The sequence below is a fragment of the Cupressus sempervirens genome, chromosome 4 (genome assembly GCF_028749045.1).
Source record: "Cupressus sempervirens isolate cs-2001-9-10 chromosome 4, ASM2874904v1, whole genome shotgun sequence".
In the NCBI taxonomy this organism is placed as follows: domain Eukaryota; kingdom Viridiplantae; phylum Streptophyta; class Pinopsida; order Cupressales; family Cupressaceae; genus Cupressus; species Cupressus sempervirens.
In genome coordinates, this window is record NC_143121.1 from 659,943,941 (window position 1) to 660,232,298 (window position 288,358).

The 288,358-nt window shown below is 35.7% G+C and overlaps 2 protein-coding genes across 2 annotated transcripts; both read left to right on the top strand.

Annotated features, from left to right (window-relative positions):
* Positions 1-9,714: 9,714 nt before the first annotated feature.
* LOC149562982 (Tetratricopeptide repeat (TPR)-like superfamily protein) lies at positions 9,715-241,163 on the top strand. The gene is made up of 29 exons (XM_089826419.1): positions 9,715-9,865; positions 12,060-12,361; positions 12,520-12,614; positions 62,565-62,664; positions 63,163-63,267; positions 63,486-63,648; positions 107,587-107,722; positions 107,834-107,896; positions 109,329-109,409; positions 109,549-109,643; positions 109,745-109,895; positions 129,273-129,359; positions 169,557-169,676; positions 169,772-169,903; positions 170,036-170,133; positions 170,238-170,361; positions 170,454-170,561; positions 202,545-202,692; positions 217,039-217,149; positions 217,259-217,343; positions 217,534-217,612; positions 222,763-222,951; positions 223,065-223,175; positions 223,396-223,578; positions 223,678-223,836; positions 226,494-226,793; positions 236,517-236,681; positions 240,040-240,209; positions 240,387-241,163. The coding sequence occupies exons 2-29, from the start codon at positions 12,202-12,204 to the stop codon at positions 241,033-241,035; spliced, it is 4,167 nt and encodes a 1,388-aa protein (XP_089682545.1). The 5' UTR covers positions 9,715-9,865; positions 12,060-12,201; the 3' UTR covers positions 241,036-241,163.
* LOC149562983 (uncharacterized) lies at positions 45,182-46,676 on the top strand. Its single transcript, XM_089826420.1, has 3 exons — positions 45,182-45,710; positions 45,859-45,983; positions 46,175-46,676. Exons 1-3 carry the CDS (start codon positions 45,191-45,193, stop codon positions 46,499-46,501), a joined length of 972 nt encoding a protein of 323 aa, XP_089682546.1. The 5' UTR covers positions 45,182-45,190; the 3' UTR covers positions 46,502-46,676.
* Positions 241,164-288,358: the final 47,195 nt, after the last annotated feature.

The window sequence follows — 288,358 nt, forward strand, 5'->3', positions numbered from 1 at the left end:
ATATATGGATAAATTTAAACATTTATATGCTTTACTTCTACAGGAGTATCCTAGGAATATGCCTTCATCGCCTTTGACATCAAATTTACCTTTCCTATATTCCTTCAAGATATAACATTTGCTACCAAATACTTTCGAGTAACTTACATTAGGTTTGTAGCTATACCATAGTTCATAAGGAGTTTGATTTGAGTATTTCTTCAACTGTACTCTATTCAAGGTATGCACTTTAGTACTGATTGCTTCCTTCTAGTATTTGAGTACAACATTCTTTTCTATCATCAAGGTTCCTGCACAATCCATGATGGATCTATTCCTTCTTTTAGCTCTACCATTCTGTTGTGGTGTACCAGGGCTTGATACTTATTTCTTAATTCCTCTTTCAATGTAGAATTCATTGAACTAATTGGAAATGAATTCACTACCTCCATCTGATCTCAAACACTTTAGCTTCTTTCTAGTTTCTTTTTCTACTCTTGCTAAATACCACTTAAATTTTTGAAAAGCTTCAAATTTTTCTTTTAGATACATTATAGTCATCATTTTGGAATGGTCATCAAAAAATAAAATAAAAAACTTGTCTCCACTATAGCTCTCTATTCTAATAGGTCCACAAAGGTTTGTATAAGCCAACTCCAAGACTTCTTCTGAATGATAGTTCTTGCTTTTGAAACTAGTCTTTCCCATCTTTCCAATTTGACAATTTTTGCATAGATCCATATCAAGTTTCCTCAGACTAGGAATACCTCTTACTCTTTTCTTCTTTCTTAGCTTGATTAGATTATCAAATTTTACATGACATAACTATTTATGCCACAACCAACTTTCTTCTACTTGAGCAATAAAACATGAACTTTCACTGTGATCTAGGTAGAATAGATTATCTTTTGTTTGTTTGCTAGACCCAACAAGTTTTCTTTTTCCATCCATCAGCTTGGCCTTCCTATTCATGAATTCTACCTTGAATCCAATGTTATTCAACTGTTCCACACTCAGTAGATTATGCTTTAGTCCTTTAACCCAATAAACATTATCACATCTATGTTCATTAGTTAGTGAGGTACAACCTTTTCCCTTTATGCAACAAGGTCCATTGTTTCCAAATCTCACACTACCACCATCATAATGTTCCATGTGTTCAAACTTTGTTTTATCACTAGTCATATGATGTGAGTAGCCACTATCAATAATCCATGTATCATTCTTACTAACGAGAGATAAGTGTCATTTTATCTCCATCATCAAATTCATCTTTTAGAACAATATATACCATTTCATCATCTTCACTACTATTTGAATCTTTAGCTATAAAACAAGATTTCTTACCTTTGTCCTTCTAGTCTTTGAAATTCTTGAAATCTTTCTTGCCTTTGTACTTATTGTGATTCTTTTCATCTCTGCCTTCCCTATTTTGGCACCTTGTAGAAATGTGTCCAACTTCTTCACAAGAGAAATAGATTAAATGGATTTTACCTTTATACTTTTCTTTTCCTTTGTGATACCTTCTTGCAAGAAATGCTTCAATGGCTTCAAGATCACTATCAGAACTGTCTTCCTATTCACTTTCAGATTGATTTCTTTTAGATCTTTTAGCTTTCTTCCTTAGTGATACCTTGGCTTCAAATGTAGACTCAAGATTGCTAGAACTAGGAGTATAATTATCATAGTTATCTAGTTCAAATGTTGTCAATCTTTACACTAGAGCATCTAAAGTTATCTTGTTATTTGGATCACGTCTCATCTCTTGAATAATAGACAATCTGATTGCATAGATAGGAGGAAGGGTTATGAGTACCTTTCTTACCACTGTTACACCTTCAATTGTTCCTCCAGAGGCTTTGATAGCATTGACACTGGCTTTGATTCTCTCTACATATTTTGTAATGTTTTCATCCTCTCTCATTTTCATTTGATCAAATTGACCTCTCAAGCTTTCTGCCTTGGCTCTTTTTACCTTATCATCACCTTCATAGATATCCTTCAGTTTGGTCCACATTTCATGAGTAGTAGCACATCCTTTGACCTCATCAAATTTAGCATAGTTAAGAGTTGATGCTATGTTAATCATCATGATATTATGAATTTTTTTTTCAACAATTTCTTCTACAATCATTATACCAGCAGGAGCTTTGTAAGTTGTATTTAAGTATTTCAAAGCTGAATCACTGATGGTTGTCAGATGCAACTTCATAAGGTCTTGCCATGCTACAAAGTTGCCTTTGTTCAACTTGGGAATCTTTCTTCTGTAAGACATCCTAATCTTTATCTTAGGTCTTTGAAACCTTCTCTACAAGCACCAAAAGCTCTAATACCAATTGTTGGAAATATAAGAGGAGTAATTGAGAGGGGAGGGGTGAATTAGTTACTACAAAAATAAATCCTAGATCACTTAGATGTCAATACAAATCAAAACATAAACTCTGATTAAACTATATTCTACTATTACTCGACAAACACATAGGCACTCAGTTTACACTAGTAAATGTTGTAACTCAACAAGCATTAAGAATAAACTTTAACTTGGCAATGACTAAATATACTAATCTTAATGTGATTAACCTTAAATTTAACTTAGTTGTATACTCATAAAAGAAATAGCATGAACACAAGTGACACCAATATTTAATGTGGAAACCTAATTTGAGAAAAACCACCAATTGCAATTAGTTATTGATTTTCACTCTTCTAAAGTGAGCCTTGTTAGGAGCCAACCCTGTTAAAGATTACAAAACACACTATTAGGTGTCACCCTGTTAGGAGTGGCCTTGTTAGAGGTCTTTAAGACACTTCAAATAGAAATGCCACCTTGTTAGAGGATTTACAAATAGCTGTTAAGCCAACTCTATTAAGAGATTTAGATCACCGCTACAATGGTTAGAGAGTAACAATGAAATGACCTAATTTATGATGCAACTGAATTGTTGATTATATATCTCAATTCTAGCTTGTATACTTGATCCTTTATGATCGAATGTATCTTTGTAGCTCTACAAGGATATTTTGCTTATCCTTCTAATTCACTTCCTCTAAGCATCTTTAAATCTTCTATTATGTTCCACACATTCAATTCTTAACTTGACCTTATATTTATATCTTACACATTGTCAAGTCGGCTTGAATATAACTTAGAATACTTAATATTCATCTCCTTAGTCAGCTAGAACCAATAATCAAATCAATTGAAGTCAATATGCCAAAACAAGAAAATCCTTCATTAGCCGACCTTGCTTGGTAGTCACTAACTCAGAAATAATTTTCTTGTGCTAACCAAGTGAACTCGTTTAACACTCTATATTCACAATGTTCCTTCGGTAATCAAGTGAGCTCGATTAACACTGGTTCCATCCAACATTTCCTTCATTAACTGAGTGAGCTCGATTAACACTCAACTTATGCAAACTTTCCTTTGATGCCTAAGTGAACTTGGTAGACACTAAACTTGGCAAACTCTAGAATGCTTGGCAGACATGGGAAACTGTTTTCATCACTCGAGTGAGCTCAACATACACTGACTAACAATGATATGATATTTTGTGTAACATAAAAAATAATACATAATTAACCAATTATTTTCATTAAGCCCTACTACCTTGATTGATTTGCATATATTCTCCTATTCAATCATTGCAAAAAAAATTCTTTTAGATGTACCTTGCTAAAAAATATATCCTAAGTTTGGAGTCTAGTTTCCTTTTAACAGTATTTGATAAGGGTAATACCAAGATTTGATATGTGAGAATGACTGAAGTATGAATTTGATCATAGTTGCTCTTCTGACATTTGATAACGATCTTCCTTTCCAACTACCTATCTTGTTGGGAAGTTTATATGTGACCAGGTCCCAAAGTTTATTGCTTTTGACTCCTTTGTCTAGTGCTATTCCAAGATATTTGCATTGAAATTCTCTTTTTTTGAAACTTAGTATTCCACACATCTTGTTTTATCCTAGGGTTAGTATTTAATAAGAAGATTTATGATTCATCCACATTGACATTTTGACATGAGGCTTCCATATATTGATTGAGAATGAGTTTGAATTATTTGTCTTCCTCTATAGTGTTGAATCTAGGAAGTGTTGTGTCACCAACAAATTGTTGATGGGTGATGTTAGGAACATTGTTGGTAATTTTGATTCCTATTATTTTCCCTTCTTGATGCACTTTTTGAACATTTATTCCTAAGGATTTTTCCACTATAACAAAAAGAAAAGGGGAAATTTGGTCCCTTGTCTTATACCTATTGATAATAATAAAGAAACATTTGCGATTTCCTTTAAGTAGGATTGAGATTTTGGGGGTTGATATAAAGCTTAAAATGTATTTTATCCATCCTTTAGTAAATCCAAAAGCCTCTAGATATTTACATGAAAATCTTCAGTCTACTTTGTACTAGCTTTCTGCATATCGATTTTGATCATTATTAAAGGTTCCTTAATTGGGTTGTGTATAATTTCTTGGGCGATTATTATTCTTTCGAATATCAATCTATTTGGATGAAAACTAATTTGTTCCTTTGAGACAATCTAGGGTAATAGTTGTTTAAGTTTATTTGTCATTGCTTTAGATAGGATTTTGTAGATTGTATTACAAAAGCCCATTGGTGTGAATTCTCCTAGTTCTATGCATTTTTTTTGGAACAAGGCTTTAATCTGTATTATTAATTTATGATAATATGGTAACTAAATTTTGAGTGGCTTCTATAGCTTTGTACAGTTATGTTCCTATAATGTGCCAATATTTTTGAAAGAAATTTGCATTGAAGTCGTTGGGGTGTTGAACTTTGTCTAGATGTAATTGGAAAATGACTTGTTTAATTTCTATTATAGAGAATTTACCATTTAGACATTTATTATCATCTTCAGTAACTATTTTATGAATTAAGATTAACATCTTTTATTATGCCTTTAGGCTAGATCCTTTCACATTGTTTAGTATGTTCTGATAGTATTTGACAAATTCTAAAACTAATTTGTTTGGTTCTTCTATTATATTAACTTTTTTGTCTTTGATTTTGGTTATTTTATTTATATTTTTCTATTTTTGGTGCTATTATCACCTTCAGAAAGCCACTATTTCCTTTTTTTTCATTTCCAAAAGATTTCTTCTTTTGCTAAAATATCCCCATGTTTGGCCAAAAGCTCTTTTTCCTTGTAATGTCTTTCCTCATTCATTCCTACTTTTATTACTTCTTCATTTAATGTACTTTTGTCATGTTTATATTTTATTTTTTCACCAAATATATTGTTGAAATGTTTTGTTTCCATACTAAAATTTTGTTTTTGAGTTTAGAGATAAATTGAATCTTGGATCCTTCAAATGAGTCCTCATTCCACAATTGTTCTACTAAATTCATAAAATCCTTATGTTGAAGCCACATACTTTCAAAATTAAAAGGGTTCCTAGTTGGTTATCAGGCTCAATGATTGCTAATCTTACTGGAAAATGATCATATACAACTTTAGTTTAAAAAATCACATCAAATGTGAAATCACAGTTACTAAGATTTCCTTTAAATAGAAAACTATCCAACCTTTTTGCAATTTGATTAAAACATGCTCTTCTATTGTTCCATGTATAAATACCATTATTTATTTTAAGATCTAATCAATTATTATTATGAGACCATATGTTGGAATCCTTTTGTGATTGTAAACATAATTATCGCCTCCATATTTTTCACTATTATCTAGAATTGCATTGAAACATCCTCTTACTATATGACCTTTTATGCTATTGTAATTAATATACCTTTCTATATCTAACCATAATTCTCACTTTTTAATATTATTAGTTGGATCATTAATATTATTAATGCAAATATTATACTTTTTGTTAATGCTATGGAATTTTCTAGATAACCAATTGGGTTCTAGAATTTTTGGTTGAAATTACTCTCCTGGGATCCCACAAAATTGTTAAATGCCCTGAAGCTCCATTAGACTCTACCCATACAGCTTAGCACATGCTTAGTTTTTGGGTGCAGTTTTTTATTTCTTCTTGATTAGGTTTAGTTTCTTGAAGAAGTATTTTATTTGAATTAAATAATTTTAAATTGCACTTTTATAATATTTTTTTGTTACTAACATTCAACACGATGATTTTCATTGTTCCTTGGGAAGGTCCTTCCCCTTCCCTACATAAAATAAAGAAGTTAGTTTAACATGATTTTTTGCTATTTCATCTTTGTTTTTAAGCTCAATTAGATATTTTCGTTCCCCTCCCCCCCCCCCCCCCCCCTTCCTTTTTTTCTCATTATTGGCAATTCTAACCCTTCTAAAGTTGCAACTATCCCAAGTTTTTTATATAAAGCGATTATCTTAGTTGTTTCCTCATGTATAACCTGAATTTAAATTTTATATTCTAATTCATTTTCAATTTCTCTTCTAATATTCTTTTCAAAGATATGAGTAAAATTTGCTATGCCATCATTTTCCTCTTCTCATAAATCTTTATTTACTAAACCTATTTTTTTCTTAAGGATCCTCCTTTTGTTCTTTGCTATTTCCTTCATTAGTCATATTTATATTTTCATAATTTTCTGTAGTTATGATATAGATTTCCTTTCTATTCTTACTAGTGGATATTCCTTCTTTAGTTGAAGCCTTTTCATTGACCATAATATCATTGACATACTTATCTTTTGACTTCTTTTCATTGATATCTAATAATTGGCTAAAAAAGATCTCACCACAATCTTCAATGATTTCTTCTTCTTCCATTGTTGTGGTGAAACTTGACATCTGATAGAGTGAAGCCATTTTTATTGGAAGGTTTATCACTTTGTCTAATGGACACTACATATCCTTCTCTCTTTTGTGTAATTCATTAGTTGCTCCTTTTTGTAGTATCAATTTTTTATTAATTGCTTGTTGAAGTTGATGAGAACCCTATTGTAACTTTTCCAACTGTCTAGTTTTGAAGTTTTCTACATCTTTAGCAATCTCTTTAGTGTTATCAATGTATATTGTTGATGGAGGGTCTCCCCTCAAGTTACTTTCATTATAGTTGGGAGGATTATTACTATTTTCCTCTAGTATTTGATCACTTATTTTGATTGCATCTTCTTGTTTGTATTGCGTCCCATTGTTTGTAAGTTGTAGTAGAGTAATTTTGTTGTTTGTTTCAAAATTATTATCCTTTTCATTTTTCTTGATAGTACCCATTTTTTCTTTTTGTGCTCTCGTCCTTTGAGATTCCTCCATCTCAAGCCATTGGGTCAATTGTTTCCTTACTTCATTGTGCACCAATGTTAAATCATTCATCATATTTTGTAGAATGAACATATTTTCTTCTACTACTTTTGCACTATCTATGTTTCCATTGGGTTTTTTGAGGTTTTTCTACTGTGTCAATGTGATGGTTGATTATGTGGTCACTTGCATGTCCTTATTTATACCCACCACTACCATCTCTAGGATATTATTGTATAAATCTTCCACACCCTCATTAAAGTTAGATTTTGTGATTCCCATGCTTCCATTAATTCTATTCTATTAAATCTACTTAAATTTGCATTTACAACTAATATATTATAAGTTTGGCTTCGAGATTATTATTGTTTTCTAAGACTTATTCTCGAATACCTTTGTGAGACTCTTTTTCTCTATCTAGCAGTTCAATTTCAATACTTACCTTATTGATGTTGTCTACTATCCTTGATATATTTTCATCTCAATTAGAAAATGTGCCATCTTTATTTTGTAAAATCTCACCTTCTTCAATATAGATTTTAAAATATTATTATTGAGTATAAGAATGTGATGGTATACGTTACTCGTGCACCTGTATGTGGAAATTTCAACCCCCGATTTTCTAAAAGCAGGGCCTTGCCCTTTGTGCTAAATGGATTATCAGAGCTATTTTTGGAGATGAAGCCTAGAAGATACTAGTAAGGCATTGCATTTCTTCCGGCTTCCGTGTTAACAGACCGGCGTGGAAGGGGATTGGTTTTCAGACCCTTCTCACTATGCATGAACCAGTGGTCATACAGGGCTCTTTTGTTATAAAGAGCATCTGGAAAGCCTGGGAAGCTATTAAACCTTGGCTTCGTTGGGTTGGTGATGAGTTTCGCAATGGGCTATCCTTAAATCAACAGAACATTTGGTGGTCTCGTCTGTTTGCCATCCAGGGTACTCCTCTTGCCAAGACTCAAGGTGCCTGTGCTTTGCGTTTCTTTAAACATGGCATCCGCAATACCAAGGATATTTTTTCAAGAGTCACCATGAATTTCAGGCCATGGGAGGATATGCAAGTTGAGTACCGCCTTGTTAGTTCTGATCGCCAGACTTATGACCTTCTGTTGTCTTCCATCCCTGTGCACTTAGTTCATAAAGTGGGGATTAAGTCTGTTCATCCTTGGTGGCATGATTGGAAGTGGTATCCTGCCACTCCATTTACCAATTATAAGCCCAATATGGGGTACAGATGGCTTTTGCCCCACCTTCCAATGGTGGACACGCTTAATCAACGGTGGCATTTGCAATCTTTGCTTTCTCAATGGAGAAAACGTTTCGACACCATTTGGAGTGCCATTACAGAACCTAAGATTGCCCACTTTGCTTGGTGCCTTGCCTTCCAAGGTCTTCCCCTGGGGCCTCGGCTCAAGCACATTGGGGTTCCTGATCCCAGATGCCCCTTCTGTGGTCAACCTGAGTCCTTTTTGCATATTTTTTGGTTTTGCAAGTGTGCTCAGAATTATTGGCACTGGATTCATGATTTTTTCAAGCCTTTCAGGCCTGAACCTTTTTCATAGCACATGATCCTGCTGGGTGATTCCCCCAGAATTCCTCGGAAGTTCTCCCAGATTTGGCATACCTTCAGGATGGAAATTTTGTTTTCTCTATGGAAAGATAGGAATGCAGTTTTATTCACTCACAGTTTTTTGGATGTTAACATTGCAATGTACACTAAGGCATGCATTTGTAACAATGCCATTATGCAGATACAGGTGCAAGCTAATAAAGTTGCCCTGGAAGTTGCGCACTTACAGGAATTGTTAAATCATTGGGGCAATCCTCCATGCACCATTGCCAGAGTGCCTCCGGATGCCTCGGCCAATGCCTCTTCGTCTTGCAGTCGCCGTTCCCAACACCAGTCCTCTGCCTGCCATTCACACACGCCACGCTCCCAAGGTCCCCGCCACCGCTCTCCCAACAGTGGACATGGCGGTTGGAGGCGCCGCTCCGCTTCCCCACCGCGTGGTGGTTCTGGCTAGTCCCTGGCTCCTCCCCCATGGGCGGGCTTCTGGTTGGTCCCCAACTCCTTCCCCTGGACGGGCGCACTCTGGCAAGTTTCCTTGGCTGGCCTTGGCAATTTCTCCTCCGTGGTCAGACAAGAAGGATGCGAAGACTGCGACTACTCCAGATCCTGCTGATGCTGCTGACGGCTGGACTGTTCCCAGTCCACCCCACAATCCCATTGATGCGTGGAGATTTCTTGATAAAGACGATCCTCCCCCCTCTGCTGGTACTGTCTTGGCAGCCTGAGGTGGCTAAAGTTTTTTTTTTTTGATGAATAGTTAATAGTTTCTGGCTGAGGCCTTGTTTTTCCGACTTCGGCCGTGTGAACTCATTCGTGGAGTGATCTTGTATCCCCCGGCCCTTTTTTTGTGAATTGTAATCTTAGTAAATTTTATTAATTGAAAATGACTATTCATCAAAAAAAAAAGTGGTCGTCTATTAATTATTATTTAAATATAAAATTTGCAATTAGTTCTGTCTTCACGGGACTGAGTTACTTCCGTCAGCTAAAGTTAACGGGCATTTGCGTGGTTGAATCCGAAGAAGTAGCAGGGAGAAATCAAAGGAATCAAAAGCGCAGATCTGTGTGGAAGCAAAAGGGAACGGCTGGTTTTCCTGTTCAATCAGGTACTTCACACGAATGAGCTAATTTTTCTACAAGAAGAACGATTTTTCCTCAAACTGAATTTTATACAGTCTTGAGTTCGAAGCATAAAACTTCTGCTCTTTATCATTAGCAATAAAATTGAAGGCGAGATAAGAAAGCTTTGGGGTCGAAATAAATTTGTTGGACCTCTTTTTGCTGATGTCATTACCTAAAGCACGTAGTATGACATGGGATTTGATGACTTTGACGATTTTGCCTGCTCTGCTCGTCTTTTTTGCTTGCGTACATGAATTGGCATTTTTCTTTCAGTCAGACAATTCGTTGTGATTAGGGCATTCTGCGTTTTTCAAATGCTGGGTTTTCTGTTGCATAGTTTGGAAGATTTAGGGCAGGGCTGTACGCAAGGGACTACGCCCCTACTTCTGTATAATGTTCTGGTGGTCATACGAATGAGATTAATTTTGGAAATGAATAAAATCTTAGTATGTGAATGATTTGCTAAATGCGAGATTCCCAATCCATAATACTTGAATTGTATGTTGTTCTCCTCGCCCCTACTTCTGTATAATGTTCTGGTGGTCATACGAATGAGATTAGTTTTGGAAATGAATAAAATCTTAGTATGTGAATGATTTGCTAAATGCGAGATTCCCAATCCATAATACTTGAATTGTATGTTGTTCTCCTAGCTGGGGGAATTGTATATCTAATTAGTGCTAACCGGAATCGCATTAATTAGGGCAAATAGTTGAAATATACCACTAGACTAAACAATTACAACTATAGGCACTGCATAAATTATTACCACACGCTAGAGGGATTACGTGGAACTATCTGGCAGATGTAGTATTGGAAATCCCGAAGAGGCCAAGACATCAAAAGGTTTAACTGCCAAGTGTTGCTCTTGCAGAAGGGGTAATTTTTATTAGAATTAGTGGGAATTTTAGAAGAAGCATTTTCTAATCAGCAAGGGGACTGGAAATTCCACATCCCACGGACCAGTTTAGTTTAAAGACTCCTATATTTACTCTAGCTGCACCTGCTGAAGATTTTTAAGCGGCTATAGCTCATGTGTCTCAAGGTCAGAAATCTGGAGATAGAAACTATAGAAAAGTTTAAAACCGATTCGTTTTTTGAAGCAAAATAAGTATTTTATTGTCAGAAAGAGCCCTTGTGCAGCACTTTGCTTCTATCTGATTCTCACTAAGTGTTTTGCATTTAATTTGTGGGATGTGATTGATGTCAAAACCCTTATGCACTTGATTAATTTAATTCAGGGAAAATATCCAATTTGGCTTTTTTGGACTGAAAATGCATGAACCAATGTATAACAGCACTATTCTAAAACAATGGAGTTCACGCTAATTAATATTATTGGAGATCCTTATTATCCTCCCACAGCCTGCACCTTATCAATTTGAGTACCTTTGGTAGCATGCATAAAAGGGATTCATCATTATCGATGTTGTTTTTTAGGAGCTCTCTCAAAGCATGGTGCAAGGATGTGTATCGGGGCACTGAACAATGTATAACTGCATAACTTTGTTTGTTGCATAATTCCTACTTTTTTCCTCATGCCTTGGAATCAAGATTGAAATGTTCATCCCATGAATTATTTCTTGTTTGACTTTTGGTGCTGTCTGCTGCTTATGATAACTGCTTTTCATGTCATGTAATATGCATGATTTATGCTATGTTGATATTAGATCCCATTGCTGGTTCATTATGTGATTACCATCTGCATTGTAGGTTTTGCTTTTTTGTAACTCAGTTAGTGTGAAGTTGTGAACTCCTTGCTGGCTTATCAAGGTGTTAGTTTTCTGGAATTTTATCTATGGACCTCTGCTATTTATCTTTAGGCACTTACTAAGTATGTGGATTCTTGCACTTTGTCTAGATGTTTATAAATTCTCAATATGTGCTCTTAATATGCCCAAACTGTAATTAATTTCAGAGTATGAGTTCACGTGCAAGAGAAGTATGAGTCTTATTTACTGTCAAGTAATTGCTTAAGCTATGATAATATGAGGTCTCCTGTTATGCTATCTTATTCTTACATAGTCAAAAAACTGTTTTTGTTGGTACTTTCACATTATGAATTTGATCAGGGTAGAATGATTTTTAGATACAGGGGCACCTTTGGAAGATATTATGTGCTTATATATGTTTTGGTTGGAAATATGAAATTAATTGTGTCCTCTTTGGATTAATCAGGTGCAGCATTTTTGCATAATGTCATGTAATTGAAACTTTAGGTGTTGGTGGCACCTGCAACTATCAAGATTTAGCAGATTCTTATATTTTGTAAATGACATAAGCTGAAATTGAGTGGTTGGAGGGTATTTGTTCAGTAAAGATGGACACAGGTGGGTCACTGTTATCACAGATGTTGCTTGAGACAGTGACACCAGTTGTGATGGTGCTTCGAACACCCTTAGCAGAAGCAGCCTTCCGAAAGAACAATTTGAATTGTGTTCAAATTTTGTACCCATTTTGTGTCTGTGATAAAATTGATGGTAACTCCTTTTTGCTTATCTTTTTTCTGTTATTGAAAGTTTTATAATGACTTGTGCAATGATGCATAATACACAATAGATGCTTCTCTTTCTGGAATTTGATAATTGCTTTCATTGGTTTGAGAAATTTATTTTGCTCTGCTTCATGTTGTCTGCAGTTCCAGTGCGTACTGCAAGTGATCAACCTTACAGATTGCTGAAGTTTAAATTACGGCTGTTTTATGCTTCTGAAATTTGCCAGCCACCTGTGCAGGTACTTAATTTATATATTCTTATTTTTTTTATTGAAGTGTTTTTTCCCATTGCTTACAGTACATACAGTAGGTTCTTTTCTGATTCTAAAGTTTGGTTGAGACTGTCTACTCATATCACAAATGGTCCATTCCCACATATCTGGGGTAAATTTTTGCCAATAATGCAGTGCGGTTTTTGTTCCTAGTTCTATTCTTGAAATTTGTATCACTTTTCTCGTTTTTATAAGTCTGCAGTTATACTTTATGTTTTGGTTTTATGCGCAACAAATGTATTGTTGTTGATTTAAGAGATTATATAGATAGAACTATTTTTTCAAATAAATTGTTAGAGTAATTATTTGTTACGTTTATTAATTAGATCATCTTGATTTAGTTAATTAAGTTGTTTATTACTCTAGTTACTTAAGCTTACTCTTAGGTGCATATAATTAATATTTTATATTAATTATAATGCGCAAACCTAGTTTTCTTTCCCTTTAGGGTTTTGTTCACCTTTAAGGTTGAACTTTTTTACTTTTTGTTTTCATAACTTGGAATACAATTTTGTTCTCACATCGTTGAGATTTTTCAAGCTCTGCATTTTCCTTTTTTGGTTTCTCTTCAGTACAGGTTATTTGCATGTAGTTGTTCTTGGCGATTTGTGATGTTGGTTTTCTCAACTTCTACATGGTATCAGAGCGTCCCTGCTGCTTCTTGGTTTAAAGATTCTTGAAACCGAAATTTAGAGACAGAAACCCCAATTTTTTCGAGGTTTTTTTCTTCAATAGGGAGAAGGGCAATTTTTCGGGGCACTTTGAGCCTAAACGAACGTTGCCATCGTGCTCAGAAGGCCTGGTACAGTCAAAAAATATTTAAAAAAAAATTTTTGGTCACAGTAGCTTCTGGGAAATTTTTTTGGCCCTCGGAAGGCTAGTATGGACACGTTTTTCAAAAAAACAAAAAAAAAAGGAAAAAGCGTTTTTGGGCCGCATTGCCCACCGGCCACCTCGGTGCCACCCTGTAGTTGCCAGAGCGCCACCCGTGTGTGGCCCACGCTCAGCTGTAGCAGGCGCACCACTGCGGCGTGGCTTCCACCCCGGTGGCTGCCCTCTTGCCACCATCGCTGGCGCCACACCATCCGGTGACCACCATTGCCGGTGCTGCTCCGCCTGTTCGCCACTAGCCTGCTGAAGTAGAAATCCGGCCGGTGATGTCAGGTTTTCCGTCTACCATGTCAGCACTTTACGATGTGATGTCATCATCCGACTAGTTGACGTCATCACCCCGGGACCCCCTGTTGACATCATTTTCTAGCAGGGTGACGTCATTTTCCGGCTGTTGACGTCAACAATCTGGCGGTTGGATTTTTTCCGGCGACGTCCTCTTGACGCCTGTATGGCTGTCAATTTTTTTCTTGGGTTTGTAATTTTTCAGTGAGCTCCTCTTTTGGACTAGCAGTTGGTTTTTTGGCCATAACTAGAGCATACAGAGGTATTTTTCCGATCCGAAAGAAGCGCCCTAAAATTGGTTCAAAGACAGAGATAATGGTGCTGGTTTCGTTTCATTCCGAGTTCGTTTGAGCTCCCAATTTTGAAATTGAAGTAGAGGCTTTTGTTTCTTTCTTTGCATTTGAAATCCAGGTTCTTTTCTCAGTTTTTATGCTTTCTATAGTTGTTTTCTTTGGTATTTGAGGGATATCATTATCTATTGTGGGAGGGACATTTTCTTTTCTGTAATTTAATTCAGAATAAGACTTTTCTAATTCTGTCTTCTTCTCTCAATGTCGGATCCTTCTGTGACCCGGTTCACGCCACACAACTATCACACTTGGAAAGCACAAATGACTAGGCTTCTCATGTCACGAGGTCTATGGTCATGTCTGGATGAGAACCAACCTATTCTGTAGCGCCCTTTTGAGGTTCTTCAGCATAGAAACAAAATGGATGAGGCCATGAGATTGATTGCATTGAACATCTTAGATAGTCTATTGTTTCACTTGGATGGTTTGACCACTCAGGCTATTTGGACCAAGTTCTACAACTTGTTTGACATAGTGAATGAGTTTCGGGCATTATAGCTTGATGCAGAGTTGACTTCTTTGTCACTAGCCAGCTTCGCCACCATTGAAGACTTCTTGATGAAGTTCAAATCTCTGTGTACAATTTTGTAGGGATGTGGGAAAAACAAAACAGATGATGAGTGTATTTTTTTGATACTCGTAAAGTTGCGAGGACAGTATCAGATCTTTTCTTCCACTTTCTACTCCACTATGGATGCCTTGGGTAACAGACATCAGATGCCTTCTTTTGAGACATTTTGTGATCGGTTGACACAGGAATAGGCAAAGATCCAATAGTTGGATGCCTCTAGCTCTTCCAGCCAAGCATTGGTTGCTCAGACTTCTCAGGGGAAACCAAAACAAAAAGCCAAACTGAAGATAGATACACCAAAAATTGATGCCAAACCTCCAACTAACCCTTCCAAGGGTAAATCTGCTTCGAAGTCTACTGAGTCTACCTCCAAGATTAAGAAGAAATCAGCTAAGACCTACAGTTTTTGTGGAAAGGATGGACATCCCGTTTTTAGGTGTTGGAAATGTTTGGAGGCTTTAGAGGAAGCCATGTAGGAACATCACATTTCAGCTCCTAAGTTTACATCCCCCCTGTAGGGAAAGGTCATGCTCTTACTGCACAAGCTATGACTTTTGGGCCTACTTGGATTCTTGATTCTGGTGCCTCTCACCATATGACAAACACTTAGCAGTTGGTCACCTCACTTGCTCCTTGTGCTACTTCACAAAGTGCTGTTGGAAACTCATCACATCTTTCAGTCGTGGTTTCTGGTTTTGTTGCATTAGCTGGGGGTTCTCTTTAGGATGTTCTTTTTGTCCTTGACATATTGATGAACCTATTGTCCATTTACTAGATTTGCCACTCTAGCTCTGGTAAGACAGTTGAGTTCCCACCACATGATGTGGTTATTTGGGACTTACTTGATTTTGAGATGATTGTGGCTACTGGGAGTGTTGACTCTATATCTCACCTCTACAGATTTGATGGATTTGAGTCCTCTCATGACATAGATTCTTGTCTTGTAGCACATGCAGATTCAGTAAGTAGACTTTGGCATGAGCGTTTTAGCCATGTCAATTACAAATATCTTTAGCAGATGAGCACATAGGCACTTGTTCTTGGGCTTCTCCAGATTTCCTGCACAGATGGTGTTTGTCAGTGTTATGCGCTTGGCAAACAACATAGGGATCCTTTTCCACATGGACGAGCCACTCATGCTTTGGCACCATTAGAGTTGATTCATAGTGACCTCATGTCATTTCCCACTCCTTCATTTTCAGGTACCAGATATGTGCTTACTTTCATTGATGACTTCTCTAGACGTACATGGGTGTACTTTTTGAAGTACAAGTCTGATGTCTTTGATTCATTTTGAGTCTTTAAGACATTTGTTGAGAAGTAGTCTGGTCTTTCTATCCGGCGGATACGCATAGATAATGGGGGGGAGTATGTGAACCAAGCTTTTAGGGATTTTTGCTCTGAACATGGTCTTCAGCATCAGTTTTCAGTGCCCTATACCCCTCAACAGAATGGTGTGGCCGAGAGAAAGAACAGAATCCTTCGGGAGATGGCTAATTGTATGATTCAGTCTAGGTCCATGGATTCGTGTTTTTGGGTAGAGGCAATCAAATGTGCCAACTATAGTCAGGATCAGATGCCTCACAAGGTAGTTTGAAATATGACTCCTGAGGAGGCTTGGTCTCATGTCAAGCTTGATGTATCTTCATTCCGAGTTTTTGGTAGTGAAGCATGGGCGTTTATACCAGATGCTCAGAGGAGAGCAATGGAGTGGAAGAGCCGACACCTCATTTTTGTTGGCTACTGCGAGGATGTTAAGGCCTACAAGTTGTTTGATCTTGATTCCAGAGAGGTCCTATTTCAACGGGATGTCTAGTTTGATGAGCGCCTTCCTGCAGTAGATACCCTATCTGCAGAGTCTACTTCACTTACCACTACTCCCTCATCCTTTCCACTCTCTTTTCTGGATGATGAGGATGATGATCATGGTAATCCCCATTTACCTTGGCCACAGGATCCTCCCCAGATGCCTAAATGGGCTCGACCTACAGTTGAGGCTACAGGATCTCTAGCTGGTGACCCTACCACTTCCCATCGCACTCGTTCTCATACTGCGGGTTCTAGTCTTCTTAGTCATGCTATTTGTGATGATCCTTGAACATTTGTAGCAGCGACAGGACATTTTGAGTGGGACAGTGCAATGGAGGAGGAGTATTCTTCTTTGATAAAGAATCATACTTGGGATCTTTGTTCTCTTCCCAAGGGAAGAAAGTTAGTACGATGCAAATGGCTGTCTCGTACTAAGTTTGTTACTGATGGTTCCATTGATAAGCGTAAGGGCCATCTTGTTGCGAAGGGGTTTTCACAGGTTGAGGGTATTGATTAAACTGAGACATTTGCCCTTGTCGCCCAAGATGAACTCTATTTGCCTTGTATTATCCCTCGCAGCTTCTTAGGGATGGCCCAATTTTTCAAATGGATGTGAAGAGTGCATTCTTGCACGGTGATCTTACTGAGGAGATTTACATGGAGCATCCTCAGGGATTTGTGTAGGATTCCTCCTTGGTTTGCAGACTTCGACGCTCATTGTATGGTCTCAAATAGGCCCCTCAAGCTTGGTATCAGAAGATGGACTCTTTTCTACTTTCTATAGGCTTCACATGCTGCCATTCTGATCGTACAGTCTACATTCAGCGTCTTGAAGCTGAGGTTTTGATCCTTGTGCTATATGTTGATGATCTTCTTCTCACAGGTAGCTTGTCCTCTATGATTACGGCTGTCCAGAGAGCATTGATGGACCAGTTTGAGATGACTGATCTTTGTTTGCTACACTATTTTCTTGGTCTCTAGATTGTTCAGTCCTCTATTGGCATTTTTGTTTATCAACAAAAGTATGCTCTTGACATGCTTTGCCGCTTTGACATGCTTGATTGCAAGCTTGCTTCAACACCTTTTCAGTCGGGTGTCACCTTGTCTACCTCCTACCCTTCACCTTCAGTGGATCCTACATTGTACCGTCGGTTGGCAGCTTGTTGTAGCTGACACACACTCGTCCTGATCTCTCCTTTGCAGTGGGTCTTGTCTCTCGATTTTCACATGAGCCTCATGAGAGTCATTGGCAAGCTGCCAAGCGTATTTTGAGATACATTCAGGGTACATTGATGTATGGCATTCATTACACATTAGGGACTCCTCATATTGTTGGCTACACTGACTCAGATTTGGCCGGTGATGTTGATGATTGGAAGTCTACTTTTTGCTTTGTTTTTTGTCTTGGCTCTAGTCCTATCACATGGTCGTGCAAGAAGCAGCATGCTCACGCACTTTCATCTACAGAGGTTGAGTATCGAGTAGCGATGCTTGCTAGTCAGGAGATTTTATGGCTTCGGCAGCTGATGACTGAGTTTGGTTTTCCTCTTGATCGTCCCATTGTTCTGTGGTGCGATAATTAGAGTGCTATTCATATTTCCCGCAACTTGGTGGAGCATCAACGCACTAAACACATTGAGCTTCATATGCATTTCATTCGTCATCTAATCCAGGATGGTGTTCTCTCTTTGGAGTACATTTCCACTGATGCACAGGTTGCTGACATCTTCACCAAGTCATTTGCATCGCCTCGCTATCTTCAGCTGCGGTCTATGCTTGGGGTTTCGAAAGTTGTCCTTGGGGGGTCTTCTTGAGGCCTTCCTTCCTTCATGTTTTTTCAGCATGTTTGTTCTATCTCTTTTTGGAGAGGGGTTTTTCCCACTGGGTTTTCTCCTTTTTCTCCGGTTTACAGAGATTTCCTTGTTTTGGGTACTTGATCATACCTTGTTGCCAGGACCCATTTTCCTACTTTCATAGCTTTGCTGGGTTAGCTTCCTCCTGAGCTTCGCTTAAGGGAGGTGTTAGAGTAATTATTTGTTATGCCTATTAATTAGATCATCTTGATTTAGTTAATTAAATTGTTTATTACTCTAGTTACTTAAACTTACTCTTAGGTGCATATAATTAATATTTTATGTTAATTATAATTCGCAAACTTAGTTTTCTTTCCCTTTAGGGTTTTGTTCACCTTTAAGGTTGAACTTTTGTGCTTTTTGTTTTCATAACTCGGAATACAATTTTGCTCTCACCCCGTTGAGATTTTCCAAGCTTTGCTTTTTCATTTTTTGGTTTCTCTTCAGTACAGGTTATTTGCATGCAGGTGTTTTTGGCGATTTGTGAAGTTGGTTTTCTCAACTTGTACATAAATAACTGATATTATATTAGTTTAAATAGTTTCTATATATCTAAAAAAATCCTTAGTTTGCACAAATTTAATATGCCGCCTTATTTTATTAGCTTCAATCAAGTTACTATGACCCATGCCTTCTGAAGGTCAACTCCTACAAGTGCACAAAATAGGGGGCATTGTAGAAGGTAATTTCTTGAGCCGTCAGATGAGAAAGTTGCTATAATGTTGTATTCTTCATAGGGAAGGTAAGAATTCTGACCACATTGAAAGATGAGTAAGAATTCTGATTACATTGAAAGATGACAATTTTGCTATTAAAATGTTGCAGTGTTGTAGTTCCACCTTGAAATTAAAGATAGGCATATATCCTCACCCTAAAATTGAAATGAGGAAAGTTAAACTCTAATAGGAAGTCACGGGGGTCTTGCAAGGAGGGGAAAAAGGAAATACAAGAATAAATTCCAAGGTAGAAGCAATTGCATCTCCATAACTGTACAGAGGATAATATGAATGGAAGCATGCTTGATAAATAAAATGCTACAGATGGAAGTGAATGCAGACTCACATGAATCTATCTTCCTGTTGAAATGAAGGCCGTCTGAGCCCAAGAATAAATTCCAAGGGAGAAGCAATTATATCTCCATAACTATACAAAGGATAATATGAAAGAGGTTAGAAGGTGTCATGTCCCCTTTTTAGCTCCTTCTGGCAGTGATATGTGAGTTAGCCTATCAAGGAGTCTCGTAGGCTGGCAAGAGTGTTTAGAGGCTCAATCAGGGTTACAGTGTTCGGATTTGAAGTTTTTGATAGTGAGGGCACGATTCAGAGGAGTTCCTTAATTATAGGAGGAGGCCCCTACTTTCTAGGAGGTGGAGGTATCATCCAGCATTAAGGTTATAGGAGACCGTTCCCTGGTTTCAATTTTGGGAGATTCGAAGGTCTTCCTACTTTTTAGGGTTATCCCTAGATTTGAGGGATGAGTTTGTCGATTATTTCTTGATATCCGGCATCAGTCACAGGTGGTGGCAAGTTTAGTTTCACCTTTTGATGGTGATCTGGGTATTAGTTGGCTCTTGGGGAAATATTTAAATATATTTAAATATTTCCCTAAGTTAGTAATTAAATATTTAAATAAGGCTAATTTATTAGCCACTAGGTTGAAATAAGGAGATTTTTGGCTCCAGTTGGTCAGTTGTGTTGGGGTGTGATAGTCCGTTGGAAAGTGCCAGACCTCTACTATTTGATTTTTAGCTACAGGAGCTTCGGTGATGCTTGATACTTTTACCATGATTGAAATAATGTTTTTTCCTCTATGTTGGACGCCAATAATGAAAATAAACATTATAACCCAAAGTTTCCACTTAATTCATATTAGGTCATTTTTAGGGTTCGAATGCCTAGTATGGAGTTATAAGGAGAAGCAAAGGAAGGAAAGATTATCTTTTACATTATTCACCCACCATTTTGGGCGCTTGGCTCTGGTAGAGCATTCCTCCAACTAGGACGCCAACCCTAGGTTGAGAGAGTAAACTGTTTGGAACATAACCCTCAAGCAGCTGTGATTCAGCAAGTCTTCAGTACTATTTTCAGGCAGAAAGCAAGCAGTTTCAGCAATGGCAACCCTTCTTATCTGATCTTCAGCAGCAGCTGCCATCTCAGATCTGATCTTCAGCATTGGGCCACCTTTTCTGCACACCTGGGCGTTGGAATAAGAACAGATCTGCTGCAGACCTGGAGCTGGCCGCCTATCCATATCTGGCGTTGACTGTAGCTAAGGTACTGGGTTGCTTTTATTTTTGTAACAGTTATTATTGGGTTCGTTTGGGTATTCCCAGCTTTCAAGTGCTGTGGTTTTGGATTATTACAATGCTGTTTAAATATTACTGTTACTAGTAGATATTGTAACACATCTATTTTGAAGAGAAAATATCAAAAATCAAACACCAAACTTCTGCACTTTTGTCTACTCTGTAAGAACACTTAAAAATTGTAGGAGAAATCTATTTATTTAAATAAAATTACAGCAGATCAGTGAATTGGTTTGCTAGGGATATTTCAGAAGGGAAGCATGCTTGATAAATCAAATGCTATAGATGGAAATATCAGTGAAGTATCAACATTATTTGTGCAAGAGACTGTATATTTTCTTGTCAAATGTGCACAAGTGTTAATGAAACTTCTTATCTCTATTCTTTTTACCTTTCTTGTCCTTACATTTGCCTCTGACAAGCAATTGGAAGAATCACCTTTCATGAACCTTTTTGTAATCTCCCCACTTAACAATATGGCAATAACATTTTCTAGTGTAACTGATGCAACATTACTATGTATAGACATTATAATGTTTTCACATGAACCTATTTATTAACAAAGTGACACACTGCATTTGCCCTCTTCATCCATTTCGACTCCTTTTGGTGCAAATCGACCTAAAATATTACCAAATATTTTAAAGTGACCAATAAGCAAGTCTCCATCCCTCATTTTAAAATAATATAACTTAAATTTATAAAACCACCTTGTTAAAAGACTCTTATATTGATACAACATGCCTATCTTCTTCCATAATGAATTGCAGTCTTCTTCTTAAACACATTCATAGGCAGAGAATTTGACATACATAATTGGATTGTACTCGTAGTTTTTTTCTAGTTTTACCTAGCCTTCACTACCCAAGGATTTGCTTAGAGCAGTTACCAGAACCCAGCAATCTTTTTCTACTATAAGATTCTCCTTCTTCAACTTCCGTAGTTCAAAATTTTGACCACTGAATTTGTCAATTTCAGATCTTGACATCCTAGGCATAGATTTAATATTGTTTTCCTTTCTCACAAATCTTTCAAAGTCTTCTTTCCTTTCTAGATATACATGAACTGCAATAAACCAACTGCAACCAATTGCTGTAGGGTTACTACTCCACAAGCTATGGTTTGCTATCCAACAAAGCTGGAACAACTCAAACATTAACCGTTTTCTCTAATACCAAATGCTGGAGATTTGGACCTTGTAGATGACGGATAGACTGGAATGAAGAAAACTCAAGATTATGTTTTTGAATAATAGTCAAATTGGAAAACTATGTAATTATCATACAAATTTAAATGGAATGCTATGTATCCAGAAGAAGTGCATGACAGAAAGATGCGAAAAATCCCTTTGTTAGAAAACTCACTAGCTGTAGATATTCAAAGTTATATTATTCAGAATCAAAACCAATAAAATCCAGTCTTTGAAATCTATTTACAGAGTTTCAATGACAGATTGTGGAAAAATAATGCTCTTAAGAGTTTTGATCTACAACACTGTTACAGTTGAGCAACCTTGGCACAATTGTATAAGATGGTGTATTGGGACGTATTAATGGAAATTTCAACTGTCTAACCACCCAATCAACTCATGGAACTCCAAGAATCATGCAAGTGTAATCCTGTTATGGTAAATTGGTCTTATTATTGTTAAATAGAGGAGACCCAAGCTCCTTATATAGATTTACAAAACAAAACAATGTTTCTAAAGGAACAATTGTTAACAAAAGACAGAATAAGAATGTTTCCTAAACAAATTAAAGACAACTAGATGACCATTAAAGAAAACATTCTATTATCCTAAAACCCTGCCTTAATGGTCATCATCTAACTGCTCTCTTTTGGTCACAAATTTTTCAAAACATTCTGCTGTTGCTGAGGCCCTCCCTGGATCTGCAAAATGTTAATGACCAAGAAGCCATCCAATCTGATGTTCTAACAAAGGTATTACTCCCTACATTTAGAGACACCAACATAAATTGAAACCCTTTTTTACAGACGAGCACTATGCCCCAAAATAGATTGCAAGATGATTCACCAAGAACTTGTGTAGATGAGCACTACGAAAATGAAAAACCCATAAACAATTTTTTAAGGAGAAAAAAAAAAAAAAAAAACCAAACATGACTTTTGAGGTAAAAATTGATAAAAACTAGACAGCAGAATCCGAGACACGGATAAAAGAATACAAAGCTTTGTTTTTTAAGGAAATAAATGGTAAAACCCAATAGATGATTTTTGAGGAAAAAATTATTAAAACTCAACAGAATATTTTTTAAGGAAAAAGTATTAAACCCACAAAATGTTTTTTAAGGAAAAAATATTAAAGCCTAGAGAATATTTTTTTAAGGAAAAAATGTTAAAACCCATAGAATAAATTTTAAGGAAAAAATATAAAAAATCCGACATATAATTTATTGGGAACAAAATTCTAAGCCCATATGAAGCCCTAGTTGATATCACTACAGAGCCATCATAGGTACTTAGAACCCGTCACAAAGAGAAGCAAGATCCTTGTAGGTATCTAGAGAGGGGCAACAATCTCTAGTTGCTAGCCGGTTGTGCACTAGGAAAAAGACAATGATGCGAGCCTTGCTGTTGGTCAGAAAGAAACAAAGGCACCAAAGTCTTTGTCAAATGTGGGCCACAGAGAAAACACATGCAAATCCCATTGAGTAGAGATCCCATCAAAAAGGTCAAAAAAGGGCTGCCAAACACCAGAAAATTGCTGAAGCAAAACACTGGTGAAAAGAGGTTGTGCAAACCAAACAATAGTAAAAACTCCCAGTGGAAACGACACAGAAAACCTATTAATTGTAACATCCCCCTTTTCCCAACCTTATCTAACAACTATCACATTATTGAAGACAGTTACTATTTCATATTCATGAGCACGAGAAGGCAGTTGTAAAAGCTATATTACATGTTCATATTAAAGAGGTTAACGGTTAAAATCAGTTCAACTGAAATATCTAAACTAACAATTGAAGGAGTATTCATTCAACAAATATGATGAATATAACTGCCATCATAACCAACTATTACGTAATGGAAGGGTGATCTTTTCTACTGATAAAGATACATTACTTTTCATAATCACATGAAGACGGTTTCACAACTACCATTTCACAATATGATGAATAGAACTGCCATTGTAACCAACTGTTACTTAATGGAAGAGAGATCTTTTCTACTAATAAAGATATGTTACTTTTCATAATCACGTGAAGACAATTTCATAACTACCTTACATATTTAGATGAAAGAGAACCAACAGCTATAACCAAATAACTGGAAAGAAAATAACCTATTAAATGATATTAACCATCTAACATGTCTTTGACTTGAAATTGCAAATTCATAAAAAGTAAACTACCTATTGCTAACAGATATTGAATGCATATCATCTTTCTGTTTTGTGCAAGTCTTGGCATCTGTTGGATAGGAGAAGCATTGCCAATGGCTTAACTTCCCAACCCTGAACCCTTAAATATCCCCACACAATCTCTACTGAGAAAGGCTCTCCCTACCATCAGAATTAGGCTTGCAACACCACTGTCCAACCACTGACCATCCTGGAGTTAAAGTGTCAACCCACTGCTCGACTAGACAACAAGACCTATACAATGGACTACCACAAGATGACACGGGTTTTAAAACAAAACATAATTACTTGAGTTACTAATGGTTCTTCCTTTTATTATGCAGGATTAGTCTGTAGTTCATTGATTTTCATTCTACTCACCTCATCTTGGCCATATTGGTCTTCCTAGAGGATTCATTGGGTGGATGTAAAACACAACCAATGTTCTTGCTGAATTGGCCTTGGCTTTTACAAAAGAAATCTGAATGTTTAACACATATTGTTAAAGCATGTAGCTTTGGTTTGACAATAACTGTGATCAACATATGTAAAGATATGCATATAGGTATTCTAGTATGATGCACATACTATTATATATATATGCATATGTACAATAGCAGTATATAAACAATGCATAGTTGAAATCTATGATCATATATATATTGTCTGAGATCTCATTTAAGACATGATTGAAACTTATTCTGATTCCTTTGATTTTAGATCACTATCGATTTATATTATATCAGGCTGCAATTCATAATGATCTGTAATACATGATTGAGACTTGTGTTAAGTCTATACAAATCGAGTTTGTTAAACCATCACCGAACTGGTGTGATGGTGAATGTTCATGTCTACGAATGGAGACATGTCCATTCACCCTCACACCTCTCCGTGTGATATGTATACTTGATTTGCCCGAAATAACAAGGCATCGAAATTAATTAATAGAAGCACATCAAAGGATCGATTTACATTCCAAGTTCAAGAACATTTTATAATCTTTGTTATTTCTGTACTAGCATATATAGATTTTGGAGCAAATCTATTCTTTGACATTAGTGTTCATACTTGCAATAAAAGTTGTGTATCAATCAGCATCGAATTTGAAATCTGGTAAGAAACTTTACATGGTATCAGAGCCTCATTAAGGAGAGATCTCATTAAGTTTAAGATATCAGATTTCACATTAAATTGTAGTCTCTCATTACTCTTCAAGATGACAAACATGTTAAGATTTGAACACCACCTTACAAGTGCTGATAACTTCGAATCTTGGAAACTTCGTATAATGATGCTATTAAAAGTGTTGTTGTTTCTCGGAGCGCTGCAAATGCACTTGCATTCCTTGTATTGGTATATGTTTTCCATATGCAACATCCTCTCATATTTATATTGAACATAAGTTATTGAATAGACATGTCTATTCAATTATCAAATAATTAGTTTATATAAACTTAACTATTGTTATATATATATATATATATATTTCTCACATATAATAAGTTTATATCTCACATAGAATTATATCTCATATATAATTACATGTATATCCATAGAGTTATTTGACAAAAGCTACCAAACATTAACACTCCCTCTTAGCCAAGGGAGGATAAACACGAGAAATATTACACCATTGCTAATGTTAGGAATTTAAAGATATCTTAGAAGTTTTCCACAATTTAATATCGCATACGATATCAAGAGTATTGATCTCCAAAACATCAACATATGATATTCATCAATTACTCAAACTAGGGTATGATATCACATTTGATATCAAGAGTCTTGATCTCCTAGAATATCGACATCCGATATTCATCAAGTACTCAAAACAAGGTTTAGATATCACATTTGATATCAAGAGTATTGACCTCCCAGAATATTAATGATATTCACCACTTACTCAAAACGTTTAGATATCACATTTGATATCAAGAGTATTGGCCTCCCAAAATATCAATGATATTCACCACTTACTCAAAACGTTTAGATATCACATTTGATATCAAGAGTATTGGCCTCCTAGAATATCAATGATATTCACCAAGTACTCTAAGAGTAATGGCCTCCCAGAATGTTGAGATACAAGATATTCACCATTTACTCAATTTATTTAATCTCATAATACAAGTTTATTGTAAGATCGTCACCATACAACAACTTCACCAAATACAAGTGATGATCATTTGGAAGTCGTCACTTCCTCATGATGTACACAGGGGATAGGCCCATATAAAAGTCACATGGTCATAGTCCTCTTGACCGTGACAACTTATTGATCATTATAGAAACCATCTCAGCATGGTTTACTCCCTCTTAATCAATAAAATCGGGTTCATTGAAGGTTAACCAAATAACATCCTAAGTCTTCTCCCTTTGAATCTTAATTTTCCTCTTTTTCTTGCAAGAACATTCACAGAGGAAAAGATCAAGGCAAATTACTCATATAAAAATATAAATAAGAATGTTAACATTAATTAAAATGTTAGTAATTTAACTCACGTTTATTACCAACAATAGCATAAACAATTCTAACATAACTCTTCATTTTATATTTTCAATAAAGGAAGTAAGATAATAAAATACTCAAACTTTCCCATTCATACTCCCATAATGATTCTCTTTATATTTAATAAACATTATATTAAATTATTAAATGTCATAAATTTAAAATAGAGATATTATAATAATTATAATATAGAGGAAATACATTACCTTACATACTCTGTGAGACTCCATGCTCTCTTAATAGTCCACCAAAAATTTATTACCATTCATGATTAGAAGTCATTTATCTCTATACTTTGGCTTCAAGCATCAATATTTGGTGTCTACTCCTCACATTTCATGCATGCCAAGTAATTTTCACGAATAAGAAAAGCACGCTCATGAGATTGTTGAAAAGCATGTCACACGACCAATCTTAGAAATATTAAAATAAGATTGAAAGCTTGAATCTCATGTTTCAAAGATAGGAAATGGTAAGGGTTTGACACTGGTTAGAGTGAAAGTGATTGATTCGATCAAGTCACTTCGACTAAAGAATTCACTGAGGTCTCAAAAGCGAGATCTAGCGACTACATATGACGTAAAGACCTTCGCAAATACATGCAACATAGGCTTGAAATCTCTTTCGAATAAACCCTTGGAAAATTGTTGTTCATTGTTAAGAGTACAAAACTTGCTGTGAATCCTCCAAATTTCGAGGCTTTACAATAGCATGATCATTTCTTCTTAATAAGGGGAGAATGTACTAAACATCATTTCATTTCAACTAACTATTACATTGCCGAACAAATATAATTATATACTCATGTTTGATGGAAATTATTCATTTAAGCTCCTCAACAAGCTCCACCTTCCTTAACTTCGGGTTTGCCGATCATAAAAATCCAAATCTCCTTGAAATCAGACAAAACCCACATAGCTTTAAGTGCACAACTTAACAAAATCAGTTTTGATAAATGATATTTACTGTAGAATATAAGATTGTGCCCTTCACAATATCAATTTCAAATATTCTCTCTGACATTTTCGATCATATAGAACATACTATCTTCTGTGATAATTGCTTCTGCAAAATATATATTGTCCTATGATAATATCTTCTATTTTACATGAAATATCTTTTGCAATATATATTGTGATCTCAATTTTGTATATATGTTATCATTGTAAATGTCTCAGTATTAATAGTTCCAGGAGTCGCCTGTTCTAATACCATGTTGATGTTTCTCGGATCACTGCAAATGTACTTGCATTCCTTGCATTGGTATATGTTTTCCATATACAACATCCTCTCATATTTATATTGAACAGAAGTTATTGAATAGACATGTCTATTCAATTATCAAATAATTAGTTTATATAAACTTAATTATTGTTATATATATATATATATATATATATATATATTTTTCACATATAATAAGTTTATATCTCACATAGAATTATATATCATATATAATTACATGTATATCCATAGAGTTATCCAACATAAACTATCAAACATTAACAAAAAGAAAACAAATTAGAATCTTTTATAAGAGAAGAAAAAGAAGAGCCTAAAGATGATTTAGAGGAAACTAAATGAATTAAAGAGAAAACTCAATGGATCAAAAATAATGAGAAAGGCATGAAGATAATTGTGGATGCTGTTCGAGATCACATAGTGCCTATTGTTGCTAAACATGCTACATCATATCACATGTTTAAAGCTCTTGAAAATGCATTCATAGTAAATAACACTGATAGAATACTTGCTCTTAAAAGACAAATGAATAATATCAGCATGAATAAAGGAGAAACTATGAAAGCCTTCTTCATGAGAATCATAGAATTGAGAGGTCAATTATCTTTTGTTAGTTATGGGATTGACAAGCAAGAGTTATCACTAATAGCATTAGGAGGACTACCAAATTCTTGAGAGTCCTTTGTACAAGGTATTAAGTGCAAGATTTAAAATCCTAAAACTAGATTGATTGAGATCTGATTGTCTTCAAGAAGAATCGAGATTAATGATTAAAGAAAAACATAAAACCTTAGATGAAGACGTTCATGTTCTTAACACCAACTCTCATAAGAAGGGAAAGAAGAAGAACGACAAAAAGAAAATAAACTTTCATGGAAAAGGACAGTCAAAACAATAGAAATACTAGTCCAAATTTCAATGTTTCAGATGTGATCAATATGAACATTATGCACTAAATTGTCCTGATTGATCTAAACTTCAAACATCATTTGCCAAAATTGATAAATCAAATAAAGGTCAAGATTCTGAGAAATATGCTTTCTATTCAACATTGTCTAGTCAAATATCAACAAAGTCCAACACTTGGATAATTGACAGTAGATCTTCAAGATACATAACTGGATATCAAGATAACCTAGAAAACATGCAAATAGAAACAGATGAAGAAGTTACAATTGGTGATGATTCTGCACATTCCATAAAGGGAACTGGGACATGCACCATCAAATTGAAATCGGGAAATTCTATTAAGCTTTCTGGAGTTCTTTATGTACCAGGTATTAAAAGCAATTTAATATCTGTATATGCATTTGAAGATGATGGTTATAGAATTGCATTCATGGAAGGTAAGGTACTATGGCCTAAGAATTCAACTATAAAGAAGGCTCTAAAAATAGGAGTACGACGAGAACTATTATATGAGATTTGCACTAAGACAAATCTTTCACTTGTTCATAAGACTTCAGATACAAATGAAATATGGCATAGAAGATTAGGTCATATCAACTTTTGTGCTTTGACATCTATGGAGAAGTTGGTAACTGGAATTCCCAAATTAAGTCATATTCACAATGAATCCTGCAAAGGTTGTGCCTTAGGGAAAAACACTAAAAAGTCGTTTCCTCATAGTTTGAGCAAAACTAAAGATGTGTTAGAACTAGTGCACTCTGACCTTTGTGGACCCATGTCTACACCATCCATAGGAGGGTTCTTGTATTATGTGATATTTGTTGATGGTTTTTCAAGGAAGACATGGATATACTTCCTTAAGTGCAGAGAATTTGAAGAGATTCTTTCTAAATTTAAAGAATACAAAACTATCATTGAAAACTCCTCAGAAAACAAAATTAAAGTTCTAAGAACAAATAATGAGAAAGAATACACTTTTGAAATATTTAAAGAATTTTACAAATTTGCTGGGATTAAGAGGGAGTTTACAGTTCCCAAAAATCCTCAACAAAATGGAGTTGCTAAAAGGAAAAATAGAACTATTGTAGAAGCTGCTAGGGCTATGATATATGATCAAAACTTGAGCATGTCATTTTGGGCTGAAGCATTTAATACAACAATCTATATTCAGAATAGATGTCCTCACTCACATTTGCACAACAAAACTCCTAAAGGAGCATTTTCAAGAATGAAACCTGACATCAGTCATTTAAGGATATTTAGATGCCCTATGTATGTTCATGTACCTAAGGAGAAATGGACAAAGTTAGAACCTACTGGAAGAAAATGAATTCTTATTGGCTTTAGTGAAACAGTAAAAGGGTACAAAATCTACATACCTAGATAGAAACAAATAGAACTTAGCAGAGATGTCATCTTTGAAGAAGATATTGCTTTTAAAAGAGCCAGAACTTCAGATGAACTAGATATAGATGACTTATCTTGAGAAGAGGCTCTTGCTTCTGAGATTCAGAGGGAGTACCCTAAAGAGACTTCAAATGAAACTGAGATCTTTCCTTAGACTCAAGAAGAGAGTCTTGATAATTCTAAAATGCCACTTTGGGCAAGTAAAATTATACATAAAGGAGATGAATTTGCAGCACCTTCAAGGACTTTCAGAGAAAGCAAAAGACCTCAAAAATTAACATACAATGAATTCATGTGTGCGAGTCCAAACTCTGAACCTTATAATGCTTCAGAAGCACTTAAACATCAAGCTTGGAAAGATGCAATGGTGGAAGAATATCAGTCGATACTAAAAAATGATGTTTGGGATATAGTTCTTAGACCTAAATGAAAATCTGTTGTTTCTTCTAAATGGCTCTTCAAAGTTAAGTATGTTGCAGATGGTAGCATTGAAAAACATAAAGCTCATTTTGTGGCTAGTGGGTTTTCTCAAAAGGAAGGAATCGACTTTGAAGAAACTTTTGCACCAGTTGCCAAGTATACCTCAGTTAGAGCTATAATAGCCATTGCAGCAGCCAAAGGTTGGGAAATCCATCAAATGAATGTACAAATTGCTTTTCTAAATGGAACAATTGAGGAAGAGTATACTTGGAACAACCAGAAGGATTTGTGACTCACAATGCTGCTTCCTATTTGTGTAAATTGAAATGGGCTCTATATGGACTCAAAGGATTGATAAATATCTTTCAAGTCTTGGGTTTACCAAGAATGTTGCTGATCCAAGTTTGTACTTTAAAGTAACTAAAGGTAATATGTTGATTCTAATGCTTTATGTTGATGACCTTCTAATTACAAGAGAAGAACATCTCATTAATCAGTATAAGAAAGATTTAGCTTTTGAATTTGAAATGAAGGACTTAGGGATTCTTCATTACTTCCTTGGATTGGAAGTTTGTTAGAAGTTTGGGAAAATCTTCCTACATCAAAAGAAGTATACTGTCGACCTATGTAAACATATGCATATGTATAATAGCAGTATATAAACAATGCATAGTTGAAATCGATGATCATATATATATATTGTTTGAGATCTCATTTAAGACATGATCAAAACTTATTTTGATTCCTTTGATTTTAGATCACTATCGATCTATATTATATTGGGCTGCAGTTCATAATGATTGGTAATACATGATTGAGATTTGTGTTAAGTCTATACAAATGGGGTTTGTTAAACCATCACCAGACCGGTGTGATGGTGAATGTTAATGTCTCCATTCGGAGACATGCCCATTCACCCTCACACTTCTCCGTGTGACATGTATACCTGATCCACCCGGAATAACAAGGCATTGAAATCAATTAATGCAAGCACATCAAAGGACCGATTTACATTCCAAGTTCAAGAACATTTTATTATCTTTGTTATTTATGTACTAACATATACAGATTCTGGAGCAAATCTATTCTTTGACATCAATGTTCATACTTGCAATAAAAGTTGTGCATCAATCAGCATCAAATTTGAAATCTGGCAAGAAACTTTACACATATATATGCAAGACAATAAATATCTGCCCTTCTCGCTTTGACATAAAAGATAAGCAAATGTTAAAGCGTTTATTTGTTCAAGCATCATGTATGCCTTACTGCTACTGGCATAGTAAAATATGGATGAATGTGTTACCAATGCATCAACCACTCAGGCGTTGGCATCATGCAAAGGTAATTGAAGTTAAGAAAAAAAACAATTCTGATTCACAAGCGGCCATTCCTTATCTCAAGATATATATATATCCTTGGATAAGTTATGCTTTAGCATTTAAGATCTTGGAGATGGAGATTCTTTACTGAGAGAATGCCATGATTCTAAATCACTCTTACTAAGTATGCACAAAGAGAGAACTACTGTTCATATCATAATCAATCTAATCTATTATTTCATGATCAACTTTAATATGCCTCAATGTAAATTTGAAATTCGGAAATAATAATAATGATTTCATGTCCTAAATTAGTGGTTGATATTGGCATGGCCTGATTCGTTTCGATGGGAAATTCGGCTGTCCAAACATTGGTAGCTATGAAAACAGGGATGCATGATCGACTATTGATGCTTGAACTAGTGCTCTGTATTTGAACTGAAACTTTATCGCCTGTATATGATGCGACTAACTTGTAGGAATTGATTATTATGAAAGAATGAAAAGATAGAAATAATTCTGTGTGTGATGATGGTTTCTGCTAGTGGCAAGAATGTAATATTGGAATGATTATCCTTCTCGGCTGCATGCTTAGTTACGAGCAAGATTTGTAAAGGTGGCAAGGAGTTACAATGCATATGGCCATTGGTTCAATGTGGCAAGTAAAATAATATTACTGTGGCTACTTGAACAAATAAAATAATACATTTTAGAAATATAGCTGCGTAAGGTGAAATAATGAAACTATTGCGAAGAAGTAATAATAATAATATTGAAATATTATCAAAAGTTGAAAATAATGCAAAGGGCCGATGACATGAAATAATATTAAACCCATTGCTATAAAATGGAAATAATAATAAAACATTGACTTAGGATGGAATAATAATTTTACTCCTTATGTTTTATTATAGTGACAACTTTCTTATTATTGTAAATTACAATTGTTCTTAGTTCGCTCATGCTCAAGTGAATATTTTAATTGTCTTATAAATGTGTTGACGTGGTTAGCTCATGATAGTTCCTTGGTGTTCCCTTGCTTGCCTAGCCATTTTGCCTTAGCCATGGTGGTCAAGACTCATACTTGTTGGCTTGATGGTAGGTGGTGCCCTTGTGCCCAATTCCTTCTATGACAATGCTTCCCCCCCTTCGCCATGTTACTACAAGTGAAAATTTATTATGGTAATAACATATTGCTCATTATTTTACGAATTCAAAATTATCATAGCATGTGATCATATGAGCCACCTATTTCCAATGCATACATCATTGTAACAATTAACCAATATTCTAATTATTACAATAATAGATAAGTCGTCTATTATTAGTTAATGGTTATCTATTGTAAATATCTAGTTTAGCTTTAGTTTGCTTTCGTTTTTTGCTTTCTCTAGAATAGGATGTTTCTATTCTCTACGATTGTTTTCTAAGGAAACATCGTTTTATTCTTTTGTATAAATTGACCTTACGGTCTTTGTTAATAACAAGCAAGTGTTTACCAATTACTTCCATAATATGGTATCGGAGCCTAGACTTCAAATTTTTTCGAATTTTATATATTTTCTTTCGAAATTATATACTCCAAAAAATTTTCGAAATTCTTTTTGAAGTCTTTTATGTGCTTCGTAATACCTAGTCACGGCTAGGGTTTTAGAGAGAAATTTGTGAATTCGTTTGAAAAAAAGGCGTATTTTCGTGGGCTTTATTTCTAAAAATCGCAATCTACAAATCAATGATTTCTTGGGCATTATTTTTTCTTGGGCATTTTGGTTTGTGTTGTTCCTGCAAAAACGCCTTTGTTCTGGAACAAATCGGACATCTTTTTGCTCGCAAACGTCCTTTTTTTTGCCATTTTTTACCTCCATGGCTGCCGTTTGTATTTTTTTCGAAACCCTAATTTCTAAGCTTGGAAAAATATTTTGATCACATATTCTTGGTGGGTTTTTCGAGAGCTCAATTGGGTTGTCGTTCGTTTTTTCTGGGTGCCTCGATTTTTGTGCCTCAATTTTTGAGCCAACGGATCCAGAAAACAACAGCATATTCTTTTACAGGTTTTTCGAGCTCTCTTCTGGGTCACTCTAATTTTTCTGGGTATTCCATTTTTTCCTTGAAGAACGTGCCTTCACAGATTTTCACAGTTTTTCATTAAAAAACGTAGCACGACATCTTTGACAAACATTCTACTCGAGCATAACTCCAAATTCAATGGTTGAAATTATGGTACCTGGAAGCATCGGATCATTGCAATTTTTGAATATCGGAACATTGATCAACTTGTTCTTGGTGTTACGAAGCATCCGACTTCTCTGGGTCTCGATCAAGATACATGGGATTTGAATAATCGAGAGGTAGCGATGCTACTAAAAATTATCCATGGCTGATGATCAGCTTTCTCAGATTCCATCTGGCAAGACAGCTGCTGAGATCTGGACACATCTCAAAGGTCTTCATGGGACTTACTGACAAAAGCAGAGCCTTCTTTCTGAAAAACACTCTGTTTTCTATTGTCATGGATGAGCGCACCTCGCTCCAGGCACACCTGAATTGGATTTAGGAAATTCGTGATGAGTTACTTGCCATCAGTTGCAAGATGGAGGAAGAGGATATTGTGGTTATCACTCTTCAGAGTTTACCAAAATCCTACGAGCATTTTATTGAGACTCTCAACATCTCATCTTTTGGTGTTGATTTGAAGTTCACTGATCTCTGCACCTTGTTGCTTCAGCAAGATCGGTGGAAACAACAGTTCGATAGCAGATCCAGTTCCACCTCCATAGAGCAAGCCTTTGCTGCAAAATCCTTTTAGAAGGATAAAGGCAAGTTTCAGTAGCCATCTTAGCAAAAGTCTTCTACTCCAGCATCAGATGGTTCCTGAAAGAAGAATATTCAATGCAACTATTGCCACAAGTTTGGTCACATGAAAGTTGACTGTCGAAAACGCTTAGTTGCACAATCTAAGCAATCAAGTTCATAGCTCAAAGCGAACGGTGCAGAGCACACTGAGTAGGTGGAATTTTCCTTTTACACCTTCATGGATAAAAAGACTTGCAAATCATGTGAAGTTGTTTGTCTAGTACATTGATTCAGGTGCCTCTTGTCATTTCACTTACTGGAGAGATTGGTTTATTGACTACCAACCTTATTCAAACTCTGTTATTTTTGGTGGTGGATAAGAGTACACAGTTGTTGCCAAAGGCAATATTCAGATTCAGTCTGTTGGGAGGAATCTCATATTCCTTGATGTATACTATGTTCCAGGGATGGAACTAAATCTACTCTTAGTTAGTCAGTTGCTGCGACATTCTCCACACTTGGCAGTCACCTTTAGTTCACATAAGTGCACAATCATTGATCGAGTGACTAAGTCTACTGTTGCAGTGGGTCTTGAGGATCATAGTCTTTTCAAACTTACTGATTCTGCTAATTCTTAGGACTTAGCTATGGTTGCTCGGCGGTCTTCTGTCAACACACTTTGGCATCAACGATATGGGCACTTAAATGTCCATTATCTCTCATAGCCATCTTGGGATGAGCTTGTTCTTGGCTTGCCAGAGATTTAGACTCAACAACTTGGAGTTTGTGATGCATGCCAGGTTGGGAAGCAACATCGCACACCTTTCACTAGTGGTGACTCATGGCGAGCTTCTTAGGTACTTCAGCTTATACGTGCCGATATCTACTGCCCTATGGCCACTCTTTTGGTTTTTGGGTCCAGGTATTTTCTGTTGTTTGTTGATGATTTCAGTAGAAAAATGTGGGTATATTTCCTTAAAAAGAAATTAGATGCATTTCCTGTATTTTAGAAGTTTAAGCTTTTAGTTGAAAAAGAGTTCGGCAAATCTATTATTACTCTTAGATCAGACAATGGGGGGGAATTTTGTTCTAATGTTTTCTCCAGCTTCTTGGATACACGTGGCATTAAACGCTAGTTAACCACACCCTGTAGGCCACAACAGAACAGTGTAGTTGAACGTCGGAACAGAACAATCACTGAGATGGCTTGATCCATGCTCAAACACACATGTTCCGAAGCAGTTAATATTGCAGTTTATCTATTGAACCGGTCACCCATAGTGGCGGTCAAAGGTAAAACTCCATAAGAGGCCTGGTCAGGTCGCAAGCCCAAAATCAGTCACCTGAAGGTTTTTGGCTCCTTGGCTTTTGTTTGGATCCTTGATGCGTCACACACCAAGTTGGATGTCAAGAGTTAGAAACTCATGCTTGCTGGATATAGCAATCTTCACAAAGCCTACCGCCTGATAGATGTTGAGACATCTCGTCTCATCTATAGTCGTGATGTAGTCTTTGATGAGCAGGGGGAACCTTTCACGCCTGTTTCTTCTGTTCTTGATTCAACAGACTAGCCTATGCAGGCTCATGATTTGGGAGTTTGGCTTCCATTAGGTCCACCTAATGGGAGGGCTTCGGTAGCTCCTTCAACTCTAGTTATACCAGTGATACCTGTACAGGTACCTCCGGCTTCTCTCGCAGGATCACCTCGCTTTGTAGATGCTTCACTTGAGTTTGATCTAGATTCTTCTGACAAGGAATGTGATCATCATACATCTCTTGATACTCATGTTGGTCATTCTCCTATCCGGCTTAAGTGGTGGGCTAAGACACTTGTTGATCTTCGTGATGATGAGCTCATTGATGGGAGAAGTGCTCGAAAAAAAAGAAAAACTACAGATTCTGTTAACTTTGCTCTCATGGCTAACATTCACAGTGTGTTTGAACCTCAAACATATTTCGAGGCTAAAGGATTTCCAGAGTGGGAACAAGCCATGCAATCTGAACACTAGAGCATGCTGAAGAACAACACTTGGGTCCTTTCTGATCTTCCAGTAGGGAAGAAACCCATTGGCTGCAAATAGGTTTACAAAATCAAATACAAATTGGACAGTACTTTGGACAAGTACAAAGCTCGTTTAGTGGCAAAGGGCTTTTCTTAGTGTCAGGGCATTGATTATGAGGAGACCTTTGCTCATATTGCAAAGTTGAGCACCATCAGATTAGTCCTAGCCATGGCAACACAATTTGGTTGGAAGGCTCATCAGATGGACATCAAGAGTGCTTTCCTGAATGGTGACCTCCATGAAGAGGTCTACATGACGCAACCTCCTGGTTTCAGGGTTGTTGGTAAAGACCATCAAGTTCTTAGATTAGTAAAAGCTCTCTTTGGCTTGAAGCAAGCCCCTCGGGCATGGTACATAAAAATTGACAAGTACCTCAGTGATCAAGGCTTGAAGAGGAGTTCTTCAGACTCAAATCTGTACATCAAGACTACTGACAGTGACATCATCCTTTTGGTTATTTATGTGGATGGTTTGATCATCACTGGCAGTTCGACATCTTTGATTCAGGGAATCAAATAGAATTTATGCCAATCTTTTGATATGACTAACCTTGGGCTCATGCATTGTTGCCTAGGTGTTGAAGTTTGGCAACAATTTTCTGGTTTATTCATCTCTCAGTCCAAATATGCCAGGGCCCTGTTAGACAAATTTCGTATGCAGGATTGCAAACCTGCATCTACACCTATGGAGAAAGGTCTCAAGTTATCTGCAAAGTCTGATTCTCCTTTAGTTGATAATACTACATATGGGCAACTAGTAGGCAACCTCATCTACCTCTTTGCTACTAGGCCTGATATCGGCTTTGCAGTCAGCTATATTTTACGCTTTATGACAGCTCCTAAGGCTGAGCATTGGATGGCAGCAAGGCGTGTGCTTCGTTATGTGAAGGGCACTTCAAATTATGGACTTCTGTACTCTCGAAGTTCTAATCCTAAACTCTATGGGTTCACAGATTCAGATTGGGCAGGCTTTGTTGATGATAAGAAGTCAACCTCTGGATATGTGTTCAGTTTGGGATCCGGTGCAGTCACATGGAGCAGTAAGAAGCAACAGACAGGTTCTCTCTCCTCTACAGAGGCTGAATACAGAGTGACTGTTAAGGCAGGATGTGAAGCTGTTTGGCTTCGTCGGATGTTTGGGGATATGCAGATGTCACCAATAGGATGGACTACTAGTACTGTTTGTTGATATCAAGTTAGCACGAAATTCAGTCTTCCATGAATGAACCAAGCATGTGGATGTTTACTGTCATTACATACGACAAGTGGTTGAAGACTGGACTATAGATTTGCAGTATATTCCTACCACAGATCAGACTGCAGACATTCTTACCAAACCTCTTGGTCTTGATAAGTTTGGCAAATTCAGAGGACAATTTGGTGTTCTAGATAGTTTAACCATTAAGCGAGGGTATTACAATAAATAGATAAGTCGTTTATCTATTGTAAATATCTAGTTAGCTTTAGTTTGTTTTCGTTTTTTGCTTTCTCTAGAATAGAATGTTTCTATTCTTTACAATCATTTCCTAAAGAAACATCGTTTTATTCTTTTGTATAAATTGACTTTCCGATTTTTGTTAATAACAAGCAAGTGTTTACCAATTACTTCCGTAATACTAATTGCCCATGAGATCATGAGTAACCAACACTTCATTTTGACATGAAGCCATAACAAATAACTAATTTAACCAACCACTCAACATCGCATGAAGCGTCAACGACTATAAAGGAACATTTAAAATTGAGCCAAAAATTGGGATGTAACATTAATCACAGAGGTTGTGCAAGCTGGGTGGAAGAACAAGGGCCAAACTTCAGAATTTTTTTTGTGAAAATTGCATCATAAACACCCAAAACGCTGATGCAAGCCCGATTTGCATGAGAAAACTGCACACAGATCAGCAGAAGGTTGCGGCATTCAAAAAAAAATGAAACAATCACGCCTGCAAACAAAATATTGCTGCGATTTATAGAGATGAAGTCACGAGTTCTTTGAAAAGAACAAGGGTTGCTCTCATATCATGTTAGGGTAAATCAATGTTGTTATTATTAGTAAATAGAGGAGATGTGAGCTCCTTATATAGACAAGGACAATGTTTCTAAATGAAACAATCGCCAACAAAAGATAGAATATGAAAGTTCCCTAAACAAACTAAAGACGGCTAGTTGGCTATCAAAGAAACATTCTATTATCCTAATAAATCCGACCCTACACGATGTCAGCATTGCATAAAACACAAACCATATGAACCAATAACTACAACCTTGACACTGTAGGTCACATCTATTTGATTGGTATAACCACCACCACTAGTTCCTTGCTTGTGGCAGCTCACACCAACATAACTTTACTCTTGATTGCTCACCCCTTGTGCCATCTTCTAGGAGATTACAGTAATCCCAGATTGCTTTATATGAACTTCAGCTCTGCCGTGTGTGCTTTTGCATGACCACTTTTACTCCAAAAACACTAACCACTTATGTGGTTGTGAGTTCTTCGAATCTCTTGAAATAGTTGTCACAACACTGACACATATAAACCAAAATATACAATGCACTGCAAAACCTGCAACATTTTAATCATAAACAAATTATTATGTCTTCTGTACAATGATGTTAGTAGTTTCACTGCATATTACTGATAATAAGTATGTAGACAAACTTTTGTTGCGAAGATTCTCTGCAGGTGAATATCACCCAGGTCTCAAAAATGCCAATCCAGCATCTCATCACATTTGCAACCTACTGAAGAATTCACTTATAACCCTCGAGTTGACTCATAACCCTCGAGGTATGCTGTGATGACAAATTACTTGGAATCTACAATATTGTATGAGGCGTGCAGAACAAGCTCTGACATTATCAACATTTTCGACATAGGGAGCTAACTTAGACCACATGGTCTATTGATTTTTATACCTTATTTGTTCTCCTTTCTTGTTTAATATTTTGTTTTTCATTCATTTGCAATTGAGGCATTTTTTATACTACATCAATTGTTATAAGGATTTTGCTTATAATACATTAATGATTAAAGCTCAAACAATTTATGGTCTACATCCGTGGATACTTATGCATCTGGATTAACTGCTCCTTGATAGTACATTAGCATTCCCTTGCTTGCCTAGCAGATTTTCCTTAGCTATGGTGGTCAAGACTCATACGTATTGGCTTGATGGTAGTTGGTGCCCCTATGCCCAATTCCTTCTATGGCAATGCTTCCCCCCCCTTGCCACATTACTGCAAGTGAAAATTTATCGCGGTAATAACATATTGCTCATCATTTTATGACTTCAAAATTATCATACCATGTGATCATATTAGCCATCTATTTCCAATTCATATATTGTCGTAACAATTAACCAATATTCCAATTTCCAATTGCCCATGAGATCACGAGTAACCAACACTTCATTTTGACATGAAACCATAATGAATAACTAATTTAACCAACCACTCAACTTCACATGAAAGCCTCAACGACTATAAAGGAACATTTAAAATTGAGCCAAAAATTGGGATGTGCCATTAATCACATAGGGTGTGTGTGCTGGGTGGAAGAACAATGGCCAAAATTCAGAAATAAATTGCGAAAATTGCAACATAAACATCCAAAACACTGATGCAAGCCCTATGTGTGTGAGAAAAATGCGAGCAGATCAGCAGAAGGTTGCAGTATTCAGAAATAAATGAAACAATCATGCCTACAAACAAAATATTGCTGCGATTTATAGAGATGAAGTCATGAGTTGTTCGGAAAGAACAAGGGTTGATCTGATATCATGTTAGGATAAATCAATGTTGTTATTATTAGTGAATAGAGGAGATGAGAGTTCCTTATATAGATTTGCAAGGACAATGTTTGTAAAAGAAACAATCGTTAACGAAAGATAGAATATGAAAGTTCCCTAAACAAACTAAAAACAGCTAGTTGGCCAGCAAAGAAACATTCTATTACCGTAATAAATCCGGCCCTACATGATGTCAGCACCGCATAAAACACAAAGTGTGCCACTGTTGCACCCATATTAACCAATAATTACAACCTTGACACTATAGGTCACATCTATTTTTTTGGTATAACCACCACTACTAGCTCCTTGCCTGTGGCAGCTCACACCAACATAACTTTGCTCTTGGTTGCTCACCCCTTGTGCCATCTTCTAGGAGATTACAGTAATCCCAGATTGTTTCATATGAACTTCAGCTCTGCTGTGTGTGCTTTTGCATCACTACTTTTACTTCAAAAACATTAACCACTTGTGTGGTTGTGAGTTCTTTAAATCTTTTGAAGTAGTTGTCACAACACTTACACATGTAAACCAAAATATACGATGCACTGTAAAACCTGCAACATTGTTATCATAAACAAATCATGATGTCTTCTGTACAATGATGTTAGTAGCTTCACTGCATATTACTGCAATAAAGTATGTAGACAAATTTTGTTGCGAGGTTTCTCTCTAGGTGAATATCACCCAAGTCTAAAAAATGCCAATGCATATGTCATCACATATGCAAACCACTCAAGAATTCAGTCATAACCCTTGAGGCATTCTGTGATGACAAATTGCATGGAATCTACAATATCGTATGGGGCATGTAGAACAAGCTCTGACATTATCTGCACTGTCGACATAGGGAGCTAACATAGGCCATAATCTTTATTGATTTTTATACCTTATTTGTTCTCCTTTCTTGTTTAATATTTTGCTTTTCATTCATTTGCAATTGAGGCATTTTTTATACTACATCAATTGTTATAAGGATTTAGCTTATAATACATTAATGATTAAAGTTCAAATGATTTATGGTCTACATCCCTGGATACTTAACTGCTCCTTGATAGTCCCTTAGTGTTCCCCTGCTTGCCTAGCCGTTTTCCCTTAGCCATGGTGGTCAAGGCTCATACTTATCGGCTCGATGGTAGGTGGTGCCTCTTTGCCCAATTCCTTCTATGGCAATGCTTCCCCCTCTTTGGCATGTCACTGCAAGTGAAAATTTATCATGGTACTAACTTATTGCTCATCATTTTACGAATTCAAAATTATCATAGCATGTGATCATATTAGTCATCTATTTCCAATTTATATATTGTCGTAACAATTAACCAGTATTCCAATTGCCCATGAGATCACGAGTTACCAACAATTCATTTTGACATGAAACCATAACGAATAACTAATTTAACCAACCACTCAACCTCACATGAAAGCCTCAACAACTATAAAGGAACATTTTAAATTGAGTAAAAAATTGGGATGTAACATTAATCACAGAGGTTGTGCGAGCTGGGTGGAAGAACAAGGGTGAACCATGAACAAGGGCCAAAATTCAGAAACAAATTGTGAAAATTGCAACATAAACACCCAAAACACTGATGCAAGCCCTATGCGCATGAGAGAAATGCGTGCAGATCAGCAGAAGGTTGTGGTATTAAAAAAATGAAACCATCGTGCGTGCAAACAAAATATTGCTGCAATTTATAGAGATGAAGTCATGTTCTCTTTGAAAAGAACAAGGGTTGCTCTGATATCATGTTAGGATAAATTAATGTAGTTATTATTAATATAATAGAGGAGATGAGAGCTCCTTATATAGATTTACAAAGGACAATGTTTCTGAAAGAAACAAATTGTTAACAAATGATAGAATATGAAAGTTCCCTAAATAAACTAAAGATGGATAGTTGACCATGAAAGGAACATTCTATTATCCTAATATATCCGACCCTACATGATGTCAGCACTGCATAAAACACAAAGTGTGCTACTGTTGCACCCATATGAACCAATAATTACAACCTTGACACTATAGGTCACATCTATTTTTTTGGTATAACCACCACTACTAGCTCCTTGCCTGTGGCAGCTCACACCAACATAACTTTGCTCTTGGTTGCTCACCCCTTGTGCCATCTTCTAGGAGATTACAGTAATCCCAGATTGTTTCATATGAACTTCAGCTCTGCTGTGTGTGCTTTTGCATCACTACTTTTACTTCAAAAACATTAACCACTTGTGTGGTTGTGAGTTCTTTAAATCTTTTGAAGTAGTTGTCACAACACTTACACATGTAAACCAAAATATACGATGCACTGCAAAACCTGCAACATTGTTACCATAAACAAATTATTATGTCTTCTGTACAATGATGTTAGTAGCTCCATTGCATATTACTGCAATTAAGTATGTAGACAAACTTTTGTTGCGAGGATTCTCTCTAGGTGAATATCACCCAAGTCAAAAAAATGCCAATGCATATGTCATCACATATGCAGCCTACTCAAGAATTCAGTCATAACCCTTGAGGCATGATGTGATGACAAATTACGTGGAATCTACAATATCGTATGGGGCATGTAGAACAAGCTCTGACATTATCTGCACTTTCGACATAGGGAGGTAACATAGGCCATAATTTTTATTGATTTTTATACCGTATTCTCCTTTTTTGTTTAATATTTTGGTTTTCATTCATTTGCAATTGAGGCATTTTTTGTTCTACATCAATTTTTATAAGGATTTAGCTTATAATACATTAATGATTAAAGTTCAAATGATTTATGGTGTACGTCCCTTGATACTTATGCATCTTGATTAACTGCTCCTTGATAGTCCCTTAGTGTTCCCCTGCTTGCTTAGCTGTTTTCCCTTTGCCATGGTGGTCAAGGCTCATTCTTGTTGGCTTGATGGTAGGTGGTGCCCTTGTGTCCAATTCCTTCTATGGAAATGCTTCCCCCCTTTCGCCACGTTACTGCAAGTTAAAATTATCATGGTAATAACATATTGCTCATCATTTTATGAATTCAAAATTATCATAGCATGTGATCATATTAGCCATCTATTTCCAATTCATATATTGTCGTAATGATTAACCAATATTCCAATTGCCCATGAGATCACAAGAAGTAACCAACACTTCATTTTGACATGAAACCATAATGAATAACTAATTTAACCTACCACTCAATCTCACATGAAGCCTCAATGACTATAAAGGAACATTTAAATTGAGCCAAAAATTGGGATGTAACATTAATCACAGAGGTTGTGTGAATTGGGTGGAAGAACAAGAGCCAACCATGAACAAGGGCCAAAATTCAGAAAAAATTTGCGAAAATTGCAACGTAAACACCCAAAAGACTGATGCAAGCCCTATGCGCATGAGAAAAATGCGTGGAGATAAGCAGAAGGTTGCTGTATTCAGATAAAAATAAAACAATCATGCCTCCAACCAAAATATTGCTGCGATTTATAGGGATGAAGTGAAGATAAGAGAAGCTTATGAACAAAAATTACACGCCCTACACATTCAGGGGGTGGCACACGCAAGTGGAAGTGCAATATATGTGGAGCAGAATGGTTTGGCAGCATTACAAGAGTTAATTCACACCTTCTTTTTTGGAGTGGCTATGGTGTGAACCCATGCATGTTCTTATCAAATCCTGAGAATGTCAGATACAGAATTGAAGTAAATAAACTATGGGGCATTCCTGATGATAGTGTTGTTCCAGTGCCTAGATCTTTGTCTGCCAGGCAACAGGTACAGCATATACAGCAGTTACAGGGGCAGCGAGATAAATCTACTCGTATCTTGCATCAGAGAGCAGGGACTATGTCACCTACACCATCATTCTCCTCACCTACACACAGTTCAGCTAGGGACAGCAATAGGGGGAAACGAAAAGCAACTTCAAGTGGTACTGATAGTAACCCCATTGCTCATTTATTTAACATGCATGCAAGGGACCGGTTAGATGATGCTGTTGGTGATTTCTTCTTTGCCAATGGCATCTCTACACATGTGGCTCGATCTCCCTATTTTGTGAGGATGATTACCATGGTAGTGAATGAGGGAGAGCCATCATATGTGCCACCAGGTGACCACAAGTTGAGGACTGCAGTGTTGGATAGAGCCTATGACAAGGTTGGGATCTTGATGGAGCAAATGAAAGCATGTTGGATGGACTCAGGTTGCAGCATTATCATGGATGGGTGGACGGACATTAGTCATCGTCCACTCATCAACATTATGGTTACATGCATGGAGGGCCCATATTTTTTGAAGGCAGTTGATTGTTCAGGGCATCGTAAAGATGCTGATTTTCAGTTTCATGTGCTTAGGGAAGCCATTGAGGAGGTTGGACCACAAAATGTGGTCCAAGTTGTGACAGATGCAGCACATGTGTGCAAAGCTGCAGGGAGGCTTGTTGAGGCAGCTTATAGGCATATTTGGTGGACTCCATGTTGTATGCATGTCATGAACAATGCACTCAAAGACATGGAGAAAATAGAGTGGATTAGAAAGGTGGTTAATGATGGGAGAGAGGTGCAAATGTTTATCTGCAGTCACCATACATCACATGCACTTTTCAGGAGCTTCGCAAAGAAGCAATTCCTGAAACCAGTTGAGACCAAGTATGCATCATATTATATTCTCTTGGAGAGAATGATTGAGTTGCAAGAGCCATTGCAACTCATGGTTATGACACAAGAATGGAATCGATGGCCTGAGTCCAGAACAGAGCAGGGGAAGAGGGTAAAGGAGACAGTGAAGAGTGATCAGTTTTGGAGTGATGCAAAATACATAGTCTCCATCATTACTCCAGTGTTTCAGGTGATCAAATATGGAGATGCAGATTCACCTAGCCTTGGAGAGGTTTATGAGTGCATTGATTCCATGCTTGGGCAGATGAGGGCTGTTCTGCGTGAGAGAGACCCCACTCTAGCATTCTATACGGAGCACATTGAGCCTATCATTCACCGCAAGTGGGAGAAGTTGAACACTCCTTTGCACATGGCTGCCTATGCATTGAACCTGAAGTGGTACATACCTAGGCTTGGTAGAGTCACACCACTTCAGGATGATGAGGTGAAGAATGGGTTCTTTCGATGCATTGCCAAAATGTATGATACTGAGACTGCTAGTGAGATCCGTACCGAGTGGTCCGAATTTGCTAGTCTTTCAGGTAATCCTTAAATCTTGATTCAGTGCTCTAAACTCTTTATAATTATAAGTTCTTTTAATAATTAATTGTTACTTATAAGTTATAACTTTATTTAAGTTATTTATAATTTTAATATTATGTTGTAAACTTTAAAACTTGTAACTTGTAGGATACTCGGATATTGCAAAGGTGGATCTCAAAACCATGGCACAAAAGAATCCCATTTTGTGGTGGAAATGTCATGGGTCACAAAAGTTAAAGATCACCTCACTAGCCATTCGACTGCTTTCTCAGGTTTGTAATACTAATAACTAATTCCAGACCTTTACAATCTTAACTTGAAGAGTTTTACCTTGCTGATTTTAATTTATGATTCATTGATTCAATAATTATTAATCATCGATTTACCATTTATCATTTGTTACAAATTGTATGAACATTTGTTTGTAACTTGTAAATTGTAACTTTCAACTTTGTTATCTCAGGTGTCTAGCTCCTCAGCTGCAGAGAGGAATTGGTCTACCTATAGCTTCATTCACTCTGTTAAGAGGAATAGACTTACCTCTAAGAGAGCGGAGAAGCTGGTTGCTGTACATGGTCACTTGCGGCTCAAAGATCGCAAGACACGCGAGTACAAGGAGAGCCCTGCAGAACGATGGGATGTGGAGCCAGAGGATCCAACTCAGATTGATGAGGATGCCGATGCAGAAGCCAATGTAGGGCTAGTTGGTGTTCCTTTAGAGGATCAGGATCTTACCCAGGAGGAGTCTAGTAGTTCCAGTGATGAGGACTTTGGCATAGGGGATGATTAGAGAGCACTTGAGAATCATCCATTCTCATTATTGGCATTTTGTCATTTTGTTGATTATACTCATTTTGATATGGCTATGATACATTATTATTATTTCACTGTTTCATGCTATTCAGCTCATTGTCATCATGAGCATCTTTATGATATATGATATTCATAAAATCATATTTGAACAATGAATTTTGAATCTTGCATCTTGAACTAAGTCAATTTGTCAAATGGTCATTAGTAATAGTAATGGTTATGAAATTTCAAGTTTCAAGTTTGAATTTATGGTTTGTGAATCACATTTTAATTTTCTCTATTCATTGTAGTCAACTATATTTGATATGTTAATGTTACATTGTTATATAATATATTGAAGTATCATTTCATAATTAGCATTTTCAATCATATATATTAATAATATTATATATATACTATGCAACCCCCTCCCCCCACTCTCTCTCCTCCCCCCCTCCTTTGAACCCCCCCTCCACTCCCCCGCCGCCGCACCCCCGCCGCACCCTTGCCGTCCCCAAATTGAGGCTATTTTTTTCCCGCACCCAAAACTCGTCCCGACGTCCCCCCGCACCGCTGCACCCCCGCTGGGGTAACACTGATATTTTCCAATTACTTCCGTAATATGGTATCAGAGCCAATTCTTTGAATTTATTCGAAAAATATTATTATTTTTTTGTTCAAAATTATCAGAACAATATTTTTCGAAATTATTTTCTGTGCTATCTACTTTTTACGACCATTTTTCTGCATCTGCCATTTTATGTGGTTTTTTTGCAGTAGGGCCGTTTTCGTTCAAAACCCTAATTTTCTATACCGGATCATTTTTTTTATAGATTCTTTGTGGGTTTTTTGAGATCTCAACTGGGTTGGCGTCTGTTTTTTCTAGGTGTCTCGATTTTCGAGGCATCAGATTCAGAAATTGACAACATATTCTTTCTAGGTCTTTCAAGCTCTCTTTTGAGTCATCCTTCAAATTTTCTGGGTCTTCCGCTTTTTTGCCTTAAAGTACGTGCCTTCAAATTTTCACTCTTTCACTGAAAAACGTGCTATGGCATCTCTGACTAATATTTTGCTCGAGGGAAATCAAAAGTTCAACGGTCGCAATTATGGCATATGGAAATAGTGGATGCTAACCATCTTTGAATATCGCGACAGCGATAAGGTGGTTTTGGGTACTACAACTCAATTTACTCAAGCTAGTCCTGATCTAAGCATTCTGATTTGTAGCCCACAACGAACAGTCTGGAGCACTATGAGCAGACAAAATCTGCCTTTTATGCTTTTTGACAACTTCGTGCTATGGATAGATTAACCATTAAGGGAGGGTATTATGATAATAGATAAGCTTCCATTATTAGTTAATGGTTATCTATTTGTAATCTATTGTAAATATTAGAATGTTTCTAATATTTAGTTAGCTGTAGTTATTTGTTAGCTTTCTTTAGCTTTCTTTTAGCTAGAATAGAATATTTCTATTCTTTACAATCGTTTCCAAAGGAAACATAGCTTTATTCTTTTGTATATGTAGACCTCTCGGTCTCTGTTAATAACAAGCAAATATTTTCCAATTACTTCCATAATACTAACGTAGACCACATTTTTTATTGATTTTTATACCTTATTTGTTCTCCTTTCTTGTTTAATATTTTGTTTTTCATTCAATTGCAATTGAGGCATTTTTTATACTACATCAATTGTTATAAGGATTTAGCCTATAAGACATTAATGATTAAAGTTCAAACGATTAATGGTCTACATCACTGGATGCTTATGCACTTGGATTAACTGCTCCATGAAAAACTTTGTACTCATAGCTGTATATTATGGATGATGTGCAATTATTTTCTCTATATATTTGGTATATGATATTGTGATGTTCTTGGCATATGAATTGCTCACGAGGCTTGTTGTAACATCTATTACTCTATAAACAAATAAAATAAATTTTACTGTACTAATTGCAAACTACTTCCAATTTCACAAGAGCATGTAAAAGTGACAACTTCCAATAGCAACTACCTTCACATGAAACTGAAAATCGACTTAGTAATTTGAGATGCTTTATGGGAAAGTAATTAATGATTTACCAAATAACTTAAACATAATAGAACCTGTTCATGCTGATCGTATCACTTGATCCTTTCCAGAAGGTTCAAACATCAAGGGCGAAAGAGTATCATTAGGGTTTTTTACCACCTAACCTTGGCTTTTTCCATCGCGACTGTCCCTGTACAACTTTCTAAGGATGTAACCCATCCTAGAAGTACATGAGTAGGGTATCCATTTTCTTGTCATCTAAGACTTGGTGTAGAACCCACAACTTGCATAACCAATCAACCTAAAGCCACCCTTGCCGACTAGGTGACCTTCCTAGCTAGATGTTGCACTACTGGTCATAGTAAAAACATACACTGCTCGTAGCATAGTATCACCTTGGCCAATGTTATTATAAGTACAATGGCATACCCAGTGCAGTCAATGTTGTTAAATTCTGAACCTGAATATCTCAGAATTAACTTGCAGAAAACTTAAAGGCACGCAAACAGATAACACAAAATTTTATTCTGAGAAAACTCTTCAACTTGAGAGGAAAAACCCAACCACACCCTAAAATTATTCTTTATTGAATAATCGTGTAGTCTGAATACAGAGCTCACAAGCTTAACTAGAAAATGAATCCTTCTCTGAGATTGTGAACACTTAACAATCACACATAGAATGCCTTATTACAATCATTTATGCAAGACTAATCAAAATTCACATATGATAATTACAGAGAATGACCTCAACAGAGAGTGTGCAGAACAACTTAAAATGATGGTTCATTCTTCAAACCAGTCTTACATCTGGATGTCGACAGGAATAATATCCACCTACATTAGACTAGGAATCATCTGTCACACGGGAATTCCAAGAGACATTAAAACTGAAGCCACAATGTCTTTTTAATCACCGTCAGCAGTTGCACCTACATGCCAACAATGAATACATCCAGCCTGAAAATACATCCAGAAAAACAATGAATATTTCCTTCACAAAGAATGACCACATGCATGATAATCAGAGAATGTATAGCTCCAGCATTACAGATTTCATGGGATACTGCAAATCTCGAAGACAACAATTAAATAAATGCTACATCTCTGAGTGACTTGTTGAAAAATGAAAACTCTGACAACAGTTGGAAGATATGCTGTTTCATTTTAAGGACTCTTCATAGAAAGGATGACTTTAGTAGTTACACCAAGTTCCTTTATATGCAAAGTGGTGACTCTTAGTTTATGAAAGAGGGACCTTTTTGGAACACACACATGGCCTTTCAATTTCCAACACTGAAGACTCCTCATGGTCTTCAAGAAGCATGCCTCTACATATGGAAGACCAATCATAAAAGAAGTCCCTTCGCTGCCTGAGCATGAGTAAGAATTAAATAACGCAGCGGAGAACCATAGAAAATCTCTCAACCATAATGTTGATGCAATCACAGGTGTGCAGATATCTCCTGCAGCTACTAGACTTTAACACATGTCACCACCAATCATATTCCATGTACCTCCTGGTCCATTTCATCAGATATTCCAACCCAAATGACATGGTGTCATGTCCCCAATTTAAGATAGAATAATAATAATCAATACAATATTATTAATTAAACAATAATAATAAAATCATATCAAAATATAAGAATAAGAAACTATAGTTAAAATTATATAATTTATTACCAATAAAATAATATATAGTGTAGGATTAAAAATAATTAAGTAATAATAAAATTATAATGAATGAATAAATAAATATTATTAAATACAAGAGAGAACATTGTACAAAGTATGTTAAACTTTCTAAATAGGATTTATTTTTAATATTAAATGATAATAAATAATATAATATAGAATAATATAAATTAACTAAATCTAATGAAAAGTCAAGAGATATATAATGAAAAGACACGACTCCTTCAAATTAAGATATAAATATAGAATAATATAAATTAACTAAATCTAATGAAAGGTCGAGATATATAATGAAAAGACATGACTCCTTCAAATTAAGATATAAAAGGGAGGGGAGTTCATTTTAAAAGAGAAGGGAAGAGGAGTGGAAGATAGAATTTAAAGAAGTATAAATGGAAGAGGAAATGAACGCGAAGAAAACAAGGAAGTTACTTTCAAATAGCTGCAATGATGTGACTCTTCGAAAGGGTTGTAATTATGAACAGCTGTGACTCTTCAAAAAGATTGCAACTATGAAGTGTTGTGTCTTTTCAAAAGGAATGTGATTATGAAGGGTTGTGTCTTTTAGTAAGGATTGTGATTTTTCAGAAGGATATAGATGATAAATGAAATAAGATTTACAAATTACCATTGAATAATAAAAAAGAAGAAGAATTGTATCAAAAGGAAAAAACAGAACAAGGTAACAAAAGTGATTTAATCACATACCTCTTGGCATATATTTAATGTTTTTGTTATATATATGAGTAGGTCATTAACAATTCAAAAAGAATAATAATTGGATGAATATTGTGCTCATTAAATGAATAATTATTTTTTATAAACTCCCATAGTACCAATGTAGGGATTGTGCTTAACTCTATATAAATGGGTAAGATGGGATTAATAAAGTCTCATAGTGCCAGTGCAGGAGGTTTGTATATCCTCCGTATAAATGGCTAATAGTGCTAGTGCGAGAGGGCAACAGTCCCAGTATAAATTGCTAGATGAGAATGATACCTCATAGTGCTAGTGCAAGAGGTTAGTACAACCTTCATATAAATGGCTAATAGTGCTAGTGTGAAAGGTCAATATAACCCTTGTATAAATGGCTATACGAGGAAGATATAATGGCCAAAATACTTTGATGATGTCAACAAATGCATATGTGATTGTCCTTGTATAGAGGATGCCTTGTTGGTGCAGGGGCACCTTGAAACACAAGGCCCTCACCATTTCAATTTTGTTGTGTTATGCTCCAAGAGAGCTTTTCTAAGTAGAATAAGGGTCAGTGGACTTGGGTGTGTTAGCTAGGGTATTGGAAGTCATGAAATGTCCTTAAAAGAGTCACTAAATGACCTTAAAGTCAAAGCATTCCTTGCTATAGGGCAATGAGTAACTTAAGGTACTCACCTCTAGCCTAGGGAAGGGTCCCTAGCATGGAAATGCTAAGGGATAGCACAATTAGCAAGTAAGAAGTGTTAAAATTTGCAAGCAAGAAAAATTGCAAAAGTTGCTATATTGCAATTTTGCAATTTTTGCAAGAAAATGCTGATTTTCCTCTAAAAACATGGAGAAGGTCGATGCAAGCCCTAATATGAAGGGGAAAGATCTAGGAGGAGACATAAATACTTTCAAAACCCTAAAGTAGGCAGAAGTTAATGTCATTTGTACGGATGGCAAGCTGTAGCATATTTTTGCTTGTAAAAAGACTGAATTTCTGAGTTTAGAAGGCTTTTAAACACTGTTTTTGTGTGCTGTACTAGTTGGATTCATAGATAGGGTTAGTTAGGACATTTTTGCTTCAGTAAGTTTGTTTTGTTTGTACTTTGTGTCATAGTTTTAAAAATCTTTCCTTTTTAGACAGTCTGCTGTCCTCTTCCAGACAGTTTGACTTGAAAATGGTGTAACTCACTATCCCACCGTTGGAATTGTACGGCCTTTTGGGGATAGTGAGTGTACATAGTGTATTTTATCATGGCAAAAGCAGGGGCCCTCAAAAGCATGGGAGGCATTTTTAAACTCTTGCCCTAGGTGAGCCAGAGCATGCTTGGCTAGGGAAGAATTAGATAACAGAGTTTATTTTATGCAGGATTGTGGAGATTTCTTGCAGAGCGAATGTGGAGGTTGAAAAGGGGTGAGAGGAGGTCCTTTGGGTGGAAGGACAAGGTTCCACCAATCCATTTTGACACCTAACAAGACCAAACAGCATTGTGACCTTGTAAACCCTCAAAAACCCTCAAATTCAGCATAGGTGTTGTACGGCCATTCTAGGGTCTAAAACCTAGAAAATCTCAAAGCACTCACAATGAGTAGAGGTCCATGAAGGCCATTTGGCTCGGTTAGTTGAAGAAATTGGAGAAAATTCCTATTTTGTAGGAGAAATAGGGCTAATTGGGGCTCTTCCTTGGAGCCCCGTTTTGAAGAAAAAGGGTGAAATTGGTAGGAAGCCTAACCATAGAGAGTTGTTTTAGCATACCAAAGGAGTACATTGCAAGGTTTTGTAACTCCTCCATGATCCTGCAAGGTGGTTGTGAAGAATGGTCAAAAAGACCTAGCTTAGTTGGAAGACCTTGAATACTCTTCATCTAGTATGGGAACCTGACAGAGAACAAGCAATGACGATTGATCAAGATAGTGGAGTAGGGTTTACGATTGGTGGATCTATGCTTGAAAAAGGTCCTATAGGTCTATTGGGTGGATATTTTGTAACCGATAGTTTTGGGTAAAAATTCAGTCGCAAAATAGGATGACCAGCCACAGCGTGTGAGACAGAGTCTCTCCTACCTTAAAGGGAAGGCTCCCCCTTCTCACCATTCCTTGGATCAACTCAAGGTAGGCAAGAAGTTGAGAGATTTATAAACACGGTGTTACTATTATCCTTTCTTCTTAACTTTCAAGAAATGATCCACTTACTCATAGAGCGAATAATGGGCGAGGTGAATCTCTAACTATACTTCTATCAAGAGCTGGAAACAGTGATACTGATAAACTTTTACTGACTCAAAGGCTAGCTAAAATGTACTAGTTTGGCGCTAAGTCCGGTCGTACTTCTATATGGAAAAAGTTTTACAATTAGGGCACAAAGATTCCTAAAAGTGAGAACAATCTAACTATTTTGCGAATTAAGACGAACATACAAGCTACAGACAAAGCTTATAACTATGGATTTTCACAATTTTTTCTAGTCAAAGCTTGGGCTTCAATTGTTTCTTAACTCTTTTCTATCAATTCACAAGATACAATATCAATAACAAAAGATAGTTCGAATCAAAGATAACTTGAATGAATTATAGACAACGCTTACAATTCATACAAGTGACAATTTCATTTAATCAAAGTTAAGTCTCAAATGCTCCTTTGTATTCACTTTCTCTCAAAATAATGTTCACACAAACAAAGTTCTGTTGGCACAATTTCTCCAGAGCTCTCTTGCATAAAGATAATGATGATTTTACAATGAGGGGGCACTCCTTTATATAGGCAAAGAAGTTGAGAAAAAAGGGGAGGAAAAAGTGGGAGCAACTCAACCAACTTTGACCAAGTCTAATTATAGAAACTAAAAGGTTACATGCAACTGCACATGCAACTCATATTACATCTTTTGCATACATGCAATTCACATTACATGCAATTACACTTTTTCATGTAATGCATTCTAAACAACTATGAAATAGAAACTATACAACAATCTTAGAGATTGCTTCTTCATGCCTTGAATTTCACAATGACGTCACGCACTGTGGGAAGATCAGCAATCTCCATAATCTTTGATATGGCTTCAATTCTCACTGCATTTTCATATGCTGATTGCACAACTTTGGAATTTGCTGTTGTATTCTCTTACAAGTGTTTTCAAGGATTTGTACAAAACAAACTTGTTCATTGTGTGTGAACCAAAATATTCGGAATCTACATCAGCATTGATCCTGATTGTATATTCTGAATTCACCCTCTCTATTGCCAAAAGATTACCAAGATTATCAGTAACACGGCATCCCAATTGCTTCAAATCACAAGGTTTGTTTCAACTGCTTGACAATCTTCAAGAGCCACTTCAATTTTGTGATCAACTTTCTTAATGTCTCTTCCTTGTAACCAATGAGTCCTTGAAATCTGAAGAACATTTCACATGACAGAAGAACATCACATGAGAGCATTCAGATCTAATTTTATCATCTCATCCCAATCCTCAAGGATTTCCTTCAAGTTGTCTGCTTCTTGAGTCAAAGAAGAAATTAAGCTTAGTTCCATTTTGTTCATCTCTTTAACATGCTTTAAGAACTGCAAGTGTTTCTGTGATAGCTCGAACTCCTTCAGCAATGATTTCCTGTATCCAAGACTTAGCAACTTCAATCAGCCTTCTCTCTTTAGAGGTTTGTGATGTAACAATAACATTATGAGAAGATTGCTTCTGGATGACTTCATTCAAACGAGATATCTGCTGTTTCAACTGATTCTTCTTTTCCCAAAGCTCATGATTGCTTTTTGATACATTTGTCAATGCATCTTGAGCATTTTGTAAACAACTCAAACGAGATTGCTTTCCAACTTCAACCTTAGTAAACTTGTAGTCAGAACGGGTAAGCTCTTCAACAGGTTTATCTACTAAGGGCTCAACAACCTCAACATATTTGGTTTTGTCAGAATCAATCAAAATTCTGGAAACAATCTTATCTTTCAGAGATTTGGATTTAGTCTTCTTCATAGGGAGATCATCAGGAGGGACAACCACCTTCCTTCTCTTTGTTAATATTCTACTCAACCATGCAGGTAGGCTGAAACTTTCATCCGTAGAAGTAGGCACAGTGGAGACCATTGGCATTGATCCAGATTGTATATCTGTAGTGATTGAGCATGATTCAGTTTGTACTGCTGAAGGCATAGGAACATGCTGAGAAGACTCCGTCATGAAGAGTTCAAATCCTGTCAAAGATGTATCAAGTTGGGAAATTTGACCACTAGTAAGAGTCGGAAAATCTTCAAACACATTTGCTAAGTGTTCATATTGTTCATGTGTAGGAACACGAGGAGCAGCAGATGAAATCGGAAGAGCCATGGTGTTAACTTCCGAGACTAGAATGGAGTGAGTGAAAATAGTAGAAAATGAATCTACATCCTCATCAACCTCATGCAAAAAGGGCTCTTCATGTAGAGAAAATGTGCAGGCTTTGGAGGAGATGTGATTCTAATTTCTCCTTCATTTGAATCTTCTTTCTCAGATTCCGTTTCCAATTCTTCTTCTGATTTTGTCGCTGATTCTTGAATTGGTTCAGGAACTTTAGATGATTTAGTTCCTTTTCTGCCCTTTAATTTGACTTTGAGGGTATTCTTGGCATTTGAAGATGAGGCACCATCTTTTTCTGTAATTTTCAGTTGTGATTTCCTGCCAGGAAGACCAAAACTTCCACAATCCAGACCCATCTTAGGATTTACTCTTTTAAGGCCTTTACTTTTCAACCACTTGTTAGTGTTTGCTAAGATGGATTGAAACCTGTCCATAATAGATGTACCTTCCTTTTGTTGCCATTGAATAGGGAAAGGGCACATTTTATCAAAACCGGCTTGATGGAATTCTGGATCAAGGATGTCGCCATCATCTTCATCTTGGAAATCTGAAGGGATTTCCAACATATTAAGATCAATTATTTGTTGCAAGGTTAACCTGCAGTAATCCATCTTCATAATGTCAAGTTTTGTTCTCATGTCAATCCAAATATCTTCAACATGATGAACATGAGTGTAGGCCCTCTTTCTCTGAGAGTTCATCTCTCGATAATCAAAATCAAATCTAGCTTTGAACCTCTTCAATGTAATCAATTGCAACTTTGCTTTCATATTTTTCGCTTTAGGCATAGAAACAATTGAATAATTGCCAATAGATAAAGGCCTAGCTAAAGTAATGCCAAATCCGGGCCTATGTGAAGCATGCTGATCACTCTGCATGTTCATGAGTTGTCTAGCTAACTCCATTAGAATGATTCAATTTGTAGCATACCTAGGTAGGGTTTACGGCTCTCCCTTGAAATATCCAACTCTCAAGTATGTGAAAGTGGAAAATTGAAGAAAAATGCAATTGTATTGGTTTACCTTTTCTCATGCTGCATCAGATACTCTTTTGATACACAACTGTTTGTCAAACAGACACCAGTAATGTCCAAAGAAGGCATCTTGGACTCTTCTGTAATGGAATTTACTATTAACCAAAGTGATTTGGTCATAGTATTACCAAACAGGTAAATGAAGATGGTCACCTTTGGTGGAAAGACTCGAAAAAGATCCCATGGCAGCAACAATGTAAACTAGAGAAGAATTCATGTAGAAAGGTACTGATGTTACTACATTACATATTTGTTGACGAAGCACAGTACTGATAAGCTCTCCCCAAAAGATGTGTTCTTTGTTCTTTATAATTCGAAACATAAATTTGTACATCCATGGCTCAAAATCAGAAGAATCCTTAAGACCACAGATCTTGTTGAGAAGGATGATGAGATCCTTGTATTCCTATTTAAAATTTGACCGATAAAGTCTTTGGCCACGTGGAAAAATTGCTTCTTTTGTTGTCTAACCAGTAAAGGTTGACATACTTCTGATAGTTGCTTTTTTGTTCATTCTAACAAGCGAATGATGATTCTTTGGTCAAATCAACACATTCTGATTTTCGAGGAACTTTGAAGATTTGTTTAATAACTTCAGGATCAAAGCTAATGATAACCTTGCCGTTAGTGTCTTTGATATTCCTTGTCTTAGGAGTGAACCGCCAAGCGCATCCATAAACAAAATCAAGTTCTATGGTCGCCATGGGAAATGTAGAAACCAAATGGATGTTGCTTCTTTTAATACGTTTCATCTCATGAGTAGTTGGAGCTTCAATCCTTTGTAGAAAATTAGCTACATCTACGTGACCAATCTTGGTGTCTAGCACATTATCGAGAACAGATGTAACTGAAGAAGGAACTGCATGAGCCAATTCTTTGTCATATTGGTATTTCATCTTGCCCTTGGATTTGGATGGCGAGGACATTTCTTGTGCTTGTACTGCAACACAAAAATTCCAAAACACAAATACATCATTAGAAGGAACCTCCATGCAAGTGAATACCAGAGCAACAGTGAAGATTCGAAAAGGAGTGACTTTCAAAGAGAAAGCATATCCATATGCAATGGAATGAAAAGTGAAATGGAATGAATGGAATGCGGAATGAAATGATATGGAAATGCAAATATGGAAAATGAAATGAAATGGAATGGAATGAAAATGTGTGGAGTTGAAATGCATGGGAATGCGTGCAAAGTGAAAGTTGCTGATTTCAAAAGTGACTTAATGTTTTCAAAGCTTTATTGAATGAAACATGCGTATATGTAAATGCAACATGTAACGGAAAGTGGAAAGTGAAATGAGATGTAAGTACGAATGAGAGGTACACTTTATGTGTATATGCGGGTGGAGGGTAACATGTAAAATATGTTATGAGGTGGAAACATGTACTTATTCATGTAAGTGCAAATGCGTATGTGAAGATGGAAATGAAACATGGAGGTGAGATAATGAGATATAGTCACTTTTGGAGAAAGGAAGAAGTCAAAGTACACGGAAAGCGAAAATGACATCTTTTTGTCTTTTCAAAATATGACTTTTGATCAAAATCGGACCTTTTGGATGTAATTACACGTAAGGCATTTCGTGTAATCGTGTCGTGCGAATGGAAGCGAAAAACGAAATGGATGAAAATGGAAATAGAAAATGGGATTACATGCATGTGTGGATGGCGAATGAGATGTAAAACATGTAATCACATTTTTCGGATGAGATGTGAGATATAATGACATGGAAATGGAATGTGAAAAATGATAATGCTTTTGCATATAATGAAGGAAAAACAAGTTTTTGGGAAAAACTTGCAACTTCTCCAAATTGAGAAAAACCAACAAACAAACACACAAAACTAAAACAAAAGAAAAAATGTACCTTTGAAAACAACTCAAAACATGCCAAGATGCAATGCACTCCAAAGTTAAATTCGAATTTGGAACTTGGGGAAGAACCAAAAACATCAAAATGAAGGAGAAATTCATATTTAAAGGAAAAATGCGCATTTGAAGGCAAAGATTTTTACAAATGGCATCCATTCAATGATTCATGCATAAAATCAGCAAAGATAAGCATGAATTAAAATGCAAGAAAGAAGAGGTCCACTTACATGAAGAATAAGTGCCAAAAATGAAGGAAAATATGCTCTTTGTTTGAAAACTTCTTCAAAAATGGTGAGAACTTTTCCAATCTTCAAAATTTGAATTATAAAGGGCAGAAAACAAGGAGATTATTGTGCAAGATGCCAAAACGTGCCCTAGATTGTCTCCTTTTTGCAACGTTTTGAAGATTTCAATCCCTTAAGATGTTTTTGCAAAAACATGTTCTTCCAAGCAAAAAACTTGATTCTCCAATCAAGTTGATTTGGTGTTTAAACACCAAAATGATGATCACGATGCAATGTAATCAGCTAATGAGGTAAAAACGATTTGATTCCAACCAAAAATGTGATCCAACTTTGAAGATTTATGGAGTTTTGTGCAAACTCGTGCCCTAGATTGGGAGATTTGAACATGTTTTTGGGCTCAATAAACTGATTTTTAATGGGTGCAAAATGATCACCACTCCAAAACGCCTTGGATGCAAGTGATTTCATCCAAATTCATGGAGAAAATCTCTAGTTATGATCAAAATCGGAGGTTTTTGGAGCAAGAACATATTTTCTTCACAAAATAGGACATTTTCATGTTCATTACATATTTTAAAACATGTTGGAAGGCAAATCAAACCTTTTAGAGTCTATTGCATGTTTTGAAATATGTCTTCATGCATAATCTCACTTTTTGAAGCTCATTGCATATTTTAAAATGTGTAAGATTCCAAAATCAGACCTTTTGGAGTCACTTATATGTTTTAAAAACATGTCTCACCTTTTTGATGTACAAGCACAAATACTCAACTTTTCATGTCATTGCATCAAAAAGGTCCACTTTTACAAGTTTTTGATGTAATGGCATGAAAAATGTCGTCAAAGTGAGTTTTTATATGCAATAACATGAAAAGTTTCCACTTTTCATAGTTTTTTACATGCATATGCACATAAAAAGTCCACTTTAAGGCTTTTAAGTTATGCATTTCACTTATTTTTATAAAAATGTCATCAATATGGGTCAAAAATAATATTTATGTATCATATTAATCAATATAATTCATAAACATTAAGTTAAAGTGACATTTATATAAGTATTTGATTTAAAAATAAATAATTTAAAAAGTAACTATATAGTTTTATAGTCACTTTAAGTGAAAAATTAAAAAGTAACTCAACTTAAAATTATAACATAAAGTGCACTATAGTCACTTTAAGTTATAAATTTAAATGAAAAGTAACTTCAAAACATAACAAAAAGTGACTACATGTTATATTTTTGAAAAAGTGAATGTGAAAATGAAAATATAACATCATTTTTTAAATTCGTGCTGTTGCACCTAAAATGTCCACTTTTGAGGCACTAAAATGACCATATCTCTTGATTGACAACTCCGATTGATCCCTAGGTTAGACCAAATCAAAAGAGAAAACGAAAGGCATGACATGAGCAAATCCAAAGGACCAAAAACAAGCAAACACCAATTCAAAAGCAAGGAAGGGACTGTGAAGGCTTCAAAAATCAAGCAAAGGCTCGACAGAAAGCAAAACAAAAATGACTTGACGAAGGCCTTCAGTAAAACAATTTGATATTTGAATTGAAATGGATCAGTTGATCAACGTCAAGCAATTGAATATCAAATTCAAGCTTAGAGAAACGCAAAACTGGCTTGGAAAAGTTTCGTGCTGTTACCAACATTTTGTGGTGACAAAATGCAGGACAACAAGGTCCATGTGGTGATCTAGCAAGACACCTTAAGTCTTAGATGCATACAAGAAGCATGAACCAATGATTGGTTCATCCCTATTCTCCTATCACTTGTCCAAGAAGAACCTCAAGTGGTGCAATTTAGAGAAGATGGTGGAATAACTAAGCGTTAGAAAACCTGATCTAGAGACGTCTTTAAGGTTAGGTTTAAGGTAGAGGGTAGAATAGTATGTTTAAACTTATTATTGTTGATTGCTAACATCTATTTTGCAGGCATTACTTGTCCCAAGCTAATCCTAATAGAGGGGACATTACACATGGACCTCTAGGCTAGCAAGATTCTAGGAAGACAACATTCAACTTGTAATAGGGTTGATCTTAATCAATATGGATGGGTTTTAGAGCTTCAACCTAAACTCAAGTTGCAGGTCCTTATAGCAATCAGATGCGACCTAGAGTAACAATACAAAAAGGATCTAGGGTATCCAATAGGGAGACCATGGCTAGAATCTCATTCATGTTGTTCTAATCCTTAAGAATCTGTCCTAACAATTTTTTTCACAGGTTTCATTTCCTTAATCAAAGCCATTGTTTTCTGATTCTCAATGAGTACAACTTGCATAATAATTTACATGATCCAAAAATCCATTAAAGTCGCATACTAAATCCTTGTTCAAATAACAGATGTATTGGAATAAATACTATTATTCAAGAGGCATTCACATGATGACATACAGTAGCAATAAAATTTCTTGATGCTTAATGAACTGTTACGACACAGCTTATAATGTCATAATGCAGCTTATAAGAATCTCAACACTGAAAGAGATGCCATTATACAACTAATCTTATCATGTTGCAGATCCAAAAGCAGAATGAAACCATGATGCCCCCTCATCAAATCTTAATGCAGAGCATATAAGGTTACAATGCATGTTCTTATGAATCAGACGTAGATAGAAAATCCAATGATAATATGTAGTTCAAAGGAATATCATTATAATAATTATGCCACAGAATATAAGTATTTGAATCATAGATATACATCTATCTTTCAGACAGGTTGATCACATAAGGAAACAATCAAATCATACAATCATTATAGAGAAAACAGATTTCCATCAACAAATAAAAAGAACATTCACATGCCTGCTCGAAAGTCAAATGATGATAGAGATCTAGCTTCAAAAGCTCTCACAGTCCAAGCCATGTCCACAGCGGCAACTAGTGACGACAAAGACAAGAATGATGCTTTCCCAAAAACAAGAAGCAAGAATGAATCCCCGATGCTGACCACCAAGCCTATAGCTTAGTGGTGGCAAGCACAACCCTTTGGAGCTACTTTAGCCACCTACAACAAGAGTTCCCACAAATAAATCGACCAAAAACATATAAAGTACACTGGGCAACACAAAATAAGGCTAAATAACATATATTTACAAATGGAGAACAGTTAATTAGTGAATTACTAAGGTGGTTGTTTAAATTGATTAGGCAACAAAAGCTCCTAGACACTCAGCTATCACTAATGCCTCTGAAGGAACTGACAATGATTGTGGTTCTTGCTCGGATGGCATTCCTGACTTTAGCCATTACTTGTGTGCTCCTACACTGCTGATACTCATTTCCCGCTGATAGGATGATTCTGCTCTTGCATCCACTGACACAAGTGGATTAGATGTCCATGTCATTGAAAGAAACTCAATTACTATAATCTTATATTGTATCAACAATTCATTTCCTATTTTCCATACAAGAAAACTGGAATTTCTGTCATGACAGAATATACATGAAAATCCACATAAATAAAATTAATAACAGTTAACTGCATTTCCATTTAAGCACCATAGTCAAATTCCACAGGAATTATTATAGTTATAAAATAATAAGGTCACTAGGATGGGATGTAACACTTGTCTCTATCTCTTGTTTCCAGAATATGACCAACTAAACTGTGAGCAATGTAATTAGATGATTGTTGGAGTAGTGCTCAGTTTTGAGTTTAATCTTCAGACTTGTTGTCCTCTGTTGCTTTATTAATATGCATTTACTCATCATTCTTGTGGTTCGATTTTTATGAATTTTGGACATAAATATTTTCTCTTTTGTTTTATCTTTCATCTTTTGGAACCCTCCCAATAGACCCTTTGGCCTATGCAAAGTTTCCCTATAGCATTTCATTCTTCCGGATATCACTAATGTTTTTGCATCTTCCTGACATATATATTTGCAGTGATGGAAAATATTGATTTGTGATTCTGTTTACATGTGTAATCCATGGATGAATGGTTTCTATTTTTGTTATATTGATACACTAAGCATTCAGTTTTTACTCCTTGCAAAGAGATTAATGCTTTTAATTCTGTTGTTATTATTGGATGCTTGCTGTCACCAAAAATGATGGAAAGGTTTGTTTTATGCTGAGCTGTGTGTCAAATCTTTGTGAATTTTGAACAGTCAGCAGAAGATCATCTTACCCAAGTTGTGGAAAATGCAAGTGAGAAAGCTTTTGCTGAGATACAAGAAAATTCCCAAGAACTTGAAGTTATTCGGAAAAGTAAGGATTAATGTCTATTTGCACATTAAGTTTTCTGTATGAAGAGTAATGTACTATAAATGGTGAAGCCAAATGGGAAATACGGTTTTGGAATTCATTCCAACTGTTATTAGCAGTAAAGGAAAAGGATGCTTTCTGGATTCTTAAAATATGCCATTTTACTTTTGCAAGAAATTTATTCTTTAGGTACTTGCGATTGTAAATTACAATGCTCTATTTGTTAGAATTTGTCTACTCCTAAACAGATAGTTAGACCGAATGATGTCTATTCTATGTCATCTCTTCTTTCATGGATACAATTATTTTGAAGAGCCCTTTGGACAAATAGACTCAAAGAAACCTATTGAAAACTGAGTCATTGGATAGACATTATGTGTAGGGTTTAAAAATTGTTCTCTTGGCACACATTTAAAACAGAAAATAGTTTGACATCTGTGCAGTGAATGCAGTCTACATATATTAAATGTCAATTATCAACATGTTTATGTTTGAATGCAGTGGTGGAGTCAGAGTCTCTCTCGTCATGGCTTCAGGTATACAACAAGGAATTTATTCATACACTCTCATTTTCAGAGCACGAAGCATTTGATCACCCTGTTGCATGTAAGTCTAGAAAACAAAGCTTACATGGTGTATGTATTTAGTTGCGTGGTAGACAGGGGTGGAGGATTCTTATTTTGTAAAGTTCCTTTCTTTTTAGTGTTCATTTAATAAATGATTTTTTGAATGTCTTCATTGTCATCTGCAATAGGTAATGAAGTTCAAAGAAAATTGAAGATCATTCAGTTTTTTATTTATTCACTATTTCTCCCTTTTGTCAGGTCTTCTGCTTGTATCTTCGAAGGACGAAAATCCTGTTAATAAGTTTGTAGACCTTTTCAATACAAATCAGCTTCCGTCTCTTTTAAATGAAGGAGCAATGGATCCAAAGATATTGAAGCATTATGTGTTAATACATGACAATCAGGATGGACCAGCAGACAAGTATTTTAGCGCCTTAATTATTTTCTGTGTTGTAGAATAGACATTAACTATCATTGAATGAATTTACAAAAGTGTAAAATGATATATACCACATGTATAAGGTTTATTAGGCTAAATCCGAATAGGTACGTTCCTTGAACTGCCAATTTTAGTTTTGATAAATCTTGCCTCTTCTGGAAACAAAAAAGAAACTGTAGACATTTTACTACATGTTGATTATATTTAAATAAAAAGCATATACTGGTGATGAAAATATTTTGTTAGGAGATGTATTTCTGATCTTAAATGAATATATAATACAATTTACAAGTATTATCAAGATTCACATTTCACCCAAAGTGGTTAGTGATAAATTCAAAAGTATTACCGGTTTTAACATTAAGGGGTTTTTCACATTGAAATAAAGATCTTGTATAACTTGGCTTTGCAAGGCTAATAAACCTAAAGAGGACTAAGGAGCAAATGTCTCCTTAAATAAGAGACTACAAAGATCTTTCCATAACGAGTAAGATTGACAACTCAAAAAAGTGAAGAGTCTAATTGACCATTATAAGAAAGTTACTAAAAACTATCCTAGTATCAGTAATTGACCATTACAAAGTAAATCTAACAACATTATTTTAATAGCCTCCCATAGTGGTCAATCTACTAACAACACCAAGTTTGTTCCGAAAATTTGTCTAGACCGAAGGACCTGATAAGAATGTCTGCACTCTGATCATGAGTTGGAACATACTATAACATCATTGATCCATCTACAATTTGTCGAATCAAATGACAATGAACCTCTACATGTTTTGTTCACATGTGGAAGATTAGGTTTTTTTCCCAGCTTTAGCTACCCTTGGTTGTCACAAAACAAGGATGTTTTTGCAAGCTTTAAAATCTCTTGGTTGTCACAAAACAAGGTCGAAAACATTTTTTTGTTAGAAAGAATCCTCCAGAGCCAAACTGCCTCACATGCTACTTTAACAATTCCCTTATACTTTGCTTTTGTTAAGGAAAGAGCAGCCCCCTGGTGCTTTTTACTAGTCCTTTTGACTGCACCCATATTAAGACTGAGAACATATCCAAAAGTAGACTTTCTGTCATCAACAAAACCTACATAGTTTGAATATGTGAACCTAGCCAACCTAGGATCATCAATCGTCTCTGCCTAGCATTTATGTTGGAGAGTAGAAATGCCATTATCAAAAGCAAGAGGTGCAGTGGGATCATCATCGAACAAAAGATCAGATGAGTCTATAACACAATAAGGCGGTGTAGCTGCATGTTTGGACGAGCTTGTGGGAGAAGCAACTGGTGGAGAGAGGAACATTGTAATGTCCCCATTTGTTGCCAACATCAGAATTTCAGAGATTAGCCTAATATTGGATCCTCGTAGGCTTATGAGGATGGTTAGAGGGTCTTCTGAGGATTGATTCATCTCCAACATCCAAGGATTTATGGATTTGGCCTTCGTTTGATATCATTCGGATTCCATTTGCCATACTTACTATGTATAGTAAGTCGGGAGTAATAGAGATGGACCCTTTCTATTTTTAGAAAGTGTATTTGGTCACATGGGGAATTATGAGGAGAGATTCCTATTTCTGACGGCATGATAATCCGACAAGTATTTCAAGAGATATTAAAGTTCAAGTGACTTCAAGTGATTTATTTAAATATTTTAATGTTATTATAAAGTTATAAAGTAACTAATAATAATAAAGTCACTTTAATATTAAAAAGTGCAAATATAAAGTTACTTTATGATTTAAAGTCACTTTATGACAAAAGTAACTTAAGTGATTAAAAGACGAAATTGACTTTTTATTCCACATTGCCTAGTTGTTTGTGTCTTCCCTCATATCGAGGTTATAAAAGTGTGGAGCTATATTGCGATTGACACCATGAAATATATTATTATGCAAACAAAAAGGTTGCTTAAATGTGACTGGTTATTCATGAGGACGAAACCCCTCAAGACATTTGAGACGTAGGGCCAACATCTCATTGAAAGTTGTGCTCAGAATCAGGCTTCAGTCGGCCCCATTTTCGAAGTAAGTCTGCTAACATTTCTAGCATTTGGAAATCTTCATTATATTGGAAGGAAATCATGCTATTTTTCCACACAATACGTTTAGACACCAAGGATCAGTTGGCTTTCAGTCTGAATCCACTAAGATGTCAAGGGGGACAATAATCACTGCTGTATCAGTAGAGAATTGATAGCAGAAATCTGAAGATTGGTGTTAGGATTGGAAAGGCAATAGCTGTGATAGTATTTTAATGAGTTGACCAACTTCTAGAAGTGCATGCCTGCATATTAGCTGTGATACATGATACTATGAATGTCGTACAAGCTGGAGTTGTGTAGATGCTGTACAGGTTTCAAAAGTGTTACAGCAGTACGATTCTAGCCATAAATTGGACATAAGGAAGTTGTAGGGCAATCATCAACAACAGTGGCAATGTTGGATCTGCAGACTGTTTGAGAGTCGTTTACAACCATCTTATTACTGCCATTACGCTGTACTAGAGCCATGATGTGTAGTGCAAGTTCCGATCAGTCCTTGGAGTAGCTAAATGAGGGTTCAGAGGCTCCACACATGTTAGAGAAGTTCTGAAGCTGCTGTAGTGTTGCAGCAATTTATGGCTTCTCGCTGTGGTCGGTTGACGTGAGCATCAAACCCCGTGATCTTGGTTCACAAGTCACTTCATTAGGTGGTGGTTAGTAACAGCTGCAAGCGTATTGTGCAAGGTTCACGCCCAAGTATCTTGAACCTGCGTTAACCTAACAAGGCCTGCAATTACCAGCATTAAGACCAGTTCGATAACAAGGATTGGAAGGGTTAGCAGTCAAGGGTGGGTAGTCAAGGAAATCTGCAAATAGATAGCAGATGCTGGAGGTGTAGAGAGAATGTATGATGGCAAGTGGGGATGTTAAAAGGCCAGACAACTCAACTGCAGATGTGTTCTCAAGGCATTAACAAACAGATTGCTGGAAATACCCAAGGATAGCAGCTGTCATAAAGAACTTCACGGGACGTGGAGTTCATTAGACCTAGTCATGCGAGCTGCTCATTCCACCCATCGTGGAAATTGCAGGTTCTTCCCATTTGTTGTATGTTGGTATCATGTGAACATATGCGTGTTTCAGTCATGCATTTGATTCTATCTTAGTATTGAAATGAAATGTATTGCACTTATTCTTAATTGATAACAGTGGTATATACACTCTGCATAACGTGAGACTGAACTTATTGTCATTTCTATTTACAAGTTAGTTTTGGATTATGTATTACTTTTACTAATATCCAATTAGACAATAGTACAGTAGCATCAGTATTTGTATGAGGGTTACACATCAACTGTTTGTAGTAATTCCACTAGTTAGAATATAATTACTTTGCCAACCCAAGTGTGGATTCGTACAAACATGAAGAGCTAGAGCCTTCTTAGCTAAAGTCCTCCCATCACGTGGATCCAATGGAAGATAAACACCCAAGACTTGAGCCTTGAGAGATTGGTCCACTAAGTCCATCTCTGGAGGAGAGAGCAAATGACTCTTTTTCCTTATCAAAGACCACATCATGAATGAAGATGAGATGACTAGTCTCAATGTCAACTAGTTGATAGGCTTTGTGATTATCATTGTAGCTAGTTAGCATGCGTTTCTAGCTCTCGACTGCTAACTAGCTAGAAACACATGCTAACTAGCTATTGTGCATTCTCGCAATCATTTACAATTACAATACAATGCCTGTTTATAACTGAAGACTTGCAATTTATTACAATCAATCATCGTGTAATTGCAATTAACAAGAACCTTATTATGATGAAATGCCACTAACAGGCAGGTAATTGTTTACAATTTGTAGCAGACCCTTCTCCAAAATCCACGTTCAAACAATAATTTTCTCCAGCACGTGCCAGCAGATTGCGCATTGGGAATGATAAGCCCAACATAGCTAGAATACACAATCAGGTATATGCAACTAGCTGCCAATAATGGTCTACGAGTTGCAGGCTGTAGACACCAGTATATAGCAGGAAAATTGCGTTCAAAAGTCACAGTAAGAAACAGTATGAAGGCAAACCAAATCCATACCAACCTGATATAGATCACAGCTCTTCTTAGACACCAAAAACGGCTAGCAATGGCATTAACAATAAGCTACAAACTCACACCAAGAAGAGGAAATGGTTGGCATCCAAACCCCAGATTAATCTTCAACAAAACTTAATAATTTTGGTATATAATAGCATCAAAATTACCATCAATACTTTCAAAATCAATCACCGGACAATCAGAGCACAATTCACCACATTCTTTCACTGATTCAAAGTGCAAATAGAGAGGAATCAGTCCTCAAAACCCTTGTAGAAACCCTTTAACAATTTCACAATGTAATAAAAATCAATAGGCAAGAATGAATTATTCTTCTCCATGAAGTCTCTTTTATAATACCATATGCAACTTGGTTTCTTCCTCATTCTTTTCATTAAAGGGCCTTCATCAATACACTTTTCAATTAGAGGCACCTTAATTAATAATTTAAATAAATAACTCCCAAGCTCATAGGTTCATGAAGATACTTTTCACTTAAAAAGGCATCTTCAACACACCATCAAATTATAACACTTAAATGATAAAATCATTTAATATTTTAAATAATTGACAGTTTATTTAAGATTGAGCCAATAGGTTATGGCAATAGGTTCTTGTGCATTTAGCATCAAGAATCTAGACAAAAGCAATGGAGCCACAAATTTTGACATGAGTGATTCTGGGCTTACAACCTGAATAGGCCTCTTTCGAAGTCGGACAACCATTGTAGGAGAGTGTTTGAGAAGATAGACAATAGTGTGGATTGTTTCAACCCAAAAGTTCTTAGGATTGCTTCAATAACATTGTTTTGTTGAGGATTGCTTTAAGCTATGTTGTTCGCAAAAATGGGAGAAGGTAGAGGAACACAATTCTACCCCATTGTTAGTTCTAAGGTTAACAATATTTAACCAAATTCTTTCTACAAATACTTTGAGCATTTTTTCTCAGTAATAGATCTTTATATTTTGTGATATTGCTATCAGGGTTTAACTGTGTAGTTTTTGAGTCAAACTCATTGACCCATGTTTCATGAGTAGTGACATTATTAATTAAGTGTAATGACATTATAATGCTAAAGATTAAAAGTTAATGTCATCCACCCTAACTTGTGACTATCTCTACTTTTGCTTCTGGAAGGCTCATTACAACTTGATCCACAAAATACACTTAAAAAAGAACCCTGATTCTAGCCCTCGAATCCTTACAAAACTGACCCTTGCAACATGTTCTCAACAACTAAAGTGTACGAAAAACCACCAACCAAGTGCGAAAACTAAATTTATATTCACCATTACAAATCATGACCGGGAAACCAAAAACATATTTGATCATAACAGAAAGTGGAACCTGTAGCTCACAAGACGATTCGATTGTTGTCCACCACATTAGCACTGACTACACCATCATCCACACCATCATTGTGACAAAACCAAAAACCACCATGTAGAGATCCATAATGGTTAGAAGCAACAATTACAAAAGTGTTGCATGATTACAAAGTTCTACATCATAAAAAAAAACATTCTCCAAGTCGTCCCAGAAACACAAAATGTGCATTCACTACCCAATGACACAAGAGAAAAGATAAACTAGACCAAAATAGTGCATTGTACACATTAGAAAAACCTTGGGTCAGCACAAAAAAAACTAACCAATTATAGGTACTTGTTGAGGAGCTTCTACCAGCTCTTAGTGTTGTCCCTATGTCGATCCACTTGTAATGAGATGCTTTGAACATTTGAAACAGAACAAAAACCTCTTATTTTTTATGAATGAAATAGACCCACATTTTACAGCTGAAATCATTAACAAAAAAGTATAAATACTTGGACCCGGTTACAAAAGGAGTAGCAATATCTTAGAAGCTCTCTAGGAGTTGCCATAAGAAAATTAAGTGTGATGCTGCTTCCCATCCTGATATGATCCGCAAACTCTGAGGTTCGGGATTTAAATCTTGTGTAGTTGAGTGACAAGATCTTCTTGGACAAGTTGAGAAAGATACTGCACATCTAAGTGTCCATATCACTGCTGGAAAATTGCACTTGAAAATGAGTGCACTAACAAAGGAATGATGGGTTGCCATAGTCAACAAGTCTGAATAGATCATGATCCTCAAGTCTGAATAGATCATGATCCTCAAGTCAAACAAAAACAATAGGATGAGTCTCTTGAGACAATGATACTGCATTGATGTGAGCTAAAGGTGACGTCTAGTCGAGGGGAATATTGTAAGGAAACTTGGCAATAAAGAATATAACCGTTTTCACATAACCCATAATAGATCTGAAATAAACACGGAATTAAAATCCACATGCAATAGAATAGACAACATACCCACAAAATTGTGACACAAGATATACCCTGGGAAACCCTCATTGAGGGAAAAACCCAGCCTCCAAAAGCATCCATCACCATGTATTATTCAGCAAAAATACCATTGCAATACAACTATGGAAGCCTTCATGGCCATAGCCACCACTGAGCAAACTATGTGAACAAGCATGAATCCATATATCTCATGCCATGCTTTCAACCTTCACAAATGCTCCCTTGGCTAACCTGTCAAGCCTTGTCCCTTCGACTCTTGCCTTTTTCACTCTCATTCTAAAACAACTACCCTTGTGGCTGCTTACATAGTAGCAAGTCCCACAAAACCACCAAGTGGTATTACATAAACCATGTGCTAAAACCATGTGCCACCTAACCCACTGACCCCACATTTAATATTGGGCATTTAATTCTTTTCTCCAATATTAAATAATTACATGAAATATTATCACAATATTACAATACAACTCATCAAGAATATTCCATGGGAATCTTTACATGTTGCACGTCCATCTAGGTGGAACATTTCATGATAAAATAAAATAATAAAATATAACAATATTATGCAATGTGTGCAACACCCATTATCTCAACAATCTCCCACTTCTTGTATACATTGCATAGAGTCAATCTGTAGCCACACAAATGAACAAGGGAACAATCCCTCCCAGTGCATCCACCATCATGGATCAAACTACAAGTGCTCCATCCTGGTACCTGCAACAAAATCAAAGTATTCAGCATCTCAAATATGAATGATCTCACCTCCTATTATGCCACTGCCACTAGACATACATAGAAGCCATCCAAAGAGAAAGCCACCCAACCTGTCGCATTAGAAGATCATAAAATCCTGTACCAACTGAAATTCCAAGCACAAGTAACCTGATCCAAAGGTAATCACATGTATCCATAATTGTCAAAATATCCAAAACTGAAATAGCACCCACTACAAGTGCCAAACCCATCCAACTATCCATACCTCCAAGGTATAACAAGTGAATCTCATATCACTGACATATCCAATCTATAACCTGCAATCACAAACCTCAAGAGCAATACCTGCCACATATATACCAAGAAGCTCCCACTGCAAAAGATAATGTCAAATTTATAACCAATCCATTGAACAACATCTCAAAGAAGTGAATCCATGTAGTATCAAGGACATGCACAATACATAAACTAATATTCTGCAAGAACAACTCTCATAACAAGTCTCCAATGCTCTCCCAAGTTCTCCACAACCAACAGAGGAAAGAGATAAAGGAATAACCATGTCATCTCTCACATGACATACATGAGCACAAACTAGTGATCACAATCTCTAACCAATCTCAAATCCAATGTAAGCAAAAATTGAACATCCAGGAAGATAACCAAGACCAAAGAAACCATGCAAATCATAACTTGTATCATGTCCTTCTACACACACCTCTAGATGTAAACTGTGCAAGTATGATCTCCTCCATTAAACCCCAACAAGAAGCCTCAACAACACCCAAACCATACCATATAACTAATCATGGATGTAAGCCTCTCACAAGAAGATCAAACTCATAAACCATTCCTAAACCAAGGAATATGCCCAATATAAAACTATCTCTCAAACTGACCCAGCATAACAACATATGCAAATGGAGATAACCAATGCTAAACCATCTCTCAAATGAACCCTCTAGAACTAACTCATGTACCATAGCTCAAGATCCATATCCATGAAAGACAAGCATAAATATAATGCACCTGAGAAAAACAATGGGCTATACCTCTCAAGTAGCAAACCGTCGAGTAGATCAAGAGTGGGGAATGAGAATGCTCATCAAGATACCCAAGTCTCCAACCAAGACTCATCTAAGAGCAATCTCCTCTCAAGTCCATATCAGGTGACTGACCCTCGGACTTCCTGTTGAAACCATCAACCATCCCAACAAATACTTATCTAATACAAGAGAAATCAACATCACACCATCTCTAAGTATCCATGAGCACCTATAACCAATCAATCCATGCCAACTCCGAATGCAACATAGCAATATCATGAAGTCTCCAGCTTATGATCAGTGTACTCAATACCAAGAAACTAAACCAAAATCAATGTCAAAGTTCCAACCATGGCCTCAGGAACATAAACATGACAACATGATCTAACCATTTCAACCAAAGAGATAACATGCTCCACATGAACATACTATAACATGTCACAACTCTAAACGCATATCAAGAGTATACCATGACATAATAATGAAACCATCCTCATACCAAGGATAATATGCCAAATGAAAGCATAAACCACACCTTTGCCAAGAACCCTGTGAGTCCTCAAGATGCAACCATCTCCACACACCATGAAGAAAACCATCTCCACATATCAGGAAGAACCATCTCCACACACCATGAAGATAACCAAGAACTCCATGAGTCCTCAAGATCTAACCATCTTCACACACCATAAAGATAACAAGTGCACCATACAAATGTCAAAGACGCTTCTGCAGCAACAGGATCTAAGACAAACCTCCAACATCTGCAAACACTCAATAAAATATCAATGCCAACAACTCCGACTCAATCGTGGTACCAAGTCACCTATGACATCATAAAAGCCATCTCCTACATAAAGATCCAAACCATACTAGGAACTAATCCTGCATTGTTACCCCATCACTGTCACAAGCTCTCACTAAACCGTGTATCCAAGCTATCCATGACATCCTGATACAAAAAAAAATCCATCCTCTAACCATGAGAATCAACCAAAGCACCAAAGCATCAAAGAACTCAAAGTGCACATCATGAGCTCCTCAAAAGAAACCAAATAACCATGATCCTCAACCAAGAAAATATACCACCATAACTGAATAAAAAATCCAAACTAATGAACATCAAGGATGTACTTGTATATGCAATCATGTCATGCCAAAATCTATGACACCATGATCACATGCATGGACCGAGCGTCTGTCTCTCAAAGTGTCCAACTTGTTAGCATAAAATAGTCAACCACAATTCTCCACCATCACTATACCTGGTAACAACATTTCATCCCTTCTACATGAAGATAAAATCATAAAATTATGTGACTTAGGGCATAGACAACTCAAATCCAAGCCGCCAATCTAAATATGCATCAATAATGAAAGATCAATGGGCAAAGACAACCCATAACCAAGCCATAACTGCAACCTGTAAGTATAGACCGCTTACAACACTACACAACTTGTAGACCCAACATGCATATCCAAATCCAAACACTAATAACCATATCATCATGAGACCAATCTGAATAATGAACTGAGTATACAATGACGTCAAATCTTAAATCTCCAATGCGATAAACTCACCATGTTACCATAGTCAAAATATATCTATAAACTGTTCAGATCAATATATCACCAAATAAATCATGCCAAACCTGCAACAAATTTAAACCAATGTGTAGAGCTCTCCAAGAGCTTTCTATTGACTACTCGAAGTCCAAAATTTGACTCCGTATGCCCAAGTTATGCCCTAATTCGTGCTCAAAATAAACAACACCTGACTTTTGGGCTCGTAAAACCTGACAAAATGTCAAAATCACAGAACCAAACCTAGACCATGTTGTAGTGCTCTAAATTAGCTTTCCAACGCCTATAAGAACTCTGAAATCTAATATTCTGAGAGAAAGTTATGGCCGTTTTACTAAGACAATCTTTTTTACCATTTTCACTGCAATTTTTCATTTTTTATTGTGACGAAAATTCTGACGGGATTAAATTTGACGGCCATCATGGGCTGAAACCAAAAAACTCATTCATTTCCTCTGAACATGGCCAAACTAAGGCATATTATATATCAAAATTTATAGAAATGTCGACCCGGATCCAATGGTGAGGTCTATTTTTACCCAGGAGGTCATTTCTGCAAGCTCCGCCTAAAACCCTTATTTAAATGAAACTTCCAAAAAATCTTTTTCTCCAACAATTTCATATGCCCAAATCTTTTAACATCCTATCATAACAACAAATCCAAAACCCTTAGATCTGCAATAAATCACTCATATATCTTGCCCTTTTTTTTTATCCTCTCATGTGTTCCCATGGATTCAATCTAGGGTTACAATAATAAAACCATAGCTTTGATACCACTTGTAAGGAAACTTGGCAATAAAGAATATAACCATTTCCACATAACCCATAATAGATCTGAAAATAAACATAGAATTAAAATCCACATGCAAGAGAATAGACAACATACCCACAAAATTGTGACACAAGATATACCCTGGGAAACCCTCATTGTGGGAAAAATCCAGCCTCCAAAAGCATCCATCACCATGTATTATTCAACAAAAATACCATTGCAATACAACCATGGAAGCCTTCATGGCCATAGCCACCACTGAGCAAACTATGTGAACAAGCATGAATCCACACATCCCATGCCATGCTTTCAACCTTCACAAATGCTCCTTTGACTAACCTGTCAAGGCTTGTCCTGCTCGACTCTTGCCTTTTTCACTTTCACTCTACAACAACTACCCTTATGGTTGCTTATATAGTAGCAAGTCCTACAAAACCACCAAGTGGTATTACATAAACCATATGCCACCTAACCCACTGACTCCACATTTAATATTGGGCATTTAATTTTTTTCTCCAATATTAAATAATTACATGAAATATTATCACAATGTTACAATACAACGCATCAAGAATATTCCATGGGAATCTTTACATGTTGCACGTCCATCTAGGTGGAACATTACATGATAAAATAAAATAATAAAATATAACAATATTATGCAATGTGTGCAACACCCATTATCGCAACAAATATCTCAAAATTTGATTGACTAAGAAATGGTCGAGTTCCATTTGTGGAACACAGTAACATCAGCAAAAACCAGTTTCCTTCTTCTAGATTGAATTAGTATATTGCCATTTTTGGCAACGATGCACTCTTCCCCTCCAAAAATAAGTGAATCTAAGAATGGTTGAAAATCTGTGAACCAATCCTGATGAAGAGTGAAGTGGAAGAGGGCACCTAGCAAAGGATTTTACATGATTTGCAGCTCTTTTAGCCATGAAAGTGTAGAAGGAAGACTCACCTTGCTCATTGTGCTTCATAGCATGCGCTTGAGGTTGCAAACTAGATTTCTTGGTTTGAGTAGCTAACCGTTTACGACACTCCAACTTCATATGCCAAAGTAATGGCAGTAGGTTCACTGAATATTTGTCTTCTTCGAGCCTCCAGTGACTGAACAAAAGGAATCTTTTGAGAAGATTGAGAGAATTGATAGTTGCCCATGGATTTAGCCTAGAAAGCTTGTGCATTTGAAGATGAGTTGGTATCACTATTGAATTGTTGTTTCCAACGATCTTTTTGTAGAAGCACAATGTAGAGATTGAAAAATGAGACATCAAAATGAGTGGAATCAATGTTAAAATTTTAAACAAGGTTCTAATAGGAAGATGGTAGATTCTTTAGGGTGATTACCAGTGTCTTTTTCTTCTTCTTCTTCCATTTTGTGTCCGATGGATTTCAACTCATCGTGAATGTCCTAGATTTTGTGAAGATGATCTTGCAGGGACAACTTTTCATCCATCATGGTCAATAATAGCATTTTTTTTGGAAGGATGCACGCCTCTTATCAAAGGTTTCATGTAGACCTTTTAGATGGCTCCAAATTTTTGTATCTATTTTTCTAGAAGGAACTTGAGGCAGTCGATCATTAATAACTAAGAGTTTGATGAGCATGATAGCTTCATGATTTCGCTTATAAAATTTGTCTTTCTGTTTGCCTTCATTTGGAGGACAAGTAGTTTTGCCCAAAACAATTTTTCCTTGACCTTTGTATTCAAAGGTTGCTATCGTGCCCTTCTTCCATTAAACATTTGATTGCCCTCAAGCAAAATATCCGTCAGAGATTGCATTGCAGAAGATTGAGGTCAAAGGTGGTTAACCGAATGGTGACAGGAATATTGAGGCAGATTATGTGCAACACATGCAAATCACTTTGTGAATAAGATTCATGGAGAAATACATGCACATGTTTCGAGAGTGAACTGCAAATGTTTTGGGAACAGATCCCAAGGCATTTTTTGGAAGACCCAAAAAACTTGGAGATATACCCAAATATCCTCGCAAAAAACCTGTCAAGAGTTTGCAATCAAAGTCCAAAGCTGACTAAAATAACTGAGGGATTTGGAGAAACCCTAGTCAGTTGATTGCAGAGGTCTGAAATTCTTATAAAATAATGGGTAATCTTAGAAAATGAAGCCCTGGCAGCATAAAATGTCAAACAAAATGGTTGCTCGAGTCTGAAAATACAACTCATAAAAAAATGAAACCTGTCATCTGCGAGAAATTCTAAAAACAATTTGTAGGTGCAGGATAAATATATTCAGAGAGCCAAAATATAGTTCGTAGGGCAAGAAATTGAGGGTTGGCAGCTCCAGACGTAACCAGAAGCAAAGAAAAGCGGCCATGGTCTGTAGAAAAAAGGTTGCGACTTGGTAAAAAAACAGAACCCATTGCAGAGATACTATGAAAAACTGCACGATGTTGACAAAAAATGCATTGAACATGTCAGAGAAATAGTTATGCACTCGCATCGACCTTGTAGCAGCGAAAAAAATGACCATGAAAATGGTCAAGAAATACAGATGTGCCAGAAAAATGACCTGCATGAGTGAGAACGACACCACATGGAAACACAAGGACAAAAAAAACGTGGAAACTTTTTTTTTGAATGGAGAAAAATGTACTGAATTCTATAATTTTTTTTATGGAAAGACATATATGTAGAGAAAAATTTGAAAACATACTCCCCTCACACCCAAAACTTCACAAATGCTATCTTCTTCTTCACTCTAAACTAGTCTGCAAGGACCTTCAGCATTGCTCTTCTCCGATTTCAAAAATGTCTCAGAATGTATATATACTTCTGCAATGTATGACGCACATATCCTCATATGTATATTAGAGATGTATCCCACTTTTTAACCTGAAGACAGTAAGCATCGACTTGTCTTCAACTGTTGCCGGGTAACATGATAAGAGTATCTCACAAGAAGAACTCTGTATGACTCGCTTTTTCACTCAGATTTGTATATTTTCCTGCTCATCTACCATGCTTGTTCTGCTTCTCTCTTATCTCTGAACTTCTTTCCCTTTGACAGCGTGCCAAAGGTGTAATATCTAATAGGTAGACATTGATTTATAACGTATCAAAGATAACCTTATAGTTGATATTTAATGACTCCACTAATGTCTACGATGTCTCCTTCATGTGACGTAATGCAATAACATGTTGTTGCATCTTGTTTGTCATCTCATCCAAACTATCAAATGAATCTGGATCTAGCACTGCTAATGCTTTATTTGTTGTCCCACTGTTGTACCTTCTCTTAGCCACTATTTGGCCACCAGTATCTATTATAACCTTTAAAACTTGATCAATTATATAGGGGCTTTGCTCTTTATTCCTCTCTTCCTCAGTTCAGCAGCTTCCTTGTCAGATTAATGTATCCTCAGCTCCCCCCCTTTTTTCTATCATGCCTTTTCTTCTTATAGATTTCTTTGTTGCTTGACTCTTCCTCATCATTGGTTTGGTCTTCACCTCTTTGGAAACTGATCATGTAGCTTTTCTCTTTAATTTCTTGTAGGTGGACAAAATATTTGTTTGTGGTTCTTCAATCACAATTCGAGTTGAAGAGGCAGAACTAAGAACAAGAGTTGAGCAAGATAGAAAAGTTGAACAAAGGAGATAGGAAAGTCCTAGTCCTCAAAAGGAGGAAGATGTTCAACAAGAAGAAAAGTAGAAGATAGGCACAACTCAAGAGGAGTCAATTGCACCTAAGTCGATTGAAGTGGAAAGATCTGCATCTAAAGCCAGACAAGATGAACAATCGGTAGTCGCCCCACCAGTTACATAGGTTGGTGAACAAATCACAAAGGAGTGATTCAAGTCACTAGGGATCAAGATCAAGACTGTCAGAAAGTATGACACATGGGCAGATGAGTAGAAAGAGAGCGCCAAGTATGTCAAGAATGACATGTGGTGAACACTTTAAGAACAAGAGAAGACCAATTAGGTACATGATGACATCTTCATCATCATCGACATCACCTTTAAGCTTTGAAGATGAAGGAGAATTCTATGATAAGGATGTTGGCACAAGAGAAGAAAAAGAGAACCTAGATGCCATTATTGCAGCAAAGAAGTCTGGTAATCACCAGAAATATAACCCAGAAATATAATATTCGAGTTAACCATAGATGTTGCATACGATCCTGATACGAATTTCATCAACCAACTCTCCACATTGTTTGATAGCATTAAAGATGATCAAGTATTGAAGCACTGGTGGAAAAGAAGCTTCAAGCCAAAAGGATAGGCAAACTACAAGAGGCCAAGGATAAACTAAAAGAAACTTTGCAAGCCTCAGAACTGGTCATGAAGAAGACATCCCATCTACGAGCACTCTCTTCAGATCAAGAACAGAAGCTACAACAAGCTCAACGGGAGCTGCAAACATTAAAAGATGCCTTCAACATAGTCACTGATTCTGCAGTTGACTATTTGTCCAAAACCCAAGAAACACTAAACCTCATTCATTAGATTAAAGATAAGCGATAGAAAAGAACTATTTGACTAATGGAAGTACAGTGCAATTTGTCCCCTTTGACAGGCATCATCCAAATGCACTTTGTAAATGCAGATGCACTAGCTGCCCAAGCACCAACCAACACGCTAAATGAACTTGAAACATTGTTGGCATTCATAAGGAGTGAGATAATTGTGCTCACTAACTTGAAGGCATCATGGGATACTCATCTTGCCAGTATGCATGGTCTATATAAGGATGTATTTGACAACTTTTAGCCACCCTACTAAGCCCTTTGTTGTTGATGAAAAAAGGGGGAGAACATCACAACAAAGCAAGGGGAAGAATCAACAAACAAAGGGGAAGGATAAGAAAGCCAAAAGGGGGAGAATAGGATTAGGAGAGAGAGAATAACAACAAAGGGGCGAATGGAAGAAAAAATCGAGACACAAAACATAAAAAGGAAGCAGAAAAGAGGAACAAAGAAATGAGAAAAGAATGGAGTGAGACAGACACATTGCTAGGGGGAGATCTAACAATTGAATGAATTCTAATTCCATGTACTAGTGACATGGTCCTCACTAGTACAGGCGAAGGAATGGTAAACATAAGAATGAGGATTTTGTTATCAAAGAAACTTTGCAAAGCAGAAAGGAATGTAGTTAGTAAACAATGTTTTCCCAGCAATGCCAAAGGGGGATATTATTGATCTTACAAGTCTCTTTGGCACAAAGGGTGAGAGATGTATGGAGTATTATCATTGATGGACAAATTCTTTGATTTTAAAATTGCTTGACAACCGTTAGAAGGAAGGAGAAGAAGAAAGAAGTTGATGACTACCAGTCAAGGAGTAAACCGATATACACTCTAGTACACCCATGCCAACACAGGTAGACGAGCATGAAGGATAGTTTATCTGAGTCATCAACAAAGTGGGTCACTATGGATGTGATGAAAGAGATACACACATAGTAATTGTGAGAAGAGGTAAGAGAAAAATGGCAGAAGCAAGCAAGGACAAAGGCCACCATTGGTTCACATAAGGACTGGCAAGGCTACCAATCTAGGACCTAGGCATAGGGGTCACAAGTTCCCTATGAACAAACCAAACATGGAATTCAAAATTTGAATTCGAAAATGAGTGGGATAACATGATTTTCGGTAATTGTGCCTTGACAGTGCAAAATGTATATAAGAAATCAAAAGGAACGTATTGTTCTTGTTGGAGAGATTGGTTGTCAAAAAGTAGATAATAGAGAAAGAGAGAAGTGTGTGTGATTGACCATACACGAGTGACACCTAAAAGTAGAGAAGTTGTAGCGTCAGAGAATACAACTACAGGTCGTTATAGACAACCAAGGGGAGAGGTGAGACAAGAGAACTCATCATACGAATAAGAAGATTAGTGCATCTTTGAGGATACGAAGTGGAGATCTATATGGCAAGACAACGCTATATTCAATATCATAATACAATAGTGTGCTCTCTTACCATTGCATCTATTTGTAGCTTTGAATAGGGCAAGCTTCAACAGTAAGGTTAATGTAAAATCCTCTCACAAGGTTTTGCTTTGAAGGAGATTTGTAAATCCTTTAACAAGGTAGCTTTCACAAGCTTTTGTAACCTTGATAGGTTATAGGCATTCCTAGCAAGATGTGTTCTTATAGCTCTTAACAAGGAAACCTTTTACATGCATTATAAGGGCTAGTGGGTATATTATCCCCACTGTGCCTTTCACCCACTAACCTAGGGTTTCCACGAATAAAAATATTTGTGTCAATTTGATGGATGCTTATGTGTGTAAACAAACTTGATTTTACCTTACTGCATTTATCTTGATTAGCTATCAAGTGGCTTACATCAAGCATAGTTAAAGCGGTTAAAAGAACAACTGGTTTTCAAGAAGGTACCAATACACAAATTTTGGCTAGGAAGGTAGAGTTGCTAACAAAAAAAGAACCTCTTGTTATTTTAGTTTAGGATCAACTTCGATTTCATGGTCTAGAAGAAATAAATCTTTAGTTGTACAAAGCTCTTCAGAAATTGAATATATAGAAGCATGTGTGGGAGCACAAGAAGCAGTCTAGTTATGAAAGCTTCTTACTAACTTGTTTGGAAAACCCTTTAAGCATGATATCATTTACTATGATAGTAAAAGTTGTATAAATCTCTTTTTTAATACTATGTTTCATAACAAAAGAAAGCATGTGAAGGTCAAGTATCACTATGTAAGAGATATGGTAGAAAAAATTGTCATTGAATTGAAGTACATCAAAATTGAATGACAAATTGTAGACATTCTCACCAAACCTTTTTATAGAATTAAGTTTGAATACTTTAGAGGTAAACTTGGTATGGTAGAGATTGAAGATCTGATTAAGATGTAAAGTTGTAAACACTACTTTAGTTCTTGTGAAATTATTAATGTATTAATTTAATCTTTGGTTTCATTGTATTTGTTATATAAATATCATTGCAAGGTGGTGATCCCTAACCAATAAGACACTTGTACGGTTTTAACTTCATTATGAGGTGATGACCTCACTATGTTGGTTGTTTGAATCTATTATAGTGGGTAACACGTGTGGTGATACACGACGACATGGTATAGTTGTAATCTCCCCCACTTAGCTAGTTTGGAGGTATGTTGTCATTAGCCCATTCTTGTATGGTCCTGAGGGCTAACTAGGACTTCAAAAGGGATCCTGAGGTTATTTGGCCTAGTCAAATTTAATTACAGGCCAAACGGAGTTCATTTGTTGGGTTTTCAGAAAGACTTACTATTTTTAGTAAGCCAATAGGGGGATGCAGTGCCTTCAATTTTCAGTGACAGGATGAGATGCGTTTTGTTGGGCTCTTTTTGATGAGCTATTATATGTGGGATTTTGAGTTTATTTGGTATATTATTTTAATGTTTGAAGTTACAACAGTAAAGTGACTATTTAAATTAAATATTATAATGTTTCATAAAGTCACGTTATAAAAAATCAAGAGTCCCCCTTTTGAGTACATACATGGACTTTGTAAAAAGAAAAAAAGAAGTAATATTAAAACTCATGTATTATCCCACATTGGCAAGACGGAAGCGTGGAGCAAGTGAGGAAGGGATTAAAAGAAAGAGGATAGCTCTCATTTATTCATGCTTGGAAATATCAAAGAAATTGGAGAATTTTCTGGAGATTATGTCTCAATAGTTTGAAGGACGAAATCCCTTCAAGCTGGAAATCTTGACGCCATTGAAAGATACGGTCTTGAGATTCAACATAGTAGCAATCCGAAAAAGCAGTCCGGAAAAGCGGAACCGAAAAAGCAGGATGAAAAAGCGAGTACGAAAAAGCAGAACCGAAAAAGCAAGCCGAAAAAGCAGTTCGAAAAAAGCAAAGCAGAAGGGGCAACATTGAAGGAAATTATTACAGCCATCTACAACCAGGTTCTTCTGTTAGTACTGCTTTTTAGGGTGTTATAAGCTTTTAGCTGTAAGTGTGCATTATACCAGCATTATCATTTTGTAATCTATGTAAATGCCAAAGTCTTGGCCATATTTCATGAGCATTGTATTTTTCATTGCAATTAAGAAGATAGTTGCTGGTGTCATTTAAGCAATTTAATATCATTATTTATCAGCTAGTTAGTTTGCATACCAACTGTTTGTCAAAATGCCAGTTGGCTGTAGGTGTTCATTTCTCATGCTTAGATCATATATATGCACTGAATATTGCCAAAATTATTAGCACACTCATGTTAGGTCATTGTGTAGTCCATTGTAGTCTTCTAGCACAAGAATCTCATTGATGCAAATTGAAGAAAAAGTCATTTGAAGCTAGCTGAAATACTATATCAGTCATACGGCCCATGCATGTGAATTGTTTGATGAAATTCCTTGAGTTTCCATCAGCATTTTTTTTGAGAACAGATTTGAGGAGGGTTATTACAGTGGTATCAGAGCTATAAGTCCTGCCATCCTGTGGAGGTCTTATAGGGAATTTGGAACAGCCGGATAGAGGGGAAGTGTTTGACAAAATGTCAAAACACTAAAATCAGAACATTTATGTTTGAGCATGCAACAGGGGCCTTATAATTTTCACAATACCAGAGCAAGACAAAATAGGATTTCAGACCTGCAGAGCAAATAGTCTAGTTCATCCGTGCAGGTGGACATAGAATCCAGTCATACAGACACAGAGGAGGTATTTTTTGATCAAGACATCAATATGGGTGATCGAGATGACAGGAATGCTCGGGATCCTGGAGAGGAAAGATTCTTACAGTTATTAGAGACCTTGGCATAGGGACAACGGTTAGTAGAACAGAGGGCACAGGAACAAAATTAGAGAATGGAGCTTATGATGCAGATGATGGCTTGTCAAATGGGGTTGAATGCTAACATAGGTGGAGGAAATAATCAGAATGGTAACAATCAGAATGGGAATAATCAGGATGGGACAGATAATGGAGGTGAACAAGTTGGGAACAATTTCGGTCATGCACCCCAGTAAGCTAGGACAATGAGTTCAAGGCCCATGATTCCTACATTTCCTCCTAGAGCTCCAAAGCAGCCCGTACCAGAGCCCCAAATCACTGATATACAGGACCAGTTGAGGAGAGATTGGGAAGTCGGAGGTCCAGATTTTACTGCTGCAATTACCTTTAGGGAGTATATGGATGTGCGGATGAAACATATGCCACGTGGACATGATAGGAACCAAAGCTATGAGCTACGGAAGAAAGTAGGGAAACTTCAGTTACCATATTATGATGGCTCGGGGAAGTTTATAGCAAGAGCTTGGGTTCAAAAGCTTGACACATACTTTCAATTGAACCCTATGCCTGAGGAAGAAGCTATTAAGTATGCAGCAATTCATCTGGATGGGTTAGCACACGAGTGGTGGCATCATGGTATGGTCACTATGGGTCATGCACACATTACCTCATATGTGGAGTTTACGGAGAGACTGATTGAATGTTTTGATAGGAAGGATCCAGAACTCCATTTCAAGGAGTTAGCTCAGCTTAAACAATGGAGATCATTGGAAACATACATTTCAGAATTTCAGAAGCTTGCAGTGTTAGTAACAGATGTATCTGAACGGAGGATACTGGTTCTATTTATGGATGGGTTAGCTGATCCGTTGAGAGGGTGGATTAAAGTTCTCAACCCTCGCACTTTGCAGGAGGCCATTAAGAAAGCTCGTGACATGGATTCCTCTTCAGCTTCTAAAAATAAATTCCAAGCAAAGAGTTTCCCTTCAAGGAAAGATAAGGATAGTAAACCTTTTCATAGAGAGGCTCAGCCACCTAAGGAGGAAAGCAAGAGGTTGGACAATGAGACACTTAATGATCTTAGGAAGAAGAAGCTTTGTTTTCATTGCAGGGACCCTTGGGATTTGTCACATAAGTGTCCACTGAAAGCAAAAGCTAAGCAGATGGAGTACTTTTCAGCCGAAGAGTCAATGGATGGAGATTCAAAGCAGTCATCAGAATCAGATGGAGATGATAATTCTTCACATGAGGAAGCACACAGTGATAGCATGATAGCTCAGTTGTCCAGCATACAGGAGGCCGTCACTTTTAGAGTTAGGGGAACTTTGGATGGACAAAGATTTGTGGCACTCATTGATACAGGGGCAACACATAACTTCATTGATGAAAAGTTTGTGTCACGCAGAGGGCTACATACAGAAGAGCATAGGGGATTTAAGGTGATGGTTGCCGATGGCTTCAAAATTGACTGTACCAAGAAAATCACCAACTTGCAGCTTTGTTTGGGAGATTATGACATGGTGGGAGATTTCTTTGTGGTCAACATTGGTGATCAGGATATGGTGCTTGGGATGAATTGGATGAAGTCTCTGGAAGAGTTTACATTTAACCTCCAGAAAATGGAAATGAGGTTTGAGGCAAATGATAAGAAGATAGTGCTTAGAGGTTTGTCAGATGGGAGACTTCAAGTGGTGTCACTCAAGCGGATGCAGAGTTTCTTCAGACACGACCAGGTGCAGTGGACAACAGAGTTTAGAGTAATGCCTGAGGTGATAGAGCAACATAAACAGGAGTATCCACCTAATGTACAAAAAATAATAACCAAACATACTAAGGTGTTTGGTGAGATACCTCCAGGGAGACCCTCGGATAGGGGAATCGAGCATGTTATTGAGTTAGAGGAAGGGGCTAAGCCAGTCATCATCACACCCTACCGCCATCCAAAGAGATATAAGGATGAAATAGAAAAGGCAATCAAGGAGTTGATTGACATGGGGCACATATGGCCAAGCAAGAGTCCTTTCGCTTCTTTAGTAGTATTGGTAAAGAAGAAGGATGGTACAATGAGGATGTGCATTGATTATAGGGAGCTAAACAAGAAGACAATCAAAAATCGATACCCTATTCCGTGCATCGATGAGCTTATTGATGAATTGCACGGTGCATGCTACTTCTCTAAGATTGATTTGAGATCCGGCTACCACCAGATACGGGTTAGAGAGGTGGATGTGGAGAAGACAACTTTTAGATGCCACTACGGACATTTTGAGTTCTTAGTCATGCCCTTTGGGTTGACTAATGCCCCCGCCACTTTCCAGTCCTGTATGAATAGAGTATTCAGAGATCAGTTGAGGAAGTTTGTGTCTATCTTTTTTGATGATATACTGATATACAGCCGTACTTGGGAGGAACATTTGAAGCATATTGATGCAGTGCTCAGCATTCTAGAGAGGGAGTCATTATATGCCAAGATGAGTAAATGCGAGTTCGGGATGACAGAGTTGCTTTATCTAGGGCATATTATTAGTGCAAGAAGTGTTCGGGTTGACCCAAACAAGATCAGGGCCATTCTGGATTGGCCATCGCCGAGGAACACTTCACAACTCAAGGGATTTGTTGGGCTTTGCGGGTTCTACCGCAGATTTGTGAAGGGATTTTCACAGATAGCAGCACCACTTACAGATTTGACACGGAGAGACAGTTTCAAGTGGTCAGAGAGGGCTCAGGATTGTTTTGACAGGTTCAAGGAGCTAATGAGTACATGTCCTGTTTTAGCCATTCCAGATTTCGCCAGGCCTTTTGAGCTATAGTGTGATGCCTCAGGAGAGGGCGTAGGAGCTGTCCTCATGCAAGACAAACATCCCATCGCATATGAGAGGAGGAAATTACAAAGTGTTGAGAGAACTTACAACATCTATGACAAAGAAATGCTAGCAATCATGCATGCGCTAGCTAAGTTCAGGCAATACTTAGCAGGGAGCCAATTCACAGTAAAAATATATCACAACAGCTTGAAACATTTCCTTGGACGGAAGGATCTTAATGACAGGCAACAGAAATGGGTGAGTAAGTTACAGGCTTATGATTTCTATGTCAAAGGGAAGAAAAATATCGTGGCAGATGCTTTATCCAGAAGGCCTCATTTGCTTGCTGTTGGGATAGTCATGGATGATTGGAGAGAGTTGATCTTGGCAGAGTATGCCAAGGATAGTTGGGCATCTAGTGTTATTGAAGGAACTATTCAGGATAGTCGATACACTATTGTAAATGATCTGATCATCTACAAAGAAAGGATTTATTTAGTACTCGGGTCGGCTATGAAGCAGAAGATTTTGAGGGCATTTCATGATTCACCATTGGCAAGACATCCCGGATTCTTTAAGACATATCGGTAGGTGAGAGAGCGCTTCACTTGGAAAGGACTCAAAACAGAGGTGCTTCAGTTTGTTAGGGAGTGCCTAGGATGTCAGCAGAACAAACAGGAACATTCCTTTCCAGGTGGTTTACTACAGCCCCTACCCATACCAGAGAAGAAGTGGGATAGCATTTCCATGGATTTCATTACAGGCCTCCCAAGGTATCGGGTCGGGATTGTATTATTGTTGTGGTAGATAGATTGACGAAATTTGCACATTTCTTTGCGATTTCGTCCACATATTCAGCAGTACAGACAGTAGAGCTATTCTTTCGAGAGGTATTTAGATTACATGGGATGCCACGGAACATAGTCAGCGACAGGGATAGTAGGTTTATGAGCCACTTTTGGCAGGAGTTGTTCAGGTTGTGTGGAACAGAGCTAACTCCGAGTACCAGTTACCACCCCCAAACTGATGGGCAGACAGAGATAGTAAATAAATGGGTTGAGGGGTACCTTCGAAACTACATTGCAGGAGAGCAGAAGGCTTGGGTGAAGTGGTTGCATCTAGGGGAGTACTGCTATAATACCTCTTTCCATATGTCTATTCAAATGTCCCCTTTCATGGCACTGTACGGGTATGATGCTCCTAATTTTCTGGATTTGTTATTTGGGGACAGTAGGGTGCCTAAGGCCAAGGATATATTGCAGGAGTGTCAGGACATTATGCGATCCTTGAAGGAAAATTTGCAAAGGGCACAAAATCAGCAGAAGCAATATGCTGATCAGCACAGGGTTGAGAGATCTTTCGAGGTAGGAGACATGGTGTACCTCATGTTATAGCCGTATAGACAGTCCTCTCTCAAGAGGAGTGGAGCAGAGAAATTGAAACCACGCTACTATGGACCATTCAAAGTAATCAGGAAAGTGGGTGAGGTAGCTTATGAGTTGGAGCTGCCTGCAGACAGTAAAGTGCATAACGTGTTCTATTTGTCACGCCTTAAGAAGGCATTGGGGCATAATGTGGTGCCTTCAGTAGTATTGCCATCTCTCGATGATGAGGGAAAGCTTATCTTGATTCCCGAGGCTATACTTGACTCCAGAGAGAGGGTGCTTCGCAGGCGGACTATCAGGGAGTACCTAGTAAAGTGGAGGAACCTACTAGTTAAGGATGCGACATGGGAGGCAGAGGAGATTATTCAGCATCCTGAGTTGAGATTGCTCTGGGACAAGCAATTTCAAGAGGGGCGGACTGTAATGTCCCCCACTTAGCCAGTTTGGAGGTATGTTGTCGTTAGCCCATTCTTGTATGGTCCCGAGGGCTAACCAGGACTTCAAAAGGGTTCCTGAGGTTATTTGGCCTAGTCAAATTTAATTACAGGCCAAACGGAGTTCGTTTGTTGGGTTTTCAGAAAGACTTACTATTTTTAGTAAGCCAATAGGGGGATGCAGTGCCTTCAATTTTCAGTGACAGGATGAAATGCGTTTTGTTGGGCTCTTTCTGATGAGCTATTATATGTGGGATTTCGAGTTTATTTGGTATATTATTTTAATGTTTGAAGTTACAACGGTAAAGTGACCATTTAAATTAAATATTATAATGTTTAATAAAGTCACGTTATAAAAAATCAAGAGTCCCCCTTTTGAGTACATACATGGACTTTGTAAAAAGAAAAAAAGAAGTAATATTAAAACTCATGTATTATCCCACATTGGCAAGACGGAAGCGTGGAGCAAGTGAGGAAGGGATTAAAAGAAAGAGGATAGCTCTCATTTATTCATGCTTGGAAATATCAAAGAAATTGAGAAATTTTCTGGAGATTATGTCTCAATAGTTTGAAGGACGAAATCCCTTCAAGCTGAAAATCTTGATGCCATTGAAAGATATGGTCTTGAGATTCAACATAGTAGCAATCCGAAAAAGCAGATACGAAAAAGCAGTCCGGAAAAGCGGAACCGAAAAAGCAGGCTGAAAAAGCGGGTACGAAAAAGCAGTCCAAAAAAGTAGGCCGAAAAAGCAGTTTGAAAAAAGAAAAGCAAAAGGGGCAGCATTGAAGGAAATTATTACAACCATCTACAACCAGGTTCTTCTGTTAGTATTGCTTTTTAGGGTGTTATAAGCTTTCAGCTGTAAGTGTGCATTATACCAGCATTATCATTTTGTAATCATGTAAATGCCAAAGTCTTGGCCATATTTCATGAGCATTGTATTTTTCATTGCAATTAAGAAGATAGTTGCTGGTGTCATTTAAGAAATCTAATATCATTATTTATCAGCTAGTTAGTTTGCATACCAACTGTTTGTCAAAATGCCAGTTGGCTATAGGTGTTCATTTCTCATGCTTAGATCATATATATGCACTAAATATTGCCAAAATTAGTAGCACACTCATGTTAGGTCATTGTGTAGTCCATTGTAGTCTTCTAGCACAAGATTCTCATTGATGCAAATTGAAGAAAAAGTCATTTGAAGCTAGCTGAAATACTATATCAGTCATACGGCCCTTGCATGTGAATTGTTTGATGAAATTCCTTGAGCTTCCATCAGCATTTTTTTTTAGAACAGATTTGAGGAGGGTTATTACAATAGTGGTAGATATCTTAAATCGATTATGGTGGGTAACACATGTGGTGATACTTGATGACATGTCATAGTGGTAGATATATTAAATGGTGAATAACACTTACGGTGGTATCTAACAACATGCCATAAAGGTAATTCTTTAAAGCTATTGTGGTGGGCAACATGTGTGGTGATACCTGACGACATGCCATAATTGTAGCCACTCTAATCCATTATAATGGATAGAACATATAGTGATATCTAACAACATTCTATAATGGTAGGTAGCTCTAAATTTAAACTTATTATGGTGGATAACACTTATAGTGGCATCCAATGACATGCCATAAAGTTAATCCGTTAAATCCATTATGGTGGGAGATTCTTGTAATAGTTCCCGATGACATGCCATAATAGTAGAAATTAAATTTCTTTGTGGTAGCACATTTAGTGATATCTGATGACACGCCATAACAAAAATTCTTAAATCCACTATGATGATATTGTATAAGTTAATATTTTTTTAGCTGATATAAAAAGACTCCCTATCTAAAGAGGGAGTGCTGAAAAGTAGTGTCAGGAGGAAAGCATATTTAACTTATAACAATACCTAAAATAATACAAAGTATTATTTGAGACATTAAAAATATTAATTTACCAAATTAAAATATCCTTCATATATAATTGAATAATAAATCAGCTATTTATTATCTTGTTTATACTAATTGAATAATTTGAAATTATTCAAATTAATCAATGCTACTTCATATCTTGTTATATTAATATATCACTTTACATAAATATTATACTTTCCATCGTGGAAAATCTGACCAATTATCTTCTAGGCACCATTGTTGAACTAACATGGTATCCTTTTTTTCCATCTCCCAGGTTTCCTCTTTGAGTCATGATGACTCATACTCCATGTCATTCCCATACTCCTTGCGTCTTCTCATATATCTATATATCTTAAGTCGTTGGTCTACAATAAAGAGTACAGGACAAATATACAAATTAGTAAACATGACAAAAGGTTAAAAGAAATCTACTATCTAGAGAAAGTGGCCAAATTTTAAGTCTACGAACCTCATGATTCAGTACATGGGCATTTGGAAATTTACATCTTCTATCTTTAAATTGGCGTCGCCGTCAATACAAATACTGACTTTAATGGGTATTTAGAGTCATCTATATCCTTAGTCACTAGTAATTTAGATTCTTCTATTGAACTTGAATATTCAAGATACACTCTTTGTATTTATTCAGATTGGAAATTACACACGCATGTTCGCGCACGCACACAAATAAATAAATAAATAAATATATATATATATATATATATATATATATATATCAAATTCCAAAAGTTGGCATTAGTCTGATACTAAATTTTAGCAATTTTAATTGAGATAAGCTTTTTGCAAAATGGAAAAGTCATCGTCATATCGCAAAAAATATGAATTTAACTTGAAGTGCATTTTAAAAAATGGAAAAAATGGATATTTCAAAGGGGTAAAGTTGGTTGAAGGGGTTAGTAACCCTATGATATAAAAGGTCTTCAAAAGGTCACTTAAGTTAAGGTGACTAGTGACAATTGGTCAAAATACAGTGATATTTATATATAAAATTGAAAGGTCTTGTAAAGCGATTTATACTTGGATATTTTTTTAGGCCTTTTTATGAATTTATTCCTCTCTAAATGACCTACAATTTTAATCCTATGAATTTGATTGTCTAAGAATTTGATGGTGACAATGATGGTCAATAGGAACCTTTTGTACATATTTTAAAGAATGCAATCATTGAATTCCTTAACCTATATGACCTACTTGATTAACCTATAACACTGAAGGACTTGGAGAATAAGTATGCGGGTTTAGACACCACCTAAAAATAATAGATATTACTATTACACAGGCCTAAACAGGATTACAAGCTAGTACTATTGACTAATGAAGATTTCCCTCCCTTTAATGTTGATTTGAACCTTTTATGAAATACGTTCACTTTGGTGGGACAAGTGTTTGGTACCAAGTCACCATATTTCATGACTATTGCTCATGTGGTGATTGTTATATATGTACAATGTCACAACCTCAAGCCTTTTGATTATACAAAGAATGTTTTTAGGATAATTAACATAGGGTTAACATCTATAAAAAATGACCCTAAGAACAATTATTCCATTCAATTGGGAGATTGGTGTTTGTTCTTTGTCATCTACTAGAGCTTCATCTAGGTATTTGTCATCCAATGGAGCTTCGTTGTCTTCTGGCACATTACAGGCTTTGGTTTGGGTTTTTTGTCTATTGAGGGGATTTTTCTATTTGTTGGATATTTGGCTAGAGTTTTTTGTCCATTGAGGTATTATTGTCTATTGGGGCTTTGTTGGCTTGATCTAGGATTTTGTCACCTATAGATGGGATTTTGTCATGATGGTACTCTAGATAAGGTTTTTCCTTCCACAGATGGATGGTTGTCATCTGATGGAGCTTCGGTTGGGGTTTTATCGGACGAGGCCTTGCCTATTGGTGCATTACCATTTACTGGGCCCTTTTTGATTTTTGGGGCATCTTTGTCTAATGGTTCTTTGTCATCTACTAGAAAGGTCTCGGTTCAGTATTTAACTCCTTTTTCTGGTTGGGATGAGAATGGTGGTGGCTGAAGTTTGAAAGTGAAGGGAACTTTCCTTGTTGTGAACTCTATATGAATCATTTTGGAAGAGGATATGGTGGAAGACATTGGGGTTTCCTCATTTGTTTTTTTAATCATGTTGTGATATGTCATTTCAAGGGTTTCTGGTTGAGTCTTCTTGAGTTGCACAAGTGGATCTCCTCTATGTGGAAACCTATGTTATTTGTGTTAATTCTATATAACTCTGATATCATACTGATCTGAACTGCAGATCGTACAGATCTGGTAAAGCATGAAGATCCTTAGGTGGGTTGGCCTCTTAAATACCTTATATGATTAACCTAATTGGTGCCTTCCTTGGGAGCATTTAATAATGTTCTAATTGCATAGTTATAGTTAGTATAGTTACTAAATAATTGTAAATTCTTGGAGATGCCGATCTTGGCAATATAATTATTAGTTTATATATAGGGTCGACCTGGAAAGAGTCATGTCCTTTCTAAGGACATGCCTCTTGGGTTCTCTATACATAAGATGTAAGAATGTGGATAAAGGACACACAAAATACAGTAAGTTTGCTCCTCTAGCATTGCTGCCTTATGCGATTTATAGCTGGGATAAAAGCATTTTCAGAATAATACATCATACTCCAAGAATACTTAATATACGGTCTGGTATATTTAAAGACCATCTTCAGCAAGACTAAAGGCATTATATCAGTTTTGGTTGATCAGAATTTGTAAAAAACTTACTCGGTATCAGAGCTCTGGTAGTCAAACCTAGGCTCTGCAAATTGACAATCAGATCTAAAATATCTAGCAAACAAACTTAAGAGAGATTAATCCAAAATAAAATCCTTCAAATGTGAAAAATTTGGACACTATAAATCTAATTGCCCTAAGAGTACAAAGCAGCAAGTAAACTATACAAATGCTACTAGGATAGGGGAAAACTATGATCCTGAGAAACATGTATTGTATTTAACGCTTTCAAATGAAGCATCAAGCAAAGCATGGGTAATTGATAGTGGATCATCTCAACACATTACATGATACAAAGAAGTACTGGATTCCATATCTAAAGAAGTTGATGGCGAAGTTACCATCGGTGATAATTGCGCTCATTCAGTCAAAGGAATTGGGAATTGCACCTTGAAACTGAAGTCGAGTAGTTCTCTACATCTCAAAGGAGTACTCTATGTACCAGGAATCAAGAGGAATCTAATTATTGTTACAACATTTGAAGATGATGGACATAAGGTTGCATTCATGGACGGTAAAGTATTGACCTGGTCTAAGAACTCTTCATTTAAGAAATCAAAGTTGATTGGTCAAAGAAAGGGTTACTTGTATGAATTAAATATAGAACCTATTCAAGCCTTAATTCGTGAAGCTGCTAATATAAATGAAATGTAGCATACAAGGTTATGACGTCTAAACTTTAAAGCCTTATCGACTATGGAAAAGATGCTTACTAGTTTACCTAAGTTGGATAAAGATCATTCGAGCATATGCAAAGAATGCGCTCTAGGTAAGAATGCCAAAAGTCCATTTCAAGATAACACTAGAAATACTAACAATGTTTTACAATTAGTCCACTCAGATTTCTGTGGACCTATGTCTATTCCTTCTCTTTGAGGATTCTAGTACTATATACTTTTTATAGATGATTTCTCAAAGAAAACATGGATTTACTTGTTAAAATGTAAAGAATAAGAATAAATCCTTAAAAGATTTAAAGAATTCAAATCCTTAACTAAAAACCTACCAGGACACAAAATTAAAACTCTTAGGATTTTTGTAAAGAAGTAGGAATTAAGAGGGAGTATACTGTTCCTTATAACCCATAGCAAAACGGGTTAGCAGAAAGGAAGAATAGAATAATTATAGAAGCAACAAGAGCTATGATATTTTATCAAAATTTAGAATATTATCTTTGGGCAAAAGCCTCATGTACTGTTGTCTATTTTCAAAACAAAAGTCCTCACTCCCCACCTTAGAGATAAAACTCTTGAAGAAGTCTTTCTACAGTTAAACTAAATATAAGTCATCTTAGGATATTTGGGTGCCCAATATACATACACGTTCCAAAAGAAAAGAGAACGAAGTTAGGACCCTCCAAGAGGAAAGGTATTTTTGTCAGGTATAGTGAAACATCTAAAACATATAGAGTTTACATACCTGGTTAGAAAAACATTGAACTTAGTACGAATGTAATATTTGAAGAAGATTTAGCATTCAAAGAGCCATAAGTTTTGAAGATCTTACACATATACCTAGTTCTGAAGAAAATCATGAATCTGAGTTTCAGAGGGAGAACATTGAAGAAATCGAAGTTGAAATTCAAAATCTTAATCTTGAGGGAACTTGAAATCCTAAGAAAGAAAAAGACCCAAAAGATTTTATAGCTATGCAACAAACATGAGTGATTTATCTAAATCAGAACAAACTAGTGTTTAAGATGCTATTAAACATACAGCTTGGAAGGATGCTATGACGAAAGAATACCAATCCATTATTAAGAATGATGTTGGGAAATTGTTCCAAGGCTTGAAGGAAATTCTGTTGTTTCTTTTAAGTGGGTATTTAAAATCAAGCATGCTGTTGATGGTAGCATTGACAAATATAAAGTCAGATTTGTAGCTAAAGGATTCTCTCAGAAGGAGGGAATTGATAATGAAGAAACCTTTGCTCCAGTTGCTAGATACATCTCTACAAGAGCAGTCCTAGCTATTGCAGCATCAAAGGGATGGAAAGTACATCAGATGGATGTGAAAACAACATTTTTGAATGGAAAGATTACAAAAGAGGTATATTTGGAACAACCTGAAGAATTTGAAAGTCATAATCCTAAAATCTTTGTTTGTAGACTCAAAAAGCTCTCTATGGGCTTAAACAAGCAACCAAGGTATGGTATGAAAGAATCTATACATATCTCACTAGTTTAGGATTCTCTAAGAATGAAGCTGGTCGAGATCTCTATAATAAAAAGAATAAAGATGATGTGATAATTTTGATACTATATGTTGACAATTTACTAATAATAGGTGATAATCATCTTATAGATCAATGCAAGAAAGATCTAATCCAAGAATTTGATATGAAAGATTTAGGACTCCTTCATTACTTCCTAGGACTAGATGTATGGCTTAACTCTGACAACATCATACTTAATCAAGGAAAGTATACAATAGGCATCTTGAAGAGATTTGGAATGTGGAACTGCAGACCTATGTCTTCTCCTATGGAGACTAATCCACACAAACTTAAGGAAGCAGTAGCAAAATCACCCTCCATAGATTCTACTCTTTATATAGAAATGATTGGGTCTCTTATGTACTTGGGAAATACAAGAACTAATATTTGCTATGCTGCTATTGCCTTAAGTCAGCTTATGTGTGAGCCAAAGGAGATTCACCTAGTTGCAGTCAAACACATTATGAGATACTTACAAGGCACTCTCAACCTTGGGCTCAAGTATGAGAAAGTTGAGTTGGACTTACATGGATTTATAGACTCAGATTGGGCTGGAAGTGTTATTGATAGGAAAAGCACTTCAGGATGTTGTTTCAATTTAGGCTTAGCGATGATATCCAGGACATGCAAAAAGTAGGCATCCGTAGCACAGAGTTCCACAAAAGCTGAATACGTTGCAGCAGTAATGGCCTCTCGAGAAGCAGTTTGGCTTAGAAAGTTACTTGTGGGATTATTTTGTCAACCCATGAATCCCACTATTATTCACTGTGATAATCAAAGTTCCATCAAGCTTTCTGTGAATCCAGTTTTTCATGACAAGTCCAAGCATATTGAAATTCCTTATCATTATGTAAGAGATACGGTAGATAAGAAAATTGTCAAGTTAGAATACATTTGCACTGTAGATTAGACAACAGATATTCTTACCAAACCTCTTTTTCGAGTGAAGGTAGATCACTTCAGGAAAAGACTTGGTATGGTTGAATTAGAATACATTTGTATTCTTCAATTATTAATAAAATAATTGTGTTAAAAATTATTCTTGTCAGGCCATTGACTGTTATGGGCTTCACCATTTGTATTCATTATCTTAGAGGTGATGATCTCTAAGATAACGAACACTTGTATAAAAGACATTATGAGAGATGACGATCTAAGAGATAATGTACTGAACAACAGAGATTTACTGTTAGATCTGAATGAGTTCAAGATCACATTGTGATGTAGACATTTCTATGCCTATGAGTCACAACTTGGATAAAGGAAGAATTTAATCATTCTCTGAATTTTATCTTGTGTACTAGTAGATCTTAACTCAGGATTATATTGTGATATAGGCCTGCTAGTACCTATGAGTCACAACTTGGATAAAGGAAGAATTTAATCACTTTCCGAATTTTATGTTGTATATTGCATTGCATGCAATATTGTTATCACAAGTATAAGTGATAAGTCATATCACAGGTATAATAATATGACATAGTATCATGTGTTCAATGATACCACATGCTTAAAAGATTTAGATAGATTTAGATTATCAATCTATGCTTATTCATCTTAATTGATGATGCTAGATATGTTATCTCTCAATATGATTATCAAGTTAAGAGGGAGTGTTAATTCTATATAACTCTAATATCATACTGATCTGAACTGCAGATCGTACGGATCTAGTAAAGCATGAAGATCCTTAGGTGGATTAGCCTCATAAATACCTTATATGACTAACCTAAATGACGCCTTCCTTGGGAGCATTTAATAATGTTCTATTTGCATAGTTATAGTTAGTATAATTACTAACTAACTGTAAATTCTTGGAGACGCCAATCTTGGCAATATAATTATTAATTTATATATAGGGACGACCTGGAAAGAGTCATGTCCTTTCTAAGGACATGCCTCTTGGGTGCTATATACACAAGAGGTAAGAAAGTGGATAAAGGACACACGAAATACGATAAGTCTGCTCCTCTAGCATTGCTGCCTTATGTGATTTATAGCAGGGATAAAAACATTTTCAGATTAATACATCATACTCCGAGAACACTTAATATATGGTCTATTATATTTAAAGACCATCTTCAACAAGACTAAAGACATTATATCAGTTTTGGTTGATCAGAATTTGTAGAAAACTTACAATATGGTATTGTTCACATCTTCCATATCTCCAAAGGTTTTTTAATCGATAAGTTTGAAAATTTTTAAGGATAGAAAGTTGAGTTTGCGTGATCATTCTTTCACTCGGAAAGATCATTTTTTATTGATGGTAAAACTATGTCACCTCAAATTTCCCCCCACTTTTGAATCATTTTCCTAGTTTCTAATTTGGGTGAGGTCCCCCCATCTTCCTCTTCATCTTTGTGTTGACTCCCTATTGGAACCTGCGGGAAACTCTCTCAGTGATTTCTTGGTGGTGGATGATGAGTCATTCGATATTATTCATTCTACTTATGCATAGATCCTGGTGGAAATGGACATCTCTAAGGGGTTGCCAGAGATGATTAAGTTAGAGCATTATAAAGCATTTTGGATTTGAACTTTGGAATATAAAGGGCTCCCCTTCAACTGTGGGAAGTTCTTTAAAATGGGTCATTTGGTAACCCGATGCGAGTAAGAGAGGGTTAAGACAAAACAATCTATTTCTTGGTGGACGAGTGCCTCTTGTAAACATTACACTATTATTAAGAAAATAGTTTCCCAAATTTTTGTGTAGGAGTCTCTTTTTGTTGGTATTAAGATTGTTGGTTCCACAAATATCTCTTCTGGTTGTTTTGTTCCTCTTAAGTTTATTGGTATTACTTCTGATTGCTCTGATGTTGGAAAGTTTCTAGGTGTCCCTTATGTTGGTATTGTTATTGTTGGGTCTACTGGAAAAACTTCTAGTTATTCTATTGCTAGTGTTGATTTAAATTCTAGCTCTACATTGGTCAAACTATTTTTTGATTCTTCTTTGTGGGCTTGGGTTCCTGTTCCTACTGGTCTATCTATTATAGATGGTAAATTTGGGTCTACTATTTCTCCTTTATTGGAGGAGGTAGGATTTGTTTCTGCAGGAATATTCTAATGTTGGAACTTTTAAGAATGATGTGTTTTATTCTACTATTGTTGGTTCTAATGTCGTTTCCCCTATAGAGGTTCCCATTCTTGGTTCTATCTAGAACGTTTCTTGTTGGTTCTGTTGCGCCTGGTTCTTCTCTTGCTTCTATTTCAGGGTCTCAACATCTGATTTCTTAGGATTGGTAGGAGAAGTCTTCTATGGTGGAGGAGGGGTGGATCCCAATTGTTGGAAAACACCATCATATGCCCTCTCCTCATTTTGACATGACTATACACTCCTAGAAGAAGGGAAGTAAAGGAATATCCTATTTCTTCCTTGTTTTGTATAGGTTGTGGCTTCTTAGATTCAATCACATTGGGAAGATTGAGTTTATTGTTTATTTCTTCTACTCTGTCAATTTCTTTTGGTCTTGAATAGTGTGTTCCTTTGCACTATTCCTTTTGTTTGTCTTCAAATGCTATTTAGTGTCTTCTAGTAGAATTTTCCCATGGAACTTTCATTGAATTTTTTTTCTCTAAAAGTTGTCAAGGGCTTTGAGTCCCTTCAAAATCTGTTTTTAAATTATTCAAAAATATCAATAAAAAATGACCCTAAGAAAAATTATTTGAAACATTATTCCATTCTGATACATATTGTACTCTTCTATGGTTAGGAAGTAGGGATATGGCTAGAAGAATTAAAGATCATAAAGATTGGTAAAAAAGGAAAGTCACTCCCAGTCCAGTTATGGACATTAATTTGGGATTCTAGGTTTACAAACTCTCATTATGTTATCATGTTATATCTCTTGAGCAAGGTTTGGTCTACATCTTTTTAGTTTCCAATCTTGTATTTTTTCATCTTGGTGATGGATCACATAGTGTGGTCCAAAATGCTGATGCTAAAAAGCATAGACAGTCAAATCCAGAAAAGAACTTTCTTTACAAATGAATTGTGGAAATGTGATAATGTTAATTGAGTGAAAACCATTTATAGTATGTATAACCGTCCTTGTAATTATTCAATTTCTGATTAAATAAAATGACTCTTGAGGCCAAAGGATTTTTGGTGAAAGAAAAATAGTAGACCATAAATCGGGGGAATGGTATGCCCACGTGAACTTCACCATGATGTAGGTATTTGGTTTTGAAGGAAAACTTAAGAAGAATTCCCAAAATAAATTTTGACATAGTATCTATTTGGAAATTTTCCAAAAAATGGAATATTCAAGTTTTATGAATCTATCTGCATATTACTAAGAATCCTTCATGTCATGCACATTTTTTCATGATTTTACAAAAGCATATGATCTTATCCAAGATAAAATGATACAGTACGACATGAGGGAATCCAATCTGAGGAAGGGATATTACCCTGAGGGTTATATAAATTATGCAAGAAAGAAGAAAATCTTGGTGGATACATTCATATCCCTTTTCTTGTAGAGGACATCTTTATAAATTAAGAAGATGAAGAGGATGAATAGGCTATGGAAGAATACGAATTTTCTTTATTTCTAACAATTGGTATCAGAGCCTAGTGGAAGATGAAGAAAATGCAAGAAATGGAATATATATCATCTATTGGAGAATCTTCTAGTGAGAATGGAGGGTAGTCACAATTTTAGAAAGTTCCAAGGATTGTAAATGATGAATATGAAGACTTACCTAACATAAAAGAAGAAGTGTTTAAAACACTAAATTTTGATATTGATGTTAGTCTTTCATCCTCTGACTGTTTTTTCATTTGACGATCAGTTTGTTAAGTCTAATGAGTTAATGAATTTTCTACATAATTTTAAGGGAAGGAAATTTAGGGATTCAATCCCTATTGTTACACCTAATAATTAGCAACAATTATTAAATAGATTGAATATGGACGTCGATCAAGAGAATAGTACCATGTCACCCAAAAGAGGAAGGCAAATTATACAAGAATTAGAGATCATGGTGCTCCTAGGATGGGATTTGATTGCACCTTTAGTATTCAACATCTTTGTGCGTAGAGATGATAAAAACTATAAGCCGAATGTAGAGGGAGTGAAAGAGATCTACATTGGATCTAGGTACAATCCAAATGAGCAATTCATGTTTATATGGGCACTATATGCCCAAACACAGGAGATCTAGAGTTATTGATATACAAAAAGAATTTGAACATATTAGGACTCTCAAAGTGGGTGAAGTTGACCCAATAACCATTATTGATATTGGTGTAATATCTCTAATCTAAATAAAGATCAAATTCAATTATTGGTAAAGGAAAGGAAGACCTTTAAATTGAAAAATAAAGGATTGTTGTTAGAGGATGCTTCTTTAAGGGATGATAATATGTTAATTCTTTTTTTGAAAGATGTATAGTTATTATTGAAAATGCAAGATCCCAGATTTTGAATGTTCTCTACTCTTCTCCATAAAAGGTTTGCTAATCTGACGATATGGATTGATATTTTTTGGATTTCTCATCACAATATTTATGTGGATGTATTGGAGTATAAAAGTTTAAATACATGTTTGATACAAAGCGACATGATATATGCCTCAAAAAAAGATTCTAACACTAGCTCTATTTCTCATGTTGAACAACTAGTTTCCAAACACATCTTGTATTTAAAAGCACTAGAATCAAAGTATGAATGGTTCAAATCACTATGGTAATGGTATTACCTGAATTAATTGATAATGATGGGAATTAAAAGGATGAAATCAATTGGATAGAAGGATTTAAAAGTGTAATGCAAAATACATTGAGTGTTGTAAGGAATGGTTGGTTGGCCCGTAATGGAAGCTACCAATACATGGAGAAGATGATTAAAAATGAGTTCAAGGAGAGGAATACCATCCATGATGTTGACACCCATGAACGTAAGAAATACAAGGAGATTTTTTCATGTGTTTATTTGTGTCTAGATGATGACTAATTCTATCTTTTTAAAAACTTGATTATGTTAAGATAGTTATTTTTTCAAAAGGACTTGATGAACAGGCATGGCCTCTCTAAACTATTTTATATTTTGAATTGAAATTGTAATAGATTTCATTATCATTAATACACTTTTACATCATATAAGTAATATGATCAGTATTTTTCTCTCATCATATAAGTAATATGATCAGTATTTTTCTCTCGTATTGATTTGTAGAAAATATTTTTTCTAAATCAGTTCTCTATGATCTTCATTCCTAGTATTCGATTGTTGTCTTAAATTCTCGTATGAAGAAATTGTTTACTGTCATAGAAATATAAATATATATATTTTTCTTGTGCTTCTTATATAATTGGTCTCTTCATCAAGTAGGATTTATATTCATTTAAATCGATTAAGGTGGTAGATAAATGATTATCAGGTATTTAGGGTTAGATAGTTAACAAACATCTAATTGGTGAACTCAAAAAATGTCTAATAGAGTTCTGCGTGAAGATTTAGATGGAATATGACCTCTACTTCATATATCTGTATACCTTGTCCACATTTTAATATATACCAACGGTCCATGGAATACATGGCAGTCTTGATCTTACCTGTGCCTATTTATGTTTTCCTTATTCGTCAATAATAATTCACCTTTGTTTCTGTTTCATCTAATTGATACGTAATTTAGGGTGGTGACTTGGCATTCATACAATAGTGATTCTTCCCTCTTTAATTTCCTTAAAATCTTTCCAAGTCTTTGCCCTTTGAGTGGTTTCCACATGGCTTCTTTGCACGGAATTACAGGGGATTTGAAATAGATTGCCAACCTCAATGGCAACTTAGGGGAACGACTTTCAACTTATACCTCTCTCCATACACAGTGGTTTGGATTAAATGATGGAGTTGAATCACCTACGTGTTTTGCTCTTTTAAAAGAATGATTTGTAGCACATATTTTTTGGTTGTCCGTATTACCTGTCACGTTACAGCTTGTCCAGTTTTCTGCACTGCAGGAGTTAATTTTGGAAATGAAAATATAATTTAACCCCACTTTTTGTTATCGTACTCCATGTCCTTTCATTGCCTGCAATACTCCGCATCACTTCTGTTTTCCTATCTCAGGTTAATACTGTGCTGGCATTAGTGGTAGGTCTGTCCATTTTTTACATGGAATATGGTTCCTATAAACAAATGCATACTGCACTATTTTTCAGTCACTCGATATTCACTTTTGTTTTTGCAGACACTTGGTCAGCTCTACCAAGTGCTATTCAATTATTTTTCTCTTTGTTGCAAAATAATCTTTAACATCTTTATTCCCAACCCAGCTCTGATACCATGTTGTTTTTCTAAGGGTCAACTGCAGATGTAATAGCACTGCCTTTGTGTTTGGTATGTTTCTTCCAAATGCAACATCCTCTTAGATTTATATTATGGAGAATAGGCCATGAATAGACATGTCCCTTCATAAGTCATGTGTATTCACTAATCAGATAATTAATATAATAACAAATTTAATCACACACATATATATATATATATATATTATATTATATTAATTTTTCTCATATAACAATAACCTGATATGTCAAATATAAAGAACACAAATAAAATAGGATTATCGACTTGAAGCTATCAAACATCAACACACTATGAGAGAAATATGTTTTGGAGTTCTTCCCTAGTGCACAACCTTTACATGTTTCTTCATGTTCAGATTTCAGGGTAGGTATGCCTTTCACAATTTTCAATATGGAAGGTAGAGCTCGGAAGTGTAAGTGACCCAGCCTTCTGTGCTATATCTTATTGTTCTTTATGATTTCATGATTTAGGGCTAAATTTTGAGTGTTACATAGTTTATATAGACTTCCATATCTAAATCCAATAGAGATTGCATTTTTAGGCCAAGATAGGACCTTATCTTCTTGGAAGGTAATGCGATACCTTTGATCTGCTAGACCTGAAATAGAGACTAGATTTCTCTTGATATCTGGTACATATATAACATCTTTTAATTGAAAGATAACTCCAGTTTCCAGTTGAACTGAGAAGGTCCCAATTCCTTTCACAGGGTAAGCGGAGTTATCCTCTATTGTGACTTCTTCGGTTGAGTGTCCTTCAAAGGTTTCAGATTGGTCTCTAAATCTAGCTATGTGTCTAGATGCTCCACTGTCAATTATCCAGGCATTCTTATTGGAGTTCAGCTCACTTGCTGGGGCAAGGAAGAATAGTGAGTTTTCAGGTTCCTTGTCTTCAGATACTTTGACAAGGGCTTTCTTCCTTTCTGGACAATACATGTGTGTATGTCCAAATTTGTTGCATTTGTAACATTGAACTTAAAATTCTCTGTTCTTATAATTCTGATTTTTCTTCCCTCTTTTCTTAAAATGTCTCTTCCTTTTATTGTTTGAGTCCACATCTAAGGCTTGGACTTCCTCTCCTTTATTAGGTATGATTCCTCTTGTAATCAATCGTGATTCCTCCGGAGTACCATCATCCTTTAGTTGATCAAATTTAATTAGAGTTGGATTCCCATGTAGTTGGTAACCCTTTAAGAGCTATCAAGGATAATTCTTCCATCATTTACAATATTTTTGAGAGTAGAAAGCTGGTCTCTTAATTCTGATATCCTGAAGAAGTAAGATGTGACGGTTTCTCCTTCGTTCATCTTGATGTGAAGGAGTTGAATTTTTAGAGTAAGCAATCTACTGGTATTATTGATTTCATATGAGTTTTGAATAGTCATAAACATCTCAAATGTGGTTGAAGATTTTGCTATGTATGGAAGAATGTGATCTTTTACATAATCAAGTATAATCTTCATGGCCTTATTGTTATGTCTTTTCCATACTGTTTTGTCAGGTTCATTTTCAGGCATGAATTTGTTCTCTTCCCCATATTACTGTAATTCGAGTTCTTTGAGAACGATCATGATTCATATTCTCCAGGATACGAAGTTTGATGCTCCATCAAGTTTGTCTTCTAGCTTGACTCTGGTCACCATGATTGCTCCTATGAGTAGATTAAATAATTCAAGAACTCTTTGAAGGTGTTTTCACAATTTGTTTTTGACCTCTATCTACCAATCTTGCTCTGATACCATGTTAAGGAATTTAGGATCAGAGATAGAGAACAATAGTTTTATTTTCAGATTCAATCAGATGATTACTTCACAGATTTGATAAATACTTCTTTGTTGTGTACTGTTATTACTATTAATAAATTAGAATGGTCTATTCTTACTGCAGATATTGATGACCACAGAAGTATGATTAATATAAAGATTTGCAGATGATAATGCATATTCGCTGGGTAATCGTATGCTGTTGTTATTGATATTTTCCCACAGTAAATATCACACACATATATAATACAAAAGGTCACATACATGTCGGGGCATGTCCCCTACATGGCTATTGCCATGTAGGGTCATGACCCTAGATGGTTTGACTAACTGGTCACTTAATAAACTAATATGCTGTCGACAACAGGCATGTACAACAGCCGTTGACGTAACAGATATAATATATATTGTGCCCGAGCAAATAAGGTTACTCATATTAAAGAAATTGCAATGTAATAGACAAGCTCGATCACAGGGTGAGAACTAATCTGCCTTAGTCAGATAATACATCAGTACATAAATTTGATCATATTTATAAGTAGCCCGATCTGGACAATATCACAGGTATTAGAATGATTGTGATATCAGTATGTGGACGAATCAAAACATATGCATGTATATATATATATATATATATATATATATATATATATATATATATATATATATATATATATAGGAATGTGTACAGTTGTTCCATATACTGATATCAATGCTTATCAGATCCGACTGAAGCTATTACTTTAACACATGTTGGTAGAGGCGCTACACAAATCTGACAGCCTCCACATAATTCTGGAAGCATACATGATATGATATCTTAATGCTTCAAAAGTTTTGTTTGAAACTCAGCCAGATATCGCGAGACCTGGAAATAGAATTACTGACAGCTCTGTCACTTTTGTCTTTAATAAAATGGAGACAATTTTAGTGATTTCCATTATATTTCTCCCAAGAAGGAAATGTCAGCTGTCCACCACAAATATAGAATATCAAAACTCCACCTATATGACATGGTAAAATGCAAGCAGTTCTTGATAAAAACGAGGACACATGATACACAGTTTTGACACCTCCCAGCCACCATCATACTCAAATTATTAAATGTCTTGATCTTTTAATGACAAGTAGATAAAAGGCAGGCAGCTAGCTCATGACAAGTATGCACCCAAGGACCCAGCTCATATCTAACTCAGCCAAGTAGGCACACGGGCAACTCAACCAAGCTAAGCTGCTGAAGCTGGTCAAACAGGTCAAGCACTTCAATTGAATTCTTCTAATGTTTACACAATCTTGATCGCCATCCTTTGACATCAATGACAAAAACATCCAACACCCTTGACTGACCAACCAGGGCAATTTCCACAGACTATTAGACTTGGAGGTGTTAATGCCTTGATATTGTACCTTGGATAAAATTTACCTTACCACAGGAATGAGGCCCCCCTCTATGACTCCAGTGGTTCATAGCTTCAGTCAAAAGCATTTGCTGATCAAACAAAATATTAATAACAATTTTTAATACAAAATAATAAAATATCAATATTAAGTAATTACTACTTAATATTAATATATAATAATATTGACAATAAAAAATACTAACAATTCTTAAATATTAAATATTAAACTCTTAATAATACCGTTTAATGATAACAATTGTCAATAATTCAAGTACCAACGATCAACGAGACTTGACGAATAACAAATCAAGACATCGAGTAAGGACAAGAAAGGCACATATAGAGAAGCCTAGCTAAAATGATTGCCCACAAAGCGTGATGCCAATTAATTGCCCTAATAATTTCACATCATTTCAGACAATAAAATAATTTCTGTTGTGACCAAACCACTTATCTGCCATTGTCATGATTGCTTTAAATCACCCCCTCTTTACTGTTTTTCTTGTCAAAACGTAAAAGGGATAAAATATCCTCACTAAAATCCCTTTCCTATTGCTGGATAATAGTTTCATGTGATTTGACAATCAGGTTGGCAAAGGCATCTGTCACTAAGTTGCCTTCTCTATACATGTACTTTCAGAAACTCTTTGGTAATGTCCATATCAAAGCCATGGAGACTCAAGATAAGACGTTATGCCCTCCTCCTTCAGTTATTTTTTTCAGATCTTCAGCATCTTCCATTTTTTACAGCTAGGCGGCTTCTCACATTTCAACTCACCTCCGATGGTAAGAATCTCAACTCTGAGAAAGAGTTGAACAATTTGGTTAAAAAAACTATGACTGAGCGAAACTAAAATAATTGCCCACAGAGTGTGATGCCAATTAATCGACCTAATAATCTCACATCATATCAGATGATAAAATAATTCTCTGTTGTACACAAAGCACTTGTCTGTACTATGTCTTGTCAAAACATAAAAGGGATAAAATATCCTCACTAAAATCCTTTTACCCTTGCCAAATAATAATTTCATGTGATTTGACAATCAGGTTGGCAAAGGCATCTGCCACTTATTTTGTTTGACTTGCAAAGAAACTGTCTAGATGCAAACAAAATAACATGGATGAAATATAATAAGGTTTGAAATATAATTCATGATTGAAGACATGACAAAGGTTTTTAGCTAAAATCTCGATTTATAATTTTATTTGTATGGATACATCAAATCATTCGGACTTAAGAGACTGGAATGTATAACTCAAATGTGACTATCCAGCTTCCCAAACACGTGAATGCCTATAGAACTACGTTACCGAATCATCACCCTTCAGTGCTTCGTACCTGAAAATGAATCGATTCCAAAACGGAAACCATTTGGAATCGGCTGTGGAATCGACCAGGGTACTGATTGTCCTATTTAGTCTATGTGCATCAAACTTGCACCTTCTTACTCACAAATATGATGAGTACAAGGAAGGGGCAGCAAAGTTATGGGATGTAGAACTGGAGAATACTGACTTGGATCTTCCTATTGGTGCACCAACTTTACCAATGGAGGATTTAAGTAGCCAGCATACTTTAAGTACAAGTACCAGTGGGATTCAATCATCTAATGTCAATGTTGATGACAATCTTGATAGTGATGATGACCCATGTGGTTCTGATTAGTGAGCTGATCAGTGATTTCTAGTATTATTTCTTTTTCAAACAATGACTATATTTCATGACACTAGTTCAATCTTTTTGATATCACAAACTGAATTTCAAATTAAATTAGTTATGTTTGATAATCTGAAATTTGTAATGGTTTTGTTTAACTGCTAGCATATGTATAGGTATGTGAATTCTAAATTTAATTTGTTTTTGAACTTTGTATGTTTTTTTAGCAGCACACATACATATAGATTATTAATACTTTATATGTGTGTGTGTGTGTGTGTGTGTGTGTGGACGTACTGTTACCCGTACCCAACACCCTAAAAAAATTCTGCCGTACCAGCGTTTCGTACACATGTTCCCGTACCCGATTCGGCTAATAGAACAATAAAATAATAATAATATGAAATTTTAGTAATATGCATGAATGATCAATGCAGGTAAACATGATGCAGAAAATCAGCAAGAACATGAATTAGAGATGTCTAGTTTAATGCCAAAATCAAGATATAAAGGGGAAAAATGGAAATCTTAATGTCAGATTTGAAAATTTAAATTTGAGACAATGAAGTAGAAACAAAATCCCTGTAAGTAGAAACATGTACTGTGGCAAGATTAGCTAGAAGATTCATGAATTGCGAGACCCAAAATGGCATCCAAATCGGAGGTGTCAGCATCCCTGTAATCTTTTGTACAAAAACCTCTTGTGGATGGGATTTTCATGAGGTCATACCTTGATACCATCTCACATCCATGGAGATAAGCTTTGAAATAGTTTATTTTAACCTTTATTTAATGTCTCAACAGAGGGAACATGCATATAGTTTGAAACTTTGTAGAGATATTTTTGTTTACCCGTATTGATAATTTATACTTCTAGCCTTAGAACTGAAAGTTTCTTTAGAAAATATAGGTATGCTGTTTAATTCTGAGTGTGTTTCTCAATGTTGGGAAAATCTTGGTAATTAGAGTTATAGCTTATAAAGTTAGATATTTGTCTGCAGGGCAAATGAAATTTTACAGGAAATGAAGGTAACTTTTGGGCCAAATGATTGCAAGCTTCTTACTATTAATTCTTCTGAAAGTAATGAAGACTGCTTGCCAGAAGATATCTGGTCTCCTTTTATTTCTCCATCTTTGGTAATTTCACCTTCTAACTTATGCATTTATTTTGATGATGTTGGTTAGTTTCATCATATGTAAATTTCTTCAGATGTAAATTTAGAAATATTATATTGTGTTTTCTTGCAGGTGAGAAACTCCATGTCAGATAAAATTCTTGGCCGTTTTCTCAACAAAACAGACTTGGAAGAGGTATGATTGAGATTGACAATATTTGTTTTGTAAAAGTATATACTATATATTACATCCTTGAAGGTGATTAATTTGATTTTATATGCACGATTTTCTGTACAAGCTATTATGAACATTTGAATTAGCTCTTGGATGCACAAAAGAGCAATAAATTGTTCAATTGAATTTTTAAAAAGTTTTATGGAATCAGCTACCTATACAATCCCATCACCATGCAATTGATTCCATACACTAACACACTCGAAACATTCATTTAGAATTTAGTGAGCATTGGTTACTAGAAAGACATTTATGCCTTACTGTTTGGCTAATAATGCAGAAACTAGAAGCATTGTTATGTTGGTCATTTTTGCTTCGTGCATTTGTGCATTGAGCACACCCAAAGTTCTTAAGATATATCTTTGCCTATAGCATTTGTCTTGCATTATTGTCACTGTCAAAAGGGATAAACATGAATGTTTTGGAGACAAATTTTGTCAGCATTTGCCCAAAATCTTTCTTCTCTGGAGTGCACTGTATCAAATCTGAAGCATTTGATTCAATCATAATTCTACCTTTATTCTTTGCGGTCAATCGAAACTAGTGAAATGGGCAATGAGACAGACAAAGGCAATAAAAATGGGATTTTCTTATGGCAATTGAGGTTCACGGAGGTTAGATGATTGTTTTTGAATCAAGCAGGACATGATGCATAGAATCTAAACAGGTTAATTCTTTATTGAGGGGTCTATGCAAGTCTAGGTAAAATATTGTTAATATCTATTTGAAATCCTAATAATAAGTAATTACCGGGTTTGACACGTAGGGTCTCAGGCTTAAGGGAAGGGAGGTGTCTGACTAGATTACTAGATTGTAGTCCCATATTTTCTGGAATGTTATAAATAAGACCCAGTGTTTTGTTTTCAAAGACTACTCTCCTGATACAGATATTCAAAAAAATGTTTTTGTTGGTAGTTTTTTCTGCTACTTTTCATTACAATGCAGGTTTTAAGCATGCAGAAGGTAGTTGCTAGTGTAATCATGAGAGAGGATTGCTTAGCATTACAAGGTTCTCTACCTTGATGAAACTTCAAGAAAGTATCCTGTACTCATGCCCATTTTTTGTTGATAAATATTATTTTTTTGGCTTTATGAAAGTGTAGCTTTTCCATCATATTTTAAAATGTTGCAAGACTTTTTTTTTCTGCTGATGTCTATGCTTTTGTTGTAGTTCTATACAATAGTAGACTGTTATGTTTTCCAGTTTAGGATCTTAGATATATTAGTATTACTTTTCTTCTGTATGAAGTTATTCCTTGAAGTACTTTTAATTTTTCAATGGTCTCTGACACTTTAACCTAAAATTTTCATAAATTGGAAAACATTTGATATTTATAGGTAGTGTACATCGAAGTGGATAGTTGAACATGTGATACAATTGGCTTTTTGGCAGATGAACGAATTCATGCAAGAATTATCTGTAAAACATATTATCCCATACATGGAGCAGAAAATACGTTCCTTAAATCAACAGGTATGACTTGCCATACACTTTGTCCCATACTTGTTTAATTACCTTTGGGCTTTTCTTTTGATTTTGTAGTCCTATCTGTCAGGAATATTGAATACCAAAGTGTTTGATTGAATCATTTGCTATTGTTTCCTATGGATAGGTTTTGGCAACAAGAAGGGGCTTGAAGAATCAGATAAAAAATCTCTGGTGGCGTAAAGGGAAAGATGATGCTTCTGATGTCTCAAATGGCCCGTTGTATGAAATAGTAAACCCCACCCAATCTTGCATGAAATTATTTTCCTAGTGACTTTTGGCCAGTGGTGTTAAGTTAATTCATGTTAACTATTTTTTTGAAGGTATACATTCAGCTCAATAGAGTCCCAGATTAGAGTATTGGGAGACTATGCCTTCATGCTGCATGATTATGAACTTGCGTTATCAAATTATCGATTGCTATCCAGTGATTACAAAATTGATAAGTCATGGAAGCGTTATGCTGGCGTCCAGGTGTGTGGATTTATACTAGAATCTGAGCATTGCAGGAACATTAGGAAAAGATTCTTCTTAAGCTATATCAGTAGGATCTTAGTTTGGATATTGTACCTCCCTCAACACTATTATGTATTTTACCGTATATGATATTTAGTAAATTCTTTGTTCTACATTCATTCTATAGCATAACTTTTACTAGTTCCCTTTTATTCCAAGCAATTGCTTTAATTTGAAGGCACATGGATTAGGCATGGCTACTTTGTATGAGATTTAATTCAGTATATAAATTACCACAGACGGTATATTTGACAAAGATTCACCATTCATATTATTTTAATAATCATAGAATTTTCAGAAAGCATATAACACCTTTTAGAGTTTTGGATTCAGTTGCACTTTGTCAAGTCAATGTACATTGACTCACATCTAATGAGCAATGTTTCACAAGTGCTATTCAGTTGATTATCATAAAGGTGAAGCATCAGTAATTTATGAAATGTCACCCATTTCAGTAATACTTTTGTTCAAGTATTCTTAAGCATGAAGTTTCACTTAAAAATTTAAAATCAATCTTGCCTAGTTTTTCCTTGTATTAGATATAAAGTGACCAACATTATATACTTTGAGAGTTTACCATTTGACTGCTTGCAGAGCAAGATTATACCATAGTTACATCAAGTTTCTGAAAGTACTTTATATCTAATAGAAAAATACAAAAATACACTGATAAGATATTACTTGCTAATAAGGTCCTGTAACAGCAACCTAGAATAAACCATCTCCGAATGCATCATATCCTCTTCTCTCAATCCAAGCAATCCAACCAAGTCTGTCTTCCATCCATCTGAGAACACAATCTTCTCTGATCCTTTGGGCATACGGATGCACAACTCTTTCAGCTACCGGCAGAGGAGGTGTTGCTGTTGTAGCTGGAATAGGAAGATGTGGTGCTGTAGGCGGGATAACCATTGGAGGAACCATATCAATAGGAGGAACAACCATTGGAGGCGCAGCTTCTACCTGAGATGGTTGATCGTTGTCCCTTTTGTTTCATTCTTCTTGATTCCTGATTTCTGCCAGAAATTTTCTCAGTGCAATCTCAAACTGATTCTTTTTTGAAGTGGCTCTGGTCCATGTATAGCCGTTAGATATTTCTTTCCAGAAGATGTTCACTGTCCCATTCTGCAATAATCTCTCAATTTCCCTTGTGGAGAGCCTCAGGGTGATGGTGACTTGAAAAGCAATGTCAAATTAGGTGAGTCTCCTCAGAGATTCAGTGTGGGATCTAGAAACAACTTAAAAAATATTGTTATTCCTAATTTTTCATATAGACCGCAGGATATCAACTGATAAAACAGAATAAAAAGTATTGAATTCTCTTTTAAGTCTCAAAATATTAACAAGCACAATTTGAGATACAGAGATTTTATTATGCACACATAAGACAGACATTCCCCATATCCCCATGGCAACCAAACATTCAAAGACAAGGTGCACGAAAGTATTAGATATTCGACATACAGGACAGGTATTGAGTTCACCATTAGGTTGCTTGACAGGTAGCTTATGCAATAATAACTTCCAAAAAAACATTTCTTCTTAGGAGAATTTAGGTTGCCCCACATGCTCTCTACGTAGGTCTGCCTCTGGGAGTGGGTCTTTATCATTTCCCAAGGATCTTATTGCATTATTAATCTCGTCAACTGGGATATCACTATCACCTATTGCAGCTTCCTCCATGTTAATTTTTTATAGGAATAATGGCTTTAATTGATCTCTAGCTTTAGCCATACCTACCTCTATCTTCAATGGTAAACAACTTAATGTAAAACTTAATTTGATCTCTACCTTTAGCCATACCTACTTGCATCATCAATGATATCTTTCTGATCAGTGAACTTGACACCCTCCTTCCAGACATTATCACTTCTTTCCTTGGCCTTCTGAGCAATTGGAAAAAGTATTTGGTTCTTTACCACCATGGTTAATTCAGTCAATCCTGGCTCTATCTTTTGGTCCTTGAATTCCATTGTTAAGGTCTCTAATAGCAGCAAGATTAGAGGGTTGTTCTGAAGGCATTTTCTGCAATCATTAGCTTCTCATGTAGGGTTGTTTAAAGCAGTCTAGCATCTTTAGAAGCTTTTTCCCGATAACTTGAAAGAGCCTTTTCCCGATAACTTGAAAGAGCCTTTTCCAAGAGTGAGTGTTTTGGTTCCAGATAGTAACAACTGATGTTTCAATGTGTGGCCATGAGTCGAATTGCTTGATAATGAAGGCAGCATTGTGGAATTCCTCATATTCCAAAAGTTTCACATTCAATGCAAATGAATCAGTTCTAGTCTAATGCAAGATTCAACAATGGGATGGTGTCCTGAAAGTGAGTAGGGGACAGCTTTTACATAATTGCCACCTGGGCACCTGTTACATCTGAAGAAGCCTTTGTTGGCATAGAAGCGGTCAAGCCTGCAATAGATTTCTATTCCACCCTTGCTGAAAGTTGCACCGGGTGTACGGCACTCCTGGATTGTCAAGCTTATTACCTGCTAGGTGATCTCAAAGGTTGAGCTTGCAAAACATCTTTTTCCAAAATAATTTTTCATCAGCTTTCCAAGCAAATTTGCAACCTCCCAATTTTTCTTGATGCCCCTCAACCTCGTCAAAATCTCCTGCAATGCTCTAGGGGATTTTCTCTAATTGTGAGATCTATTTCTACTGTTCAACTCTGTCCCTGTATTCATTGGGTGGATAAATGGAGCAAACACCGAAAGATAGATCTTTGCCTTTCAATACCACCAATATTGCTCTATTGTATAGAGAGAAGCCCCACTTGGATACAACATTCTTCCATCTAATCCCAATAAGAACTGCAGCACCACCTTTACTGTGATTAGTTGTGAATGCCAGGGCATCCCTCCTGATATGTTTAAAATTGATGTCAAGGTGGAAGTGTACAACTTGCTATTTGTAGTGGCCCTTTGTAGATTATTCCTAATTTTGCCCTAAAACAATAATTCCAGGTCAAGGTGAGAATCACATAATATTTATAAATAACTTTATAAAAAATTATGAAATTTAATTATGGTATTCAATTTATATCAATAGTTTTGACAATAGAACTTATCTTGATTTTTGGCAATAATTCTCCTTCCAATTTTCTTTTCGGAATTTTCAGATCACATCAAATGTGTGAAAAATGCAGGTTGTGGGTTTGATGCATTCAAATAGGAGACATTAAAACCTAAAAAAACTGGAATTAGATTGTAATAACAATCTACGCTCTTAAATAGAGTTTACAGGCATAAAAATTGTTAAATAAAAAAGCAAAACTATCTAAATAATGACAAAGTCAAAATATAGAATTGATTAAGATAACTAAAAACTAGAGCCTTAATGACTGTTAACTAAGGTTCTAGGAGAACCTTCCAAATTTAGCAAGAGCCTAGGATACTAAAAATAATCTGACATTCTCCCTTATTGGCCATTCTATCAACTACCCTATAGAAGACTGTAAATGTCTTCTTGTCATAAATTCTTCAGAGCATTTTGCTGTTGTTGAGACTCTCCATGGATCTTCAGAATGTCAACGACTGTGAAAAGATAAGGCTGTCCCCTTCTTCAGAATGGTCTGCAACAAGAGAGTAGAGCTTGCCACTAACTCTCCCACTAAGATGTGTCTGCCACTAATGCTCTCTAAATCTGTGAAACTTCTAAGCAAAAATCATTTAGAAAATGTACAACTTGATCTTGGATAAAAAATTGTTCTTTCCTGTATATAGAGAAATGTTGAGAACAATTGCCACAATTTTGAGGAAAAATTGACAAACCCTCTAAACTTTTGCAGAAGAGTAGGATGCCCCAAAACAAACTGCAAGATACCATGATTAGAATTTAGAAGTGAACAAAGCATCATCTTTTCAAAATAAATGGTAAAATCTTGAAAACAAGAATCCTTGATAGAGAATCCCTCACAAACTTAGCGAATTATAGAAGCCAAAAATAATTTTTGAGTAAATTCAACCAAAACCAAACACAATTTTTGAGGTGAGAAATTTGATAAAAAAAAAACATGTTTTTTGTAGTACAAACCCATGTCACAAGGTTCGGCGGATTTCATGAATGAAATTCAAAATCTTCGAATTTTTAAAAACCCCAAAAAATTCGTTTTTGTTCGCCATAAATTCGTCGCTGCAACAACTCGATCTGTTGTCAATGGCTCTGGTTCTATCGTTGCCCCCTATACAAATAATACTACCCGATAGAAGCTTAAAAATTGTTCTTTTTCGAACAGGGTTGAAAACTGGTACACCCACACCTCTGCGTATGTGGCTTCCGCTTCTGTTCCGTCAGTTTGTGACTCTGAATGTGGCGGACGCATATAGAATTTAATTTTTAGGGTTGTTTTTCAAAAATATTTAAGAGTATATTCTATGTTTATAATGATATAATTTATAATATTTTATTTATTTTGTATTAATGTTTAATATAACCATTTAATTATCAAATATTACTGTTAACATTTCATTATCAAATATTAATGTTAACATTTCATTATTAAATTTTAATATTTTGTTATATGTCTATACATTAGTTAGTAATGTATGAAATTAACAACATTTGAATTTAAATTAAAATAATTATCTAGTCAATTTATAAATATTTTAAAATTTGTTTAGTTTATTTAATTTTAAAACCGAATTTAATTTAGTAGTTTTATTTTATCCAAAATTATGTTTAATTTTAAATTTAGTTTAATTAAATATTTGTAATTGCAATTTCTTGTGTGCGTTGTGGTTTATATTTATATTCTTGTATACATGTAATGATTTCTAATCTATTTAGCTATGTTTAATTATTTGATAATTTGGTAGATAGATTATTTATATTTTAAAATAAATAAATTATACAAAGGCGAATTTAGTGTCGAATTTTTTTCGAACTTCTTACCTTGTTGAACTTCATCCGAATTTTATAGTTCCCGAATTCGAACTCGAATTCGAACTCGAATTCGAACTCGAATTCGGACCTTGTGACTTAGGTACAAACTAATCAAAACCAATCATGATTTTCGAGGTGAAAAATGAAAAGTTCAAAACCAAAACACAGAATCCAAGACACCAATCAGAGAAGACAAAACTTTGTTTTAGAGGATAAATTGAAAAAACCCACCAAATATTTTTGAAAGAAAATTATTAAAACCTAGTAGATAATTTTTGAGGATTCTTTTTAAAACCCACAAGATATTTTGTGAGGGAAAAAATATTAAAGCCCTCCGATTATTTTTAAAGAGAAAAAAAGTTTAAAACCCTAGAAATTTTTTGAGGGATAAAAATGATTAAAAACCTGTTTCCATTGGAAAACCCAGAAGTAAAAATCTGTTTGCGAGATTTAGGGTTTCCTGCCCAAAGAGAAGCTAAGAAAAAAATCCTCCAAATTTTTTGTCATCATGGGCCCTCCCATGAGAGAGTCATACCTAGACCAACTCCTATTCTAATACCATCAAAAATTTAAAAAATAGGCTTAGATTGTATTAGCAATACGCATTCTTAAATAGAGTTTACAGGCACTACAAAAAGCATTAAGTAAAAAGCAAAGTTGTCTAATTAAATACAACGCCTAATAATAGAATGGATTAAAATAACACAAAAATAGAGCTTGAATGACTATTAATTAAGGTCCTAGAACAATGAGCTACATTCAGCAAGAAACTTGGATACTTAAAATAATCTGATAGACATAATTAATGTTGAGGGTTGTTTGACATCCCATTCTTCTCAAAATCAGAAATAGACGAATCTGCGGAAGCTGCTAAATATTGATTATATGATTCTTCAAATCAGTTATAAATTTCTCAACCTTGTTCTCAACTGAGATTGCATTCCTTTTCAGATTGTGAGTGACTTTAGTTGATTCTAATTCACCTTGTCCCAATAATGTATTGTATGCTTTTTTCCTTAATGAAATCATCACAAAGTTCAACAAAATGACTGACTTCCAATAATTACCTTTGCTTCTATTAAAACTCCAAGTAACTTAATTCATTGAGTTGCCCTTTGTAGTTGAAAAGTTGGAGGCCAAAAGGTTGGCTTGCCAAGACTTATACAAGTGTCTTTTGAAATTGTGTACATCCCAAGCCTGCCATCAACAGTTTTATTACTGAGATTTGTTAATCTTGTAGCTTCAGCTGGATTAATTAACTATGAGATACATTGTTATGATTACTGGTCAATCATTCTGATTAGTAAACATTAGAGAATTAATGTGTGTATATATATATATATATATATATATATATATATATTGTTAATAATTGTCTAATAATTACTAATTATAAATAATGAAACAATATCTGTTAATGAATAGACACACCCCATAATGGACATGTCTCTGCTTGTCGCATCCATAATATAAATACCAGAGAGATTGCTGCCTTTGGAACACAGAAATAAAAAAGGCAAGGCTATTACATTTGCATTGATCCTACCTTAACATGGTATCAGAGCAGATTCAAACTTTTGGGAATTTTAATGGTTTAGTTTTCTGCTAAATTGACGTAACATACAAGAAGAGAAGGATATCATCCAAGTAAATTGATTTTAAATGAGACATAAATTGTATACAAATACAAAACTCTGTTATGTGGAAATGAAAAACTGGTATGCAACGATTAGAGTTATCAACTCATATGAACAAAGAAACTGTTTACCCTCGAGCATTATCGGGTGTGATGGTTATCCATACACTTTATTGGATTCAAATTTGAAGAAAAATGATATGAGACCCCAAATGAATATACCTGGTCTATCGTTAACTTTTGTGAGGATAAGAATTCCTAAGGAACGTGGTTGATATTGTGCTTTGATAGACTGTTCCATTGCATGCTCACCCTTATTGTGTAATTATCCAGAAGTAAGAATATAAAACAGTCCAGTGCAATAATCTGATACCAACCCAGAAGGGAAGACATCCATTGGATATAATACTCAGAGTGATTGTTCTGCAAATAACTTATTGAATGCCAGCTCTAATCAAAGAAGCCTCAACCATAAGCCACAATACAAGTCTAGCCTGACTCTGTATAAGAAAACTTTAGTTCTTGACAGTGGCTCATGCTTCAGCATAAATTGCCATATGGATGGGTCGTGAGAGATGGTATCATTTACCGGGAACACCAATTAAAAAGATTCAAGAGATCTCACAATCCTTCAGATAAGTCCCACTCCAAATAGATTACGACAGAAACAACATATATGCTTAAAATTCTGCCCAATATCAATGAGGTTCTCACTGGTCATTGTTGTTGGTAATGCCCAAATTTATTTACAAGCTCCACTTTAGTTCAAACTGAATATTTATACTTAAGCAACCAAACATGAGAATGCACATCTCAACATTAAAAAGCATGCAGAATAAAAAATGGTTCGCTGGACTCGGAAGACTTGGAGTGCACCACAAATTGAGTCACACTCCTTTATAGTCATCTCCAGCGTCAACGACAATGCTTGAGTTTTTGTATACAAATGGTTGCTTCATCTAACCTGCCCAAAGATGACTAAAAGTTATAAAAACAATATGCACATTTTAATAGTGACTGCGATCACGTGTGTAGGCAGTAATAATGGATGGAGACTTCTGTAAAATATTGAATCAAATATGAGAAACCTCTTTTACAGTAGCAAGTCAACATACAATAACTAAGCAGGGACTATTGTTATCAGAATGATTAATTCTTAGCAGTGACAAAATATGGAGAAGAGTAACCATGTCAGTTAGCATAACATCAAGAACTGAAATCTCCTTAAGTCGCTAATCACTGAATATGATTAGAATAATAATGTTGAGAAGAACTTGATAATTGCAAGAATTGACATAAGTTGGTGCGATTATGATTAAAGAAAGGGTGTAATTTATTTCTAAACGGACATGACTTCTTATACCCGAAAAGTCATATCTTATAATGTTTAAGATATAAATATGACTTTGAGTCTTGTGCAAAATAGTAGTGAGCAGATGAAAGAAGAACAATGTAATGTCCTGCCGAGAGATCCTTGGAACAAGGATTCAATACAAGCCAAGATATTTTTTTTTTAACAAGTATGGATGCACACGACATACCACATACAAGGATCACAAAGATTGCAACAGAAGACTAAGCAAACATCTTGACACCAACGAATCTCCAAACGCCACTACTGACCAAAACGACTGACTACGGAAGATGCACAACTGAATTCGAATCAAAACATTCCGAATTCAAAATGCAATGCCAAGGGATTGAAGATCACCTAAGAGGGTAGCCAAAGTACTTCCCAAAAAGTTCGCGTTAAATTGAAAAGTGTCTGCTGTCCGCCCGGACAGGTTTTTGCAAAACCCAGGTGATGCTTTACATTAACCCTATGTGATACTTTCTAGTATCGTATGACCTTTCTCAAGAAGGGGGGCGACACTTTCAAGGTTTGGGTGACACTTCTCTAAAGGGTGTGCGATACTTTACAAGTATCCTACGACACTTCTTCAAAGGGGGTGCGATACTTAAGAGTATCGCACGATGTTTCTCTACGAGACGTGCGATACAATCAGGGATCACACGATAGATCTCTTCTGGGTGTGCGACACCTTATAGCATTGCCCCATGTTGACACATTGTTGCCCAGGAATACAAGAAAAACTCATAAGGGTGAATTATGGGATAAAACAAGAACTTAAAACCTCCACACCGGGGAGTACTGGATCCACAGTTGTGGATAGGCACTTGAACACAAACACTATAAGACAGAATCTGCACCTAACCATCTAACAAATAGTGAAGGGAAAGTACATAAGGAAACATCGCAGTGTACTAAAACCACATCGCAAAAAACTGTAATAATATTGCAATGAACAGAATAACCAAACTAAGTACGCGGTTCCTCCCAACCGTAATAGCATCATAAGACCATTGTGGGTCCTAGCTATCACTCACACGTAACATCCCAAACTACCAACCAGATCGGCAGTGCTATCTTATGAGGATGTCACTACTAAAACTTGCTACAACATAAGAATAAGCAAATCTAACATGCTAGAAGTAAAGCATAAGATAATCCTACAAAACAGATAACATCATCTATCACATGCTAATTATCATAATAAGGAAATGTGTCAATAACTAACATCATCTAAACATGATATACAAGCATTCCAATGAAAGCATAATCACAAGAAAGCATACAACAGAACACGAAGTACCAAGTGAAAACATCCAGCAATGGTGGCACTAAGACACTCAATGGGCTACTAAGTAGGGGCTGATATCATGGAGAGTTGCTTGGCATCCAAAAGCCCAAGCTCGGATCTTGCAAATTCAACTCCCTCAATGGAAAGGCTCTAGCATAGATTATTATCTTAAGTTTTATTACCACCCAGTGTGTTATTTAGTTATCACTTAATTAAAACTTCCTTCGCTAACCCTCTGGGCACAATAATCACCAGGCTGCAAAATAGAAGCCCCCTCCATATGCTACCCTACCCTACCCATGCCCATCCAACGATGAGTGCCCGTAGGCATGCATATTCCCAACCCAACCCTAATAATCATAACTCTTGGAAGTACCACGGAAGATCGGGCCTCGCAAGTCACCCAACAAATGTACACACATGTACTCGTGTGTGGTGCACCACTATCACGCAGATCATAACACAAGGACTGGATCAGAACACAACACCAAATATCACTCAACCTAAAACAAACTTGGGAGGACGGATGCAACATGCATCCCAATGCAACATAAAACTGCAACAAAGGTCCGACTGACATCCAAACAGATGATCTAGGTCCACGACCAAACTCGTGCTAAGAAAACCTGAGAAAATAGGGTGGCACACTAAACGAGATAAAAATCCCAAAAATTAGAAAACTTCAAAAATTCAATAAAATTTAGGTTCGTACACTGTATGCAAAAACGACCAGCATAATGACGTGAAACCCCAAACCCCCATCCCAAACATAGGGAAAATCTTCATACCCGACCAACTAGGAAGAACTAACAAATAGAAACGGAGGGGAACACTAGTTCTTAGCCTCCTAACAAATGGCTACCGAAAATAGAAGCTGAAACTGAGTAGAAACAATAAAACGAAAGAGCCCTACCTCACAGCCAAAAGGGGCAAAATGGGAATCTGAACCATAAAATACAAATCCCGCAGAAGTAGTCGAAAATTGCGGCAATCCAAGGTCTCCCCGAGCTGGTCCAACGAGACCAACCTCGTGACGATCCCATGCCCTTAGTTCTCACAACGAACAAAACAGTAAATCCTCATGAAGAGGATTTTGGGTTTTACTCTCAAACTTTCTAATTCAAAAGTGAGAAGTGAGGATTTAAATTCTTTTTTCAATACTTATTCACTTTTCAAGTGAACAATCGATAAGGGTGGCTAGTCTAAGAGACGAACTTGCAAGTACAGGGACCATAACTGAAGACAATGAATTAACACTTATGGCTATAGATGGGCTACCAAATTCATGGGAAACATTCTCACAAGGAGTAAGTGTTAGAGACAATCTTCCAGACTTTAATAGACTTAAAGGAGATTTCCTGCAAGAAGAATCTAGGAAACTTAAGAAAGGAGGAAGATCGAAAATTGAAGATGAAGAACTTCATGTTCTCAATACAAAATCATATAAAGGTAAGAAGAAGGGTAATTAAAGAAATGACAAACCTAAGAAAGATCTATCCAAAATAAAATGCTTCAAATGTGAAAAATTTGGACACTATAGATCTAATTGCCCTGAGAATACAAAGCAACAAGTAAACTGTACAAACATTACTAAGAAAAAAGATAACTGTGATCCTGAGAATCATGTATTGTATTTTACACTATCAAATGATGTATCAAGCAAAGCATGGGTAATTGATAGCAGATCATCTTGACACATTACATGATACAAAGAAGCACTAGACTCTATATCTGAAGAAGTTGATGGCAAAGTTACCATCAGTGATAATTCCGCTCATTCAGTCAAAGGAGTTGGGAATTGCACCTTGAAATTGAAGTCGAGGAGTTCTCTACATCTCAAAGGAGTACTCTATGTACCAGGAATAAAAAGGAATCTAATCTTGGTTACAACACTTGAAGATGATGAGCATAGTTTTGCATTCATGGACAATAAAGTAATGACCTGGTCTAAGAACTCTTCAATTAAGAAAGCAAAGTTGATTGGTCAAAGAAAGGGATACTTGTATGAACTAAATACAAAACCTTGTCAACCTATTCAAGCCTTAATTCATGAAGCTGCTGATATAAACGAAATATGGCACAGAAAGTTAATACATCTAAATTTCAAAACCTTATCAACTATGGAGAAGATGGTAACTGGTTTACCTAAGTTAAATAAAGATCACTCAAGCATATGCAAATGATGCGCTCTGGGTAAGAACACCAAAAGTCCATTTCATGATAGCACTAGAAAAACTAACAATGTTTTGGAATTAATCAACTTTGATTTATATGGACCTATGTTTGTTCCTTCTCTTGGAGGATTCTGGTATAATATACATTTTGTTAATGTTATAATTTTGTCAGATAAATTATATTATATATATGAGATATATAATATATGACAAATATTATATATGGAATAATTAACTTATATTAAGAGTAATATATATATATATCTTATTTTATATATATATATATAGTTATATAACAATTATAATATATTGGGGGTATATTACTTGTGTTATAACTATAACTAATGTAAGTTAATATGTTAAAGAGACATGCCTCTTTATTTCACATATATATTCATTTGTATAGTAACTTGGAAAACACATAAAATTCCACAAGTGCTATTACAAGTTCAAATCCTATTTCACTAACATGGTATCAGAGCAGATTCAAACTCTTGGGATAAAAGATTATAGAACAAACAATGTCTGATCTTCTATATGAGATTAAAACCACAATGGATATATTCCGAACCACATTAAATCAAGACATTATTGTAGATATGATTTCTCCCATCTATCGCATACTGCAGATGCCCTAAGTGCGTAAAGTTGGTATGGTTATGCCACCTTGTGTGGACGAAGAAGCTCCTTGTATGAAGTGATCTAGCCAAAGACACTCATCATTCATGTGACAATTGTTCCTGCAACAACTTGCCATTGAATACTCACGGGCGTAGTTGTGGTGATTGCATCGTTTCGACTAAGTCATGCTGGTGAATGCATTGGTGTGGCAAAGAGTCAAATAAATTAATATTATTTTAGGAGTGTAATAAACGTCAAAAAATAAAGATCATTCTATTCAAATAAGGAAGAATAGATCATTAGTGTGAAAAATATCCGTTCACACTCAGCAGATCTCAACTATAAAGGAAATATCTAGGCAGTCAAACTATCTCAACATCATTCATTTTTTTATATACTTCTTCAAACGTTGGAAAAACAACAAAGGCAAATATGAACCAACATTAATAAAAGAAGAAACACCGAATAGTTAAAGAACCGCAATTATATTCATTTCAAACAGAGGAGATAGAGCCTGGTCTGTACAAACCACCACAAATTGAAAGCGTACAATATTGGAATCATATCCTTTCGAGTATTCTAAGTGGAGAAAAGTCAAATGAATTTAGTGACAACATTCATATAGAAGAATAGAATATTGAGAAGATATAAATGATGATAATATATAGCATCAAATGAGTCTCAAATGGTTCTTGAGAACCATGAGCTGGAAAACAAAAAAAAAGACTCAAGTGAAGACTGCGCAAAGATTGGCAAAGATAGAGAGGTTATGTCATTGTAAAAGATAGGATTATTTTCTAAGGTTTTAGGAGATAATGTTTCCATGAAATACTTTGGGTTCTTGGAATAATGCTCACACGAAATGCGGCTGCATGAAGTTCCTTTAGAAAATAATGTGGTGATTCCTTTCAAAACGAGTGCCTATTAAATTGTCTCTTCCTCTGCCTATAAGATTGTCTTTAAAGTGCATATTTCTCCTCATGGAAATCAGGATAAACTGGTGTGGGTATAGTGATACCTAAAATTCTGAAACTATTCAGCTTGTGGTAGGGTTGTAGAGGTAAATCAATGTTATGGCTTGCCAGTCTGACAGTTTGAAGCTTAGAAACATAAAAATGATTCACCAATGTTTTAGCCCTTCATGTGCAAGGAATAATGAAAGGAGATTAGGGAAGATATACGACTGAGCATCAAAGAAGAACCATTAAGCATAGGAAGAAATATGTTACTCTCATAAGACGTCCAACTCTAAGTGACGAATAACAAACCACGTTGATATGCAAATGATAATAAATTGAGGGAAAATCAAGAGTGGTTGATTATCCAGTCAACAAATGATACGAAAACAAGGAGTATATATTTAGACTAATGAGAGGGAAGAGCCCCTTTCCCATCAAACTATAAGTATGTCTATTGGAAACAGGTTGCAACTAAAATCTCTTTGATCATGGGAAATATATATGTATACATGATTTAAGGAGAAAAGTCGAGACATAATCTCATTGGGTGAGTTATCAAGTTATCAGTTTCACACCAATGGATTTGAATGAAGGTCCAACAAAGTCCAAATCAGCGCTAATTATAGAACATTAGAAACTCATCTCTAATGATATCCTTTTTTAGACTAGCACACATACAATAGAAGATTTTGGCTATGAGATTGGAGATCATATAATATATATGATCAAGAGATAAAAATCAATCTGAATTAGAAATTATATCCATCTTTACACACCATCAGATGTTAACAAATTGAGCATGCATTATCGGGAATAACCATTCCCTTTCTTGTAAATTCATATAACAAAGAATACAGTTTAAACTTGGATTCAACAAGGGATAAAATGCAAGTGAAATTTGTAATAATGAATTCCTATCAAATCTAGAATGGATATACGGACACGATGTACACTTCTACAAGCCTTGCCCTAAATTAATCACGAGATAAAGCATATAATCCAAATGGAATTCTATCTGAATCTCTTAAGTTGTTGTAAACAAGAAATGAAGACAATTGACTGGAACGTCAAAAGTCAGCTATCGTGTATTATCAGCCATAGGAGAAAGACTACACTCAAAACAATGAGTAGTTGATATGATAAGACAATGATTTATAGAGATGATGATATTCAAATACTAGCCAGCTTCATGCCACAATTGTAAAGCTATATTGTGTTGAGAGTATTGAGATTAAGTACTCCATTGTGTACAATTGATATAGATGAGCATGGAATGGTAGAATTTACAATGTTAAGAGGTATTTATGCAATGGAAACCAATCCAAAATGCCTTGGATCCAAGTAAAGACAAGGTTTGCAATCACTTGGAACTATTCCAATGTAATTTAGAATAGTGAGATAAGTATTCTCTCTCAAGACTAATATTTTTTATTTTGCAATTAGGCTCTTATATGTATTAAAAGTGTTATTTATCTCCTTATGCTCTTGTTCTTTTCTTTTGTCTCTGAGTATGTTCAATAATATAAGAGTGGGAATCTAACATTGAAAGGGGGAATGATAACCAATGTTCTATTCCCATTTGAATCGTCCTTATATGGGAGCAGAAACGACGTACTCAAATTGTTTGACAAATTCGTATTACATGTGTCTACTCATTGTAGTCTCTCTCATATTTTGTATTTCTATAATTACTATAAAGATTTATTTGCCTTGATCTTTTCCTTTGTCTTTGAGGATGTTCTTGCAGGAAAAGAAGATTGGTACATTAGGCATGCTACCAAATATTGTGCATAGTCACTCTTATGATAGTAGCTCCTAAGAAGCTATGATTTAGGATTCACGAATCATCTGATGATTAGGTTGGATAATGTGAGTTTCTTGAAGCAAATATCCTTGATGATTGAAATTATGAGAGAGAGTTTGACAGCTCATTAGAGGCAACCTTGGAAAAAGAGGAGTAGAAAACAAAAATGCTCAAATCAAATTTTTGATGATATTGGTTTAGAAGGAGTAGACCTTGTTGATGGATTCAACACTAGTCAGAAACTTTAATAGCTAAAGGACTATGATTCATGGGATAAAGTCTCATGTATGTAGGTTGGAAGGCTTTATGCTATCAGGATACCCATTGAACTAGGGAAGCATGACATTACTTGCTTCCAAGAGCTTAGAAGGATGATAACAGATTCAGAGGAAGTTTGACACATCATCAGAGAGAACCTTGTGCTAAGAGGTCAGAAAAGTTGATATCAAACTAAGAGGGAGAAACCTTATTCTCTGATATGTTTTATGGTGAATGTTGTGACAACACTACATGACAGCATTCGTGGAGACTTCATGCGAACTTTTGATGTCATACATGTATGAGCCTATCCCTTGTGTACACCATGAAGAAGTGATGACTTCTAAATGATCATCACTTGTATTAGAAGTTGTTGTAAAGTGACGTCCTTACAATAACTTGTAGCATGACTCATTTTTGCGAAATTATTTCATGTAAAGGCTTTATCTTATAAATCAACAACTAGGCAGTTGATATCATTAATTTGATTATTTACAAGTTGTTTGTATAGATATATTTTCAGTACTTGGTGTATATCTTGCCTTGATATTCTGATAGGCCATTGCCACATTGAGTACTTGGTGGATATCATTTAGTTGATGTTCTGATAGGCCATTACTTAGAGTATTTGGTGAATATCATTTGATTGATATTTTGATAGGCCAATGCTCATGTTACCAAATATGATATCAAATAGTAATTGGTGAATATCATATGTTGATATTCTGATAGGCCAATACTTACATGATATCATATTGTAGAAATCTTCTGATCAATGATTTCCTATATGTATTATTTTTGAAATATTACCTATGGTGTAATATCTATGCGTTTTATCCTTCTTCATTAAGAGGGAGTGTTAATGTTATAATTCTGTCGGATAAATTATATTATATATATGAGATATATAATATATGACATATTAAATATGGAATAATTAACTTATATTAAGAGTAATATATATATATATATATATATATATATTGTTATATAACAATTATAATATATTGAGGGTATATTACTTGTGTTATACAAGGGAATATACTTAAGATTTTTTTAAAGAGTTTTGTAAAGAAACAAGAATTAAGAGGGAGTGTATTGTTCCTTATAACCCACAACAAAACGAGGTAGTAGAAAGGAAGAATAGAACAGTTATAGAAGCAACAAGAGCTATGATATTTGATCAAAATTTAGAATATTATCTTTTGGGAGAAGCCTCTTGTAAAGAGTTTTGTAAAGAAACAAGAATTAAGAGGGAGTATATCATTCCTTATAACCCAAAACAAAATAGGGTAGTAGAAAGGAAGAATAGAACAATTATAGAAGCAACAAGAGCTATGATATTTGGTCAAGATTTAGAACATTATCTTTGGGTAGGAGCCTCTTGTAAAATTTGGAGTTACTTCTTAAAGTGTAAAGAATTAGAAGAAATCCTGAAGAGATTTAAAGAATTCAAAACTGAAAACTGAAAACTTTTCAGGACGCAAAATTAAAACTCTTAGGACTGATAATGGAGGGGAATATACTTCAAATTTGTTTAAAGAGTTTTGTAAAGAAACAAGAATTAAGAGGGAGTATACCATCCCTTATAACACACAACAAAACGGGATTGTAGAAAGGAAGAATAGAACAATTATAGAAGCAACAAGAGCTATGATATTTAATCAAAATTTAGAATATTATCTTTGGGCAGAAGCCTCTTGTACTGTTGTCTATATTCAAAACAGGATTCCTCACTCCTACCTTAGGGATAAAACTCTTGAAGAAGTCTTTACTAAGGTTAAACCTAATATAAGTCATCTTAGGATTTTTGGGTGACCAATATATATACATGTTTCAAAAGAAAAGAGAACTAAGTTAGAACCCTCCAGGAGGAAAGGTATTTTTGTCGGGTATAGTGAAACATCTAAAGCATATAGGATTTTCATACTTGGTCAGATAAAGATTGAACTTAGTAGGTATGTAATATTTGATGAAGATTTAGCATTCAAAAGAGCCCTAAGTTCTGGAGAACCCTCTCCCTTACCTAGTTCTGAAGAAAATACTGAATCTGAGTTTTAAAGGGAGAACATTGAAGAAACTGAAAATGAAATTCAAAATCTTAATCTTGAGAAAACTCAAAATCCAAAGAAAAGACCCACTTTGGGCCATTAAGATAGTAGAGGAAGCACAAGACTTCGCTGCACCATCTAAAACATTGAGAAAAAGCAAAAGACCCAAAAGATTTTCTAGTTGTGCAGCAAACATGAGTGATTTATCTAAATCAGAACCAATCGATGTTTCAAATGCTATTAAACATACAAATTGGAAGGATGCTATGATGGAAAAATACCAATCCATTAATTAAGAATGATGTTTGGGAAATTGTTCCAAAACCTGAAGGAAAATCCTTTGTTTCTTTTAAGTGGATATTTAAAATCAAGCAATTTGGCTTAGAAAGTTACTTGTGGGATTATTTGGTCAACCCATGAATCCTACTATTATTCATTGTGATAATCAGAGTTCCATCAAGGTTTTTGTGAATCCAATTTTCCATGATAGGTCCCCATGTATATTGAAAGTTTTTATCATTATGTAAGAGATATGGTAGATGGGAATACTGTAAAATTAGAATACATTTGCACTGCAGATCAAACAACAGATATTCTTACCAAACCTCTCTCTAAAGTGAAGATAGATCACTCTAGGAAAAGACTTGGTATGGTTGAATTCTAATACATTTGTATTCTTTAAATTATTATTAAAATAATTTTTATTGTTAGGCTATTCGCTGTTATGGTCTTCACCATTTGTATTCGTTATTTAAGAGGTGATGATCTCTGAGATAGTGAACACTTGTATAAAAGACATTATGAGAGATGACGATCTCTTAGGTAATGTGTTGAACAATAGAGAACTACTGCCAAGATTTGGATGAGTGTAAGATCACATTGTGATATAGACATTTCTATGCCTATAAGTCACAACTTGGATAAAGGAAGAATTTAATCATTCTCCAGAGTTTATCCTGTGTTCTGGTAGATCTTAACTCAGGATCATGTTGTGATATAGTAATGCCAATACCTATGAGTCACAACTTGGATAAATGAAGAATTTAATTATTCTCCGGATTTTATCCTATATATTTTATTCTTTGCAATACTATTATCACTAGTATCAGTAATAAGTCATATCACAGGTATAGTAATATGACATAGTATCATGTGTTCGATGATACCACATGCTAAGAAGATTCAGATAGTATCAATCTATTCTTATTCATCGTAATTGATGATGCTAGATATGTTATCTCTCAGTATGATTATCAAGTTAAGAGGGAGTGTTAAATCTGTAACTTCGATTACCATACTGATCTGATTGCATAGATCTGACAGATCTATTCTTGCATGGAATGCCTATATATAATTGTTCCTTGTTTAGGCATGATCGGTGTCTCCCTTCGATTATGGCATTTAAGTTTGAACTTAACTAATCTTAGTTTGAATAAACAAATAAAAGCTAGTACTCTTTGACGTCAATAATGAGAAAACAATGTAGGGCCGACCTAGATAGGGTCATGTCCCTTCAAGGGACATGCCCTTTGGTTGCCTTATTTATATAGGGTATGGTTGTAGATAAAGGACACACAAATAACATACAGTCTGCTCCTTTAGCAATTCTGCCTTCTATGAATTATTGCAGAGATAAAACAATTTTCAGAATAGCATTTAATACTTTTGGTAATCCTTCATACAAGTCTCAATTGTAGAAGATCATCTTCAGCAAAATGAAAAGCATACAAGGTATTATCTCAGTCTGATTGACAACAGAATTTGCAGAAATTTTACAGTTTGATTATGACTTTTACATATCTCTTTTTGCATTTTTCCACATCTATGCAGGTCCAAGAAGGCATAGTTAGAATTGATTGTATTTTGATTACTTCCTTTGGGATTTAATGAGTATTGTTGAGTGGGTATGTATCTGTATTATTTGCTAAGGCCGTGATATTATGATGCATTAGGGTGTGATTTGTGTGTGCTTCTTGCTATACCATGTTTTAATGTCTTGCTTCGAACAAAGGAGTGAGACTTTAATATTAAATGCTCATTTGATTCTGTATTGACTGGCAATACGTTGTTCAGAGTTAATTGAATTGCAATTTTCTCTTCCTGCTTATTTTTCAATTTTGGTTTCATAGTTTCCAATAAATTCTACCATTTGCGTGCAAGTGAGTTACAATCTTAATATCATTTACAATTGATAATGAAGATAAATCTGAATATCAGTCACCTCTACTGAAATTCTTAAAGCAATTAGTAAATAAGTATGATGATAAGATTATTGTAGATCATAATATGATGATTTTTGATTACTCGTGCAGGAGATGATTGGTTTTTCACTATTTATGCTGGACCAATCTAGAAAAGAGGCTGAGTATTCTATGGAAACTGCTTTTTCTGCCTATCAGGTTCAATTCTCAGTACTTTAAATTGAATTAGTATCTGAAGACTGAAACAGTTTCTATTTGACAATATAATTCTTAGAAAGTTGAAGATTATGCTCTACATAAATAGCAATTTTATGTGAAAATTTCATAGATATTTTTTAACTTTCTTTATTTCTTCTATAGCATTACAAAATGATGAACAGTGTCATTAAGAATCTTGATATCAGGGGATATCTTGGTGAGATTGGTGTTGTTTTTCCAAGATGCATCAATGTGAAATATGTTGTGACATTAATGATCAAATTGAGCTGTTTTCGATTAAAGGAAAAAACAAGTTTTGAAGGGAGCCAAAACCCTTTGCAACTCCAATACATATGGATAGTCAAAGAAGAACCCAAAACAAAGTGCTGCCAGAAAACCAGCAGAAACCCAAAACCCAGAATACCCGAAAGACCAGCAGAGACAAGACAACTTAACAACAACGACTAGATTATTAAAGGGTATAGGATCACTGTAAATGTAATAACACTGCCATTATTTTTGTGTGTTCCAAGTGTAGATTTTAATGATATAAATAATGAGTAGAGGACACATGTCTCTATGGTAATTAACAAGTTAATAACCATTAAGCAATATATTAACAACAATATATAACTGTGTGTGTGTGTGTGTGATAGAAGTTGTCATTTATGTCAAAGTGAAGAAGTGAGATCATTGTTGCCCATAGCATGGTAATCTGATCAGTGCAAGCTTAATCAGTAGACATAATTAGTGCAAGCTTAATCAGTAGAAATCATTATGTCATACATAAATACAAAGATGCCAAAGAAAAAGTTATACTATGAGTTTACATATATAAAGATAACAAAGCTGGAATTGACAAAAAGAATATATATATGATAGAAGTTGTCATTGATGTCAAAGTGAAGAAGTGAGATCATTGTTGCCCATGGCATGATAATCTGATCGGTGCAAGCTTAATCAGTAGAAATCATTATGTTGTACATAAATGTAAAGATGCCAAAGAAAAAGTAATACTATGAGTTTACATATATAAAGATAACAAAGCTGTAATTGACAAAAAGAATCAAAATCGATAATCTCTAATAGCAGCGATGAAGTTGATATGGTTTTGAAGTAAAAAATATTATTGTAGGTGCATGATTTGAAGATGGCAGGTTCAGAAGATGAGTGATTTGATTTGAATGAATATACACGCTGCCAAGACAGAATTGGAAGGTGATATCAAATAGGGAAGACATACACATAGGCACTGATGTATCATCCAGATTTGTCCATGTCATATGAAGGTTTAGTTGCACGCACATTTGACCATGAAGACTACGTACAATGAAGCTAACTTAATACTAATCTTGAGTTCCCATAGTGAGTACCACTTTATTAACAACACAGAGCCATCTAAACAACACAGAACATGAGTTGAAGACTATATTAAATAATTCAATAAATACCATGGAGTGATGAAGTATTAGCACCCATATATGACCAAGTCGAAGGCTAAATTGCTATACCGTCACAATTAGAAAGATATTTGAAGACTATAAAAAGATTACGATCCAAATCTGCAGACACTGTTAATACACTGGAAAATAATGGAGATAGCGCGTGTGAAGAGAAGAAAGGAAACAAGTTTGCATACAGGTTTGATGATTGTTTGTGTGCGATCTTAGAAGAATCCATGACGGCATAAATACAAAGACAAAACACATCACCTGATTGGAGGACAAGGAACTGTTTAATTGAAGGCAGAAACACTAATATGAACAAAGCAAATATATAAGACAACGTATATGTATATGCAATGATATAGAAGATTATGGTCAAAACGGTGAACAAACATTCACCCTTTCTCATAGCCACCAAGAAATATACAAAATAAACCTGCAGGAAATGAATTTGTTTGAAAGTATAAGCAGCCTGATAATATATGAACATCAGAACTGGAGTTTATGGCAAACATATAAATGTCAATTTAATGAGCAGCAATATACATCAACTGGATTTTTTCGTTTTAAGTAATAAAGCTCATGCGTATGGGGATATATATTAATTAGCCTTTGTAAGTGCTCGCATGGCATAAGGTAGCAGTTTGGACAATCATTAGCAAGGACATGAGACAGACAATGACTAAGTTATACAGAGCAACACATCATCCATTTGTATAAAATAAAAAAAATTATTACTATGCAGGTTGCGGCATCACTCATTAAACAAAAAGAGAATCAATGGTTAAATGAGAAGGCCCGATAAAATAAGGATAATATTTTCTTCATACAAATGTCACGATAAAACCACCAAGGATATATTAAACATCAATAGGCGATTGAATAACAGACATAAACAGAGGATGAGTGTCTATATGGCAGTCAAACAATTGATAGCAAGAGTAACGAGTAAAAAGACGCCAGCATGTCTTTACAGTTACAAAGAGATATAAACATGGCCCTTAATAAACACATATATATTATTTTCAACCTTGAAAATCTACACAATAAAATGTCTTTCCATGCCACGATATTTCAGATTGATGTCAGATTCTAAATGATAATATACAGAGACTTTATACAGAGGCAATGATAGATATTCAAAGATAAGTCTCCAATGTGGACGGACATGTGCTAGCAGCCACCTTTAGAGGATTAGTTTATTCAACAGTGAAATGACAAGTCAAATAAGGCCAAATAAAGATAATTTTCCAAACAGCCTAAAGGAGAAAGAACTAATTAATTCAAAGTTAGCAAAGATAATGAACAGGTGCGATTAATAAAGAGGCATGCTTTATTTGAAAAGATGTGTCTTTTTCAAATGAAATCTTGTATATATATATATTTTCTATTTGAAGTGATATTAAAAAATGAGAGAAGATATAGATCAGATTGGTAGAGCAGAGAAAACTATCTGATGGTGTGAGAAAAATAAATAAAGAAGATCATCAAAAGATATAGGTTAGATTCATAACAAATAAATGTATTTCACAAAGGAGTGTGAAGCGGATATAGAGAGTAAATAGAGTAAAAGTGGCGATTAAGGTAAGTACATATATATTCAGATTTCAATAAACTATATGAGTCAAAATTATATCAGATATAGAAGGATATACATATGCAGATTTAGAAGAGGCACATATATATACATATATAAAAGACAGTTTATGCAGATACAAATGAAAAATATTTAATATTAATGGAGAGTGTGCAGAAGTACATAAGAAAGGAGAAAAATCAGAACCAAATAAAGGAGTGATTTAAATAGTCCATCATCAATTGAAGATAGCAACATTGCCGAGCTGGAAAATAGTTTGTGTGCAATGGGTTGGTGCTCGAAGACAAACAGTTGGGGTTGGTGCTTCTGGTAGGTCTGTGCTTGTGAAGTATTGGAGTTGGAGCTTTTAGTAATTCAGTGCTCTTAAACAAAGGGGTTGGAGCCTCTAGTAGGTCATAGCCTACAAATCATTGTAAAAGAACAAATTTGTATATCAAAAGCAATTATTTGCTGTGGTTTTTCCCACATTGGCTTTCCACGTAAATCCTTGTGTTATTGTGTTCAAGTGCATAATAGTTAATTTCATTATTTGAAGTTATTAAAGCAATTATCTGGATAGAAAGTTGCCAATTGATATTATACTGATTCACCCCTCCCCCCAGTATAATCATGTGGTCTTCATAATATAATATTATATATGTGAGTTTGTCTAATTGATGATTAACCAATTGCTTTAATGTTTAGCCAATTACCATAGAAGGATTGTCTCTAGATCAATTAGCTTCATACTCCGTCTTAGCTAGGGATGGTTGTTATAGAACACGTCATGCTGTCAAGCATATAGAGATATATCATCTTGATATGGTATTCTTGGAAATGACATATTTTAAGGATATCAACTCATACCCACCAAATTAGATGTTATCTTTTGATATCATTAATAGTATGATTCAACAAGGAATATCAACCATATGATATTCGTCATTTGTATATTTTCTTGGTATGTGCATTGATATTAAGTCCATGATACCTACCAAGAGAACATCTGCATATGGTGTAAACACCATGTCATATCCTAGTGGAATATGTGTTATTTGATCTTTGGGACAATAGCTGAATGTAGTGCATCATGAATAATAGATAGGTTGACATGACCTCCGGGACAACAACTCAATGTAATCCATCATGACAGATAGGTTATTAGGACCTTCGGGACAACTTAATGTAGTCCATCATGATAATAGGTCAAGCCATTGTGAAGATCACCTTACAACAACAACCATAATCAAACATTGTTGAAAGATTGTCACCTCTCATGATGTATTTCAACAGAATCATGTAGTAATTCACATGATATCTACCATGAACCATGTCAAAGGGTGGATCCACTGTAGCTGCTCCTAGAGTGTGGAACAAGCTCTTTCACCTCAAACTTATCTCTGATAGAGAAGAATGTATAACAAGGGATTGCACTTGGAACTTCTTTATGAAGAAACACTAACCTTTTGACCTCCTTGTCAAGGTTACTAATAAGTGATCAAAACTCCCTCTGAGTTTGATATCGACTTTTTTGACCTCTTAGTAAAAGGTTGCCTTTGATGAAGTGTTAGACTCCCTCTTATCGTCCAAGGTTGCCTTTGATTAAGTGTCAGACTCCCTTTGTTCAAAGTTGCCTCTAATGAACTGTCAAGCTTCCTCTTGATATAGAAGGTTGCCTCAAGAGCCTCACTTTATCTAGATGATCATCAAATGACTAATGAATCCTAAATCAAAGCTTCTTTTGAGCTACTGTCATTAGATTGAGTCCTGCACTGTATTTGGTATCATGCCTAATATTTGGTATCATGCCTAATGTACCAATCTTCTTTTCCCAAAGAACATCCCTGGACATCCTTTATGGTGTCTCTTCTTTTCCATCTCTAATTTAAGGATAGTTCATAGGGGAATGAAATATTGTTTATTATTTCCCCTCCACAATGTAACATTGCCACTCTTATATCGTCAAACAATTTTGCATCACATCAAATATGGAAAACTTTATCTTGGGTATCAAGGAAAAGAACAAGAGCATAATAATAAAACAAATAACTCTTATATTACATGCATGGATATAGTTAAGAGGTTGACTAAGATATGCAACTAAAATTAGTATTGACGAGATAATTGCCAACAATACTTATCTCTAGATGCTCATAAGCATCCTTCCTAATGGATCATTAAAATTCCTAATGCACGATTCTTCTCTTCCTGCAAGAACATCCTCAAGGAACAAAGAGAAGAACAAGGCAAATTGCTCTTATAGTACATATAGAAATACAAATAAGAGGTTGAGCCCAAAAAATAATAAGGACAATACTGAAGATATAATAATAAAAAATACTTATCTCATTATTTTGGAGCAAATACCTAATGACATCCTTCACGATGTGAGTCCTTTCTACATGCATGTGAAAGTCTGACTTGTAGTTTCTTCTAGCATCTCAACTCAATGCTATGCAAATTGTACTTGGCATATGTAATTATTGGCTTTATAATTAAAGCCAATAAAGTCTGAAGAGGTCTGAATAGCTTGGGCATTATGCTTGTCATGAACATCCTTTGGAAATAAAGACAAAATTCATTCTCTTCATTCAGCTCATAATTCTGATCTGAAGTGCAAGTACCACAGTATTGAAGTGAATAACAACCACTAGAGGAGTGACACATATAATGCTATGCCAATATAGTTTCTTGTATTGCAAAGTAGTTGAGATGGAAAGATAACAAACATTGCCAAATTTGTGGAGAGTCCAAAGCGCCCATATTCATCCATGGTGTTTTTGGTCATTGCCAAGAGTTGGAATCTAGCTAGAAGCGAAACACCCACTCCATTAAAATATGTACACATGCTCTGCTTGAAATGAATGGTGAGGGGACTCTAAATCACGGTATCAAAATCAGGAATAAAAAATATAAGAGCTTATCAAATCAGATCATTAGCAAATAGCCTCAAGTGGTCTCTTCGCAATCCAAGCACCAACATGCCCTACACATATTCTAGACCCTCTAGCATCACATTTTCATGAGCCCGCCTCAATTCATTTTTGCTTTGCCCAAAGGCATGCACAACAGGTCCATCTTTTTAATCATGTGGTGAGAAGAACCTGCTCCATTTGGTAGCGTTCGACATCATCTGTGGGTTCTCAATCATTCACTCAGATCACCAAGCTCAATCTATAACTTTTCTTATTGCTTGCCCATTCATATTTCATTTTGTTCATTTGCAACTTGGTTCTGATAACATGGTGAAGGGTATAGGATCACTCCAAATGTAATAACACTGCCATTATTTCTGTGTGTTCCAAGTGCAGATTTTAATGATATAAATATGAGTAGACTTATCTCATGAAGAGACATCTCTATGGTAATTAGCAAGTTAATTATCATTAGGCAATATGTTAACAACAATATATAACCATATATATATAAGTAGATGTAAATGAGATTGTCTAATTGATGATTACCCAATTGCACTAATGTTTAGCTAATAACTATAGAAGGATTATATATAGATCAATTCAATCCGAATGACGCGATAACATTTGAGTATTGTTGTGTTGGTACCCGCCTCCTCTTCTTGAAGCTTGTGCATCTTCTGAACTTCCGCTATTAGATCCAAAATATCCTTAGGAACATCATACACTTTCTTTTTCATACTTACTCTAGTGCTTTTTCCAGGGCTAGAGCTTCGACCAATAACATCATAGGATCGACAACATAGAATATTGTTGTGTAGGTACCCGCCTCCTCCTCTTGAAGCTTATGCATCTTTTGAACTTCCGCCGTTAGATCCAAAATATCCTTAGGAACATCATACACTTTGTTTTTCATACTCACTCTAGTGCTTTTTCTAGGGCTAGAGCTTTGACCAATAACATCATCGGATCGACAACTAGATTTACAACCTTTTTTTCACAGTAAGAGTCTTCAAGCTTACCCATTAAAGTAATGAGATTAACCACAAAAATCTTTATGTTAGCATGATTTTGTTGGAGGATCCCTTACGATGAAGTTATTCCCATGAAGACTCATTCGAGTTCTTGAATTTAGCTAAAAGAGCCTTGTACTTCAAGTTGAGGCTCTTGATCTCATGAAAAGTCCATCTATGTAGTTGAAAAGAATTCATGGATATAGCTTTGGTCGTCTGAAGAATCCCCAAGCTAGGTTCTTGCTTATCTGACAATTCCTCTAGAAGAAGTTGCACATTTGCCTCATTGGGATCGGTATCCTACATAGGGGCTTGCTCACCTTTGGAGGCTTTGGTTGACTCCACAGACTCTTTCGGAGAAATAGGCATATCATGATCCACTGAGCTGGCATAGCCAACTAAAATAGGAACCTTCTTCTCCTATGTACTCTTCTTCTTGGAATTCACAAAATGAGGGCTTTTCTCTTTCCTAGGCATAGAGGACTTAATCTTTTGCTCCTTAACGGTTTCTTGCAAAACATAAATCTTAATAGAGAGGACAAGATCCGACCCATGGAGCTCAGCTGATTGCTCCTTACTCAATACAACATTACCGTCATTGCCAGGAGTACCTTAATCCCTTTTATCTTAAAATGTTCTTCCTCCGCATCTTTTGTATCCATCATCCCGTCATCCTTTTCCTTTATAGGGGTATTTAGAGGAGTATCTCTTGCTCCATCATCATCTTCTTCGGTATCCATATCTTGCTTCTCATCATACATTTTCATCTTTGGGGTTAACATAGGCCTTTTAAGTGCGACAGGAGGCTTCAAATAGCAATAATCACTTTCTGACTCCTTTATCCGCCCTTTCTCTTTATCTCCTTTGATAATTGCAAATTTTTGGACCATTTCAAGAACTTTATCATGTGCATGCTCATAGATGAGATAGATGAGCTCTTTATGAAGCATCGACTTATGGGCTTTCTTCTTATGGCACCTAATGTTCTGATTAAGAAAATAAAGAAGATAATGCGGAAAAATAAACATACATCTTGTATTTAAAATTGTTCACAAGAACAAAGTGATAACTGTGAGCCCTTGTATAATGACCATTAACAATAATCTAGTCCATTAGGACAATGAGAGCTTTCCTACTAATGAGCTTAATATGATCCACATCATAGAAACTAGAAGAGCTTTTGACAAGTTTATCATGCTTAACATCTTTTCTAGGAAAGAATTAAATTTCCGTATTATAATTTTTGCTATCCCTTAAGAAGTTCACAATTCTATGTTGCAGACCCATGATTTCTACTATAAACTCTTCATTGAGGAGAATCTTGTTTCCTCATTAAATCACATACCTTTCATTCCAGCTATCTACAAACTCTCTGGTAATGTCCATATTAAAGCCATGGAGTCTCAGAATAAAACCAAATTCTCTATTTGTGGGTCAAAAGAGAAATGATGAGCACTCCTTACAATGTAATTGCGGTAAAGTAAAATGTTCCAATCTTTGTTAGAGGCTCATCAATACCAAATCGGGAATTAAGAGATGGCTCCAATCTTTCACTCCGAATAGTTGGTCGAGTAGGGTCTTGGGTACCCTCTCAACAAACCCAACCTCAACACCCTTGTGAGGAAGCATTGTGGAAAGTCTCTACAATCCTTCCCGCCAAAATTTCGAATATCGCGAGAACCTCGGATGATAGTACCCTCAAAGGCCAGTATGATCCCTCCTACAATTCTGAACTCTCAAGCAGATACGTCATAAATGACTTTGTGTAGTAGAAATTATATGAAAAAGCATCAACTTGCTCCCTTGCAATCCACAACTAATCTCTATGAAGCAGTGGCACTACCAACTATCTATCGCTATCAACTGTATGAGATGAAGTAACATGATTGTTTCCAGAGGGAAACATCTCAATGTGAGATTCAACCTCCCAACCAGATAATACTTGACATGAGTCTAGTGAAGATGAGAGAGTGGTTTTGTGAATTGGCACACAAATCATAGTTGAATCCTCCTCTACATCACAATGGCTATCAAAAATCTACCGTGGATCACCTGCCAAGGAACTAACCTATGGAGAACTTGACACAAAAAGGAGCTTTCCACATTCCTACACTAATTGACACATCTCATTTGTAGCTACTGCACTCATCTCAACGATGAATGTAACTGCATCCTTATCACATCAATCATCCCTATCTGTGGAAGTCAACTCACCACCAACCACCACTATATATAGTTCAACTGGATTTGGGGCTAGTGTAGACTATACATGCTCCAACTCTATGGTAACCTCATCCAGTTATGACTATGACTCCCGGAGGGCCAACTAAGTACACTACAAGGAGTCCACAATAACCTCAAGCTCATGGGTGAGCTCATCAACCTCCTTTCTCCTCAAGGCATCATAATAAACCCTGTCTCTCTTGAGTAGGAAATTATTACGAGGTAATTGGTAAATACTTGCTTGTTATTAACAGAGACCGAAAGGTCAATTTATACAAAAGAATGAGATGATGTTTCCTTAGGAAACGATCGTAAAGAATAGAAACATTCTATTCCAGAGAAAGCAAAAAACGAAAGCAAACTAAAGCTAAAGATATTTACAAGATAACCATTAACTAATAATAGACGTCTTATCTATTATTGTAATACCCTCCCTTAATGGTTAATCTATCTAACACACCAAGCTGTCCTCTGAATTTGATAAACTTATCAGGACCAAGAGGCTTGGTGAGAATGTCTGCAGTCTGATCTGTGGTAGGAACATACTGCAGATCTATAGTTCCGTCTTCAACCAGCTGTCGTATGTAATGACAATGAACATCCACATGCTTGGTTCGTTCATGGAAGACTGGATTCCGTGCTAACTTGATAACACCTTCGTTATCAACAAACAGAGTAGTCGGTCCTGCTGGTGACATCTGCATATCCCCAAGCATCCGACAAAGCCAGACAGCTTCACATCCTGCCCTAACAGTCCCTCTGTATTCAGCCTCTATAGAAGAGAGAGAAACTGCCTGCTGCTTCTTGCTGGTCCATGCGACTGCATCAGATCCCAAACTGAACACATATCCAGATGTTGACTTTTTATCATCAACAAAGCTTGCCCAATCTAAATCTGTGAACCCACTGAGTTTAGGATTAGAACTCCGAGAATACAGAATTCCATAATCAGAAGTGCCCTTCACATAACGAAGCACACGCTTTGCTGCCATCCAATGATCAGCCTTAGGAGCTGTCATAAAGTGTGAAATATAGCTGACTGCGAAGCTGATATCAGGCCTACTAGTAGATAGGTAGATGAGGCTGCCTACTAGTTGCCTATACGTAGTATCATCAACGGAAGGAGAATCAAACTTGGCTGATAACTTGAGACCTTTCTCCATAGGTGTAGATGCAGGTTTGCAATCCTGCATTCGGAATTTGTCTAACAAGGCCCTGGCATATTTGGACTGAGAGATGAATATACCAGAAGACTGTTGCCAAACTTCAACACCTAAGCAATAATGCATGAGCACAAGGTCAATCATATCAAAAGACTGGCATAAGTGTTGTTTGATTCCCTGAATCAAAGATGCCGAACTGCCAGTGATGATCAGATCATCCACATAGATAACCAGAAGGATGATGTCACTGTCAGTAGTCTTGATATACAGATTTGAGTCTGAAGAACTCCTCCTGAAGCCTTGATCACTGAGGTACGTATCAATCTTGATGTACCATGCTCGAGGGGCCTACTTCAAACCATAGAGAGCTTTTACCAATCTGAGAACCTGATGGTCTTTACTAGCAACCTTGAAACCAGGAGGCTGCGTCATGTAGACCTCTTTATGGAGATCACCATTCAGGAAAGCACTCTTTACGTCCATCTGATGGACCTTCCAGCCAAACTGTGCTGCCATGGCTAGGACTAATCTGATGGTGCTCATCTTTGCAGTAGGAGCAAAGGTCTCCTCATAATCAATGCCCTGACGTTGAGAAAAGCCCTTTGCCACTAAACGAGCTTTGTAGTTATCCAAAGTACCATCTGATTTGTATTTGATTTTGTAGACCCATTTGCAGCTAATGGGTTTCTTCCCTGGTGGAAGATCAGAAAGGACCCAAGTGCTCTGGTGTTCAGATTGCATGGCCTGTTCCCACTCTGGAATTCCTTTAGCCTCGGAATATGTTTGAGGTTCAAACACACTGTGAATGTTGGCCATAAGAGCAAAGTTAACAGAATCTGTAGTTTTTCTCTTTTTCCGAGCAGTTCTCCACGTCTTAGCCCACCACTTAGGCCAGAGAGGAGAATGACCAACAGTAGTACTAGGAGATGCTTGATCAGCAGGATCCTGATAAGAAGAATCTGGATCAAACTCAAGTGAAGCATCTTCAAAATGAGGTGATCCTGCAGGAGAAGCCGGAGGTGTCTGTACAGGTATCACTGGCAGGACTGGAGCTGGAGGAGCTACTGGAGCCCTCCCATCAGGTGGACCTAATGGAAGCCGAACTCCCAAATCATGAACCTGCATAGGCTGGTCTGCTGGATCAGGAACAGGAGAAACAGGCATGAATGGTCCTTGCTGCTCATTAGAGACTACATCGCGGCTGTATATGAGACGAGATGTCTCAACATCAATAAGGCGGTAGGCTTTGTGAAGACTGCTATATTCAGCAAGCATCAGTTTCTGACTTTTGGCATCCAACTTGGTGCATGAAGCATCAAGGATCCAAACAAAAGCAAGAGAGCTAAAAACCTTTAGGTGACTGATTCTGGGCTTGCGACCTGACCAGGCCTCTTCCGGAGTTTTACCTTTGACCGCCACTGTGGGTGACCGGTTCAACAGATAAACTGCAGTGTTAACTGCTTCTGCCCAAAAACGCATCGGAACATGTCTGTGTTCGAGCATGGAACGAGCCATCTCGGTGATTGTCCTGTTCCGACGTTCAACTACACTGTTCTGTTGTGGCGTGTGGGGTGTGGTGAACTGGCGTTGGATGCCATGTGTATCCAAGAAGCTGGAGAAAACATTAGAACAAAATTCCCACCCATTGTCTGATCTAAGAGTAATAATAGATTTCCCAGACTCTTTTTCAACTAAGGGTTTAAACTTCTGAAATACAGTAAATGCATCGGATTTCTTTTTAAGGAAATACACCCACATTTTTCTACTGAAATCATCTACAAACAACAGAAAATACCTGTACCCAAGAACAGAAGGAGTGGCCATAGGGCCGCAGATATCAGCATGAACAAGCTGAAGTACTTGAGAAGCTCGCCAAGAATCGCCACTGGGAAAAGGTGTGCGATGTTGCTTCCCAGCCTGACATGCGTCACAAACTCCAAGGTGTTGGGTTTGAATCTCTGGCAAACCAAGAACAAGCTCATCCCGAGCAAGTTGTGAGAGATAATGCACATGTAAGTGCCCATATTGCTGATGCCAAAGTGTGCTGATGGAAGATTTCCGAGCAACCATAGCTAAGTCCTGAGAATCACCAGAATCAGTAAGTTTGAAAAGACCATGATCCTCAAGACCAACTACAACAGTAGACTTGGTCGCCCGATCAGTGATGGTGCACTGATGTGAACTGAAGGTGACTGCCAAGTGTGGAGAATGTCGCAGCAACTGACTGACCGAGAGTAGATTTAGTTCCATCCCTGGAACGTAGTACACATCAAGGAATATGAGCTTCCTCCCAACAGACTGAATTTGAATGTTGCTTTTACCAACAACTGTGTACTCTTCTCCACCACCAAAGATAACAGAATTTGAATAAGGCTGGTAGTCAGTAAACTAGTCTCTCCGGTGAGTGAAATGTCGAGAGGCACCTGAATCAATATACCAGGCAGATGACTGCACATGATCTGCGGGTCTTTTAGCCATGAAGGCGTAAAAGGCAGATTCCGCTTGCTCAGTGTGCTCTGCACTGTTCGCTTTGGGTTGCGAACCTGATTGCTTAGACTTGGCAGCTAAGTGTTTCCGACATGCAACCTTCATGTGACCATACTTGTGGCAATAGTTGCATTGAATGTTCTTCTTTTTGGTACCATCGGATGCTAGAGCAGAAGACTTCTACTGAGATGGTTGCTGAAACTTGCCCGTATCCTTCTGAAAGGATTTCGCAGCAAAGGCTTGCTCAGTAGAGGTGGAACTGGAGCTGCTACCGAACTGTTGTTTCCATTGATCTTGCTGAAGTAGCAGGGTGCAGAGATCAGTGAACTTTAGATCAACACCAGTAGATGTGATGTTGAGAGTCTCGATAAAATGCTCATAGGAATTTGGTAAACTCCGAAGAGTGATTACCACAATATCCTCTTCCTCCATCTTGCGACCGATGGCAAGTAACTGATCACGGATTTCCTGAATCCGATTCAGGTGTGCCTAGAGCGAGGTGCGCTCATCCATGATAATAGAAAATAGAGTGTTTTTCAGAAAGAAGGCTCTGCTCTTGTCGGAAGTCTCATGAAGACCTTTGAGATGTGTCTAGATTTCGGCCGTTGTCTTGCCGGATGGAATCTGAGAAAGCTGATCATCAGCTACGGAGAGTTTGAGAAGCATTACTGCCTCTCGATTGTTCAGATCCCATGTATCTTGATCAGGACCCGGAGAAGTCAGACGCTGCTTAACACCCAGAACAAGTTGATCGGTGTTTCGATATTCGAAGATTGCGATGATGCGCTGCTTCCAGGTTCCATAATTGCGACCATTGAATTTGGAATTATGCTCGAGCAGAATATTTGTTAGAGATGCCATGGCATGTTTTTCAATGAAAACTGTGAAAATCTGTGAAGGCACGTTCTTCGAGGCAAAAATACGGAAGACCCAGAAGAATTAGAGAATGACCCAGAAGAGAGCTCGAAAAACCTAGAAGGAATCTGCTGTCGTTTTTTGGATCTGCTGGCTCAAAAATCGAGGCACCCAGAAAAAATGGACGACAACCCAATTGAGCTCTCGAAAAACCCACCAATAATCTGCAAACAAAATATTTTTTCGACCCCAAAAATTAGGGTTTCGAGCAAAACCCTAGTCGGCGGATTTGAAGGTCAGATTTGCAGGAAAAAATGGCAGATTTGGATAAATGAACACCCGTAAAAGGAAGATATGCTAGCAAAGAGGGTCGTAAATGCTTCAGCAGTGATCTTCGGCGTTCGAAATAGTCATTTTCTGCAGGCGTTTTGCTTGTCCAGAAAATTGCGTCGTTTTCTGCATATATTTGTTCAGATTTGCGCTGCCATGTGACGCGATTGCATGAGCAGACAAGGTCGCCAATGGAGGAAGGATGCTTGCAGGCCACAAATCTCAAAAAAAAAAAACCAGGGAAAGAAATCCGTGATTTCAAAAAAAAAACGCCCAGAAAAATATCCGCAGGTCTGCCAAAAAAAATCCACGAGTTTAAAAAAATCTCAGACAAAAAACTATTATGAAAATCTCAGGGTTTTTAGATTAGGAAGCAAGGTTCACATAATAGTTTCGAAAATTGGCTCTAATAATTTCAGAAAAGAAATTATAATTTTCAAAAAAATTAAGAAAGATGCTTTGATACCATATTATGAGGTAATTGGTAAATACTTGCTTGTTATTAACAGAGACCAAAAGGTCAATTTATACAAAAGAATGAGACGATGTTTCCTTGGGAAACGATCGTAAAGAATAGAAACATTCTATTCCAGAGAAAGCAAAAAATGAAAGCAAACTAAAGCTAAAGATATTTACAAGATAACCATTAACTAATAATAGACGTCTTATCTATTATTGTAATAGAAATCCCAATTTGCTAACAATTGTAAATACTTGTTTCATAATCTTGATGGCCTTTCAGAGAGCATGAGATTCCTCAAGGGAAAGACCACCATCATAGTGCTCATCTGTCACATGGGCAATCCCAACTATAGATAGCCAACTGTCAAGTAACATCAAGTGCTCTAAAGCTATGGCAATCATGCGATTCCTAACCTTCAACTGCCCAGTCAAACGATAAGGAATCTATAGTCATTGACTCTTGTACATGTCCTCTGATGCAAACTCGACATTGTGATAGGAAATTGTATCTGCACTGCTCACTACACGATCACTAACATCATGTGTGCTATCATCCTTGTACAGATCAACAATCAAGGTACTACTATTGGGTACCTCTACCAATACCACCTCTAAAGAAATGGAAATTGCTGTTGTATCAAACTCTGCACATGTCTCTACTTACCCCTCATCACTAAATCCCTGTAAATCACAATCTAGGGACCTATCACCATCCACTAAATACTCTGAGTAATCACCCAACATTTGATATGATATCCCAGACTCATTGCATCATGAATCATTATTGCGTGAAACATTAGAGGTCCCCACAACAGTAGTATCAACACTATCCAACTATGACCCCTTTTGCCATTGTCTACTGCTGCATACATGACTCAATGTCATCATTTAGATCAACATCACTAGGGCAAAAATCTACATCACCTAACTCCTTCGTAATACTCAAATCATGAGTGTCATCACTGGGTAGCTTCATGCCCTCATACGTCCCACCTAAGAAGACTATTGTTTCCTGCATTGAATCAACACTATGGCAGTTGCTATAAACATCGGAACTGTCAATGCTCCTATCATTCACACAGTCTTTAAAACAACACCCTCATCCAAAGAGTCGAAACTAATAGTGGTAACAACTGCATGATTTGTACTCACATTGTCCTCAAAATCATCAACATACTCACATAAGGGACCGCTATCCTAAAAATCAGACCCTGTGTCACTCATATCCCCATTGCTACCAGCTGATGTAAGACTGCCATCAAAGGTAGTTAGCATGTCCTCGACATTCTCTAAAGCACTAACTCCTAGAATCCTCAAACTGTTGGAACTCAATGTTGTTGTCCTCTAATGAAACAAACATATCCACATGCCCTTGTATAGAATCTCCAACATCATAATTGCAGATTGGACTAGTGGCTGCCCCACTAAGCACAATATCATCTTCACCATGATCACTAGCTGCTGAAAACTCAAGGTGAAGACTTTTGGACATCTCATCCGTAAAAAACTATAGTTTATCTTCTTGTATCTCAGTGAAGCCCTTTTAAAAATGTAGACCATATATCTAGCTTCCCTGTCAACTTTTGCCGAATCTGCCAGTCTTGCTTCCATCCTTTAGGGCCCATTTGGCTGCGGGAATAAGAATATGGGAATAGGAATACGTATTCTGGAATTGTTATTCTAGAATAGAAAATAAGAATACGTATTCTTATTCTTGTTTGGTTCAATCGGAATGTGATGGGGAATTCATGGACCCAAAAATATATGTTTTCTAAAATAAATAAAACTGGAATAGGAATATGTATTCCAATTCCACCTATTTAGGTGGAATTGTGAATGCTCATTTTTGGGCCAAAATTAGAATACATATTCCTATTCACAATTCCGATTTGGTGCACCCAAACAAAAAATTTAAAATTTTAAGAATTTACATATGCCTATTCCGCTCATATTCCTGCTGCCAAACGGACCCTTACTGATTTTGTTTATGCTTTTCCATAATTTCCATTAGGGCATTTGTTTTCTTCCTGAGACTACCCCCATTATTCAACTGGTTTCCATATTTATTAGATTTTTTGTGTTTGTCCATAAGTGCAAGAGTTTTGGTCACTCAAATATCAACAACAAAACCAAGATAATAATTTTTTTCCAACCCCACAAGATGCCAGTATATTGCTTTGATACCAGTGTAAAGAACCCGACTGGTTCTAACTTTAATTACATTGGTTTGATATTTTGTCAAACACTTATCATGCAAGCTTTGATACCACTATAAGAGGCTTTGTTGGTTCTTACTTATTAAACACCAATGTCTTTACTATTTAGTTCTTTGACATTTTGTCAAACACTTTTTATGCAAGATTTATCTCGCTGTACTTCATTTAAAGATTGTGCTCTTTAGGTTTGTAGGCTGCAAATAAAGTTATTGAATGCTTCTGACAATGCAAAGTTGTTATAGAAAGGATATACTAGCTGTTTCAGACCTTTGACAAACATACACAACTGAAATTAATTACTACAGCTAATAGACATAAAGACAAACACTTTGCCACACATTCCAATGAACACCTACAATCACTAGGCATTTCTACAAACCATAGTTGGAAAACTCGCCAAAGGCATAAACTCGCCAAGCCCCCCAAAAGTTTAATTGGGAAAAACTCGATGATTTAAAAAAAAACTTGGGAAAACTCGGGAACCTTAAAAAACTGCTGAAATTTAATTAAAAATACATTTTTTTTGCAAAATTTAATGAAAAGATGCATCTAATAAGTTAATTAAAGAGAATACAAAAGAAACAAGCAGAGTTTAGATATATATAAATGGATAGTCAGGACAAAATTGCATTCTGATGCAGAATGCTCATGGTGGAAAGCAAAATAGTAAATAGTTTCAATCTGTTAAACTAGAAGTAAATACTAAAAGTAAATACATCAAGATTCAATGAATCAATATAATCACATCTTCCTCTTTCCAATTGTACTACTAGCAGGAAAGCGAGGGGATCTAGGCCTCGAAGAAGTGGCCTGCATTGGGGTAGGGCATGCACTGCGTGACTGTGAAGTTTGTGGTTGTGCCTCCTCGCTCGACATCCGTATTGATTGGCTCAGAGTCTTGGAAGAGGATGTATCTCCTCCTATATGTGGCACTGGTAATGCCTCGTCATCTGAGCTTGAACCAATGCTTCGTCATCTGAGCTTGAATCATCATCGTCCTCGTCCTCAATGTCATCCATTGTGAAATGAAAATTTGTTCCAGCATCCCCCTCCATGGGCTGCCTCTCCAAATCAGCGATCTCATCTACTGAAAACAATGGACTTGGCTCCTGTGCTGTCCAATCAGAATAAGGATCTATTCCTTCCAGATCAAGTGGACCAGGTAGTGCTGAACTCTGTGCCCTTTTTATGCGCAACTTAAGATTATAGTGCACATAAACAAGGTCATTAAGCCATTTTTGAGTCATTCTGCTTCTTTTCTCTGTGTGGATGGACTCAAATAAGCTCCAATTGCGCTCACAATGGGATGAGCTACAAGGTTGGCACAGGAATCTGGGAGCAAAATTCTTTAAATTGGGGGTATTGCCACCCCAACTTGCCCACCAAGCATTAACAAAACAAAATATAAAAAGTTTAAAGCAATGAAAAAAGATAATCAGAAAACAAAACTTATCAGTTTGCAAAAGTTTTAAAGTTCGACGCTTTACCTGGTGCTTGAATATATCTTGCTCTCTTTGCTAGCATAGAAGGAGAACAAATCACCCCTCGATTCCACATAAACTTGTTGTTCAGTCACAACAAGGTCTCTCTCTGCTTCATTAGATATCATTCTCTTAATGCATTTAGAGAGACCTTCCATGACCTCTCCGTTAGGATCTGAGTAGGAATCATCAGCCTTAAAACAAATAGAAAATGATATCAAGTCTTACTACACAACTTCAAAAAGTAAAGTAAACTAAAGTCTTACTAAAATCTAAAGTTCAAGGATAATCATAGTACTTGAATTTGAGGTTGAGGTTGAGGAAGTAGCCTGTTGCATAAATGGGTTGGTGGAGCATATTATTTCTCAAATGGGGTCAAATTTGAGTCTATCCGCATGATAGTAATTTCTAACAACCTCTTTGGCCTTATCCATGGCCTCATAAAGACCTTCTGTTGGGGATTGTTGCCCATCACATATGTGCAAGAGTCTAACTAGGGGCATAGATAGCTACATTTGAAATTTGAAAAATACAAATTAGTTAATATCATAGTAAGTTATGAATTAATAATGAAACTTGAATCAACTAAAAATATAATGTTTTGATTCTTGAACTTACCTCCACAATCTCCTTAGCCTTTGCAAAAAAACTATCATCAAAGATTATCCGTGCCACAGTCTCTCCTTCAGGCTTCTTTGAATAAGATGAAGCAACCCAATCAGCTAGAACAACTAGGATTTGTTTTTAGAAAATTTTACATATTCTTCAAAAAAAATTGTGAAACATAGAGCTGAATGGCTTTAAGTGATTCAAACATAGAGTTAAAATGCTTTTAAATGATTTGAATTTGTTTACAAATAACAACAAAAACAATAGAACATTTGTTAAAACTATAAAAAGTTTTCCAACTATGATAAAAAGAACATACCTAGAAAGAGATTTGTCTTCTAAAACCGGTTAGAATCCTCTACAAATCCACTCAAATCTGCCTTTAATCACTTGCAATCAGCTAGGAATGCCTCCAAACCTTCTTATCTTCACACCTCAAGACTCTAGGGAACACAAATGCAATAGAAATTGGAAAAAAAAGAGTTTTTTGCCCTATTATGCCATCACAGCATGTGGGTTTCATGAACTGCAAGTTTTAATCAAAAACTCGTCGATTACTCATCGAGTAATTCAGCAATTAATCGGCAATTTTTTTGCATGTCTTGCAAGCTTTTTTTCCTGTGAGTCAAACCAAGAAAAACTCGGCGAGTGTTCCATCTATGCTACAAATAGTTATTGTGCATTCTTGCAACCATTTTCAATTACAATACAATGCCTGTATATAAATTGCAATCAATCATCGTGTAATTGCAATTAACAAGAACCTTATTATGATGAAATTCCACTAACAGGCAGGTAATTGTTTGCAATTTGTAGCAAACCCTTCTCCAAAATCCATGTTCAAACATTAATTTTCTCCAGCACGTGCCAACAGATTGCGCGTTGGGAATGCCAAACCCAACAGAGCTAGAATACACAATCAGGATATATGCAACTAGCTGCCAATAATGGTCTACGAGTTGCAGGCCGTAGACACCAGTATATAGCAGCAAAATTGCAAAGTTAGAGTAAGAAACAATATGAAGGCAAACCAAATCCACACCAACCTGATATAGATCACAACTCTTCTTAGACACCAAAAACAGCTAGCAATGACATTAACAATAAGCTAAAAACTCACACCAAGAAGAGGAAATGGTTGGCATCCAAACCCCAGATTAATCTTCAACAAAACTTAATAATTTTGTAATATAATAGCATCAAAATTATCATCAATACTTTCAAAGTCAATCACCAGACAATTAGAGCACAATTCACCACATTCTTTCAGTGATTCAAAGTGCAAATAGAGAGGAATCAGTCCTCAAAACCCTTGTAGAAACCCTTCAACAATTTCACAATGTAATAAAAATCAATAGGCAAGAATGAATTATTTTTCTCCATGAAGTCTCTCATATAATACCAAATGCAACTTGGTTTCTTCCTAACACTTTTCATTAAAGGGCCTTCATCAATACACTTTTCAATTAGAGGCTTCTCTTTTAAGAATTTAAATAAAGAACTCCCAGGCTCATAGGTTCATGAAGATACTTTTCACTTAAACGGCTTCTTCAACACACCATTAGATTATAACACTTAAATGATAAAGTCATTTATTAAGACAATCTTAATAAACAAGATATAATATAAAGCTCCATTAATTTACCTAATCAATTAGTGCAGATGCCAATCACTACATGCGTCAACTTAACTACTAAAGATAGTAATCAACCCAGAATTGACTTACTATAAATAGCAAGTTGATCACCATGGATGCTCTAAACATCTTGCCAGACCATGTAGTGCCCGGCCATAGTTTATTTTTCTATTATATTTATTAAACTCTTTTATGCTTATTTCATGCATGTGTTAGTTTCAAGGGTATTGTATATTGATGTACTTGTATCTATTTTCACATACCCTGTGACATGTGCAGTGGATGTTATTCATTATATGTGCTTTCATATTATTAGTTGTACTTGTGCATTTGCTTAGATGACTATGTATGTGTTTATTCATTTTATGATTATGGACATTGTAATTGAGACTTAAACTTATTAATAAAACTTTCTTAAATGTGACTCAATGTGAAGGAACCCTTGAGGAATTGAAACTGTATTTGTAATTGATTACGTGTTCTTGATGTGCATGTATATATTGCTTCCGCATTATTGTTACTTTGATGTTGTTTAAGCTTTAAAAAAAAATAGTTCAGTAAACTTTGTAGCATATTAGGTTTATTTCTTTTGGGTTCTCAAGCGGGGCGTTACTGTAAGGAAACTTGGCAACAAAGAATATAACCGTTTCCACATAACCCATTATAGATCTGAAATAAATACGGAATTAAAATCCACATGCAAGAGAATAGACAACATACCCATAAAATGTGACACAAGATATACCCTGGGAAACCCTCATTGAGGGAAAAACCCAGCCTCCAAAAGCATCCATCATCATGTATTATTCAACAAAAATACCATTGCCATACAACCATGGAAGCCTTCATGGCCATAGCCACAACCGAGCACACTATGTGAACAAGCATGAATTCACACATCCCATGCCATGCTTTCAACCTTCACAAATGCTCTCTTGGCTAACCTATCAAGCCTTGTCCCGCTTGACTCTTGCCTTTTATCTTCTCCTTGTCACTCTTTCTCTCTCTACAACAACTACCCTTGTGGCTGCTTATATAGTAGCAAGTCCCACAAAACCACTAAGTGGTATTACATAAACCATGTGCTAAAACCATGTGCTACCTAACCCACTGACCCCACATTTAATATTGGGCATTTAATTCTTTTCCTCCAATATTAAATAATTACATGAAATATTATCACAATGTTACAATACAACTCATCAAGAATATTCCATGAGAATATTTACATGTTGCACGTCCATCTAGGTACAACATTACATAATAAAAATAAAATAATAAAATAACAATATTATGCAATGTGTGCAACACCCATTATCTCAACAATCTCCCACTTGTATACATTGCATAGGGTCAATCCGTAGCCACATAAATGAACAAGGGAACAATCCCTCCCAGCACATTCACCATCATGGATCAAAATACACCGAGTGCTCCATCCTGGTACCCGCAACAAAATCAAAGTATCTAGCATCTCAAACATGAATGATCTCACCTCCTATTATGCCACTCCCACTAGACATACATAGAAGCCATCCAAAGAGAAAGCCACCCAACCTGTCGCATTAGAAGATCAAAAAATCCTATACCAACTGAAATTCCAAGCACAAAAAAACCTGATCCAAAGGTAATCACATGTATCCGTAGTTGTCAAAATATCCATAGCTGAAATAGTACCCACAGCAAAGTGCCAAACCCATCCAACTATCCATACCTCTAAGGTATAACAAGTGAATCTCATATCACTGACATATCCAATCTGCAACCTGCAATCACAAGCCTCAAGAGCAATACCTGCCACATATATACCAAGAAGCTCCCACTGCAAAAGATAATGTCAAATCTATAACCAATCCACTCACAACATCTCAAAGAAGTGAATCCATGTAGTATCAAGGACATCCACAATACATAATCCAATAGCCTGCAAGAACAACTCTCATGACAAGTCTCCAATGCTCTCCCAATATCACCACAACTAATAGAGGAAAGAGATAAAGAAATAACCATGTCATCTCTCACATGACAAACATGAGCACAAACCAGTGATCACAATCTCTAACCAATCTCAAATCCAATGTAGTCAAAACTAAACATCCAGGAAGATAACCAAGACTAGAGAAACCATGCAAATCATAACCTGTATCATGTCCTTCTACACACACCTCTAGATGTAAACTATGCAAGTATGATCTCCTCCATAAAACCCCAACAAGAAGCCTCAACAACACCCAAACCATACCATATAACTCATCATGGATGTAAGCCTCTCACAAGAAGATCAAACTCAATAAACCATTCCTAAACCAAGGAATAACCATTCCTAATCCAAGGAATATGCCCAATATAAAACCATCTCCCAAACTCAACCAGCATAACAACATATGCACATGGAGATAACCAATGCTAAACCATCTCTCAAATGAACCCTCCAGAACTAACTCATGTACCATAGCTCAAGATCCATATTCATGAAAGACAAGCATAAATATAATGCAACTGAGAAAAACAATGGGCTATACCTCTCAAGTAGCAAACCGCCGAGTAGACCAAGAGTGGGGAATGAGAATGCTCATCAAGATACCCAAGTCTCCAACCAAGACTCGTCTAAGAACAATCTCCTCTCAAGTCCATATCAGGTGACTGCCCCTCAGACTTCCTGTTGAAACCATCAACCGTCCCAACAAATACTTCTCTAATCCAAGAGAAATCAGCGTCACCACCGTCTCTAAGTATCCATGAGCACCTGTAACCAATCAATCCATGCTAACTCCAAATGCAACATAGCAATATCATGAAGTATCCAGCTTATGATCAGTGTACTCAATACCAAGAAACTAAACCAAGATCAATGTCAAAGTTCCAACCATGGCCTCAAGAACATAAACATGACAACATGATCTTACCATCTCAACTAAAGAGATAACATGCTCCATATGAACATACTATAACATGTCACAACTCTAAACGCATCTCAAGAGTATACCATGACATAATAATGAAACCATCCTCATACTAAGGATAACATGCCAAATAAAAGCATAAACCACACCTTTGCCAAGAACCCTATGAGTCCTCAAGATGCAACCATCTCCACACACCATGAAGAAAACCATCTCCACATACCAGGAAAAACCATCTCCACATACCATGAAGATAATCAAGAACTCCATGAGTCCTCAAGATCTAACCATCTTCACACATCATGAAAATAACAAGTGCACCATGCAAATGTCAAAGACGCTTCTGCAGCAACAGGATCTAAGACAAACCTCCGACATCTGCAAACACTCAATAAATATATCAATGCCAACAAAACTCCCACTCAACCATGGTACCAAGTCACCTATGGCATCATAAAATCCATCCTCTCGAAACCAAGAAGATATAAACCAAACCAGGAACTAATCCTGCACTGTCACCCCATCACTGTCACAAGCTCCCACTAAATCGTGTATCCAAGCTATCCATGACATCATGATGAAAACCCATCCTCTAACCATGAGAATCAACCAAGGCATCAAACCATCAAAGAACTCAAAGTGCACATCATGAGCTTCTCAAAAGAAACCAAATAACCATGATCCTCAACTAAGAAGATATACCACCATAACTATATCAGAAATCCAAGCTAATGAACATCAAGGATGTACCTATATAACCAATCATGTCATGCCAAAATCCATGACACCATGAACACATCCATGAATCGAGCATTTGGCTCTCAATATGTCCAACCTGTCAGCATAATCAACCACAATCCTCTGCCATGACTGTACCTGGTAACAACATCTCATCCCTTCTACATGAAGATAAAATCATGTGACTTAGGGCATAGACAACCCAAATCCAAGCCACCAATCTGAATATGCATCAATAATGAAAGATCAATGGGCAAAGACAACCCATAACCAAGCTATAAATGCAACCTGTAAGTATAGACCGCTTACAACACTGCACAACTTGTAGACCCAACAAGTCATCATGCATATCCAAATCCAAACACTGATAACTATATCATCATGAGACCAATCTGAAATATGAACTGAGTATACAATGACATCAAAACTTAAATCTCCAATGCCATAAACTCACAATGTTACCATAATCAAAATATACCTATAAACTGTTCAGATCAATATATCACCAAATAAATCATGCCAAACCTGCACCAAATCTGAACCAATGTGTAGAGCTCTCCAAGAGCTTTCCGTTGACTACTCGAAGTCCAAAATCCGACTCCGTATGCCCAAGTTATGCCCTAATCCGTGCTCAAAATAAACAATATCTGACTTTAGGGCTCTTAAAACTTGACAAAATCTCAAAATCATAGAACCAAACCTACACCATGTTGTAGTACTCTGAATTAGCTTTCCAACGCCTGTAAGAACTCTGAAATCTGATATTCTGAGAGAAAGTTATGACCGTTTTACTAAGACAGTCTTTTTACCATTTTCAGTACGATTTTTCATTTTTTATTTTTCAGTGACGAAAATTCCGACGGGATTAAATTTGACGGCCATCATGGGCTGAAACTAAAAAAAAATCTTTCATTTCCTCTGAACATGGCCAAACTAGGGCATATTATACATCAAAATTTATGAAAATGTCGACCTTGATCCAATGGTGAGGTCTATTTTTACCTAGGAGGTCATTTCTGCAAGCTACCTCCCAAAACCCTCATTTAAATGAAACATCCGAAAAATCCTTTTGTCAAAAAAATTTCATATGCCCAAATCTTTTAACATCTCATCATAACAGCAAACCCAAAACCCTTAGATCTATAATAAATCATTCATATATCTTGCACTTTTCTTTTATCCTCTCATGCATTCCCATGGATTCAATCTAGGGTTACAATAATAAAACCATAGCTCTAATACCACTTGTAAGGAAACTTGGCAACAAAGAATATAACCGTTTCCACATAACCCATTATAGATCTGAAATAAATACGGAATTAAAATCCACATGCAAGAGAATAGACAACATACCCATAAAATGTGACACAAGATATACCCTGGGAAACCCTCATTGAGGGAAAAACTCAGCCTCCAAAAGCATCCATCATCATGTATTATTCAACAAAAATACCATTGCCATACAACCATGGAAGCCTTCATGGCCATAGCCACAACCGAGCAAACTATGTGAACAAGCATGAATCCACACATCCCATGCCATGCTTTCAACCTTCACAAATGCTCCCTTGGCTAACCTATCAAGCCTTGTCCCGCTTGACTCTTGCCTTTTATCTTCTCCTTGTCACTCTTTCTCTCTCTACAACAACTACCCTTGTGACTGCTTATATAGTAGCAAGTCCCACAAAACCACTAAGTGGTATTACATAAACCATGTGCTACCTAACCCACTGACCCCACATTTAATATTGGGCATTTAATTCTTTTCCCCCAATATTAAATAATTACATGAAATATTATCACAATGTTACAATACAACTCATCAAGAATATTCCATGGGAATATTTACATGTTGCACGTCCATCTAGGTACAACATTACATAATAAAAATAAAATAATAAAATAACAATATTATGCAATGTGTGCAACACCCATTATCTCAACAGTTACAAACCACAAGGATCACAATGATGGATTGGCCTCATTGACTACCTGCCAATTGCTAAAAATAGGGGACTTTATAGGTTAACTCCTGCAAGTGTTTCCATGTAAATTGTGTGTTTGTGTTTCTACTAGCTATATGTTGCATTTGTGGTTGATTAAGTTTTGAAGTATTGCTATTGTGACTAATCAGGTTTTGAAAATCGAAGGTTTGTTATCAACAAACTCAACCCCACTCTTAGCATAATTGTGTGTTCTTCAATGTGCATACATATTGTATAAGAATTATAATAAGATGCCCAAAGGATCCAAATTTGAATTATAATATCAAATAAACATGTACATTATATGCCTGTCCTTGTAAGTCTGTATTGGAATTGGAATTTCTGAGGTATCCCCCAGACATTGAAACCTTTTGTGTGGGTAAGAGAGTTCCAGGGCAAGAGATCCATACTCGGGGAACACTAAATTAATGCATTAAAATGTTTGTTTTTGAAAATTTCAAGTTGATTTTGTATGTTTACCATAGACTTGACTGAATTTGAAAACCTATACCGACGAGTCCATTGCTTGCATGTTTTGGCAACCTTGTGAGTTGTGTCTGTTAGACTCAGCTAATTGTGCAATTTGAGCGACATGCTGATTATAACCCAGAGTTGGAGCTGTGAATACTTGCCAAAAACCAGCTGAGTTTCAAGTTTCACCACACTAGTTTTGATCAGCCAAATTGCTTCTCTTCGATTGTCTGCCCCAGTTTCATCAAGCTGTCACAGTAAAATGTTAAAGTTTTTGATAAAGAAAAGAAGGAAAAATCATGCAGCCACCAACGATTGCAATAAAAAGGGTTAAAGATTGTTAAATATGAACAATGATATTCATACTGGTCTGAGAAGTGCAAACCGCACCTTCTTCGCCCCTTATACCATACGAAAGCAATATATACAATATACTTGAGAAATAGGATGGGTGGCAATCCTTGGCAGTAAACATATCATGTACTAACTATAACTAATTGTTATGTTAGTTAAACATTTTTGTTATCTCCTTTAAGACGCCGATTTCTATAAGGAATGTATGGGCCGACCTAGAGAGGGTCATGTCCCTTTAAGGGACATGCCCTTTGGTCTTGGTATAAGGGGTGGGTGTTATTGTAGTTTAAGGACATACAAGAAATATAAGTGTGCTCTTTGAAGCAATATTGCCTATATGAATTTATTGCAGAGATAAAACAAATTCAGAACAACATTTAATTTTTGATAACTCCTCCTACGTTCTGAAGAATAAGAAGATCATCTATAGCAAGCTAAGGTTATCATCTAAGTTTGATTTTATAAAAAAATTTGTAGAAAGTTTACATGGTATTAGAGCTCTGGTAGTCAAACCTAGGCTCTGCAAATTAAATAATCAGACTTGATATATATCTAACATCATTCTCTCATCTTCAATGGCATACACAATTAGACCCGAGGACAGGTTTGATGGGAAATAACACTTTGATGTTTGGAAATTCAGAATCATGATGATTCTTGAAGAAAATGATGTAAAACAACTTGTTGATTCAGAATCCAGACAACCTACTGGTGAATCTAATAAATCTATTTGGATTAAAGGAAATAGGAAAACCATTCAGATCATATTAGATGGAGTGAAAAATGATATAGTACCTATGCTAACGAAACATCAAACAATATTTAACATGACGAATGCATTACTAAATGCATGTGAGGTTAACAATGCAACTAGAGTTCTCACACTAAAAAGACAACTAAATCACATACAAATTAAGAAGGGAGAATCAATGAATTCTTACTTCCTAAGGGTTGCTAGCCTAAGAGATGAACTTTCAAGTGTAGAAACCATCATTAATGATACAAAACTAACACTGATGGCTATAGATGGATTACTAGATTCATGGGAAACATTTGTACAAGGAGTAAGTGCAGGGATAATTTTCCTAATTTCAATAGACTTAAGGGAGATTGTCTTCAAAAAGAATTTAGAAAACTTAAGATAGGAGGAAAACTGAAAACAAAAGATGAAGAACTTCATGTTCTTAATACAAATTCCTATAAAGGTAAAAAGAAGCATTTCAAGAAGAGAAGGGGTAATCAAAATAATGATAAACCTAAGAAAGATCTATCCAAAGTAAAATGTTTCAGATGTGAAAAGTTTGGACACTACAAATCAAATTGCCCTACGAATTCTAAACAACAAGTGAACTGTACAAACATCACTAGGGAAGAAGATAACTATGATCCTGAGAATTGTGTATTGTATTCGACACTATCAAATGAAGTCTCAAGTAAAGCATGGGTGATTGATAGTGGATCTTATTAATATATTGCAGGATACAAAGAAGCACTAAACTCTATGTGAGAAAAAGTTAATGGCGAAGTCACCATCGGTGATAATTCAACACATTTCGTCAAAGGAATTGGAAATTGCACCTTGAAACTAAAGTCAAGTAGTTCTCTACTTCTTAAAGGAGTACTCTATGTACCAGGAAAAAAAAGAATCTAATCTCGATTACGACACTTGAAGATGATGGACATAATGTTGCATTCATGGACAGTAAAGTCATAACATGGGCTAAAAACACCTCAATTAAGAAAGCAAAATTTATTGGTCAAAGAAAAGGATATTTGTATGAATTAAATTCAAAACCTAGTCGACCTATTCAAGCCTTAATTCATGAAGCTGCGGACATAAATGAAATATGACACAAAAGGTTAGGATATCTAAATTTCAAAACTTTATCAACTGTGAACAAGATGGTTATTGGTTTACCTAAACTAAATAAAGACCACTCAAGCATATGCAAAGGATGCACTCTGAGTAAGAACACCAAAAGTCCATTTCATGATAGCACCAAAAAAACTAACAATGTTTTGGAATTAATCCACTCAGATTTATGTGGACCTATGTTTGTTCCTTCTCTTGGAGGATTCAGGTACTATACTTTTCTAAGAAAACTTGGATTTACTTCTTAAAATGCAAAGAATAAAAAAAAATCTTAAAGAGATTTAAAGAATTTAAAACCTTAACAGAAAACTTATCAGGACATGAAATTAAGACTCTTAGAATTGATAATGGAGGGGAATACACCTCAAATTTATTTAAAAGGTTTTGTAAAGAAACGAAAATTAAGAGGGAGTATACCATTCCTTATAATCCACAACAAAACAGGGTAGTAGAAAGGAAGAATAGAACAATTATAGAAGCTACTAGAGCTATGATATTTGAGCAAAATCTAGAATATTATCTTTGGGCAGAAGCCTCTTGTATTGCTGTTTATATTTAAAACAGAAGCCCTCACTCCTACCTTATAGATAAAACTCCTGAAGAAGTCTTTACTAAGGTTAAACCCAATATAAGTCATCTTAGGATTTTTGGGTGCCCCATATATATCCGTGTTCCAAAAGAAAAGAGACCTAAGTTAGAACCCTCCGGGAGGAAAGGTATTTTCGTAGGATATAGTGAAACATATAAAGCATATAGGATTTTCATATTTGGACAAAAAATATTGAACTTAGTAGGGATTTAATTTTTGAAGAAGACTTAGCATTCAAAAGGGCCCTAAGTTCTGAAGAACCCTCTCCTTTACCTAGTTCTGAAATAAATACTGAGTTTGAGTCTCAGAGGGAGAACATAGAAGAAATTGAAGATGAAATTCAAAACCTTAATCTTGGAGAAACTCAAAATTCAAAGAAAATACCACTTTGGGCCAGTAAAACAGTAGAGGAAATACAAGACTTTGCTGCACCTTCTAAAACAATTAGAGAAAGCAAAAGACCCAAAAGATTTTCTAGTTATACAACAAACATGAATGATTTGTCTAAATCAAAACCAACTAATATTTCAGATGCTATTAAACATATAGCTTGGAAAGAAACTATGATAGAAGAATACCAATCTATTATGAAGAATGATGTTTACGAAATTGTTCCAAGACCTGAAGGGAAATTTGTTGTTTCTTTCAAGTGGATATTTAAAATAAAGCATGTTGCTGATGGTAGCATTGAAAAATATAAAGCTAGATTTGTAACCAGGGGATTCTCTTAGAAAGAAGGGATTGATTATGAAGAAACCTTTGCTCCTGTTGCCAGATACACCTTTGTAAGAGCAGTCCTAGCTATCGTAGCATCGAAGGGATGGAAAGTACATCAGATGGATGTAAAAACAACATTCCTGAATGGGAAGATTATAGAAAAAGTATATTTGGAGCAACTTGAAGAATTTGAAACTCATGATCCTAACGTTTTGTTTTCAGGTTCAAGAAAGCTCTCTATGGGCTTAAAAAGGCTCCAAGGGCTTGGTATGAAAGAATTGATAAGTATCTCACCGGCTTAGGATTCTCCAAAAATGAAGCCGATCCAAATCTATGTTATAAAAGGGATAAAGATGATATGGTAATTTTGATATTGCATGTCGATGATTTACTAATAACAGGTGATTATCATCTCATAGATCAATGCAAGAAATATCTAATTAGAGAATTCGAGATGAAAGACTTGGGACTCCTTCATTACTTCCTAGGGCTAGAAGTACGGCAGAATTCTGATAGCATTATACTTAACCAAGGGAAGTATACATTAGATATTTTGAGAGATTTGGAATATGGAATTGCAAGTCTCTGTCTTCTCCAATCTACATAAACTTAAAGAAGCAGCAGAAGAATCACCTTCCATAGAATCTACTCTCTACAGACAGATGATTGAGTCCCTTATCTACTTGGTAAATACAAGACCTGATATTTGCCATTTTGTCAATGCCTTAAGTCAGTTTATGTGTGAACCAAAGGAGATTCACCTAGTTGTAGTCAAATACATTATGAGATACTTACAAGGCACTCTTAATCTTGGGCTCAAATATTAGAAAGTTGACTTAGATTTATATGGATTCACTGACTCAAAATGGGGTGGAAGTGTTAAAGATAGAAAAAGTACTCCAAGATGTTGTTTCAGTTTAGGATCAGCAATGATATCTTGGATATGCAGAAAAAAGTCTTTAGTAGCACAAAGTTATACAATAGCCGAATACATTGCAGCAGTGATGGCCTCTCGAGAAGTAGTTTGGCTTAGAAAGTTACTTGTGGCATTATTTGGGCAAGCCATGAATCCTATGATTATTCATTGTGATAATCAGAGTTCCACCAAGCTTTTGATGAATCCAGTTTTTCATGACAAGTCCAACCATATCGAAATTCCTTACCATTATGTAAGGGATATGGTACATAAGAATACTGTAATATTAGAATACATTTGCATTGCAAATTAGACAACAAATATTCACACCAAACCTCTTTTCAATGAAGATAGATCACTTCAAGAAAAGACTTGGTATGGTTGAATCATAATTCATTTGTATTCTTTAAATTATTATTATTAATAAAATAATTTCATTGTTAGGCTATTGACTGTTATGGGCTCTACCATCTGTATTCATTATTTAAAAGGTGATGATCTTTGAGGTAACAAATACTTGGATAAAAGACGTTATGAGAGATGACAATTTCTCAGATAATGTATTGAACAATATAGAACTATTGTTAGATCTAGTTGAGTTCAAGATCATTTGTGCCATAAGCATTTCCATGTCTATGAATCACAACTTGGATAAAGGAAGAATTTATTCTTCAAACTTTATCCTGTGTTCTGGTAGATCTTAACTCAAGATCAAGTTGTGATAAAGGATTGCTAGTTCCTATAAGTCACAACCTGGATAAATGAAGAATTTAATCATTCTTCAAATTTTATCCTGTGTATTGTATTACATACAATTTTGACATCACTACTATAAGTGATAAGTCATATCACAAGATGCTTATATGACTCAGTATCATATGTTTCATGATACCATTTTTGTCAAATAAGATAAGATAATGCCATAGTACAATAATGCCATCCTGAATCTCAAGAAAATGCTCAACATAGAAGGCCATCCTAGGTCGTAGACCCCTCGGGGGATTACTCCAGGTAGTGGTAATCTATTGTTTATAAATATCCTATCGGACATGCTCATTCAACTCTTGACGTGAGGGGAGAAGATGAGCAAGAGCATCCAACAAAAACTGATAAGGAGGAAGACAATCAATGTCAATCTCGATTGAACCCAACAAAGAGGTGGCCTGAGTGTACCAGCATCGAGACTTAGCAGAAGTGTCGGATCTCATAATCTCCACCGAAGAACAGTATGCCAGATGAGAGTATCTATGTCGGTCAACACATGTTTCCATAAAAGCATGAAGCTGATGAAGAAACCAAATCAAGTCAAAAATGATGACAAGTTTGAGAGGATGAGCTCCAAACTCAGCCAAAACAATGTTGTGAGGGGTGAGTCTGTGACATCTAATGATATGTCGTAATAACAATGCCTAAACCCACTCAATAGAAGCCCAGTCAGAAGTAATAAGAGAAGGCCCCCAAGCAACCGAACCATAGAGAACTGTCGGATAAACCAAGGAGTCGAAAAGGGACAACTTGGACGAAATATCCTGAAAATGATGCTTGAAGCATTGTCTCTCCAACAAAGCCAAGGAACCCATACCCTTCCTGACTCTGGACTGAATAGCAGGTCTCAAACTAAAACACAGTCTCGAGAACTTCACGCCGAGATACATATAAGAGGGAGTAATCTCAACCTCCTGTCCTTGAAAGAAGAAATGAAGGTGTGAGGTCTTTAAATAGTTAAAAACCATAACCCGTGTCTTAGACAAATTGACCACAAGCTGCCGCTAAACACAAAAAGAAGCCAGACCATCAAGGAGTCTCTTTAAGCTGTCGGGAGAAGAAGCCAAGAGAACCACATCATTAACAAAGAGGAGAATGGAGATCAAGACATGATACAAATAACACCCATCTCCCGGTTGGGAGGCTTTCAGAAGGAAATCCTCCAACTCATCAATATACAAACCAAACAGTGTAGGAGAAAGAGGACAACCCTGATTCACCCCAATAATGCTTTGAATCGAATCAGAAAAGCCCTCTGGAGTCCTGAGCCTACTGGTTACCCTCTCATAAAGCCTCATATTAGTAGTCTGTAACATATCTGAGATCCCAATCTCATGAAGCCGCTGAAATAAAGCCAACTTAGGAATAGAATCAAAGGCCTTATGGAAGTCCACAAAAGAACAATTGACCTTCTGAGAGTGGTGTCTAGCCTCCTCAATGATAACCCACAGTGTAAATGCATGATCCATAGTCTAATAGTTTTCCCGAAAACCATCCTGCCCTTTAGCCCTACAGCCTCTTCTATCAAGCTCACTAGATAACATGGTGTTCAGAGCAGTGGCATAAAGTTTGGCAAAAGTATGTCCTATCATAATAGTTTTGTAGTTACTCGGATCAGAAGCAGCCTCAGACTTGTGAATAGTGTAAACCACATGTCTAGACCAGGAATCAGGAAACCCAGTGCAAACCGCTCTATTAAAGAGTGTAGGAAGGTAAGATCCAAGAATTGAAGCACCAAGTTTGAAAAGTTCTTCGTGGAAACCCTCTTCATCTGTTGCTCTGGTGCATCTCAAAGATCTGATGGCCTCCATAATACTAGAGTAGGTGAACAAGCGGCAATAAGGAGGTGGAGTGGACTAGAGAGGTGGCTGCCCAAGAATGTCGTAAAGCTAGTGATATGGGAGGTTAGAGAGCAGTAGTCGAGAGTGGAGGACGGGGGGGAGCAATGAGGGAATAGGGTACGCCAAAAGATCTGGGGATTTTGAATAAGCGTGGAGCAAAGGGTTCTGCATTGAATGTAGGCAAAGGAACGTTTCTTACAACGAAGAAAATAGAGGTATGAAAGGCGCAGATGGGTGAAGGTAGGAGACAGCCTCAAAGGCGACACGAACAAAGCAATGGAAAGCTTTGCAATCAGCATCAAATCATTTATTCATAGGACAGGTATTCCGATGCTTAGCTCTAAGAGAGGAAGGGGAACGGTGGGGAATAGAAAGGAGAGCAGAATCCCAGATGGCAGAGGCAACAAGCGACTCATTAAAGCTAGCGGGTGTCAAAAATCTCCTAAGGTGATATGTAAAAAGCTCACCATCACTCTTAGGGAAATGAAAGTGGGTAGGGTGGGAGACGGTACCAACTAGGTAGAGCGAAGGCAGGGACGGATGGGGTGAAACGCAAATAGAAATGCTAAGAAGAGCATGGTCAGCTAAGGGGAGACTTGAAATGGTGAAACTGCGAATGGAAGAAATGAAAGAATGAGAGCAAATGACATAGTCGACAACACTCGCACCACCACAGTGTGGCCAGCAGGTAAAGAGGTCTGATTGAGGAAGGATAAACCGTTCAGAATCAACAACCCAGACGACTCACAGAGCTGGAGGAGGTGACGGCCATAAGTTGAGAGCAGTGCAAGAACATCCTCTGAGGTGCGCTGCAGGCCCAGGCCCATAGTAGTCGGATCTAACTCAGAAATGTTGTTCAAATCAGAGCCACGATCATGTAAAGGAATCTAAAGATCCTTGGTTCGAGCGTTGAAGTCTCCAAGAATAATAATATCACCCAAAGCCTCAAACTGTGAAATACTCCCTTGAAGGTCACAATAGGGATCTCCATTCCTCGGGTCATGAATGGCATAAGGAGAGGAGGCTGGTGAAAAATAACAAACAACAATAAAAATATCTCTCTATCGATATTTCCACTGACCAATCTAGACCCACATAAATTTGGCATAGGCATCAGAGTGAACAACTAAAGATATCATCTCGAACCATACAAGCAACACCTCCAAACCTACGGACCCCACCAGAAGTCCAGACCTCATCCTTGCAAATTGAGAGCCACTGATAACCAAGATAACTTGGAAGGGGCACATAGGGCTCTCATGAGTCTTAGTAATGACCAAAATATTTGAGGACCCCATTGCACCCTGAAAAAGACCGAGTAATGACCATAAAGAGCCATTACCATTCCAATAGTTGACAAGAAGAGAAGGAGGTCTCCTCTTGTTAGACTGCTATTGGGACCGTCATGCCGATTTGGAGGTTGTCCTCTCTACCCAACCAATAGGAGGAGAATCACGAACCACCGCTCTAAGATTCCTAATAATAGCCCATTTCCCAGCACGCCTAGCATCTACCACAATTCCTCGAGCCTGTTTGAGTTTTGTAACCTGTGCCTTAGTAAGATCTTTGTCCAGATAAATTTTTGAGTGGAGAGAAAATAACTTTCTCTTCACTCTAAGGGCATGAAGCCTATTTGGGAAAGAGAAAAATTTGATAAAAAGGATGTCCCCCATACCAAACCAGCATCTATCCAAGGTAATGTCTGTGATACCAAGTTGATTAGAAAGAAAGGAATGTCTAGCAGCAACAAGGTCAGAAGTGGGTGTAAGACTGCGGACACGCAAGTTGAGCTCACGTGCTCGCCGCACCCTCTCGTCATCAATCTTACCTTGAACAATCTTGTCTATACTCAGTCTTGGGGTAGCAGTATTAGTATCGGTTCAAAGTGAAGCCCATGATTTCACCTTTTGTTTCGTTTCCGCAATCAGAGAAGAGTGTATGATTGCCATCTCGGTCTGTTGTTCTCTGATTTTGTCAATCCCATCCAACTGTTCAATGACGGCCTCTATGTTGGATTTTAACCCAGCTATTTCAAGATGAAAGTGTTTGAAAAATGTTGAATCTTCATGGTGTTCGATTCCATGGACTATTTGAGGCTCGCAATTTCCGCTATCAATTTAGACACTTGTTCTTTCAGCAGAATGTTATCATTTTCTAGTTTCAAAACCCGATCACATAAGTGGTCGTATGTGATGGTTTGATTATCACTTGTAGGCATTATTTGGAGCCATATAAAAACCCTATAGCCAGTTGGATTCACAACAACAATCCACCTGCAGTAGCAGCCTGGTTCATAGATCCAAATGCACAGTAAAGTCGGAGCCAATCAAAACCTATGGCCCAACAAGAGTACACCAATTGGAGGCAATACAGCCCACATGAGATGACACCAGTAGGGGGTAAGGAAAGTCGCAAAGTCAGCAAAGAGCAGGATGTACGAACACCGTTTTTGTGGTATAATGAAGCAAGCATCCACACCTGCAAACCCTTTGTGAAGAAACTACAATCTGCCAAAGTCTCACAAAGACCCCCACAAACCCACTGTGAAGAGGAGACTGCAGTCGCACAGTATATATAACAATCACATCTCAAACCTCGGCTCCCACAAACACAAACACTGCAACAAACCACCCACACTCAGCCAAGAGTCATATGAAGAAGCCACCCCGTATTCTGCAATATTGTTAAGCCTTCAGCTTATCTAAGATCTCGTAGAGAGAGGCAAGTGGAAATACCATAGGGTGTGAAAATTAAACACGGGTCGAACACCAATCGAGCACCAATCGAAAATAGCAGGGAGATCCGCAAGAACCCACTCCAACAAACCAATCGATCAGACATGGGTAGAACCGACCATACCCCACGAACTTACTGGTTACAAGAGCCATAAGAAACCACGTAAGCAGTGGACAAGATCGCAGACTGAGTGATAGTCGTGGACGAAAAGAAAGATGAGGTCGAGGTTGAGGTCATGGTTGGCACAAATAGAAGAGGGCACATGACCACAAGCAAGAAACACTCAAACACCAGCAGAAACATAGCGGGAACACTAGTGACGGCCATGAACACAAAAATCGCGGGAGGAAAAATCGCAAGATGATTCATGGTCACAGGACGCAAGAGGAAAAGGAAACAAACTCTATGGGCTATGTGAGTGGTTGATAAATAATTGCAGGAAAGAAATGCAAACAGAATAAGCATTCAGACTTATAAGGAATCATACCAAAGTAACAAGAATAGTTGCTTCAATGAAATACCAATTACTAAACGGAAAAGCGTCAGACTTTGATAATATAGATAGATAGATATAGAGTATCAATCTATGCTTATTCATCGTAATTGATGATGCCAGATATGTTATCTCTCAGTATGGTTATTAAGTTAAGAGGGAGTGTTAAATATTAACAATGATATTCATACTGGTTTGAGAAGTGCAGACCGCACCTTAATCTTCTCCCCTTATACCATACGAAAGCAATATATACACTATACTTGACAAATAGAATGGGCGGCGATCCTTGGCAATAAACATATCATGTACTAACTATAACTAATTGTTATGTTAGTCAAACATTTTTGTTATCTCCTTTAAGGAGCCAATTCTACAAGTAATGTATGGGCCAACCTAGAGAGGGACATGCCCTTTGGTCTTGGTATAAGGGGTGGGTGTTATTGTAGTTTAAGGACACACAAGAAATAGAAGTCTGCTCCTTCAAGCAATACTGTCTATATGAATTTATGGCAGAGATAAAACAAATTCAGAACAACATTTAAATTCTGATAACTTTTCCTACATTCTGAAGAATAAGAAGATCATCTACAGTAAGCTAAGGTTATTATCAAAGTCTGATTTTATAACAGAATTTGCAGAAACTTTACAAAGATTTCACAAAAAAAAAAATCAGCTGATGTTGAAAAACTTGCAAAAGAAAGGCTATGGTTATAGGTTTGAGGCAATTCTTTGGCAAATTTATGTATAAATAATGAATAAGATCAAATGTGTGATATTTTTGTTGTCAAAATTGCCTCAGGCTGTGTCAATATTTATTACAATACTTTTCCTATGTTTGGATCCTTGGTATTTTTTGTCCTAAGGTGACTCTTTTTCTAATGCTTCATACAGTTGTGCTTAATGGGATTGCTTGTCCTCTAGGCTGACATGATGATCTATTTCAAATTAGTCACATCTACTAGAGTCTTTTGCTTATCTATGGCAACGGTCTTCATGAAACCTCCACTTATAGCCGCCTCTTCGTTGTCAATGCTTCTAGGAGTAAGGATATATGTGGCCCCTTATTATGATTTCTGATTCATCATTTTCCTGACATACAAGAATGCCCTAAGGATATAACATTGAAGTTTAATATGTAGAAGTCAAGTCAGGGAGCCTGATCTTGCGTCATATGTATAATAAGGGGTTATTCAGACCATAGTTCACAGACTTGCTTAGTATATGGCAAAACTCACGAAAATCGCAAGCCTTTTGGTTGGCCAAGATGAGTCATTCAGGCTCACACATCTCAGTGAGTACTTGGCCATTTCTGGGTCAAAAACTCACAAAGTTTTAGGTTCAGACTCTCGACTTGCTAAAAGAAATTCCCAGGTGGTGTTCTAACTCAGACGTTATCATAGTTCTTTCATTTTTTGAGAGTTTATCGTGTGACATGTAATGCTTGAAGTATGATTAATTGAGAGTCAAGTTGGGCCCTTATTCTGTCTAAATACATTAATTATAATTTTTTCATCTAATTACAAGGTATTTTAATGATGAGACTTTGCCAAGTCGTAAGTCTGAGGCAAAATTTCAACAGCTTGGGTTGATTCTCCTTGGGCATAAGTGGAAATTACTTCTAAAATAGCTACATCACAGCTGGTTGCTCATCTATTGAGTAAGAGCTGTCAATCTGAATATCTGATGATTTGTCACTAATTTGAGTTTCCTCATGTAGCAGTTTTCTTTAATCAAATGTTCTATATTACAATAGCTGGGGTTGTCTATTTTTGATATTCTGCAAAGTGGGAGGCCTTATATAAGCATGGCCAAGCAATCATTGTAGTCTCAGTGTTGTCTGGCAATCCTCAGATGTACCCAATTTCATGCCAATCAACCCTGGTTATATTGGATGTATACTTACAATTTGACAAATTGCTATTGGCTTCTCTGTTTTTCTCTCTCTAAATAGCACACATTGGAAGCCCTTGGAGAGTTATAGTCTCATCCAAGTCAGTAGTTTCCCTTAGGCTCCTCGTCAGCTGGCTCTGTAGGAATCTGCAAAACAAAATTTTGCCCAAATATGATTGCCATTGTTCCTCTATTCCTCTGTATCCCCTTTTCTTATACCCTGTTTACCTTATGCCCACAATAGAAGTTGGAATGGAGAATGCATCTTCTTTTATTGCCTTCTCCGAGGTTGATAGTTCTTTTGTAACAGACTAATGCTGTTTTTACTTCTCTTAAACATTTTGTAACAGTTTTGGCAGATGCTGGTGGCATTGCCAAGAGCTTTTGTGCACTGTTTAATTGCATATCAGATGCTTTTACACCAGGGATTTGCTGTACCTATTACAATTTGAAACATGTGATCCTGCTGGGTATCGCGAGTAGTAAAGATTCTTTCAGAATCTCCCGAGTCTTAATACTTATTGCATCTCCATTGTAGTTCTTTTGCAAGGACCATGTTCTGGATCTCTGTCACTGAGTCCTATTGCTCCGGAGGATTTTGGTTGGCAGGCTCAGTTTTAACAGTGGAACATTCCTATTTTCTGAAATTCCAGGGTACTAGTCCTTCACAGTCCAATTTAGACTTATGCCATTTTCTTGGGGCCCTGATTACAGAAAACATATAGGTGGGGGAATTTTCAAATTGCCTATCACTGTTCAAATTTTGCTGATGGATTCATCCATAACTTCACAGCTTCTTGGAGTTCTATTTCCCAGAGAGTTATACACAATCCAGAGCTGAAGACTCAAGTGGGATCCGTATGATGGGTGATTGTTGATCCCTTGATTGGGGTGTATGAATCAAGAAATTTTGGTCTGGTCATATCTGCTCACAGCTTCTGTAAATTTGACAAGTTATGGAGATGTAGGGTCTCCATTATAGTCTTTCAAACCTTCGAAAAAGTCCTTCCAGAATGCTTATCCATGGTTTAGAAATATGGTCCTCAGATGCAGTTCAAGCATCTGAGGACCATATTTAGGAAAGCAAAAGCATTTCAAGCTGTCAGATCTTTTCTGAGAAACTGCTAGTCCACCATATTATAAATAAATTTTTGCTTGTTGGCTTATGTGCTTGTTTATCTTCAATTTTGAAGGTTATTCAGTTTCTTTGCTTTTGTTTGACCATCTTCGAAATAGTTGATGTTGATAATAAGGTCTAATGTGGAGATTCACAAATCTCAAGGCAGGAATATGCTCCAAGATGTGCACTTTGGTGGGCAGGAATGCATAACCATCTTTCTCTCTTTCACTTCTTTTAATGAATGGGGGAGTTAATGTAGGATCATGAATAATTTTTTTGTTGTTTGCTTTTGTGGTCTTTTCCGTTGTTAAATTTTCATTGTTTCTTAGTTTTTAGTGTGTTATGATTGACCTTTCTCAAACAGTTAATGCTCATGATAAGATGTGATGCAGAAAGCAGGCATCCAAGGACAAAGATATGCTACAAGATGTGCTCTTTGGTGGGCAGAAATGCATAAGGCAAGGGGACAGTTCAAGGATGCTGCAAATATTTATTTACGAACATCAAGTGAGGTAGATAAAAATTTAACCTGTTTGGAGTAGAACTGTTCATTGATAGTAGTTCATAAGTGGAAAGAAGATTAGTGCTAATTTCTTCAAATTTACAGGAACCAAGTTTGCGTGCAGGTGTATTGTTAGAGCAGGCAGCCTATTGTTATCTGCGTGCAAAACCCAGCATGCTGAGGAAATTTGGGTTCCATCTTGTGCTTGCTGGGAATCGGTACAATATATGTGGCCAGGTGCTCAATAAATTTCAATAACATGAGTGCCTTTTTTCCTGCCACTCTTCTCAAAGTAGCAACAAAATGCTTTATCAGGTTTTATAGAAAATGCGCATGTTCTGATCACGTTTTTTCATTTTTATGCCACAGAGGAAGCATGCCGTTCGGGCATATACAAGTGTTATTTCTGTCTTTGATGGCAATGGATGGAAATATATTGGAGACCATGTTCATTTCAATCTTGGAAGGTCAGTATTTCTTGTTGCTATTTTTGAATTTTAATGTATCTTTATTCTCCCTTGTGTTTTATTAGAATCTGTTTTCATGTTTCTATGCTTTGCTGACATTCTAGGTGGTATGCCATTCTGGGTAAATCTGACCTGGCAATTCAGCATTTCATGAGATTACTTCCGTGTAGTCATCAACCAACAGTAACTCAAGAAACATTTCTGAAGGACTTCCTACAAATTTTTCAGGTAGTATTCATTGTTTCCCTTGATGTTAATTACTGTTACCTTGTGCTTTTAAATTCAACTCATGTCATTGTTCTTTTCTTTAATGTATGCAGAGCCTGGGTAAGAGGGATGAAATGCTTAAACTAGACTTGCCTCTTATCAATATGCAATCACTGCGAGTACATTTTCAGGATTACCGCACATATGCCTCTCCTGAAGCTGTAAGCTCTGAGTTGCTGTAATTTTTTTAAAACAGTATCTTCCTATCTTTGCAAAAACTTTTAATTGCTCAAATCTGAAATGTATGCAAAGTCTAAAGCTAATGTTGCAACATTTTTGAGTTCCATAGATTAAAAAATTTCCTTTATATGAGTTCTTTTACACAGGCTTATTGAAAGATGAACATATAGATTGGTCATGGTTGCAAAAAAGGAAATGCATCTGGCTTGCAGAGACTTGATATGATATTGGCAAATGTTTACTTAAGAATGGACTTTTAGCTCTGACTTCATAAAGGTCTGTCTTGGTGTCATGCCCAAAACTAGGACAAAACACAACGACGATTTTTTTTAATAAAAAAAGGTAATAACAACTATGTTAACACATACAAGTATTGAATAAGTTGTGGAAAGATGACGACATGATAAAGATGGTTTTTCGAGTCACAAGGATTAGGTAACAATTGAGTTTTGATAACATTTTGAAAGTATGCAGAGTCGGTATCCAACAAACTACATTGGTTCAAAACCTATGAATTAAGTGCTACTGGAACACTCAGTTCGGGTTGATTAAGGTCGGTTGGTCGAATCATAATCAAAGTATGACATCATGTTCGAGAGTGTTAAGGATCTTTTAAGTTTCTATTGTTGTTTTGTGGACTACCGTAAGGCTTTCGACTCTGTTCCTAGGTTAGCCTTATTTCAGAGACTTTAGGAGATTGGGATCTCAGATTTGTTACAGACTTCTATTATGAGGCTTTATGAGAAGGTAACCGGTAGGCTTAGGACTCCGGAGGGTTTTTCTATTCCAATTTAGAGTACCATTGGAGTGAAGGAGGGCTGTCCTCTTTTTCCTACACTGTTTGGCTTATATATTGATGAGTTGGAGGATTTTCTTGTGAACTCCTCTCAACCGGGTGATGGGTGCTATTTACATCGGGTTTTGATCTCCATTCTCCTATTTGTTGATGATGTGGCTCTCTTGGCCTCTTCTCTCGACAACTTCCAGAGACTCCTTGATGGGTTGGCTTCTTTTTGTGATCAATGGCAGCTTGTAGTGAATTTGTCTAAGACTCGGATTATGGTCTTTAACTGTTTAAAAACCTCTCATCTTCATTTCTTTTTTTAGGGTCAAGAGGTTGAGATTACTTTCTCTTATATGTATCTTGTTGTGAAGTTCTCGGGGTCGCGTTTTAGCTTGAGACCAGCCATTCAGTCCAAAGTTAGTAAGGGCATGGGTTCCTTGACTTTGCTGGAAAGACAGTGCTTCAGACATCATTTTTAGGATATTTCATCCAAGTTGTCCCTTTTTGACTCCTTGGTTAATCCGACAGTCCTCTATGGCTCAGTGGCTTGGGGGCCTTCTCTTGTTGCTTCTGATTGGGCTTCTATAGAGAGGGTTTAGACGTTAATGTTACGGCATATCATAAGATGTCACAGAATCACTCCTCACAACATTGTCTTAGCTGAGTTTGGAGCTCATCCTCTCAAACTTGTCGCCATTTTTGACTTGATAAGGTTTCTTCATTAGCTTCGTGGTTTTATGAAGTTGGGGGTTGACCAACACAGATACTCTCATCTAGCATACTGTTCTTCTGTTGAGATTATGAGATTTGACACCTCTACTAGATCTCGTTGTTGGTATGCCTAGGCCACCTCTTTGCTGGGTTCGATTGGTATTGAGATAGATCATCTTCCTCATCACTTTTCACTTGATTCTCCTGCTCATCTTCTCCCCTCACGTCAGGAGTTGAACGAGCACGTCAGATAGGATATTTACAGACAATACATTACCACTACGTGGAGTAATCTCCCAGGAGGTCTTCGACCTAGGATGGCATTCTGTGCTCAACATTTTCTTGTGCTTCAGGATGGTATTATTGCTCACCCTGCTTATCTCTATCGACGCTGGAATCATGCTTTACAGTTTTCTTTAGGCTCATTCAGGGTTGGTTCTCACCGCCTCTGGACTCGAACTGATCATCATATGGATCAGGCTGATCGGTTATGTCAGTTATGTACTTTGGCAGAGGTTGAGATTGAGATCCACTTCATTTTTCAATGTCCTCTCTACTACGAGATCAGAGGGAGATTTTATTGCCTTTTCAGAGATTGTTCTTCTCGTTCGATGCTCTTCAGTTGTATTGATCAACGGTGTCTTGCACTTTATCTTTACGAGGCCACCCATCTTCAAGAGATTACCCTACAGTCTTTTATACCTTAGAGGCGTACTTCAAATCAGCTCATTACTGTCTTTTTCTCTCCTCTATCTTCTCCACGGGGTTTGAAAAGGCATCCAATACTTCTAATTCTAGATTGATTAGATACTGCACCAGTCTCTCCAGACAACGACAGTCATACAGTGGCTCTACCCAACAGTCTAAGACTATGGATCGTCCATGGGCTTACCCTTCTATTACTGACTTCTTTGTGACAAGGAAGGACCCTTAGTCCTTACCTTATCTTCTCTCTTGTTTTGTTTCTTGCTTTTGTTTCTTCTTAGTCACTGTTTGGTGCTTTTGCTTTGGTTCGCTCTTCTGTTTGTATGCTCAATCCCATAAACCTTGTTGGTTTTTCGTGGACATTAATATTATTATCTTATCTTATCTAAGTTGAATTTGAGTTAGTTAGGTTTAGTATAGGTGAGGTTTGATTCACAAGTTTTCATTTTCGACATGACGATGGGAGAACACTACAACATTGGTATATTCAGGTTTTAACCACAATGAACAGGTAAACCAACCCTACTTAGTTAAATTGCATTTCACAACATTGTATATGATCAATAATGTAGTTCCATGAGATTGATATTGTATCTTATATTCATTTCAGTATGCTAGTTCAATCCCTAGGTGAACTAGTTTTCTGCACCTTTTAGAAGTTGAAGTAGCACCTTAATACTTGATCTCAATCATTAACATAACCTGTTAGAACTAATTAAAACATTAAATATTCATCATTTAATCATTTACAACATATAGTTCATTTTTAACACATAATCCTATACCACTAATAGGGTATCTACATAAGACCCCTTTAATAACCCTTCAAACCTATAACCTTAGCAAATTCGGATTAATTAACCCCATAACTAAATACACAAAATTATTATAAACACTATTTAAATGCTTTTCTTAATAAAATAATATAGTTACACAATATATTCTAACATTAAAATAAAACCAAAACATAACCCTTACTTTCGAACATAACTTCTAACCCTTAACCCTATTTATTTCTATTACGTTGCCTAAAAGCTATTACCAATAAATCCTTATTAAAATTTTATTAAATTTATAAAATTCATATTACAATATAAAAGGAAAACAACCTCCAAAATCCCATCAACTCATTAGGTTACATCGTCTTAAACAAATGGTAAAACTAATATTAACCTTTCTCCTAGTTACTACTAAATCTACTTACTAACCCTTTTACCAACTAACCCTGCTATTCCTTTTACTAATCCTAATAAATGTATTACTAAAACCATATTAAAATCTTATGATTTACATACCTAATTAATCCCACTGCCTTTATTATCCACTAAGTAATCTTGTCTAACAATAACTTAACTCCTAACTACCCTATACTCCCACCAACACCTATACCCATTCCCACTTGTCATAGCCTTTCCCAAGGCCGTAGGAGCATTCCCCAAGGTGAAAGGACACTGTCAAGGCTGACCCACACTGCCCAAGGTCAAACCACATGCCCACACTGCCCAAGGTCAGACCACATGAATGGTATGCATGGTGATGGGCAAGGAGGCATGTGGTGGAAATAAAGAGGTGAAGAACATTATAAAGTTTGAAACTTGCAATCTTTTCAAATCCTTCAACTTTTCACCAAGGTCAATGTTCAAGGAATGAGACATGGCACGCATGGCAAGGAAGTAGGTGAGGTGGCATGCTAGAGTGGGTAAGGAAGTGATTGGATAGGGTGGAGTAAAAGAAAAAAGTTTTATTGGTGAGTTTAATTTTGGAGAAGGGTAATATTAAAATAGGGGAGATTTTTCTTTAATAGATTTTTTTTGAAAGTTTTTTTGTATGTGGGAAAAATAAGAGGTATCTACAGAGAATATTCTTTCTCATAAAGTGGGATTAAAAGTTTCCCCATACATTTTCTAGAGAGCCTTTTTGGCTCTCTCAAATTGATGGGAGTTGCATTATTTTCTAACTCTGTATTTTTGTGATAGTTTTTTTTTTTGAATTTTATGGTAACATAATGAATTGTCATTTCGTTTAATGCATTGAGTGGATTGCTTATTTAGTTATTGGTAATAGGTAGTTTTACTTATATTGCAATAGGGTTAATACTTCATTGGTTTGTCATGTTTTCACTAGGTAAAGTTTATGGTGCAGGATTGGATTAATGTATCCTTTTGAACATTGGCACAAAACTCATGAACTTTAAAGATAATTTATTTCAACTATAATTTAAATACTTCATACAACAAGATCCTTATAAAATGAGCTTTTGAATACATTGTTTAAATTCCAAGATTTCAAAGAAAGAACTATGGAGTATGCAACTTGAAAATTATGCAAAGCAATACAATTTGAAGGCAAGATATGATTTGCAATCCAATGAAATTTTATCGCATAACATGCTTCTTTTCATACAATAACTAAATTTCTATTGTCAAATTTGGAGTTACAAGACATGATCCATTTTATAGATCAAGTTACAAATCTATCTTCGTTTCAAGAATACAAGAAACACAAGGAGTTGAAAGAATGGAGGAATCTCCACACAAGGTGAGTCAAGGAACACCATCAAGCTTCAAAACCAAATTTTCTCCACCATATAAACCTATCCAAAATCTGCAAATACACAAAAACAACCATGGAGAGCTCACCTCCCAACCTAGGCCTCAAGGAGGCCACCCATCGAGCTTGGAGAAACCATAGCCAACCGGGTGACAATCAACTTCAATTCACAATATCAAAAGCACAACAATAACACCTATCCAATGCTTACACAATAAGATTCACCTTGAACCCATGACAAGGGGCGAAGGTGGACTATCATGTAGGAGATGCCAAATGCAAAACATACAAGAAACGTGCCTCTTCCAAAGTTAAAATTCACATACAATTTTCATACTTTCTCCTCCTTATCTCCCCCAAAGCAAGATCAATAACATTGGCATGCAAGGGCACATACACCTTGCATTTCTTCCCTCTTCTCTCCATGAGAAGAGACTTTACATATACCATGGAGTCCAATTAACCCCTTCCCCTGTACTTGGCCACTTCTTCCCTATCCAAGGGTGAGTAATGCCATTACACCCTTCACAAATCCCTCAATACAAAACCAAGAATGAAATCAAAGCCAAAATCCCATCCCTTACATATCAGCAACACAAAATACATGAAGTATATATGCAAGAGAATGAAATCACATACTAATCTATTTTACAACAAGAACAGGAATTTCCATGGCAATGGTGGAGGCCAACCTTCACAAATTTTATGGTATAATGATGTTTGAGAAGAGTCCAATCCTTCTTTTGCTTGCTTCAATCCAAAATCCTAATATCTCTAAAAGTAGAGAGTGGGTGAACACCCTCTAACTCCTCCAAGGGCCTCTAAAAAGGCCTCCAAATCCTACCCACGCACCAACATTAAATTTAGAACTGACCCTTGAGTCCTCTTTCTTTCCCTTGCCCCCATCCTAAATGTAAGATTGGAAAGGAGTGTGGATTTGGGTAAAAGTCAAGAGCCCATTTTCGTACCATGTGGTAAATGGGATATTAAAAGGGTCATCAAGGCTTCTAAGGGGTTCTAATAGTGTCAGAAATGTTTCTAACCCATACCCCTAACACTTAGGTACTTAGGTTTTACTAAAAATGGCCCCTAGGACCACTTTTTGGTCTTTAGAATTTAAAAATTTTGAATTCAAAAAACCTTAATTGGTGGGGTTTTACAAGTATCTTTAATCAAAGGGGCTTAATTAGGTTCCTAATAAGTTATATAGGTTTAGGGTTACATTGCCAACCTTAATAGACATGTCGTTATACATACACATGTCAAGTGTCAAGTGACACTATAAAATCACATTACACAACATTGACATGTCACTAATTACATAGTGAACTCACCTAATACATACATACAATTTATGATCACGAATTAAATCACTTAATAATGAGGTTTGAATCTCTTCATTAGATTCAACCTTGGCTTTACAGTTTTCACATATGGTTGGTTACTATTTCTCCGATAATTTCCATGGTAACTTTCCTAGACACTCGATTTGAATATCAGTAGCTTGATAAATCACACACATATATATATATATATATATATATATATATATATATATATATATATATATATATCAAATTGCATAATAACTTGATTAAACATTCTACATTCTCTTTGTAATAACTTTTCCATTTCTGCACTTGATAAACATAGTTGATTGTATAACCGAAATACCGTAACATATTCATCAGTTTGAATTATAATACCTAAACAATCATCATAATGCATGCATATACCTAAAACATCATAAACATCATCATTACAGCATACAATGCATATAATCTAATCATCAAGGTACCATAAATAAACATCACCATCATAAGGTAAAACACTACATACCATCGTTTGTACCATTCAATGTTTAAACAGTCAAACAATGTAGCAAGTCCCGAATCACAGGTATCAAAACATGGACGTATCAATTGATCTCAATTTCCATTAGAACACCTACACTATAAAACCTTAATTCATATCCATCATCATAATCATCTAAGTCCATAACTTTCTATCACCTAGTTATGCAAATGTATCCTAGAGAACACGCAAGGTTTATGATTTAAACCATAATTTTGAATAACCGAAAAACTCATCCCAATACAAAAGTATAACCTCTTGTACACGATACCCTAATAACCTTAACACATCGTAATGTATTTTTAATATTTAGAATTAAGCTACTTAAGGGCATGTTAGTACCCGATACAGCTACGATTTTAAAACTTGTAATTCATGTTTTCGAACCACTTTGAACCTCAGTTCAAAGTAGTTCAAAGTGGTTCAATTGTTCAGTTGACCCATCCTACAGGTTCAATACAAGCAAAGTTTAGACACTGGGTTCAAAATGCAAATCGGTTGACTCAAAAAAGTTCAAAATTAGAAGATCAAGTCCAGTAGATGTTCGTTCCAAGTTTAAAGATGATCAGTTCAAATCCAAAGTTGAGGGCCTCATGCCCTTTTGTTTGCATTGGAGATAATTCCAGAGCAAGCTAAAGCAAAATTAAGTAGAATTTCATGTAGCATCTCAGAAATAAGAAAAATGGCACCAAGGATTTCATGGACAGCATGGATCTTGGAGGCTTGGTGGAATAGTTAGGCAAACTGAAGGAGCCATTGTAATAACCCTTACTATAAAGGCCACTGAAGCCCTCAAACTGGACTTAGGAATTTTGTAAAACAGTTGGCATGTAACCGAATAAGGCTGCAATATTACTAATTGTTGTACAACGAAACCTCAATATATGATGCCAATAATGTATGAACAACAATACCAGATTATAACACTACCAATCTAAGAGATAGATGACAATATGAAACTCAAATATGAAGTCCAATGCAATTCTGATTTTATGACAGCAAATAGAACTGATTACAATGAGAGACTGTCACAACTATGCACTTCTAATACATCAAGCTCTTGACAGTGCAATGTTATGACATGAACAATAACCCAGTTCAGATTTGGAATGCAAATGACGAAACTTTTACAACAGTTATTAATGACTGGAAATAACTATTTATGCAATGACAGTGCTGACTGTTCTAATCCATAACATGCAATATTTTGGCAATCAAAACTTCAGTTTGTGCACCTGGAATAGCTCCAATTTTGCCGGATATAAATGCTGAATTGATGCCACACGAAGACCTCACAATCTGCCCCAAACCGACTCACAAAAGTGCTGCTGCTGCCCAACTGACAGGGCCATACAGGTACGGCTGTTAGATAAAAATATTGCAGGGTTTTTTTGTCACTCCAAAAGCAATAAATCTGGGCGCCTAGGGTTGCTAAATAACCCCCTAAAAAATAAAATTCATCCGTCAAACCAATTAGGAGTTATGAGCAAAAACGTGGGTCCAAACCCTGGACTGGCAGTCTGAAAATAATGCACAACTGTGTCTTCAAACCCTGTTAATCAATCCACAAATGCTAGGGCACAACTGAAACCCTTATTCCAACCAAAGTAAGCCCTTATAACTGAATCTCAATGAAGTCCAAATGAGATGGCTGAATTACCAACTCCTCAAATGCAACAATTCAGGTGATATTTCACACCTTCAAAGTCGCCAATCTAAGGGAGTGATTCGTTCCCAAAGATCAAATAATAATTTGCAGACCCAAGAGACTACAAATTTGCTCCACAATGGAAGAAGTAGAAGAAATCTCAAATCCAAGCATGTCCAAAATGAGAGGCCCAGCCCTCTATTTATTCACTTTTCTAAGAAGTTGCTAGAACTTCTAGAAACATCCTTTATAAAATCTCATTATAATGCACTTTTTCTAGAACTTCTAGAAACATCCTTTATAAAATCTCATTATAATGCACTTTTTATAATAAAGTAATTTTATAAAATAAAAAGTGCAACTCAACTTAAAATTATAACATGTAGGCCCCAATAACACATAATAGTAAAATATAACCTCTTAACACTTCTTCAAAAGCAAGATATGACCATCTGATCTGCAGAATTGACTCTCTCTCCACACCATTTGCCTACGAGAGTCTGGAATAGGCAAATCCATGATCAATGCCATGTCGAACTAAAGAGGGGACATTACAGCCATTGTTATTGCAAAACAATTATGTCTTGAGCACCATTTGATAGTCTCTATGACGGCTTCCTTTGATGAGAATTCACAATTTATAAATACGATGATGAGAGTGTACTTTAACTCACAAGGCTGTGATTTTTATGCTTAGTGAATTGGATTTCTAACTGCTAGATTTCTATTTCGAACTATTAGTGATTTAGATTGTGATTTTGGATCGCTCATAACATTTATTAGCATGGTGCTTGGAGAGGAAATATGTGAGCTTGAACATTTTTTTTAAAAAGGGGGGAAGCTCAAAGTTTGGGTTTGGACTCAAAGGACACATCTATTGTCTTAAGAATGTAGATCTAGAATTTGGTTACATTCACCATGATCGAATTTGTTAAAATCAGGTGTGTGAACCATTAAACAGATCATGTTCAGATTCTTTGATGTAATTGCAAGATTATTACAAGCCTAGCAGGGTCGAGTTACACACTTCAAATTCCAATCTTAATGGCATCAGTTAGTTGGTAGCTTATGATGTCTTCCGGATGCTTGAGCACATCACCTCTTTATGAAGCAAATTATAAAGACCCATTATAAAGCGGCAACCATTGTGAGATCAATTGATGCAATTGGAATTTGATGACGAGACTACGTAATTGGAATCTCATGTTTTTGCATTCGTGTCATGTCGAGCTTGCCTTCAGAATAAATTCTTTGGCTTTATGTAAGCCCGTAACCATGATGCATCATAGGAGCGGCCACAGTCAACAAAAATTTGTTTGCTGCATCACACATTGAAAATGAATCCATTGTGATTTCATATGTTAGGCATGTGCGTGGATACCTGCAATGCGACAGATGATAAGAGGTGACTGTGCAAGGTTGGTATAACCCACAACTTCCCCCCAATACACAAATATATTAATCGGCATCATTGTGATGGGAAGCGACAATATAACTCGCAAGGACAATTCCATGAAGATCTCGATCTCAGTTTGAGATCATGAGGCTAAAGTGAATCAAAGGAATGGTAAGAGAATATGATTGATGCCAAAACATCTTGAAATACAAGGAGTGAGTTGTGGTCATCCATAAGTTGACATCTTGATGATATATCGTGCCCAAACACTTGAAGTCCATGGCAGTCCACTTGTTGGTTTAATATTGTAATAAGAGAATGATGATTAAGTTGTAAGACAATGTTTTGAGCACCCATTTTTGTTATGACACAATATTGTGAAAGTGGAGACATGGCAGAATAAATTAAAAAGAAGCATTTGAATTGGGCTCTAATCTGATATATGGTCCGCAGGAAGAAGAAAGAAGGTCAAAATTTAAGCGAAATCTTCGTTGCTTTCCCTAAACATTTGAGAGCATTGAAACAAGGATATTGTAGCAGAACTAATATCAATATAGTTATGCTGTAGACAGCCTGTTTGGAAGCAGTCTGATCATAGTGATGAAAAGCTTGCTTCACAACACATCTCAAACGGAATTCAACGTATCTTCTTACAGGAGAGGCACTAACAAGTGTATGTATCCAATGCTGGATTTGGTTTGATATGTATTCTGCTCACTGCACCAATTCATTTTTCTTTCAGCTCGTGAAGGAAATTCATTGTCGGCAGTGAATAGTTATGTAGTGAAGGATTCACTATTCATTTAGCTTATTACTCGACCCCTTCATTATAAGATGTTGATGCTTTTATGGAATACTCCAATGGTCTGCTCTCTGGTAACTGCACTAATGTTTTGAATCGTTGAGCGCCCTTGGTATGATGTATTTTAATTCCTTCACAGAACAAAGTTATTTCAAAATGTTGATCAAATACGGAGAGCAGGAGGTGAAAGAGATTTTTTTTAAAAGGGCTATAAATACAAATGATGAGGCTTGTGATAAAGACATCAATAACTTTCCAGTTCAAAAAGCTCAAGCACAGGAACATCAGGGAGGAATTAAGAGATCCCAAGAAATGGAGTCTTTGAGTGCGAAGTATATGAAAAGATACTGTGTTCTTTTTGAAGAGTTTGATAAAATAGCTCAGTGTGATACATCATCAGAGATTCCAAGTCACTTGACATGTGGAATAATATGGGATACATTAAAAGACCCCGTAATAACCCCTAATGGCATAACATGTGTTTGAAACATCTCACTATTGGAAACATCATCAGATCTTAAAGTGTAAATCCATCTATCATAAAGACCACAAAATTGGGAATTCATTAATCAAGATCTGAAGGGTTATTTAACAGGTGGCAGTTAAGATAAATGGACGAAACATTGCAAACTTTCATATGTATCTTTGACATCTATCATGGAGAGGTGTGGTTAGCAGATGATAACAGATAGAAACTATTATTTGAACCAAAAGGGGGTACATAAAGAAACATAGGCTACGAGACACTTTCTTTTTTATGAAATTTATTTTCTTTTTCAAACTGGGAAGAAGACAATTCCAAAGCATCGGAGGAGTGATTTCAAGAATCAGTTATGAAAACTAAAAAGCCACGGGAAAGAGCAGGTTAAATATGCCAACGTCAGAGTGAACGAGGGTTCCACTTTCTTTTTTGGACTGAAGACTTTGGGCTGCAGAACAGAGGAGATTATTTGAAGTTTTATTTCTGTATTTGCTAAGAGAGAAAGAGCAGAGTTTAGTTTAAATTTCCGAACTGTGTGTTGGAAAATAGGGAATATTTTGATTTTGAATGTATGCAGGGGAAGGGAATTCAAGTTTCCTTTTTAGTTAGTGATTTAGATGCATAATGTAATGAGAACTTTGTTGTTTCTGCATTTTTAGAGGAGGGAGACTCGGGAGATAGTTGCATACTAGAACTTTGAATCTGGGCAATTTTCTTTCCACTGATCGTTATCTTTGTATGACTTTCAGTTTTCTCTAAATGCATTTATGTCATGACTTTCTGAATATATTTGATTTCAAAATGTCTTTAAAGCTCCGATTCTTTACTTTCTCAAACTTTATTCTCTTTGTAACACTGCATGCAAATGGACTTTGTGTCATTTGTCACATATTTTCTTGTAGTCATTTAGCTTTTCGCGTCTAGTTTGTATTTACGGGTAGATGTTTGATATCCTTTTATGCTTTCTGGTAAAAGCATTCACATTTGATTCATTGAATATCTCATACGGGGAGCTATACTCGATGAAAATTCAGAGGAAGGTTATCAACCCCATGATAACCTCTCCAACTGTTGGTGATAGTTTGTCCTTTCACTTGGGCATTCAGGGTCAGATTTGCACATATTCTCTCCAGGGACAATCTGTTCACTAATAGGGCACTTCTAGTGAGTTAATAATCTTTCTCTTCAAATTTCCAATGATTCATAAGAGGGTAGGTATTAAATTATATAATTGCAACAATCATCAATCATTATATGTAAGATAGCCAAAATTTATCATATTGACCTCTACATGGTTTCTAGTAAGGACAAAAACATTTACCCATACCATTGCCTTGTCATGCTCATATATCCATTCAAAACTCTATAAAGGTTTTAAAATGAAAATCAATAGTTTCATCAATATGTCACCAAAAGCCAGAAGCCAAACTTGATAGATACAGTATAGAAAATGCATGAAAGGAAGTCTATGAGGCATATGCAAATTTTAGCAAAAGAATGCAAATAGTGTATAGGCGATCCCTATGCAAGAAACAATTGTCATATTAACAACTTTAACCGATACAAGTCTATACTGGAAGAGGTTATCATGGCCTTGCTTGTGCCTTGAATATAATTAATGACATATTGTAACATCCAGTTTTCCCGAGTCTAAATTAACATCCAACATACTCCAAGAATACAGTTATTACTTCATTTCTTAGGAATACAGTTATATCATTCATGTTCATGTGAATAAGATTTATTGTTAAAATCAGTTAGACAAAATTTCTTAATTTAAAAAACATGAAATACCATCAACTAAAATTATTACAGAAATTGAAAACTACATACTTCAAAAAATTGAGATCGAAATCAAACTAGGGAGGCTTCTGCAACCACCCGGGTTAGTCCACAAATACCTCTATACAATATCTCAAAACGACTTCTATCCATTATTGTTAAACCTAAATCAAATGACACTTATCATTAAATACCATTATATGAAATTAGGCCATCACTTAGCACTGTAATCATTAGGGCATCGATTACCATTGAAATCTTTTAGGGCTTCTGATATCACTAACTCAAATAGGGCTTCTGATACCATGGATTCAATTAGGGCTTCCAATACCATGGATTGAATTAGGGCTTCTGATACCATTGTTTCAAATAGGGCTTAAGATACCATGGTTTCAATTAGGGCTTCCAATACCATGGATTCAATTAGAGCTTCCGATACCACTATATCATTTAGGGTTCCAGTCACCTCTCAATCAATTAGGGCTTCAAATTCCTTTCCTTCTAATTACTTAACTGTGATAGAAACTCAAGATTAGAACATATACTTATATTTGATATTCATATAAATGAAAAACAATCCATAAAATCTCTCTTGCATCTAGGTGAAATAATGAAACAACTCAATTAATCTTACCTTCTTGCATATTAATCATAAAAGTGTTAATACATCTTTTCGATAACCAGTTGAATGTATGACTTATCTTTGTCTGATGTGCATCTAATAACTTGTGGAGAGATGAAACATTGTCAGGGGCTTAACCACCCAACCTCGGACCACAACTTGTCCCCACATGATCTCTAACAAGAAAGGCCCTCCCTACCTAGAATAGATAGGGGTCATCTTGCCATCCATTGGGCTTCCTGGTAATTAACTCACCATATGACTTGGCAGCAGGAGATCAAAATAACAAGAATACGCATTAGCTATTATTTTATTCATATTAAAAATGATAAACGTTGTTCAGTCATGTTTGATATTGATTCACATTATTGATGATTCCTTTCTTTCACCTCATCACCCATCTCCTTGGCTTCACAACCAAGTAAGTCCTAGGTGTAGGAATCCTCAAAACAACCAGTTCTGCCAATTTTACATGCATCCAACATTTCACAATCTGTCATTACATAATTATGTTCTTTAAAGATTTCGAAATTGAATGTTTAATTAATTTAATCATAACTGATTCCTCTACCGTGTTCTTGCAGAATAACCCCACCTCTTCACCTTTTCATGGCATATTTGCCGATGAATCCTTGGTGTTAGAAAATCTATAAAATTCTAATAATGTTCAGAAAATTTAGAAAAACACATGCATTGATGTGGATTTATGTATTCAATCAAGTATAATACAACGGTCAAATAAATTCACAAATTATATATTCTCAGGGATTCTCAGTGAATGGTCTCATATACATTTAAAAATGCAAACGGCTTGTATTATTAATTGTTCTCTAATATCTGGCTATGGTTGGATACTCAATCAGAGAGAAATTGATTTGAAAAACATATTCAAATTTATCCTCAGCTCTATCAATAAGTAGCTGACAGCAAATAAGAAAGAAGGTACTATGAAACATAACCACAATTAATATGTTCAGTTAGATTCAATAATTCATGGTTATCAATGTATTTCCATCCTACATATACATGGATGATACACAATTATGATTTAAGAACATTAGTGATAAATAAAAAGAGACTCTGAGAACTAAAAATCTATTTTAAGTCTACCTGATTCGGTCTTGTTTTAGACTGGCATCAATATTGGCTCTCATGCAATCAAGACTTCCTGAACCTTAAGAACAGTGTGTGGTGGCATTAGTAGTGTTGGAGTGCATCCTTCTAGAGGCCATGATTGACGGGTGAAGACTACATGATGCATGAATTCTACATTTAAATGGCCTCCCGCATTGTCTCCTGGAATGACTTCAAATGACAATTAGCCCCAAGCTCTAACTTGCAAAGGGTGGTGAGCAATGTACCACAATGAACTTGCGTTCTTTGCATATTTTGGTAACTGATCCAAGCTCAGCTTATGTTCCCCCCCAAAACAATTGTTCAGATGCCATTGAATTATCTCTCCTATTTCTTCGTAACCAACCTCTCTCTCACTCACGACTTCAGCCAGATTAACTATGTACGGAAAACTAATAACAGAGAATCAATTAGGATTGAATTCGCCAAAAAGAAAGGAATGTTTTAAAGAAAACGAATATGAGAGTTCTTGTCTTCTCGACTCACAAGATAATTAAATGATAAATCAAAAATTGGAAAGAAAGAAAAAACATATCCAAGAAAAATAATAATCGAATCTATGAAAATATATCCCACGGCTTCCATATAAGAGATGAACCATGACCATCCAGCTCCCATCGGTTATAAAGAAAACCCCTCAAATTCCCAAGATGACTATACGAATACATCAAAAATTCAAATTTAAAGATAAGTAAGAGAAGTTGGAAAGATTAAAACTCAAATTGCCAAATGTTTAAATCGATTAATTATGCCAAATGTTATCATTTAAAAGAAAATAATATTAAATCGGAAGAATAGAGTTGGAAAGTTATAATTCGAGAATTATAATAATTGAAATGTTATTATAATTCGAACGTTATTAAAATCTTATATGTACAAGCAACATTACTTTATTAATTATTAAATTATAATGGTGCCAAATCATTTATACATATATAAACATTTATAAATATTAATTAAAATAATATGATGAAAGATAAATTAAAATCCTTTGAGATATGTTTTATATTTTTACTCAATTATCTTAATTAAATTATTTATTTAAATAACTCATGCAGGTCCCGCAGACGTAATCTGTTCCAAGTCGCTAGGTCCTTTACTTATCTACTCAGTGATGGTGATGCTCCTAAGCCTAATTCCTTTCTGACAATGTTTCCCCCCTACCGACATGTTTCCTGCAAGAAAAGTCCTTGCAGTTAAATTATATTATCATAATGAATTATTTAATCTTAATTAATCATAATAGTTAACCATCTTCTCAATTTCATGAGTTCGTGATTAACAATCAACTAACATGTCATCTTTACTTGAAATCATAACGACTAACTATCTTACCATTTTGCCAGTTTATGACAAATCAAAATGCCAACTGACTTCTTGTGAACCTCAATGGCTATATTTCAAATTAGGTCAAAAATTGGGATGTAACACATACTTTGAAGTCTCACAATAATGTCTTGCCTTGATACTTTGCGTTATCCAAGAATATAGTAGCATTCCAATTTTATATGCATATTAAATGTAACTTGGATTGTATAAATAAATTAAGCATATGATTCAATTACAAATGCTTGGTGATTTGTTGCTAGCCAGTCCATTTTGATGTCTCTCCATACGACCTAAGTTATAAGTTTGGGTTTGGATTTGATGGTTCGGTTCTTGAGTTTGATCAAATTTGTTTTGACGGTTGGGTTCATTTTGGGTTTGTCCATACAAAAACATAAGATAAGATAAGATAATATTAATGTCCATGGAAAACCAACAAGGTTTATGGGACTAAGCATACAAATAGAAGAGCTGGTCAAAGCAGAAGCACCAAATGGTGGCAAAATAGAAACAAAGCAATACACAAAACAAGAAAGAAAACAAGGTAAGGACTAATGGTCCTTCCTTGTCACAAAGAAATCAGTTCTACAGGGGTAAACCCGTGAGCTATCCATAGTCAGGAATATATATATATATATATATATATATATATGCAGCAGTAATTTTGTTTAAAATACAAATACAAAAAGCTCATGATACTCTTGCAGTTGCATATATAATCAATTTAATTGATGAAGTGAGATTTTGATCAGAACATCCACAGCTTGATTTGACAATCACCAACAAGCCCCTCTGAACAACTTAGTGGAGTTTCCCCTAATATGCAAGTATGGACATCAAGAAGAATACAATCATACAAATGAGATTGAAATGTTGAATCCTCTCTGACAGTTTCTTTGTCAATAAGTAGTGGCTTATATAGCTGAAGCTGATGTGCAAAGACTTTGCTTACCAATCTAAGAAAGATCTATTTTTAAAGCATTTTGTCTGTGCTGTAGCAAAAGGATGTAAGGTCCTTACCAATCAGATATCAGCTTGTAATATCTTTCAAAGTAAATTACTGCTAGTGTCTTTCTAGGTAGAGCTGAACTTGTTGCAAATTTGAGAAATATGGGGGTACTATGAGATCTTTCTATTTATATCAAGCAAAGTTATCTGGGGACATGTTTCTGCCATAATTAGCAGGCTTTGGAAATGGTACAGCACTGGGGATGATGGGAAATGTTTCCAAACCATTCCTGATTAGGCAAGGAAATTTGGAAATGCCCCCAATACATGGGGATGGCATCAACTTTAGCCAGAGATGGTTAACTGTCCTCAGGATAACCGACTTTCCTCGACAAAACTCAACCGCATTTCAGAACAACACATGCCATTTTATTTAGGCAGTGATCCCTTTGAGAGTGAGCCTTCTTCTAAGTGTTGAGACTTTGTAAAAATCACCTTAGTTGGTGCCACCCTAACAAGTGTTTATGTATTTGAGAATTAATCTTGTCCTTTGTTTTTCCCTTATTAGGATTTTCCATGTAAACATGGTGTCTCATTGTGTATGGAGATTTTTCTTTTCACATACTCTTTCATGTTTTTTGTTTATATCTTTCTATGGTTAAAGATTAAAGACAATTTTTTTGTGGATCTAATTCAAGGAAAGGTTTTAAAAGTTCTATTGATATTTGGCTCGCCCTCGCCCTCGCCCTCGCCCTCGCCTTTCTCAATTGTTTGTGCATTTGACACATAGTTATGGATGGGTTGATGAACGTTAGTCACCGTCCTCTCATTGACATTATAATTTCATGTACTAGAGGTCCCCTTCCTTCCTAGGGTGGTTGATTGTTTAGTGTACCACAAAGATGCTGATTTTCAGTTTGACATCTTTAGGGTGGTTATTGAAGAGGTTGGGCCACAAAATGTGGTTCAAGTAGTAACAAATGCAACACATTTGTGCAAAGATGCATGGAAGTTTATTGAGGCAACCGATAGGCACATTTGGTGGACTTCATGTCGTGTACTTGCCATGAACAATGCACTAAAAAACATGGGGAAGATTGATTGGATTAGAGGAATGGTTAGTGATGCAAGAGATGTGCAAATGTTTATTTTTAACCACCATACAAGACATGCACTCTTCATGAGCTTCACGAACAATGAGTTTTTAAAGCAATTGAGACCAAATATGTACCCTGTTTCATTCTCTTGGAGAAAATGCTTGATTTGTAAGTAGCACTACGACTCATGGTTATAATGAATGATTGGAGTGAGTGGGATGAGGCCAAGATAGAGTAGGGGAAGAGGGTGAAGGAGATAGTGAAGAGTGATGTCTTTTGGAGTAATGCAAAACACACAATCTCTATCATCACTCTAGTTTTTCAGGTTAGGAATAGATATGCACCCACTGTTAGAGAGATGTATGACTGCATTGATTCTATGCTTGACCAGATGAGGCTTGTTGAGTGAGAGAAGCACCTCACTTTAGCATTCTACAATAAGCACATTGGAGCAATCATTCAAAGCAGATAAGACATGCTAAACATTCCCTTGCACATGGCTGATTGTGCATTGAATAGTGTCACACCAATTTGGGATGATTTGGACTGAGTGGATGAAATTTGCTAATCTTATGGGTTATTCGGGTGTAGGACTGGTGGATATATATACTATGGCATAGGAGGACACAATTTTTGGGTAGAACTATCATGGACAAAATTCTACAACCACACTAGCTATTTGTCTGCCATCTCAGGATTCTAATTCTTGAACTTTAGAGTGGAATTGATCTACTTGCAACTTGATCCACTCTCTTAAGAGGAGCAGACTTACCTCTAGGAGAGCAGAGAAGCTAGTTGTGGTAGATAGTACCTTGCATATCATTGACTGCAAGACACATGTTTACAAGGAGAGCCCAAGAACGTGATGGTTTGTAGAGCAAGAGGTCTCATCACTTGTTGATAAGGATGAGGTGCATTGCTTTCAGATGCAGGGCTGGTTGGTGTTTGTTTGACGGATCTTGACCATGAGGAGTCTAGCATGTCCAATCATGAGGAGTTTGTTGTAAGAACCTCAACAAATTCTGCCTTGTTTGTTCAATTTTGGATGTTTGCCATTTTGTCAACCACTTGGAATACACTTGAATTTGAATGGTCTCAAATATTATCATCTATATGATTTGTCTAATACTTGCATAATATTTTCCCCTTCATATAATTATTCTCGACTTTCATGCTATTAGTGAGACATTGCGACAAACAGTTTGTACTCATACCATATGACTGAATATCTAATGTTTAAACATGCACTGCTGCTTACGACTCAAAACCAGAATGATGCACATATAATGCTTTGATTAGTGAACAACACTAATAAAGGACCCAGAAATCGTAATGAATGAAACAATGAATTTAAGTATTAGTGCCTTCCTAATATAAAGGTATTGTGATGCACTGATCCGACTATCCAGAAGAGAAGAACAAATAGAATTCATTAACATTTCTTCATTTACCATACAACTCCAAATTACAACAACACACCGAAAAAGGTGTCTCAATATCTGCTTGGCAATTGCAAAATAAGTTCAAGCAACACTTCAAATCTGCAGTTTTCATAAATTTTCCCATCAAATCCTATAGAGAGATCTCCAGTTGAAACCTTCTACAATTTGATAATGAAGCACATTGATGAATTCTAGATGAATCCACACCTAAAACGAGTTTGGGTTTCAACCCAACCTCTGAGAAACTCTTAAGGGTTTCCGTCCTCAGATATCCTGTAAATGAAAAGCAAATAGAGACTAGTGTTGAAGAATATTCTAAAGAATTCTATCAATTAAGCATAAGTGTTGGTCACATAGAAGATGATACGAAACGAGTCTCAATGTTTTTGAATGGTCTACACTTATTTGTTCAAGAAATAACATAGATCAATTTGGAGAGTGTAAATGAAGCATACCGATATGCCTTAAAGGAAGAAGAAAAATTGAATAGAAGCCAAATAAACAATAAATGAGGAAGGGGTAGGAGTCACGGAGGAAGTGTACAATCAAATACTGTGATAAATTCTGCCACAAAGCAAGAAGAGTTCGACACCTCTTGAACTGGCTCTTCTAGTCAAGACAGCAGATGTAGAGGAGGGAATTCTTTAGGAGAAGAATCATTCGAAGAAAGAGGATAGTTTGGTAGAGGTTGGAGAAGAGGATTAACTAGCACGTTTCCAACGGAAGGAAATTAGACAGGGGAATTTCAATGCCCTCAGATACAACAAGTAACAGAGCAATGTGACTGGAATTCGGGTAATACAAGTAGAAGAAGAAAGTATCAATCAACCAAAAAGTGGAGATGACCTAGAAGATGGAGAATACTTAATGCGATGAAGAATTTTTTTTCAATCTAGACAAAGAGAAACCAGATCCAATTTAAACAAGGAATTTGTTTCGAACATGGTGTAAGGGGAGTGGGAAGTGTTACAAATCATTTGGACAGTGGTAGTAGTGATAACACATTATCCAAAGTGATTATAGACAATCTGACATTGAGGAGAATGAAACATCCTTGTGCATATAGAGTTTTATGGTTGGAAACAGAGCATCATTTTTGCTAAATGAGTTAAGTTTGGTGAGATTTCTAATTAGTAATTGTAAAGATGAAATTATGCTTGATGTGATGCCAATTGATGCATGCCATGCACTTTTTATAAGACTATGGAAATTTGATAGGCAAGCTATTCATGATGGTAAATACTGAATACATTTAAGAATAAGGAAGAGGAAAGTTAAAGACAAAGCAAAGGGGTGTGAAAAAATGGGCTTACAGTTGATGTTAAACAATAGAGAAATAGGGGAAATGATGATCCAAGTACAATCAAAATAACAATATCTGAGTGATGAAAACAGTCGTGTGATATGGTAAGGCATTTGTAGATGAGGATAACTATGGGACGATCAATGTTGAAGAAAAGGGAATCAAGCCAACTTTTTAGTGTTAATGTTATAATTCAATCGGATAAATTAAATTATATATATGAGATATATAAATAATATGACGAATATTATATGAAATAATTTAACATACATTGTAATATATATATATATATATATATAATTAATTAATTAATTATTACAATTATAGTTGTCATTGTGTTAATTTTGTGATAATGAATAGACATGTCCCATGAATGGACATGTCTTTTCTTGGTTGATTCTCCATATTAATGGAAGAGATCGTTGCTCTAGAAAACACATATTGAATAGGCAGTTCATAGTACATTTTGCACCGATCCATTAAACCTAACATGGTATCAGAGCCAAGTTAATTCCCGCCTATGGAAAGGATCTCATTGCTGGTAACTACAAAACATGGACCTGCTAATATGTAAGGGTCAACAATGGAGAGATTATCTACGACGGTGGTGAGACTAGTGAGAGAAGTATATCTTGAATACTCTTTACTAGTCTTCTCAATTTGAGCATTCATTACATGACCAAACCAGTACTTACCGAAAATGATCAAACATAATCATTGTTATACTTGTACAATGTATACTATTGTAAATCATGTAGTTTGCTGCGTGTGAGATTCTAAAAATTGCTTTCGAGCACAAGGCATACCACATACATTAGAGAAAATGAAATTTAGATACCGGTAAGAGAAATGTTAGTAAACCATGGTAAATCAACATGAATCAAATTAAAAAGGTTGTACCAATAAGGAATTGCAGAGGGCAAGTGAAAGTAAGAAGAGGGGGAAGGAGTCCCACAACAATTCTATGAGCTTCCTTTGATTCCCTTATCTTTCAACTTCCCTCACTACCTGAGAAAGGAACAGTTCGTGCAATATGTGGAATCCTACGCTTAGCATTTCAACCCGCAACCCGAATTCAATGAGTGCGTGCTGTCGGACTCATTTGAGAAGAAATGCGGAGTGTGGAAAGTGCACATTGGGTGCTTTGAGTTTGTCAGCCGCTGGTTGGTGATGGCCATTAGCGGAACACAGAGACATCTTTCGGACATGAATGCTTATATATGGTTGATGCAATGAATTTAATTGCTGAAGGAACGATAAAAGACCAACATCGAAGGATATGATAGAAATAAATATAAACTGCATATTATGTGAAGGTAAAACATGTCTAAATATGCTTACCATATAATATAAAAGGATGTCAGCCGACTGGATTGTCGTCGGTGTTTTTGTATTCTATAGCCGACAGGTAAATAGTTTGTAGCGGACATAATGTTTGTGGCCGATGGACTGCTTCTAGAAGATTCGGCGGATAGTATTTATATCCTGTCTGGGATCATTGTAAATCATCATTCATCTTCTGAAGCATAATGTAATATTCTGGCATATGTGAATAATCTACGAGTTTCTACTATTCGTGTTCATTATGTGTATGCATTGATTTATTTTACCCATACGGTAAACATTTGGCGCGTTCATGCACAAGAAGCAACAGATGACAATGTCTTTTAAACCTAGGGATTTCACTAGGGTTTTCGACATCCCTAGCCCCGATGGTAAGAAAGTGGAGATCAAGAAGCACAAACTCTCACGGGAACGGAAGGAGCATTGGATAGATCTAGTATGTTGAGATCTTACACCCGTGGAGGACGCAGCGGTTCAGGGGTCAAAGTGCAGAGGGCTTCGTAGGGACTTTATTCGAGAGGGTCACTGGCGATGCATCATGGACGTCATCAAAAGCAAGTTGACAGGTGCCACTCGGCCTTCAGATATAGCGTTGCTGCAGGTTGTATTTATGAATGGCATCATGCAGGGTATGGTATATGATTGGGCTTTAATCCTTGCCGAGAGGATGGAGGAATTCATGATGCTCTAGCACCGAACATTTTTTATGCCGCATACCAGTGGATGATTTTGAGGCTCCTTCGAGGGACAAGTTGGCAAACGGGGAGCCTCCCATAATCTATTGGCGCCACTTAGATACAGGTGGAACAACAGTGGGCCAGAAGAGAGTATTCCAAGGATTGGACGCCTCTGGAGACACAGATAGCGGACAGGAGGACACTTCGGAGAATGACAAGGCTGAGTCAGTAGAAGAAGGGGAGAGAACTTTGGCAGAAGTTGGCGGTGAGGCAACGGGTAGTGGGTCCACATTCTTTACCCCCCCTCAGCTACCAACTTCAACACACTTGACTACCTGCACGTCAATCATTCCCCCGTTTGGCCAGCGCCATGCCCCGGTCATGATGACCCCTCTGACAGTGGCAAAAGTTGTCCCACGGGCAGTGACAAAGATGGTCCCACGAACAGCGACAGAGGTTCTCCTAGTGATAGATGTCCCACGGACAATCGCCGACCGCTGTAGCGGAGGTGATTCTAGCAGAGCAAGTTGCACAAGTAGATGTCGTTACAGTCGCAGTCTCACAGAGAGCACAGTTGCTAACGTCAAAGCTTGAGCCTAAGATTTGTTTACATGTGATGGATTGCGATGCAGTTGTCACTGTTTCCTCATCTTTATTAGCAGAGACCGAGCCAACCGAGTCAGCCCAGCCAGTACAGGAGGAGGAGAGCATGGATCCCGTGCAGTCAGAGCGACCGGAGGTGATGGATAGAGCTAGTATGTTTTTGAGGCAGCAGTTTTGACTCACTCTTGCCAAGCGGGGTCCGTCCATTCAGTCTCCCAGGCCATCAGGAGCATCACCGGCAGTACGAGAGCCTCAGCCTCAAGAGGAGGGAATGCCACAAGCCGTGGTTGCACCAAGAGCAGAGCCAACGGCACCGGATGTGGGCATGTTTCCTACTGATGAGGAGATTAGTGATGTGGAGATTAGTGATACAGAATGGTCATTGGAGGGCTTCGCCAAGGAGGATTATGGGTCGGATGAGGACAGGTGCAGGGACTACCTCAGGACTATGAAGTCTGCGTTGAAGAAGGGACACGATGTGGCAATTCAGGCTCTGACTCGGGGGAGAGAGTGACATTTGATCCGAGCGTATATTCGTGGGGTTTGTCCTCAACGATTTCAGACTTGTTTTGTGGATAGAGGTTGGCCGGTGGTTGAGACGCCTGAGATGTTGGCAGATTGGGCTACTGAGCCAGAGTTGGGACCCAGTGACACTCCACTCATGAAGCTGGCACATGAGATTGTAGGATTGTACAAGGAGGTTTATTATGCTCGTAGGCACACGGAGGCCGACAGGATAGCATACAGGGTTGCAGCCGAGAGATCCTTGGCAGCTGAGAGAGAGGCTAGAGAGAAGTTAGCCACCTACTTGGCCGACCAGCAGGCAGCATGGGCAGCAGAGCGGGCAGCACTATTGAGGGACATGGCAGCAGTAGTGCAGGATAGGGACATGGCTAGGCGAGATACGGAAGCAGCTGTCCGGGATAAGGATGCGGCTGAGCACAAGTTGTAGTTAGCCAAGAGGCAGGCTATGGATGTCGCGATTCTTCTGAAGGAGGCCGTGGAGGTTAATTCTCAGATTCAGACAGATCTATGCATCAGGACAGAGCAGGTGTATGAGTTGCGTCACCTGCAGCACTCTTCTGGGACGCCCCCTCCTCTCTAGTATTTCTTTTGTTGTCTGTAAGTTGTCTCCTATTTTGTTAGTCGTCAGGAGACGACTAAGGAAAGAGGTATCGGGCAAAAAATGTAATGAATGAAGAAATGCTGAAGTAAAGGTCAAGCCATGTGGATGCTGCTAGTTATACTCTGACTTAGATTGGTTCAAGAGTCTTAAAGTATATGCTACGAATTCCATTCAAATATATATGGAAAAGATAACATTAGTGGCTATTACAATTACAAACTAATCAAAAGGTATCTAGTGTATACACAGAATGAAAGTAATAGAAAGGTGGCTTGCCATGTGGGATGGAGACCCATTACAAACTAGGTTGTGATGTGAAATGACGAAAGAGTGAACAGTTCATACATGAAGGCCATCAAACAGGTAAAGTATGTACAATGCCACGGGTATGAGTGGGTCCCACCAACCAAACAAGCAGAGGTTCACCATACTATAAATTAGCTTTTATATTATTGTTATTATTTATATGGTGAACTAGTATAAATCTAAATACTTTGTTTAATGCATAATTTGATATATGAATTAACATAATTAATTTATTTGATAAATGAAGGAGTGTGTGTAACTGTATATATATACATATATATACATATCAGTCAAGAGCCTACAACACAATGGAAAGAGGTATCGGGCAAAAAATGTAATGAATGAAGAAATGCTGAAGTAAAGGTCAAGCCATGTGGATGCTGCTAGTTATACTCTGACTTAGATTGGTTCAAGAGTCTTAAAGTATATGCTACGAATTCCATTCAAATATATATGGAAAAGATAACATTAGTGGCTATTACAATTACAAACTAATCAAAAGGTATCTAGTGTATACACAGAATGAAAGTAATAGAAAGGTGGCTTGCCATGTGGGATGGAGACCCATTACAAACTAGGTTGTGATGTGAAATGACGAAAGAGTGAACAGTTCATACATGAAGGCCATCAAACAGGTAAAGTATGTACAATGCCACGGGTATGAGTGGGTCCCACCAACCAAACAAGCAGAGGTTCACCATACTATAAATTAGCTTTTATATTATTGTTATTATTTATATGGTGAACTAGTATAAATCTAAATACTTTGTTTAATGCATAATTTGATATATGAATTAACATAATTAATTTATTTGATAAATGAAGGAGTGTGTGTAACTGTATATATATACATATATATACATATCAGTCAAGAGCCTACAACACAATGGTAAAGTGGTGAGCCTTTTATGTGGGTGGTCTTGGGTTCAAATCTATTTGAGCTTAACACAATATTTAATCTCAACCTAAGTTGTCGATTCAAGTTCACGGACGGATTTGAGTGCGAGGTTCGAGTTCGTGGGTTTGGGCAATTTGTTTTCCCCATTTGGGTTCGTGAGTGTGTGTGTGTAATAGAAACATCCATAGTTGCAAAACAAAGTCATTTCACAATATAGATAATTGTTGCTTGATCAGTGATCAATGCCAAATTCAATGATAAACATTAAATACTCTCTCATTGATCTATCTTCATGATTGTAAAGAAAATCATACATTGAATTACTAAATTGCAAAACATAGAATAGTTCATCAAATAATAAAGTTTGAAACATAATGATAGATGACAAGTGTTTAGTAGTTTATTAATGATCATAGTATCAAATACCCTTCAAGGGTCAAATGGATCATAAAAAAATGAGGGATCGATGGCTTCATTCCTGGCTGCAACTATATCTAGATCCTCATCATTGGAACCCAAACTGGTTCCACTAGTCCCATATGCTGCTATATCATCATCCTCCTCAACATGAGAGATTAGATGAGTGACATATTTTTTATTAGGTTCCTTTTAGAGTTGCATAAAAAAATAATTAATTTTTTTTCTCTTTAAACGTGGTTTATGTCACATTTTGGACCCTATTGCCTCGGGTTCGCTCCAGCAAGGACCCAGGCAAAACCACAAACCAAAATAAGGACCATTCCGAACCATGCAGCGAACCCGGATGTGAATCTGGACACATGCAGACCTGGACCCGACTCTGGTAGCACGGGACAAAACCAACTTCTTAGATCTCAACCAATAATAATAATTAAATAAATATAATAAATAATCTAGGCTTCGGCCGATTACCTATCTAAAATATATATATATATATATATATATATATATATATATATATATATATATATACATACACACAAATCTTGATTTTGAAGACTACATCATGGAATCCCTAAGAAATTGATTGATTTTTGTTTATAAGTTTTAAAAGGGGTCATGTTTTTGTCAAAATGAGAGTATGAAAGGTGTTGTTATATTTTAACTTCTATACATCATATAAAATTAAGTATTATGTTATTTTATTTCTATTATTGAAACAAAACATGAAGAGTTATAATCATTTATGTTGGTGTTAGTAATAGGCATGAGTTAAATTACTAACATAAAAATTAATGATAACATTCTTATTTGTATTTCTATACGAGCTATTTTCCTTGATCTTTTCCGAGGATGCTCTTGCAGAAAAAGGAGGATTGGTATTAGATTATGAAGGAATCTGACACTTCATCAGAGGTGACTTTGAATGAGGAGCTCAAATGATTGATATTGAGAGGGAGTTTGAAAGTCCATGTTTGTGACTGTATGATTTTAATGGGCCTATCCCCTATGTAGATAATGAGGAAGTGACTTCCAAATGAGTATGACTTGTATTTGCAGAAGTTATTGGAAGGTGACAATCTTACAATAACTTAAATCATGATATATTTTTATCTTAATGTTGAAACTGATCATGATATATTATATCTTGTAAATCAGAAACTAAGTGTTAGATGTCATTCACTTGATGATCTATGAGTCCTTTGTATAGATATGATAGGTATTTGGTGAATATCCTGTGTTGATATTTTGTAGGCCATTACCTTATTGAGTAATTGGTGAATATCATTAGTTAATATTTTGCACGCCAATACTTAGAGTATTTGATGAATATTGTATCTTGCTATTCTAGAGGCCAATACTCATGATATCAAAATGGTGGCTATCTTCTGATCAAAGATATCCTTAAATTTTGCCATTCCGAATATCACCAATGGTGTAACATCTCTGTGTTTTATCCTTCTTCGTTAAGAGGGAGTGTTAATGTTATAATTCAATCGGAAAAATTAAATTATTATGAGATATATAAATAATTTATGACAAATATTATATGGAATAATTTAACTTATATTGTAATGATTAATTATTATATATATATAATTAATTATTACAATTATTCTCATTGTGTTAATTTTTTATTATTGAATTGACATGTCCCTTGAAGGGACATTTCTCTTCTTGGTTGATTCTCCATATAAATGGAAGAGATCATTGCTTTGGAAAACACATGCCAAAAAGGCAGTGCTTAGTACATTTTGCAACGATCCATGAAACCTAACATGTAGAGGCTTCTGATACTTTTCAAAAGGGTCAAAAAATAAATTAGTTCTTTTAATCTAGAGTATGTTTTGAAGCCTTATTTGGAAAGTGAGAGAAAGAAGAATCTAATGATTATTTTGCATCTCCTTCTTGCTTTTGCTAATTTTTTAATGTAATGTCCTTTATTGGGGTATACCTGATTTTTGTCTGGTGCCACAATTCCAAAAACATGATTTGTTTACCACAAATATTCCAATCAAATCTTTTAAGTAAATTAACAAATAACATTAAATGAAACGATGAATAGTATCACTACTTTGATCTAATTTATAGTTCATTTCCAAAAACCAACTTTAGTAGGGTTTGGAAGAGAAAGCATGATATGGCACTTGGAGACTGCTCATCACAATTAAACCCAAGAGTACGGAACACCCAACGAAGACAATTTGACCCCTTGGAACACTTGTCCATCCAACATGGGGTGGTTGCTTACATTGGGTGATCTGTTTTGTTGCCTCTTTCTAATGTATCTTCTTTTTAAGCCATACATGATTGCTTCTAGGCTATACTTTCACTTCCCAAAGTCAACCATTGTACGGATTGGATGGAAAGTATGATAAAACATACGAAGATTGCTCATCACAACTAAGCCCAAGATAACAAAATGTCCAACATAGGCAATTTGACACTTGGGCTAAAAGTAGTAGGAACTCTCATCCGTCCAATGAGGGCTAGTGTTCTTAGGTTGTGGAAATTAGTATGCTACCTCTCCTTGACATATTTCCTCCAATTCCACATATGATTTGCTTCTACGGTGAGAAATAGATAAATTCTAAGTCACAGGGTTCGCTGAATTTTCGGTCTTAGGGTCGGATTTCGGCAAATTCATAGAAAATTAATTAAGTTAGAAAAAAATCAGGATAAATTCGTACGGTCAAAAAAAAAGTTGTCGTTTTCTTTATTACAAAAGATTGTGTTAGTTTTTAAAGGTTTTTGGCAATTATTTTTATAAATAAAAGTTGTTGCATACACAAAAGGCATCAAGTGAAGAAAATTTCTGAATGGCTAGGGAATATTGGGGCAACCATTGTCTGTCATTTTTAGCATTAGTTCTAGGGCGCCATTGTTTGCAAAATGTCATGGTACGTTGCAGTGGATTGTGGACCATTGTTTGAAATGTTCGTTGGTCTAGTCTGCAACCATTGCCTACAAATTGTCGCTGCCTGTCATGTTAATAAATCATTGTTGCCTCGCCTCAACATTCAACCTGATCACAGTTCCATTCCTCGCCTCTGTTGACGGTCGTTGTTCCATTTTAATACTTCAATTTGTGTTGTCTTTATGTGTTTATATTGTTAAAGCATTTGGGTTTGTTTAGCATGTTAAATATTTATTCATATTTTTTATTAAAATATTAGTATTTATTATTTTGTATATTTATTCATTATTATTTTATTTATTGCTAGATTATTTTATTTTTAGTATTATTACTTTTGTTTACTATGATGTAGATATACTTTTACTAAAACATTGAGATTTATTGTTTTATATGTTTATTTATGAATAGTTTTATTAATAATTTTATTTCAAGTCATTTTGCAATGATAAACTATTTTTTATAGTTTATTGGATATATTCATATATTTTCTAAAAAAATTATATAAGGCAAATTTAATGCCGATTTTTTTTTCGAATTTTTTTGACCTTGCCGAACTTCATCCGAACTTCATAGTTTTCGAACTTGAACTTGAATTTGAACCTTGTGACTTAGGATAAAATTATAAATTCATTGATTCTAGAAATATAAATATATTAGCAAATTCGTTAGTATCTTGAGCGAAGACATATACAAGATTATATATATTTCAGATCAAGGTGCTCAAGTATTGAAATTATAACAGTCAATAAAGACTATAAGGGCAAGAGGCAAAAAAAAACCTTGATCTAGATCTAAGAAACAAAATAAGGTATTCTGTGAGAGGGTAACCAAAATGGATATAGAAACAAAGTTGCGAAGGAGAGATCCATATCTTAATAGCAAAGCCAAAAGGGCCCAACTGATGGACAATAATGCTGTTGGTGATGATATTCAGGAGAATGATGTAGGCCAAGGACGACTTGACTTAAAGATGATGGAGGAAACAACTCTATCCAATGTCATTTCTAGCATTCGTAGCTGATAGTCACCCACAAGTTATAGAGAAAAATTGTGAAGACAGTTTTCTTTTGTTGTGTTGACTGCAACCTTATATCTTAAGAATGTGATTAAGAGTTGTAATAGTTGTTTTGGATTCAACTGTGTATTTCTGCATATGATAAATATGTTTCAGAGCACTTGTAAAATCCATCATCAAACACTTAAGATAAATTTTGAATAAGAAATTGCATACATTAGAATAGAATATACATGTATGAAATAAAGGTGTAGGAAATTGAAAAGAATATGAATAATCATCTCTAAAACAATATAGGAATGTGAATGGATACAAGATATATACAAATGATGCTGCATATTGGAATATTTACAATAAGCAGTTTTGGATACTAAGCAATGATGAATATGAGTATAGAGGTGCACAATGGAAAACCATATTGGGAATCATTGTGTATGTCATTAAAATATGCTGATATAGTATTATAGAACTATATGGATACGGGGTATAAATATTTTTATATATAGTAAAGATATATGATAGGAGTGTTCGTATGCACTTTATGGATCGATATTAATGATATGTAAAAGGGCAACCTCATATTATTTACAGTAATGTAGAGAAGCAAAATAAGTTACAACCATACTATAAATTAACATGTGATAATTATTTAGAGGAATATATAAGGTGATATAAATGTTGTATAACAACATATGGGAAAATTAAAGATATAAATTGAAGCAATAAAAATACTAGAGGTATGGGATGCCTTGGTGGTTGCTCCTCATGAATGTGTTAACATTTTCTATAGTGACTATTGCAGTTTGTGAGCAGTGATGTTTCCAGTGGCTGAAATAGGATATATAATAAGGAAATAAACAATTTCATAGATAAAGAAGTCTTGTAGAAGAAACCAATCCTGTTTGTGAGGCATCTGATGCCTGTTTGTTTATGGCAAAGAAATGGACATAAACACTCTTGAGCCTTTGTACAAACACTGATATGTTTCTCATAGTACACAGTTAAGATTCATAGTGTTTTTAAGGTTTGCCATTGTCATTTATATGCTGCTTGGACTTTTCATGTAATGTAAATTAAAGAACTTAAGCCACATGTATCTACTTCTAGATTTTGGTAAGCTTATATAGCTATTTGAGAAGATGGAATACAAATTCAATCTACATGTAGTATTATAACTCTAGCACCAGTAGTATCTCTTTTGACACCCTGTCTGAAGCTGGTGAACCAGAATTACTTTTCAAGTCATGATTTCAGACTTATTTGTTTCCGCATCATGCAACTTTACAATCCTCTTTATAGTGAAAATCTAACAGTTTTGAAACTTCTTGCCTTGTTGGGAGGTAGGAGGTTCTTTGTTAACATGGCTTCTGAATTCAGTGTGGTAAAAATTGTGAAAGATATTTTTTATGAGTTGATTATAGAAGTAGATAACGAGGCATGACATCCAAGGGGTTTAGCATGGTTGAAACAATGAGTTCTCATTGTGGAGACCCTTGTTCAAATCCCAAGAAGGACATCTTTGTGGAATTCTAAGTGTGACTCTTGGTCTTCTAATTGTTGTTTCTCGTGTGGTTGCTCGTAAGGAGCTCAAATAAGCTTGTAAGTCTCATGTTGTTGCTCAAATAAGCGCAAGGTTTGCGAACAAGGCATGACAGCTAAGGAATCAGAAGATGATTATTTATTGAGATATCATCGTGCCCTATTATATTCTTATGGGCATGCATTAGTGTGTTCTGGATATCTTCCAATATATAATGGAGCCATTGACATTACTTCTGTATTTTGAAACTAAACTGCACAGAGAAATAGAGTAAGAAGCTCAAACCATAGACTCTTAATGAGATACATAGAACTTTCTGAAAAGCAATTCAAACAGATTTTTTATAAGGCTTTATATTTGTGTTCTACTTAATTCTATTTTTGACCTTTAAAGTTCGCAATATAAACCATTAGTATCTACCTACTATTGTTTTTCAACACTGCTACTGATTGTTGCTAATATATATGTGCTTTTCCAGCTGTATCGTATATATATAAATGATGCTGCTCTTTCTCTTGCGCCGTTTTGTTCAGGCTATCTTACCAGAAAAAATCTGGCAAACTTTGGAGGAAGGACTTGTTCCATTGATCCCTTCAGCAATGACCAACTGGTTGGAATCTGCTACCAAGTCTTCTTTAACATCTGGGAAAGCAAAAGATAGGAATATCTGTATTGCAGGAGGTGACTTTATTTCTGAACATGATTGAATGGAGTTCTCAACTATTTTAATGATGGTTTGAGTTATCCATGATTTTACATATAAAATAAATTGGTTAAGTTGTAATTCTTACATATCTAAATTTTCTTACAGATAGTTTCCTTGCATGCAAGACAAATTTATGACATTGTGTTGTTCACAAACAATAAATCTAACTTTATTGACTTTCAGTTGTATTGAGAATCCCTGAATATGACAAGAGAGATGAGCAAGGTTCATTTCCACTCAATTTGTCCACTTTCCCTTCGATTGGCGATTGGATAGAGACACCAAGAAAAGTGAATCGAGCTGCTGATGGATCTGTTTTCTATTTTTTACATCCTGTCCCATCCTTCCTTCAGTCTGACCATAACCCCTTGGCTGACTGGATTTTGAAGGCTTTAGTAGGATATAAATAACTTGTTTTGTTGCTATTGAATGGAAGGTTTATTTTCCTTATGCCCCCTAGAACGTGGAGAATCACATCCAACCTCTCAGTGAATATAACTAGCAAATGACAATCAGTGTTTCTTCAAGTTTCCAAGATGGAGGGATGGGGGAATAAGGTATACATGTTTCTAGGGACAAAATTGAAATAATGCATAATAGTATACTATCAAATGCCAAATACTACATACTTGAATAATGAACAATGAACAATGGAACATTGCATATCGAATTATAAATTAGAAATTAGAATACTAAAATTATAAAATTGTCGAAAAGATGATTGGAAGATTTCTATTATATCATAAAGATGATTTCAACAAATAGCATGATAATATGATATTGAAATGGGTGTAAAATGTCAAAATGTAGTGAGGGAGGCCTCTATTATCCACCCAAGGGAAACTCCTCATCACTGGAACTGTTGGACTTCTATGCATTTCCCCGCCCCCCCTCCACATCCCCCACTGTCCTAGGGACTTTTGCGTGGCCCCCCACATCCTTGTGGTGAAAAGGCCGTGGTGGGGGGATGTCCCCAAAACAGGGGCTTGGGGGCTGGGAGAGGGGGGCAGTCTAAAACTGCTTTTTCTCAACATATTAAATATAATTATAATTAATTTCATGGAACTTAAACATTTGTCTTAGTCTTGAAGGATTGTTCAATAAATATTAATGCAAACAAATTATATGATGGAAAATTAGAGCAAGTACAAATTATACTAGTGTTGATATTTTTAAAGGTGTTGAAATGTTTTTCATTCATAAATTACAAACAAAAGTTCATGCTTCAATTTAGAAACATAACACAACTAACAGCTCACATGTAGAAATAAAACACAATTGACAACTCACACTCATATAGGAACATAATCCAACATAGCTGAGTAGATTCTAAATATGAAAGAGGTTTTAAACATGAAGAACATCACAAGCAGCCAAAAGAGAAGACAAGGTTTCAAGAATGAATTTATTGTTATTAAAGTGCTTATCACAGGGGTGTCGAGGATAATCTAGCATCCCCAAATGGTGTAGAAGGGGTGTCTCCAAATAGATTTAGAGAATAAAACAATATGGGGAGTGGGGGGAGTCCAACACCATTTCTAGGGCATCACCCTTTTAGAAAATGTCATGCAACTAGGGGGCATTTCCACTAGGAACATGTGAACAATAAACATTGTTTACCATGCAACAAAGCCTGCTGGAGATAAGAGAGGGTCGGCATTAATGCGTTATATCTATATGTATACGTAAATACATATTACTTTGGACTATGAATCTTTGGAGTAGCTCAAGCCTAATCGTGGATCATGAAAAATACAACAAATTGCAGAAGATAGCAGAAGCAGCAGAGCGAACAGTACAAATTTCTGAGCGAAAAAACCTTTTACAAAATGAAGTTCCCTGTTCCTGCCTCTTTCCTCTTGCAAGAGATTTCTTCTTCTGGCTGCCTATATTTGATACTCTTGTTTCCATCTCTCCCCAGCGAGCTGCTGCCAGTATGTAAAGCGATTTCTTCACAAATATTTCTCACCGTAATTGTATACTATGGTGTGAATGGAAGTTCCACAAAATTTGTTGTATTTAATTCCTAACAAAATTGATCTTTCTAATCTTTGGATTTTCGCCACCATAACCTCAAGTGTTGCTTACTTTCTATCCAATATATATGCTTCTCCATTCATAACCACATTTTTATCTTCAGTCTTCTCAATTATGTACATTACCAATGTAATTGATATCTTCCAAATGTAGATTTGAAGGCTCATAAATATGAGAGGAGACATGTCTCTATAGTTAATCATCATTAGTTAATATATAAATAATATAAATAACCACATATATATGTATGTGTGTGTGTGTAATGATGATTTACCATCAACAATGTATCTCATAATCGAAACAATCTACTGCCACTACAAACTTAAAAGAAAGGAAGTTTGAGTTCTAGTTTGTAACTATGTGTAGCAATTTTCTTTATGTGGTGGTGATATTGTTTACTTCCATTAGTAGGAGGTCATCTATTCAAATCTAAAGCCAAACAATATTCTCTTCACACTAGTCATTATTCTTTATATATTTCTCAATGTGATTCCTTCCTTTAATGGCGTAATGGCATAAGGTACAGAAAAGGCGGGTTTGATATCGTAGACATCACAATGAGAATGAGGGAAATGCCAAAATGTAGCGAAAGTGGAAACAAGCAGTGGGTGTCAGAGAATCATGATTGATTTTAGTTAATGGCTATTGGCCACAACCCATCTATAAGGGTTCTGAACAGCCATGAAGAACTTCCAAACGAAAGGATAATGAATAAGGCTAGTAAGAGCCTTGAACCTCCTCATAGTAATCCTGGGGGAAGAGGGATGCATTGGATAGGATGTCGTCCTAGACCTCACAAATTTGGAAAAAGGGGCAATGCCAAATGGCCAATTGCACGACGCGTTGAATGAGTCCTTGTGAACAAGGTAATAAGCAGACAAGGTGGAGGCATCATGGGACATCAGTGTTGGAGTGTGTATTCCCAAGCCTAAGGGCTTCAAGAAAATATAGGGTAAGGCACCTCTGGTTCATATATCTAGAGAAAGTGGAGATTAACTGTGCTTCCTTGAGAAGATAGCAAAACCTCACTCTGATCTCATAGTATAGAGGACCAAAAAAAAAGTGAAGTGCCCCTCAGACTCAATCTCACTAATGCTGCAAAGCTAACAAATCCTGTGCTTATTATCCATAAGGTGATTGATCTCACAACATAGCCTATCGGAACCCACCCTAAAGGAGCGGAGGGAAATCATGAGGAATGGGGTCAGTGGAGGAATAGGTAAGAAGGATGAACAATTAGTTTGTCCATCTCCAAAAAGTGCTCTGCATAAAAAACCATCTCAGGGAAAAGGCCGCCACAAGAGCATGGCCTATTTAATTTATGTTACATGTGATCTAGTAAGGTCTTGGTCAAGAAAAATATTTGAAGGTAGTTTCTTGCCTGCCTTGAGTACACAGTGTCTATCCGAGTAGTGGAATCTTAGGAACATAGCGAATAGGTGGACATGTTTTTGGGATGGGTTTCTTTATTTTTTGAGGCCATTTGAAGGGATGGCAGGGGAAAACAAATGGACAGCTTTGTAAAAGTAGGCAAGTTTTTTAAAAATATAGGGAAATTTCAAATATTCATTTGATAGCATTGATAACTCATTCATTATATACAGTTACAGTATACAATACTTAATACACAACATAAAAGTTAAATGGAAAGTTCATATGAGAGACAAATAGATTAATAAATGTCCAAACTGAAAATCCAAATTTTCCATAATTCATTGTCAATGTGTAGATGATGTAAAATTAAAAAATACAATGAAACACCGAAGGCTGCAAGTTTTAACTGCAAAATATCAAAATGACAAACAAATATAGTGATTGAAAGTATAAGGCTACCCATTATTGGCATTTGCTAGCATTGCATCAATCTCTGATTTTGACTTTGAGCCTTTATCTAATTGAATGTTCCTTATCAATTTTGGTGGTATCTTCAGGATCAACAACCTACTGTAAAGCCAGACTTTGTTGAAACACTTAATTTTGACAATCTTGAAGTCACAAAGAACTATGCATGCCCGCCAACTTCTTTCACGCAGATGAATTTCTTTTTCATCTTGATAGAGTGGATGAAGCTTTATGAGGGAAAATTCCTCTCCGTGATAGAGGACCTTACAACTTGTGAAAGGAGGTGAATAACACGCTTTTCCTCAATTGGGATGTACTATTCCCATGCAATGTCCTACATTTAATATGATTAGTCTGTGTTACCATATTCGCTCTCCCTAGGCCAAAATCAGTAGTCAATTCCTTCTATAGTCGGGTTCGGTTCGAAATGGACTGAAATTCACCTGTCATCTGATAAATTTGCTGGAAATTCCATGTGCCGGACCCTGGTCAATTTTTCAACGAATTTGGAATGACATTCACTTTCCCTGTGCGAACTTGGAATGACTTGTTGGCGACTTTGGTGTGAATGTGAATTTTGTTGACTTTTCTAAAGGTATTTGTAACTTTTTCGGGCGATTAAAATGGTAAAACCTAAAAAGTTATTACGTGGACTTCAGTTTTCTTCCTCCTGCAATGGCAAAGTCTTCCTCCCACACAACAGACACTTTTCTTAGGGTTTTGTTTGCCATTTTTTCTCAGTTTCATTCCTTGCAGAGTTGTAATTGAAGTATGCTCATGTTGTTTTATGCTTCATTACTGTGTAGTTGGGTTCAGACATTTTTGTCCCAGCCGCTTTGGACTAAGTTTTTTCCCTGCTGTTTTGGACTAAGTTTTTTTCCTCAGCCATTTTGGACTAACTTACACCTCCACGTTATGGTCCAGATTAATTTAGGGAGTTCTGTTCTGTTCAAAGTTCTGTAGTAGATTAATTTGGGGACTGATCAATACCTTCACTGAAGAATCATTCAGAGTTCTGTTCTGAATTACTCTAAAATTCTAAATTATTAGAAGGCATAAAGTTTTACTAAATTAGTAATGGTTCAGATGCATAAAGTAATATTTCTGTTATTATTACTGCGTCTTACCGTCCCTAAACTTTGTACAGACTGTAATTTTTCTTATTGATCACAGTTCCTAAATTACTCTAAATTATCAAAAGGCATAAAGTGTTAGAGTAATAGATCACAGTCCCTAAACTGTGTCTTACAGTGTCTAGAAATATTACTCTAAATTATAAGAACCCAAAGCAAACACAAAACGTATATATAATTTTATATAAAAATAAAAATCTCGTATGAACGAACCCAATCCGAACCCAAACCCAACCCAATTTTTTTTTGAGTGAATGTCGAACCCGCATATGAACCAGAATCCGAACCGGCATGTTAGGGATTAGTTTGAGCTAGGGAGGTTGTATCTATCTTCGCCTTTAGTTTGTTGACTATTGGACTAATGAAGATTAGTTGAAAGAATCCAAGCCATTGTGTGTGAAATAGAACTGACTACTCGCTTGGATACATCTTCCAAAGGGCTTTCCATAACTTTTTGTTTACCGTATGGAGTAAACGGTTTATTAATGCATACAAACAATAGACAAGAACATGTAACACAGCAATACACCTTTTATTATTCGCAAATATGCCGAAGAGATTACATAGTGCTTCCAATGATGATTACAACTATGATCCAAAGTTGTATATATACCATTCCGAAGAGGTGACTCAACCGTTGCACCCATTTGGATATAATTAAATTCTATTCTTCGGCTATATAATAATTACCAACAACATGCTAATCTACCCGTCGGCTATTTTATAACTTTACTGACAACGTCATCCCCCCCAGAAAGAAAAGTCGTCTGTGGACGACAATTACAAAATATCCACCCATGCCGCTTTCTCTGCTTCCAACTCCTGGGTACATTGAGCCAAGTGTCGCGGTACTGCCTTCAACTGGATGATCAGCTCCTCCTAAGCTCTCTATGCATCCGCCAAGACAGCTTCACGTCCAACACCTACTCCAAGTGCCTCCAAGCATATCACCTCTCTTGAAAGGCTTGCTCTGTTGTTCTCTCTACCTTTGCTACACAAACACTCCATGCTTGCAGTAGCTCCACGTCTCATCAATTGGTCATACTTACCACGATTGATAACTAAAGCAACTGGGGGTCTAGGGGCAGCGCCTCAGGCGATACAAGGCGGGGTCAAGGGGCAGCACCCCTGCTACCAAGACCAAATTAGCACTCTCAAAGCCACACAAAATTCAATGGAATACACCATTTTTGCAATTTTCTTCCGATCCCACACTCTTTCTAGCAATTGCTTATGGTTTACTACCTGTTTATGTCTTTCCCTTCCCTTGGGCATCATGCGTTATTCATTCTAAACATTTTTAATTTGTCGTTTTTTTTTTTTTTTGCTCCTTCCTCTATCTTATTGCTGTATGACTACATCATTTCCTTGCTGAATGATATCTCCTTCTGTGATTGCCTTAGTCCTCCAGTAAAGTGGCTCCCTACTTGGTGTACGAAAATGGCTCTTCCTTTATTTTGTGCTTTGGTCGTACGCTTCCCCCTTTCTTTTGCCTTTTGATGGCTGTATGGTACTCGTTTTACCTCTTCTTACTCTGGTTCTCCTGTACGGTCTGTGTTCCTTACTCGCCTTCTTCCTTTCTCTTGTACAATCTGGCCCTTATGCTGTACGGACCACCCTTAATAGGTTTGCCTTGGCTTGCTGCTGTGTGGGCTTTAATTTTCTCCTCACCACCTCCGTATGCCGTACGGTCATTGCCCTTTACCCATCCTTACTTTACACTGTACGGGCTGATTGTAATATGCCTGTCTTGATTTGCATTTCCACTCCTTGTCTCCGTACGCCACAAGTTTTAATTGTTCTGCCTAGCCGTACAGTTTCTTTCAGCGATCCATCTTCTGCTTCAAATTACCATACGGTGCCTACATATAATATAAGATGGCCGTATGGCGATTCCATACTCTGCCTTACGTTTATTGTCTACTAGGTGGTCTCACCTTGTCATACGGTGGAGGCATTTAAAACACCGTACTGTACGGTGGGGCACTTCAAACACCGTACAGTGGCCATCAGTTTGTCGTACGGTGAGCTTTAATAACTTCTCTCTTTTTTTTTTTTCAATTTTTTTTTAAAAATTTTTACTGCTGCTCGTCATTATTCGTCGACGGGGGAACAGTTCTCGCATGATATATTTCCAACTTGGAACCATTAACTACTTCCGGAATTTCTTTCCAGTCCAATGTCCATAACTTTATTGCTCCGTTATCGCCCACTTCCAGGATTTGGTATGGTCCAACCCATTTGACTTCAAACTTCCCTGATTTGATTTTATTCCGTCCGCTATACTTTAACACCAGCTGTCCCAGTTGAAACTTGTATAGCTTTAGCTGCTTATCATGTCATGCTTTGCGCCTATTCTGTGTCACCTCTGTGGCCCATTGTGCTGGCAATCGTCACTCGTCAAGTTTATTTAAGTTACACGATCTCTCCCTCGGGTTTTCCATATTGCTAGTTTGTTCTCAAAACTCAGTACCATGAATTCCGTCGGCTGCCACTCCTTGCCATCAATAGCTGTATTCTTGATTTTAGAACCTTCACTCTATACTGCTAAGGCTTTTATTAAACCCTTCCTCTTTGTTTCCTGTGCAGACCGTATGATGTGTTTTCCTTGCTGCCAGCACCCTTCTACTATATCTGTGGTTTGATGTAACATTTTTTTTTTGCGCAGTCTATTTATTATGTACCGTACGGTGGAATCTTTCCTTTTGTTGGGTTCGTACTGTATGTTCTTCCCTTCAACTTTTGTCGTAATCGCCTTTCCTTCTTCCGCTTCTCTGTATTCCTTCAAATATTCATTTCTCTCTTCTTTCTCACCTTCGTCGACTCTTAACATATTACAGCTCAGAAAGAGCTCGTAATCCTCCATCTGCCAGTGGAAAAGGTCGTTCACCGAATCCAAATCATCGCCCGTCAATTCACCTTCCAACCATAGGACTCCTTCCTCATCAAGTTCCATTCTCTTTTTCCCCTCATCATCCCCTCCACCTTCGCCTTCGGAATCCGACGACACTACCTCCTCACCTACAATTTGCGTGTGCAGGTCAATTATGAATCTTCGTCCTCCATGCTCCATTGATAGGGTATTCTTCTTCTAGTCATGCTTAACCCTTGCTTGTTCAAGTCATCCTCGACCCAGAATTGCATCATATCCTCTCCTCTTCAGCGAGATGACCACGAAATCCAATAAAAATGGTTGCATTCAAATAGTTACCGGTTGTGCCATCAGGATGTTGAGAGGTTTAATGTCGGGTTGGTCCGCTGTTAGTAATTGGAACGTAAGTGGCCACAACGTCGGCTATCCCAACTTCTTCTAGGTATCTTCTAGTAAGATGTTCACCCTTGATCCTCCGTCCACAATTGTGTCTAAAAGAACCATTCCTAACATGCCCATCTCTACGATCGCCAGATGTCGTCCAGATGTGAGGGCTAGCAACATTGGGTCCACTGTATTTGCTCCACTTTCCTTTTCCCTTCCATGTTCTCCCAGTGGTTTAGCAGTCGAGGCTATGTTTTTGAGTGTTGTCTGTAGTTGAGGCATTGTGAGGATCAGATCATTTAACTTGACTGGTATTTCAGTGTGTAATATCTGCCTTATGATGTTTTGTTTTGCGCAGTTCTTTGTTGAGGTACCGGTAGTATTCTTCAATTGTGATTTCTCTACTTGCGTTGCTTTCGCAATTTCTGCCCGCGCTTCTTCCAATCTCTTCTTTTCTTCTGTCAGGTCAGGGTATAGTTTTGCTTGTTTACTGATGATTGCCAAGACTTCTTCATCGGTGCCGGTACTGATCAGATTCACTCCTGATTTCGAGCACTTGGCATCTTCATGATCTTCAGGACCGCACCATCTGCATAACAACTTTGGTGCGTTTGTTGATGTACAGTTCCGTGCAAAGTGGCCCCACAAATTACATGCTCAGCATTGAACCATTGAGCGGTCGTTCGCATCGTACTGGATTCGGCTGCAGCCTCCATTATTATTGTTGGTATTATTACTGGTATTGTTGTTTTGCCCTTTTCTATTATTTCTATACCCACTCGAAGTGGCACCGTCATTGCTGGTGTTTCCACTCCCTCCTGACGTAGAAGTCTCCTGTGTCAGGAGCACTTGTTAATGCCCTCCTTTTTTCATATTGAAGGGGCATTCTTTTGTGGAATGTCTCATAATCTGACAGATATCACAAAACTGGTTTTTCGGATAGGACTCCCTTCGTGTGACCTTCTATCTTGCATTCTGTGCACCATAGCTCATTTCCCTTCGTCTCTTTATGCATATTCTTAAATTCCTTCATCATTCTAATCATATCCTTCTGGAGAGCTCGGACCTTCTTACTGTCTTTTTCGTCACCACTACTATCTTCTTCTGAAGACGAGTCATCTGAGTCGGATGAGCTACTCTTCTTCTTCTTTTTCGTTTTCTGTTCACTCTCTAAGTCCATCGCCTGATTGTATGCTTCGATGTATGATGATGGCAGCACAATCTTCATTTTCTTCCTTAACTCCAAGCGTAGTCCTTTAATGAACCATCTCTTTTTCAGCCCATCTACTAGCTTACTTTCCATTTTATTTATTAATTCTTTTAGTTTTCTGGCATATACACGAACTATTTCATTTTTCCCCTGCTTTGTGGTGTAGATTTCTGCTACAAGCTCATTGTCATCTCGCAGCAATTGAAACTCGTCAATAAACTCTTTTTTAACTCCCGCCCATATAGTTAATTTTTGGGGATCCGCATCGGCAAACCAATCAATTGCTACACCCCTTAAGGTTGCTGGAAATTGTCGGACCCATTCATCTATGTCAGTTACGCCATTCACCACCTAAATTGTTTCACATGTCTTACAGTGTCTAATTGGATCGGCTGTTCCATCACCATCAAACTTTGGCAATTTTTCCTTTGGTCCAGCCATTACTATTCGAGTTGGAGGTACTTGTGTACACGCACTAATTTGCACACTTGTGCTATTTTGTATACCCGCACTGTTCTTCACACCTGCGCTATTTCGGACAATCGTCTTATTTCCAATAGCTGCGTTACTTGGTGAAAAAGGGTTTTCCTCAAGCGAAGTTGTCCGTTTTAGAAGTGTATCACAGACGAAGAGTTCACTCCACGCTCATGCTCCCTCAGCAGTCCGAGCTGTGCAAATTAATTCTCTTCTGTCTAGATTCTCTTCCCTCAGCATATACAAGGTAAGAAATTCCTCCTTTGCTTCTTCCACCAAATCCAACTGCTATCGAGTCTCTTCCAATAATTCCTCGGTGCTTCGGTATTCGTCGGCAATCTGCTGAAACCTCCATCTGCGTTTGGCCTGTTGTGCCAAAATTAAATTCCCTTATGCAGTGCGTATTTCATCTCTTTCGTTTAGCTTATTCTTATTTTTGTTCAACTAATTCAGCATTACTCTTCATTCCTCTACCTTCATTCCAGGTCCATGGGGCAACGGCGCCAAATGTTTACCATATGGGTAAACGGTTTATTAATGCATACAGACAATAGACAAGAACATGTAACACAGCAGTACACCTTTTATTATTCGCATATATGCTGAAGAGATTATATAGTGCTTCCAATGATGATTACAACCATGATCCAAAGTTGTACACATACCATTCTGAAGAAGTGACTCAACCGTCGTGCCCATTCGGATATAATTAATTCTATTCGTCGACTACATAATAATTACCGACAACATGCTAATCTACCCGTCGGCTATTTTATAACTTTATCAACAACACCTTTGTTTTACGTCTTCATCATCAAGGAGGCAACCTACTGGCTTTTCGTGCACACCATTTGGAATTTACAGAAAAGACTGTCATATGATGAGTTTTTGTAGTGTTCCATCATTGTATTGAATTTCCCTTTGGTGCATAAAACTTTGGGATTTAGAGCAAAGATTGCCATATGAAGCGGGATTTTGTAGTGCTCCATCGTTGTACCCCAATACGCTTGAATGTGTTGTTCATATTGGCTGAAATTAACATCTTTGTTACAAACTGCTTGCTTCATCTCTCCAATAATGCTGTCAAATATCTCATAAATCTCTCCAAGATGAAGAGAGTTTGTATCAACATATCTAATGACATGTACAATGGGTGAGATGAAAGAGCAAACATATATATAGTGAAAATTTTCAAAAAAGGACAATATATAATTCTAGAATAAGAAATTTATTAATAAAATCAGAAATGAAATTATTAAGAAAATCAGCAAGCTATTATCAATCAGTGATTTCTCACTTCGCAGTGGCCCAGTATACATCATCAAGGGTCTTTTGTTTCAAATGTTTTCTTTTAACAATTTTTATTGTAGGCCATTTACTCTACTCCAATTCAACCATTATCCACTGTCTTCCGGCTAGAGGGTTTCTGTCCTCACAGCTGGCTGAAGCTGAGCTTCCAATTCTTCAGGAGGAGAAATCTGTAAATCCAAACCAATATCCATGCATGCTGAATTGAGTTAATCTTTGGTTTTTTAAGGAGCAGCCCTGTGACCTTTCAGCTTCCCGTTCCTGTCTCCTTGTCATCTTGCCAATTCGTCTCTCATTATCTCCCTTTATAATATTAAATTGACCTTTTGTAATTCAGCATTAAGTCAATTTTAATATATTATTGGGTTGGCCTATTAATTCTCTAATGTCCCAGAAAAGGGAACATTACAGTATAAGTTATAACCGGTCTAGCAATCAGCTTGAAAGTCATTTTTTCTTTTTTGTTTCCTTTGATCAGTTCATCAACTCTCTCCGACTCTATTTTTATCCATGTGAATTTCAGGTGCTTTGATTGTTTATTTTAATTTAGTTGAAAATCATGTGAACTATTTTCCACTCAGCCACTTCTACACACATTAGACTTAATTCATAGGAAGGCTTGGAAGCCAGGGTAGCTCATAAGGTCTGCAAACAAATTTTTATTATTTACTTATCACTATTTAATAGTATCCAAGGTCAAAGTGAATTTTATTAAAATTATGAAATATGTTCAGAGAATTATGTCTAATGAAATTAAATCCTTGTGAATAGTATCAGTTTGAAAACTGTATTGGAAAGAAAAACAAAGAAATCAGATAATTTTGGAAAATAAAATATTGGGACTTGAAGAAGACTTAGAGAGGGAATATTTTCATCTAAGCCAGCTGATAAGAGAGACCATAGCGTGGGTATTTGTAAGGGAAATGATAAATTGGTGTTCAGTTTTAGAGGAAAGAGTGAATGGCATGGATTTAAGTGAAGCCAACAAACAGGGATAAAAGAAAAGATGGGCGTGCAATTGAGCAAGAGAGACCTGCATAAATTTCAGTGCCAAGTCAGAAAAGTCAGATGTAAGTGGCAGGGAGATATAGAACAAAATGATCTGAATTAGAACAGGGAACAGAGTAATTTGCTGGGCAAAACTCAGATGAATGTTTTAGCTAGGAAGGGCAGAAGATCGAGAGAAATATGCAGATGAAGCGTATGGGGAAATGACTAATAAATTTATTGACTAATGAGTTCCATGGCTTCAATGTAATGATTCACCAACAAACTCAAAAAACTTCGAAATTGTTTAATTTCCAAAATGTGATTGATTGTATTGTCAATAAAATTGAGTTTGGAAATAAGTAGCTGCAAAACATTCCTCAGTATGATAAAAGCAGAGGTTTTTTTTCTGCGTTAGGATATTGGTGGTGGAATTCCTGGATACTAGAAGTTGATATTGACTGTTGTTCAATTGAGTTTTGGAATGGAAAGATATTGGGGATCCTAGAAGTTGATATTGACTGTTGTTCCATTGAGTTTTGGAATGGAGAGACATTAGGGATCAGTTCTGGGGATATTGGGCATGGGTTTGGGGACAAGGGTGATCATGGACCCAAATTTGTGGATGGTGGGCATACATACATATGCAAAACTTAGGCCTGCAACACATCTTTTATTAGCTTTTCAACACTAGAGTTGGGGTCATGGGGCAGTGCTCCCAAGAGGGATATGGAGTAGTGTCCGTTGAGGGGGTTTAGCGGCAGCCATTTTTCATAATTTTATCACCACGTTTTCTTTGACATCAAATCCCCATTGTTTCTGATCATATATTCATTTTCAGAGAACTAATCGCGAAGCTGGGGAATCTGACTAGTACAAATGTGAGTGATTCAAAGACAAGAATATGTCATTCTGGAATCTTTTTATTTTTTTGTTTTTCCTAATTTTAAGAATCTTCTTTCAGCAGTCAGTTGAAACTAAGAAACATTTATGAATATTTGCCTAGTTTGACGAGCTTCCTAAATTCAACAGAGTGCATCCAAGTGAATTCTTCTAAGCTCAACAATAACAGTGACAGATAAGAGAGTATAAATCCACGTGTTATGCCTTCTTTCAAGTTGAACCATTTATACATTCTATCCATTTGTCTGTCCATTCAAAGCTTTTACTCAAGTCAAATGTTCTATCATGACACAATAAAACTTTGTTTCTTGAAACAAACTGAATTTTAGTGCTGCCCAGCACTCTGGTACTTTCTGGCATCTGTGAGATGGTTAAGAGACTCCTACAAGTGCCCATGCTTTTCTGGGGAATTAAAGGTGCTTAACTGATTTCCTATTAGGGGAGGATGCCCTTTGCTTCTGCAGGGACATCATGAGGATGGCCTTGCTTCTTGGTGGCAGGTGTCCATTCATCCTTGATTTCATGTTCGTAAAACCAAGTCACAGGATACACCCATGAAATTCGAATTTCAGTAAATTTTGACCCTTTCCGAACTTCATCCGAATTTTATGATGTTTAATATAATATAATTTTATTTCAAAAAAATATTGAGTTATTAAGTCAAATTATTTCATATTTATCAATAATAAACTATTTTGACAATTTTGTGGATATGTTACTAAAATTTAAAAATAAATAAATCTATATAAGGTGAATTTAATGTCAATTTTTTTTGAGTTTTTACCCTTGCTGAATTTCATCAAAATTTTATGAATAATGAACTCGAATTCAATTCTGAACCTTTTGACTTAGTTTAAAAATCCTCCATTCTGGAAACTTTCCGAATTTGGGATTTGGGGGTTGGGATGCAGAAGGTATGCATCCCTATGAAACTAAGATATTGGCTGATTACCGCTTGGAGTCTACAAGTAATCCATTTATTGAGTTTTCTTGTTTTTAGTCAGGAAAACCTGAATCTGATATTTTTGATGATGTGAAGGTTATTTTCTGTATCCATTAGTTTGCTTGATTAATTTTTGACTATTTTGTTCTTAAGTAGCCATTTTAACTACAAGAAAAGCTGGGTTATGGCAGTTTGATAAGAATATGGTTTTTGTCTTATTCATTACAGAAATGATTGATGTGGAGCTTGAGTTCAGGAATCCTCTTGAGATCCCCCTCAATATTTCTTCTGTTTCTCTCATATGTAACTATGTTCCTGAAACAATGGCAAACAGAGTTGGTATTTTTTCATCTCTTTTGATATACTCTATAAGCTGATATAATTGGTCTTTCATGGTATTTTAGAAAAAGAGTTTGATATAATGCTGACAAATAGTTGTTTCCTTCAGATTGTGATGATGTTATGCATGGAAGTGAAAATGTATCTGAACATGCTCTGCCTAATCAACAAGCAAGAAGTAACCCAGGAAACGAGTATATCTGCTCCCTAGTTTCAATTACATTTCTTATGTTAGTTAATTCAAATGTCAACTATGTAATTTTAGAATGCTTTTGGATTCTAAAGGAGAATGGCATGCCTTTGTGTACTAAGAATTAGATATTGGTGAATATCTATTCATCATGGTTTTAAAATATTTACACTTCATCTTTTTATCATTGACAGGAACACAATTGATCATGATACATGCTCACTGATTTTATCTGAGGAGGCATTTACTCTCAAAGGAGACCAATCCATGGTGGTAGGTTTTTCTTTGCATGTTATTAGGTTCTACCATGTGATACATTCACTGTCAGTAATAATGCTTTCCAATCATGCATTGATGAAGTAGCTGTTGATTATATTATATAAGTAGATTACTTGTGGCGACATATGCAGTTGGGTTGTTCATGAAAATCTGGACAGCATTCTCAACCCCAACAACCTGGATCACTCCATATAATAGTTTGCACAAAATATTAGCAGTTTTGACTTCATACGAGGCATTCGTAGACTTCAAGAACACTAAGGAGACATTAGACTCCACTAAAATGTTGAGGTTCCCATTCCCCATTTGTCCATCAAATTTTCATTTGATCATCAATTACAAATCGTGAATATTTTACAACAACAAATAATCTTGGATCACACTAGCCTATATATAGTAGGGGCCCCGACCCTGCAGCAGAGAGGGCTACCATTTTATTCAGCCCCAGCCCCATCCCCAACCCCCTCTTTCTCTAGTCGTAGATAGAGCAATTCTAGTTCGTTTGACTCCTCAAATATGATAGCCCTACTATCTATAGGCGATGGCACTATTAGTAAATTGTCTTCGACCAGTCTAGCAAATGATGACATTCTCGATCAATTCGATCGAATTTGGATAAATCTTTTTCATTACTACATTGGATCCATCAATCAAGATGGTTTATAGCATATAAAGTATATACTTTTAATTTCATGTGTTAGAACGTTGCCCTATAAACATAAAAGTACTATACGTGTAGTTCGAAAACAATTAGGTTCAAAACTCTTTACAAAATTGTTTTCAAAAGACAGAGAATCCATTTCTTTGTCCTTTCCAAAAACTCATCCATAGAGAATGGGTTTGGAATATAGAAATTAGCCAGATAACACCCTTGTTTAATTTCTAGCGAAAGATGTAGAATAAACAAATAGAAAACTGATTTTGACCAATGAAATGCTTATCGAGCAATTGCCAGCATCAATTTATGTTTATAGTAATTCGTAGCAATAAAATTTAGTAGATTAACATTGTGACAGAATCATATACTAAAAAACAAGTACAACATCTGAATAAAAATAAGTTTAATATGTATAGAAGTCAAACTCCACAAAACAACTTCTGAATACATATTAAGTTCAAGTTTTTGTATCAATGAAAATTCGAAGTAGAAATTATAAATTGCGTCTATGACTAAAACTCAAAAGATGTTGCTGCTGCTGTGTGGATGGTGCTGAAGTAGTTGTAGGTGCAACATCGTCAACAGGTGCCTCGATAGGTGCCTCAGGCTCAACAGAAGCCTCTAATGGATGACCAAGCTCACATTCCTCCTCATGTGTTGCCACTTCTACATCCTAGTCATCTGCCTCTTTCTCGAACACAACTAGTTGCTCATTAGTCAATCAAGGATCATCCCCATATGCGTCTACATCATCACCATCAAGAGTAGCAATCCAATCTGCTCAATATGGATCAATCTCGTCCAAGTCAAGTACTTCAAATGGAGCTTGCCCTTCTACTTTTTTATACAACTGAAGGTTCTTACTCACATAAACCAAGTCATTCAAGCGCTTCTGAGGCAACCTATTGTACTTCTTTGTGTGTATTTCTCAAAAGTACTCCAATTTCTCTTGCAACTAGAAGCACTACAGAGCTGCGATAATATCAAGATGGCAAGCATTTGAAGATTAGGTGTTGTGGCACCATAATCTTTCCACCACAGATCTACAAGGATAAAAAAAGCTATTTATAATGTGGTGAAGATTCTAATAAACTTAATGAGAGAAATAAATGGTATAATAAAACTAAACACATGTTCCTTTTTACATGGCAGTAACAAGGAACAATAATGACAATGATAGGAAAATGATAAACATTCCTACAAGATAGGAAGACCAATGATGACTTCAAAGAATGGATGTATTAATGTTGAACATAAGTGGCGATGATATATCCAATTGACAAGGTGACTTTAAACCATACAATAATCTATAGAATCTTATGTCGATAGCATTCTGAGAAAGAAGTAATTTTAGGCAATGATTTAAGGAACTATTTTGTTTACCGTATGGGGTAAATAGTTTAATGCATACAGACAATAGACAAGAACATGTAACACAGCAGTACTCCTTTTATTATTCGCATATATGCCAAAGAGATTACATAGTGCTTCCAATGATGATTACAACAATGATCTCAGATGGTGTACATATACCTTACCAAAGAACCTTCCTGAAGGGGCCCGTGAACTACATGTCGGCTACATAACAATTACCGACTACATGCTAATCTACCCATCAGCTATTTTATAACTTTACCGACAACACTATTTGAGTCATTACTAATATGATGTTTGAAGCAAGATATAGTTTGCAGTCTAAGCAATATGATAATGTAAAGGTAATATCATAGTTCCAAGAATCACGGCGATTCATGCGATTCACGCGATTCGGCGATTCGATTCAAGCCAAACGATTTTTTGTGAATCGGTGAATCGAATCAGCGATAAAGGGTTTATGAAATAAGTTACTCACTAAATTTCAAGGGTTTTTTAAATTTTCCGATTCATGGCCGATTCACGATTTGATTCGGCCTTGCCGATTCCGATCCGATTCCGATTCTTGTTACTTTGGGTAATATAATAGGATCATCGAATAGGAAAGAAATATAAGGAGTAATATGTATATATACGTATATAATGCATACTGCTCAATGGACTGGAATAAAAAGTGTGTCGCTTATGATCAGGGAATAAGACTGGGTTCTTATATTATCACTGGTTATGTGGACAGCTGATTGAACGCCGCTGGAAGAATAAAATAAAAAATCATATTGGGAATAGATGGAAATAGAAAGAAGTGTTTATATATGTATGTATATTAATAAGAATAATATGAGAATTATGTATCAGTTATATTATATATATATATATATATATAATCATATACAAAAACTATACCCAAACCCCATTACCATTTGACTTATAGAAGAGAAGCTGTAATATTACCAAGGAGGGGCTCGTATAAATCCAAGCAATGGACATTTGTCCCAAGATAGGGTAGGGATCATTGACCTTGAGCTTCTTGCGGGCATAGTCCGAAGAAAGGCTAAAGGGCTTGGATCTGTAAACTTTGCAAGTTGGTATCTAGGTAACTTGGATACAACCTACAACTTCCATCATTAAGATGAATAGTAATATGATCGGTACTGTTCATGAATACCTTAGATTGAATTATTGCATTTTAGGACATACATTGTAAAAATTGAATTAAATATGTAATAATTATGTCTAGCCTAACAGGGGACATTACATCATATTAGGTATCCAAACTTCCTAGGATACGTAGGAGCATAGATTACTCTTTATTTACGATTATGGTACTACTGACCTCATTAAAATAGAGACACAAGCCCAGTGACCTGTTAAGTACAATCTGTGTGGGATAAATTTACAGGCCTCAACATAGACGTAAAAGCACCACAGGGTATAGCTACAATGTATTATTAGCATTTTGCCATCCTCAATCTACGTGAAATTTGAGGATTTACAAAACATTTAGCCTGATTTAGATAGTATATAGAAAAGCAAGAGAATGCCATGATGATAATCCGTCTTCATGACTAGCACTTTGAGACACAATTGTTGAAACTTCATAAACTTAATCTTCACCAATGGCTGGGTGAAGATAATATCCACCACTTTATCCTTTATTTTCTTGAACCTTGTGATACTCGATTTGGATAATCTTAGTCCTCACGTGAATTAGTGGATTACTGGCATCTGAAGAGCACTTTGATTGCCACAATGAATCATGGACACATACAAGTGATCTTGTATCTCTTGGAACCACACTGCTTTATTTGAAGCTTGATCTGGTCCAATGTATAATGCCTTTGTTGTTGATTTTAAGATGTTGAGTGTAAAAAATCTCTGAACATGAAGCCGTAAATTGAAGTAGACCTATTGTCTTCACAGTCTCCTGCCCAGTCTGACTTGTATAGCCAGAGTGTATGAATAGATCGGGAAACATGATGTTAAATGTCCTTTTGATATGCCATGTCTCAAAAGCCCTTATCAGCGAAGCTAAAGAAAATGAAAATAGATGCTCTTGAGTACCTTTAAAGGCAATAATATTTTTCTTATGATGGAAAAATTGCTTACTATTCCTAGTTATGGAATGCATTCCATGGAGTTGCTTTGTTCATTGTAGAAACAAAGAAAGAAATTAAAATAATGATAATGAATATCTAAATTAGAAGAATGACGCTTAATTATTCTGTCAGCTATCAATGAAACAGGGAATGAAAATACAAATGAATGGCTAGACAATGAAAAACCAGTAATATGAAACTAATAAGGTTTGTAGAAAGAACAGTGTTCTATTACAAATAGCAATGTGAAATGAAAATCTATCACTGAAGAAGATGGATCTATGGATAAAAATTTAATTTCAATTTTTGTTTTGACTGTAGTCCTTCGTTCCTGAAAATAGTTTTCTAGGTTTTGCGAGGGTGAGATACCCATGCAGAGATCAGCAGACAATTTTTATGATTGATTTTCTAAGGGGTTCTGCCATAAACTTTGCACTGCAGAAAGTGTGTCCATTTTATGGTTTATATAGACTGGGGCTTTGTTCTGATCCGCTTATTTCTTTTAGAATTATCAACGGTTCTTTTAACTTGCGCTTTAGGAATGGTTCTATGTTTCCTAGTTTAGCCCCCTGTTATTAATGTCTTGTATTTCCTAGATCTGTAGTTTGATTTATGTTCAATTTTTTTCTTTGTTTGTTGAAGTCATCTTATCATATCTGATTAGTTTTTTTAACTTCAATATAATGTTTTTCGACTTTTTAAAATGTGTTTATTAGTTCCAATTGAATTTGTCTAATGAGCTTCAAAGAGAAGATGGGCTTTCTGTATCTGCTATCAATGGATGCAGAAGCCATATCACAGAAGGGCTTTCAAAAAAATTATAAACACTAACAATTATCTGCCATCTGTAAATGAATAATGTTTCTTCTGTAAACATATGAATGCCAAAATCAAATGTTTTTGTGGTCTCTTTTTGGACATTAATAAATTTATCTTATCTTCTATTATACGTGACATGTCTTTAATGTGGATTGTTTCTGTTAGACATGCCAAATGATATCTATATATATGTGCAGGTTCATTTGAAGGCCACTCCACAAAAGGAAGGTTTCCTCCACATAGTTGGTGTGAAGTGGTTGTTGTCAGGTACTGTAATGGTGCGATGTGATTTTGTGTCGGAGATACCCGTGAAGAAGAGGACGAAAGGCAGGACAAAGGATTCTATGGAGCATCCACATAAATGCCTAAATTTTTCTGTACTACAGGTGCAAGCTGATATCATATTTTGTGAAGCTTTTTATTCAGAGTAAATGGCATTTGTGCACATATTTTTTCGAAGGCTATTTGACTTGCATTCAATGCTTTGTGTTATATACAGTCTTTGCCTAGGCTTGAGGGTACAATACATCAAATGCCAACCAGAACTAGTGTTGGAGAACTTAGACGTTTAGTATTGGAGCTTTCAAATCGATCAACCACAACAATAAAGGTACCTATCCTTCTGAAGATGAGCAATATGAAACAAAAATGCATTGTTTATTGTTAATTAGGTTCTTGATGTGCTTAGAATGTATAGATAGAGGATAGTTTTTTTAACTCAAATCTGTTGGAAAATGCATGAAATTATAATCTGACTTTTGGATTAGGTGAAATATTTACAATATCAAAATCATTCTTTCTAAATCTCGGACTTCATCATTTTATTTCAGGATACCAAATTGAAGATTAACCACCCACGATTTCTCATGGTTGGAAATTTGGAAGATCTGGACGCTGAATTTCCTGTTTGTCTAGAAACCCAACAGAAGAATAAAATTGATACAATATGTGGCAATGAATATGATTCAGGCATCATGACCAATTCTAGCAACTTCATCTTCACTTTTCCTAAGGTTCTGTATCATTATTTTCAGATAGATGGTTATTGTTTTAAATCTGCAATTTTGCAATTTAAAGATGAAAAAGAATAACAAAAGCCTGCTTACCATCAGGATTTCAAAATTGAAGGGGGATCCACAATCTTATGGCCTCTTTGGTTACATACGGGCGAAGCAGGCAGTGTATCTTTGAACATATCAATCTACTATGAAACTGAAAAAGCATCAGAACAAATGGCTTATCGCACACTGCGAATGCATTATGATGTACAGGTAATTCCTTTGTCGATTCTTTTTATGAAGCAATTAAAATTGCTACATTGTTCTACTTATAACCTTACACTTCTACGTACAAAGAAGAAACTTAGTGAAAACAGCAGAGCATTCCTGGAACAGTTTCTTTCACATTATTTTGCATTTTACTCCTTGCAATGTTGGAAGAGGACCTGTTGACATTGTTACCCTCAAATTTTGGCAACTTATTTGTGTACGCTAATTTTGTTCAAAATAAGCTCAGCTCCACACTGAATGAGTAGCACATCCTTTGTTTATTGGAAATTGAAATGGATCATCATTATATTTTTGGATGCTGTGTGAATTAATTGATAGTAGGTTCATGTTTTTGTCCATTGGTTTTGAAAATTTGACATCTTTATGTAGATTCTTTACCATAATATAGTTTTTGCTTTATCACATTGAGCTGGCACGTGCTATGTCAAATAATGGTAGAGTTAGATGAACATCTTGAAAGTTGATTGCCAATTTTGAGCCTGTAACATATTATCATATGCCAAAGATAACCTACGTTAATATGTCCAACAGGTTGAGTTGTTGTCAGTCAAGATTTCAGGGTCTCAATAATTTATGTTAGTATTACGGTTTACCAAAGTAAATGAAATTTATCTCTTGGGATTCATTATTTTTGGTATGAACTAGGGTATTAGACTAAGCTGCTGGACCTGGTAGGGAATCTGTGCATACTGAGATATATGGAGTGATATTCCATATTAGTATAATATTAATTTAGATTTTCTTACATCTGTATAAAAATTAATGTATGAATCTAAGTTGTTGGTTTGGCTTCAAAGAACTCATTCGCCAGTATGGCACAATATATATATATGTGTGTGTGTGTGTGTGTGTGTGTGTGCGCGTATGTGTGTGTGTGTGTGTGTGTGGACATATATATATATGCAGCCTAGAAGCATGAATCAAGATTAGAATGTCACACAGTATCATAAATATTAAAAACAACAAAAACACCACAAACTTGTATCCATAGCATCATGTCAACATCGAAACATTAAAATTATAATATCGAGTTCAAGCATCATATCAACAATTGGAACTTTATACTAAAACTCAATCATCCATAGTATTATCTTCTTCTTCTTCTTCAATGGCATTAGTCGATTCACAAACAGTGTTGATGCCAATGGGATCAGCTGCACTAATAACATTCTCACTTTCCAAGTCCTCATATACTTATTTCTTTTTCACAGTATAGAGAGTTATTTGCTTTTAATTGACATCCTACTTGAAAAATGTTCAAAAAAAGTAGCTCACAACTCTCTTCGCCTATTGAAGATAACATAATTCATCACTGTAGAGAGCTTGCAATTAATTGGATAGGGGTCATCATGAACAATTCGACATAAAAATTTCATAGGAGAAATCTTGAGGGCTAGTTTAATTTGATTTAATATATATCTGAATTTCAGAAAATTTTGTTTTGTAATGCTAAAAGATCTTATTCAAATTCTGTAATAAATTAATAATTGTTTCCTGCACTAAATTATAGAACATTTGTCAGTGGAAATGTACTTGGTTCACTCTGGTCTGCCTGGGTCTGCCCTGGTGCAATCAGACCCAAACTGGGACCTAGTTCAAATTGGACCCATACCCAGGGTTCGAAGTAGGTGAACCAATAGTTATAAAAGAGTAATACTCATAATTGGCAATACTCAAAATGCTTGTGTTTGAAAAAAAGATAATATTTATAAAGTCATTATTCATTGATTAGTCAAATGTCAATACACAATGAAACGTAATGCTGTTTCTTTTCCATTGGTTATGTTTACATTTTGATATGCTGCTTCTCTAATATTAATAGCAATTAATCATATGCTATATCATTTACTTTGAGTAAGTGTTTGTGAGCAATCCTTGAGAAAGTTTGCAGTTCCAACTCCAAAATTGTTCTAAATTAATTTCATCATTTTTTAAGTTTGGTGCCCTTGTAATGTTTTTAACTTTTTTGTTATCGAAGTTGTAAAAAGAAAAAAACATGTTTATCTTTTGGACCTGTCTGTGTTCACCTAGTTATACCTATGTTACCACGTCTTGCTGTTTACCCTCCCATACACTGCTGCTCCTGATACAGGTCTCAGCTTGGTGCTGGGTTTACCTGGGTTTTGCCTATGGTCCATTACTGGTACCCCTAGTATCTCATGCAGAGGACCCTGGGCTAACCCCAGGCCAACCCAGCTCTGAAGTGGACCTGGGTAGGTAGCAGGACTTGGTAGCAAGCATATTAGATCAATCAGAATGATAATATTTGTTGATAAGAGTACTTATTTTAGTCAGGGTCTATTTTAAGTTTATCTTATGATTATCATTAATTTCTACAGTTGGATACATTTGAAAAAGTAATACAGGTGTTCAATGCTTGCATTCTAAAATTCTCATTAGAAAAATCTATTCACTTTTCGTCTGTGCTGCGCTTTATTTTCCCTAGCTTGGATTTTAATCTTATTCTAGATTTATATGAAAAAAACTAGCTGTTTCATCTGGAGATCATTTTGTAGCTATGTTTCATTGAGGCCTTTTGAACGCTTTTAATTAGATTGCAGGATATTTCTTTGAAGATCATATATTACTCTTGAAAGCTGATATTGGTGTCTAAGAGATTTCATTGTATTCCTTGTCAGGTTGTTCCATCATTGGATTTATCCGTGCACATCACTCCCTGCCCTTCAAATCTGCAGGAGTTTCTTTTACGGCTGGATATTCTTAACCAAAATACTTCTGAGAGCTTTTGGCTTCGTCAAATATCTTCTGTTGGAATGCAATGGAAACTTGCCTCTTTACAGCCATCTTCATTTGATATAAATGCATGTGATAACAATTCTGAAACAAGTGCCCCAAACACTGCTTACCTGTCAGCATCTGTCTGCCCATCACAACTTTTACCTCCAGGCCAGGCGCTGTCTCTTTTTTTCAAGCTTGTGGTTTGTATTTTAATCTATTCATCTGTTATAATCTGTAAACCAGTTTTAATTTTATAGAAGAGGGGAACATTATTGAGAATATGTGCTTATATCTAGGGTTGTGGTGGTTGAGTGCAAGTCTCAGTTATTTTTAATTTAAAGATGTACATTTTCGGCCTCTTTTATATTCTCTTTATCCCTACTTATAGAATGATTCCTGCGTTAAAATATATTAAGATTCATTGTTGAAAAACTCAGACTTGGAAATTACTCAGCATGCCCAGAACTTATAAAAACTCGGACCTCGGAAAAAACTCGGCAATAACTTGTCAGATTTATTGAACATTCTAAATACAGATTTTTTTTAAAATATTCTGAAAAACCATGCATTAGTAAAGTTTTAGAGCATATTATTAATTAGTAGACATTAACTTTCGACAGTCCATAGCTATTATGTTTTATGTTTCTGGATTTTGCTGTGTCAATTTTATTTGCATCAATGTTTCAGATCATACTCAATGATCCATTATCAGGATGGAGGAGAGCTGCATGAAGGAGTTGAAGAAGATTGCAGACCCTTCTCCCGTTCTTTTATATCCAACTGGGTCTGCAATCTTCTTCAACTCTTTCATGCAGCTATCTTTCATCCTGATGATGGATCGATCATTGAGTATGGTCTGAAACATTAATACAAACAAAATGGACACAGTAAAATCCAGAAACATACAACATAATATTATTAATTTTCATCATACGTAAATCAAAACTAGAATTAACACTTATTATAGACCCCTATAGAATTGAGGGGCAGCCAAACTTTTATGGCTTATGCCATTTTCACAAGTTTAGCATTTGAGAGTTAAATTAGGTGTTTGGCATTTTTTTTTTGTTTATAAAAATGTTTTTAAAATAGTTTAAGCCACTTTTATAGAAGTGCATATGCTTCTTGTAGAATTGAGTAAGTTTTTTTTGTTTTGTTTAGAAAAATGTTTTTAAAATGGTTTAAGCCACTTTGTATAGAAGTGCTTATCCTACTTTTCATTGAGGGATTTGTAGAGAGTTTGAAAGGATGGGTGAAGACTTTTGAGCCTTAGACCTTACAAGAGGCAATGAAGAAGGCAAGGAATCTAAAGCTATCCACTCCACACAACAAGTTTGTGCCAAAGCCCTTTGCATCAGGTAATGACAATAAAGCAACACCTAAAAGAATTGAAATTTCAGATTCAAAGAAACCAATGGCAAACCCCTTAGATCAAGAAACTCTTAAGGGGTCATTGTTCGTTCATACCTGTCTCATGGCTGGTCTCACATGCTTTGCATCTCTCTTGGCTCCTTCAATGTGGGTTCACATTGGCTTTGCATCAGTCAGAGCATCAGTTGGCTAGGGAGGACATGATTTGTTGGCTTTGTAGTTTGGGGGAAGCAGGCCCAGAGACAAACTTCATCTTTGGTTGCCCCATCTACTATGAGATCAGGGGAAGATTTTTTTGTTTGTTCAGAGAGACCCAATCTCTTTCATCCTTCAGCTGCATGGATCAGCAGTCCCTTGTGCTCTATCTTTAAGAAGCCCTTAGGCTTCCAGACCACTCTTTTCAGCATCTGCCCCCCCCCCACAGCCGTTCTCCAATCCGCTTATAACTTCTTTCTTCCTGGTTGTATCTCCACCCCCTCATGGGTTACCAAGAAGCTGCTTGTTCTCCCTTCAGGGCCTATCAGATCGGTGGGACCTCGCAGGACATCCACACAACAACAATCTCCATTCTTTTCCTCCCTATCTGTGGGGACAACTCAGGGCACCTTCTTGCCCTTCGGACTATCCCTTAGTTCTGGATTTTTTCTCGGTTGCTTTGTGTAGTTGGTTCTTTGGTTTGTCTTTGTTTTTGGTTGTTCCATTTGTCTTGTTTTTCCTCAGAAACTGCTTGATGTTCCTAATTTGGATTGGTCCTTTTCTTGTGTTTGGCAGTCCCTTGGACCCTTTGCTGGTCTTTTATTGGATATTAATAAATATATCTTATCTTAAGTATCTATGAATGATAAGCTCTTTTTATTGTCGGTGTCCTTATGATGAAAAACATTAATATCCTATGTAATGTCCCCCGTAAAATAAGATTTAATAATTAATAGTAATTGAATAATAGAATATAAAAATAATAAATATAGTAAGAAAGATCCTGAAATCGGGATCTTCCTAATATCAACAAAATCATAGTTACCGGTCGAACCATTATTGAAGATGATTGAATAGGAAAAAGAAAAATCTAACGGACATCATTCTGAGATATGTCACCAAGACACAATTAGCAGAATCAATGAAAAGCGTAGTCAACTCCGGAACTAGAGTCATTGTTTTTAATCCTAAGCAAGTCATGCTTTATGTCTCAGCATATGAACTGTTAAACAACAAAGATATTGTAATAGAGAGGGGCCTTGTTCGATCACACAAATCTCAACTATCAATGCATAATCAATATGATTAGGGAACATAAAAGGGGATAGGACATGACTCTTGACATTTAAAAGATGCAAACTTTCGATAAAGAAATATACGTAAGTATAAATTCAATTGGGAAGAATAGGGGAATGGACAGAGAATGGTGGGAAGACAGCCAAATCGATCTCAAAAAGAAGCAAATCCTGAAGACAGACACATACAGCCATTGGATTGTAAGAAAGGTATACAGACAGCAATCTGAAGAAGCATAATAACAGCGATAATGACCAAGACAATCTTTGGCAGTCACTAAGAAAAGAATAGTAAGGGAGCTATAGGATATACATCAGCCAAATATATAAGTTGAAAATAAAAGAACAATATTCATGTATCTCAGGATGTATACATTTATATCTCTATTCCATATTCACTGGCAAGCATTGAACAATCACATAAGTCAGAAGTTCATACAAATTGCAAGGGTCTGATTTCAGAGATATTTGATCCACGTGGATATCATCTAATCAATATTTTCTTGCACTCTCAGATGAACTAATACTCAGATTTAGGAGGCTTGGTCTGTGAGATTATAATAGATGAAGGATGACATTTCAGTAAATAACAATAATGTTGGGATGATAGAATAATGAAAGTTTAAGTTGCATCAAGACAAAATGGTGTGATTGGTATATCAAGTTGATTTCCATAAATCTTAAAAGGGCATGACTAACTTAATAAAATGAATTTTCTTATAGGCAGATAAACGTATCAAGTGTACTGGCATAGAGATCTGCAGCACTATTAATGATATACGACATTGGGGTGAGGAAGTATAAAACTTATAATTCATTGACGACCTCATCATATGAATTCACACGAGTAAAGTAAAGATAGTCCCCTTCTATAAGATATATATAATGAAAGAGGGAAATTTTGAATGATCAATAAATATACTCTCAGATCATCTTCTACGAATTCCAATATGGATGTATCACTTTTAGCTCAAACTATATACAACTCTTAGTAAGAAGAAACATTTCTTGGCACTTGTCCTGAATTTTCAAGCTATTAAAATAGGGGACATTACATCCTATGAGGCCTAAGGGAAAAAAAACAGATGGAATGGTTCTATCATGATGAATACAAGTCTGATTTAGATTGTAATAACCCCAACCGGTTATAACTTCATCAAACACCAAATTCTTTTATAATTTAGTTGTTTGACATTTCGTCATCAAACACATTGCAAGCAAACTCTGATACTACTATAATAACTCGACTGGCTCTCAAACAATTTGTGCTGAAGAATTGATTTCTTTTCTTTTTTGTTCTTGAGGTTTTGCAATTTTGATACAATAATATAGCAGAAAACTAGAAGATTTTGCAATAATAATTTCAACTCAAATATTTAGATATTACATAGGGAATATACAGCTGAAAAATTCCAGATTTCAATATCAACTTAGAGATTGAGTGTTTTCACAAAATACCAACAACTCAGTTGATAAAATATCCTCTATTATCTAAATCAACAATACTCAGAAAAATTAGAAGTTACAATCCATGAACTTATAGGTAAGACATGCCTTGAAACCCTCTGAAATGAAGACTAGCAGCAACAAAGAGTTCTTCGACAAACAAATGCAACTGCAGATTTGGAAAATGTTGCTCCCAAAGTGTAGATAGAAAATAACATCCTAGATATAAATTGGCACTCAACCAACTCCAAATTAACCAGCACACAATTTGATATAACATTTCTAGTGAATCCTTTCACAAATTCCAGAACAACCTCCAACAGCAAAAAAAAATTAAACTTTTCCTTAGCAATAGTTAATACAGTAGGAGAAATGAAAAATCGTATACCTTAGCACAATTGCCAAGCAATCTCAAAATTGAATCTACAATACTTCAATTGTAGATCTCAAACCCTTATACTTCAGCAAGGGCACAAAATTTTAAAATTTCAGAAGTGTCACAAAGACAACAAAGAAAGATAAGATAATCAAATAATTGGATGCTTTTCTCATCAAACGTCCTCATATTTATAATCTCCAAATGGCACCAGTTTCCCAAAAGAACTCCACTTAAGAAGCTTTCTCTACCTCAAAAAATGACCTTTTCCACCATAACTTTTTATTTTGACATGCAAGACCATTGTTTCTTGTTCCCACGATTTAAAACTTTTTCTCCCAATTCCAACAAGCTATGATACTGAGGTGACCGACCAACAAAACCAACAAAAATAACAACCTCAGCTTATTATGATGAATAATAATAATTCACCCATCTTGTGAAAACAACTGAAGAAGCATAGAATTGAAATATGACAACACCAAAGTGATCGTGATGATGAAAGACAATGAATGAACCTGACGGGGTGACTTACTATAAATAGACACTCCCTCCAAGATTCTTGGAGCCCAAACTGGAAGCCCGAAATAAAAACTAAGAGCATCACCCAACTCCACTAACTCAATTGAGCTCAATCGGAACCAATAGTTTGACTTACTATAAATAGTAAGTCCCTCAATTAGAGCCAAAACACAGCATAGGCTGCTGAAAAGCCTAAAACCCCACAACTGAGACCCTCAAATCCCACTATTACTTCATGAGGGTCACAATGGTGAACTGACCAAGCCAACTGCAGGAACCCACTAAAACTGAGGACATTACATAGATGAACAACAAGTTGATCATGATGAAGTAGGGGTTGATGGTGAAGATAGTGATGGGAAAGAGTTGGTGAATCAAGCCTTAAGGTGGTATATCTTTCTAGTGAAAGAGGGGTCATTTAGGATGCATGCACTTCTCGTAGGGCAACGAATGGTTATTTTGTTGGATGGTAGTGTTACTCATCATTGATACACTGTTAGTACCTAGGCAAGGCATTCAAACGGAGGGGTTTGATGGCATTAGAGTGAAGGTAGTAGATGATTACACTCTCAAGTGTAAGAGGATGATTTTTGAGCTTCCCACAAGTTTGAATAATTTTGATTTCAATGAAGATTTCTATGTGACTAGCATAGGGAGTACAAACATTGTACTGGGTAGGAGTTGGTTACATACTATTGAGGCATTTTATCTCAATCTCAGAGATGTTGAGATGCGATTTGAGGTTGATGATAGACTCCATGTTTTAAAGGGACAGTTTGAGAATTATTTCATGTAGACATATGGAGAGGGTTATTGGGATGATTCAATTGAGTGGGCAAAAGAGTATAGTTTGATGCCTACTCTTATGAGACAGATAAATCATTTTATTACCCAGATATTTAGGAGCTCGGAATTAACACTCCAAAGTATTTAGTGACGTTCCTCCTTGTAGACCATCGAATATGGGTATTGAGCACATCATGAGTTAGAAGAGGGCACTGAGCCAATTGTGATCACTCCTTATGGGCATCCCAAGCAGCTAAAAGATGAAATCAAGAATACCATTAGAGATTTTTTTAGCTATGGGACACATTAGGTCGAGTAAGTCTCCTTTTGACTCACTGGTTGTGTTGGTGAAGCAAGTCAGATTGAGGATGTGCATTGACTATTGGATGTTGCACAAATAGATAGCTAAGATAGGTATTTGATTCCTCCCATAGATAAGATTATTGATGAGCTAAATGATGCTCGTTTGTTCTCGGAAATTGATTGGAGGATAAATCATTGATAGATTAAAGTCAGGGAGCAGGATATAGAGAAGTCCTCTTTCAGATGTCATTGCAGGCATAACACTAGAGTTTCTAGTTATGCGATTTGGCTTAACCAATGCACTAGCTAGGTTCTAGTCCACCATGAATAGGGTCTTCCACAACACCTTGAGTTCTTTGACGATATACTGGTTTACAGTAAAACATGGGAGAATCATCCGACTAATCTAGATACAGTTCTAAGTATACTTGACATGGAGTCCTTGTATGTGAAGGAGTAAAAATGTGCTTTGGGTTTGCCCGAGTTGTTGTATTAGGGTCATATTGTCAGTGCAAAGGGTGTATCCATGGATCTCAAGAAGGTTCACACTATCATTGAGTGGGCTACCCCTGAAAGTTTGACTCATCTCAGAGGATTTGTTGAATTGTGTGCTTTCTACCATGGATTTGTAAATGTTATCTCACAACATGCTACACCTCTTACAAATTTGATCCGAAAAAGGGGCCTTCTTATGGACTCCTCAAGTACATGAGTGTTTACTGTTTTGAGAAGTTCAAACAACTTATGACTTCATGCTTAATGTTAGTTTTGCCCAATTTCTTAGGCCTTTTGAGATACATTGTGATGCACGACCACCATTCTATTGCTTATGAGAGTAGGAAGCTCGAAGGTCCAAAGAGACCTTTCAATGTGTACGATAAGGAGATCTTGGCCACTGTGCATGATTTGGCCTAGCTCAGGCAATACTTGTTAGTAAATTTTGCAAAAAAAAATTGATCATTAGAACCTAAATCATTTCCTTGGACAACAAGATTTGAATGAGCATCAATAGAAGTGGGCAGTCTTATGATTTCGACATATCTTATGTCAAGGGGACAAAAAATATTGTAGTTGTTGCTCATGTAGGGTGCCCTCATTTGAACTCTATTTTTGAGATATTAGAGAATTGGAGGCACTTGATCATTGCAGAGTGTGCCAAGGACAAGTGAGCTTCTAGTATTGTTAATGGGAGTATTCAGGGCAGAAAATACTTTCTTGTAAATCAACTCATTATTTACAAGGGAAGGATACTTTTGGCCCTAGAATCGGGTTTTAATTAGATAGAACTGAGGACCTTTCATGACTCTCCATTAGTGGATTATCCTGGATTCTTCAAGACTTATAGATCAGTTTGGGAGAGATTTGCATGGAAGGGTCTTAAGGCTTATGTTTTGCTGCATGTTAGGGAGTTCTCTATGTGTCAGTAGAATAAACAAGAGCATACTTATCCTACTAGACTTCTTCACTCACTTACTATTCCTAAGAGGAAGTGGGAGTGTATTTCCATGAACTTTATAGTGGGATTGCCAAAAGCCCAAGGCAAAGACATAATCTGCATGGCGGTTGATCGGTTGACAAGTATGCACACTTCTTCCCGATTACTACCACTTATACAAGTACACAATTGGTAGAGCTAATTTTCCCCGAGGTATCCAAGTTGCATGATTTATCTTATATTATCGTCAATGATAGAGACAATCAGCCTATGCTCCACTTGTGATAGGAGCTATACAAATTATGAGGAACCAAGTTGACTTCGAGTACGAGCTACCACCTTCAAACAAATGGCTAGACAGTGATAGTCAATAAATGGGTGGAAGATTACCTCCAGAACTATGTGGCACGGCAGCAAAAAGCCTTGGTGAATTGACTTCATCTATGTGAGTTTTGTTATAATTCCACTTAACATATGCCTATCTGGATGTCTCCCTTCATTGCATTATATGGCTATGATGCGCAAAGCTTCCTGGATTTGTTAATCAGGGACAACGGGGTGCCTAGTGTCAGTGATTTTCTGCAGGGTAATCAGGACATCATGAGGCCTTGCGTGATAATATTTAGAGGGCTTAAAATCAGTAGATGTTAATCAACAGAGAGTTGTGTGTTCGTTTCAGACTGCTGACATGGTATAGTTGATGTCGCAACCTTATAGACAGTCTACTCTTGGAGGAGTGGACTTGAGAAGCTCAAGTCTCTCTATCATGGTCCTTTTTGGATCATCCAATAGGTTGGCGAGGTTTCTTATGAGCTTGATCTGCTGGCAAATATGAGGGTGCATAATGTCTTCCATTTTTCATGCGTCAAGAAGGCATTTCCTTGTCCTATTTTACCAGCCCTGGATGATGAGGAGAAATTAGAGTTGCTCTCTAAGGCCATCTTGAGACCAAAGAGAGACATCTCTAGAGATGGGTTGTCAGAGATATTTTGGTAAAATGGAAGGACCTGCCGGTGTAGGATGCTACATGGGAGTTAGAGAACATTTTGCAGCATCAAACATTGTGATTGCTTGGGGACAAGCAATCTTTGGGAGGGTAGAATGTAATTTCCCGTTTAGCCAATGGTCGTTGGTGGTGATGTTGGCTCATTATTGCAACCCTCGTGGGCTAACGTAGTGGTTAGAGCGTCTCTGTTGTTCAATCCTCCTTGGCAAAGGTGACATTACTCTTCTTTTTATGGATTGAATCACTTGCAAGGAATGTTGTAAGTCATTTATTAAATTTGATAATTATTAATTAACTTTTACTTAATTAATAATAAAGTGGGAGTAATTGTCAATAATGACTTAATATTTTATATGACCCTTTTTAAATGTGTCTTCACATTTTGAGGAATTATAACTAAATATTATAATTCAAATATTTAAGCTTTATAAAAAGGGAGGGATTAAAATTGAGTATTATAATTCAAACCTTCAATATTTGCAAATTACCGTGAATTTTCATATGTGGAGTGATGCTGAAGCTTGCAGTTTGAGGTGTAAAGAATGAAGACAATTGATCGACTTAGTAAGAAGAGATTATTTAAGCCAATGTTGGACTTCGAACAGGATTCTGCTGCATATTGTGATTTGTGAAATTGATGTTTGAAGAAGTACAAGGGTTTGGAAATTTGCACACTGAAAGAATTGTGAATTTTTTTTAGTTGATTGCTCTTTGTGTTGATTTTCTATATGCCAGAAAATTGTGCCAAATTTTGAAGCAATCAAATCCAGAATATTTGAATTACAGTAGAGGCTCAGAATGTTTCGGGGTTTGAGTTGCTGAGATCATCTTCTACCAAGTTGTGGAGACAGCTGTGACAAATTGCAAATCCTCCTAAGACACTGGATAAGAAATATGGGCTGCCACCATTAGAATTAAGGCCCATGATCTCAGAAGTTATAATGTTGGGCCATGTTTCATATACTAGCATCCACGGCTTAGCTGATGTCTTAGACTGAAGGCTGTGGTTATCATTGATGGAGATCAACATCATTTCTCAGGCTATGAGATTCCTATAGATTTCAGAAATAAATAAAGTGCTATGGTTATTACAACTTACTTGCATTGTGATTTTGCTTGTATCTATGAAATGAATAAGCCTGAGCACATTGTTGAATTTTGATATCAATTTTCTTGCATTCTAATCATTTTAGTTTCTGATAAAAAATAAAAAATAAAAAGCATATAAATCAGAAACACAAGAAACCTTCAAAATTCATATAAAGACCAGTCAGAGAGGCTAGAACATAGCAGGGTTCTTACATCTGCATTCTGTCTTTCTCTTTCTTCACTTCCCAATATTTACGCTTTCTCACTACTCTTTCTTTTTCAGTTATTAATCAAGTTTTAATCTTTTTTCTTCTTCAGGATTACAGTAAATCCCCAGCTTCCAAAGGTTCAGACAATTCTACTTGCTTCCAGCAATTTAGCAGTGATGTAAGACTTGGTCCTCCTAGCAGCAGTGAACCATTGATCGATATTGCTTCTGGGCCTCTTTCAAAGTTCCATCTCGAAGAAAGAATAGCTCAAAAGGTGAGTTTGATTCAAATGCTACTTTGTAGTATAAACTTTAATTTCTTTACATTGACAAATTAAAGTGGTGCCTTTTAAGTCGGGTGTGTTTTGTGGATTTCTGCTGTGTTGGGCATTTATGCTATCGTAATTGAGGAAGATTCAGATTCTGAACCATACAAAAGAAAAAATGAGCCCTTATAGATGTTATGTAAGAGTAACGTAAATGAAGGTAAAACCACTAAAGAGCCTTAACTACACGCCAACTTCAATTGCAAAAAATGGTACTGAAATGCAGTTAAAATTCTGTAAGATTGAATCTGTTCCAGTTGTGAGACAAATCTTGGTTGTGGCAGGTGCATCAATCAATACTGAAGTGCACATTACAAAATTATTAAAAGATAGGTGACATTCGAATTTTGAAAAAGGAAACTGCAGGGCATTATCATTAATTTGGCATTAAAGACAGGCTGTAATGGTTGTAGTAAACTTGGGTGGGAAAACATCCTTGATTTCATTTTGTTAGTAGGTGGGAGTGTCCATTGATGTGCTTAAGATCATCCTTTCTAAACCTTTCTCAAGAGAATCTTTTCCTTATTCACTTGCTAGTCTTCAAAGATCCTAACTATCCCAAAACATCAGGCAAAGCTTCTAGAAATTAGTGTTTCATCTTAGACTTAGGCACTAAATAGATTTTGTTTAAGCAAAATGTGACCATCTATTGCCATTTACTTGTCATGCTTCACATTTTCATTTAAAATTTTAGTAGCGAAGTATTTTTGGTATATTTTGCCTTAATAAAATCCTTTTGATCACTGCAAATGTCAAATATAACAAAAAGTGAGCATTAGGGAAAGAACATTAGCAAGCACTTTGTTTTTGCCTTTCATATATCATATATCATATATGAGTACCATAACCTTGGAGTTTCCTTACCTATTTTTTGTTGCTAGTCATCCAAGTCACATTGACCACTAAATAGGTTTCAAGTCATTGCAGTCTATTTTATCAAGCTTATCAAAGGCTCCTTGTGATGTGTTTATCCATGGTTTAAGTCCTCGCTTTGTCATGACCATAGTTGCAAAAAACTGGCACTAAAAATATTTTGTTTAAGCAAAATGTGACCATCTATTGCCATTTACTTGTCATGCTTCACATTTTCATTTAAAATTTTAGTAGCGAAGTATTCTTGGTATATTTTGCCTTAATAAAATCCTTTTGATCACTGCAAATGTCAAATATAACAAAAAGTGGGCATTAGGGAACGAACATTAGCAAGCACTTTGTTTTTGCCTTTCATATATCATATATCATATATCAGTACCATAACCTTGGAGTTTCCTTACCTATTTTTTGTTGCTAGTCATCCAAGTCACATAGACCACTAAATAGGTTTCAAGTCATTGCAGTCTATTTTATCAAGCTTATCAAAGGCTCTTTGTGATGTGTTTATCCATGGTTTAAGTCCTCGCTTTGTCATGACCATAGTTGCAAAAAACTGTGAATACTCACTTGTGAGCTGGAATTTGCAGCACGCTGAAACACTCATCAAAGGCTTATCAAAGGCTCCTTATGATTAGTTTATCCATGGTTTAAGTCCATTCTCTATCATGAACACAGTTGCAAAACACTCATCAGCAGTTATGCCAATTTTTGCATTAAAAAACATCAATAACTCATGATTTTGCATGAGATGAAAAATAGGTGTAAACTTTCTTCCCACCAAATATTATAGATTTGTATGTGATTTCAAGCCTTTTAGGTTATTATTAAGATGCTGGGATAACTTAAAAGCATGATAATGGAGGTTTTTCATTTTGCCTTCTATTGACTCGGCCCTTGCATGAATATGGTAAGATGATTTGCAAGCACAAACAATTGCTTTATTAGTGTTTGCAGAGCAATTTACAATTATATTTTGATAAAAAGTAATTATTATTATTCTTGTTAGTAGATTCCTTGCTATATTTTGCTTGTGGTTTGTTTGTCGAAACTTGTTGGAAGGCTGAACAAATGTAAAATTTATTTTGATACTCTGCATGTGATGGTTGATATTCTTTGGAAATGTGGAAAGGATGAACAATATTTCTCTTATGACATTTATAATGAGTCTAGGATGATAGCAGAGACTTAGCATTGATTGAGAATTTTAAAATTTGGATTAGATATTTTCATTAAGAATGCCACATCATTGACAAACTGTCAAACTCCACTATCTTTCAGGACTAAGCTTTCTCAGAAATATTGCTACTCATCCTTTGAATGAAATTGTATTTGCTTGAACCTGGGAAATTTTTACTGCAGTGGATTCCCATTCCATGCACCTTTCCATATGAAAAGGATAATAGGAATCCACCATGCTAAAACTCATCAGCACCATGCAGTGGCATGGGAAAATGATTCTTGATTACAGCATCTGAAAAAGATTAATTCCTAAGCATTTTGATGATAAAATGTGGATAGAACTAAGAAGCTAATCACCAATTTTTTAACTACTCACTAGACCCAAACTCCATTCGAGGCAAGGAAACCTGCACAAGAATCCAATGTGTTGCATGGAAATGAAAGTTAAAATTGCAGAAAGCAATCAAACATGTTGTGGCATTGGTGTAAAATGTTCTGACTTATACAAAGTCGGTGTGGGTTTTTGAAGAATATTATTTTCAAAAAAATGTGTATTGTCAAATGTTTGATAAATTTGCTGAGTTTTTCCACCAGTTTTTGCTTAGCCCCCAGGTTTTAAGTTTTTTGGGTCTGCCAATTTACTTTGAATGTGAATTTTCCAATTGGTTTTGACAATTGAGGTTTCCGCTAATGGCAAGAATCCCTTCGTAAACCTTCTATAGTGGTTGATGCATTGCCTCAACTGACCATGGAATACTTGATTCATTGTGGACTGGGAAGTGTCTTCTGCATCGGTCAAGTTGACCAAAATCTTTCCTTGATCAGAATGAATGCGTTGACTACTCAACCTTTATACAGATGGGACTAAGATTAGTAACCAGCACGGTCTCTGGAACTGTCTGTATTGTCGTCTGTCTTCCCATTCTTAAGGTTTATAGCTGGCATTGTCTGTTAGTAGATTCCATGTTGTGAATGGTCACTAGTGTAATTGAAAGTCTAGAAGGTGGTTGGAAGAAGTGCTTCCTTAAAGATTATGGTTTTGCATTTGGTGGATGAGAAAATAACACTAGATATTTCTTACTATTAATATTTTGCCTAGATGCCTGTGTTAGATAATAAACATATATTCCCTTATCATCATGTGGAAGAGTGTTGTGAAATGATAAACATGCAACAAACCTTTTTATGCATCCCAAGTTTAAATTTGTGATGTTATATTCTCAGATCTGTTTTTACCTTTCTTGGTGTTGATCAGAAGCTAAGGCAGAACTCCAGTTATTCTGATACATCGGAAGTCCAGATACAAGAATACGGAGCTGTTGACTTAATTCTGACTGCGGAGCAGCAAGACGAAGCTGGTAGTTTCAGATTAGACAATCTGTCAGATATCCAGCGTATCACTTCTCATCATATCTGTAATTGCAGGCAAGAATTTATCTTTTTTAATGTTTATTTATATGATGGGCAATTTTTCTTTTGTAAAATTTGCAATAACCTTATTATTTTAGAAAAGAAAATTCTTTTACCAAAACAAAAGAAAGAAAAAGAAAATCCTTTTACATTCATCTAACAAGGATTTTCCCCCATTTTCATTTGATGCAGTGTCATGAGTCATTGCCCAATTTGGTGGATAATGGAGGGTCCCAAGAGTGTCTTTCACGACTTCTCTTCAGTTGCATTCTGTGAGATAAAATTTAATTTGAGGATCAGAAATTGTTCAAACGAGAGTATTTCAATTAAAATTGAAACTTCTGACAACAGACCAAAAATAAGTCAGCCAAGTGAATCAGTTCAAGCTTCAGGTATACAGACTCAAAGTGGTTGGCATGACATATCTTTAGAAACTGATGGCATGGGAAAAGCCATCTCAGATCCAGTACAAGGCCATTCTATCATAACATCAAATGAACTTTCTGAGTTCCAGACACTTGTTCCATGCTGTCCATTCATGTGGTGCTCATTAAGTTGTACAAATATCAAAGAATTAAGGTCTTGGTCATCAATTAGTGTTCCCTTATCAATATCCGTCTTTGCCCCAGGAATTTATGATATATCAAGTTACAGGCTAATGTGGAAATTACATCCAAACGTTAGTGATCCTCCTACAAAACTTGGAGCTGGATCTATACCAACAAATAGATTTGATAGCTTTCATCGTCCATTACCAAATATACAGAACGAGATGGAAACAATATCTTCAGGAATGGCCATTGGACATCCTTTTCTTTTAACTGTATTGCAATCATCCTAATTGCAGTTTATATGAGTGTGCAAGGCCAATCTATTGGATTTTCTTGTGCAACACAGAAAATGATTTCAAATGTCTATTTTTTTCTGAACTTATGTTCTTTGTAATCTATGCCATTCAGTTTTCACAAATATTTAATTCTGAGATTTGAGTCCATTATTCAATTTTTTATCCTTTGTTTTTTAGGTTGGATCATATAAAATTTTCAATGTGTTCAATGTCTGAGAATCTGCAGGTTTGTGGTGATGCTTTATCTGTCAATCAAGAATAGCTCAAGAGCCTTCTAAAGGAGGCATTTTGTTTTAGTAAGTTCGTTGTCATCCTGGTGAAATAATATACAGTGATCTGAAATGTTGTCAAAAATTATGATAGTTTTATCCAAAAGCACTGTCATTTTCTCTGGAAGTATGGTGTGATAAAAGTTTCAACACATCCTTAGTTACCGGTTCGAGTACGGATTTGGAAAACCAATTTGCTGGTACGGCAAAATTTTGGAAAGGGTTTTGGGTTTGTTTGTACAAAAACATGTATTTTTTAAAAAAAGTTATATATATATATACATATTTATGAAGCCTAGAAGCATAGAGTATCATAAAATCATATGATTTAATCAGTTAAACAACAAAAACACCGTAGGCATAAACTTTAAACATGTAATCATATCATCATATATTTCAATTTTCAAATTCAACACAAAGATTCAAATTCAAAACATTAAAATTAAATCATGATCTGTGAATCATAACAGCAAGTTCAAGTTTCAACTAATCATAATGTATAAAATTTGAATATTCGTCATATTCATCTTCTTCTTCTTCTTCTTGTCCTCATAGTTCTTCCGCATTAGTTGACTCAGCAATAGAGCTAAAGCCAATGGGATCAACACCAACAATAATAGTATGGGCATCAGAATCTTCAAAGTCTTCAATTGTAAGCCGAGAAGCAAAAACATCCAAGTTCACCAACTTTGCATCTGCATCCCACCTCTGTCTCTCCTTCTTTGTATTATTTAGTCTTGTGTGAGAGGAGACGCAAGTTGTAATGCACAAATACCAAGTTCTCCGCTCTTTTTGATTGCAACCTATTGCACTTCACTGAATGGATGAAAGAATATGTGCTAAAATTTCTCTCTGATGACCTAGCAACCTATGAAGACATAACATGTAAACAATTAAAATAAATTTTAAATTATGTATTTTGAATCTTATAATTTCTAGCAATTTATGAAGACAAAGCAAACTAATACCAATTTTTTAAGACAAAGAAAACTAATAACAATTTTTACAAATTTAAACTTACTTGTGATATCACTTTGAATGCAAGGGGCTGCAACATTTGAAATCTTTGGCCATAGAGGTACCAACAACTATGAGCATCCTTCCTAAGCCAATGACAAAGAGTATCATTACTTAAATATTTTGCATCCACAAACTATATGAACTCATTCAAAATCAAATTTTGCATTTCATCATCAAGAAAGAGTCTTTGAAATGTTGCCTTTTGTCCATTAGACACTTATACATCTCTATAGGGTGGTAGCCTTCCTAGTAGATCAATATATTGGGTGCTATAGAATTTGGTCGTCAATGGCAAGTAAATGTAAAGGAGTAGTCATTTTGTTCCATCTTTTTACAACAATTGCTTGCAATTGTTTGAAGGTCTCTTTAGGATCTTGTTCTTCTTCATTTACAATTGGTTTGATCTTCTCAAGTATTGAGTCTATGTCATCATAGATCTCTCCAAGGCAAGGCCTATCCATGTTTGTGTACCTAAGCATGATCATAATGGTTGTGGTGAGCTTAATGAGATATTCCACACGTTCCCACTATTTTTCATCCAATATCCTCTTCCTTATTTTGGTTGACCTCTCAGTGTTGCTTTGCCTCCATATAGCCCAATTATCGTTGATTACCATATTGGTAATGCCTCTTTCACTTGCATAAGTTTTCTCAAGACAATTACATTTGATGCAAAACGTGTTTCAACAACCTATAACAGAAAAGAGAGCAAAAACAATACAATTATTAGATACATACTTGATAAAAGAATGTACATTATATAATCAAAAAATCAGAAATTGTAAGATACTATTTTTTTTTTAAATTAACTAATTTGAGTTCAAGTTTACTTACCTTCAACAACTCCAAACGTGAGAACATTTTGAATATCCCTTGAGTCATGCAATGGATTGTGATGAACATTTGGATGTTCTCAACTTCTGCATACAGCTCCTTGGTCCACTCAATATTCTTTCTAATCTTTTGTATCATAAGATTGAATGAATGAATTGCACAAGGTGTCCAAAAAATATGTTGGTATTTCTCTTCAACCAACAAACCAATAGCTCTACAATTCTTTGTGTTGTCCATTATGACTTGGACAACATTTCTTACACCCACTTGTTCAATGGTCTCAATTAGGATATTATCAATAAATGACCCATCTTTTACTTACCCCTCACAATCTACTGCTTTCAAATGCATTGCCCCTTTAGGGGAAACCACCAAAACATCGACCAATGAACAATTTCTACCATCTTTCCACCCATCTAAAACAATTGTTACCCTTGTCTCAATCCATATATGAATTCTTGATTGGCTTCAATTGCTCATGAATCAACTTGACCTCATCATCCAACAAGGTGGTTCGTACTCTCTCAAAATCGGCACCTGAGTACCTTGCAAGTGTTGCATTAGCACTTCTCAACATTTGCTTGAAATATGGAGAGCGAACAAGAATGAAAGACAACCCATTTGCATAAAAGTATCTTGCTATGTCAATGTCTGCAGTTTCCCTATTTTGATTTTGAAATACAATTTCAAGTGGTCCCCTTCTTTTGTTTCAAATGGGTGCTTCATTTTGAGAATCAAGGGCAGTTGAGTAGTATAAAAGGAGCAATTTTCTATTACAACATCTTGGGTGGATTTCATTCATTTTGCTCTTTTCTTATTTTTATTGCCATCAATGGCATTTTGTCTAAGTTCATCTCTCTCTTCAGCTCACTCGTGCTCTTCAATATATTTTAATATTGATGAATTTAGCATAGGAGCATTTATTTTTTAGGACATTTCTTTACTCCTTTACCAAGATATTCACACAAATGGCCCACCACACAATAATATGAACCGTTTCTTTCTACATCACAACCCCGACATTTCCAATAGAAACCACCACCTTTTGGAGGAGGATGTATAATATCCACATACTTCCACAAAGGAGAATCAAATGGGAGTTCTATTCTTTGTGGGATATTAACATTGCTTACTGAGGAAGATGTAGATACCTTTGAAGCTCCTTTTCCTATGATAAGAAATTGTGTACATATTGGCATATTGATATTGAGAATAAAATTTTAGCCTTTAGGGAATATAATAGGTAGATCTTATTGGCAATGAAAGATATTTGAAAAAAAAAAAAAAACTTAAACAAAACATTGAAACGAAAGTAAAATAGAACAAGAACTTACATCTTCCTATCATTGTAAGCTTGCAAAGATGTAGCAATGAGACAAGCACTTCAATATAGCTAACAATCCAATCTTCCAATTCCAACTTGCACAAACTTACTTTTGCTCAATCACCTATTTGCTCACAAAATTGTTAAAAGTGAAAGCATCAGTCGAACTGAATCATCCACAGAGCATATTGTATATGTATTATTTATAAATTAAATTATATATATATATATATATATATATATATAGTGCAATGACACACACATAGATATAATTACATATATATGATGTGATTAGGCTTCCTTATTATGCTCGATAGTTAGGATGAATGAAACTATCAATAACATGCAACTCTTACCAACGGTTATTAGACCATTGTAAATTGAAGATTAGTCATGCCACACAGGGACATGACCCTATGTGGCAATAACCACGTAGAGATATGTCTCTACGTGACATGACAGTTGCCCTCAATATATGTTATCACTATCAAGGGGAAGTGGATTAATAACCACTGCAATATAAGTGCCTTTTGTAGTGGTCAATACCTTCATTCAACAATAATCGGTAATTCAAAATTCTCTTTTGTATAGGGTCAGTTACATATAACATATTTGATCAAGTTATTTACTGCAACAACTTATGTAAATATATATTAACCAATTCAGTTCTATTCTACATCAAAACTGTTGTGAATTATTCTCTGAAATTTGTGAATCTAATCTATCACAGATCCTGTACACTTTCACATGGTATCAAAGCCAAACTAATAGAGATTTTATACTCAGTTATTTATCATCAAAGGTTTAGATTAAAAATCACAATGAACCATGTAAGATTGGAAGATAGACTTGAATGTGCTTCAAATTTTGTTTCATGGAAAATTTGAATTATGATTATTTTACGAGAACTTGAATTAGAAGGGTATGTGGAAGATGATAAGAAAATGCCTGAAAATGATCCACATAAATGAGCTTGGAAAAGGCATAATAGTAAAGCCATAAAGATTATCATAGATTCTGTTAAAGATAACATACTTCCATCCATATCAAATCTCAAAACTGCCTTCGAAATGTTCATGACTATTAAAAACACATTTGAAATCAATAACACCAGCAAATTGCTCACCTTGAAACAACAACTGCTATATATCAAAATGAACAATGGAGAGACTGTTACTTCTTATTTCCTAAGAATTGCATAAATAAAAGACCAACTAGCAACCATTGAGAATCAGGTAGATGACAAAGAACTATCTCTAATAGCCCTTAAAGGGTTACCCATGTCTTGGGAAACCTTCATCCATGGAATGAGCTCTAGACCTGAATTGCCAAAATTCGATCAACTTAAGGATGATTGCACACAAGAAGAGTCAAGATTGATTTCAAGAGGAATTAGTTTTAATCAAGAGGGAGAAATTCAAGCCCTTCAAACTAATAGAAATAATAAAGGCAAGAAGGGTCAATCCAAAAGGAAAACAGAAAGGAAATCAAACATACAAGAAAAGAGACTGGTCTAAAGTAAAATACTTCAAATGTGACAAATTTGGTCACACTCACAAAGTTTGCCTGAAAAGGAAGAAAATCTAAGCTGCCCTAACAGAAGTAAAGAAAGAAAAGATAGTAATGAGCTTTCTTTTTAGCTCTATCAAGTGAGCTAAATACCAACAAAAATACATGGGTAAAGATAGTGGAGCATTTCATCATATTACTAGATTCAAAGAAAAATTTGAAACTTTTGAAGGTCACTCCACTGAAGAAGTAACAATAAGTGATAACTCTACATATCCAATAAAGGGAATTGGGACATATTCAATATAATTGAAAATCAGAGTGACCCTTCCACTAAATGATGTATTATTTGTACCTAGTATCAAAAGAAATTTGATCTCAATCTCAGGCCTAGTAGAGCGTATCATACCACAATTCAAGAAGATATAGTTCTATCTTGGCCCAAGAAGTCAATATTAAGAACACAATCACCATTTGTTTTGGGGATGGAAGCTTGTACAAACTTTGTAATAATCAAAACATAGCATTAAATCATAAAGTTTCAAAATCAAATGAAATATGGCATAGAAGACTTTACTATCTTCATTTTCGTACCTTATCATCTGTAGAAACAATTGTAACAGGTTTACCTATTCTAGAATTTGATTATATTGGAACATGCATGGGATGTGCATTAGGAAAAAATACCAAAGGATCATTTCCCAAAAGTGGACATAAATCCAAAAGCGTACTTTAAGTTATTCACACTAACCTATGTGGTCCTATGTTTGGCCCTTCCCTAAGTGGATGCCTATATTATGTAATTTTTATAGATGATTTTTCTAGGGAAACCTAGATTTACTTTCTATAACTTAAGGAATCAAATGAAGTATTATCCAAATTCAACGAGTTTGAGGCATTAGTTGAAAATCAAACTAGGAATAAAATCACAATATTAAGATCAGACAATGGAGCTAAATACATTTCTAAAAACTCTAAAGAATTATGTACCTCTATGGGGATTAAGAGGGGTTTTTTTGTACCATATAGTCCTCAACAGAATGGAGTGGCAGAAAGGAAAAATATATCTATTATAAAATCTGCCGAAGCCATGATGCATGACCAAAATCTCCACATATCATTCTGGGCTAAAGCCTCTAATACTGCAATTTACATTCATAATAGATGTCCTCATTCAATCTTAGAGAACATAACCCCTAAAGAAGTATTTACAGAAAACAAGCTAGATTTAAGTCACCTAAGAATTTTTGGATGTCCTATATATATTCATATTCCGAAAGAAAAGAGAACTGAACTAGAACCATCTAGGAAGAAAGTTATATTTATAGGGTATAATGAATCCTTCAAAGGTTACAGAGTTACGTCCCTGGACAGAGAACTATTGAAATTAGTAGAGATGTAAAATTTGAAGAAGATATTGCTTATAACCTTTCTAAGAACATTGATGAATCAAACATAGAATCAACCACTGAATCATATGAGAATCCCATAGTTGAGAATCAGAGGGAGAGTAGATCCGAAGATCATGAACTCCCTTACTCTAATATAGAAAATGTTGAAAACCCTAACAATAAGAAGAGGCCACTTTGGGCAAGGAAGATGATAGAAGAAAATGAAGCAGAACCTGATGAAGTATTCAAAGAAAGCAATAAAAAGAGAAGCCATTCATGCTATGTTGCTCTAGCTAGCATCCGAACTCATCAAATCAGAACCATCAAGTGTTGAAGAAGCCTTATCATGTTAACCCTACAAAGATGCAATGATTGAAGAACATCAATCTATATTTTTAAAATGTTGTATGGGATGTCGTAACTAGACCTAAGAATAAATCTGTGTCTCGTCCAAATGGTTATTCAAAATCAAACATGCTCCAAACGGTAGTATTGAAAAATACAAATCCAGATTTGTAGCTCGGGGATTTTCTCATAAAACTAGAATTAATTATGAAGAGACATTTGCTACAGTTGTTCGATATGCCTCTGTAAGAACTATTATAGTCATTGCAACATGTAAAGGGTGGAAGATACATCAAATTGAAGGTAAGACAACTTTTCTAAATGGTGTTATCGAAGAAGAAGTGTATATAAAATAACCCGAAGGATTTGTCACTCACAATCAAAATAACTGTGTGCAAATTAAATAAGGCACTCTATGATTTTAAACAAGCCCCCAAGGCATTGTAAGAAAGGATAGATAGTTATCTTTCTAAATTAGGATACTCCAAAAATGAAGTTTATCCTAATATATATTTCAAAGTATCTAATGGTAATATGATTATTCTTGTATTATATGTTATGACGTATTAATAATAGGTGAAGACCATCTGATAGTAAAATGCAAACAAGATCTAGTAGTTGAATTCAACATGAAAGATCTTGGACTCCTTCACTACTTCGTGGGTTTAGAAGTATGGAAAAGGGAGAACTACATTTTTCTAAATCAAGAAAATTACATTGTTTACATCTTGACCAAATTTAGAATGATAGATTGCAAATCGTTGACTACACCAATGGAAGAAAATCTTCACAAGCTTTAAAATGATGGATTTGAATCAGAACCTACTAATCCCACTTACTACAGATAGATAATCGGATCACTAATGTAGTTTATGAATACTCATCCTAATATCTATTACACAACCAATACCTTGAGTCAATTCATGTGCGAACCTAAGAAGAGACATCTCATGGCAGCCAAGCACATCTTATAATACTTGTGTGGTACGATTGGACTTGGTCTTAAATGATCAAGTTGAGATCCAACTTTATGGGTACTCTAATTTTGATTGGGCCAACAACTCCACTAACCGTAAAGCACAATAGGATGTTGCTCCAATCTTGGTTCAACCACGATATCTTGGTTTAGTAGGAAAGAATCATCAATTGCCTTAAGCTCCACTAAAGCAGAATACATAGTTACCTCTATGGAAGCCAAAGAAGCAATGTGGTTAAGGAAATTGCTAGTTGGATTATTCGGGAAGCCTTTAAAGCCTATAGTTATGCATTGTGACAATCAAAGTTGCATCAAGTTGTGAGTAAACCCATTTTTTCACAACAGATCAAAGCATATTGAAATTCCTTACCATTATGTTAGAGATATGGTGGACAGAGATGTTCTCAAGCTAGAATATATTAATACTAATGAAAAAACTATCGATGTACTCACTAAACCTCTATCCAAGCCTAAATTGTTCAAATGTGATTTTAACTACTGAAATTAAATCTTAGTTTTTGTAATATATATGTACATTCATATAAATTTTTGATGATAAATTTACTATCTTATATTGGTAGGTAATATGTCATGAAAGATGATGATCTTTCATTGATATGTAAACATAAGGTAACTATTGTAAGGTGTCGATCTTATCAATAATGGTCCTGTTGTCATGATAGACTTCATTAAATTGTTGTTTTGGAGTGTTGGAAGTCATGATAACAAATGTATTATGATCAAACTTCATTAAGTTGTTGTCCCAGAGTATCGGAGATCATAATACTTGTCATGATAGACTTCATGACATTGTGAATTCTTGTTATTTGATAGATTAAATTAAGTTGTTGTACTAGAGTGCTAGAAATCAGATAACCTATTCTCCTAATAGGCATCAATCAGGTTGATTCTAGTGCACATATCAAGAGAAATGAGCATTTTTTTTGGATGACTCACTTCTCCCTCGCTAAGAAAGAGTGTTAAAGCTAATACCATTAGTCGAACTAAATCATCCACAAATCATATTGTATATGTATTCTTTAAAAGTTAAATTTTATATATATATACACACACATATACGAAGAAATCAAACACAATATGATGTGATTGGGCTTCCTTATTATACTTGATAGTTTGGATGAATGAAACTATTAATAACATGCAACTCTTACGAAAGGTTATTAGACCATTGTAAATCAAAGAATAGTAATGTCACAAGAGGACATGACCCTACGTGGCATTAGCCATGTAGAGTCATGTCTCTCCATGACATGATTGTTGCCCTCAATATATATTATCATTCCTGATCAAAAGTGGATTAATAACCATGACAATCCTAAGTACCTTCTTCAATAATCAATACCTTCAGTCCACAATGATCAGTAATTTAGAATTCTATTCTATATAGGGTTTGTTACATATAACAGATTTGATTAAGTTATTTACTGCAAAAACTTATATAAATGTAATATTAACTAGTTCAGTTCTATTCTACATCATAACAACTGTGAATTATTGTTAGAAATTTGTGAAACTACTCTATCAGAGATCATGTACACTTTCACAAAAATCACCTATTTGCACACCACAAATGATGTTAGAAGCCAAAATAACCTATTTACATTCACTTTTTAGGGTTGCGAAACTCAAAACAATATCAAATGTGTTATAAAAATTGCCTTTAAAGTCATATGTTACTGAAAATTTGCTTAGATTCACACCAATTTCGATCTGGGCACCTAAAATTTTCCCAAGTTTGAAGTCCTGGATTGTGGATTCAAACCAACCACAAGAAAATTGAACCTTGTTCAAACTTGGGCCGAATTGGGCCAGAATTTTGAACTAGTTCGAACCAAGGTAGTGTTTGGGGGGCAAAACCATGAACCCAGGATACTAAGAACACATCTGATTAGGGGGATCAAATTGAATATGCCAATGTCTATGGGTGTGGTTGTTTATATAGACAGTAAGTTATGGTCCAGTCAGACAAAATAGTGTTGAGGTTACAAAATAACGTGATTTAGTGTTTTAGCTAATGGGAGCAACATTTTGTCATCATATGGAGCCGGCAAAATAATTAATAGGTTGACAAATATATAATAAAGTCTACCAATCATTGGTCATGTGGAATGATCCCCTAAGATGAGGGTTCTTCGCATAGACTAGTAATCCCTTCATTCATCTATCGTAGATATTTCCTGTCTTCCTTATTGTACTTGTCATAGGCTAGTACTATTATATTCAGTTTACACGATTAGTTAATTAAATCTGCACAAATGAACCAATTACAGTGAAGTATTTTTTATTTCATTTCAACATTTATAAAGTTTCAATATTTTTATCAATTAAATATGTTCTTAAAAATTATTTATCTCAAATATAATTGGCTCAAATTATTTGATCTTATAAGACCCCTTTTTTCGGAACACCAAATCATGATGCATTTTTAATGGCGATATTTTAGAAGATTATTTATAAATATAAATACTTAACATTATAATTAAACATAATTACATTTATCTATAAATATAAATATGTAGACAAAACATAATTGCATAATTGCATTCATCTAAAAAAAATTAAAAGCATGATGTTATGCTTCAAACATTTAAATTATCGAAGAAAATATAATTAAACCTCTAAATTTAGGGCAACAAAAATTTCACAATATTTATCTTAATCGTTATTATTCTAACTCATTATAAATTTATTTAAAATGTGCTCAATTCATTAATTCAATACAATTATTTTTTAAAACATATATTTAGCTACAAAACCTATTTTAATAATTCTACTTAGTGATATCTTTTTTTTTCTCAAAACACATACACTACACAAACAATTTCAAATTATTTATTTTAGTGATTTTAAAATTTATTCTAACAACTTATTAATTATCTCAAAAGCCTAGTTCTATACAATAAAATAAAATTAAAATTATATTATAAATAATTTTTAAACTTTGACGGCAAGTACATGCCACTACGTGGCACTTGTTTTATAACAAACATATAGTAGCAATTCCCTATTTCATTCTATGGTATGAACTTTTGATTATGTTTATGGAAAGATATTGACATGATGGCTAAAGATTGTTTAAACATCATTTTTCCTTGATCCATAGCATTATTTTGTCAATGAAATGAGGCAAGAGTATCTTGAAGTGTCTGTATTTTTTTTGTCACATGTTGAACCCCTATAAATAGAGCAAGAAAAATAAAACATTCAAGTTTGGCTAGTTAATACTTAGTTATGCATTTAAAACCAAGTAGTTCAAAATACTCACTATTGTATTTAACAGATATATTAAGTAAGACAACACAACCAACTCAATCAGGTGTTGTTCAAACATTCATGGTCATTTTAGGATGGATCTTGGTTATGGAAAGCAAGAAAGTGAAGTATCCTTCTAACTCCTGAGAACATTTCATACAAACAAAACATGACATCGTGAATGAAAAAGTGAAAATGCAGGTGAATTGCAGCCAACCTTTTATCAAGGAATTAAAGTTTCATAATCTATCTAGGAAATGATTTTAGCATATCAAAAGCACATTTATGTTTCATAACTATATCATCTTCATGAGGACTATTTACCTTGGTGAAAGTTTCCAAAGCAATCCTCACACTATCCTAAGCCCTGTTAACCACATCCTCAGGCTCTCATGAAACACAATAGAATATCTAAAAATGGAAGGCTTTTATTTGTAATGCCAAGTTTTAGGTCTTAATCTTTCAGTTATATGTTCATTGCATAGAGCTACTATAACTACACCTTTATAATCGATTTGGGTAAGTTTGATTTTATCAAATCAAATGCATTTATGTTTCATTACTTCAGTGGGGGCCATTTACCTTAGTTAAATTCTCCAAAGCAATCTTTGCACTACCCCAAGCTCTATTGACCATGCTCAAAGGCTCTCATGAAATGCAATAGAATATCTAAAACCGTGAGACAACATCAATTCATATGTTCAATGCATAGAGTCGTTATAGCCTAAAAAATATGGATCATTTGTTCTTAAGCACAATATTTAGTATTATATTTCTTTTCTATGAAATCTACGAAAGCTTATGTTTTAGTTGCATTATATACACTATTTTAGGTTATTTGACATAGTAAGGCATCATCTCATTATTTCCCTTGAATGTTTAATATTGGTTAACTTGTGTCTAGACATTAATTTCTTACATGCAAACTGGCATAAGAACTCTATGAAGCCTACAAAAAAGAGGAAATGTGGGCCTACAATAAAATTAAAAATTGCATAGACAATAGTGCAATGCCCTCTTCCTAAGAACTCAAGCTTGGTCTCCTATTAGCATATTCAATGGGTTCTTGTAGGGTAATAAGTTAGGATTATAAGAATCATGAAGGCAGTCGATCTAGTTGATAGGATGATTGTTGGCTTTTCTTCTATTTCAACAACAACAACTTTACTCAAAAGTAGCATTGATACCCTTGATGGAATACTTAGTTATCACAAACCACAAAGTGACAACGGTGGTCTTGGTTTTGGAAAAAAGGAAATCTCTAAAACTAATAAGAAAGATAAAGAGAAGGCACAAGATGAATCCAAGAAGACAAAAGGAGATTGGAACCATTTTAGATAGGTTGAGAACAAAAAAATCAAACTACTCATGCTAGGAACTTTGAATCTTTCAATGACATTTTTCTTGCAACAAGATTCAACATAAGGTTGTTGAATGTATTAGTAAAATAAATATGAATCCATTTAGGTTCTCAAGGATTCAATCATTTAATTGTCAATGCTATACATGTAAAAAAAAAATCATAAGGCAATTGTGTAGAGATCTTAAAAAGGTTTTATGAATAATAACACTGTTAGGACTACTGAATCTTTGAATGGGTATTGTTACATGTGCAACATTTTTTACCATAACACTATTGATTGCAAATCCAATATGAGTGAAAATAATTTTTAGCATGGCATTATATGTTATAATTGCAAGAAACAAGGGCATATTGCTAAGCTCCACAAAAGAATAATGGTATATATGTTATACCTCAAAAGATATGGATCTGATTCAAACAAATAAAGAGTTGGACAAAATTTGGAAGAAAGAAGCTGGTGAGGCAAAGGATTGATCTATAACTTATATTGGTGCAAATTTCTCCTTTGGTATCTTAAAGATATAGTAATGACTTAGGGCTAGTATTTGCAGATTTTTTAAACCCGCCATAATGTAGAAATGTTGAAATCCTTAACATATTGGTCAGTCATTTCATGGACACATTTGGTTGGTGCTTTTGAGTCATTTGGTTGAATTTGTAAAGTGGATGTCTTCTTTTCCAAAGTCTGTTGAGTTCTTGATAGATCCTTTGTTAATTTTAGAGGATCACATGTAGATGTAGTAGCACTATCTGTTCGGTACGTGTTTTTCAATTGCACCAATCTCTTTGAATTTGTATGAGGAATAAACTGAGAAGAGATGTGCCCCTTCATGGGATATATATATATATATATATATGAATTGTTGTATTTATATTAATTTCTCTTTGATCTCACAAGTTTACCCTACTAAAGATACCAAAACATCAAGACTCTCTCTTAGCTAGGGAGGATAAACATAGGACATGTATTACATCATTGGTAATATTAGGCATGTTAAAATTTAAAGATATCTTTAATTAGAAGATATCCATAGTTTTAATATAACATTTGATATCATGAGTATTGGTCTTCCAGAATATCAACACGTGATATTCACCAAATATTCAAAAAAAAATTATATCACATCTGATATCATGAGTATTGGTCTCTCAGAATATCAACATTCAATATTCACCAAGTACTCAAAAAGTTTTGATATCACATCTGATATCATGAGTATTGATCTCCCAGAATATCAACATATGATATTCGCCAAGCACTCAATGAGGTTTGATATCACATTTTATATCACGAGTATTGGTCTCCTAGAATATCGACATTCGATATTCACCAAGTACTCTTTGAGTAATGGCCTTCCAGAATGTTGAGATATAAGATATTCATGAAGTATTGTGAGTAATAGTCTTCCAAAACATCAAGTCACGTGATATTCACCAAATACTCTATGTAATGGCCCTCAAGAACATCAATTTGCATAGCATTCACCATGTAATAAACAAAATGTTTATAAGGTATATGCACACACATTCTCATAATGCTTGCCATATAAACATCCAACATGCAAAGTATAATCTATCATGATCTGCATAGACATCGTAAGATATCCATCAAAATAGAAAATTAAGTAATTGTAAGATCATCACCTTTCAATAACTTCTGGAAATACAAGTGATGATCATTTAGAAGTCATTACATTCTCATTATATATAGAGAGGTAGGCCCATTAAATCATGTAGTCACGCGCATTATATCAAAAGTTTACATGAAGTCAAAATTTCCTCTAATTCTGATATGATCGACATCTTCAAAGATAAGCTGAAACATATCCTCTATTCACTCTTTCAGGTGAATGTGTCAGACCTTGAACATCAATCTTTAGAGCTCCTCATCCAAAGTTACTTTTGAAGAAGTGTCAGACTCCCTTTGAATCTAATATCAATCTCCTTTCTTTTTATAGAGGGTTTAGACTTGTGAGGCAACCCAATGAGGCACGAAGCCTATGAGCTACCAACTAGCGAAGGCCACCACATAGACAATGTAGGAACTCGATACAGGCCCGCCTGTGCCTAAAACCTCTTCAGCTTAGAGCTATTAAGGGGCATCCACATCATCAAAATCACCTGGGGCACGATCTCGACCTCGTCCCTTATGATGTTAGAGCGTTGCACACAACAAGACTTGATCCCTAATGGACTCTTTGTGATCCATTCAACATCACTAGTAGACCAAAGGCCCATTGACCAATCTCCCTTTTCTACAATAACATTCTTAGAAAATATCAAGGAAAATAGTTCTTATAGTGTAAAAATAAGAATGTTAGCATTAATTAGAATGTTGGTAATTTAACTCATGTACATTACTAACAACATAAATGATTATAACATCTCTCTTTGTTTTCAATAATAGAACTGAGATAGAACTCTGTGTGTGTGTGTGTGTGTGTGTGTGTGTGTATTCCTTTTAGATGACATATATTTTGAGAAATTCAATATTTATAATCTTAAATTTTATTCTATTTTAATATTCTTAAATAGAAATATTAGAGAATTTTTTTTTTAAACATATTCTTGTGTACATTATGGTAGGTCCTCATATCCCTTGCGATGTATGTAATGGCCCTCCTTATAGATACAATTCTTGTGACCTCAAAACCTAGGGCAATCAAAATTGTTAAATAAGTGTATACAAAGACAAAAAAAAGAAATAAGTACTTGTAGGCATCATGACTACTATCAATTTCAAGATAAATCACCCTTCTTTCTTCCTTTATCTCTATCTCTTTGAATTGAATTGAATGAATTTTAATAGCGTCCACGAGGCCATTCAGCCTATGGGACCAAATGCATGTTCTTTCCCATGTTATCCCACTTGCTATGCATCTGCCTCAGGATACTAGTTTCCTTATGAAGATTGGTGCTCGCAAAGAGTTGGTGCAATTGGCCCTCTTTCAAAGTATCTTGTGTTTAACTCAGATATCTTGGTATGAAATGCATTCATATATAAAGTGTCATTCTATTTCCACATATCCTTTATTGCAAAAGATGCATGTTTTTTCCTCCCACGCCTCCTAGGGTATCGTCCATCTACCTATCTCACATCGTAGATGATGGGATCTCGTTCTTAACTATGCAATTAGCAGCCTACTTTTATCTTTCATGTTTATCTGTAGGTAGTCTTTTATTTCATGGCACCACATGGGTTTGAACACTTTCACATAGTGTGCTTTTTTTCTCCCCATTTGTTTTGTCCACATGGCAATTTTAAATTTTTCCAGCACATAACTTTTTATCCCTTCATATGTGTTGGGGTGCTCTAGGATGCCAATATCCCACTTTCTTAACCACTTTTCATTTTGTTTCATCCATGTTTTCTTTTTGCTATCTATTTTTTCTTTGACCACCATCTTGGGTCAGCATTGATCATTCATATTTTCAACCTTGTTTAAATAATTTAACAAACAAATAATCATAGAGGCTTCCATTGGAAACATTCTTGTTTCCTCCAAAAGTATCTCATAGGGGATGGTCCTATAAATAGAGATATTAAGATATAGAATACCTTTGTATACTGATAATTTAATAAATGAATAATCGCAAAGGCTTCCATTGGAAATATTCCTGTTTCCACCAAAAGCATCTCATAGTTTGAATATCTCTAAATATCTCAAAAGTATCTCAGAGCCATTGTATACTTATAGAATATCTCTGAAACCTCATAGGCCTAGGAAAGCCTGCATCGATACCATGTTAATTTTAGAGGATCGCTTGCAGATGCAGTAGCATTATCTATTCGGTATGTGTTTTTTCAAATGTACCGATCTCTTTCAATTTGTATGAGAAATAAACAGAAAAGAGACATGTCCCTTTACAAGACAAGTCTATTCATTAATATAATTATTATAATGACAAACTTAATTTTACATATATCATTGTAACTATATTAATTTATCTTTGGTCTCATGGGTTTATCCTACTAAAGCTACCAAAACATCAACATCCTTGTTATGACAGAAGGGTTAAATGTCGCTAAAACCCAAGGAACATTTAATGTTGCCAATAGTATAATGTATGCAACATTTTCTCATTTTTTACCTTATTCAAAGTATTTAAGAGTGTTAAAGGAGTTTAGGAGCAAAGAAAAGTTGCAAGAGTATCTATTGCATTTGATGAACCCATTTGTCCTCTTTGAAGCCACTTTCTTATCTACAATCCCTACTATTAATGAAGTGGTATCCACCTCTTTATACAACTTTAAATAAGAAATTTAAACTTGGCCACTTTAGGGGTGATTCTTTATAAAAATTGCTAAATTGTTGAGCTCACATTTGTGCTCAAGTTATGAGCATTTACAATGAATTTGATAATTAGCCTTAGTAAGGAGACAATAGTTTTGATCTTACCCCAATATGAGACATAAATGTTGGTTCATAGGGAGAAAATAAGAGTGTTGGGAAAATTGGGTCGTGCAAAGCTTGCAATTGTTGAATCTACAATTTGTTTTTTACTCTTGTAATGTATTAATTCTAAATTAATTTGAATTATCTTGGTGTAATTGTGCTAGTTCTTGGTCTTGTGTTTTCAAGGTTGAATTTGTAGTTTGCTTCCCCATATCTCTATATTTTCCAAAACTTGAGATTCTTAGAGCTCCTTTTAAAATTGAACTTACTTTGTTATAGCCACTATTGGATTTGAACTTGCATCTCCAAAGTTTCAAATAACTCTTGTTATATTTCAACTAGTGCATGTTTTTTTTGGCATTGAGATGAGATTGTACAAGCTCCCTCGCCTACGTTTTTGCATCTTCATGGGTCCTGGCCTCTTCTAATCCCTTTCATGGCTAATCAAATTCACTACAATGCACTCGTTCCTCTTGAAAGGTCTTGCTGAGCTTGATTCAACTCTTTCTCTTTCACCTACAATTTAGCATATATGGTTTCTTTTTCTTTCTTTATGCCGTTAGACATTGTTTGAAGATCTTGAATCTATGATTCTTAGGTCTATAAATGGACCTCCACATTGTTTAGCTTCTTAATAGCATCAAATATTTCTTGGTAATTTGAGCACTCTTCTTGTATCTTATCATTTTCGTGCTTTCTATGTTTGGAAGGCCACCAAAGCTATATCATGATTTATTTTCTAGGGAAAGAAATAGTTGTGTCTTTCCTTTTTATTCTACCTTTGGCCAATCCATCATAGCATTGACACTTGACAACTCTTTTTCCTATTTCTCTAGTTGTTGACTTAAGATCATGAAATTGGTGGTTACTACTTTTGTTGATTCATCCATACATCACCTTATCCCAAGGATGAGCTTAGCTCATGCTAATCCCCATGACATGCACAGTATAATTTTTCAATTACATATCTCCCTAGAGTTTATCTACATTAGGGATCATATATACAACATTATGGTATGATGACTCTCATAAAAAATGGTCTCCATTCTCAAAGCAATTGGCTTAGCAACATCCTTACCTCTTATCTTTGGTGTCATTTCTTCCCACGCTTGTAAAATTGCATGTGCCTACGTATGGATCTCTATTGAAGATAATGTACTACCTAGAAAAGGGAACACTAGCAAGGATACCAAATGGAATGGGAACAGAGAAGGTTCAACTTGTGATCTAGTAGAAGAAATCCTTAGGAAAGTTAGATTTGATAGAGAAAATGGTAGGATGTTCTACAAAGCTTGTGTAGTATGCAAGACAAACAAAGTGGATGAAATGACCATTGAGATGGATGCAAGAACCATTGACACAATGAGTGTTAAAAGAAAATAGTGTTTCCTAGAAGTAAAATAACATGAAAGATTCTTCAATAGCTACTTTTCATAAACCATTTTCTACAAATCGTTGCCAAGTTTTTATATTTGATCAATTAAGGAGAGACCTTTACAAAGGTTGAAGCAAGTGAATTTTTCTCTAAAAGAAATTTTTTTGTATGTCCATAGTAGTTTGAATCTAAATATGATATCCCTTAGTGATTCCATCACTACCCTTGATGCATCCCAGAGCCATTACTATCCTAGTTCTACATTTTCCATATGACATATTTATAAGAGATAATCCCAATTAGGTAAGCATTTTGCATGTTCCTAAAATTATATTTATGTGTAGTAAGTCTTCAGTATATTGGAGGAGATGGAGTGCATTACACTAATTAGAAGGCTATAGAAGTGGGCAACCTATACGCAAGTGGACATTAAAAAAAACTCAATGGATCAATATATTTGGTAGCCCAATGAAGATTTTTATTGCAAGGAGGAAAATCAAGGTTATTTTGATCAAGGAAATAAAATGTACATTGAAAGCCCATTGGAAAAATTCTATTGGAGCATAAATCTCAAGTTTGAATGTATATGCTACCCTAAAGTCCCTTATATGATGCATCATTAGCATAAGTTTCATCGATGAGTCACATTGGAAAAACTATAACCGTGAAAGTGGAGGTAAATGTTGTACTAACCACAAATTTACCTTGATACTTTTTTCATCTATTGAGGAAACCTATGATAGATTTATGTGAAATAAAAACTATGAAAAGGTCATTATTCATCAGAAAAATTTCATAGTTGGGTTAACTTTTAATTATTTATCCAATACATCATGTTGTGTTGATGCAGATACTATGGTTACAATTAGAGGAAGCGTTGTCATGCCTTGTTGATGAAACATACCATAGAAATACAATGGATCGTTATAAGGTTTCAAAGTCTCTCTAAAGTGCTATGATACTTGAATTATAAAAATCAAATAATCCCCAAATAGTAGTTGGTAGAAGTTATTATAAAATATATTTCTAGGGAAGAAATTGAATTGTGAATAAAGTACACATTAGGGGAACATTACATTTCTTCTTTGATGGGGTAACAAAGAAGAAGAAAAGGGGAAAAAAATGTCTAAGGGAACATATGAGATTGGTGAGAGTTACCCCAACAGAAAGAAAAGAGTTCAAAAGACATTTTAGATTGAACAGACATTTCAATATTCTCAACAATTTGATAACTAACTTGTCAATGGAGAATATTGTATCAGCACAAGACAGAGAGAATTTTAGTAATAAGAACAAATATCATTGTGATTTTTTCATATTTTGAAAAGATGGTGTATTGATGATTAAAGCTTGAAACTAATTGCTCCCACAAACAATTGCTCTATAATTTGTTGATTGGAGTGAATTTTACCAAAAGGAAATCTTTTAGAACAAGTATTGTGGAGATAAGGAGGTGAAGAGATTTACATGCACAAGAGCATTACACTTCGATTTCTTTCAAGTAGGTTTAGTTTCTTCCAATATCTATAAGAAATTCTATGTGATATAATCAATTATCTAAATAGAAAGCCCTGGAAGTTCAAAGGGCAAGAGACAAAAAAGGGAAGGGGATAAAGGTTGTAAATGGCAAAAAATTAAAATAGAACAATCAACAGAATGGAAGTTACACTAGGACTTGTTAGATCAAATGTATGGACCAATTTTAAGTCCAAAAAGGCTACAAAAAGTATACCAAATTTGGAGAAAATTGGGGACAAGTGCAAAAATGTGGGAGATGTTTAGACTAGTGTTAGAGGGTAGGAATTATTTGTTTCCATTATGCCAACCATGAGCCATTTTTCAACCCATGTAGGATAAATTTGGAAATACTTTTAGTGCTCATTGTCTTTGTAAATGTGGATATTCTCAAGCTCTTAATAGATGCTTATGACCAAAAGTGTAGAGAAATATCAAACCTCGAGGGGAAGAATTCTCACAAAAGTCACTATGCTTATTTAGGTGATGGTTAGTGACCTAAACAACCTTGTGAAACTTGGAATCAATCTCCAAGAAGACTTCCGTTAAAATTGAGGTACACCTAGAATCTACTAACTTTGAGGGGGAAATGAAATAATGATTGCATGAAAGGGAAAGGTGATGCACTGAATTGGTTGTTTGTTCTCCACTTGCCTCTGGCTACACTTAAATTCAACAAACAACATATAACTACATTATCTAGATATCTATAAAATTTAGTCCAATATGAAGGTGATAAATTGAATTCAATCATATAAGGAATAATCACATTCACTAGGTAGGTTTGAATCAACCAAGGATTACATGACATATAAGACCTTAGATGATTAAATTCATGTATAGATGCATGTAAGACATAGAGATCTACATAAAATATTTGCACTTAGGATAGGTAAAGTAATGATTTTATTGACTTTTGGTAAGGATGAATTACAACTACAAACCATAAAGAACTCTACAATTGAATTAGGGAGAAGACATTTACAAAATGTACAAACAATTATTTTATAGATCATGCATAACTTATATTTACACATGAAGTTTAAAGCACTAACTAGGGTTGAATTATAGAGAAGGAACATAGATGAGATCAAAAATCTAATCTTCTACAAGTTGATTTTGTCCCAAAGAAATAGGAAGTTATGAAGTTAATTATTCTACTTCTATCAAGATTTGATTTGACTAAAATACCTTCGAATAGCATGAAAAGTCTCCCTTTGATCCCTACAAACATTAACATGCATGTAATACCTAAATTATCAGAAGAGATTGAAGATCAAATTTAATTTCATGTCTTGAATAAATATATGTCACCACTTGAACTATGAAACTTTTATTAAAATTATATCACCATCCATTTAAAGAAATTTTGACCCAAGAAGAAACTCATGAAAATTTATGGCAACTCATTTATATATTTTTCATTTAAAATTCATTGCATCTTGTAGGTCGAAGAAATTTGACCTGTGAGAACAACTAGAAAATAGAGATAACTTTATATTGGTCAAGCCCACCAACTCACTTCCTCAACTTTGTTTCATAAGAGAGGAAACAAAGGACAATGTCATTTTCCCCTTTTATGAAATAGTGAAGGTCATATCCTTTTTCATTTTCCCCTTTTATGAAATAGTGAAGGTCATATCCTTTGCTTGCGTTCATGTCCACATGGTGCCTCATGGTAAATCTGCATTGATAGGAAGAAAGGGCCCCTCCACACATTGACCTCCTTTGTTTCTATATCACAACACAAATTTTCATTAAAAGGAGCTTTTATGAAATTGCAAAATTTCATTAACTGAGCTTCCACCTTCACAAGGTTGGCCCTGAATAGTAGAGAATATTAAACTATTCTCAAAACCAAGTGAAGCTCAACATTAACATGTGATTGCATGACAACTATGTGAATCTCTTGGTTTCAAGCAATGCAGAAGGATGCCATAGTCAAACTCATTCATTTATGAAATTTTGTTGCAATGTATGAAGTATTCAAAAGAATGGCTTACTATGGGATTTCCTCAAATTGTTCCTCTCTAAGGTATTCTATTGTGTCTATTTATCTACAATCATGTTTAATTGTATTTCATAACTTTGTTGCAAATTGGGAGACGTGAAGAAGAATTTGAATAGTGGAAACAAATGATATTAGATCATTCTAAAGTATACATTGATTCATGAACTATTCTCATTACTTCTTTTTAGTGTGGTGATATGTTGAATAATATTATAGGGAGGAAGCAAAGGATCCTAAAGTTTGGTCAAAGATTTGTCTTCAAAACATGGCCAAATTAGCAAAAGAGGCCACCAAAATACACTATGTACTTGAACCTATGTTTCATTTATTTGATAGTGGGAAACACTAGTCCCTTCAAAATGGAATTGCACTATGTGTTTTATATGGCATGCAACGCTTAATGAAGAAAGAGTGTAACATTTATAATTTCACAATTTTAAATCCTTGTTGCAAATTACAATATGCAAAAGTCAAACTTCATTGGCTATATCTCTAGCTAGGTTTATATATGATATCTACTGATTTGAATTTTTCATTTTACTTTCAAAATACTTTGGTGAATATATAATTTCTACATGAATATTTTAGTTACTATTTCCAAATGCCAAGTTCACCTTTTCATTTTAATATTTTATGATATTTCATGCTTTTCTGTTGGTCAATTTGCAGGCCATTCTAGTCAATTTCTATTGTCCATGCTCATTAAACATCTTGATCACAAGAATGTTGTAACACTAATGAATGTTTTTAGAAACTCTAGCCAATGTTGAAAGTTTGAATTCTCAGATATTTTTAGGAATTGTGTTGAAGTCCTCATTGAATTGGTACTTAGCCAAGAATAATTTTAGAATGCTACAAGACTATAACGCTTCAAAGAATATTGTAACCATTTACTTGGTAGTGCTGAGATCAATGACCTATTATTATTTAGTGTGTTGGAAGACAAACATTGTCATATTTCTTTGGAACTCAACAACTAACATGCTTTCACGCAAGAATGGCATTTTATCTGGCAACAAATACTCAACGGTGTAATTGTGACTTTGTGAATAAGGTTGAGCTTGATTCTTCCTTCATTGTAGAATAGACTCATTGATTACCGTCTTTGTCAAGAAAGAACTGAAAATTTTAATGTTCCTTATATTAAATAATTCACACGCGCTTTATAGGAGGGTCAATTCATATATTTCCTAGCCTCATGGTTATCCATCCTACACCTATGTTACTCTATGATCTTGCCTACTATTGTCTGATTTTGGAGTATAGTCATTATCTCAAAAAAAAGTAGAAAACTCTTGAGATAGTCGAGCTTGTGTCAAAAAATGTCAATAGACATTATTTCAAACTCCATAGAACCTTCCATCATAGAAGAGGTATCTCTTTGAATAAATCTAATCTTTCTCTTAACTAGGCTCTGATACCATGTTAAAGATCCCATTTAAGATCATAGTTCTAATTATTCATCAAGTTTGAGATCACCAAACACCAAAATAAGAGAATATTAATAGATTTCAATATATCTCTTAGCTTTGATAAATTGGTATAAGTATGTTATGAAGGATACATGTCATGAAAGGACATGTCTCCATGATGTGGAGCCATGTCCGCTCATAGCATGGCTTCGCTATTAACTAATCAAATCGTAACAATGGCTCAGTTCAAATTAGTTAACTTTAACCAATATTATTATAAGCTCAGGTTGTTGATATGCATAGAAGAAGAATGGATAATATACCCAATCCCTTTCATGTATCAACATTGTAGTCAATCCTTTCTTGACCGATTCTATGCATGAATATCATAGAATTACCCGTTCTATTACAAATAAAGGATAGCAATCAGTAATATTTTGATCCCCTCCCAAACTGCATTTATGGGACTTGTCTAAAAAATAAATGTAGTTGAAGCTCTATTATAATAGAAAATAATCTTAAACACAAAATACCACAAATAATTATATGACACAACACAACTCTATTACAACAGAAAAGAATCTCTTTTATTCCATGCTCAGCCAACAAAATTTTCTAGAATTTTCTAAGCACATATTGGAGAAGACTAAACAAAGAGTGGTGCTTTTCCTACTAGTTTTATATACAAAAGATATGTATAAGCTTGAGAAGAGATGCCCAACATTGTACTTGTTCCCTTTCCATATGATAATTTAGACATTTTCAATCCTTGGGTTACCACTTTCTCTATTGGCTAAGCACTGAAATAAGAGTATTGCATTATTATGTTTAGTCACTATGTTGGCCTCTGATATTTCTAGAAATAATGATTCTTTTGTGACTAACATATATCAAACCAATCACAACAATAATGGATTTGGTATGAATATGATGCAGAGGGGATTGTGGTTTAACTAACCAAACACATTTTTTCTTAACAGGATCTTAATGACCATCCAATAGTCTACTCATTAGTGGCCTTCCTAAAGAATCACTTAGGACTTTTCCTCTACCTTCCTAAGGTATCTAACAATAAAATTCAACAATTCTTGGTAGAGTTACAAACCCTCCAACCAAACAAACCTTGAATCCTATTCCTTCTCAAGGACTACCTTTCCACAAGTGCTTTACTAACTAGGATATAATCAAATTAGAATTTCTCATAGAAAATGAATGTGTTTACATGTTACTTAGACCCAACTTGTAACCATAGATACTTTGGTTCTTGTCCATGAAAAAACCCACAATCTAATTTGTTGCAGTAAGGGCTAAAAGAGACATGATAAAATTAGCCCTCCTAATGAGGTATTTGAGTTTTTTCTCCTACAAATCCTAAATGACTCCCAAATTAAAATACATATTTAGAAACTCTTTTCTGGATATGACATAGTATCAAAGAATGGGAATTTGGTTTTTCCACTAACTCCCTTCACCTCGATTGAGCAAGATTAGGCGTAATTTCTAGATTTAGGACCAACTCGCTCTATAAGTTACTATTGAAAATATTCACTGGACATCTTTGTTACTAAGGAAAAAATCCTATACCCTTGATGGTATGATTTTATATGTTTTTATTGTTGTTCAAAACCTTTATATTATGGCGTATGACATAAGGAGAAGTGTTATCAAAGAAGTGTTATTGATATACTTATAATCTAGTCCAACTTCTATTAACTTCCGATATAAATAGATCATTGGATTCTTCATCTTGTATTTACATTCTCACTGGGACTTATTTTTAGTTCTCTATTGATTGTTCACCATTCTATTTTCCAATTTGCTTCCAGTATTTTCACATCATTCTTTCTTTGTTTCTACCCAATTGTCTATTTGTTCTCATCTCGAATGCATCCTTTTCGCATAGAGTGAAATCATTTGTTAAACAAGGGATTTTTATTTTTTGGAGTAATATGTTTACAAGAACAAGAAATAACTCTTTGTGTCATTGCCATTGTAAAAAAATTGCATCTTTGATCTCACACAAACCTTGATCCAATATTTTTGTTTATCCCCCTAGTTTTCAGGATGGGAAGGATGGTAAGGGACAACAATTAAAATAAGGAAATTGATAGAAGTATAGAAAATTTTCAATTATTTACATAATAACATTGTTAAATCATTCATCATTAAACATAATGAAAGCTTAATTCATAACATTAGACTTGAGTTGAGATTTCACATGAGAATTGACAATCAAATCAACATAAAATGCTACCGCTGTCAATATGCATAAATCTCATATACCAATTACAATAACAAAATGCCCAAGGAGACAACATGGAGGCCTGAATTTTGGGTAACAACATCAGCTATTTTGCTACTAAAGGAAGAGATGGTACTGGTGAGCTAAAATAATTTTCCCAATAGATTGAAGATAGTAACTTTTTCTGAACTATAAAATGTTATTGGTAAGTTGATCATGAAAAATGGTTCTTAGTAACTCATGCAGATTGTAATTGTTTTTAATAAAAATAACTTGATGGCACAACACATGACCTTACATGGCTTGGAAATTAATTAAAGTCCCAATTGATTTTGATTTGGTGGAAGCATCTTGTTAGTCCTCTGCAATGGTCTTGTTGTTGTCTTTTGCTTGTTAAGTTATTTGCTAGATGGTTGACCCTTGTTTTCATTCAAAAACCCATTTTGTTACATGTTTTCCCCTTTATGTTTAGTTTGGCCCAATTATCATCATGTATTCCATGGCAATAAAACAATAGCCTTCATAAATGAATTATTTTCAAAGTGAGCAAATGCAAGATTTATTTTGGTGAGTGTGAACCTTAGCATGTCCTCAACTCATCACCTTTTATGCCTCTCACACTCTAGTTCAAGCCAGTTTTTGTTATGTTTATTCTATCTCATTTAAGATCCCTTGAATTGGTATCTCATGCTAGTTATGTAATTTATAAGCCTTTTCTTAGGTTTTTGTTCTTCTAGAAATTTGGTATGTTTAGTAGATTTGAGCTCATACAAACAATTGGGAAGAAACGTATTGTAGCTTCTATGCTTTTAAGTTATAATACATTTAATACAACTTTTGCAACATTTGTGCAAACACATATAACCTCAACCCCGTTTAACATAGCTTAATTGTCAGCTGTGATAATTTCAAACAGCTCAAAAGCTTCTTTCTCAACATTGCTAATAGTTGCAACATTACTTTCATCCACTTTAGTGTCAAGTTGGTTCTACTTTTCATGTCTTCTTTTCAACTACAGAGGGGAGTATTTCGTTGAGAGAAGAGAACAGGAAGAACAACTAGGTCCCTAAGGAACATCTTGCACCAACAATTTATTTTACATCTTGGATTGCTTTTTGTCCTATGTGGAATTTAAGTTTTTGCTTTTTATAAAGTATCATATTATCCTAGAGTAGATTAATTGTTAGATATGGTGTAGCATACAAATTTTCTTGTTTTAAATGTTAAATGAATTTTCTTTACAATTGGATTAGATAGATGTAGATCTAAATAATTGTCAGTGGACAAAATTTATCTATGCAAAATCATTGTTAAAATAAAATCAGTCATAGAGCAAGCCAAACCAACCAACAAACAACAACAAAATGGAAATCAATAAATCAATAAGTTTTCTTTTGAATTGAGAAAAATTCCTTCACCCAAGCACTAAAATCAAGATCGACAAGTAGCGAACCAAATGTAACATAAAAGCATTCATTACTTTGATGTACTTATTTTTCTTCTAGTTGTGATTTATTTACATGTAATTACAAGAAGGTTAAGATTTGTTGTTTTGTTGATTTTAGAAGCTCTATTTATTTTTTTTGGTTGTAAAGTGTTTCCTTTCATGCAAGCATGAATACAAGAACAAAGAAAAGAAGGGTTTCCTTTCATGTAAAGTCACTCTGACCCGAAATTCTACTTTAATCATTTGTCTATGACATCTATGAATTTTTTTCACAGGAATGCAGTCTTCCAATGGAAAAAATGATCGTTAAAGTCCCTGATGTGCTCAACATTCTCATGGCTTGGGTGATATTCTAAGCTTTCATTTTCAAACATTCTGTGCATAGCCATGATTGTGGACTGAAAATTTTGAACCAAAACAAATTATTTTTTATTTTTCAACAAAAATCAATTGATTCTCTTGATGAATCATGATGAAAAGGGTCTTTGGGAATGATGATTTGGTTCTTATATAGAGTAAGAGTTGGTCTTTGGAGAATAGACCAACAATAGGTAATATAAAGGAAAGGGTCAATGTTCTTTTTTTCAACCTTCATGCATGTTGAAGATAAAATAAAACACATCTATGTAAGGATTTTGTATATGTTGATGAAATGAGCCAAGTGAAAATTGTAGATTTGTGTTGAAGTCTATACACTTGGTCATATGTTTTAAAAATACCATCAGCTAGAAAATGAAAAAGAAAAGTTTAAATCATAAGTCCAATTTCACTGTAAGTCACAAATTTCAAATAATTCATAACACTAACCTTCGAATAGTTATCAATTTTAATCTTGAAGATATACTTAACATTTGTTGGATCCACAATGAAAAAGAGTCTGAAACTTGTGGGGCTTACCTTGAATGTGGTCATTTGCATTGTAGGTCTTTGGTTCATTCATTTTGATTGTCCTCCTTCGTAGGGTCATTGTTTGAAGGGTCCTCCTCCACTTACTCTTTCAGTAATAATAATTTTTTTAATATTTTAGCAGATTATCGCAATTGCGATGACCCGATTTGATAGAATGATGTTGGAAAAACAACATTAAGTCGCATGGTTGATGCCATTATAACGAATATCCATTGTACCCATGGCACTACTTTCACAAACCATCACAATTATGATGCCAACTCTGATGGATGACTATTGACTTTTAAGCATGGGTGTTGCTATTGTGACATAGTGAAACTGTCAGATGTCATAATTGTGATTGTAGCCTATCAGAATTACAACAACATGACAATGAACTCTTGGTCTTAGCTTTTGCCAAATTATGACGGATGAGCTTGTCATCACAATTTGAGATGCAAAAATTCTGATGTCAATCCAATAGGAGCAATTCTTGGTATTTTTGTTTGGGTGACGGGAGGCCATCACAATTCGGGTCCAAATGTAGTGGTGAATGTAGTTTGTCATAATAACAATTAATCTATCATAATCTTTGGGATATCAACTTAATGTAGTCCATCATAATAACAAGTAATCTATCATGATCTTTGTTACAAAAAATTAATGTAGTCCATCATGATAGGTTGCCACGATCTCTAGGACAATAACTTAATGTTGTCCATCATGATAGTAGGTCAATTCATTGGTAATATTGTCAACTTACAATAACGATCATAAACAAACATCTAAAAAAGATCATCAGCTCTCATGATGTTTTCCAATAGAATCATGTAGTAACTCACATGATAACCACCATGAACCATGTGAGAGGGTGGATCCCACCATAGATGCTCGTAGAGGGTAGAAAAATGGTTTTCACCTCAAACTTATTTCTCACAGAGAAGAATGCATTATAAGGAATTTCACCTTGAACTTCTCACTTTCAATTTGTTGACATTTTCCATTCAAGGTTGCTTCTAATGGAATGTCAAACTCTCTATGAAATTGATATCAACTTTCTAACCTCTTGGCAGCAAGTGGTGCCATGCTTTCCTAGGTTAAATAAGTATCCTCATAACATAAGGCCTTCTAGCCTACATACGTTCAAAACTTAATCTCATGAATTGCATTCCTTTAACCACTATAGTTTTTTATCACTGGAGAATCCATCTGGACATGATCTACTCCCTCTAAATCAATATGATCAAGATAAAAACTTTGGTTGAATAATATCTTTTATCTAGTTTTCCTCTAATGAACTGTTAAAATCCCTCTTAATATAATCTCAATAATCAAAGATATTTTCTTCAAGAGCCTCACTTTATCCAACATGAGCATTAGATGATTAATGAATTTTTAGTTCAAAACTTCTTTATACCTATTGTTATAAGACAAATTTTTTCAGAATATTTGGTAGCATTTGTAAAGTACCAACTTTGTTTTCCTACAAGAACATTCCCAAAAAAAAATTAAAAGATAGAGGAAAATATCTCCTATAGTACACACAAAAATAAAAATAAGATAGAGACTATAGTGAGTAGATAAATGTAATACCCAAAGATAATGAATACTTTATTTTCCAAAAGAAAAAAAAATCTTCTAAGATTATTTGAGAATGGAACATTTACCCTCTAAATATGGTTCAAGTAGAAATGGAACATTGGTTATTATTTTGCCTCACAATGTAAAAGTCTCACTCTTAGATTATTAAACATATTTTGCATCGCATCATATATGTCAAACTTTAATTTTGGTATCTGTTGTCACAAAAGTTTGCACCCTTGTCCAAAAATTTTACCTAAGGACAACCTTGTGAAACATGGAAACAACCTCCAAGTCGTGGGACTTAAACTATGAGGTTGAGTCTCCGGAGAAGGTCGGATTCCTTTACTATCAAGATGCACCTAACTACTCTTGGAGAGGAAAAGGCAGAAGGAGATGCAAGAATCAAACTAACTAATCTATCCTAAGGGGGTGATGCACCAAAATAGAGTGTTCAAACCAATCTGTACCCGTACATGCACTTCTGAACCATCATGACACCAAAGATGTACAAATCTAGACTTTTTTTAACCAAACAATCACATACATATTAGAAAACTAGAATAAATTATACAAGGAAAATGAGATTCACTTATATATCATTCATAGGACAAAGAGATACAATCATGCAAAATGTTAGATATCCACAATACCCCAATGAGAGGCAAGTATGTCTTGCACAATACATCAATGTTTGAAAATGATAAGATAGTGTGTCATACAGTCATGAGACAAAGGAGATTTATAGTAGCATGCCAAAGCAATGCCAAAGAAATAATGAGGGTTCAACCTGTAAAAAGATTACAAAATCTACCTTTATAGCTCAGGCATAATTTATATATCTTGCCCCGGAAGCTAAACTCAATCACTATCATTAAGTCTTAGAGAACAATCAAGGTGATCTAAATAAAAAATTTGATCTAGTACACTTGCAGAGGTGTGAAAATCATGGAAACCCTGACTGGAGCAAACCCTGAAGTGATGGAAATGATGCCAATCAATGCAAAATTCTCCAAAATAGATGACCATGTGGTGGAAGGGATGTCTTTTCATCGTTCGTGGCATAGAAATAACTCTGGAATGGTTGGGATCAATCAGAAGATTGGATCACATGGGAAAACCCTATCCATCTTCGTTCTTAGCTCATGAATTAGCAAAGTCAGCAGTCAAAATAAGTCCTGCAACTAGAAAATGCTAGTGGACCAACCATGCTATTTCTTTTCACCACCTTGCAAGGTCTTCATGCGCTTGACCGCATTAACCAACTAACTATTCCAACCTTCTCACTTAACCGCGATGTTACATAAAATTGCCAGCATTTAATCATGGTGTCAACTTTAACTATGCATGCCTTTCTTCCAAATTGGACCCACTGAGATACATGGAAAATCCTCAATATGTCACTATAACTAAAGATCGATCATTTTTCCACAGCAATATAACAAGAGATTTTGATCTACCACCATTTGACAGCTCTGAAGATACACTAATCCTATCAATTCATCAACCAATGGAAACATGACCCCATGCTAGCTTGTCTAAAACCTTTTGCCACATCACCTATAGCCAACAAGGAAAAGAACCCACCTACCACATGTCAACTAGGTACTCGCTCGCATTGTTAAAAGGCTGCTCATTTTGGAAAAGAGGAAAAGTGTCTATCATTGATCTCACAAGATCAGACGATGGAGAAGAAGAACAAACCAATGATTGTGTTGACCAAGGAAATGGGCCCCTGGAGCTATGTGCCAATTCGTCACTTTTTCCCTCTAACAAAAGAGACTTCCATTTCTAATAGTGACAAAGTGACAACCTTGGATCCATTTGCATCAAAAGGTGGATGAAACACAGGCCCACAAGGAAATTAAATCGTGCACACTTAGGAAATAAAATATAACCCAAGGTCATAAAAAATTATTTTGTGTTCCCTAATAATATTTGAATATTTAAATATGTGAACATTGAAGCTTTTGAATTCAAATATCTCCAATTTGACAAGAAGGAAAAATTAGCCAACAATTCTAGCAACTCAGGGGGGATGTAAGCCAGGTATACATGGACCAGTGGGTTGTGCATCCATTGGGAAATAGAGTCATATAAATCATGAAGATCCGCCCATCAAAACCCTAAAATCAAAGAAAACATGCCCAACAAAAACCTCAAAATTGCTCTTCTACAATTGTAAAATGGGAAAACACACCTCTGCAACCTCTACGTGCTTGTGCACTTCTTGGAAAATAAGAAAAAACTACAAAAAAACTACTCTAACTATGTACATTATTTATAGATAAAGGTAATTCAAACAAAACCATTGACTGGCTTGTTGAAATAATTTCCTTTCTTTCTAACCTTAGAATGTTTGACATGTTCAAACATCATCCGTCCACCATTAAGTGGCTGACTGTAATACCATACCCCACCAGGATCAAATGCAAAAGGTGACTCATACCTATCATCTTGATAATTAGAACCCTTCTTTGTGTCCTCAAAGACAAAAATTTCCTCATCAAACCCTTGATGTAACCACGAATCATCTAGTTGCTCTACTTATTCCTGATGCTTAAGACCTTCAGATAAAGGTGGCTTGGGTGGAATCTCCACACTTTCAGCGTGAAATAGACTTGGGATGATATCTTGTTGAAAATGGTTGTTAATTATGTTGAATCTTTTTGGTTGGGAATTTGTTCAATAAAACCTTTTCATGTTTGATATTGTTGAATAGGACCTTCTGAGGTTGAACCTTGTTGAAAAGGACCTTGTTGGGTTAAACCTTGTTGAATAGGACCTTGTGAGGTTAAACCTTATTGAATAGGTCCTTGTTGGGTTGAATCTTTTTGAATATTTCCTTGATCACTAGAGGTGCTTCTAAGTTGATTATGTCAAAATTAGTTGAATGCTTGACACCTTATTAAGAAAGAATAAGGAAGTATCTTCTTTGTCTAGGTCCGTGATCTTTTCCATGGTCTTTCAAAATATAGGATCTTTTTAATGGAATCCTTAATCTCTTCTTCAATATGTTCATCATCCATAGAGTACCTAACAAGTTCTGTTGTTGATGGATTTTCATTGTCACTTGTTTCTTCCATGTTTTCTTGGTGTTATTGTTTTCCTTTCAATTTTTGTGAACCTAGTTTGAACTATCATAAAATATTTAAAATGTAGTTGTTGGTTGGTGTTGGAATTCTTTAGAATAACTGAGAGGGGGGTGAATCAATTATCCAAGGTCCACATGTACAAATAAAACTTTTCACTACTTAGTGAATCCATATCCATAAAACATTTTCATCATGTGTGCATCCATTAGATTATGCAATCACTTAAACTTGCAGGTTACTATCAAATCAACTTTGCATAAATGTAAACATGAAACATAACAAATTCAATAATACATTTGACACAATGATTTAACATGGAAACCCAATTTTGGAAAAACCTCAAGTATCATGCTACTCATTCTCACTCTTCTGAAGTGTTCCTTATGAAAGGCCAACCCTATTAAATGTTACAATGCACACTGTTAAATGTGACATGGTTAAAGGATTTCAATCACCCTATTAGGAGTGAGCCTTGTTAGAGGAATTTAGATCATTCACTTGGAATGTCACCTGGTTAAAGGATTTAAAAATGATTGTTAGGTCAACCTTAATTCAAAGGATTTACCCTAGACGGATACAATGATTAGAAATTAATAGTAAGGCTTGATCTAATAACAACTTACAATACACTTGTAGATTATAGATCTATGTTTCAGTCCTCCCTTTTGCTTGGTTTTCACACACTTCAACTCTAATGGCTTATTCACCCTTCAAGCATCCATACCCTTGAGTCTTCTTGCTTTGCTTTCCAATGCACTCTCTTCACTTAGGTTACTGAATGAAGCAATACCCTAGAGTCCTTGGCTTCCTTAGGTTCTCACACATGTCAACCTTTGCTTCTAACTAGCCATCTCTATAAATAGAGAATTAAGATCTTTTGTCATTCATCCTCCATCGTCCATTTTAGGGTTAGGTTAGATTAGGTAGAATTCAATGAATCTACCCATTATTTCATTTCATTCCCTTCTAGAAACTTCTCCTTCAATCCCCTTTGAATTTTTCTCAAAATGGTTCACCATGAATTTTGTGCCACTAGCTCATGAATCTTATCTTCCAAACAGTTCACACAATCCAAGAAATCAAACTTGTTAGCTCAAATTCATTGAATTTTTGATCTTTCTCATAATGTTGATACTTGGCATTAACTAGCTTTTGATGCTTAGCACAAATTACGTTGCTCAGTATCCTCTATCAAATCACTCGGCATGAACTAAATTTTACTAGTGCTCAACATCAACTAAACTTTACTTGGCTCACACTGAAATTGACTTTTCTCGGCTCCAACTAATTTTCTACTTGGCTTGCACTAACTTTTCTTAGCACCTTCTGTATAGATTGTTAAGCTTGGTAGACAAACTTATTTTAACTCTTTCCTTTGAACTTGATCAGAGTAACTATCCTTTGCAACCTTAAGTAGATTATCAATGCACTATAATATCATTGTCTTAGTTGATCCTTGTACTCATTTTTCATATCATAACTCAACCTTTCCTCTAGGTGATATTTTTACCTCATTTGATCAAATCCTCTTCATCAATCAAACAAATGATAGTACTCAAATCATATAAGAAATTGTCTTATCAACAAGTAGCAGGTTTGACATCAGTGACAAATCAATGATTAAAACCCATTTATCATACTTCTATTAATTGATTTTCAAAAATCTCCCTCTTTGGCATTGATGGAAAACCAAACTAACCAGACTTAATCAATATGACCAAAAAATACCAAAAAAACAATTCCTTACATTCAAATCTCTCCCTCTATCAGCAACTTCCATCTTCTAAATAGGTTACAAAATTCTATTCTATATCAATAAACAATCAATCAATCATCTTTATGACTCCCTCTTGATCACTTCTTATAGCTCCCTTAACATTGTCTCCCTCTTACTAGGTAGATGTAATCAATAGGTACACTTTCTCCATTTGAGTAGATATTCCATGTCTCTTTTATCTGTATCTTCTATCTAGATTTCTCACTCTTTATGTCTTTTTCTCTTAATAATTTCTTGAACTCAATACACTTTCTCCCTTTTTGACAACAATGCTAAATACATGTCATCTTCATATGCAGATATGAATATTTTCAGTTTCTCTTTTGGTTACCTTGCTTGTGACTGATTTGTAGCTCCTACTCTTTGATTACTTTAAGAAGCTCCTAAAGTAAGATCCACTACATCAATATGTAACATATATCAATCAACTTGTTTGATGAAGGGCACTCCTCATGCTTCTTAGATAGCCTTTGATAGGGGTATCACCCTATTTTACCTCTTAGATATTCATGAGCATCCCTAGGTAATGCTTTTGTGAAGATGTCAGGGATTTTCTCTTTTGTGTTAACATATTCCATCATCACCTCTTTATCTTGAACTAATTATCTCAAGTAATGATACTTGATTAAAATCTTCTTAGTCTTTGTATGCATCATAGGATTCTTTCATATATTTATAGCACTTGCATTATCACAATAAAGTATCACAAGTTCAGTGCTTTCCTCTTTCATACCTTTGAGTAGTTGTTTGATCCATACAATGTTTGTACAATTTACTACAATAGCAACATATTCAACTTTAGCAGTAGATTGAGAAATGTAGTTTTGTTTCTTGCTAGTCCATGTAACCATCCTTTTGCCTAATGAAAATTCTCCTCCATTGGTGCTCTTTCTATTATCCATATTTCCATCCCAATTAGCATTAGTGTAGGCTCTCAATTCAAATTTCTCATTTTGCTTGTAGTATAGACCATAGTCCTCTATTCCTTTTAGATATCTCTTTATTCTCTTAACAGCCATCAAATGATTCTCTATAATAACCACCCTATTTTCATTTTTTGAGGAGACTTGCATATTACTAAGTATTATCAATTAGAGTGTTATTTTCAACATGGCATTTTGACAAACACTTAGCAAACATACAATAATAAATATGCAAATTCTAGAATATCCTTATTTGCTAATAAAATATTAATTTTGCAATAGAAATGTTTACATGCAATTGCTTTATAGACTGCAGCAAATAATCAGACTAATATTTAACAATTACAATGCCTAAAATGAACAATACGATGGAAGGAACCTAGAAGTAGTGATCTGCAGATGAAATGACAGCGTCCCAAATTTTAACCAGCAAGAGTGGGCAAGAAAGCTCAATGCAATGTTGTTTATGAATTCTAGCAGCACTTTTCATGACACTTTAGCTATTCATGTGCACTGTAGCAAAACACTATTCACATGCACTGTAGCAAAAACACTATTCATGCTCACTATAGCAAAAACACTATTCATGTGCACTATTGCAAAATTACTATTCACAAGCACTATAGAAAACACTATTCATGGTTGCATAACCTGAACTTCAAAGCTCTTAAATTATGTGTAAAATCACCAATAAATCTCATTGTGTTTCTTGAATGAAAACACCCAATAATCCTCCTGACTATGTCTTTCAACAACGAAGAGAATACTAGAAAAGAAAGGTTTCGTCCTCCAAGCTCAACAATTAGATTTCCCAAAAATCCAATAGCATAATAATAATATCATCCAAGCATACCCCAACTCATTCTAGACAAGAGAATATAAAGTCCTCCAAGAAGTTGACTTCATTTGCATAAGCAATGTAGGATAAATGGGAAATACCTTTTTAAAACAATTTTATAATAAAGTGACTTAATTGGTAAGTCTTTTATTTAATTATCACTTTATAATAAAGTAAATTAACTTTGGCATTAAAATCATATAAGAGTCAAACTCAGAATACCATGTATGATAGCTTGTCGGAAGGAGTTCAACCAAATCTACCAAGCTAAATACCAAAAATTTCCATATTACTCGACTCCCATTGACTTACTAAAAATAGTAACTCCTAGAAATATTGCCAAATGAGCTCCCTAACCACTTCATTAGCCTACGGAAGCTCCTATCATAGGCTAATCTATTGAACCTAATGGTCACATCAAGTAGGGGACATTACAGTCTACCCCCATTGAAATTGTTTGCCCTCAAGTAATCTCAATTCTAGATGCTACAATACCTACTCTTTTTCCCAAGTAGCATCCTCCTCTAGCAAGTTTCTCCACTTAACCAAGTATTCCTTAACTACCCTATTCCTAAGAGTCCTCTCTCAAGTATCCATAATAGCTTTAGGGACCAACACAAGCTTCCCCTCCTCATCCAACGATGGAAAATTTGTAGAAGGCACTATTCATTGACCAATGGCTTTCTTAAGTCTCAACATATGAAACACATTATGTACTCGACTGCCCTCCAAAAGCTCAATCTCATAGGTGACCTTGTCCACCCTACAAATCACTCTGTAGGGGCCATAAAACCTAGGCTTTATCTTCTCAACTCCACTCTTCTTGAGGGATGACTGTTTGTATGGTTGTAGCCTCAAGTAAGCCAAATCCCTTACCTCAAAACTATGCTCTACCCTGTGTTGATTAGCATAAAACTTCTATTGATTCTGAGCTTTTTGTATGTTCTCCTTGAACACTCTCGGGATATCTTGACTATCCTCGAATAAGTCTTTAGCTCTAGGCACTCTGTTGTCCCCCATAACTAAATTGATAAAGTTAGGTGCTTCATAACCATAAAGTACCATGAAAGGAGTCATCTTGATGGACATCTGATACATGATATTATAATAGTACTCTCCCATATTTAACCTCTGATCCAAGCTCTTTGTTCTGTACTCACATAATTTCTCAATTATCCCTCCACCCATTTACTCACAATCTTTGTATGCCCATGTATCTGCAGATGGTAACTAGTGCTAGTTGTAAGATCTATACCATACAACCTAAACAATTCCTTCCAAAAAACACTCATAAATTTACTATCCTAGTCACTAAATATAAACCTAAGCAGCCAATGTAACCTAAATATCTCTCTAAAGAAAAGATATGTCGCCTATGCTACTGTTTAAGTGGATGAAATAGCAAAGAAGTGAGAAAATTTCATCAAACGTTCTACCACCACATAGATGCAATCTTTCCCCTGCACTTGTGGTAAACTAGTGATGAAGTCCATAGAAATGCTTTCCCATTTCTCATTTAAAATGGGAAAGGGTTGTAGTAAACCTACAGGAAATGTGTGCTCTCCCTTATTCTATTAACAAAAAACACACTCCCTGACATACCTCTGAACATCATCCTTGAGTCCTCTCCATGAGAACCATTCTCAGATCTTCCTGTAGGTCTTGAAGACCCCTAGATGCCTAATTTTAGGTACATCATGAAATGCCCTCATAATCTCGTCTCTAAATTGTGATGTACGGATCAAATAAATCCTATCCTAAAATCTGATCAACTCATCCAACACCTCATACATGTCATCTTGAATGGTGCCCATGACTATCCTAGAAGCCCAACATCTCCTGCATACTCCATTGTAATCTAATCTCTCCAGTCTCCTAAAAATTTTGTTAGAGCACATAAGTGAGGTCTCTGAGATAAAGCATTAGCCACCACATTTTTCTTACCTTTGAAAAACTCTATGTTAAATTCATAAGCTTGCAATTTGGTAACCCATTTCTATTGTCGATCATTAATATCACGTTGGCCCATGAATTATTTAATACTACTGTGATCAGTCTTGATCACAAAATGCCCACCTACCAAATAAGATCAAAATTTGGCAAATGCATGCATTATGGCCAACATTTCCCTATCGTAGATAGAATAGCTCCTCTCAACTCCTTGAAGCTTCCTACTCTCAAATGTAATGGGGTGCCTTTCTTCCATCAATACTGCCCCTATCCCATCTCCTAAAGCATCATATAAAGATCAAATGGTTTTTTTTAATTAGGTAGAGTTAGAACTGAACAAGATGACATTACCTAATTGAATGGTCAAAACATCTTTATGATGCCTTTGTCCATGTGAAGACCCCCATCTTGGTGAGATTCATCAAAGCTACAGAAATCTATGAGAATCCCCTAACAAACCTCCTATAAAAACCACATAAACCAAAGAACCCCTTGAGCTGTGTGAGGTTTGTGGGAGTAGGCCAATCTACAATGGCTCTAATATTTTAGGATCAACCCAAACACCATCTGCACTAATGATATACCCAAGGTAAAAGAGCTCAGTCATGCCAAACTCACATTTAGATTCCTTGGCATACAATGACTCTCTCTCCATAATAGATAACACCTCCTCTAGATGTTGTAAGTGCTCCTCTCAGGTCTTACTGAAGACCAAGATGTCATCAAAGAAGATCAAGATGAATCTCCTCAACTACCTCCTGAATACCTAGTTCATACAACTCTGAAATGTAGCAGGTGCATTAGTTAGCCCAAATGGCATAACCGTAAACTCAAAGTGGCCATAGTGGCATCAGAAGGCTATCTTCTTGATATCCTATGCTCTCATCTGAATTTGATGGTATCTGGATCATAAATCAATTTTGGTGAAGAAGCATGCCCCATGCAGCTCATCAATCCTAGGAATAGGACACCTATTTTTAATTATTTTCTTATTTAGTGCCCTATAATTGATGCACATGTGCACCATCCCATCCTTCTTCTTTCCCAAAACTATTGTTGAAGCAAAAGGGCTTTTGCTAGGCCTAATGTGCCCTATCTCAAATAACTCCTAAATTGCCTTCTCTATCACATCCTTGTATTTATTAGGATGACAATAGGGAGTAATCATTACTAGTTTGGCTCCTTCCTTGAGCTCAATAACATGCTATATCCCCCTATCATGAGGAACCCCTTGTGAAATATCACCAAATAATTTAGTGTGCTTATCAAGTATCTCCTAGATCTGGTGGATGACTCTTTAATTGTGGCTCCTGTGAATCTAGCATAATGAAACATTCTACTGCCGACTCTATGTCATTATGCCAAAAAAGTCTCTGCATTCTCCTTAGGGAGACTACTTTGCAACTCCTATCAAAAAGTCCTATAAGTACAATAGTTCTTCCCTCATGTTGGAATATCATCTCAAATTTTACTAGGTTGAGTGTGAACTTAACTAGTAAGGCCATCCATGTCATGTCGAGGATGACATCATAGTCTCTCATGTCTACTACATAGAACTCATCCCCCAAATCATAGCCATCTCTAAACCTGATGTGAAGATTAGATATCTTCCGAGTGCATAATAATTTGTCATCATTAGCTACCATGACTCTAAACCCAACATGCTTCTCAGTCTGTAACCCTCTTGTGGCTACTAGTCATGCATCTATAAAGTTATGTGTAGCCTAGGTGTCAATGAGAGAGATCACTTTCTGCCCTTGGATAGTACCCCTAACCCTAAATGTGATCACCTTTTGAGCTCATGTCAATCATTCCAATGACCTATCATCCTTAGGAATGCCGTTCTCCTCTAGAGTGCTACTCTCATCTAAGTCAGAGTGTTGATCCTCCTCATTTGACTGTGACTTTTCCACTAAGAAATACTCCATTTGATTTTCCTTAGCCTTGAGAGGGCACCTATGAGATAAATTCCAATTTTCTTTGCAATGAAAACATAGCTTCTTCCTCCTCAACTAATTCAAGGTGTCATTGTCCAACGTATTATCTATCTTTGGTTGAGCTTCCTTGTGAAAAGATTTTTTTTCCATCTTCTTATCCTTCTTCAATACATGAATCCCTATGCTGAAATCTACTCCTAAAAGAAGGTGCTAAGTCACGAGCCTTCTTAGTGGCCTCCTGTAATGTAGCTGGGACATGCCCCTTGACCTAATCCCTCAAGGTATTTGAGAGTCCATCCATAAATATCACAACTAATCTCCTCTCTGAGATATTTGTAACCAACATAGCTAACCTCTAAAATTCACTAATGTATGTCTTAACTGATCCCCATTGCTTGAGTTGTGCCAACTTGTTAAACTATAACTCAAGATCTTTGGTATCAAATCTCTCTATGAGTCTCTCATTGAACTCCTCATAAGATGTGATATGATTATGCCCCAAGGTTACCATGCCATGGTGCCACCACTTAGGCATTGGACCATCCAAATGAATAGCCACATACTTTATAGACTCCTCTTCAAGCATTAGATTTAGTTGGAAGTATGTATCTACCTTCTACACCAAAGCTTGTGCAGTCATCTTCCCTAAAGCATCATAATAAAGTAAATAAAGTTTTCCAAATTTCTTTCTCAGCTCAAAGTTTTGATTCCTCCCTCCTACTCTAGGCATGTGTCTCATCCTCATATCCATGTAATCTCTGAGGGAAATATTCACCTAAAACTCCAGTCCACTAGCCTCCCAGTCCCTCCTAAACTGATCTTGTAACTCAATAATTTTTTGTTCATTTACTAGTTGAATCGGATCTTTGGGTGGAAAGGTGGGTAGAAGAGGTCTTGAGCTCATTGTTTGAGTTGGGCATGCAACATGTCTAAAGTTATCAGCCTCATTCCCACTATTGCCATGTCCATTATTATTACCATTAATATTATTCTCAGGACCACTGTTGTTGCTTTGGCCTCCATTATTAACATTTCCCTAATTTCCATTGTTTGCATCACCTGGATTAATATTTACGCCCATCTGTCTAGCCATAAGTTGCAACATCATATCTATTCACCTATTATGTTCCTATTGCATATGTTTCCCCTCCTTTAACGTACCTAGTAACCATCTGAACATCACCTCCGCTTGATCTAGACTGACATTCATACCTCTGCCTAGTCCTGTACTCCTATCATCTTGGTCACTCATATTGTTGTCTTGTTCAAAGAATATCTCTTGTATGTCTATATGACTAGATTCTATGTCCATATGATTGGATTCTATGTCCACCTACATGGATGAACTAGACTGCTCACTATGTGAGTCTAAATATTCTTTATCTTGCTCTGTATGATAGAAGTAAATGGCCTCTGTCGCATGCTCAAACATACATTCTTAACCTATTTTATTTTTGACTTTAGTGTTTTGACATTTCGTCAACACTTTTGCCTCTATCTGGCTGTAAGACTTCTACAGGATGATAGGACTTAAAGCTCTGATACCACTGTAATAACCATCCCTTTTCTTGTTTTTTGAGGAGACTTGTAGATTACTAATTATTATCAATTAGAGTGTTATTTTCAACATGCAATTTTGATAAACACTTAACAAACATACAACGATAAATATGCAAAGTCTAGAACCTCCTTATTTGCTGATAAAATATTGATTTTGCAATAGAAATGTTTACATACAATTGCCTTATAAGCTACAGCAAATAGTTAGACTAATATTTAACAATTACAATTCCTAAAATGAACAATATGATGGAAGGAACCTAGAAGTAGTGATCTACAAATGAAATGATAGTGTCCCAACTTTTAACCAGCAAGAGTGGGCAAGAAAACTCAATGCAATGTTGTTCATGCACTATAGCAGCACTATTCATGGCACTTTAGCAATTTCACTATTCATGTGCACTATAGCAAAAAAAAATTCATGCACACTGTAGCAAAAATACTATTCACAGCCATTGTAGCAAAAACATTATTCACATGCAGTGTAGCAAAAACACTATTCATGTGCATTGTAGCAAAATTACTATTCATGGGCACTATAGCAAACACTATTGATGGCTACATAACTTGAACTTCAGAGCTCTTAAACCATGTGTTAAATCACCAATAAATCCCACTGTATTTCCTTAATGAAAACACCCGATAATCCTCCTGACTGTGTATTTCAACAATGAAGAGAATGCTAGCAAAGAGGGGTTTCATCCTCCAATCTCAACAATTAGATTTCCCAAAAATCTAATAGCATAATAATAATATCATCCAAGCATGCCCCAACTCATTCCAGACAAGAGAATAAAAAGTCCTCCAAGAAGTCAACTTCATTTGCATAAGCAATGTGGGATAAATGGGAAATACCCTTTTAAAACAACTTTATAATAAAGTGACCTAATTGGTAAGTCTTTTATTTAATTATCACTATATAATAAAGTAAATTAACTTTGGCATTAATATCATATAAGAGTCAAACTTAGAATACCATGTATGATAGCTCATCGGAGGGAGCTCAACCAAATCTACCAAGCCGAACACTAGAAATTTCCATATTACTCAACTCCCATTGACTTACTAAATATAGTAACTCCTAAAAATATTGCCAAATGAGCTCCCTAACCACTTCATTAGCCTACAGAAGCTCTTGTCATAGGCTAATCTATTGACCCTAATGGTCACATTAAGTAGCAGACATTACATTCTCCCTGGGATCAGTAGAAAATCCTGCAACTATCCCTATAAATAATGCAATATCAGGCCTGTTGTGTACTACATATTGTAATTTGTCAATCATAGACATGTATAATGTTTGATTCACCTTAGCTCAATCATCATTCTTTGACAATTTATGTCCTGTCACCATAGGTGTACTTACTGGCTTGGAATCCTCCAATCCAAAAGTTTTCAATATCTCCTTTACATACTTTGACTGAGTGATGTATATACCATATTTCATTTGAGGTACTTGAAAGCACACAAAGAACTTGATCTCTCCAAACATAGACATCTCAAATTCTTTCTTCATTTCATTTGCAAAAGCATTACATAAAGTATCTTAACGACCAAATATGATATCATCAACAAAAAATTTAGATAGTAAAATATCTTTTCCTTTCTCTATCTTCAAGTACATATTGTTTTTATCATCAGTCCTTTCAAATCCAATCTTCACAAGATAATTATGAAGCCTTTCATACCATGCTCTTGGTGCTTTCTTCAAGCCATATAAAGCTTTGTGTAGTCTACATACTATGTTTTTGTTGTCAGCATCAACAAATCCTTATGGTTGTTCTATATAAACCTCTTCCTCTATTATACCATTCAAAAATGAAAACTTAACATCCATTTGATAAACTTGGAAACCTTTGTATGTAGAGTAGGCAAGTAGAGTTCTTACTCCTTCCAGTCTTGCAATAGGGGAAAATGTTTCTCCATAGTCAATCCCTTCTTCTCGTGCATATCATTTACAAACTAATCTTGCCTTATTCCTTGTGATTTTTCCATTTTCATCTAACTTGTTTCTATATGCCCACTTGGTACCAATCAAATTTTCGTCTTCTAGTCTAGGAACTAAAGTTCACGTCTTATTTTTCTCAATTTGTTCCATCTCTTCTTCCATGGCTTTACTCTAGTACACATCTTCTAAGGCGTCTTTCACTATTTTAGGTTCTTGCATTCTCAAAAAACATGTATCATTTGTTGACTTTTTCCTTGTCATTGGTATAGCATCTTTATCTCCAATGATTTGTGCAATAGGGTGATGTCTCTTGACATACTCAAACAATCTTGGTTCAGCTCTGGCTTCTTCATTTGGTCCCTTAACTTTTGAATCACTATGTACATCTATGTCAGGTAGTTCAACATCTCTTTCATGTACACTAATCTTAGAATCAGAATGTGCCTCAACATCATTCTATAACTCAGCACTTGGATGTAACTCGATCCCTGAATGCAACTTGGTTCCTGAATGCAACTCGGTATTCATAGTATGTGACGTGACAGTCACTAAAACTTTTTGTTGGTTTGCAACTTGATCTACAACATCTTCATCAATAGGCATACCTTTATAAAAGTTTACAAATGTTTTGTATTCTTCTAGTTCCTTCATAGGTTTAGCCTCATATACTTCTATATATTTATCAAATTTTTCTTTTACACTTTCCACAACTTTGTTAGTGTTAGTATTTAAACACTTATAAGCTTTACTTCTTGTGGAATAACAAAGGAATATACCTTTTTCACTTTTTACATCTAGTTTACCATTCCTAAAATCTTTGAGAATATAAAACTTGCTTCAAAATACCTTAAAATATTTTACATTGGGTGAGTATTCATACCATAGTTCAAAAGGTGTTGAATGAGTACCTTTCTCTCCAATATTTCAAAGCAACATTTTTCTCCACCGTGAGTGTCCTAACACAGTCCATTACAAATATGTTCCTCATTTCAACAATTCCACTTTGTGGAGGGGTTCTAGGAGCAGATGTTTGTCTTTTGATTCTTCTGTCATTACAAAACATCTCAAACTCATTTGGTATAAATTCTTCACCTTTGTCAAATCTCAAACATTTCAGACTTTTACCTGTTTCTTCTCAACTCTTGATAAGTACCACTTAAACATTTAGAAAGCATCAAATTTTTGTTTCAAAAACATAACAGTCATCATTCTATAATAATCATCAACAAGCAGCATAATGTACTTATCTCCTTTGTAGCTTTGCACTACTATTGGTCCACACAAGTCAGTATGAACAATCTCTAATATTCCTTTAGTGGTATGAGTCTTACTCTTAAAACTTGACTTTGTCATTTTTCCTATCTAACATTGTTTGCAAATTATATTAGCAAGCTTCTTTAACTTAGGAAAACCTTTGACTCTTTTAATGTTGCTAATACTAACCAAGTTATCAAAATTAACATGACATAACCTCTTGTTCCATAGAAAAACATCATCAAATTCTACAATTGAACAAGTAGCATCCTCTATATCAAGGTAGAATAGATTACCTCTAGTTTGATCACATTTTCCAATCAGTTTTCCATTTGTATCATATATCTTATCAATCTTGTTTTCAAACTCAACCTTACATCCTGAATTATTCATTTGTGACACACTTGGCAGGTTATAGTTAAGTCCTCCAACATAGTAAGCATAGTCACATAAAATCTTTTATGTGAGCTCGATAGAACCTTTTCCTTTTATCAAATAGGGTGCATCATTACCAAACCTTACTCTATTTCCATCATAATAATTCAAGGTAATGAACTTACTTTTATCTCTAGTAATGTGATGTAAGCACCCACTGTCAATGATCCATCTGTCATTCTTGTTCACACAAGACACTAGTGCAGTTGCCTCATCTTCATCAGATTCATCCTTCATTGCAACATACACCACTTCATCATCATGATTTTTATATCCATCTTTTGTTTCCTCTTCAGCATTGTACCAAGACTTCTTGCCTTTATCTTTGTAATATTTTTTGTCTTCATCTCTTCTACTTTTGTACTTGTCACCACCTCTATAATTCTTCTTCTCTAGACATCTAGCAGCAATATGACTAACCCCATTGCAATTTAAACACGTGATTGGTAACTTACCTTTGAACTTTTCTTTACCTCTATCAAATCTCCTTGCTAGTAGTGCTTCAAATTGATCTACATCTTCCTCGTTTGTATCACTATCACTAGATACATATTTTGTCTTCTTCTTCTTCTCATTAGGTTCCTTCAATGACAGCTTAGCTTTGAAAGCAAATTCAAAATCGACAATTTTGTAATTATCAAAATTAGATAGTTCAAAAGCAATGAGCCTACCTACCAGACCTTCAAGAGTCAAATCATTCTTTGGCATACATCTCAATTCTTGTATTGCAGAAACTCTAATAGCATAAATGGGTAGAAATATTCTCAAAACTTTTCTTAGTACTGTATCATCATCTATTATACCAATATCTCCTCTTATTGCATTAAAAACATCTTTTATCCTATAGCAATATTAAGAAATATTCTCACCTTCTTCCATTCTCATATCATCAAACTTACCTCTGAGGCTTTCAACTTTGGCTCTTAGAATATTCTTGTCACCTCCATAGATAGTGTGTATAGAATCCCACATTTTCTTTACATTAACACAATCCTTAATATCATCAAACTCGACATATCTTAGGGCAAAGACAATCTCCAAAATTGTCTGGTTGTGTTCTTTCTTCTTGTTCATATCTTCAGCAATTAGGACTCCAACAAGATCAACATGCTCAATAGAAATGGTAGATTTTGCATGATCTCCAAGACCTACTAGGTGTAGCTTCATCAGACTTTTCCATACAAAAAATTTATCACTATTAAGCTTGGGTAGCTCTCTTTTTGACATCTTGATCTTTTTGCTTCTAGTACTTTCAAACTAGTCCTCTTAAGCAGATGGCTCTAATACCAATTGTTAGAATTATTTAGAATAATTGAGAGGGGGGTGAATTGATTAGCCAAGGTCCAAATGTACAAATGAAACTTTTCACATCTTAGTGAACCCTTATCCATAAAACATTTTCATCATGTGTGCATCCATTAGATTATGCAATCACTTAAACTTGTAGGTTATTATCAAATAAACTTTGTAGAAATGTAAACATGAAACATAATAGATTCAATAACACTTTTGACACAATGATTTAATGTGGAAACCCAATTTGGGAAAAACCACCAGTACCATGCTACTCATTCTCACTCTTCTAAAGTGATGCATTGTGAAAGGCCAACCTTGTTAAAGGTTGCAATGAACACTATTAAATGTCACCTGGTTAAAGGATTTGAATCAACCTTTTAGGAGTGTGATGAAGGGTGCTCCCCTTAATTTCATAAACCATAACAGAAAAAAAAGAAACAATAACAAATGTGAGAACAAGATATGGACTTCTTATTTGTTCCACAAATGTGGAATTACAGAATTCACAAGTACAATATGTTAACCCACTTGGGCACCTTCATTACAGTAATTTGCAAGACAAGTTGCAAACTATCACCCAAAGATGGCCTAGACAATGTTTAGACCTTTCTTAAATAGGCATTTTATGTCACCCAAGAAGGTTCTAGACAATAAAACTTAATACCTAGGACTGACAGAGCCTAACAATACATATAGAGTCGGTCAAATACATCTTTGATAATTATTTTTAGATATTTTGGGTAGCCAAACTTTAGAAGGCCATAACTCTCAAATCGTTTCTCTAATTGGCTATTATAACCACCTTTCACAAACACCAACTCCTTATCTATAGGTGTAAAATGGCGCTAGCACCCTTCCATCGAGTTTTTGGACCTCATCCGGGCACTCTAAGGCCTCCAACGGTGAGCCTAAAGATTTTGCTACAAATTTTTCCACCAAAAATCCGCAATAACTTCTCTAATACATATGCTTGACAAATAAGATTTTTATGGTAGGCTTAATGAACCTTCCTATAGAAAATGAGAACATTCCAAGCTCATATGACAAACTTACTAAAAATAGCAATTCCCCATAAATAGTAACCACCCTGTCTACTAGTCCTTATTAAAATAGAAAATATTGAAAAGAAAAT

Bases quoted from the DNA above. Each gene is read 5' to 3' on its own strand.
- LOC149562982 (XM_089826419.1), top strand. From the start codon at position 12,202: ATGGACACAGGTGGGTCACTGTTATCACAGATGTTGCTTGAGACAGTG. The intron at 170,362-170,453 runs GTAGTATTCATT...TAATGTATGCAG, and splicing joins ACTTCCTACAAATTTTTCAG to AGCCTGGGTAAGAGGGATGA. The intron at 217,613-222,762 runs GTAGGTTTTTCT...ATATATGTGCAG, and splicing joins AAGGAGACCAATCCATGGTG to GTTCATTTGAAGGCCACTCC.
- LOC149562983 (XM_089826420.1), top strand. From the start codon at position 45,191: ATGATTGAGTTGCAAGAGCCATTGCAACTCATGGTTATGACACAAGAA. The intron at 45,711-45,858 runs GTAATCCTTAAA...TGTAACTTGTAG, and splicing joins CGAATTTGCTAGTCTTTCAG to GATACTCGGATATTGCAAAG. The intron at 45,984-46,174 runs GTTTGTAATACT...TTGTTATCTCAG, and splicing joins CCATTCGACTGCTTTCTCAG to GTGTCTAGCTCCTCAGCTGC.